Here is a 263,898-nt window from a genome sequence, read left to right on the forward strand (position 1 = left end):
CAGTTTTCTCCACACAGATACTAATGATAATACTGTAAATGTTTTTTTATATGTTATATAGGCAAAGGAAAAGATTAATCGTAATTTTTTTCCTATTTTTTAATAGTCAGAATAAGCTCCTTCCTGTCAGTACACAACCTCAGCCGTGAAAGAAATCGTTTGGGTGCAGGTGCGCTTCAAACAAACGTTTGTTCTCAAAACAGAATCTTCCTCCTTGGCATCTGACACACCGCAGTTATATCCGAAAAATGCACACACACGCTTCTTTTAAAACCAATTTTGTCGAGTCACCGCCTAATGTAAGAGTTAGTGCTACATGAGGAGGCAAAGCTAATTAGCCAGGTAGATGTTATCAAGGAAGAGAAGGCTATTAAGTTTGTGGGAGACGGAAGAATCGCACCTACTTTATGTGTATACTGGTGCTTTCATTTTATGTCTTCCTAAAGGCAGTGGCCAAATTCTGTATGCAGCCGACGTAGAAAGGCTTTGTGTATTTGCAAACTGCGTAATTTAAGCGCTTCAACTTAGGTTTCAGTATCTCCCTCTCAAAGCAAAATCATTTCTCACAGCCTTTTAGACAGACAACAGAAAATGGAAATAAACACCTTCAAACTCCCCCCTTCCCAAAATCTTAAAATCTCTATTCAGAAACACTTTAAAATCTCATATGAAGAAAGAATGAGGAGTGGTGGCTTCTCCATCTCTCATTCTCTTCAAATCCAGGCTGGCTACCTTTTTAGAAGATAAGCTTGAATGAAAACCACATTATCTCCAGGATTCAGCGTAGAGATAACAAGGCAAAGCATAATAGATTATCAAAACGTGCTGCTTTGACGTGATCTTTCTTCTTGTGTCGGAAGGAACACGAGTCAGTGAAGAGGTGCCCGTGCCGAGGCTGGGGCTGCCTGGAGGAGCTGCCCGGCTCTGGGGACACACTGTAGCTATGCCCGACTCCTGTCATGGCTGGAGTCCCCTCCCCTCCTTCCCTTTGTACCCTGGTTTCCATGTGAAAAAAAGTGCACATTCAGGTCAGGAAAGAGCCATGAAAGATTCTTGTCACATCCTAGTGAGGCCAAAGGACCGCAGACTGCATTGCAGCATATACCTGTATAGCCCAGGTATATGCTATAGCCCCCGTATTTCATTTTGATCTGGATAAGGATTTAATTTTAAGAGATCACTTTTTCAGAGATACTTCAAAACCTGGAAGGCACTGCTGGAATACAACCCTGTATTTGAATAGACACCTGGATTTTAGTGGTGCTTTATTACTATTAACAGGTCACCCACCAGATAGTTTAAATAAAAATACGTCAAATGATAAATAGCTCATGAATTCTTCATGTCACTTTAAAAGTTTGCTTTTTGGAATCTGCATTGTGCCAAGTGGTGCCTCATGTATGTTTTTTGTTGCTGATTCTCTTCTCCAGTTTACAAACCACCAAATCTACAAGCTGCTTTCAGAATAATCACACCTACCTGTGGAGTGTGAATACTCCTGCCAGTACACATGGGCATTTCCACTGCTTTCTCTTTCTACAAATAGAAATTCACTGGAAAGTTAACGCAAGGCTTTCCATATGGAGCCAAAATGGAAATCTGGGGATTTTCGTGGAACAAATGGAAATTATTATTTTTTTTTTCCTTCATTCAGCTCTAATTAAAATTAATATCACTTTGGCTCGTCCTAACACCACTAACAGTACGGAAATTTGTAGTTCAAACTTCCAGCTCGCTAAACTAGACGCTGCTGCACATATGGTATGTGTGATCACTAACTGTTCCCGATAAAAGGCCATATGGGCTATAACAACTATGCAACAAAGACAGCGATGCTTTAGCCTCACTTCTTCTTGTTATTAACTTGATCCTCAATTTCACTCGACTTTTAACTAGGAGATACTGGCTGTCTAACATCTCTTTTGCTCTTATGTATAGTCTCTTCTCACAGTCATCACAGCTCCTCTAGTAACCACCACTCAGGTCATTTTGCCTTTATAACGTGGATTCACAGCGCTGTCAGCAACGCTCCCCTTTCACTGCACCGTGCTGGCAAGCCGGCAGTACAAAGGTATTTTCTTTTATGAACAGAAATTTAAACTTTGTTGTGAAAAGCTCCAAAGCCTGACTGCTAAACAGCATCCAGCAGAGGCATGAGCTGGCATCAGACCCGGATCTAGCTGTGGCAGCACATGCCCTCTGGGCTGTGGCATGGGCAGCAGGAGGGAAGCAGCCAGGATGAGCCGGGGGACAGTGCTGGAGAGATACCTGCAGGCATAGGGGACGCAGTGTCCCTCAACATACTGTGTCCGTTTGAAATCAAAATGCCCTTCTGGCTGAGAATGGGACGTACATCTCAGCTCAGCAAAGACTTCCAGAGGAACAGACCATGTCCAGCCTTGGTTTGGGGAATAGCAAAGGGAAGATCCGTGTCCATGTTATGGTTCAGATTTGGTGTAGTGCCTGGCACGTGAGCCTGCACAAAGTGGAGACAAGACACGGGGCCACACGGACCATCGGGCTGAGCCAGCACGACTTGTAGCTGAAGACGTAATTTCTGGGCAGTGAGTGAGCAGGCAGCTAGGGAAGACACGCAGCTCCTGGCATCAGGAGCCAGTAGCCCTGGGCCACCAACTCACATAGGAACAAGCACTACTATCGCTCTTCACTGTTTTAACTGGAGCGTCCTTCCTTGCTGCATTGCTTGCAAATGAAGACACGAAGATATTATTACAAAATTGAATCCAAATCCAAACACATCTCCCTGACTTGTGCTTTTCTTATCATCTCCTTTCTTGCAGCCCTCTTTTAATGACAAAAATCCTATTATACAAAATCAGCGTGGCCAAGAACCATGCATATTTACCAGTTTTCTCCGAATATATCATCTTCTTACTACTTCAGTGGCATTAATAACCACTGTCATACCATGCAGGCCTTTGGGAAACTGCACTACCTGCCAGTAAGAAACTTTTCTTCACGTTACTTCCTAAGTGGTCGTTAAGTGTCTTTCACAAAAATGCATGCAACAGGAAGCATTCTTCCTGTTCTTTTTTTAACTTGATTTTGATTAGGAGTATCTATTTTGTTGTTTGCTTGCTTGATAAGTTCTATGGCTGTTGCTGATAAGGTGTGAAATATTCCCTTCCATCGCTTACAAATTATTTTAAAATCTAGGCCTTAAGTTACCCTTCCCCTGAGCTTAATTCATTTTAATAAGTTTTAGATGCTTATTTTCTTTCTATAATTGACCTCATTCATCTCATAAATCTCTTTCCTTGCTTTAGCATACCCTTTGGAAGACACATACCCAGAATACATTAAGAATAATAATTACCACTGGTGCAAGTATAACAGTTTAAAGGCATTAAATTAGAATTAGTGGGTTTCTGAAATGCAAGGCACATGCCAAAGCCAATTGACTTGCTGGAGAAGACAGGGTGTAGGTTAGAAACCACGGGGGGTGTTGCTTCGGTGGCAGTCCATTTTATGTCCGCAGGTTTTCTGCAGGTGTCTGGCAGAAATTAAACACGCTCTCCGTAGTTGGAAGGCTTATACATGACAAAAATGAGAGTATCGGTCTTTTGTGAGCCAGCCCATTTTTGTACCTATAAAATAGCAGTGAATGCCTATTAGCAGGGTAAGCTCATCCATGCGTGAAGTGATAAGGGTGTTTAAACAGAGAACTGCATCACTTAATAGGCAAGCAAGAGTCAGTGTACTGTTCTCTGACCAACATGAGGAAAATTATTCCCAAATATTTTACAGCTTATGCAAGACGTGCACAGTCTGGTTAAAAACTTCTTTGAATGTGTCCCCAAGCGTCTAACAAAGTGGTCACTTGTTCCTTCTCAGTCTCGACAGCTGAGCAGGAAGACAGTCATGACCCCTTTCCCCCAGGGCACTGGCACCTCTCTGGGAAGCATTTCCTCTCAGGCCCTTGGGTTCAAGCTTTCCCTCTCTCCAAGTCCGATCTGGTAATTACAAAACATTTCTCATTCAGAAAGGTCTGCTGGTGGTTGGGCTTTCCATATTTTCGTCTCACTTTTACGCTGGTGGTAGCTGAACACTTTATAGAGATTTCATGTTTCATTCTCCTGACAGGGCCGCCATATGAGAAATTCCATCGACCCTCTCGAGCTGCCCTTCCTTCCACAAACGCACTTGAAGCTGAAAACAGAGATTTGACCACATATTCTGACAGCTTGTATTTTGTTACTTTCTATCCTCAAGTGCTGTATCTTTATTATACCGACTGTAAAAAGGGATAAAAAAATAGAACTATGCTAAAGCTTAGTTTATATAACACTAATTTAATAGGGAACTATTAAAGGACAGCTAAAATAGAAACAAGCCCTTTAGCCCAAAACTTAATTTCAGCTGATCTAGTGCTCTTTCCAACATAACAGGAGGCCCATGCTAATTCTGTGAAAATGAACTTAAGTTACACTTACTTATTAGCAGTATTTTCATGATGACCGACAAAAAAAAGAGAAGTTTAAGCTTAAATCTTTAGGCAAAAAAATACTCCCACAAATATTACCGCAATTAAACTTGCCTTGAAAATTATTCACGCTTAAAAAACTATTACTTATCAGGATAGTCATAATTCTTTGTGATTTTTTTCATTTTGTTTGTTTTAATACATGCTACTTTTCAGAAACTCAGTCTCTTGACTTTTCTGAAATCCGAGTTAAGCAGTTTCTTGGGAGAGAATTTACAGTGCAATAGGTGCTCCAGTTTGTCTTAAATTAAGTGTAAGTAACACGGGTGATCTCATGATCAACGTGACTTTTAGATACAAAGGACCCATCACCTACAATATCTTTTGATAGCTCCTTCCTTACGGAAGAAATTCTATGCTTGGAAATACAGCTTAAAAGGCCACCTTTGGCACGTTACAACATCAACAGTAAACTGAAAATTTCATATTTATTTTTTTTCCACAAAAAAAAAATTGTAAATAAGAGTAACAAGAGCAAGAAAATTAAATAGGCTAAACTATACACACAAAGGCTTTTATAAATTTAATGGGAACAGAAGTGAAATTGTATATAGACAGATATATAACCGCATGTATAAACTCACGTATGTAACTATATACAATACTAGTGTAAAATCCAGAAACATTCAAAAAGAAGGCAAGATGTTGTACAGCATTCTTACTGGGATTTTAAGAGATGTCATCCAAAAAGCAAGGTGGCACATCTGGTCTGTGGGGAAATACTAGTTTGTGAAATGCTTTTAAGGGACTGGCAAAAAATGCAGCGCAGATAAAGCTGAGGTTCACGATATCAAGATAAAGTCCCGGTCTTGGTGGGAAACTCTCTGCGTTCTTACTGGCACGGACAGCCTTGCAAGAGGTAGCTTGTTGGGAAATACCAGTCTCTTAGTTGCTCCTCTATTTTTTTTTCCACAGTCGTATTAAAACTGGATTATGGATTAATCTTGCTTTTATTGTCTCCCCTTTGCCTCCACAGTAACACAGAGAGACTGTTAGTTAACGTTTTGAAACGTTTTCACAGTCACAGAGCTAAAATGACTTTTTGTTTGGTAGAGACCTTAAATTCACGCGGAGGGAGAACAAGAGGAGGAACAGACGTCCACAGAAATCTGGCAAGGATGCAGAGCCAGCATCTCAGCTGATGAAAACGATCCCCTGGCTTCCACGGTAGAACCAGGTACCTCCGTAACAAACGGGCGTGGGCTGTAAGCTGTAACTTGCTTTAACTCTTCTGAACTCTGATACGACTATTTCATATTTGTAGAGGTACAGTCGGTTTCAGAAAAATAGCTAAGAGTTTTTGTTCTGCCAGTTAAAAATAAGTTTTATATGACAGTTTGAAAATCAAGAAGGGACCAAGAAAGCATGGAAGAAGCAGCCCTAGAAATGGATCTTCACTTTCCAAATCTTACTGCAGTAAGTGAAAAAATCTTAGTGACAAAATAATCACTGACAAAGAGCTCTGTTTCTGCAGAAAAGGTATAGACTTCTTTGAGTGAGTCAGGGGTCACTTGAAAATGAGGAAAAACCTGCTGTGGTGACCAGTTCTGTGCACTTTATCACAAGCTGTAGGAATTTCCCATAATTATGCTTTGCAAGTACATTACCATCCACATAACAAACACATCTAAAGATTAAATGTGAACTGAGGTATTTCTGGGATCTTTGAACAGAGAGAAAATGTAATGCGATTAGAGTTGCTCAGAAGATAGCCATAAAAGAACTTCCTGTTTAAAAGGATGTCCTACCAAGAATAATAATAAACAATAACAATAATTGGGATTTCTACAGGGCCTTTGACCCAAGGAACTTACAGCACAAAAGGGGAATTCCTTTCTAGTTATCCAGGGGTTTGTTTTGTTTTGTTTTATAATCAGGGACTCGAGGGCAATGCTTTAATTTCAAGCCGTGCCTCTTGGTGGGGGACGGTGCTGATGTTCACAACACCCATCAGGGGTGCTGGAAAGACTGTGCCTGACGCAGACGGAATGCGCCTGTGGTCATCCATCTGCTACGATATAATCAAAATCCCTCAGGGCTGACGCAGGGACACTCGCTTTGCTTCGTGCGCTTTTCTTAGAGGGGTAACCTGTCCCATTTGAAAGATTTGAAGGGATGAAAAAATGGGGAGGCCAGAACATGCCCAGTCTGCCTGGAGTCAAAGGGCGTAAGAGTAGGACCTAGCTTCAGCTCCTTCATCCTCCTCTTCCAAATTTCAAGTCTGAGCACACTCATGTGGACTGTTGCTTCTGTTTAACAGCAAATTAATTACAGCCATATTGTAAACGTGAACAAATTAAAACCCTCTTGCTTCGTGTATTTGTGTCCTCTGGTTTGAATTTCCTGAGAGAAAATGGGCAATTAAAACTAGACAGTTTGTGACGCAGAATTTCCTAACGACTGTAAGTAGCCGTGCGAGAGCTGACACATGGCTGTGAGAAGGCACCATCCAACCAGGCAGCCAGAAGCTTGTAAAAGAATAATTGAAAGGATTAACGGGGAGTACCATATGCTCACAATTCGGATCTGGCCACAGGCAATACAGAGTATGCAGAGATTTCTAGTGCAGCACAAGGCCAGAAAAGGTCACGGGTGCTGGTATCTCTAGAAGCCAAAAGAATAAATCTCAAATGAAAAAGAGTAGCTGTATGTAGGACGTGGGGCGTTACTTGATGAAGGATCCGGACAGATGAGTCCTAGAGGATTTTGCCGCATCTGTCCAAGACATTTCTGCAAATCCAGCTGTGAGTGGCTGAGGACAGATCAGGAATTGTTTCTCTGCCTCAGATGCCACTGTCTTCAGCCCAGTTTTAAGCTAAAACACTCCACCTCTGTGGGTTTGGGGCTAAAACAAGGACTTTTAACTGTAGTGTTGACAACGAAGACACGTACCCCGCTCCGATGCTGTTGCAGGAGAGCAGGGAGTGCTGTTGGCAGCACTGCCAGGAGCCCCTACCGGCTCAGCTTTTCAGGTCCCATGCGAGATGGAAGGATTGTCTTGTTAGGGCAACGTTGCTGGCTTACCACAGACTTGGTGTGTGACAGTAGGCGCCTGCCATATCCCTACACCCTGAGCGCACCCAAGTGGAGTCACGGGAGAGGAAACTTCTTCCAGATCCTGCCCAGACACGCGAGGGCTGTTCACAGCCTGCCTAGAAGAGGAGGTCAGAGCTGCTTCTCACAGGCTTGCATTTTCTTTCATCTTATCGTACATCTAGAAAAAACACACCTGAAGAAATAAGCCAAATAAAAAAACAGAGATAAGGTGTTTACTGTCAGCATGGCCTTTTACTCTGAGATAAACGGTTAAACTCCTCCCAAAATATCTGAACACCAAAGACAAAGCTGCTTTTGCGAGAGCGGGTTCAGTAAAGATGTGGGACTCAACCCTTCTGCATGCTGAGCTCTGTTCTCTGAGCTCACAGCCAAGAACAGGACACACCGGGAGAGCCTAAACACTGACAGTACAGCAGAGGTAAAGCGATGCTTGCCTGCTATATAAGGAATAAATCTTCAGGCTTGCCATCTCAGCAAAAGGAGGAAGACGTACTAATAAAGTACTATAAATACAGAAGTGTTTATAGGACAGGTTATATAACGCTTCTCCTGGAGCTTCATGCCTTCCCCTTCCCTGACAAACACCATGAAACGTTTCATCTTACTGCCTCTTTATCTTAAAAGGCATCTAATTTTAAAGTCAGAAACTGGGACAATATCTCATGACGTAAAACTACAAATTAGCATTCACATGAGCAAAGCATTTGCTTTTCATTGCGTTCTGTTTGCTGTTTCTATGATACCTTATTTTTCCCCCAAATAACACGCATTTTCTCTGTTTGCAGAGTATGCTAAAAGCAGTAGTATTTCCACAATTTCAGAATGCACTTGAGGGAAAGATTTACATTTTAAAAATGCACAAATTGGAGGAATACACTAAAAGACTTAAGTACTTTTTAAAGATAGGCGGGGTAATAGATGGCACCTGTTCTTTGCAAATAAATGTCAAGTAATAAAGCCTACGAGCTTTAAATAAAAGATGTGAACAGCTGCTAAACAAAGAGGCCAGAAGTTACAGTGGAATAAAATCTTAAGCCTTTTCTTACTATACTGTAAGGAAGACAGTCTGGGTTTGCCTGGTTAACACGAGTAGATGATAGATAGATCCCCATATAATCCTGAAGTTGAATGAAAATGCAAATAAAGTGACACTTATCCCACCCCATCCAGAAGAGCGAACACAATAATTACGTTGCTGTCTCAAATAGATTTAACTGCCATGCTAAATATAAGATGACTGCACGTACATTTTGAATGGAATAAAGCTGTTGCCATTTTCTCCAGAAAGATGCGTGTTATAATAAATAGATCTGCTACCTCTAGTCTTTAAGGACAGTTTTTCTAAATAGTTTGATTTATAATCGCTCGGTCCTGTGCCGGAAAGGAAGAGGCGGCCAGCCACGTAGGAAATAGCCGACAAAAAGCCCATGCTGTGGGAGTGCATCCCTGGAGTACGCGCATGGGAGGGAGCCAGCTTTGTAGCACTGCAAGAGGTTCAGCTGGCAGCACACCAGGAACATTTTGCTCCCAACTCGGAGCGAGTATGGGAAGAGGTTGGAAAATACAGCACCTTCACAGTGTGTCATTTCTCATTGTAACTAAAAGCTGTCACGGCTTGAGGGAAGAATGTAGGAAAAAAGGAGCAGGAAAGCAAGCATATAGAAAACACAGGAGGAGAACTGAGAGTGTGAAATAGGGAAGAAAAAAGTAAGGAAAAAAGGGGGATAGAGTGGGTAGACAAATTAAGAGAGCATAAATAGGAGACAAGGAAAAGGAACAGGCAAGGAGAAAAAGATCAAAGGCCAGGCTGTTTTTTTCGTGGCACTACGCCAGAAAGTGGGCCCGTACGACCAGGTCTGGGCCCAGCGGGGCTGCTCTCAAGAGCAAGTCTAAATGTGGTCAAATCAAATGCCTGCCCAAGGCTCGTTTTCACCCGCCCGTGGCCCTACGTTAGGTTTTACTGACCACACATGCCAGTGTCTCCATACAGAAAGACTGATGAGGTAGAACGTGTCAGGGCTCGGGGCAGGGTCTCAGCTAGGAGGTGACATACAGCACCTGGGCACAGCATGCTTTACATGTTACTTCCATTGTGAATGATACCGTCTTGTCCTTTTACAGATATTAAAACAGCTAATTTGCACCACTCCTCCCAGTTTACTCTGGCATCAGTTTCCCCGTTTTCCACAGGACTGTGGTCTCTCCATTTCTTCAGATACCTTTACCCGCACTTTCCTTTTCCTTACCATCCCTCTTCCATAGGCTGAAAAACTCACAGTTAAAGATGTAAAGAGAGTTGCTCCTGGATTCCTACCAGGAGCGCAAAACCAGCTCTCTTCCCTCTCCTCCCCAGGGTGTGGGGAGCACTGCTCCCCAGTACTGCCCCAGGGCTGCCAAGCAGAAGAGGTGACGGGCAGGGAAGCCCGAGCTGGGGGCAGCTAAAACACCTGGCCTCAGGCTGAAGTGCAGAGCTGGCCAGGGAACAAATCCGTCTTCTGATTGCATTTAAGGTTTCAAAATCTGTTTTTGTTTCAACGAGGAATTAAAATGAATCCTTTCAAACATTTCTATGAAACAGAATTGTGTTGAAACATCTGCTTTCTAGCTGAACGCTTTTTTTTATTGCGCTCTCTCAGTTAGGATATGACCAGGGTCTCTGTCCTAGATCCTTCCAATTAAATAGTTCGTTAATATCTCCATTACGTATTTCAGCTACACCTAAAATAGCATAATCTGTGCATCGATGACAAAAGTATAGTAGATGATGTGCGGAAGAGTACTGAAGCATTTAAGCCCTCAGTCTATTGCTGAGCGGGAAAAGCAGCTGCAGCCTTCAAGAGAGGAATAAAAGGGATCATGGCCAGAAGCCTGTGACCTACCTACAGTCAGTACTGGCTATCTTATCCCTGTGTCCCCATCATTCTTCATTATCTTGCATTCGCCATAAATTAATCTAGCATTGCTGCCATCACGGGAGCAAGTTTGGATTGCACCTCACCTTTCCTAAATAGATCCGCTTCCTCTGTTATTAAAAGAGAGAACTAAATAATGCATCTGTCTTCCAAAACACAGGAACTCACTGGCATTAGCGTATCAATGCCGTCTGACGATTTCTTGAGCGTGCATTTAATAGAGGCCACATCTGCAAGGCCACAAACTACAATGCCATTCCTCGTATTAAACATTTATTATTCTTTTGCCATTAACAGCTTCTTTTCTTCCTGATTGTAACTCTGTGAAAGACCATGAATTTTTTAACTGATGTTTTCTTAAGGTTACTGCTCAGATACGTTACATGTGAAACACTCAGTAAGTCACAAGAAATTCTTCCTTTTTGTATCTGTTGTGTATATACCTACAAATAAACTACCTTAACTCCCTTAATATTGAGGATCTCAAAGAAAGATGCCATTTATTAATTGTTCATTAAAAATAATTTGGTTGATGCCTGATTAAAGGATACTTACTCTACATGGCCCTTTTTCTTGGGAAGAAAGGAAATATGAAATCAATACATGTTTCAAGCCCTGTTTCCCAAGGGTTAATTTAATTCTTGGTGATGAAACTGAAAATTATGTCAGATTCAAAGAAAAGCAGGACTAGGAATGAAAGAACCAAACTGCAGTAAATGCAACCTTTGTCTGAGGTCTTAGGGTGAGACCTAAGCCTGTTGTCTTCCGACCTGCTGAGAACATTCCACGTGGGAAAGAAATACTAGGTATTGGGGTTCCACCTAGCACCAAAACCATGAAAAAAGGAGGCTCAGTGAAGGCAAAAAAAAAATATAGAACCATAAAATGGTTTGGGTTGGAAGGGACCTTAAAGACCATCTAGTTCCAACCCCGCCCTGCCCTGGGCAGGGACACCCCCCACCAGCCCAGGCTGCTCCAAGCCCTGGCCAACCTGGCCTTGAACCCCTCCAGGGATGGGGCAGCCACAGCTTCTCTGGGCAACCTGGGCCAGGGGCTGACCACCCTCACAGCAAAGAATTCCTTCCTAATATCTAGTCTAAATCTCCCCTCTTTCAGTTTACAACCATTACCCCTCCTCCTATCACTCCACTCCCTGAGATAAAGAGGGAGTTTCATGCTAAAGATGTTTCATGCTAAATATTTTTTCCACTTAAGTTTCACCTATAGAAGTAATTTGGCTTAGTAAAAACTTTTTCGAGGGGTCTGTTTAGGCACTCACTGTTAAAACCAGGAATATGAACCTGCTTATTTTTATCACTGTTTCAGCTCAAGTAAAATCAAGTAAAACAAACAAAAAAAAAGTGATATTTCAGTTTTGTAAACTACCCAAATGAGATATTACATCACAGTAGAAGTTATTTTGAAATATTTAAAGAAAATTATTACTAAGGATTAAGACTCTACTAAGTAGTGAACTGAAGACTCTTGCTTTTTCTTACTGGGGAGTCCGAACTTTAACTTCTCATGGTTGTTTTTCTTATCTCCTCAGCTGTGGAAGTCTTTGGGATTCTGAGGATAAATACACTGAACATTTTGTCTTTGGTATTTCCTCAGAAGCAGAGAACATAATGTTAGAGAAAGTGTTACTCACTTCTGTGATCTATCAACTCATCCTAGCGTAAGGAATAATATTAAACATCTCCCAGAGAAAAATAGATTTCAAGTCCATTAATTTGGATGAACTGTGTCAAATCTGGTATGGGAGCTTGATTTCAAGCATGGTCTTTTGTGGATCCTCCTCAAAGAGTTGAAATTTGAGCTGGACAGAAAGAAAAAAAAATCTCTCTAAAAACTTTCCCAATATGTAAATATTATTTTTTTTAGTCTATTTCCAAACATTGATCCATACAGCTCTTGTTGATGCTTCGCAGCCAAGCCAAGTTCACATGGTGGGCAGTTCCTCCTTGCCCTCAGGAAGAGGCATGGAGTCAGTGAAAGGAGAGGAAACCAGCAGCAAAATAAAATCCTCTGCTTTCTTTTTCCCCTCCCCTAAACAGACAGTTTACATCATACAAGTACTTTTTAATATTACCTCTCCACATACATCATTCTTATTGCTTCACTAGGGAAGCATCGCAGCAGCAAACAGCACAAACCAGCTTCTCTAAGATATGGTCCATATTACTGAAATAAAATACTGGAGAATTCCAGAGCACAAGAGTATTACTGGGGTCTTTGCAGAAAGTACAGTTTCACTGTGAGTTGTGCTGGACACACGACGCCCTTGTTGGACTCGCAATGAGATAACCCAAGTGGAAGACAGAGTTTGGTCTTTGCCACAGATTCAGAGAAGCACCAGGAAGGGTCCCTTCCCCACCAGGGCAAAGCAGTCACTCACCCAGATTGACTGCTTTCCTCCAACGCTGTCACCCGTGGGGACTGCGCGACTGCCACAGGCAGGAGGCTCTTGTCTGCCTGGCGCAATATTGTTGGCATAGGCTGCAAAATGTTCCTTCTCAGGGGAGGGTGTAATAGGCAGAGAGAGCATAGATTGATTTTCACATCCTAGCCTAAGCTTGGTAAAATCAAAAGGTTTTTTAAAAAAAAGCATCTTAATAAGATAGGGGGCATCTTTACAGGTCAAATTTCTACCTAGAGCTCAGTTTTAGAGAAAGATCATTTGAGAAAGGTTAGGTTTCACATTTGTGTGCAGATGGGCACTCCCGCTATTGAAAACGATCAAGTCAAAATTTCCAGACCTAAGTTCCTAAACTCATAAATTAGATGTTAGGCCCCTACACCAGATTTCAAGGATTTGCAAGTAACCACAAACAGAAGATACTGACATCACTGAAAGGCAGGTTACTCCTCTAGGTGCCCGTGCTGATGCTCCCCTGCCCCAAGCTTCCCACTCAGGACAAGACGGGGCCATTTATTTTGGCCGTAGCAAGTGATGTTCATTAAAGAAAACTAAAAAGAAGAGATAGCTGAAGAGATGTCAGAAATTAATAACTTCTCAGACCTGGGCTCCACCCAGCTCAAAAAGCTTTTCTGCTGACAGTAGGTTGTTTTCAACACTAAGAATTAAGTGTTTATCTTTATCCTTTGAAGCTGTGCCATTCACACCAATAAATACACAAGGGTCCTGAAACGGATACTTACTAAAACAAAATGCCCGTTCAAAATTAATATCTTTTTCTATTTCAAACCACATTGTACACAGAAATTCTTCGGAGCTTTTTAGAGACAAAAGCAAGAAAAATAAAGGAAAGGAAAAAAATTTCAAACAATTCTGTTCGTACGCACCGAGCAGTAATGTAAAATAGAAAAGTTATGTCAAAATGAACCACTAAACTGGTATGCTTTCTGTAAATCGAGTCAATACAAATTTCATAAAACTTTCCTTGTTAGAGGTACAAACCACCCGTTAAAAGAATAACATTTGCATGCCATAATATTATCATTTGCACTGCTCCAGCTGAACGTGAAGTTGCCTCTTGCATTGAAACAACAATATCGGGTATCAGGAAAATGTGTCTAGACTCATGACAGCACGCACCCCAAAGGCAGCCTGACGCTGGGAACTGAAGTCTTAATTATGGAGGTACTGCTGAGATGCTGTTTTCTTCCAAGCGTTAGGTTACTAGTGCATTGAAATTATTAAATAGGCATCTGTAAAAATTAATAGCAGTTTACTATGGTTTCCTAACAAATATGATAATTAATCCTTGCACACTGTGCTTATATTTGGGAATTTAACTTTGTCATTCAGGTTTTACATGACGTTTAGGAATGGGTAGCCATTGCATAATTACTTATGGGTATCCTCACTTTTTGCTCCATAACTTCTAAATAGCCATGTATAAAAATAGATAAGATTATGTATGATCAGATCACAATCAACAAAAAAAAAAAAATCAAGACTTTAATAAGTTCCCACAATACTTTTATTGTCAAATTTCATAGGCAACAGATTTGTGAGCATCTGGCAGCTGCACAAGTGACAAATCATGCCAAAGCCTTAGCTGGTATCACATAAAGCTGATACTTCAGGGTATGATCAAGGTCACAGTGGTAATTTATCAAATGTCTAACTAGTTAATTTCTGTCTATTTATATATTTGGATCATTAAGGTAAAGAAAGTGAATGCTGAGGTTATGCTTGAGCATAAGAGGTAGAGCATTTACAGGAACCACTCTCTACTCTTTACCTGCTTTCTAATTTCCAGAGAGGTCACAGGCGTCTACACAAGTCTGCATCCTGTGACAAAAGCTACCTATTCTGTAGTATTTCTTTTGTAAAATGCATATTTATGAAGTTAGCCCTGTTCACATTGCTCACAAATACACAGTGTTATTTTATTACCAGAGTGAAGGGTGTCTGTATTCACCTCATTGATTCAATCTTAGTTCAGAACTACGGTGACTTAGGGCAACATTTTGAGAAGAGCCTGGTATCCAACAGCTTTCTTTAAAGCACAGAAACAAAAGCATTTTACGTGGTTCATGTAAGCACCATAGCCACTCACTTTTAGAAAACATCTTGAAAAGACACCACTTTGAATTCCACTCCCAACAATTCGTTATCCAATCATGAAAAGAAGGATGCATATAGAGATTTCCCACAACTCATCCTGAAGTTTTCTCCTTCTGTCTGCTGCTGTCATTCCCCACTTATGCAAGGACAGATGTGCTCGTCTTCTGTACCCTAAGGCATTTAGTCATGTATCAAAAGCCTTTTTTTTTTTTTTAAACCAAGAGAACTCCTGAAAGCTATTGCCATGGGAATCAAAGTAGGGCAGCAGATAACTTGAAGTTGTATTGTAATCAAAAGATGTTCCAAGGCCACTATTCATAAGCTTGAAATTAAACGGTAGGCTAAAATTTTTCATAAAGAGCTGCAGATAATCCATTACCTCATTAGAGCCTAAAGCACTTACACATATTTGAATTCTGGATAACTGACTTCGTTGCGTTCATTTCATTTTCAAACCTTTCCTAATTACTTGAAAAGCTTTTATAAGCTACATAATTTCTGAAAGAATTACATATACGTATTATAAACTAATATACTCTTTTAAAAGAAAGGAGGGAAAAAAGTCCAAGAAAGTATGAAATTAATTCACAACTGAGCTTGAAAAGGTGTTAAACTGTTGTAAGGAATACAGTGTAAAATAGTTTACTGTATGTACTGGGGTGTAAAGGTCCATATTTCAAATACATACACGTGGAGCACTACGCATATTGTAAACCATCCACTTCCGCAGAGTGGTGTTTGTCTTAGAGTGACATAAGGAAAGGTTAATTCCTACCAAGTTTGTGCAGGCAGCAATTACAGAACAGATTTAACACAAGCAGTTTGAGAACAACAAGCTTGAAGGGCTTTTAATTTCATTTTCAGCTGCTTCTAAACCATGTTGTCAGCTGCCTGGGTTGCTGTGTTTTAGTATGACTTTCTGATATACCCCTTCAAGAGGAACTCATTACTTTTTCAAAAAATGCAAGGCCATGCCAGCTCCTTCCAGCAAGAGAAGACTGCAGCGTGAACAGGAGAGGAAGCTATGAAAAATACATTAGAATTCAGCTGTTTTGTTATGCAAGGTCGTATGAACAAAGAACTAGCGATCACATATCAGCTGCAGATCTGCAACATGAACAAAAAGAAACACTAAAGGAAAGATTCCTGTATTTATTAGCTCTGCTTTTAGGTCTCCCTCACAGCAAAAACACCCTTAAAACCAGGCTTAGGAGGCTCAAGTGATAATTCCTGTCCCCTAGTTTCTCTAGGGGTTTTTGCATGCCGTTCTCCCACAGGAAGGGTTTGCCAGGGCTGGAAAGGTAAATGACGAAGTTGCTCAGCTACGGCTTGGAAATTTGCACTTAGAAAATTTGAATCAACTAGCCGTACTCAAATGTCAGAAGGAGGGTCTTCCTAATGCCAGGGGTCTTCAGTTCTTTTTCGTTATCTTAAACTATTTGTTCCCGCTGGGCATCGCTGGGCCCCAGTTTCAGAGACCAACACGCTACCTACACATACCACCTTTAGTAGCAACACTCGGATTTCAGCTTGAACGCCCGGAGCCAGGTGGCACACCTCTTTGCAGCCGTACCCTTTGCAATGACTGAGCTGAATTACGAGCTGCTTCCGCTGGTGTCCGTGCTTAGATCCAGTTCTCTCTTTCACTCCCTATTCAAGCCAGAGCAAGAGCCACCAGAGACAGATTAAATAAGCTGGGCCCAAGTACCCAACTAAATCCCCAAGCTATCATCATTATTGACCTCAAAAGGTAACTAAATTATTTTCTGTGTCACCTTTATAAACTGTAGGGTTTCTGCAATACGTAACCCAACTGGAAGAGCACACATTCCTCACCCCAAATTTTTAAGCAGATTGATAGATACTGTCTAATCTCTTGACCCAGAATAACACAAAATTTAATAGCAACTATGTGACCAGAGACCTATGCGATAACAAAATGAAGAATAATTTATTATTACCTTCAATTTGAATTTTTATTCAAACAACATTCCAACATTTCTGTAGTTGTTTCCTCAGTATATAAGTGAAAGAACATACATGTCATAGCTATTCAGACCTCCTGGTTATCAAGCAAGAGAAGGAAGAAGAAAACTCAGGTCTATAATGGACATTATTTTAGAAAAAGTGTTTCCTCAGCTATTCTAAGGAAATATAAAAGCTAAGGATAATTGATGTCCTCAAAAACAGATGAATCTCTGTGGACATGAAGGTAAATATGGTCTCAAGGACAACTGGACAGTAGGCCATTAGTCCTGTCCACATTTGTTTGATCACAGCAGCGTGGAGAGCTACAAAGAGAAATGCCAGAACTCTATATTTCTCCACACTGGTGATACAGTTTTCATACGCTCTGTTGAAATCTTAGTAATGGGACTCCTTCCTACCCTTATCTCTTCGTCCATCCCCCTGGCCCCTCCAGACTGGCACTGTTCCACAAAGCCACTGCTATGGCTGTATTGCTATTTTAGTCCATCACAAAAGCCCAAGAGCTTTCACTTTGCTTTCATGTGTTCCCTTGCACATTGTTTTCTTTTTAGACTAAGTTACATGACAATTTATAATGATGCAGAGAAACCTCATTATCTGAAGTGTGTTGGGAGCCAATATAAATATCAAAGCCTAGAAGCCGTTGAAGTGTTTGTGATATCTTATTAATGTTTTAGTAAGGTCTCCTAGAAAAAGCCTGAAAATCAAACCCACACACCACAACATAAAGGGCTCATAGAAAAGGCACAATGAGGAACTTCGACATCAATTAATTTGCTTGCTAATTTACAATAAAATTGCCTACTGAAAGCAAGGAAAGGACACATCACAGACAGGTATATTACAGGTACTATGGTGGAAACTGTTGTTCATCATTATTTGAAGTGATGGACTAAGACCTTCTAGAGGGCACATGTGGTTTAAGATATACACGACAAAGAAAAAGACAATTTATCCTTCAGAAGTATCTTTCTTTCTAAGCCAAAGAGCGTTCCGCTACAGGGGTCAGTTTGAAGAAAGAGTGGTAAGATCAGATGAGACAATCTTCCCAGACCCTCCAAGAACAGCATACTGGATCTTTATCCCAAACCTCTTGTGATTTCTCTCCAAATGTCAGAGCCGGCACACAGTTACACCCAGATACTGAAGTGTAAGCGTCTGCCGTGTTTCCACGGGATGACCTTCATTCTCTTAACCTGTGGTCAAGACAGTATGAAGGACAAATCCCTGAAAAGCGAGACCTGCCTTTTGCTACTTCACCATCTGTTAGTGAAACGAAACCGTAACTTGATAAAGCTTTCAAACAGTGGTCATCTGCAATTCAAGCCTGGCAGCACTATGAATGCAAAGGTGTCTATTTGCAATTCAAACATCTTTTCAAAGCTTTATTTTTTTTCCTAGTGATTGACCATGAGGGATTTATTTGCTGTTTCATTTTTCTTTAATTAGAAAGGTATCTCTGATCAAAACCAGGGAACAAAAATACTTTCTTCTGAAGCTTAGACTCCATATAATCAACTTACTCCATCGAATCTGAAAGTATCTTGTGTCAGAAGTCAGCACGTGAAAGCGAGAAACTTTTCGTTGGAGCTAGAGTGGCAAAATAGTGTTAGTTTTTTCATTCTTTATTCTACTATATTTTGCTTCTGACTAGCTTTTTGTGTTGAAAATTAACTTATTTTGAATAAATACATTGCCTTCCTGATACAGATTGTAGAAGTGTTTGTTTCTTGGAAGCAGTAAATCCAGACCAAGCAGGACAGCAGAGATTGGTTAATTTAGCAGAGATTGATTAATTTGATCGTCAAAAAGTAGGGTGCTTTTTCTTTTTAGGAAACTGGATGGCTTCACAGAACAAGTTTCTAAAAATGAATCTGTATGAAATTTCATACAGAGAACTAAAAATCTCACAGTTACAAGGACAGAGACGAGAGCAAGTGAATATTTTTTCTCTGCCATTCTCATAGTCAATCTAGAGCAAACATGAGAAAGAGAGGCCCTAACGTGGCTAACGAGTTATAGATTTCTACCACGACCTCTCCCTCACGCCAGGGAGCAGCAGCAGCACAGAAAAGGAGGCCGTGACACACCACTGCCAGGTGGCAGTTTCCTCAGTGCTGGTTTTCTGCAGCAAAGAACTGTCTCGGTAGCGTCTCAGCTCACCAGCTTGCTGACACCCAAAAAAATACCAGAGGAAGCAACAAAATGCCCCCCTGGTATCTTGAGATACCTCTTTTGATTACTCTTTTATTTCCAGTGGCAAAATTCTAGTCAAATATGCCCAGCACTCGACTGGGAACATAAATCCACTGGCCAAGTCTCTCCCCTCATCCTTTTGCAGATCTGCTGGAGAGCTTTAGCCACAGCAATACCTGATGGGCTCAGGTGAAGAATTCCCTAGTCCGGTACCTGGTTTGATGGGCAAAAGAGACAAGTCCTTAAACAAGTCCTGGCAGAAGATCTGGTTAAGAAATTAGGCATCTCACGACAATCCAAGTAGAAGCTGGTTAAACAAAACCCTGTGTATAATAAGCATTGGCATTAATCAGCGACTTCAACAAGGAAAGAAAATATTTTAAGAAACGGGCAAAACAGTTGATGGTAGAGTAATTTATAAAGACAGCATTCGGTGATGAAGCAGAAAGGGAGAAGCATGCTTGTTTATTATATATTCACATGAGAAGCGCCTCCTTTGATAAGGAGACCCATATTAATACATGTTACAGAGGGGTGGAAATGGAGAGCTTTTGAGCTCGTTACACCAACCAAATTTTGAAGTAGCCTTAGCTCAGTGTTGTGTATGCACACTGCACGCTCCCCTCATCTCAAGGCAGCTGAAATTTGCAGACAGTTAAATGCTGGAAGACTAGAGAACACTGCTCTTATATATTTAGTTGGTGGAATGAGTAGAACTGGAAGCGAATACTGATATACTTTTTTTTTTTTTTAAAAAGGCATGTACCTATTTATCTGTGTCCTGAAAAAACACCGGGGAGGAAGTTTTGGTTAGAAAAACAGGCTAGAACTTAAGCAGCTTTTCAATCTGCAGTAGCCACAGGAACAAATTTGATCAAATTACTCTTTTTAGAATATTACAGAAGATAACTTTAATTTTGCCAGCTGCTTATATTACTCCCCTAAGGATTGTCTGTTATCATGTGTAGTGTCTCACAAAATGAAGCTTCCCTCTTTCCCCGGGAAAGGTTGCATCAAGGCTAGTGATATCATCTAGATTAAACTGGAAATAAGAAAAGTCTTGAAAAGATGCAAACCTAACATTCCAAATCATATGCAGTCTCTAATTAAGGAAAACATTCCCTTATGAGTAGATTATTGCATGTCATCTTACAATTGCATTTCCTACACTTTTCAGAAGCGTTTCCTACTTGTCACCACCATCTATGGTAACATACCGCTGATCTAATTCAGCACAACACCACACAATTTCACTGAAAATATACTAAGTAATCCTCTACATTTTCATTATACACGTAAGAATAACTGTCTTTTTCTCAGAAAGGTTCATTGCAGTTCATTTACCTTGAGCAACACGCTAATTTTACTGTGACAGGCAAGGATTGTTCTCCCTTGGCACCAGGGAGTACACGGAGTCAGGCTTGTTCCCGCTCTGCAGCGTCTTGCTGACTGATTAGCATTAGGTGACTTCAAGTCTCGCAGGTTTTACTAAATTTCAAATATATTCGTATTTCCTTGGCCAAGGGATTAGCTCATTCTCTGGAGGTTTCCAATTTTAGATGGCTCTGAAACACTTCTAAAATATTCTCCAAGAAAAGCAGGGCTGTCACTCAGAGAGGAAATTTCGAGGTGCGTGGAGCACTACTGAGCTGAGGAATGTCTGTGTTTCTACGTAGCACACAGCATGCCGCAGTACAGCAAGCATTTCTTATTGGGCTAAAGTTTAGCTACTTCATTCTGCTAAGGTAAAGAGTTGCCGTTACCTCAAACAGCACCTTGAATGCTTTGCTGCCATAGCAGTTATCTGTCTTTTCAATACATCAAACAGAACTTTATAGGATGCTATCTGCACCCCTGTTATGGGCTAGAAGCAGCTTTCCACATACGTCATGTAATTGAAGAATGCAAGCGTGAGAACACCTCAAAGAGTTCCAGCATTTTCTGTTGCTAACTAAAGGAAGTACCTTGTGATGAAGTCATTGAATTGTAGGGGCAGATTCTTACGACATCCGAGGTCTAAGAATTAGAGAACGTCCAGAATGACAATCAGGTCTAAGAATTCCATTTTTCACAGGTAAACTAAGGAGGTTATCCAAATTGTACTTACAGTCGTTATCCAACTTGTACCCAAAGTTTGAGCATTTGGTTGCATGAATTCAGATTTAGACAGGAAAAGAATGACAAACAGGTTCACCTTTTGGTTCCTTAGACCTCTGGGCTGTCTGAAATCTTTGGTCCTCTAGGGAAGAGTGAAACGATCCCTCAACATTAGTCCACAAAAACATGATTTACAGTTGCAGCCAAAACATGGAATGAAATAGACCTACAATGAAAGAGCAATTAGAAGTTTGTTAATTTATTTTCTAACACACACCACGCCTCCCTTTCCCTTCTTCAGGGATCAGAAGCACCAAAATAGAGTGAGGCACACTTCTTCCACAATTCCTTTCCTGGCTGAAACCAGGAAACCCTGGAAATCTCACAGGAAAGACCTTTTCCAACAGCAGAGCTTTAGGTATGCGTCAAGCATGTGGAGAGTTTTGGATAATTATCTGTCCCTTGACCAGATTTCCCTAGCTATTCATTGAACGACACTATGTGTTTCTGATCACTGATTAATACATACAGTTTATTTTGACTTTCATTTTTGCTAAACTTCTCATAAAGCACAATATTCAGAAATGCTTAAGAAACCAAGGAGCCTGAGACTTCTGCAAATGGGACCTAGGTGTTTGATTTTTATTTTTTTATGAAAAGCCTAGAACTCAGATTAGTTTTTGAAGATTTTTAGCTCGTCTGTATGCAGATCAATGCCTAGCGTGGTTTTCAGAAAATAGCTAGGGAACTAAACTTGTTCAGAAATGTTTTTCTTACTGGCTAGTTTGTTCTGAAGTCCTAAGGAAATCTTCTGGAAAGTTATTTATATCAATAGCTATCACACCACTGAAGTCATCCAATCTAATCATCCCCAGAGAGCTGCAACAATGGGAATTATAAATAGCAAAAATATCCTGGATATCGCCTCCACTATTTTAAAAACACTGGTCATACAGACTAGTAACTAAGAAGCAATCTCAAGGACATGAGCCCTCATTGAATGTCAGAATACGTGCACATTTGTCATTGCCAAGTGGTGTTCCTGCGGGCCAGATGCTTTTTTCTGAGCAAAAATCCGTTGAACGCAACAAAGGTGTCATGATAGTTCACGTAGTCTCTGCCTGGCTCTTAGTTTCTCTCTCATCATCGTACAGGTAGCAGCAGCTAGAGGAACAACTGTAACGGTGTTGATGGATGGCCTGGAAGTACAACAGTTAAGACAAGCTTAGAAATAGTTAGAATAGTTAGAAAGCACTATCCTAGCTTCTGAATAAAAGGAAGATTGCATTCAAGTAGCTGTTTATTCTGAGACCATTAGTAGATGAATGAAATTTTGCCGTCGTCTTCATTGCAATTTAAGAGGCTGACTTCGCCAAGGTCTCTATGTTTGTTTTATAACTTCGTAAGTTCAAATCCAAAGTGCTTCAGATAGCAGAACGTGCATTATTTCAGTAATATATAAGCATGTTTTTAATTCTTCGGTGAAATTACACACTTGCCCTCTCTGGCAAGGCAGGGTATCTTAGCCCCTTTTCGCTGCTTTTGGGTTTTACAGTCTTTAGCAGTTCCTCCAAAGACAGCTAAAAGTAACCAAAGATCTCCCTACATGTAGTTCCTCGTTTATTTATCGTAAGTAATAAAAAATAATAAATACATTTATTTCTAATTTTTTTTGTCAGATGACATTGAGGTAGACCTAACTCCATAACGTGTTAAAAAATAATTACCAACGCCACTTCTGAGGGTATGAACAAAGTCGTTTTACACCAAACTAAGAAAGCACACAACACAACCTAGAGTGCCAGAAAGTACTTAGCGGCACTTGCAAAACATGACCACTATTCTGTAAGGGATGGGGCTTTCTTTCTTTAGGGAAACAGAAGGGAGTTTTTTAATAGTTTAATAACTGCCAGACAAATTGGCTACACGCTGGGAAGTATTCTGGAAAAAGTTAAGCAAAATTAACAACTTTAAAAGCATTGAATGCACTTTCCAGAATGTCTTTTCTCTATCTTTAAAAATGACCTACAAACATTTTTTCCTATCTTCCAATAGCACCCAGGTAGTTAATAAATAAACACTACACACAATATATGCAGTTCCACCACTGGAACCCACTTATGAAGTCCTGCGGCATCCAGTTCTGTTCAAGGATCTTGTCTGTCTAACAAGGTGCCTTTTCTTAGAAAGAAACGTAACGCACACACCTTGACCCTTCCCTTTGAGTCTTTAGGTGACCTTTAAAAGGTGAGCACATTGTGATACTGACAGTTCAGTCTGACCAATTCTTTCGTTACACATTTTAGTTTTCAAATATGTCAAACTTCAACCATCCAGGTTGAAATTTCTTCGTCTTGGACTCTGGACTTTATTTTTTTTTTTAAAGTTTGATAGGAAATATTTCAGCCATTTTTGGAACAAACTTAGTGAAGCGTGATTTTGCCAACACTCATATTTTTCATCTGTTTTCTGAAGAACCCTAATGATTTATAACAGGAGCTTGAAATCTGGCAGTGCGACAACCCTCAAGTTAGAATGGTATCTTTTTTGTCCCCGGGAAAATCCATTCTTAATCAACTGGATTAAGAGTTACAGAAAAATCCCAGTTGGTATTTACAAAACAAACCGGTACATTTTGATTTTCCGAATATTTCAACAGGAACATGCAAGCCCTGAAGCCTGCGGAGCCCCTTGTCCTGAGCAGGCACTACAGCTCCGAAGGTACAGCTCAGGAGAACTTTAGTTCTTGAACACAACTCTGTTGTTTTCTCACAGCAAAACCATGACATCAATAGAAAAAAAGTATAATGAAAAAGTTAACAAGAAAGAAAAAGTAATTAGAAGTTAGTTGGGTATCAAACACTCTTAACACTATTTATCCACTGTAAGACAGCATTAGAGCCATTTAAGCTCAGCCCGTGTAATAATTTCCCTAGAATTTAAGGGCTTGTTCTTCAGTTGTTGTAACTCAGCTCTATTAATATCAGTGGAGTTACATTCGTTTGCCCTGACTAATATTCTTTATTTAAGCAGTCAAGCAAATAAAATCGCTTTTCCTGTGCTTTTAAAGTCATTCCTAAATACTATCTGAAAGGCTCCTTCAGTGCACTAAAACCCCCAAACGCAGCACCCCGATGCTGGGCGCAGCCCTGAGCTGGCCACGCATTCCAAACGGCGGGTCAATAGGAGTTTCACGAGGGTACCCAAGGTCACTCCTTCCTCACAGCGACTTCAGAGGGAGGGGAAAGAGGGTTTGAAAAAACATTCCAGATTTCAGCAGAGTTTTCCTAGCTGTGCAGACACAGAAGTCACTGCAATGTCCAGAGGGACAGCCTTAGCAAGCCTGTGACCTCCTATGACAAACCGGACCATGGCATTTCAGAAGGGATTTGCTCAGGATTGTTAAACACGTGCCAAAAAGAGAAGCACTTCTTGGATTTTTTCAATCGAGTAGCACTATATTTGGACTGGAAACAGCCTGTGGATGAGCAGGAATAACCATTAGAAGGCAAGTGAAAAGTTTCAAGCAGATACTACAGTCAAGGAAGAAACAACTTGAACGTATCTTGGCAAGTTTCCATACTGACTCAAGCAACACTTTTTCCCATGACATCAGATTCAAAGCGAACAATATATTATAGTCCATATGTTGATTAAAGAAAACCCAAGCACTGCAGAGGCATGCACCAGCCTACCGAACACCGACTGAGCAAAAGCTGGACTGCTTGCAAGCCACGGAAGTTAATCAAACAAATAAAAAGCCCCAAGTTTTCAGGATAAGGAGCCTGGGTAAGACTTCTCAGCAAGACGAGGTTGGGAATACCGAGGTAAGATTGAAAGCAAACTGCCTGGATAGAACTTATACAAGTCTAAGTAGACGACAAATGCATTTAGGGAACAGTGCTTTGAATATGCCTCAGTCATAAGGCTCAGAAAACTGTGAGGTTTGTTGCAGATAATGTGCTTAGAGAACCTGAACTTCTCTACCTACCTGAAGTCGTGTGGCATTTGCCTGAGAAATTCGGGCTACGGAGTGGTTTGCAGTCAGAGTTCAGAAGATCTTTTGGCAGATTAAACATGTTCCCAGTAAGACGATGCTGAGGGCAAACATGCAAGAGAAATATATAAATGCTGTTTTCACAGGAGTAATGCTGCCTTCTTAGAACTGACTGTATTTTAAGGGAAGAAAGCTAGAATGCAGGCCTCATGACATGCCAGCACAATTTCTCAAGAACAGTTAGTAAATCACACCATTTAGCAACTTAAAATGACATGGTACGTTTTAAACTTCAAAAGAAAAGCAAAACCACGTTCTACGGGAGAAGGAGGTACTTGCTAAGCATAGCATATTGATACTGTTTCCAAAAGAATCGGTAATTGCACGCTGACTTTACCATGGCCTGATAACAGTAGTGCTTACTGCATACAGCTGATGTCACTGCGATATTTGATCAGACCTTGACTTATCTGCTCCATCGACCCCGTGTAATAAGAATCAGGAGGCCAGCATTGTTCTTCCTCACAGAATTTAATAAGTCAAAATTAGAAAGGAGCCCTGTCAAATGAGGACAAGTTTGACTAGGAGGATAAAATAGGCAGGTTACTAAATTTCAATTGTGTTTTAGCAAAACGATCTAAGCTCATAGGATTAACAGCCACAGGATATCATGTCATAAGATGTTGTATTATTGTCACTGTAAGGTTAAAGTGGACGAACCTAGGTTTATAGAGGTATTAAGGGTAGGTATTAAGAAAATAACATTTATTTTGTTTGTACAGTACTGAACACATTCACAAGAAACACCTTGTTCATTAGCCAGACTTCTGAAAACTCATTTCAATTATAGATTTTTTTTTTTTTCCTTTTTAAAGTGATAGATATATTTGAAGGAGGGGTCTTCTAGTTTTGTACATCCATCTCCATTTCCTTATACTGTTTCCAAACGCTTCAATCCAGGAATAACTTTTGTTAACGTGAAACTACACAGGGAAAATCTCAGCTAAAGCAATATCTATGTAAACATATTTGGCAACCATAATTCTGTGCCGTTCAGTTTGGATCTCTGCTGCCACTTCCTTCTAGACTCTTGTCTCTAAAAATATCTAGATAACAGCAGACTTAATTCATCCCAGGTACTGTCAAGAAAAGAGGCACAGAAGTGTGCTGCTTCCGAGCAGCGGCAATCCTTCTGAGACAGCCGCAACAGCAAGCACTTACCTACAAAGAAGATCCTGAAGACCCTTAGTATTAATGATCACCTCCCACATCTTTATGTGCTTTATTGTACATTTGCCACAGTTATTTGGAACATACGATGTTTTGAAAGTTGAATATTAGTGCCAGTTGTGTGTTAACATCCGCATATTGCTCTTACTCTGATCTTCAGTGCCTAATTCCTGAGAGAAAACTTTTAATATTGTTTTTTCCACATATCTCACAACTCTGCTTTGCAGGAAGTAATGGTGATGTATTGGCCAAATTTGTTGCATAAAGATCACAAGGGTTTTGAGGAGGAAGAATTTCACATCTTTATAAAACAGTTGGATTAAGTATGGTCTAGGTCCAATCTGAAACAACGGGTGTAGAAATTAAGTACCTGCTGTCATTCCATACTGACGTGCAAGTTACACAGCATATAGTGCATGTGAATGCTTCTTTACAACTCTAAAATAAGTCATAACACTGGGTGTTTAAGAGCTTAACTTAAGATACAGTTAACAGTTACTTGGCTTACACTCATCAGTTTGAAAGTCTATCCTGTAGGTTCAAGAAACTCTAGAAGGAAAAAAAAAATCGAGTAGGTCTAGTAGCCTTAACTAATCCTTATGAGGTCATTAACGTTAAGCTGAGGAAAGCAAATACGGGTAGTTCGACAACTATCAGGCACGTTAGTTATCTTCCAGCCCTTGCTCCTGGTTTTAAGCTGAGGCTGTACATTCCGTGCAGAAGGAGGGAGTGCCGCGAGGTATGACTGGGAAGAAACACTCTGAACCTGATGACAGGCGTTTTTGTGTAAGACTAAGTAGTTATTTATGCTTTCAAGAGTGCTACACTTCCCATCTTCAGTGCCTAATTCCTCACGTACAGGCAGAGGACACAGCGGTAGAGACGGACGCGGTGCAGTGTAAGATTGCAGGGAGTAACGCTGTATCCACTCCTTGGGAAAAACCTGCCTTTACAAAGCCGTACGTGATTAAGTAACTAGGATCTTGATGAGGGTCAATATAGGCACTGATGTCACTACTGCAAACACTTTGTGGGAGCTTTTCCTATATTCATATTTTAAACTCAGGCAAGTGACATCTGCTTATGTAACAGCGAATTGTTTAAATCATAGCAAGAGCTTTTTTCATTATTCACTTAATCAGCACAAATCACCCCAGTATCTATTTCACTGGATGCGTGCAAGGCACCATCTCTGCAACTTTGTTTTGCTTTTAGTAGTCATGCCACCAGCAAGTACAACACACCAGCTAGGCAAATCATAGTTTCCACATTTTACCTAACTGTTCCATGAAACTCACTTTAGTGTAACGTGCCAGCATTTTTTTTAATAGAAAAACCAGATATTTTCACATTTAATCTCTTAGCATATTCTATACACATAATTGCTTTTGAGATTGTATTTATTCTAGCATGTGAGAAGCTATTGAATGGCATAGTAGACTATCATGAAGTGCTGGGCAAAAAAATGTTCTGCTGGACTGACCCAGCTGTCGAACATGGCTTTTCAAAAGTCTCGAAAACTGTGCTACATCTTACTTTTCGTGCACCTCAGCAGTTCTTCGTTCTGGCTGGAAGTGTAAACTATGAAATGACTGTTCTTGCAGTATGCAGAGTTTGGCCATAGCCAAGAAATCCTGGAATTGTAATTGTGTGTTCTTTGGGGTATATTCAATGTTAAACTAAATCTCCAAATGTTTCTTGGCTCACCCGCCATTAACTGGACCTTGAACTTACCATTTGTATTCAATGGCGGGGCCCTAACGCTGCCATCTGTTTTTACAAATGTTTTCCATTGCCTCTGCATAGCTGACAGAACATGAGGCATATTAGGAGAAGGTTAAGTTCTCTTTCTGAACCACCAAGAATTCCTTGAGTCCTCGGACATCTCATCCGAACATAGCTAAGCAGCAAATTGTGAGTCTGTTTGTAAAGGATTTTAGTTTGTCACTAGCTACAGGTCTTAAAATCTTTCTAGATCCTTATCACTTGTTCTCTGAGCACCTGCCTACTCTTCATTCCTTCAGGTCAAAAATCTTTACTGAGCGGAAAATCATAGCTGGAGGCATTCTGCCAAAAAAAGAAACGCCGGTATCACTTCTACTTCTGTCTTCTGCACTTTGTTTTAAATACAGAGCACAAACCAGTTATAACTCTGCACGTTAAAGAAGAGCAGTTGTGCAAAGTCAGGTTTTTTTATTTAAACCAGCAATCCATAAACAGACTTTTAGGAACAGGGCTTTATCTTTCTCACAGGAAAGCCAAAGGAAGACTGCCTGTTTAGAGTCGTTAGGTACAACTTTAATAGCTTCGGTACAATAGGAAAGCGACATCTCTGAACTGAATATTCAGTGCCAATGAGCTCTTATTTAGCCTGCAAGAGGTTTTGATAATCAGGTGTATTTTTAATAGTACTTTCATAGCAGAAAAGCGTTAAAAGTACTTGCTTCTTAAAAGCTAAGCATGTACAGCAGCTTCATTTCAGTGTAACTTCACAGAATGGCTGAGGTTGGAAGGAACTTCTGGAGGTCATCTGGTCCAGCCTCCCTGCTCAAGCAGGGCCAGCTAAAGCCCAAGACCACATCCAGCTGGCTTTTGAACAGCTCCAAGGATGGAGACCCCACAACCGCTCTGGGCAACCTCTGCCAGTGCTTGGTCACCCTCACAGTAAAAAAGTGTTTCTGATGTTCACAGGGACCCTCCTGTGTTTCCGTTGGTTTCAGTTGTGGTCATACTGTACGTGCAGCCCTGTATCACACCATACATGCACCAGAAGCCTGTCTGAAGGATCCAGAGATATTCCCAGCCTTAGCCTGGCAATCACTTACCCTGCCAGGGCACAACAGAAAGGTTTTGATCTTTCCAGATGCATCAGTTGCTCCTGTGCCATCCTATGCTCTATGAAGAATTTTAATAGTTTCCAGATGCTGGCTCCTAGGGTGCTGACACAACTGTTGTACAATTATAGTATCATAAAACAATATTATGAGAAGGATCAGAAACACAGAAGAGTTTTACAGCATTTGGAAACTTTAGCTGACAAGAACAAAATACAATGCTGCTTGTAACACTTCACTTGTTCAGCGTTGCTGCCTAGGAGCCAGCAAGGCTTGGGTACTATTTCTTTGAAGCCTTTTACATCAACAAACAGTCAGACTGGTTCTCACATTATTAGTTTTGTCACTCATGAGGAGGAGAAAAGGGTATATAGGCTTTGTGTAACTGCAAAACTACTTCTACGCATAGAGGTTACTGGAGCTCTTCTTTAAACACCATTTGACTATAGCGTGGCAGCTAGATGAGGTATTAGCTCCATGAATTTAAGAAACTCTAGGCATCGTTTACAGTTTTCCTATAGTCTAGTATCAGTTTCCTGCAGAAGCACTTTCTCCCATTATTCTACATGAGTACGGACATTTGTCCGGATCAGATTTGTACTGCAGAACCACAACAGCACAACTGAAGCGTCCCTTTTGACAGAAAGTAATCTGTGAATTTACGATGTAATTTCTAGCATTAGTTACTATTTCTGAAATACTATGCAATTAAGTAATATAATGATTAAATATTAGTAAGTAGATCTTGTAAAAAATGATAAAAACATTTAACATAAAACATTGAAACTTCATTTTCTCTTTCCCTGTACTTAAACAGATCGGTTTCCTTTCTGAAATGCACAATTCTTCATATTTGCATTTCCTATTTGTCTTCACTTTCAAGACACAATCAGAGAGCAGAAGTAGTACATAAAGCTAAAAAACTGATCATATAACTTATTTTTTTAACCATTATCAGATTAAATAAATCTTTCTTTACACAAATGAAAGACAGGCAGAAGTACACGTATAATTTAGAATTTTAAAAGTACGCCAACATTAGTATTTTAAGACTTGAGACAGACCTAAAGAGGATTGAGTCAAGCTTCTCGTAGCGTATCTGGAAGACATGAGACCCTGGAAAGCTTGGCATTTTTCAGAGATATTTTAAATATAAAGACAAATGTAAAAAGGAGTTCTGCAGACCCCCTATTTAGAAACTGTTCCTTCATCTGTGAAAGCAGAGACAACTCTGTTCGTATAAATTACAATAAAAGCAGCCAGATGATTTGTGGGTTTATCTTGTATTTAAGAAGGTGACCATGTAACAACCAGTAAACACACATCAAGAGAAGAGGAGGGAAGCCCAGTGATATTAACCATAAAACATTTAAAGGGCAAAACTAAGAAGAAATATTATTTGATCTGTTTTAGCCCATCTGACATTTTTATATCCACATTTAACTAACAGGTCATTAATATCCGTGCAAATGTAAGCAAGGACATTTTGAGCCGAGATGTCTTGTTCAAAGTTATAAAACCTTTATTCACACTCAGCTTGTACATCAAACATTTCATAACTTGGCAGCCCTAAACAAACACTCGGAGAGCCACCAGTCCAACGGCACAGAACGGAATCAGTCAGCATCTGTTCACAAAATTCTTACACCACTATGAAAAAAAAAAAACCACAAACAATCACCATTTAAGTTTTTTTCTGAGAGAAGCCTGGCTACATGTGGGGGGGGGGAATCAGATAGCAAGCTGTGTGCAATAGGGGCTTTTAGTTTTCCCTTTTTGCCTTCTACATAGAAGGGATTCCTCGCAACTGAAGTTCTTTTGCAGATTATAACTTCCTAAAGAGCCACAAGAGAATTTATTCATCCAAGTTCTCTTAATTCAGTTCTGTCCTATTCTGAAACATTCTTAAACGCTAAGATCAGCAGAGAGCAGGAACGCGTGTCGAAAGACATGCTGTTTTTCATTCAGAAGATAAGAGATATCACTTTTCCAAGTTAGCTATTTTCGATTTCTCCGAAATTCTCAGCTTACCACTTAAGACCGTGATTTCTGCAACTGAATTTCTTTGAGCAGACTGTGCTTTACCATGTGCCATATAAACCAGTATGTAATACAAAACAAAGCAGAATAAAATACAAGCAGAATAGTATTTTTAATACACTTTTTCTCTCATTTTCTTGTCGAATTTAAGAGGAAAACCTATTTGAGATGAACCTTTTTAAAAAATGGAATCACAAACGGAATTACACCTTCCCAACTCCAAAGAAATCCATTTGCTTCATGGCTTTAAATTTGTAAAGAATTTTTCTGTAAGATTTGGGTTTAGGCGTGACTGAAGTTGCCATTCTCACAATGGATCCTCACCAGTCTAGTAACATCAGTGTTCCCAAATAAACGCTATGCTAAATTTTCAAGAATGGTTTCATTGACTTTGAGGTCCTCAGAGCTCTGATTTTAATAGTTTTTGATTCAATAAACAACAAGAGAATGGATCAGGTGTAGTAGTGAGTCTCATTCTGAACTGGGCTTCAACTGAAATGATTACGGTTTCTCTTACGTCTTTCCCATGGGATGAGAATGATCCTATAGTACGTTAACCTCATAGAATTGAATGCTTTGCTAGCAAAGTCCCAGTGTTTTCAGAAGCAAGTACAATTTAAGTAAATACCGCATTTTTCAAAATTCGAGATTATTCCTAAAGGTCTTTAGCAAAATAAGCAAATACATATATTACTATAAAATATACTCTATATACACAGAATTATTTTAATACACTGCTAGATCAGCAATAATTCAAAGAAAAGAGTACGTAATGAAGAAACTGATAGGAGATATAGCCCAGGCTTCGGAATGACTAGCTGAATCAACAATGTGACTAACGGTCTGAATTTCAGCTGACAGCACATCTTTGCAAAGCACCGCTATAAAGATGACTACTCAGGGAAGGCAAACCAGTGACTTATTCTGCCAAAAGCATCCCTGAGTGTAAACAGAAGCAGAGAGTATCCAATGCACATGAAAATACAATTGGTTGTCTGGGCCTACAGCAGTCCCTGCCCGTGGATCAGGCTGTGGGTTGTGCAAAAATATGCAGCGCACTGATTATAGTTGTGGTTCAGCGAGTATTATTCAGGGTCAAACACTTTAAAGGAACACGGAGACAGCCACAGCTATCAGAAAAGTCTGATTTTAATTACAGAACGTAACTGTTAAAATTAACTAACATCCGCATCAGATTGCTTTGGGTCCATAACACGTATCATAATATTTCTTTAAGTGGTATGCTGTCTTCAACAAACTGAGTTTATCATACGTGATGTCTTTAGCAGTAATTAAACTTTCAAGAGTGATTACACGTGCCACTTGTCTATGCATTTTCTCTGTGTTAAATACTAAATAAAACCGATTCGCTTCAGACAATTCCTGGGGCTAAGTTTCTGGAAGTCTATTTTAGGATCGTTGTTCAATTTATTACTAATCCCACTGCCAGGGATCTGCACTGGGTTCTAGAACACAGGGACTTCAAAGGCAGACCCCCTACGCACCCCCTTTGATTTAGGCAATTATACAGTGGTAATTACTAAGAATTTAATTACTGTTCTGATGATGCATATAACTGGAGTGGAATACACTCCCCCCAGTCCTTTTCTGGGAACAGAAAACATGGATGAGAAGCGAATTCTTGAGCCATTAGACCCGATCTCTGCTATGACAAGCACCATATCATCTAAACTCTCGGAGCACTCAAACTCCACCGTGGAAGTAGCTCACTTTGACATCCTTGAGTCAAATGAAAAAAGGCTTTCCCTGCTTCAAAAATTAAGAGCCCGTTCTAATTAGCAGTCTGAAATGGCTTTAAGTCACCAAGAATTTGTTGGTGTGTCAATGCTATCGCTTACCTTAATTAATCTCTTCTCACTAGCATTTACCTTCTTATGTAATATGTAAGACTGTCTTCTATTTTGCTAGCCTAAATAAAACAAGTTTCCCCATCTTCTCTTATGTGTCAGATCAGCTGACAGATTCGGCCAAGCTATCTTTAATTTTTTTTTTGTTTTTCTTATTTTCACTTCCCTGCCATATATTCAGGATAAGTTTTGTCGGAAAGTCTGCGGCAGGACTTTTTTCTGTGGTACATGGCACAGTCTAACCAGGTGACCGGTCCTACCTAGGAAGAAAGAACTGCACACCTTCTCAAAACACATATTCCCTATGGTTTAGGCCAGAACTCTAAGGCAAGCCACGCAATAACACATACTTAATACTTGTTTCACTGGTCAGCTCATTTACACATTTATTGTAGCCAGCCATGTTTACTGAACCACCGTCCTTTGGCTTTCAAGGTTCCCCGTTCTCTTCAGGCTGCTGAAAAACCACACAAGGCCATAAACAGAAAACGCTGGCAATTCTAAGAGAAGAACAACTTTTGCAGTTCTGTCCCCAAGCTTCCTTTGTCTCTCCTTATTCACTAAATGGCTTCTGTTTGTTTGGGTTGGGTTTCTGCCATAAAAACCATCTAGTAGTTCTTCATTTGCTATCCACCTTCCTTATCCCTTCTTAGCCAAATATGGTTCCTTTACTACCATGGAGCAGTACCCAGACTTCTGTTTCTAACTGAAACCCTTGAATTCAGAATAATATTAATAAGTCAAAGATGAAAATAAAGTCACCCTCCTTCCCTCGCAGAATTTATCATTTCTTACTCTGAAAACTGTTGCCCCCCCGTTCCTACTGCTGTTCTTTAAGACAGCCCTGCAGAAGAGTGTTCAGCACCAAGCGATGAGCTCATTTTAAGAGTTGCTTTCAACAAAATTTCCACCTCCATATGGCATGTGAATTATAACCTATCATGGACTTAACAAGCCGTGGGCTGCTCTTAATTGTCACTTCCAGGTTTCCATGTTGTTTATAAGCCACTAATAAAACCTGCTGCTGTTCTTACTCACAAATTAGAAAATTCTAATTTTTAAGGATACACTTCGCACCCTATTTTCCTTCTCCCTCTTATTAAATTCCTGCCTTGGCTTTCTCCTGTTCATCAGAAATAGGTCAAATCTTGATATTTGATTGAGATTTTCTTCGTATCTTTTTCAGGCAAAGTTCTTCAGGGGAAGAACTATAGGCCAAATACCTTCTGCTGTATCTGCTCTTGTTACTGAGAAAACAACTTGTCCTCTTCGTGTTTATTATGGCAGTGTCTCTGGTGAATAATACGTAAACAGAATGCATACAATATGAAAATGCATTTAATATTTTATTATATTTTAGCTGCCTGTTAGATACCCTTACCCCAGCCAGTAATTTATAATCATGTGCGAGAGGCAGCTTCCTGAATTCGCATAGTTTAGAAACAGCAAGGCAGAAGCAACATGCTGAAGGTAATTATGGGTGGGGTTTTTTTAAAAACAACATTAGAGGAGAGCTTAGTGGATCAGTGCAGCGTCTGCAAAATTCTGCCCATTAGTAATTGCAAAGCCTTCAGATGAGGCCCTGAAGAACATAAGCTGCATTAATTCCACTTAATTAGAGAGTTCTTATCAAATTAGTTGTCAGATAATTGTAAAGCAGACATTGGAGTTGGGGCTTCCAGAGTTGCTTGAGAAATTTTAGGGTACATAAACCAAACGCTACTGGAATTGCCAGAAAGAAGGCACTCGCGTCAGCACAGTTTCCAGCCCAGGACTCCTCTGCTTCCCCATCAGCCCCTCACGCCCCAGCAGGCACTCGCAGGGCGTCAGGGGGTGAAGATGTGCAGACCGCCAATCACCACATTCTCCCCCCCACAGCAGGCATTCGGAAGAACAGACCAGGGTCATGCTTCATAACCGCAATCTATAGATGGGCTCTCCAAAGAAGTTACTTTAACCTCAAGGCCATAATCGCAGCTGTAAAACATCTACGTGGCCTGGAGAGAAGGATCCCTCCTTCAGCCTCCAAGGCATTTCCCAGCACAAAGTGCAGCTGTTTGGGGTTTGTGCTGGGAGTAATGTGGAATTACAGCTTTTAAAATCCTGCACTTTTTATAGTTAATTGGAAGCTAAATCTGATTTGAACTCAACCGCAGAGAGGTGAGATAAACCAGAAATGTGGTTTGCATGCTTCCTCTAGATACACATCAAAGGGAAACCCAAACAGAAAAGGCTATTCTTTGCACTTATAATTGGCACTAGTAATAGGCTTTATACAAGAGATTTAAATTCCCTAGGAAGAGGCATGTTCTCTTATACGTGCCTCTAACTGAAAGAAAAAATAACCTGATAATGCGAGCTGAAAGCAGGTAATGCAATAAAAGTTATTGAACAGTTCTGTGTAACTGAACAGTTACGCAGATGGCTGGCGTTGCCCGTGATCCCTTCAGATTGACTAGAAAGTAGAAGAGACCGGCATATTCAGAGCAAATTCCATCAGCACAGTCTGGCGGCTCCCGAAGGGACAAACAGGCGGTGTCACTTGCCGGCTCTACACCAAGAGCCACAAGCTCTGCTCAGGCCTCACTCTCCTGACCTACACATCAGAAAAGAGTTATCCTGGCTCCAGGGTAGAGTACACACCATGGAACTGGATCCCTGAGTTCCAAGTAGCTCTTTAAGCCTCCAACTGCATAGTAATTCTCTTCCTCAGAACATTACTTGTGCTTAAAGGACAAATTTCACATGCATGCTTGTGAGATTCCAGCATACTATAACCATGTGTGCAAAGTGGAAAGAAAAATCCCAGTAAAGTTACTTTCCAGGCTATCTTCCTCTTGGTTTCCGGGCTACTGGAATAACTCCTGCTTTGCCTTTAGAGATCTCTTCCCTGACTCCATGCACTAATACAGGAGCAAGATGGAACTATGTGTAAATTGCATATTAAGATGTATGCACAGTACATCCGCTTAATCACTCGTTAGCTTCCTGAACTATATTTTCCTTGCCATGTGAAAAGCAATTATTTTTTATCTGTTTTCTTGATTAAATAATTCATAGAAAATGCTGTGTTCTTCCAGTGTTTTGGAATGGGTATTTTGGGGTAAGAAAGTATTATGTTGGATTTACTGTACTTTGATACTTCTGTCTCAGTTACTCAAGATCAAACCCAAATTCCCCCTGCCCAGAGGGAGGGGAGGAAAAAAAAACAAAACAGTAAGCTAAGGTTACGTTGTACAAACAGTATTTTCATTTGGATATTATCAAATCCCACCATCAGCAAAACAGCCAATCAGTAAAAGCTATTAACCAAATTCAATATTTTCTGTTGATTAAATCAGCTGTCCTGCCTTTTGTTTCCATACGCTGGATGACATTATATGCCTATTGAATTAGTGTTGTGGGCCTTAAGTTACGGCATTTTATTCCTGATGTGCCTCTGGTCTCTAGGATAGTTTGAAACAACTTCATGCAGAACGGTGTAGCGTAGGTTTTGGCGTATTTTCCATAATAGTACACAGTAATTTGAGCCACAGATTTTCATGCCTACGGGAGATGTTGCTGAGGACAGAGGGAGTTGTGAGCGTACCATACACGGCCCTGAGTCTTCAGCAACAAGCACAACAGTTGCATTTTTTCCCACCACTAAACAAATACAAATATATAACCGACGCAACATGCTTATATAAATTATGGATTAGCTGTATTAGTTATAGGTTACAAATGGGTTGAATATTCAAAATGTTACCCATTCTGTAGTATGGTTAGCAGGATTTCTGTTTTATTGGATTTCTCTGATATAGTGTTCATTTCATTTAAGAGGAACATCTCTTAGAGCTGCTCTTCTGGCAAAGGCAACTCCTTCAGCAATCTTTTGTTTCTAGACATATTGGGTCAGCTTCTCTCGAAGGTCAGTCTTGCAAACCCTTTTGGGGCCTGGGGAAAGCAGCGCGCTCTTTCTGTTGGACAGTTGAAGCAGATAACTAACGCATTTCTCGACCTTTTTTTTGTCATTTAACTCTTTCCTTTTACATACTGAATTTTTGCTTAAATATTTTCCTGACGTGAGCAGGCCTTCAACATGCAACACAGGGTAAGACCTGTCCTTAGCAGCTAGAATTTTCAGTTTCACCTCCCATTCAGATTTTCACACAGGTAGCTTTAGCAACTACTCTGGTAACACTTATCAAAACTTCTGAAAAAAAAAAAAAAAACCCACCATACCAGCCAATATACAGGGGTTCCCCAAAAGTCTCATTCCTTGTCTCGGTCACTGGAGCGAGGCTCCTTTGAAAATCTGGCCCTAAAGTTATCAGTTGCCTGACTCTCTCAGATGTTTGGACTCCGTATGCCATCCAAATGGCATACAGCAGAAGTAATCCTGATTTCAAAGGAAAGCAGAGCTGAAAGGTCAAACAAAGCTAAGCTATGCGGCCTCAAGCCTTTCTTCTTCCAAAGGAGTGGCTAATGACTTGTTCTTTGGGAAGACTGGAAAGAGATCAAATACGAAGGCATGATTAAGAGAAGAAAAATCTTCCGCATCAATTACAGCTTCCATGCATTTGGCTAGAAGCCACAACGCAGGTTCCAGGGGCAGCCCAGTGACTTTTCAATGGCCTTATGCTCTACAGGGTCAGAAGGATGGATGCATGCTACCGGGTTGCTGTTTTATAAGCTTGAAAAGAGAGAAGTCAGATGGGCAGGCTGCCTCAGAAATTCTGTTGGAACATAACTGGCACTAAAAGTTTTCCCAGAAGAAAGCGATTGAGGTTTCAAAGTTTTCTGAGATTGAGGACTGAATGCAAACTATGTTCCTCTCTCGCTCCCCATCACTGCTGTCTCCAGTGCCATCACGGCTTCACAAAAACCTTCAAAACACAGCAAATTAGAATAAAGCAACAAATTTCACCACACTATAAAGCACGATGCTCTGCATGCTCTCATTTGCCAAGCCTACTGTTTCCCAACACTAGTTAGCACGCTCTTACCTTTCTATTTGTCTCCTACTTTTTTGGCTGGTACAGGTGGAATTGCTGACATCCATCCCAGTCGTGTTCAGGGAGGTCTCCAAAGTGAGAACCTGTGCATTTACTGATGGTTGGCCAATAACTTGGAGAGTTTCAAATCCTGACAATGCTTTAAGTAATGCCAGGTGAGTGAGAAACATACAGATCTTTGGTTAGGGCATGAGAATTCCAGTCGGAGAAAAGATACACAAGCAAAAGGGATTACATTGTGATGCTTTCAGAGCTGCAGTAATATATATACCTCTGAATAAAAACAGGAATTTGAGGAGGAACCATTACACTTGCAACTGCACTTAACAAGCTTGTTCCACAAAAGTCAGAGAGATGATCTGATCTCATTTATGTGATAAAAAGTGAATTGGAATTGCCCATGCCTTTTTCTGCAGAAAGTTGGAAAGAAGTTGGACCAAACAGGGTTTGAAGCTTGCCAAGCTCTTTCCGTTTTCTCACTTACTGGCTGCTACAGCTGGGATCAGCACCACATTAAAGAAGAGTTGAGCCAACGTGGATCTTTCCAGTTCACTAGTAGTAATTAGATCTGTGAGCATGAATATATATCGAAAGATCTGAAACCCAAATGGCTGCTTCTTGATGTATTACTGTTTACTGTCTCAAGAGCCCTCTTCATATCTCATGTAAAACTATGTATTGCGTTCAGACTGAACCCCAGGATAAGTTTCTTGTCTTCCCACTTCACCCCCGTTGAAGTGATTTGGCTGGGTTACGCAGTAATCCGAAGGATATGATCTACAGATGTCAGAAATCGCATTGATTTACCTAAGTGGTAAACCGCCAGCACAGCCAAGATGACGCACATCTTCGACTAAATGGCTAGGGTTGGGTTTTCCCCTTCAAGTAGACAACCAAAAATACAGTTTGCCTTAGCAGAATTGAAGAGGCTTACAAGTGGAATTTCCTTTTGGATTTCCTTATTTCCTTACAAGAGGACTAATACATTATTTCTCAATTACATTTTGCATTTTGGCATAGTTTAACAGAGCGGGAGGACAGCAAACTCGTTAAAAATGTAAATGGTCCCGTGAGAGATGAATACAGCAGGCAACAATCAGAACATGGACGTGACTGCAGCTCTTTGCTTTGTTTTGAAAGCAAAAGTTTCAGTCAGAAATAATTGGAAAATGGATACTGAGAGATCGAACAGCCAGCGGGAAGACTCCTAACTAGGATAAACAACACAATACAGTCAATAGTTGGCACGTTCCACTATTTCTCTATCCGCATGAAGAATCAAGTACTGATTACTTCTAACATACAGCACGTTTTACAGTGTAGCTCCAGGTTTGGTGGTTTTATTTCCACCTGTGAGGAAGCGGGGCACCAGCACACGCTGACGTGATACACACACACACACAAGTAGTGCCGCATACAACTAGGAGGCGTAGCAAATCGGACCCCTCCCCACCATGTGCTCTTCAATAAGAAAATGAATAAGGACTATTTCTACAAAACAGCATCAGGGGACCAAAGCAAAGCCAAAAAAAAAATAAAGCCTCCTGTAACATCTTTGAAAGATTGTTTCCAAAATGAGGAAACATTTTACAAGTTAAACTTCAAGTGAAAAGTGAAAATACTATCCAGTCGTATTGGAAGCTCTTACCTTTAACGTTTAAAGCAAAAGGCAAAAGAACACTTTCAAATTTAAGCTGAGATACAAATTTGTTTTGTGACTTTGAGTAATGTCTTGTCCTCTTTGTGCCTCTGTCAGCCCAGCTGGAAAGTGTAGTAATAAATTAAGAAACACAAAAAATAAAAAACAGGTCTTCAATGAGATCCAGATGCTTTGTTAAACTCCTGTTCTCCTTAAACACCTTCCAAAGCATAGCTGAGTAGAAATAGGTCTGACAGCTGAATTGTAAGCACACATTTGAAACTGTAGAATTGTCTTTATCCGTTTTCCAACAATTAGAAGTCACCATACCTCTTCAGGGACTGGAACCAAATTAGGTTCTCCTATCCATCATAAAGATAATTACAACAGAACTGCACTGATGCCACCTCAAGATTAAAGGATCATATACTTTATGATTCTCTGTTTATACAGTAACTTATTGTGTGGTTTACCTTGGCTAGGCAACGTGCATGCGGAGACTGCTTCTTATTATATGAAATTCAATCTTTTAACTGTAACCATGTCCTTTTTCTGGCTTCTAACTCCCTGCCCTTTTTGAACTTTGTATGGGGTTTTCTCATTTTTACCTGTTAAGATCACGTCACTTTAGTAAAGAAAGTACGTTTTTATTGCACATACGTACAAAATCATGATTGGACCTGAACCTGAGCGTGCAAGAAAACACGCTCATTAAAGTGTCGTTATCTCAAGGTGGTTTAGTCAGAGCTTTAGCTGAATACGCTTTTGTTTCTGCCCAAAGAAATAAGCAGAAAATGGGAGAAAACTATAGGACTGATCACATAACTAAAGACCGATACCACAACGGACACGGAAGAAGTTAAATTTGCATGAACATCTACAACACTGCTGGCTTTGTGTCTGTAGTGTTTATCTTTGCTACAGCAACGTTCTTATTAGTACGATTTTTATAACACACATTTGCAGCACATACTACCAAACACTACACCTCACACAGAACATGGCTGTCAGTTCTGTTGACTCAGATTGCCCCGTTAGGAACTAAAAGCGGTGAATGAAGTGAAGATGACAACCTGGGGCTGCTTCCGAAGCAGTTTCTTCTTAGATGTTAAGGAAACACCTATGAAGCCCTTATTGCTGTTGAAGTAGCATTCTGCTACTAATGAGACTGCTTCAGTTTAAGTGTGAGACCTACAGAGCAATGCCTTACTAGAAACGTATAAATTGTTCCCAGACCATCCATTAAAATGAAGATTTCCTAATGTCTACCTTTGTGCAAACTGGGACAACTGCTGCTGAGCACAGCCGGCATTCCTGAGGGTTATCTTCATGCCTCAATAGGAAAAAAATCCTGGTAGTGTATTTTTACCCCTTTTCTTTGTAAATGTTACAACCACAGGACAGGGCAGGAGAAAATCTTTTTCTCTAAACTCATTCTTAATTTATTGACAGCTCTTTGCTAGGTAAGCAGAGGACCCACATGCTCTTATTTCTCATTGCTGGAACCAGTATACATCGACTTGAGCAGATTTAATCTCAGCATAACCGGACCGGATAACTGGCGTTTTCTTAAACAAAAAAAAGCCATCATCACTTCAATAGATTGTCAGGCTCACAGCTGAAACAACAGAACGTGGTAGCTTGCCAAAGGACACGGGGAATGTTAAAACATACTACAGATGACATTGCTAAGTGGCAGTGGGGCACCTGGCAAAGGCAAGGGCAAAGGCAAAGGCAAAAAAAAAGGCAACCAAGGGAAGGAAAACTGATTTATACCGACTGGGTCTTAAATGAATCTGCAGTCACTGTCAGTAAGCAGAGGTCTCTCAGAAGCCCCAAGGCACGGTGCCGGTCGCTTCATAGGAATATGGCTTCTCACATCCAGTTCCCAGTGTTGCTGCAGATGGTCCCTGCGTGTCTCCAGCTCCAAGGTCACATCTCATTGCCACCTAGTGGCTAAGAAATACAATATGTTCGACCTTTAGTCGGGGGTGTAAATAGTTTCGGGAGGGTATTTTTTTTTGAACTTATTCTTTTCAGATCAGTCCCTTACCATAACATTGTATGCGAATGCAGTAAATGCCCACACCAGCATCTTTAACTTTCATTGGGTTGTGAACATGACTGAAAACATTCTTTCTCCCAAAGTCGAAAAAGTTGTAAGACACAAAACCAGCCAAGCCAGCAGCTAGATTTCTGTTTATTAGAAATGACTCGCACAGCGTGCTGCTAAAGCAGTTCCCCAATTCTGAATCAATCTGAAATCACTCAGAGATAAGAAATGCCAGAGGGCATTACTCCTATGAGGAAACCCCTGAAAGTTTTATCACAGCAGTCAGGCAGACTTTGAGACGTGAGAAAGATGTGTGGTACAGACGATTAAAGTGCACATAGATGGAGAGTTGCTACTTGCGCTGATACTGCTTTTGCCTTGAGGCGAAGGCACGTGGTTCCTCTCTTCTGGCTGCACGATGTGATACAATTACGAAATACTGGACTTCCGGGAATACTGGAAGTTAAACCAGTGAATGTTAATTGGAGAAAAGGTGTCCTCGGTGCATGTATAAACTTCCAACTTAAGAATGACATGGAGCTCAGTGCAACAACCTGAAGTCGGATGTGTATCTCAGCAGTTGCCTGATGCCTATGTTTTATTATAAAGAAAAATGCTAGTGATTATTCAAAAGAAGTTTGCAGGCATTTACTTTGAGACTTTCATCTCTGCTCTGCATATGGTTCACTAACTTAAAGTGCAAGAAGAAAACTGGTTCAAGCTGAAAACAAGCTCCATTTTTATAATAGCATGAACCTCCACCCCTAGAATCCAATATAGCTTTCTTACAGTAGCATAAAAAAATCACGTCATACCCTTTTGCGTCTTGATTTTGCAAGCTTGCCTGCCCCTAACCCATCCCATCAGAACAGGGCAGCTGAATCATTGCGGCCAGACGATTGCCAGTTGAGATGCCAAAAGAAATGGTGCTTTAGAAGACAAAGCCAGCTGTGAATACTGAGCTGTGCAAGTGCCCACAGGAAAGAATAAAATCATAGGCTTGACCTTGCTCCACCCATTCATTTTGGGCAGAACTTGCCTATAAAAGTTAGTGGGTTTGCCCTCAGTTTCAAGAGCACGAAGCTAGATTATCTTGACCAGAGCCTTTGATGTCAGTAAAGTTATGCCTAATTTACCCCAGCATAACCAGAATTAGAATCTAGCCCAAGGGTAAAAACATCTTTTAAATTACCCAGACTAGTCCTCCCCCATGCAGGCCTGTAGCTGCGCCACAGCAGCCGTTCTCCTCATACCACCTGTTCCTGGGACCTGGAGTATTTAATTGTTTCCTTCTAACCACAGCGTAGGGGAGATTCTCAGGGTCATAGTTAATCATGGGACTTTGCTCGGTGACAGGAACCTTTCTCCGAGCCTGCTCATTTATCTGCGTTCTTTTCTAATTGCATACATCTACAGCTGGGCAGAACCAGAGAAACCCACTGGGCAGGGTAACCCACATTTGCTCTGAGTCTGGAAAGTCAATGGGTAGTTCTGAAGTAAAAAAATATGTGAAGAAAATACAAGTTGTATATACTGTAGTGTTCTTTAAAAACAGGATTCTCCCTCCCCAGGCCAGAGGAACTAATGTAAGTCAAACTGTTCAGGGAAGGAGACAGTTTATTCGTGACAGAAAGGGTGACGAGGAAGTAGGAGCAGAAGAAACTAGATCAAGCGAACAGAAAGCAAGTTCGTGACTGCATTTGGCTGCCGAAATACCTTCCCATATCTCCCTCTCCTGACCTTTAGTAAATTATATCCCACGCTGTTCTTTCTCCCTGCGGAGCCGTACTGAACATTTACTTTCCTCTGGCTTAAAGCACGAGTTCAATACAGGGAAGGCAAGCAAGCTGAAAAAGGGTTTTCAGAAATAGGCTGGCAGATTCACAATCACTGGTCACGGCACTAGAGTCTCTAGCAAGGCTTTTCCGAGGCTGTCTGGGAGCCGAACTGAGCACGTTTCCCTGTGGCTCCTACCGAGAGGCACCGAACAAGCTGTGAAACCCCAGGTCTCGGACACCAAGAGCACGACTGCGAAAGGCCACAAGCATCCTGCTCTAATGTCGACATTAGCCCTGCTTGGAGCAGAGGAATGGGACTAAATGACTTCCTGAAATCCCTTCCAACATAAATATCCAGAGATACTACTAACATCTTTAAAATTTCACCCTTTTTTAAAAAAAACCCCATCAGTTAAACACAAATACAGGAACAAAACCTCTCCAGAAATCAGCTGTGCACTATTAACAAGCATGCTGTAATAAAACCTTTAAGTGAGTCTTAAGTGACTATTAAACACATAATAACGCACCTTCCTACAGACAGCAATGAAATGGAGTCCTAAACACTACCGTCAGAACAGAATAATTTTGTATACATGCCTTGAAAACTCATTATTAAAATAAAAACAAAAGACATTTGTCCACCGTACATAGGCTGCCATATGAAGAACTCATTCCCACATTTCTACTACAGACTGGCTTAATTGAGCTGAAAGGAGCCCTGTGCTTAGGAAAGCAGAATGAGATATAAAGCTCCTTGAAAGTCGCTAGAGATACGGGAATGAAACCTACCTAAACTTTCACTACTTTACCAGTTTGTACTAGACCAGCCTTAACTTCTTACCTGGGATTAGGCCTTTCCACAACCCTTTCTGTCATTGCAGGTCACGTCCCTGCCACGTAGGACTGGCTGCAGCAGCTCAGAGGCAAAAAAACCCAACACCTCCCAAGCGGGTCAGCTAACCTGGCCGTACCCCCACAGAGCTGCTAACCTGGGGACTAGAGAGAGATGAGCTTTACAGTTAATCTAAATTACAGGCACGTGCTAGGTATCCTCACAGCCAGCACTAACCCCTCTATCGGAACCCTGCCCAGAGCCAGAGCGCTTTAAGCCAGGACTGCAAATGGGCTGCTATGGAACGATCTACATCGTGAGGGGATTCTTCCCTCGTTGGAGAATTTGCAAGTAGTCGTTTAAGCCAGTTGGTGTTTGTTGTGCATAAAGCAAAGCAGCATTTATGCAGGAAATCAATCATAGACTTGCTCGCGTTCTCCACTAGGCTTTGTCCATTAATCTGTACTTGCAGCAGAAACTCTGTAAGTCACATTGGTGACTGAGACAGTCATTGTGAAAGCCTGATAAGAGAGAGCTGGAAAGCGCGCAAGCAATGATAAAGAAAACAAATCAAGGTTATGGCATCACAAAAGGAACTTTGTCTGCTTGGCCAGAAAACAGGCTTTCTTTACAATACTACTTCCTCATTGTCTAGCAAGAGTTTTGTACTACTAATTGTAAAAGTTGCAAACAAACCATAATCCTATCGCAATTTTGTCTATCAAGCAAAGATCACCACTTCATATGTGCAAATGTGTCGTTCACATAAGTGCAAGTTAGTGATGCCCGGTTCGGTGCTAGGGAACAAGCAAGGTAGCAGAGGTGCTGCAGCACCATGTGGAAGACAAAACTGTTTCGTTATATGTACAGTACCGAGCAGCAAACTTTATGATAAGACATAAAACCAATTACATGTTATCAATGCAATGCTAAGAAACAATCCACCCAAAGCCAAAGCCATCGCGCTGCCTTCCTGGGAATTTCTGCCTGAAGTTTATGCTTGCCGTGAGGCCAACACAGAGGCTGTGCCGATGAGAACTGTTGCTAGACGGTTCTGGCTGGTTGGACAGTTTGCTTTGCTGCTCCAGCCTGATTAGTTCTGCTTTATCCTCACTGCCTACTCCCCTGTACAGGCCGATCACGGTGGTCTGTTGGACATTCGTACTCCAGTAATACATTGTCATAATAATAGAAGATTGCATGTTTGAATCTACATATGTTATCTCCATCTCCAACCAGCACAGATGGGCACTGGTAGATTTAGCTATAATGTTTTAAGGCGTTACTACTCTCAGCTGTCCACTCACCTCTTTCCAGAGATGATCGCTCCGTGGCCAACATGTACCAGTCCTGCAGCTTCTGTGATTCGCAGGTTGGCAAATTTAACTGCAATGATTCACTTCTGTAACTCCTGCAAGGTAACTTCTGCAGAAAGATGAGGTAGACACCTGAGAGTGGGAACATAATAAATCATATGCCTTAATGTGACAGAACTCATCCGTCACAGCCAGAAAGGCCAATATTTCAGTGACAGAGATTTCAGATGTACACCCCAAACAAAGAAAAGTTCCTTCTGACATGAAGCTACATAAAATCTAAGAACAAGTTCTTCCTGTTTTCTATTTGATCAGTAGACATATCAGACTTCTTTTTTTCCGTGTGGTGTTTCTGCTATAGGTCTACACGAAAAGTGAGGTCACATCACCCTCCATTTCAAGCACCTTGATGTTCTTCCTATGCTACAAGTCGAACTGGCCCTAACACAGTAAATAACTATTTCCAGCGTTGCTGCTTTCTCTATATCCTGCCCAAATGCAATGACATCACGGCAACGGTTCCAGGCACTCCAGAGATGATGGGAAAGTATAAACAGTGCTCCATCTGCAGTTCATTTGCTATTGCTATAAAAAAAAAAGAGCAAAACAAGCCTTTGACTGATGGTTGGTTTCCACAGTTCGGTGGCAACAGCTTTGCAAATGAACTATTTCAGGCAAGAGCTGGTGGCAGTTATTTGATAAAATGCAGCAGTTCTGATAATACGTAGATTTTTTTTTTTAACACGGACTTTGTAAATGATAGTGTTCAAGGACAAACTTGTCAGGTCAAATTTGACCCAGGTGCTGAACGTGTAAAAGCTGAGAGGTAGAGATCGCTGCAGGAAAGATTAATGACGCCATTAACATGAATATGTGAAGCTACATAGCTGTGCACAGAGGGAAAGTTTTGTCTGGAGGCAGAGTAAATGGAGTCTGGGTCTGCTCTAGGGATATTTTTGTTCCTTTTGTGTACAGAAATATTTTATCTCAGAGTTATTCAAAGCAAGCAAGCTTTAAAAATGAATCTTTTTTTTAATTTTACCTGATGAATCAGTTACAAGGTAGAATCAGCACAGGTTTGCATCAAAATATACTCTGTTTAACATTATCCAGCTACCCTGAACTGAAAGCGAAAAATTCTCATAATAATATGCGCAGCTGCTCCCTGTAATAGAACATGTTTTTCATGCCGCTGCAATGCAACCTGTGCGATATTTTTAATTATTATCGTTCCAAATGCGTAAAGTTGAGCTCTGATTCTCCTGAGAAAAAACATTTTATAGTTCATCAGATGTGAAGTACTAATGTGTAAAGAACACAGGTCTTGTGTCAAACACTAAGAAGACTTTAAGCAGTTGGGGACTATATTCTTACCTTGTGAAATCAGCCAAGACTCTTCTGATGTCATCACTTCACTCATTCACATCGGCTGAAGAGATGGCATCTGAGGGCAGAGAGAAGGAGCAAGAAGACCAGTTGATCTCGTTGCCTGCTGCGCTGAGTAACTAGAGGGGTCTTCCACCTCATTCCAGGTGACAGCTCTTAATAGACGGGGGACCGTAGTCTCTACTTGTCCTCTTTCGAAGCTCTGGGCACCCCTGTCTGATGTTTAGCTTGCTGATGTCAGAGTCTTGTCCCAGCATTCAAAATTGTTAAGTATCTGTAAGCAAAGCCAGATGGTCTTTGCATTTGTAGGCACTTGATAAACAGTTGGTGAAATTCAGCACTTCAGCCAAAGCTCGGTATCACTTGGCCCAAGTTCTCGGCTCCTCAGGGTACGGTAACACCACCTCGGTGTCACTACAGGCCTCTGCAGTTTCAAAGTTTCACAAAGAAACTGCCTTCTGCAAGGGCAAAACGTTTTTTTTTCCCCTGACTTCAGTTCATCCTTCACTTGCAGCTGGTCCAGTCCCTGCCAATACTGTGAGGTGAAATTCGGAGATCTGCTAAGAGATTTTAGCTCATCTTCCTGCCATTCAACAATTTCAGTTTCAGGGACGTTAGGCCCAAGAAGCAATTTTGGAGGAAACTGGATTGTGAGAACGTGACCCAGATGTCCCCAAGTTCAGTGAAAAACTCACTGAATTCACACTGAGCTCTTCTTCAGGCTTGCCTGTGTTTCCAGAGGTGGATAAATAATTCAGTCGAACATAAACATAATCGGTTTTGAAATCTCCTGAAGAAAGGAGCCAGTCTTTTTCCCTGATCGCCCCCTGGGTCTCATTTTGTTTGAGTGGAAATGCTTTGTGATTAAAACACTGCGTATTACCAGAGCGATGTCCCATTCCCAGGCCAGCCCATGAGGATTGCTCCTCACTCCCAGGCTCTCTGTTTGCAAAATTCCTGAATGTTCCTGGGCCTTATTCTCTTCAGACGAGGCCGGACTCTTCCACTGACTGTGAAGGCCAGGCCGTGAACTTCCTGTGCTCGGATTTCGTATCTCCAAAATGGTGTTTCTTTGCATCACAGAGGAGTGAGAAGCACAAATTCAAATCCTCCCCAGGCAGTCAGAGATTTTGAAGAAGGGGGTACGTAGGGGTTACCTGCACAAATCCACCAGGTGTGTGCAGGCGTTATCGTCCCGTTTGCCCCCACCGAAAGTCCCTGCCACGTGATGTGGCCACAACTGCACGTTGGCATTCTGCTTTTGATTGGAGCCGCTTCTACTCCAGAATATGACAGGAAGGTGAAGAGCCTGTTGGTGTTTAAAGTTCAGTGCTGCGTGGCCATTTCTCTCTCAAGTACCTTTCAGAGCTCCTAATTGAAAGCTTGACATTCACTACTAATTCATTAAACTACGAACTTCTGCATAACTTGGTCTTTTCTTAGTCGTAGCCTTTCATTCCTTCCTTTCGCAGTGAGCAACTGGAATTGCATCTTCTGTTTTTCCTAAACAATTCATTCATTCATACTGGCAACCAGGATATAATCTCTCCTTTCCAGCAGGGAACTGCTGGCTGCAAACAATTATCCACACCAGAAATTTAGCAGGATGAACGCAGGCAGTGACACATATGAAGCAGTACACCATGTTTTGTCTGGGTATGAAATTTCAGAATATCTGCTAAAATGCAAAATGGGTGTGTAACTCCATCTACTTCTCCTTTCCTCGTAATCATTTACACGGAACCACTGGGAGACAGCATGTCATAATATTCATTCATACTTGCAAACCACAACCAAGGAGAAAGCTCAGCCAGGACTAATGCAAACAGACGAAGAGACAAGTACATCTGGCTATGAATAAACAGCCAGTTTTTTGCTTCCTCTCCTGGAAACCTTCTCGACTTGTGTTTTACCTCAGTTTATTCTCTCAGAGATGAAACGGCCTGCTTCGGTACTTGCGTAACATTTTAAAGCATCCTCGGATTCAGGCGTCCTAGAAAACTTAAAGTGTACAAGAGCAAAAGTAGAACTAATTTTTAGAGCTGACAACCCCTGGCCGTATAGACGAGAATAGGCTAAAGAAAAGAATGATATTGCTATAATCCGTTCTACGTCTACAAAACCGATACTAATGGGGGTGAGAAGTCGGAGTTAAATCCACAGGGTGAATGGCCGGGTGATCCCAGGCACAAGTTGCTTTGCACGCCTGCGGCACTGGCGGTGTTTGGGCAGGTAAGGAGCAGCTAGTTTTCAGACGAGGAAGCCCATTTTATAACACCAAAATGGCACTAGGCCTCAACCAGCTGAAAGGAATCCAACCAACATAAAAAGTCATGATAGGAACTGTCGTGCAAACGACGAGGTGGGGGGCCCTCTCCCTGACTCAGGTGGACCTTAGGGCAAGTCTACAGGTTACGATATATTAGCACCAGCTACAAATGTCAAGATTTATTCACTCCCCACCTTAACAATTTCCAGAACTGCTTTCACCGTGGGCAGATGGGATCCCTCGTGCTTTTTACCGTTTGTCATTGCTCTTTTCACGATTGAAGCACGCTGCGTGCTAATGAAAGAGTGTTTGGGGGAATATCCGTAACAAATTGAATCACACTGGAAATGCTGTTTGCCTGTTAAACAGACTCGGTAAATTAATATCAGAAACCTTCACTTCATTTGTTCTGTCTCCATACCACGGTAACTTGCTGACTATTTATTTTTGAGTACAATAAAAAGTTTAGTTTACTCTCCTCTGAAGTTATTCAGAATGTAGTCATTCATCCTTTTTTACAATATTGCAACAGAACATCACAAAAACATCCACTGGGGAGTCTGAGGAATGGTAAGCAGAAGTAGATGTAGGATTTAATAGTCGTATTTGTCATATTTGTCATAGGTCAGTAGATACATTCAGTTCTTTCGACTGACTCCTCTAATCCTAAGTCTGTGTTCCAGGCAGAGTTCTCCAAGAGATTTATTCCAAAAGGAAGGAATTTTCTCAAAATTCAGTCAGTTGTGTTTAAAAAATTAATGTAGTAAAAACTGTTACAGAGAGGTAAACCAAAAATAAATGTTATCTATTTTTTCAAAGAAAAAATTCTCTGTGATTGTAACTGGTTGTTCTAAAATTAAGTCATATACAGCAGAAACACAAGGGCTATCGCTATTTACAAGCTAAATGCTACCAGAAAGATCAAATCTAATTATCGCCTATAACTTCCAGCAGCCTGTGTGTGGTCTTTGTTTATTTTTTTATTTATAATCACTTAACATTTACTTATAGAACTTAATTTTCTAATTTTTCCTGTTATGTTTGTTAGTTATATATCTCATCTCTTTCCTAACGGAATGGACTGAGCTTTCTTAGAGAAAGCAGTTCCGCAGGTTGGTCACAAATCCTCCAGCAGCAGCTCGACGTCTGTTCGATTAATCTATTGCATAAATAAAAGAGCATTTCAGGAAAAGACGAACGTTTGCCTTTGCAGATCTCCTCCCTGCACGTCCGTTCAAACTGGAGTCCGGAGTTCTTTTGCTTTTAGCACAAATAAAACACTCGATTGCCAAAGTTCACGAGTAAGAGTGCTTTTCTACCACTGGACCTGTGTGCGTAGGCACTCAGACATACGCAGCTCTCCTAAATTTGAAAGAGCTCCCAAATTTGCGAGATTAGTAGCCTTTTTTGTCAGGCGGCCTTGAATGAACTGGGCTTACCCCTAGAAAGGGACCAAAGATAAAAGTTAACCATATTGGGAGGTTTTACCTTTTTTGCGTAAGAAAACTTATCTTTCAGCTACATTTACCCCCCTCAAACAATGAGATCACCACCAATCTATCTGCCTTATTGTTGGAGTAAATCAGGGACGATTTATAGCCAGAGCTTTGAATATTTGCTGCCTTGTAACACAGGACAAGACTAAGGAGCAAAAAAAGGAGAGAGCAGTTCCCAGCCATCTGAGAGTCGGTGCCTTTTCCCCACCCCGGAAAGTTTTCCGAACAACTGTTGCTGATTACTTTATGGTTTGGAGACCTCATTCTGGAATCAGTGGTTTGCAATTTGGTTCGGAGAAGTTTGCCAAATCTGGTACTTAAGTTTTAATGGTGCAAAACTAATGAAAGGGTAGGATATGCACAGATTATTGTCAATAAATGGGATGATATGTCAGGAAGAATGACGAAGGGAAGTAATGAAAGACAAGTATTCTACCAGGATTTAGAGTCCCATCGCAGACTGGCACAAGCGCAGTGAAGTTCTCCTGTTACAAACTCCAGCAAAGCTGCAAGAAGCGAAGCAGGGAGCTTTTATTTTGTGCTGAAAAAGTTTGGAGAAGGTACTTTTCAGGAATTTATCGTCGTGAAGAAAAACTACATTTCCCTATTTGCACTCTCTCATTGAGGTTTTAGTACTTTAAGGTAAAATGATTCAGATTAGATATCTATCTTAAGAAATTTTTTCCATTAAGGGGGAAAGAGACAAATGTCCCGAAAAGGATTTTGCGCAGGCCTTTGAGCTCTGCTGTTGGAAAGGGTTAGCGGCAAGCTAAACAGATCTTGAACGTCAAGTCATTTTTATTGTTTTGTTTCCTTGCAGTTAGGCTTGGGTAAACTTCAGCAAATTGAAGTGTGTGCATACACACGTCCTTCTGTTTATGGGGAGTGTAATAACTCTGGAGAGCCGAAGTACTGTGACAGACAATAAATACAGAACTGTATAAACAGATTTCGTTGCAATTGGTAGTCCTTAGATAAAACTTGCGTGTAGCCACACAGTGCCGACCTCAGTAAAGGCGGGATTTAACAAAACTGCATGTAAAGTCCAAAACAAGGCTCTAATGCCATTTTAACGTGTATTATATAAACCCAGGATGCAAGTATTTCATCGCCAATCTGGGTGTAGAAAGCTCAAGATCTGGCCCCCTCGCTTGAGTGTCAATACAAGCACTTACTTCTGCTTTCTGCAGCTCAAACAATGCGCTAAACTTTATCATTAGTATTTTAAAATGCTCTTAATTAATCCCAGAACAAGCTGTAGCTCAAAGGTCATGATTTAAGTGCTTCAGACTAGAGAGATGCAGCTCCAAGGAGAAGTGTGTTTTTGTGTTGCCAGGGGAACCCTTAACGTGCTATGGCACCAGCCACATTTTGAAAAACGAGAAACGAAGCAGAAGTGGGTATTGTTTAATGAAAAACACGAGAAGATTAAATCAAGGTCTAGAAGACCATTAAGCGTAAAAAGGAGGGAGAGACACAACATTTTAAAGAGTCTTTTAGAAGAGTGGCATAATGTTTATTTATAATATTTATTTATTAAAATTCTATTTAGTTACTTCAGAGGAAAAGTTTAGACCTGAACTATTGCCAGAGATTGCTTCTGGAAAAGGACTAACGATGCTCTGGGGGGGGCCTCAGAAGTCTGATGGGAAATCAGTGGAAAGGTGCGGGCTGTAGACCTTCCACGATATTTTCTTACAAATCCAGAAATCAGGTGAAATTTTCTACATTTCAGAATTTGTTATAAATCAGATCTCAACAAATCTGTCAATCTTACATGCACGGTTGTGGCGTATTTTAGAGTCATCTTCTCCGTTCCCGGGGTAATGGAAAAATCCTTGTGAACTGAACCTTAAACAAAGACTTTTTCTGTCTGCTGTGGACTGAAATCCCTGCTCTAGGTCAGAACCAAACGTTACAGGGTCAGGGTCTCAGCTGAGCAATGCCCACTTATAGCCACTGAGTAGATAATCTTTAAGATATAGAAATTAATATCAAGTAAACAAGCTTTTGAACTGCTTGAGTAGACCTGTGTTAATAAGTGAATTTTTGGCCAGCTGATCACACTTTATGTCACTTAGTGACACTGACATATTAAGTGAATATAGTTACACTTAATCTCAAGCAGAGTTTCAAACTCAAAATTACGCTTTCTAAATTTCGAAACGAAACATTTTGACCGGTCTCAGAGAAATTTACTTTCTCAGGCGAAAACTATTTAAAAAAACAGCCTGAGGTTATTTAATAGTTTCACTGCCCTGCACCGCGTTTTTTTGGTGCACAAGGCATATATTTGAAAATATTTCCAAACCTCCTCTCCTGATTGCTCTAAAGCCCCGGACATGCATCTTCCACCAAAAAAAATCCTATAGAGTGGAGATCATAAATACAGAGTTTCCTCTTCATTGTTCCTTCTTATAATTGTCCTGGTGCCGTGCAACTGAACATTGCGACTGGCTGCGATCCAATACTTCAGACAGGCCAAAGAAAAAATCAGTTCTACTGGTCGCAAAAGGAGGACAAAAAAGATAGGTATATCATCTACTAGTTATAAGAGGCTTATTTTATCCGTACATTTAGCAGTGCCTCATGTAAGGGCACCTCGCACAGACATCATAGCCAATCCATGAAGAATTTTTTTTTTTCTTCGCTGTAAGTCAGCTCCATTAAGTAGCGTAGGAAATTCATCTTTATCTTGAACAAAGCCGCCTGAAAACAGCAATTGTTTTCACTGACTGAAGGGAAAGGACGGACTAATCAGATATTAGTAGCTTGCCGCAGATTTTTTTAATGATAGAATTACATTCTGACAAGATCTTTTTTAATAAGTATGTTTAGTAAACATACTTGGGAATTTGTCTGCCAAGATCAGGAGTATTTCCGGGAAATAAGTTTCATGAACAGGTAAAAAATATTGATTTAATACATATTTCTATTACAGTTCTAAAAAGAGAGTGCAAGGAAGGCTGATAGAGCGGGAAAATTATTTGTAGATAGGCTATTGCTTAAGAATTCCCAAACCCATTACGGAAACTGTAAATTGTTAACTGTAAAGTCGGAACATGGGTGCCATGTCTGTGAGTGCATTTAGTGAGCTGGATGTGTTTCTCTACACTGTGTGCTTCGCATGAGCTTATTGTCAAGGAATCCTACACCGAAGCACTAACAAAAATTGTAAAAACTATTACACGCTCTTTAAGCCAAACACCATCTGTAGCTGGATTGTCCATAGAACCCATAAAATACAAAAATACAAATTAATTCATCAGTCCTAATTCCAGAGTAACATTTCCACGCGCAGACCTCGGATCTAATAGATAATTATTGCATCACAAATTTAGCTGCTGCTTCTGACAGTCTGGAGTCTTACAGATGTTGACAGTAACATATTAAAAGGCCTAAATTGGAAATAAAAACTAATAAAAAGGGGAAATAATAACACTGAAAGGACTACTTGTCTTAAGACAATACTATTAATTATTTGACCTTTTCTTCTTTGCATCAGACACTTAGGAAGAATATAATGTCATAAAGAAACTGCCATAGGGACAAACTTTATGATAGATGATCTCTTTTGAGAGTAGCACGCTTGCGTGAATACACATGAATCAACTCGCGGGAATTTATCACGGGAAAGGCTGTGACTTCAGTGTTTACCTCTGCTTTCCGTTCTGTAGCCCGATGCGTCAGACTTTTCATTCTACTGTTTGATGGGTGCTAGACATTCGCGATAAATGTGTGTTTTAAAAGTGTTACAGAACACAGGAGAAAATGTTGTTTTGAAATAAACGTTGTTTATTTCTCGTTATTCATTACTTGTTCCAGGTAGGAGTCAGCTTGAATCTCAGGTTTCCCTCTTTTTCAACAAACTGTTTAGTTTCACTTTACTTTCAGTAAGAGAATACTTAAAACTAAGGCAGGCATATTTCAGTTGAGCTTGCTATAAAGAACAAAGTGCAATCTGTCAAGATTGCAATTCATGACTGTATTGTTCCAATATTACGTTTCTATAACTGCATTAACTTTAGGAGTAGTACACCAGCATGTAACTGAATAGCACATTGGTGGCCAAGAGCTGGAACAGACGACCTTGTCAGGAGCCAGCTCCCCAGCTGCCATGTGCCAGCACAGCTCTGTTGAAACCAATGCAATTACACGAACATCCGCCAACGAGCTGTTCCACCCGAGCACATTCTGATGTATTTGTATCCGTATCCACTTGCGTCCTCTACCAATACGGCATGTGTCATGAACGGCGCTGAAAGTATAGCCTGAGAAGAGTCGCGGGGCCAGCTGGCCCAGCAGCACACCCCCAGCCACGGCCAGTCGCGGGTACTTAGGAGAGAAGCGTAAGAAACTGCGAATGCATCACGTGAGCTTTCTCTTTAGGGTTGCAGCTTTTCGGAGAGCCATGAGTGAGTTAGCTCTCGAGGTTTGCATCCAGCTCCTCGTACTTTGTACCCGCTGATAGTCCTACCCTCGCAACATTTGTTAATGCTTTCTGAGCCCCTTTCTGGTTTTGACTTCCACAACGTGCAGCGGCACCGACTCCCACAGCTGTGTGCAAACCAGCGCCTTTTTACGTATTTGTAACCAGATGTTTCCGATTTTCATTGAATCCGTGCTAGTTCTCATCATAAACAGTAAATAACCGCTCACCCCATTTCTTAGCCACCTCTTTGCCTTTCTCATGTCCCCTCCCCACTGAGATGTCTTTAGAGACAACCCTCTTTTTTTTCCCCTCATTCCAGCTGGGTATTCCTGGTGATACAGGCCTGACTGGTCAACGCTTTACCCCTTCTACAACCATTACTACGTACAGGGCAAATAAAGCGCAGAGTGGTTGCAAAGCAATCCTGTTTCAGAAGCATTTTATACCCAAATGCATAAAATAATATATGCTTAATCATACAGGAACTGACCACGGCTTGATAGAAATCTTCCTGTCTCTCGTAGCATCAACAGAGCAATGCTAATTTATACCAGACGCACATCTGGCCCAGCCAGTGTAAAGAAGCTGTTGAGGTGGAAATTTAATATTTAAATAGTACAAACCTACAGAATCCTGCAGTAAAATTGAATTTGGGTGAAGGATTATTTACTACTTTGATTATCTGCTAAAGATGGCTTATTTTTACAGCGAACAGAAAACTGCAAATAATTAGTGTCGACATGTTTGCTGCTAATGTAGTGTCAGTTTCATGACACCTACCCTAAATGCATTTATTCGTGAAGCGGAGGAGTGACGTGGCTAAACGTGGTGAGCGAAGTGACCTGGCACTTTAGGTTTCTTCCCCGCTTTGCTACAAAAGTTAGACACAGCCACAGCCAGCCACATACACGAACTATTTACGTAGAGATGAACTTCGATACATTACAATGCCCTTAAGAAGTCATAAACCCTCAAAAGCAGGGAATGTGAGAACCGAAATATTCACCACTAACCACACTAGGCTTTCTATGAATCAGGGGTTGTTAAAGAAACTTTTGGGACCAAGGCTCGAGCGAAGCAAGTTCTTAAAGAGAAATAGCTTATGCATCAGTCTCTTTTCCCCTCTAACTACCCCCAGTTCTTCTGCGGATTTTTCTTCCCCCTTCTGCTTCCTTCCGTCTTTTTAGCAGGATATAAAAAAGGGAAAAGGGATAAGCTGGGGCTTAATTTTAAGACTTCCGTATTTATTGCTGTTCGCAAAAAGTGGGACTGGTCCTGAGGCCGGGTGAGCGGTGCCCCCTTAGGGAGCGAAGAGCGTGTAGGAGAGCAATACGGTTTGCTCTTTGTCCTGGCTTTCCTGATCAAACCTTATCCTCCCTACCCTTAACGAAGCTTCTCTGTCTTTGCTATTGATGCGTCTGAGCGATCGCTAGTTTTAAGATGTGGCATAGACCTGAAAAAGATAAAGGGAGTAACATAATAGTAAGCTGCCGTGTGGTTTTTGTTAACTTTCACCTGACATTCCAGAGATTTAATTCAATGTCTCCAATTTTGGCCGTTGCCAGGAAGCGTGACGGAACAGAGAGGGATCACCTGAGTTTTGCAGTCCTGACCTGACCTGAGGCACAGCCACGCGTTGTGGCGCTGGGGCAGGACGTGCTGCAAAGTGCTTCAGAGAGCCCAAGAATATAAGGATGGCCGGGTGCATCTTCACCCCCATAGCACAGGATGCTTCTCGTGTTCTCCTCACATTATTTTCCTTGGACTAGCCCGACATTTTTGTGCAAGGCGATGCCTGTTGGGTAGTTGGAGCGTTTAGATAACAGCTGTAAGCAGCATTACAGCTTTTGCTTTTCTCAAGAATGATACGTGAATAGCATTGTTTCCATGCCCACCTTAATTGTATTTGGAAAAAAAAAAGAAAAACAGGTTGTGGAAGGATGTTCAGGGCCAACAGGAAAGTAATAATTCTTTAGATATTTATTTATTAATCTATCTTAGTCTCTTTATGCGCTGCGGTATTGCCCGCCCAGCGGGGAAGTCTTGTAGGACGAGCAACAGATTTCCCAAAGCTCAGTACTGAGGTAATCATGCACTTTAAGCGGGACTAGCAAAACTGGGCGTGCTGCAGAACAGCCCCGATCCTACACAACAAAGTGTTTACGCATTTTACGAAACAGCAGCATCTGGAATTTTTATAGGGGTGACGCAGCGCTGAAATATGAGCAGTTTGATGCCCGTTTTTTAAGAATGGGTTTGAATCAAAGATGTTGAAGCATGGACGAGGCTTTCGTTCTGTAGTAGTACCCATTTGTTACTCTTTTTGAGTTATCAGGTGATTCTGTTCTTTTTGGTTTAATAGCTATTCTTTATATTTTAGGCCACCAACTAACTAGTTAGACATAGATTTGATAAGGGACCTTTAAGCACACATTCCTGTCAGTTTGTCCTTCATCACCAGCTACCAGGGAGCACTCGGCAACCTCACTTCACAATTACAAGAAGTTATCTGTGTTAGTAAAAAGCAGTCTATGCCCTTATTTAATTAAGATGTATTATTGTCATGGAGTTTGATTACTGGTTATTATTTTTTAAAGGAAATATGAGAAATGGTATGAAAGCCATATAGAGATCTGGAAAAATTATCGAAATACCCATGAAAAATATCTTTCCTTTTGGATGCTTTGAACAGTTATTATTCTGTTGGATCTATCTCCGGTTCTTTCTTTTCTTAAGGCCTCTGTATTGAACTCCCTGAACTTTGTGGAATCACACTGAGATTCACAAGAGTAAGGCAAGATTAAGTGACAAGACTTGCGCCCGATGAGCACACAAAATCCCTTTTGAAACAAATGCAAAATAGTTCACCATAATACTAAAAAGTCTATAACCCCAACCTGATAATCCTAGATCATAAATTATGGAATGATCCTAAAATTTCTGGCAAGCCAGGTACATAAAATACAAAACAGCTACAAAAATTATAAACCAGAGTTGATCTTGTGGACCATTTGGTTAATTTTTCATGGTATTTTCCCATGTTTTCACGCCTCATTAGTCCATGTAACTATGGCATTAAATCTGTGCCCAAGGCCATAAAAGTGAGCATGAAATAATGAATCTAGGTCCTGTCAGCGGACAGGACCAGGCAGGAAATCTGTGTGAAATGCACCCGATTTAGTGTAGTTTTCAACACCTTCTATTACTGAAAGTTATGAAAAAAGGCATGGGTTACAATTTAAGTTACGTTCTGGCAGACTAGACGTGCAAACTGGACACTGAGTTCTCATCCTCTTAGCATCGCCAGACAAGCTAGCGGTTTCTGTGTAATAGTCTTTTTTATTTCCAGCTAGACTGAAAAGGCTGTCTTTGCTATTTAGCGTAAATGTGCCCTGTCAAAGATTTTTCTTTTAAAATAGAAGGCAACGGTGCACTATCCATGGCCCAACTAGCAAAGACCTTACACGGAGATACTTGCTTTGGTGTAGTAAATTGGCCAGAGGGCCAAAGCAGCAATGCGAGGGATGGGAAAACCAGGGGACAAAATAAAGAATATAAATTGAAAAGGAAACAACTGTGCACGAATTACGGAGCTTCTCAGCTAAAAGAGTTTATTTCTGGCCCTTTACCCGTAGGATTTTTCCAATGATAACATGGCATAAGCAGTAATAAGACCTTCATGAATGATGTTGCAGAGAAATGATGGAAAAGAGATCAGATCCTCCGAGTTTGGGGGGATATTTTATGACTCTGTGCGTTTGTGCTGAATGCTTGTCATCCTGTTCATGTCGCTATGACTTTCATATGGTCATGAAACCTTATAATTCTACATAACCGAAATGAGCACTAGTTCACTTTCTGTACATCTCACACGTTACAAATAGTCCTAGCACGAATTTAAACATTGTATTTAAATGTAATGAACTCAAAACCTATCGACGTTAAACCAATGTAAGAAGTGGAATCAAAAATAGCATCAATTATTTATATAACCTCTGGAGAAACCTAGGCTTATATGGTGGTAACGCTTAAAAAAGAGAACTGTCTCCTCTACAAAAACAAGCAGTCGCTAGAGGTACTGAGAAAGTTGTCCTCCGGTTATCTGAACGTAGTGCAAGAACCGGTGCAGAACTTCAGGATGGAACGCAGTGGACTTCAGGTAGCAGATCTTGTGCATTGTCTAACTGCTTAATTTACTCACTTACTTCAAACCATAGATTCTTTAGAGTAGACAACATTGTGTCCTATTTTATTATAATATTGCTATAAATCAGAAGTAAAAAGGTCACAAATATAAACCTGGCATAAAGACTAAGCAGTATTTTGCCGATGTCCTGGTTTGAGGTGCACAAAGTATGCAATTCCACAATCCTCAAAAGAGAAGGCAAGGCACCCGCTTTCTACACTTATATCTGGGAACTGTATACTTTCAGGAATTATGGGGTAAGTGGGAGGAGAAACAGGAGCAACTTCCTTTGGCAGTATAAAATACTGATTTCAGGAATAGTTCCTTTTCCACGTCCTGAGACTTCTCCAGTGGGAATAGCTCGCTGATATAGTGAGGAGAAATGGAGCGAGATGTCTTCCTACAGTGTAACATCAGAGCAGTAATGACTAGATATAAAAAATCTTGTAATTTAATGCTTTGAAAGGACAAACGTTTTGAAAGCATGTTTCCAAAATAAATCTGCGAAATAGCTTGTCATTTTCTTTTATTCACTGCTTCCAGGAGACTCGGGGCATTGTGCTTTATGGTTTCTCAACTCTGTGCAGAACCATTTTCCTGCAGAAAGAATGGTAATTTTTATTTTTTTTGCAAAAGCATAAGCGAAAGCCAAGGTGGAAGCAAACCTCCAGCACGAATCCACTAAAACGGTGCACTGTATCTTTGCAAATGACAACAGCAGCAACAGATCCTTCCTCCCCATCCAGTGTTGCTCCAAATGAATTAAGATTGTACATCAAGTATATAATATTCACGATCAAAGATCAGTGTCGTTATTATATTTTTCAAAACCTATGATTAAGTTATCAGCCGCTAAAATCATGGTTGTGTGTATGAATTACACACTATACTACTTTTTGCACAATCAATACTGGTGTTCCAGTGGCAGTTCTAGTGGAAAGGAAAAGCTGGGAAAAAGCTCCTCTGGCAGAAACGGACAGCAATAGGGTCACCAGGTACGGAGGGATGAGCCACCACTGAGCTTTCGGGACACCAAAAAGCAGAATGAGTTTCCGTAAGAAACGGCAAAACACCTAAAGAAATAACCTGTTAGCGGAGAGCAAAGCAGGTCTGTCAGTGCTTTTAGGAGACCTACGTAGAAGAGCCTGCCCTTGAGTTCTTAGTTACGTAGGCTGCTATTTTTAAGGGGAACGGCAGAAAAAAGGCTGGTCATATCATGCAAGCAAACCTCTATACACAAAAGGTATCTTCTGTATTTCCTTTCCTTTTCACCAGAAAGCTTTGAGTTTTGAGCTATGCAAGATGGATGAATGAGGACATAGCCCTGTCTTTGGAGTTTACAGTGTCCAGATTAAACTGAAGATATTTTCCAAAAGCATGTGTTATGTATTTAAGAAAAGAAGTTCACTGTGGGGTGATAGAGATCAACATTTTTTTCCTGGAAGAAGCTTTGTTTAGTTTCCATTAAGTAATGAGCTGCTAAAGGATTTGCTGCTACAAGAATCCGAAAAAAGACACCTTAAACACACTAAAGCAAAGCATTGTCCTGTGGGACAATTCTGTAGTACAAATTGGTGCCAGCAGGCATTCCATCGCCGAAATATCAACTAGAAATAGCTAAACACTGAAGATTTGTTCCAGAAACATTCTTGAGAAAATTGTTTTCCTGAAATACATAATCATGCTTATTTTTTTTACATTCCAGTGTTTTTACTGGTTTGGTAGCCTTGACAGGAGGCATGAATCACAAACTTACAAGCAGACAGCATTCTGCATTCCTTTTTGTGGAAAAGTCAGGCCCTAATGATTTTTGCAAGATAGACCAAGGCAATATGCAACATGAGCATTGCTTGCTTTGGTTTCATTTGCATAAAAATGAGAAAACAGGGTGCTTCTATAGTTAGAGCTAGAGACAGACAACGAAGAATTAAAGTCATGTCAAAACCACGTTCTTTATTCTTTACTTAGCTAGGTAGCAATTTGTTTTTACAAAAATGATTAGTTTCAATGGAATACTCTGAGAAGTATAAGACTAGTAACCGTGAGCCAGAAGAACAGAAGAGAGAGGCAGGGGTGTCAGCTGAATTTCGTATCGAGGGATTGTCGGTCAACACACCAGCCAGCCTTTTTCATTCAAAAAGTTACTCACTCTTCATTTCGACACGATACCCAGTGTCAACCCACGTGAAATTTTTCTGAGCGCTCAATAGTCACAATTCGGTTTCTGAGCTGTTGGTTCAACTCAGCTCCTTGACAGTGTTTCCTCTTCTGGACGGGGTAGCCTTCCAGACTACATTTGCTTGCAACAAACTCTAGCTCATCATTAAATTAATTTCAGTTTAAAGTCCAGCATTCACTTTCTGCAAACGTACTTGTCAAAACAAGCAAATAAAAATGAGCGCAAGCGTTTGCTGGCAGAGCGGTGAATATTTTCTGGTAATGTTTTTGTTGCGTTGCTCCTATCATACAGTCTTCTGTAAAATACACGAGCAGTAAAAAAGCAATAAGCAATTGACCAACACATATCCATTTATTTACAAACAGTTTCTTGGAGACGACTTGAGACTAAGACTCCGCATATGTCCTCAGTTGGATGAGAGGATATGTTTTTTATCTAGCCGCACAAGAAGATCGCATCTTTAGTTTCTACTTGTGAAAGCAAATTTGGCATGACATCAAGCCTTAGCTCCTCACACAGACTCCTTTCTCTGCAACCAGACGTATGCGGACCTCAAAGCGGTGGGTTTAGGCTTACAGTTACGTTGTGAGGCTCCTGGGCTGCAACAGCAATCGCTCGAACCAACCCCAAACACCAGAACTCCACATCAGCTTATCAAGAACTAAGTACGCTCCAGCCCTACTGGAAGCCCAGAGATTTCAGCTCATTCTAAACAAACTGCAATTAGCTGGAGGCTGACGGAAATAAGTCCTATCAGCTTCGGGTTTGAATTTCACTGGAACAGCCTAGCCCTCTGGACATTCGTAGGGAAGCCATGTATTTCCAGAGGTACCGGGACTCCACGCCGACATCCTACCCTTCCACACCAGAATGGTTTTGAAGTTGTTTGGACAAAGGAGCTTGGAAAAAAATCTGGAATAAAAGAGTTCTTCCTTGCAAAGGCATCAAACGGAGGATGGTAATGCACACAGTTCACTTCTGCTTGAAGTGCAAAGCTGACCAGTTCAGCTTGCAAGACCTGTGTAACGTGAACAGTATTATTATTCTAGCCATTTGCATACGGCTGTTCCTGTGTGAGCACCGGAAAAAGATGTTGTGAAGACAGTAGATCAAGTTGTACACAGATTTCAGTGGGTATACAGCTCAGGTCACCGAATATCACTTCAAGGGCTCTCTGTCGGACAGAAAGACAAGCATTACTTGTAAAAGGGCTCCAAGTATGACTTGTACAAAGTCTGGGACTCCTTCGCTTCTTGGCAGTTGGAAGAGCTTGCCAACTGGTAGGATTAGACCTGATATTCATACAGGAGACAACCTGGAGCTCAAATCTGCGTTTCTGCTTTGAATTGGGGTAAGCAACTTAATTCTCCAGAGACAAAGTTTCGACAGCCGTAAAAAAAGGTTTGAAAGTCCTATTTTCCCCCAAAGGGAGCATTATGAAGTGAACTAATTAGCACTTAGAAAGGGTTTAGGGTTTCAGGAAACTAAGCACCGTGGAAATGAAGGGCACTGCGATCCCTTTAGAGTGGAATACTTGCATTTGGCAAGTGGGTGAGGACTTTGGCTTTTCGCCTGTGCCTTAGCATCTCTGAAGCGTCACGCATCCTTATCAACGTGTTGTTCTCTACACTCACATCTATATACCATTTCCGGAGAACAGTTGCTTTTATCATCCAAAAGTGGCAATTTCCTTACAAGTCCTTTGTTTCACTGTTACTCCACAATATCCTAAAAACAGATACCAGGGGGTTTTCCTTGCGTTTTTTATTTCAGCTAAAGACAATCCTCCGCTCCCTCTGCTTAGAAAAAATTTGAGTGCAGCCGTGGTTCTGCTTTCGAACTACGGAACACCCTGAGTTTTGCACTTCACACTCGGGCTACTGTTGCGTAGAAAATATTGATGGTGACAGCAATGAAAGGAAACAGCCTTTTCGAGTCGTAAACTCCTCGGTGATCTGCCTTTGTTTGCTGGACTCAAAACACGGTATGAATGTTCTAAATTAAGAATCAAAGCACTCCATATTTCTGAGTACGAGTGTAAATTAAAAGTAGGCATTTATAAAATGCTTCAAGCCCTTGACCAACAGCCGGACATCACAGCCCATTCCACAGTCAGTTTTGGACTGGTCCATGAACATTTTATATACAGTTGGGCATACATCTGAGAAACACCCCTGCATAGCAGCACTTCTTTTTTAAAAAACACTTTCATATTAAAACAAAGGTGTAAGTAAGCTGGGGCAAACCAAAACACCAAATGCAAACACCTGTAAATTTTCAGAACTTTGAGATCTTAACGAAACTTGCGTCCTGGATCCCAGCGTCCTCACACCGATTATGAGTTTACTGAATGGCTGGAGACTTCAAAGTGGATGAAATCCAGTCACCAAATGCTCAAAGGTTCTAAAACCCAAATACTTATCTGAATTTGAAATACGTCCTGAGTTTCTCTTTGTACCGGAGAGATAATTTATGTTGTATTTGGTACGCATCCATTAAATTATGCAAACTTTTTAAATGTGCAGCCTTACAGTAAGTACATCAAGAGCATTCAGATCGAAAGAATATTTCATGATATTTTCATTCTGTATGTTGAAGAAGAAACACAGCAATACAAAATATGCCATTTTGAATGTGTGCTTTCAAAGGTTACTCTGTTAACTGCATGTCAAGCCAAATTTTTCAGAATTGTATTCTTGAGAAATAAAGCTCTTGAGGAGACACATAGCCTGTAATGATGCTACAGTCGCAGTGTTCAGTTTAAAAAAAATCCTGAAAAATAAGTCAGAAGAGATTTGAATGCTTTGCAGAAGATTTTCCTTATCCCTGAAAAGAGGAAAGTTAAAGTATGGATCTTAAATATGTAGCATTCATTAGCGTTATGTCTGTAATACTGCCTCGCGTGACCACATGGCCCATCATAAGCCAGTTAGGGAAAAAGGCTCTCAAGTGTAAGTGCAAAGCTGAATAGTGAGGTTCCTTATTGAAATGGAAGGCTGTATCCAATGGATTTCCCGCTGGGGTCTGCCCTGGGTTCAGCGCTATTCAATATTCTCACTACTGACCCAAACGGCAGATCACAGCACGGGCTCATTGGATTTAGAGACAGACGAAGCCTGGTCCGTTGTAAGTCCTTTGGAGGACAAGTCTACGTTGTGATAAGCTGGAGATATGCATGGAAAACTTCAGAGATTTTTTAACTTGTACAAGTGCAAGCACCACACTGGGGAATAATAACCTGCTCAGGAATAATAACCCCTCAGGAATAAGAACCCCTCAGGAACAATAACAGGGAAAGCAGAGGAGGAAGAAATTCAGATAGAAAAGGATATAGAAATTAGAGTTGCCCACAGACAGGACGTGAGTTAAGAACGACGCTGGTGCTACCACAGAAACGTCGCTCTGGAATGCAGCTGGCGGGCAAGTTTGCGGAGTAACCCCTTTGCTCTCCTCAGCGCTGATAAGGCTTTAACCGGATTATTGCGCCTAGGTCGGGGACCACACTTCGACAAATTTATGAACCGGTCAGAGACATTCCCGAAGATAGCAATAAAAATGATAAACGGTCTATAAAATATGAATTACGATAAAATATGGGAAAAGTGGGATTTTTAGTCTAAAAGACCGAGGGAAGGCTTGATAACAGGCTTTTAGACATGTAGAAGGCGTATGTGTCTACAGAAGTAACAGGCTAAAATTCAAGCAAGAAGATTCAGATTACGTCTTCAGAAACATTTTATAATGAAAGGGCCGTGAAGAACAGAAGAGTTTGACTGAGGTTTTGTGTATCCCTGCCGAAGATTTCAAGGGAGGCTGACAAGTGCCTGTCAGGAAGGAGCCAAAGGTTGTTGCTTTTGCCTTGGATTAGGTGACTTCATCTTCCTTCTGGACCTATGATCCTATAGTTTCTGTTTGCTCTTTATCTTGCTTAATTCAAAGCACTAAAGGTCATGACGTACACCAGACTGCGAAACACATTTTATTGCAATGAGCCACGTACGTGTTTCTGGTTCCTTACCTCCTACTTTCACTTTCGACTGAAGACAAAAGGCAAATTATTATTGCTCTCATTCGAACCGTTTTTTTCACCGAAACGCCAGCTTCTCTGTGACAATCTAGAAACTTCAAGGCTCAAACCTGCGAGACATGAACATTGTGGTCCTTATTCAGACAAACAATGAAGGGCAAGAAGAGCCAAACACGTACTTGCTGCTTGAAGAAGAGTGTCCATGTCTGGCAGCTTATTCGGAAGGCTTGTTATCATCTAGGATTGAGCCGTCAATGTTGTTCAGGAGACTGAGCTGCACGTATTTCACTCAGGCAGACAGAAAACAGAAAATTAAATCTTGAACACTGTCATAAGTATCTCCAGAACATCATTTGTTGTTTAATTTACAGCTTCAAGCAATTGGTACAGCTCAAACTGAGAGGACAGAAATCGTGCAAGTGACCACAGGAACTAAGACATTTTCTTGTATCGCCAACAATGGCATTAATCCTTCTATGGAGATGACTAGAAAAGTTGGAGCGTAGGGAAAAATGTATTCGTTTTTTCAAAACCAGCCCAAGTGTTCTCTGAAATTCCCACCCACAGCTCGTTTGGAGGTATTGCGGGGAGTAGCTGCCAGGCAGAAACTGTAATTATAAGTCGAACCATGCCAAGCCGACACGGGCATTGTTCAAGAAGTCACGCCGAATGACAATCCAAGCACACAATGTGGAAAGAGGGTTTGCCAACAATTGTAATTTGTGAAAAATTATCTCAGCATTTTGTTTCACTTCGATATTAACATTGTTTTTAAAAAACGTCAGCCAGTTACATAGGGGCTGGCTGCAGGCCAGGAGTGAAACAGTGATGAAGAGGGCCATTAATGAAAAATGCCAAGCCCTGAGTTTCGCGTCATTAATATTTATGACATAGTGTGAAGAGTCTTATTTAAATGCCACTTTGTGTGTGGGTTGGGGTGGAGGAAGAGACGGGTAGTAGGGGAGGAGAATTAAGGTATTTATGCTAAAGCGTGAAGGCATCTTGATGGGGAACAAAGCCCTTTACAGACACAGGGTAGCAATAATTAGTCTAATGTTTGGATAGTTACACTTTATGTGACCTCTGAGTTTAATGGCATAAAATTGTAAATTCTGTCAAGCTGCCAAGTGGAATGCATTTGGATGGGTATTTGGAAACCAAATATAATTTTTAACCATCATCTATTATTTTGGGCAAATTGCCTAAAGTGGACTGAACCTCAGATGCTTATTTCATGCCGGCCTGCTCCTCCTGAAATGATGTTGTAATTTCAGGCAGACAATACGTTTTGTTTAACGTGATGCTATAACTCCTACCGCTGCCTGCTGAAGTCCCACAGATTTCCTCCCTCTGCAGACAGCGGGCGAGAGACTGTGTGCTGGCAGCGAGTTCTGCCCTGGACCCTTCCAGGCCACAGGAGGTGATCAGGCATTGCCACATCCAGGACTTCCATAACCAGTGGCGTTCGGACACTTATTTCCTGTAGTATTTAGGTCCCTCCGTAATGAATCGCTATTCCCTACTGTTAGTGTGACCTGTCCTGGAGTGACAACGCTCTGCGTTTCGTCCCATGGACGCAGCGAGTCACTTTCCTGCTTTTACATGATTCACATCAGATTTGCATGAACTGTGTAGCCAGTCCTCATCTCTCTGTTTTTAATTGCAGATTGTCTCCTTTTCTTGACATAAATAGTCTGTTCTATGTCATAACTTAATTCCTGCAAACCGCTGTGTTTTTTCAACTTATGTTGTTATGTCAAGAAACAAACGAAGTGCGCTCTACACATCCTATTTTTCATGCAAGTCTCTGGCGTGCGTATTGCTTACATAAAAATACAGCATTGTTTAAAAAAGAGAAAAATTTAGAGGGAGCTGGTATAAGATATCCACTTTTTTAAAAGCAGCAATTCCTTGGAGGTTAACTTCTTCAAAGGACAGTGTTTCACAGGCTACACAGAAAAATCTGCTTTTCCAAATGCAGAGAACCACCAAGTGAAATCAAATTTACACTTTTCTACGAAGGAATCCTCATATTTGTAGCACTAAAGTATAAAATGAAATAATATTCCTGATTCTAGAAGTCACTTTTTAACATGCATTATTTGCATTAATCAACAAATTAATATCATTTTCAGTTGCATCAGCGACTTACTGAGTTTTCCTAGATGTCTCTGATATTCCTTATTGTTCTCTTTAGTCCTGACTAACCTAAAGAGGTTACTAGAACCCCTCATATGATAATTTAGGGGCTTTGCTACTTCGTTTCATTCAACAGATCATAAATAAATTTAAGATTCACTTTATTGTAGGTTACCTCCAAAACATTTTATACGCTTTGGCCCAAACCAGTATTTACCTCATCAGATTGTCTATCCTGCTAATTTAAAAAAAAAAACAACAACCCAAACCCAAAACCAAACCAAACCAACCGAATTGTTCCGTAACTCTGGAATTTGTGCTTTAATACAATACAAACAAACCGGCACCTTCAGGAGCATTCACTAAAACTGTGTGCTTCCCTTTGGAGCGCCCAACTCGGATTAAAACGATCAACACCCAGACTGCCAAAGCCACCAACGTTCTAACTGTTGTCACATGGCTGTGTAGATCTCCACCATTCCTGAAAATACGGAACCATCCCCCTCAAGCCAAGATCACAAAATCTGGGAACAGTAACTTGAACAGACTCTTCTCACGACATGATCCTGATTTTCAGTGCTTGTGTGAAATGAATGCAGACTGCCAGAGCCCCGCTTTGCAAGGTGCATTTCTTTGTGCATGACGGACAAGGAGTAGATTTCTGCGCACACTCGATGGTTGTATTTCCTTTTCAACAACTCCTACGGTGGCTCTTGAAATCTGACTTCGACTTTTATACGTTTGCCAGCCTCATCTCAGGGTCCACATTAATAAATTCAAAAAATGCTCATTGCCATTTCAAAAGAAACCTCCTTTGAAGGAGAAAAAACTCTCTGATAATTCTAGGACGGGCGTGTTCAAGACACACGTAGGATGCAGGCTGCTTCGAGGGCTCGCCCGATGCTTTTATACTGCCGCAGTGTTAAGTTCAAGGGGAGGTTGCCCAGCATCTGGAACTGCTTAGTTTTTACTGAGCATTTTCTACTGAGCACTAAGATTATCTTATCCCTCGTTATTACCTCTACGCAATGTGTGTATGTATGTGTGTGTGTTTCAACAAGGTTATCGTTCACATAATCGCATCAACCAAGTGACCATTTTAGACACAGTTCCTTGGCATTTGATCCATTTCCTGAAAAGAAGGGAAGGTCTTTGATTTCAGGCCTAAAGAGGGTCGCTGGAGAGCGACCCCAAAGAGGCTGAACACTGAGTTCAATGGAATTGATGATCGGGACGTCTCAAAAGCAAGCGTGTAGGTGAAGAGTTCGGCTAATAAGGTCCCTGACTCCTAAGTGCTCTGCACCTCCTGGGAGGCACTGAGACCCTCCAGCTGCCCTGGCAGACAATGGGAGCTGAGGCTGCTCCGTATTTTGCATAACCCAGCTATAAATGCATTACACTTAACTGCATAATCTCAAGGATAAGAGAACATCTGTCATCCCATAACAGCAAACACCATCTGGTTTTGTGTCACTATATTCCTACTTACTTGGACAAATGAAGCTCAAGTGACACTGGGCATTGCTTCAAAGGAAAAATAAAACGTACTCTCACTTGTTACTTTGCCCTTTTGCACGTTTTGAAGAGCTGTAATGAAAGGCTTTGCCTACAAAGGCCTTCATTAGAATAATTTGCTATTTGTGCTTTCTCTGCTGGCGTCTCAGAATTATATCATTTTTCTCTAACCAGCTCGTGGAAGACATCCAAACTAGTTATGAAATAACTCACCTCCCATTACTCCTGACCTTAGCCGGTAGCCTGTTTCTTTGTTAAAGATAATATCAAGAGTTCTTGATCTTTTCAGCTTCTGCCCCAAAGAAGAATGGCTTGGTCCAGCCTTCTGCTTCTCTTTGCCGGTACTGAAACAAAGGAACAGCAAAATTAGCAGAGTGTCAGGCCAAAAATCTTTTCTGTAAGACTAAACTAGACCTCTGGAATGTCGCCAAAAGAAACTTACAGTTGAGATGGTCTGAACACTTTGTACTGTTCATAATTCATAATGACTTCTTATTAATATTTTTAATGTCTGAAGGAAAATGAAATTATACTTTACTGCGCCATGGAGTCAATTTTTAAAGATGTTCGAATTATCCTCTCCTGGCTTTTGGCTACGGCCGTTCCTTCTGTCACTTGATGAAACAGATAGCAGAGCACGTGCCCTGGTCTAAAGTAGGAAATGGCTCTTTAAGAAGCTTTGCAAAATCCATCATTTAACTCGTTGCTACAACGTACAATAAGGGCAGTTAATCCTAGCAATTGATGCTGTGCTTGCCAAACTTAGCCCTCAAGGGACTGATGTGCCAAGGGCCCCCAGAAGAGCGCTCGACTTGAAAGTCAAACACAGGGGCTAGCGGTAGACAAGGCTGCTCAAGTAGGCCAAACGAGCCAAATCTAAACACAGCTCTGAGAACGAAGAGGAAATCAGTGGAGAACTAGAACAGCTTCTATAAATCTAGAGAGGCAAAAATATGTTTACTTGGAACCTTGGAATTCAAAGCCAATTTGTATCTAGTGCTTGGTTGAACTTTTCAGTCAACATTTTACAATGTTTGTCATTTTCTACACAGTTTGTACATTTTATTATGATTTATGATCACAATCGTCAAAAACAATCTCTCTGTTTCCCTAAACATGTACAGAGGCAAGCTCTGTAGGTAGGTTTTACTACCTACTTGGCCAATTACATCCATGCGTACATACCTTCAAAGAACAAAGCATTTTATTTGGAACGCCCGCAAGCTCACAGGTGGAGCTGCAGTTTTAAAACGACCAGCATTTCGAAAGCCCCCCCAAGTCTTCCTCCACACAGCTGAATTCCACACTTGCATCTCCATTCTCACCATCAAACCGAAAAGTGACCTCTCAAGGTAATGTTTAATATTAGTTATTATAGGTCTTACGGCAGCACTTCAGAACCTGAATTTCGTGTTCCCACTCTATTTAGAAGAGTGAAATATCTGTAATACAAAGCTGTCCTGTAAATTTAGACTCTTAGCTCCTACCAGACTAGAGCTAGGAGGAGAAATAAGCTCTGAGAGAGGGGAGGTTTAGACTGGATATTAGGAAAAAATTTTACACTGAAAGGGTTATCAAGCATTGGAACAAGCTGCCGCTGCCCGGGGAAGTGGCTGAGGCACCGTCCCGTGAGGCATTTAAAAGACGGGTAGACGTAGTGCTTAGAGATACGGTTTAGTGATGGTTTTTGTCATGAGTTATGTTCATGGTTGGACTAGATGATCTGAAAGGTCCCTTCCGACCTAGGCGATTCTGTGATTCTATGAAATGTTAGAAACCAGCTCCGTTGACTTCCCATCCAGTGCATTACACAACGGAATATGCCGACTCTTAAATTATCATGAAACCCGTAGCAGCCTTTGAAGCGAGACTCGTGTACTTGTGTGTCATTCTCCAAAACTCTCTTCTAGGAGGCTAAGAGAAAGCTTTCCATCTCCTTGCACACTGAAAATAAGAATTTGTGAAAATGCCCCACGAGCACATCTGGAATAGCCTCCAGTATTCTGCTGCCATGAGAGCTGGCCTTCAAACACAGGCACTGCAGTGTTTGTCCGGTTTTATCTGCACCGCCCGCTGAAATACAGCTCAGGCATAATTGAGCTAGTTCTGACCACGCTCCCTCTGCTGCTGCAAACAGGTTCCTTATTAGCGCTGACATTAGTGCAAGCTTATTTATCTCACTCTCCCTCAGCTACATTACTTCTCAGAATGCCTTCTCAGCATTAAATTAAATTGTAAATTATATTGTAAATTAAATTGCTCTTTTTTTTCTGGCTGTCTTTGGTTTCAGAGAGGCCTCACTCCTCAAACAAACAGTACCAAAAGGCCTTCGAGAAGAAGACGTAGGGAGAAGCCACTTGTCTTCTTTTCGCTGCAAATCAACCGGATGAAAAGGCTTCTGTCATAATCACACTTCTAGATTAGCATTTCCTTACATTTGTTGACATAATTCACAGGTAGTTAAGTCCTTAAGACAGATATTTCAAAATAATCCAGGTTAGTTCAAGTTTTACTAAGAGTAGTTTGAGTTGCCTTTTTTTTTCCTCTGAATTAATGGCGTTTAGCACAAATTTCCTGCATAGTTGTGGCACCAAACTTTAGGGATCGGTAACCTCTGCTGGAGGAAGGACAAGTCTTGATAAGAAACTTTAACTAATCTGCACTGGGGGGCATTAACCTTACGAGTCCGAGTAGCTGGAGCCTGAACAGGACCCAGCTCAGCAGCCTCCCAAAATGACTGTCTGCCAGAAACGCGTCCTGCATCGGGGACGTGAAACGAGTCAGGAAAGTGTCCTTCTCTACAACACTACATATAATAAGGCCTGTTCCCCTAAATAATTTCAGATCATTAACCATTTCATCAGTATCGAACGCTTCAGTTCAACCCCCCGCTTTCTGCTGTGAATTATCTACCCCGTTTTAAGGGGAAGTCACGGCAATGTAAAGTTATTGCTCAGGCCAGTGAAAGCCTTGTGACAAGCAAAGGTATAACGCATCTTCTTTTCCACCAGGAATATGACCTGCCATACTGTAGAAAGCCCTTAGGACGCTGAAGGAAGGAGCGCTAAGGTACTCCGATCCATTTTGGTCCCCAGTGAGGTATTAGCGGAGTTTATCATCTCCCCTTTTAAAGAACAGAAACCTAGTTGACAGTAAGGCAGTCACAATTTGTCCCAAGAGACTATCATTTGGCAGATGTCTGACCGCTGTAGCCATTTCCCAGCAATTCCCTCTCGTCTTAATCCCATATGAAGAGTATCAGATACTGGCAATCGTTTTATTGGCTAAAGCTGGCATAGCCAAAGCTACACGCTGCTCTACCTTGCCAAGCAACGGGCCTGTGAGCACCCACCAGCCCTCGCCACTGCTGCGCAGCCCCTGCTGCGTAATCGGATGCTGAATCTGCGCCACACGGAGCTTGTAAGCGAGCGTAATGAAAATTTTCCCTGAAAACTTTTTCTGATTAAGCTCCTGGAAAGAATGATAGTTTTTTTTTTTTCCTTTTAACAGAAGGCAAGTTCCAAAGCTACTATTTTATTCTTGCAGCGGTAAAAGGAATTTGAAGTTTCCCTAATAACCAAGTACCTTATGGTAGAGTGCAAAAGCTTCTGAGATATATATGTTTTTCCAGTCTGGTTGGATAAAAGACTTAAGGAGCCTTTCAGGGATAACATGCAAGAGTATCCATTTGCTCCGGTGATGAAATAAAAGCCTCTCTTCTCCTGCTGTTTATAACTGACCCCGACAAAACCCATTTCTCTCTTTCTCTGATCTCTCTCGTACTCTTTTACACTGGTCAACTCAGAGCGCCGCCTGTTGTCACCGACAGTACGGGGAATTTCCAAGGGAGACAGAAGTCTTGCCTGTACAAGCCGTAGGTGGATGGCAGACTTGTAATCGTCCTGGCTGGAAATGTGAAAGCAGGCAGGGCAACGTGTCTTCCGTCAGCAACAGGAATAAAGCCTTGTCTGACAGTTTGCTGATTCCTGGCTGATCTCGTAGAAAAGACAAATTGGCAGCTTCCTCCACTTCCAGTCACTAACGTACTTTCCAATAGCAAATCACTTGATTCGTGGAAAAATAGTGATTCAAAAGCAGAGATCAATGTGGTGTAGAAGGCAAGCGAAAGGTAAGCTATGTCACAGTAGATCCCATGGATTTCTAGTGTGCCTTCTGGCCACGTTCAGTGAGGTGACAATGGCAGGCTGGTGTTTCAAGCCTACGTTCCGTCCACTGCTCCATATGGGATTCGGAATATTTACTGTGAATTGAGCACACCTTCCTCCCCTCCGCAGTAATCCTTTGACACGATACAGCACCTCTTATTTCTCTTATGTAAACATTTTTCTAAGTGTTAATGAAGGAAAGCTTGCTGTGCCTTTGTAAATTAAAATAATTTTATACCTGGTTGGCAGCTGAAGTAACCCGAGGCAAAGATAATTAAATAATGTAAATTATTGCTCATGTTCAGTTATGAACTATTTTGGTCGGGGACTATTTTTTATTTATTTATGCCCAGAAATAAATTAATAATTAGTTATAATAAATCATCGGTTACAACAAAAGTAGTCCTAGATGATGACAGTGGTAGAAACGGAGTTAAGGAATTCTGACACTGCTATATCGAGCCACTAAAAATTAGCCAATTAGACAAAAATGGCAGAAAATCAGAAGAAAGCGTAACTAAACCCCCACTTGTATATGCGAAGAAATGGCGCTGCTGGAAGCCCTGCTGATGAAACTGAGAACTTGAGCCGCTAAGGTACTCAGTGTCTCCCTCCGGTTCACAGCTCCAGCTTTCCACCCATCTTTCCGCAGGTCTTTTATTGCTGGTCTCTGCACCGCAGCCATAGATTAATTTGTGAGGTGGAAACTCTTCATTTCCACAGAGAAGCCAATTCAAACAGGAGAGTGTGCCGAGCGAGACTGGTGTGCTCCCGGCCCACGCTAAGCCCCCCCTGTCGCACGCCTCCGGCCCTGGGCATGGCCTCCCACCATCCCCGCAGCACAACTGTGGGGACAGAGCTGGTGGCCACGTCCCACCGCAGCCTGCCCGTGCCCGCCGCGCTCTCCCTCCGCGCCACGCGTGCACGGCAGAGCGCGCTCTGGCTCTGAGAGCAGCACCGGCAGCTGGGGACATTCAGGCCACCCAGCTCTCCCGCGCTTAGGGCAGGGCTGGCTGCGTATGCGTGCCTCTATCAAAAAGTAACAGCCACCAAATATCAAAGACTGCTTTTCCTCTCCAAACTGACTGCCTGTTGTTTTTTCTCAAAACATGAGTCCATCTGCGTCTTCCCAAGCTATGGACGTGCAGAGACATCTGCGTCATTTTGAAAAAAGCATGTGTGTTTGCTTTGAACGGGAAGTTGGAATTGCCAAGAAATAATTGTCAGGACCCTTTGTTGTTTTCCTTTTTCTACCTGCTATTTCTGAGCAAAAATGACTTGAATCTCCTCTCCTTACCAATGTAAATCTGAATTAAACTCACAGAGTTACGGAAAATAAGGTCCTTAAAGCACCAGAACAAATATTCTTGAATCCAGAGGATAGCTGTTTACTTCGTTTGATCATACAGATAACCTATATCTACGCTGAGCTCTTACCGAACATCACTGGACTTCCTCTGTGGCAGCAAAGTCCCCAGGGCTGGTCTGGATCGTCCACTGTCTTGGTCACTCAGAGAACTTCAGACTGATGGGCAGGACTAAGCATCCCCGTGGGGACAGAGACAAGACCATTTCTGTAAACTACTGCGGTACGCAAGCAGTACAAATGCCATTTTAGAAAAAGCTGCAGGTGGTAGTGTAAAGCAAAACTGTAACAGCTTTTAAAGCAAAATCCCCAAGGTGAAACAAACACATTCCCATCATCCAGATTTGGCGCTTCCTTACAGTTCTGATAGAAACACCACTTCAGGTGCAAATCTCCCAAAGAGGACAAAATATCATTTTGAATAAGCTTCTGCTTTTCACTACGTTGGCATAGAATCATAGAATCATAGAATCATAGAATTGTTGAGGTTGGAAGGGACCTTTAAGATCATCGATATCTTATAAATCTAGATAAACCCTAGGGAAATGAGTCACTCCAAACAGACAGCACAGGGTAAAGAGAAGAATTTGACCCGATGCGTAAAGTCTGACCGTGCTTCTTAAATCTATTCAATTTTGCAGTAGTGATGAGAAAATATGATGGTGAAGTGGACAGCAAAGACGAATCCGGGTAGTACTGCAGCCATTTCTCATCCTAAGCCTGCGATTTTCTACTGCATTTGGTGAGGTTAATGGTGGGCGTGAATCTATGTATCCTGTCGTTACCACAGAAATATGAAAAAACGAGCCACTCCTTGCCATAAAATACCCGTCTTTCCTAATTCCTCCTTTTTTCATCATCACAATTAATTTAGTTTATTTCAAGGCAGCAAATACGTAAAAGCAAAACATTTTGTTTCAACTCTGCAAAAGATGTGGGACTTCCCCGAGGGAAACCGAGCCACACAATGACAACATTGTTCGTTAAAAATACGAAATCCGCCATGCCATGCGGTTTATGACTTATCCTTTCTGTGGCCGGAGGGCCGTTATTTTGATAATTGGGATGATAAGCGCTGGAAAGAAATCAAAATCTTTTATCCAAATCTTCCGGATGTATTCTTAAGATACAATAGTTCTTCATTATTCTTCCTTTTTCTTTGGAGATTGCATTTGGAAGCTGCAGCTCATCCTTAGCTAGTAAAAGTTTACTTACACACAAGGGAACTGTAGCATGAAGTATTCAAAATGAATGAGATGAGACTAAAAAGTAAACAAAATTTAAATATTTTTGCTTCTCAAGACCAAATTATCTTTTCAATCACATATTTTAAATCTGATTTACATTTCCCAAAGTAAGAACTTCTGGCACGACCCCTGAAAATACAGACTTAGGGGAATAGAGTACAATTTCATAAATATTGGTGTTTATCTTCAGACGCTTCCGGATTAGTAAGTGAAATCACAGGTTTATCCATCAAATGCAAATCCAGAAAACCTTAGCTAGTAGTGGCGTTATGCAGCGATTTGGAATTGATCTAAGACAGCTATCGGGTTGAAAGAAATCGTCTTCCTATAGGAGTATCCTTGGTGTTCATAAGACCTCTGTCTTAAAATCGTATTACCGAAATACTCAAAAGTTAGGGGAAGCGACAGATTTCCTCAGAGGGAGACCTATCTCTGGACACTCCTGGCTTTCTTCTCCCAGACGTGATTTCCCCGGGGGAGTGGTAGGAACTCTCTTTGAAGGCCGCAGTTTTTGCTTCAGAATGGCTCAGACTGTTCTGAGCTGCAGGTATTCTGAAAAACAAAATTCAGTTTCCATACAAGGTTAAAAATATTCACCGAGCCCTCTCCCACATCAGACTGCAGGAGCTGAACGCTGCTATGCTATCAATACAGTCAGTATATTTTTCAGGAACAAAATATAAACATTGAGTTAGAACACTTAATATAAGTTTGCTAAGTACTTTTGCTTCCTTTCTTGGTCATGGGTATGAGAAAGTGTTTGTTTAAATGCGGAGGAAAATGAATAGATTCCCCAGACTTCCCTCCTTGGCCAGCAAATACACCGTACGTTGAATAACACACGGTGAAAAGGGAAAAATTAGATTCTCTTGTTAAAACAATTCTTGTCGGTTATTAGTTTGCTTTTTTCTTTTCCTATAAATGTACACTTAGGGCCACCTCAGTTTCCACTGACTTCTATAGGGACTGGTTTAGTCCTTAGGGATAATGGGAAAGGTCTTGGTCTAAATCCCGCGCTCACGTGTACTGGCGTTCATCCCAAGCGACTTCCCGACCACTCCGACAACACCGCTGAGGAGGATGGGGGAGACGGCAGTACTCTCTGGAACTGCCCTGAGGGTGAAAGCTCTCGACGAGGAGGTTTAGTCAACCACAGCACGCGTGAGGCCTTGAGAAGAAGAGAAGGATACTCCAGCCCCACACCTCTGCCAGGCTGCTGCGCAGCAATGAAGCAGAGAGTCAGAGGCTGCAGAGCTGCCAGACACAGCGAAGGAGTTAAACCACAACCTGTAGGAGAACGCGCACTTAAGTAAATGGCGTCTGTGTGCTGCCTCCAGCTTTCTTCTTTCTATGAAAACTTCCAGTGAGTAGGAACTAAGCCCACCACCCATCTGGAGGCTGTTTGGCAGCGTGCGAGAAGTGAGGGTTTTTATTCCAGTCACTTTCCAGTCGACCGTGTTAACATAAGAAAGTCATTACGACTTTCACTATTGGCAAAGCTGCAGCGACCTGAGGGAGCCAAGGGATGTGAACAGGCAGAGACTCATCTAGGACGAGGAAATCTAAGTGACTTTTCAGGCACATTAAAAGGCTCTTTGAAGGGCGAGCCCTGCACGGTGCTCTGTGGATAAGGACCTTGGCCCCAGCAGTGACAGACCAGTGCCTTTCACAAGGACGTCAAAGTTCTTACATACAAATAAAGCAGAAGAGGCTTCTTTCCTTAATTTCTGGGATATGTAACTTTCAAGAAGGAATTTTAATGCAATGTGCCTCTGTCATTTCCTACCAGATCCACGGAGATGGACTTTATAGAGTCTGATAAAGACGGGTCTATGCGTTAACTTCACATCCCTTTTCAGTGAATTTCTGCCTCATCTCTGCCGTGTCGAACATCTGTGAACGATCCTGCCAAGACTCTGGAAGCTGGCGAGGAGCTACCAAGCGCAAGTGAAAAGCATCTGTGCTGCCGCTAGCACAGCTGTATGAGCGATGCGGCTCGTCGGCCTGCGGAGCACGCCCCGTGCCAGCTGTTTGACAGGACGAGCTGGAGGGGAGATGGACGAGCGGCTCTCTGAGAGAGGGCCGGGGCACACTTCAAAAGCATTTTTTCCTTTCGCTCCCTTGCTTTTACGTGCTGCGCATATCGCTTCAGTTATTTCACTTTACTCTGATAAACATTAATAAAACAGCGAGTTCTCCTCCCAGCGCTGATTTTTTTACTACTTTCTTTAGGCAGCGAGCTTGCAGCCTGCTGCTTCGCCGGGGTCAGACAGCTCAGATTACACGGCCACCTTCCTGCCGCAGCACCCCGGGATTTACGCAGAAAGTTCCTACTCTACTTAGTGAAAAATCAACAAGGCCTGCAGCACAACCAGCTCCCTTGTAATGTCCTGTACTGCAGGGAACATTGCTGTTGATTACACAAATGTTTCCACCTTTAATGGCTGTCTTTAAATTGTTCCGTTTCATTGTGTTGGGCTCAGCTCAGCTCTGCCGAGGAATAAAGTATCGCCATATTTTTTCTCATTTTTTGGAATAAACCCAGGTTAACCTGAACTCAAATTGCCCGTTTCGTTAACAAGGAGGAAAGTAATGCTAAGAAAAGCTTTTCTCATCCTTTTGAAGGCCTTTTCTTTTGCTCTTTTTATTAGAGCTTCGTGAACATCTGTGTGGACAAAGTTGGGTTGGCATGAACAGTACGCCGAGAGAATTTCAGGCCCGTAACAGAGATTTGCGATCTCCCAATTACGTTCTTGATTAAATAAAACACATTTTGACAGGCTCAGAGGTGCCTTTTAAAGGTCAAGACATCCAGCCAGAGAACAGAAGCGACACTATGTACCGAACACAAAGGCCCGGCCCGTGTCCCAAGGACCTTGGCTGAGCAGCCCCGATCTGTGAGCAGCACGCGGCGAGGTCAGGCGAGCGATAAACCAGCGCCACCAGTGTGCGTGGGCACACAATAATGGCTCTACTGCTATTAACTTGTCTTTCTAAATGCTACAAAAGACGAGTTTTCTGAGGGAGACTCGAACAGGAGACGATGTTGTGCTTTTGCACTACAGCATGAGGTATTTCCAAGCACCGGTGATGAGAAGAGCGCAAATGAGAAGGAATACGGTGAAACGCGGCGAGAACACCAGAGACACCAGAGAAGAACTTTACTCTTGACCCGGAAGCTGGAAGGGTATTTACAGGGTCATGGGCAATGTGGAGAGGGACATTTCTCTGATTCCTTCCAAAAAAGAAAGTAAAAATAGGAGGGCAGATGAAAGTTAGGCTATCTTCACGCTGTTTTTTGAAGTAGTGGGTAAGAAATGTTTACGTTCAACCTTAGCAGAGGGAAAGAAGCGAGAGAGCAGGTAGATTCCAGCCTGAAGCGGGTGCGCTGTTTGTTCTGGCAGCATCAGAATCACTCCAGCTGCACTTTTTCTATTTGGATTTTGCGACAGACAGATTTTTAATTGAATTATACTAACACTGCAGGCAGCGAAGAGCCCGCACAGGAGAGCCCTCACTGTCTGACACCTGTCTGGGATGGTGCAGAGCTCCAGTGGAAGCTCCAGCGCTGGGAGGCTGTAAAGCGCTCTGCCACATGGGCACGTCCTCTCCGGGGATGTTCGGTGATACCCGGGCTCTCAATGAGGGCGTTAACGCTCTGTCTCTTTACAATGGGGCTCATTTTTTTGAGATGTTCACGCCATTTTGCTGTCTTTATCTTCCCACCAGATTTGCCTGATGCTGGTTAGCGGATTTGAAGGATCCTGGAGTTAAAGGAACTGCCAGATACTCAAAGACACAGATAAACACACAAACTGAAAGACACTCTGTTTTTTTTTTTTTAATTAACTTGTACTAAGAGCTTCGGAAATTATTGTATATTACGGTCCATGAGCATAGCTCTTCAGAAACCGCAAAACTGCTGGAGAAAAACGAAAAGAAAAAAGAAAGAAGCCTATTTTTGAACGAGGGGGGTTGTTTCAATCTGAAGCTTTCCTACTGAGACGTAAAGTGATCAAACTGTCCTAATGCTTTGAGCCGCTCCGGATGAAAAACAGGCTGAACCTTCGGGGACCAGCGCAGCGAGTAAAAACTGTAAGCGACTGAAAACAATAGTACTATGCATGTTTCAGCTCAGTGCTCAGCCGGGTTGTATCTGTGTTAAAATCTACGTTCTACAAGCTTTTATGGCTGGAAAGCACTTGGGAGGACTCCCAGCATTCACTTTCAACTTTACCGACTAGTTTAAGAACGACTTATATTTCTTGATTTTCTTTCCTTATTAGTAACTCTAAGCACTATAGAATTCCCATTCCTCTTGTTTATATATGTATATATTTATATCCTTTTTGTTATACATTTTTTCATTCTAAACAATTCATACTTTAGGAAGCAATAGAATTACAAGATTACAGCAACAGCAAAATTTGTTTTCCCTAGGAGTAATATTACGCTCCGTGCATCATTTAACCTGAATATCAGTCCACGTAAAGTTAACATCTTTCAACCTCACTAAAAATTCAAAACCATCAAGAAGACTGATTTGGGGGTTTTTCCCCACTTTTGCTATTTTTCCTACCATCCAACTCTGTATTCTCTTATCTCCCCAGACTACCTGTGAGTAGCAAAACCAGGTCGTATTTTTATTTGCACACAGAGAGAGACCAAGACATTAAGAGTCCGCCATTAAGTAACTAAAGGGAATAGCTGTGATTTAGCTCCTACAAACTAACAAAACGATTTTGCCTAAGACAGAAATGCTGGAAGGATAAATGAATCCACATCTGAAAGGCACTTCAACAGCAGATTGAGAGGAGACGTAAATTTATCAAAAGAACTGTTCGGGTCAATTATCAATCGTATGTTGGATTTCTTTTACGCTGAAAGAACATACGGTGGCAAATGTTTCCTGATTTATCCTGGGTTTTCAGGACCTTAAAGTAAGAGCAGCGGCAGAGATGTTGTTCAGGGGGGCCTGCAGTAGCCGTTCTCCTGTAAACACAGAATCCAATCCTGTCAGTACCAACTTAATAAGCGGTGCAATTTCCCCACAAAAAGCCATAAAGTCAGCTGTCAAAGATAAAATAGATTTTGGCAGTTACAATCGAAACGCGTACACTGCAAATTCAGATTACACAGTATAAAAGTACTGAAGTCCGGTACTGCACGTACTTTTCTGCATATGCTTTTCTCTGTTAACGTTACTGTACTGGCAGCATTCACCACGCGCTCTAGCTAGCACCAAACTCTTATAAAGCACAGGAAATCCCGCTTCTAGATCACTAACAAAGGAAAACAAAATGACGGATAAAGGCCACGTACCGCCCCCCCCAACACAAATCCTGCCTTTCAGTCTGTTTCGCACCTCTCCCGTCCAGCCTCGTACGGAAAGGAGGAAAACGGCGAGGGATAGGTGTGTGTTGGGTGCAGGATGAACTGAGAAGCCGGGCCGCGGCTCAGCTCTCCTCGCAGGCTGGCCCACGCTGCGTCGCCTTTCATGTCCTCGAGGCTGCTCAGAGTGTTACTGGAGCCGCTAGAACACCACACAAACTTCTGTTCCCACATAACCGTTTAAATTGGGAAATAGATAAAATTAAAATTAATTCAATAAGCTCAAATAAAAATTAAATGTTTTTTTTTCTTTGGATTTCTAAAAAGAGACCAGCCTTCGCAGCCGGAAAGCAGGAATGTCAGGCGCAGCCCGCAGCTCACAAGCAGTTGGAAGGAGTTTTAGGGTCATCAAAAGTCTCCTTAATATTGTTGTTCTGAACTGGAAACATTTAGCAAAATTACGTGCTTATTTCCATATCCCTGTCCCCGTGTACCTAGCTCTTTCTGGCGGCTTTGTTCCCACACAGTTTGATTCTCCCTTGGTCTAAAGTCTACACTAAAGGCCTTAAAAGCGGGGTGCCGCAACAACTAACACGCGGGTACTTGCCTCCCTTATTGGATATGAGACTTTTTGCTTTTGAAGGATGAAAGCCACAGTTCACATTCTCATATTACACCAAAATAAAATTATGCCTACATTTTTAAAGTGAAAAATCCCAGGTAGCTGGTCACCGATGCGTGGCTGTGGCTTCCGGGAGTCCTTCCGTACGGCACTGCTGGCATTTTAAATCCCAAGGTATCTAACCGATGGCCTAAAGGCTTGAACAGAGCCACTCACGTGCATACCGGTGTCCCATTCAGGCACTAAATCCCTGTTATACTCCAGAACTCCCTCAGAGTACGCCTAGGAGCTTGGCCCCGCTCAGGGATGAGCCAGCTACCTGCTTTCAAGGCCTGAGTGGCCGAGTTTCTCCTTCTCCAGGAGCCCACGGGCCAGCAGATCAGGCAGTCACCGGTGAGGCGCGTCCTGCTTTCAGACGCTCACATTATCCGTTGGGGAGCAAAGGTACCAAATCAGGTCTGCCACAGCTGAGAATCCGGCGGTGTTGCTTGCAGCCTGCAACACGCCACGGACGTAACTTTCTGTCTCTCCTAGGATGCGGTATAAGCTGCCAGAAGCAGCTGTGTAACCCCCAGGGCTACAGAAAGCACAGGTAGATCAAAAGTCAGCTCCCCAGTGGTTCAGAAGACTAGACACGATACTAAAAGCGAGTGATTCATCGGATGTAATTTTAGCTACGACGGAAACTTTTTCTATAGCCTAAGTCAGATCACGTATTCTTTCCACTTGGTTATAGCCATCTGCAGTACAGGGCCAGCGACGACTATTGCTGTCCTCGCTGATCCAATGAGGGGCCGCTGAATAATAGAAAAGCTTTTAAGAGACGCAAATGGGTTTTGGGCTCCAACAAAAATTGTTTTACTTTGTATTGGTTTTACAGCAGCTTGTGAAGTACCAACTATGCTAAATGCTGCAGAAACGTGCGACCATGGACAACCCCTGCCTCAGGAACCAAACGGTGTGCAACCTGCCGGCGACGAAAGGTAAGTAGCAATTTCAGAAACAGAACACCAAGCATGAAAAGATAGGTAGCCACGACAGTTTGGACCCGGTAGCTCTTGGATCACGCACTCTTTTCTTGAGAAATACAGCTTCACTTGTTCAGGAAGGCAGGCTTGCGCTGACCCCAAGCTATTGGGTGGGAGAGTCTAAAGAGCCACTTCACTGATTTGCCCTAATAATTTTCGTCTTTTATTTACCAGACAGAAACTAGCTACCTAGTATCAAAAGGTGTTCAAGGCTGCAGGTCCTCAGGTCAGCCAAAGCTTTGACAAAAGCAAAGAGATGAGGCAGGGTGAAGAGGCGCTGTGGGGAATACCTCTGCACCAGCCTGCCGCTGATCTGGGATCAGCGATGGCACGCTGGCAACACAGTCACTCCAGCTGCCTCGGCTGAACAAATGCCTGCACCGCAGGTGTCTTGAGGGACAGGCATGAAAACTGAAGGAGAAAATGGAAGGATCCCGAGTGTGCCGTACCCCTCCAAAAAAATCAAATGGGATCCAGAAATAGACACAGACTCGTGTGTAACACCCTCTTTTCAATCTGACTGTGCTCATACATTTTGTTGTTGAGTATAATTAAAAGGCCACATAGGCCCAATCTATTCCTTTAGCAGTGCTGCAGTCAGCCTGAGTTACAAACTCATCTCTTACACGTTTTCCTGCTTTTTCAAAACAGTGACGATTTTGTGGTTACACCTTTAAGTTATAATATCAGTGTTACGTATACACAAATAATCTCTCTATGCTAATTTTTGGGTTGTCTTTCACAATATCAGGTTAATGCTTTACTTAATTACCAGAATATGCCTGTGCACTCCTAAAACGCCCTGAAAACAACTTTTATGCTCGCTGCATATCAGTGATATATTCTCTGTTTACTTGTAGGCTCTGTATTGGCCTGGGTACAGACCTCCATTCCCCCCCTCCTTCTATAAATTAGAAAAACACGTGAATATTTGATGACATACCCACCCAAGCTAGAGATACATTCGTGGTACAGCTTCCACTGCGAAGAAGCCCTGGCTCCAGTTGCGGTCTTTCGAAAGCATAGTGATGGTTTTCATTCACAACCATTTTTCTGGTATCAGCGATGCATACAGAATACCAACGATGCTCGCTCTCCTGAGTAAATCAGATCAGAGTGTTACTAAAGTATGTTTCCTCCTAATGGGTCAAAACCAGTTAATTTATTCAGTTGAGTGCAAGCTGGGTGAAAGGAACACCTGTTATTTCAAAAATGTCTTCCACACAGATCAATAGGAAATGTTCCACAGTTTAATTACTTTGGGGTCTGGACAAGATCAAGTCTTCTATTACTCTAAGTAAATAATGTCAGTGAGAGCGTATAATTTTAGAGTCATAAAATGCTTTCAAACTTTGGCACTAGCCAAATGTATTACTTTTACCTATTTGTAGCAGGAGTGCATTGTGATACGAATTTCCTGGGCACCTCAGACAGGGTCCAGCAGATGCCTCACAGAGTTCCCAGGGCAATGACTAACCAGCAGCTTTACTCATTATGGCAAGATAGAAAACAACGACATTAACTGCATATACACTTTTGTGAATGTCATAGCCTGGGTTATGAAGATTTCCTAGCGATAGTAACAATACCTGAAAGATTAGTCAGCTCCGTGCCACTAAAATATTCCTCATGTCATCTACCGAAGCAGAAATTCATGTGTTCACTACTACGATTCCAAAATATGAGGAAGTAAAACAATACCCGTTTAACAGGTATCAACCCGAAACTTCAGTAAGATGAAGTTAAAAAGAACCAAACTAAGAAAAACAGGTCCTGAAATCCCACGTGAGTTCCTGAACGCAGAGGAGAAGCAAGCATTGTTCCATTATTTAATAAGGAAATTGCAGATCATTTTGCCTGACATCAATGTCAGGAAAACTGATGGAAAGGCTGGTACAGGAAGCAATCAGCGTACAATTAAAGGATGATAGTACAATTAACGCCAGTCAACATAGAAAATGAGTTTTGTCAGGAAAAAAAAGCAACCCTTCCTATTTTCCCATGAGATTGTGAATTAGTTTGATAAAGGAGACTTCCGTAAAATTTCGGTAGGGCTTTGGCTCATGACTTCACAGTATTCTTGATAAAAACCCCAGCAATGTATAATATCAGGGTGGTCCATATTAAATGGACCAAATCCATACTGAGTGATCTGAACAAAAATATAAAATTATTGCTGCAAAAAGTTCCCATTTACAAAAAGTTATAGACTGACAAATAATGTGAAGGGCAGGCCATTAATATAGACCAACTAAGATCACTTAGTAAGGTCTGGACTATATTTTAACACAGAGAAGACAAAGTTGTTCATTAAAAGAACAGATAAAACCGGTCTCGTGTCCAAGATGGAAAACGATTTTGGGAAAAACAGTGACTCTGGAAAGAAAGAAACAGTAATGGCAGACCCAAGCAGAGAGGCATTCTCAGAGCAACGTGTAGGCAAAAGTTATTCTTATGGTACGAGACGGGGGACAGCGGGTAGGAGTTGTTGGTGTTATCACACCTCTCTGCTTTCAGAGAGCTCATTACTGGGAAAATGTGCTGAAAAAAACATCTCCAGAAAAGCAAGGGCTTTACTGATGATATTTGTGATGACAGGGAGCCTTTGGAAACTCCGATTGTTAGGCTAACGTGTGAGAAGCTTAACAGAGAATTACGGTCTACAACTATAGAAATGGGAGAATAGATGAGACTAATCTATTGGAAAGAACCATAATAGCTCCATACGTGCTACTGAAGAGAGAGAAATGTAAAGGAAAACCAGTGGAAATGTACAGCAGCAAGGAAAACTAACTCACTAACTAACTAGCAACTAACTAACTAACATACCTGGGGACATGTTGGATTTGAATCCCTGTATAAAACCAATAATCTTTCTAAAACCTTGCATTAATGCTGAATTGCTGGGTGAGGTTCCGTGGCCTTTTACTAGGAAAACATGAGGAGACCATCGTCAGAGTCCTGCATTTCAAGCTGCTGTGGATTTCCTTCTTGCTTTCCCCCGTGAGAGTGTTCCCCCACGTTCCGTGCTACGTTACGCAAATGCTCAGAGCAGAAAAGATTGAGCTGTACGTGCTGCTGCCCACTCTGCCAATGCTGGTCAGAGGCTCAACAGGTTTTGATACGTACCCTGCTGTCTTCCGTAGATACACAATTTATCTGCTGCAAAGCCTTGAGTGAAGCAGCATTACGTTTCAGAAAGGGGAAAGAAAGAGAATAGCAGAAATCTGCGTGGTGGTAGGAAAGATGCCTTTAGCTACGGGGCATGGGGGAAACTCTTTATAACTGTCAATTGAGAATGTATAGAGAAACTGAAGCTGTGAATTGAATTAAATTCTGGACCCACTGACATGGGTGAAAGCTACTGCACTACTCCAGTGGAGTCGGGGTTCTCCTCCTCACACATACTCAAGCAGCCCCTAGAGTCCTAAACAGCGCGGTCCAAATTGCAAAGAGATGTACTTGAAAAACACCCGACTAATCGTTGATTTATACACTCCATCACTCAGTCTCCTCCTCCCAACAACCACGATTAGGAAAAAAAGCCTCCTATAATTTGACTTCATCATTATCTGTAAGTCTAAGTACAAAACCAATACTTCGACTCAAAATCACAATTACTAGTAAAAGTACTAATAAGAGCAACTGCTAATTGAAAACAAGTAACCAGCCAGTAGGCGCTAAGAAGTTCTTTAAAAATAAGCTATGTATCACGTAAATGAAAAAAGCGTTTGTTACGCACTTGAGAAGGGCCTGGAGTGAAATCTGGCCTACAGAAGTTGCCGACTTACCTCCTACCTCCTGTTTAAACTCTGCCAAACTCTACGTATCCATTAAAAGAAAGAACAGGTTGATCACAGCTTCAATTTTCAACGTGTCAGAAGCCCAGAAAGGTCTGCTCAATGCAACTGGAAATGGACACCCACGTAGTACGTGGGTGCACAGTGGGCGCACTGCAATCAAATGGGACTGTAGACCATTTGAACCGGTCAATGCACTGCATTTGTTGGTATTCCCCATGATACGCCCGTGGCGTCACCTCCCTTCTCCAGATCAGGGCTGTGTCTGCATGTTCACTGGAGTTGTGCTTCTGGCACGCAGGTGCCAGAAGATCTAGCTAGCTAAACCAGTAATGATGCTGAGAAGCCCACCTACAGTTTCACCTACCTGCATCACACCCCATCGCCGCCCAGACCCGTGCCCTTCAGCAAATTTGCCCTAAGCTTGGCGAGGCCGAGTACGCTTTGGAGGACAGGCATAGAATTCAAAATAATCTTGATAAATTGGAGAAATGGACTGCAAGCACAGGATGAAATTAAAAAGATTCGTATATACAAATACAGAAGTGAGCAGGTGCCCAGGCAACGCCTGACTACACAGCCAGTCTTTAGAAAAAGGGAACAGAGAGCAGAGTCGGTCACCACAGGTCGAGAGTATCAGGCCGTTGCTGAGAAGGCGTAGCCAAGGGTGACTGTATTAGCATGAATAACGCCTGCAAGGTACCCAAAATATCCCTTCCGCTTCATTTAGTATTGGTGTGTGTTCAACTGGATTACTCGATCCTCCCGTGGTGAGACACCGCAGGAATGGTAGAGACGAGCTGGGAAATGTCCAAAGTGAAAAAGAATGATCAGAGGGCTGGAAAAGATGATGTTCAAGGAAGGATGGGAAGATGTGGCACTCCTTAGCTTAATGGAGAGAAGGCTGAGAAAGACAGACAGACACTTGGTAACAGTCTTCAAATTTGTCCTGAGACTTCCAATAGAAAGTAGAAAAGGATAAAATTTGAGCATACTGGTCAGCTGACAGATTAAATACTAATACGTTAAACTCAAATTCTAAATTACATTCTACAGGAGATGAAGTTGGACAGTATTTTCCAGACAAATGTCTGTGTATTACAAACAACTTCGAGAAGCTGCTGCTTTCCTGAGGTTAACAATAATTTCGCGTGGTGCTTTGATTGACGCAAATGCTCAATCGCATTCAAATCAAAATAGGAGGAAGCTACTATTTTACATGGCTTCCCGTAGGACATATGCAACGTTATCCCGGAGGAGAAGGCAGGTTATGCAATGAGTGAGCAGCTCCGCGTAGCTATGTTTGTTTGGGAAGCATTTCCAGTAATTATTTGGAAGGGACTGAGAGAATTACCTGATAAGACATTCTCATGATTTAGTATTTTCATCGCTGAAGTAACAATTAGATTTTAAATGAATGGGATTTTGGTTGCTACTTCGCTCTCTTTATGCAACTGACATAATGGAAGGGAAATGGAAACTGGCTTTACTAATATCAGGATTCTTCCACTGGGTGTGTGTTTGCGTGTGTGCGTAGAGGAGCTGGCTAATAAAGAAGTGGAATAGTTTCCTCTACCTTATCATATTCTAGCCTCACTGGCAATATAGTACAGCCCTAAACTTGTTTTAGGAGCCAAAATGGACCAACTGTTTTCCAGATTTAAGCGACGGTAGACAGACAGCCAATTCCCACTCCTTAGCAAAGCTAAATGCTGCTCCAGTTCATCTCATGAGTAAGTCAGACATATAAGTCAACTATGGTGACATTTGAAACCTTATTTTCTTCTCTTTTAAAAGGAAATGATACAGAAATAAATTACTTTCAGATAAGTTTAAATAAATACAGAGTTATTTGAACATAAAATAATACATAAATACTTCTCTGATGACATACTTCCGTATTCTTACTAATTATCGTGAGCTAGCAGCATTTCTAATTCATGTGCCGCGGACATACAAAAAAACCCCCCACCTTTCTTATCTCCTCACATGACAGTATTTGCAAAACTTACAAACTGAATACTTCAGCTAAAAAGCTTTTCCATCAACCGGTCCTGCTATAGAAGGGCCTACTGCTGGAAAAGCACCCTGGCTTCCATGCTGAGCTCTCGAGCGTACTGCTTGGCCACAACCAGCTTTTAAACGTGAACAGGTCGTATTTATTTGTATGTCGTTACTGCAAATGCTTTTCAGGTTTATAGCTACCGCACATCAATGCTGTCATCTGAGTTCCGGAGACAAACTGGAAAGCTGGGTGTGAGCTGAGATACACGGAGCTTTTTCAGAGCGCTCTGGAAGCCAAAATTATGGAAGACTTTTTCCACTTTTACCATTCACTTCTTTGTTATGCTTGGCCTTCATCCCCTCCTGTCACCTTAAAAATGAAAACAGCATGTTCATTATTATTCATGGAAATTCATCGGATACGGAGAAAGTAGCCCTTTTTTCCCCTAACTGTTCCATTTCTATTTCTTTTGGGAAAGACTGTGCTATTCTTTGCTTGGGCAGCAATCTTTTGAACCGCGGCTTTGCCAGTGAATTCACAGGAAGATAATCATTTGCATTGGCTTTACCGATTCTTACATGTAGGCTCAGTAACGGCGTGAGTGCCAACCCCGAGCAAAGCCGTGCCCGGCCTCCCCCTGCTTTGGTACGCTGTCGGACAGACACTGCCCCAGCCTGGGCACCCCTCCACAGCAGAGGCGGCTTCACCCAAGGGTGCCAGCACCTCGTGGCACGAAGCACAGGGATGCTGCACGCTCCTCAGCTGGCCTCATGTTTAATATTACGTGTTTACAGCCCTCAGTACAATATCTGTTCTTGACTGGGGCTTACTGGATGTTACTACAGTATAAATGCTTATTTCTATTAGTGCTACTCCTAATTACATGAAATGAGATGCTATGTATTGCAGCTGACATAATTTCATTGACCATTACCTTGTTATTCTCCTACGAGACAGACAGAAAATCCCATCTTACTTTTTAAATACCTGTAATTAAACTATATATTTCTATTAATCCTTTTGTAAACAAACTCTTTCTGCCTCTTTACAGAAAAGATATTTCCATGTGTTTGGTCATTCTTGTTTTTCCTGTCTAGATCACCTCTGATAAGTCTGTGCTTGCTTTTTGGGATGGGATGAGCAGTGCTACGATCAATATTCCATACAGGACCATTCAGGGAATGGCCTTTCAGATATTTATGAAGTCTGCATTTTATAATTGTACGTTTTACATTTCTGCTGTACTTCTATGGCATTCTAACATAGTGATATTTGCGAAAGCTTTGCCTAGCTTAGAAGCTTTTATTGCTATGTCTACTGTAGCCTCAAAACCCTTTTCCTGAAATGAAATGGTTAATTTAGGAATCTGAGAGTTACATGACGGGCGTATGTTCTTTTTTCTAACATACTGCATTTTCCAGGTTTTGACACTGAACATCGGCTTCATTTATTGCCATGTTGTCTGTCGATGCACTTTGCTTGGTAATTCCGTATTTCCCCGCTGAAAGATTTCTCTCTGCCTCGCACAGTGGCTTGACTCTTGCAGCATGTCTTCGCTGGTTTATACTTTATCTTCATATTTGCTTTTTGGTCACCGTGCACATTTCTCCCGAGATTCCTTTTATAAGAGAGCAATGTTCATGCACAACTTCCCTTGCTGTGTGTCTCATATTACACACAAACTCTTATAGCCAAAGGACACATATGTCCAAGTGAGTGCTATGCACAGATGTGACACAAAGCCGCAGAAAACGTTTCCCCCAAGCTCACGGACAGGCTCTTAAGCCCTTTGCTGTGAAGTTCCTGCTGCCGCCCCTTCCCCGGCTGCAGAATCCCACCCCCTCTGTAAGTCAAGTCTTTATAAGCACTGCAAGAAAAATGCTAAGGCGTGCAGGGATGTCTGCTCTATGTGAAGCGTGCTGCCTTGCATACGCTGAAAGGGGTTTAAGAGTAGCAGAAAACATTTTAGATTATATTTCTCAACTGATTACACAGGAACCAGTGATTTAAAGAATCTGTATATGCCTTTCCCCGGAAACATGCTGCTCTTTGTTATTCGTATCTTACCTTCAAAGATACTGCATGCGACGACATGGGAAACCATACATGTGCATCACACTTTGTGCAAGGTCTGTTGTGAATGCCGATGATAAATTATTATAAATGTGTGCGCATGCATATCTCAGAATGGAACTACAATACGTGAAAGTGATGCTCAGAATTAACCAAGATTTCAAGCCTGGCTGTCTAATATCAGAGAAAGTAGGAGCTGTGAGTCTGGAGCATCTTCAAAGCCAGGCTGTGCTTATCAAATGTCTAAAAGAGACCTGAAAGCCTCACTGTAGGCACGAAGGATTGAAAAGCCGGGGCTTTAGTACTCATATTCAGGCTGAGGTCTATCGAAGCTCATATATTGACACCCAGCAGTGAAATACTCCGAAATTACATCCCGTTTACCACTTTTTCGAAGCAGGCTGAAACAGGCCACACCTTGAAAAGAAAATACCTGTGAAGTGGGGGCAGGAGAGAAAAAATCCCTCTGCCAGACTCCGGGAGAACCATTTACTTTTTCATCGCTTTTCTGTTTTGTTTTTTTTGTTTGTTTTTTTTTTCTTTCCCCGGCCTCGTGGGGACCTCCTGGGCCAACGGCTCCGGCTGAGCCTCGGCGCAAAGAACCATCAGCCCCGGCCGGCGGACACAAACGCCTCCTTCTGCCTCCCCGGGCATCGCCGGTGCCGGGGGGGCTCCCGCCGGTGCCGGGCGGGGCGGGGCGGGGCGGGGCCGGGGCGCGGCACCCCCCGGGGCGCTGCGGGGCCGGGGCGGAGGTGGAGCCGGCTGCCCGCTGCGGGCCGGGCCGGGGATGCGCTGAGGTGCCGCCGGCGCGGCGCTGGGGCCGGACCCCGCCGCCCTCACACCCGGGAGCGGGGCGAAGGCGGGGTGTGTGTGTGTGTGGGGGGGAAAGCCGGGGCCACCGGCAGCAGGAGGAGGAGTGGGGGCGGGGGGGGAGTCAGCGGCAACGAGAGCGGCGGCGGGAGGAGGCAGAGCGGCGGCGGGAGCGGCGGCGCGGAGCATGGAGCGCAGCTGCCCCCCCCCGCCGGAGCAGGAAGCGGTGGAAGCGTGGCTGGACGATCACGGCGACTTCACCCGCTCTTACTTTGTTAGGAAAGCTACGAGGTAAGACGGGGGCGGCGGCGGACAGAGGCAGATCCTCTCTTCCCAGCGAAAGCTCGCTCTTCCACGTCCCTTCGCTGCCTCCAAAGAAAATAAATATATATATATATATACATATATATATATACACAAAAAGCGATCCCCTGCCCCCGCCCCGAAAGAGCGCAAACTGAAACCCAGCGCAGCAGCTGCCCGCGGCTGCCCCGCAGCGCACACGCTGCTCCGCCGAGCGCCGGGGGCTTTCCCCGGCCCCCCCCCCGGCTCTGGCGCTGGCTGCTGGATGGAGCTGCCCCAGCCCAGGGCTTTTACGTCTTCATTTTCCCTTCTCCCGGGTTTAAAACAGACAGAGGCAACTTCTCGCGAGTAGCGAGCGATGTGTTTTTTCCCTGCCCCGCGAACTAGATAGAGATACATCGAAGCCCCAGATAACATCTACTCTCTCCGGGGGGGGCGGGTCCCGTCGTTACTTAGGATAATCTCAAAACAAAGCGCCGCTCTTGAAGGGCTCGGTCGCCCCGTGGGCTTGTCGCTTTCCGACGTGCCGGCGGCCACCGGCGGGGTTAAGGGGAGCTGAAGCCGCCGGTGGCGGGTGTGAGGCCAGAGCTCCGCCCGAGGAGGGGCCGCGGGGCTCCGGCCGGCGGGACGAGCGCCTCGGGGTGCCCCGGCGGCAGCGGGGGGGAAGGGGGGGGTCCGCGGGGAGCGGGGCCGCCCCCCCGGCAGGGGGCAGCCTCCCCGGCCCGGCGGCGCTCGGCTCGGCCCCGCGGGGAGCGGGCTCTTGCGAGGCACCTCATGCGAAGACCTGAAGAGCTCCTCCGGGCTTCGCTGCCCTCCCCGGCTGGACATGCTGCCTTTTGGAGACAAGACGAGGTATTTGCTCACCGTTGTCACACTTCAGGAGCGGGACTTCCAAGTTGAAACCGAGGAAATACGGCTATTTTTAGCAGCGGAGTCAGGTTTCCATGTTGAATATTTTCCGATAAACAAAGCGGCGGGGATGCAGAGCGCAGCCGATCTGCGACTCCCACGGTATATCTTGGTGGAGAGAGCGCTCGGGGTAGCGACTCCCGCGCTCTTGGTCCTCGGACGCTGCCGCTCGGCACCATCTGCTCCCCGCTGCCGCCGCGCTCCTCTGTGCCGAGTCCCCGGGCAGGGATGGATGCCTTCTGACCCGGGCTTTGCTGCTGCTCCTCTCTGCATGGGATGGGGCGGTAAGAAGAGAAATCCCCATTAATAATTGATTCGCTGCAAGCTAGAAAGCTTCAGGGGTCACCCGCTTGCTTGTGACCATCTGTCGTGCGGTCCTCTTTCTTCTGCTGCTTCTTCCTTAGGGTCATTGAACGGAAAAATAATAAAATGCCTTTTTTAAAGTCTTAAATGTTGATTTTTATTTTTTTTAAAGGCTGTGCATAGGTGTAGGACGCAGAGATGGAAGTAGTTAACCTTGATATTCTCCGGAACACTAGTGCATGGTCTGGAACTGAAGGGTAGCTTCTTTGCCCAGGAAATAGGGTTTTAGCAGCTTTGAGAAGTAGCATTTTATTAGTTCAGCCTGTCACACTTCCTTTGGAAGCTGGAAGTCGTATTGAACAAATAGGAATGTTAATTAAATAGTAACCGCTGTGTCAGATTTGTTTTCCCCATGGAGAGGTTTCGTTAGTCTTGGTTAGTCTTTTTTTTTTTTTTTTTTTTTTTAATGCTGAGACACAGTTTTGTGTTTGTGTGGGTCTGACAGAGGCAGCAGTTCACATAATACAATTCAGTCGCGTCTCCGTGACGGCAATGCCTCTGCCTTTTTGCGGAAAAACTGTTGACTTTGAGCTCTTGCTTGGCAACAATCCTGTGATGTTTTTGAAGTGATGGAAACATTGTGTTTGTCTCAAAACTCTCTTCTCCCCTGTCTTGCATAGAATGGGGTTTTTGTCCTTGCTGTGTATGGACAAAACTATAATGATATAATAAGGAATACCGCTCTTATATGTAAGTTTGCACTTGAAAGGACAAATGATGAGTTATTTGACTGTCTGTCGGTTCAAATTTTTTTTTTCACTAAAGTGATATCCTGTCGTCGCGGTAAAGCTGAGCAGTTTAAAAGAACTGATGTACTTTGTAAAAAGGTTGAATGTTCTATGTTGTAGTGTTATTGACAGCTTGAAAAGAGAAAATCCCTAAAATTTAATGCCGTGCTCTTTTTAGTTGAGTCTTTGTCCGACAGCAATACATTGAACAAAGACTATGCTGTTAATGTTTTGTTACTGAGCATTATATTTACTCTGTCAAGTAAAGCAGTGTTCCTGGAACTAGTTTCAACTATGTTCTAATCTTAATTTACTGCTTCTCATTTCTTGTGTTGCTTCATAATATGCCAAAGTACTCACAGGTCCTAAAAGCAATAGACCAAGAAGTTCGTTAATGTGGTATCTTGCGGAGCAGAGAGGCATATTCTGCTTCACGTGGCGAGGCACAATTGCTAATGGATAGTTTCTGTATCTGTTTCTCAAATATTTATACACAGGAATAGGAAAATATCACCAGCTCAACCAGTTATTATGGAGTAATACAAGCCCTCTCCATTGATAATAATGAGCTTTGAACCAGAACCTAATTTAGCAGTTTTATGATAGGTAGTAAATAATTTATGGTTTTTTTTCTCTGCAATTAATTAATTCCCCTAGTGTTTTATACAGTAGTTCATCTGGTAATTCCCACAAGAAACGTTTTAATTAGCTGTCTAAATAATACTTACAGATGCTTTGTGTGGTCTTATGCCTGCAGATTTGTTTTGTTGTGTTTTTTATATTTTGTGAGTCACATCATCTCCTTTAGAGAGATGACGAATAGTTGCCTCTTGTTCCATTTTGCGTATATCAGTTTGATACTACTATCTGCTCTCACGGTTTAAATAAAAATTATATTTTCTGGCAAGGTGGCACTTTAAAAGAAAATGTCTTTTTATCCACAATTAGTTTGTATTAACTACTGTTCATAACGAGATAACTGTTAAGAGTCACTAAGCTCCCCAGTCCATACTCTGGATTCCGGGGGAGAAGGGCCGTGGGTCGTCTGCCTTAACAAATTTGCACCTGCTTTCCTCCTCTCCCCGAAAATGCGTATACAAACGGCTTACACCTTGTATTTTGATCCTGCAATGCCTCGAGGCTGATAGCGTTTCCAGGCAGGCCGCATTACTGCCTTCCTCAAGTCTTTGATGGCTCGCCAGACTGGCACTCTGTGATAAAGCGAGGTCTATCGACTTCCACCTGTGCAGCGCAAGGTCGCAATCCTACGAGCACGTAATGCAGGTGACTGGCTATAAATTGCTCTCTCCTTCGAGTATGTGAATAAACTGTGATCCCCGGAGGAGGAAGCTACAGAACCAGTTATTTTTTACCTTATTTTGTACCAGGGAGAAAAGCGGTATGCAGAGGTAATATGAGTAGCTATTACCCACCAAGCGTTGTTGCAGTACGATCAAAGTGCAGAACAACAAAGGGGAAGTGTGTCACCAGCACGCCCGGTGACGACAATTTGGTTCACTTAGTGATGCGGCGTGACGGCTGTCGAACCTTCTGGCTGGAGAGTTTGTTACTGCACACTTACGGGTCCAAGAGTTTCTAAATGCCTAGCTCCTACTAAATTTAAGCTATTTATTTTATTCCTTTTTTTTTTCAGCTTCTCTTGTTATTTTTCCCCTTTCAAAGTTTTCGAGCTGCCTATCATGTTCTGGCTTCCCAGAACGCAGAAAGGTTTTGAAGTAAAATTATTCTTCTTTTAGATTGTGTCTTATGTTTACCCACAGCGGTGTTAAAGGCTCTTTGTAGCTGCTGCTACAAAGACAATTGTTGTCACCAGATGTTACAAGGGCATAATACGCAGCCTTTTTTGTCAAAAAACTGTACCGTGTTTACGGCTGAATTCGTTGCCCTTTTTGTCTTCCTGAAGTTTTATCTTTTTATGTTCCTTTAAAAAAAAAATAAAAATAAATCCATGCATCGTCATGTTCAAACATCATACTTATTTTAACCCCCTACGGAATACTGATGTATTTCAAACTTCCTGTTTGTCCCTGCTCTTAAAAATACGGGAGTGATTCTCTCTCAGTGCTCTCTGCGATCAGCAACAAGACACTGCCAAAAGAGCCAACGTAAAAATTCTCCTCTCAGTCAGAGGCAACTGCATTGTTCCAGGCAGTTTTTATCCGCTTTCCTAAATGTATGGCATAATAAATGCAAATTACTAGCCCAAGTCTTGTATGCCTTCTGCTGGGAATAAGATTATTTTGTTATAAATACATCTTGGCTTATTAGCAGGGTTGGGAAATATTTACAAATGAATTAAGGTGGGGTTGTATTTGGAAAAATAAATGAACTTAACAGCGTGGTACTTCATAGCGCTTCACTGAGGATTCCAGAAGTGGCGCTTACTGGGAAACTGTACTTTGCTGGAATTCGGAGATTGCACAACTTGAGTATATCCATTACATTTATTGCTTTGAAAAACCTCAAGTCCAGTTGTTTGGGTTTTTTTTCTCCTTGATGGCTGGTGGACAATCGGTTTGTAATGTGCTGCCTGCACTACTAAATTACTTAGGACATTTGCCTTCTCCTCTGTGTCTAGAGGGCTTTTAAAAATGTCTTTCATTTTGAGCCGGCTATTTGGCGTTTAATCTCATAAATATTATACGTCATATGCATTATGTCATCGTTTTGTTTGGTAATACACGTGTGCTTAAGTTTTTCCAATCGAAAGGAAATTAATTTTTGGAACAAGCGTATGAAAATTCAGATTTTCAAAGACAGAGCTAGTGAAGATTCTCTGCACTGAAACGTGCTTTGGCCTGTGGTTTTTTTCTTTAAAAGATATTACTGACATACAGGAAAACAATAATCCTAAAAATATACAGGTTATGAGCCGTACTCATCCCTAACACGACCTCGCAAAGTAGGCAGTGGGTTTTAAACTTCTGTGATTGAAGGACCCCAAGAGTTTTCCAGCGGAGGCAGGGCATCCCAGGCAAGTTGTTCGATTATGCCGCCAGGGGACTGGCTGTTCCGAGTTCCCCGGTACGAAGCACTTACAAGAGGACTGCAGCCCCACCGATTCTTCGGACTATGGCTGGAAAACCACAGGAAGCAGTGGTGTTAAGACAAGGATCAGAATATTTTCTCCCACTTACTTGGTTTTATTAGGTGTTTACAGAGCTTTTCTGAAAATGAAGTACAGCAAAAAAAACCGGATTTCTATGAAATCTTGGAAAGTTTTGTTGTTGGTCTAACGGTTTCTGTAGTTGTCCCACTTATAAATAACGTATCCATATCCTTATGCCTTTTTTGATAACTGCAAAGTATTAAGACCATCCCGAAATATTTTAAGCTCCCGATCTGAAAAGCACTCAGGAAGGTAAGGAATGTCACCCACGCTCCTGAAGTTGTAAATGTGATTAAGTATTTCTGGCATTTATTCTTGGAAATAAAGCTAGGTGTGTGCCAGAGTATTTTGGAAACAATATCTAAACCAGCAATGACTGTAGACTGAAGAAACTGTCATTCGAGAAACGATAAGAAATCACTTACTAGAAATTTACAGCTTTAATTGCCAAAAAGCTATAACCTGAAGTCCTACGCAGGATCGTTGGTGGGAAGATAAACTAGTCAGCAGACAGCACTGAGCAGCTACAAGGAGAATGTGCCTTCACCGCGTACCATTTGCCCTCGGTCACAAAGAAACAAACGGGCAGGCGTAATACATTAATTAAAATACAACTGGTAAACCTAAGCGGACAGGGAGAAAATAAGATGGGGTGAAGTACTTTAACAGTCAACATCTATTTTTGCCTTCTTTTGTTTCAGGGTAACTTTATTACCATATTACAGTACTTCTGATAACGCCAATAGGCATTTGAAATCTCATTTCCATTTTTTTTGCTCTTACTTGGAAGACTTTAGAGAAGAGGGTCCAATTTCTGGCAACTGGGAAGAAAAGCGGAGCTGAGGCATCCGTTGCCTCTGTGGGAGACAAGGAAGTTAGACACCTTTCAGTTCTAAACTGTAGAAGTTTGTGCGAGTTTTGTGTTGGGCATCTGTGGAAGAATCATCAAATGAGGCAGAAATTCATGTCTTCCTACCGGATTAGGAGAAAGACTACGCATCTAAAATAAATATACCGGTCAGTCTGATTTTGAAGCTGACGTGAGACTTCCATAGCGTGCAGACATTGCGCTAGCTCTCTGCACAAGGATAAAACTCATGACACGTCACCTCCCGAGTCTTTAGATCAAAGAACGTACATCATAGCCTATGTTCATGCTTAGTTGAATGGTAGGTTAAAGGTGAGTTGCGTGGGAATATACGACCCAGACGAAGAGTTACAACCAGTGGAACTGTAGCCAAAACATTCTTGACCTGAACTAACGCTACCACCTGTTTTAATTTTCATCATTGAAGAGGAAGCATTTTGCTTTTTTCATGAATAAATATAATTAATACAATGACAGAATACAAGTCTTTCTCTTCGCTACTGGCAAAGAAACATACATAAATTTACATGGTGTGCTTTCTCATTTATATGATTTACTTGAAGAAAATTAAAAAAAAGGCATCAAATACAAAAGGAACTATTTACAAAGTGCCAGAAGAGATGCCCTACTCAAATGGCCCTTGTGAATAACTCGATGGTTGTGATTTCACATTAGGTCTGGCACTGAAAATACAGCCACAAAATATATTTGCTTAGTAAAAGATATATATTTTTCCCATTTATTTGTGCATTATGGTGAACTCAGCCCAGCACAGAGAGCCATCCCAAAGCCTCTGCAACACTCAAGTCCTACTTAATCCCTATTTTAGGAATTCAAGTGGAACTGAAGTGCTACCTATGACTTATGTGAGGTCTCCAGGCAGGTGCCAACTTAACTTTTAATCCGTCTTTCACTAAAGTCACTGTCATCGTCCTATTTCTTTCCACAACAAAATCATGAGGTACACGATTATTTTTAATCTTTTTCAGCTTGGAATAAGAAGTGAACGTTTGGAGGAGAAATAACGGTCATGGTTTAGAATTTGACCTTCAGTCCTTGAGGATTTATTCTGTCTGTCTTCATACTGTGAATAGAAGGTGCCTTCTAGGGAAGAAAGCTTTCTCGTGAAAAATTAAGCTTGCAGTTTGGTTGCTAAAGAAATAGCCAAGACTAGCCTGGCAGTGTTAGCCCGCTGTTTTGAGTAGAATCATAGAACGGTTTGGGCTGGAAGGGACCTTAAAGATCATCTAGTCCCAACCCCCCTGCCCTGGGCAGGGACACTTTTGCTTCAAGTAACGAAGCAACCTCTGCCTCCCATTTTAAAAAATAATGTGACAAAAAATAATTAGACAAGATTTAAATTATTTCATAGTTCTGAAAAGTTGTTACTTCACTCTTTCATGAGCATGGTTTGAATCAAGAATTAGAGTTCTTAATTTAGATCTATATTCAAACAGAAGTCAGTCGGGCCACTTAACGTGTTTAACGTTAAATGTATGCTTGTATATTTTCCTGTGTCGTGCCAAAAAACTGGCACCAACTTTAAGTCATGCTTTGTCTTCAAAAACTGTTTGCCTACCGCTGTTCGAAATAGCAGCTGTTGTAACTATAATTGGAAAGTGTTTAAGGAAAAACTATAGTCTTTGTCAATCTCTTTTTTTAGTTACTTTGAAAACATTTCTTTTACAGCCAGTTTACTGTTTCCATCTAATGAGGCCTTATACAGTTTATTTAAACCTTTCCATGGCCAGAAAGGAGACAAAACCACTTAGAACGTGATTGTGAAACAGGAAGTACGGGAAAGAAAATGGGCAGGCAAGTGTAATATCCAAGCGACTTTGACTTTCAAACTCCTTTGTTAAAACTGAATAGTTTTCGAGTTGTTGCTCATGCTTTAAATGATTCCTATGTCTAAATTATGTCAAGATGCGTGAGAGAAATTTGAAGACATCTAGTGGTTATTTTAAGGAAAGCAATTGAGAAAACGGTTACAAAGCTTGGCTTGAAATATTGTTGACTTCAACCGTAGCAGGATTAGGCCACAGGAGTTCAGCTACTTGAAAGCTGGCATTCTCTAATAGGCACGTTTGGATTGAATCCCTCTCCTCACGTGTCTTATCAGTAACCGCTGGTTTGAATGAAAAATGAGCAGAACAGTCCACGCAACTACCGAAACATTACGCATTGTCTATATGAAAGATTCATAAGCAACAGAGGAAATGGGGAATTATTTGTTGTTTCAGTGGAAGCTACTCATCAGTCAGTGCTGTTATGGTACAGTCATAATTACGCATTGTTTGTGCAGGATAATTAAGATGCAGTAGACTATCATTGTTGCGTCTCAGTATTACTTTTGTGCTCTGTTTTGGCACATTTTGTCCAAAGATACCAAGTACTTGCTGAATGGTCACATTGGTATGGTCTTACATATGTCGCATGGTTACATGTGTGAGCAAGACAATTGGAGTTCGGCTGTTACTCCTTAAACGTCTTCAGCGGGTTTGGGGTTTTTTTGAGAAGTGTGCTGTGTATTTTGAAGGTAATCACAATGAAGCAAAGCTGAGCACAATAAATTATTTACTATCCCCAGTGTACGAGTAGAATAGTAATTAGTGTTAGGTCAGCACGGTTTGATACGTACAGCACAGGACATAAAGCAAGTTTCTCTTCAGGTCTTAGACCTGAGGTTGTCTTCAGGTCTGCTCGCGCCCTTCCGCAGGACCTGGCTCAAGCCACGTTGCTTCCTTGTGCCTGTGTTTCCTCACCCAGTGATTTGCTATTTTTGTTGCCTATTCCTATTGAAAACTTCTTGCTTTAGGGACAGGTCTACGTTCTGTACGGTGTTTAACAAATCAGGGCCAAAGAGTCTCAATTCCTCTGAAGTTCCTGAGTTCTTGTGTAATGCAGATAACGCGTACTTGTATACAAGTGATTATAGAGGGGAGGATCACGCAATCGTTTCTTTCTTTTCTTCAAATGTTTTACCTGCCATTGTATTTTCATCCCCTTCTCATCCCTGTCTCTGCAAAATTCCTCTCCAATTTTGTTATCTGCCGATGAGGTTACCAGCCAAATTCAGCAGTCGCTATTGTCGTGCTCCTTTGAAATTGTCTTTTATAGAGAAAAGACTGGATTTGGCTAATAGAAGTGAGTGAAAAACGGTTACTTCACATTCGACTATTCCTGTTTGTGAACTCTGGGATAAATGACAGCTTTCTCGAGCGGAGGCTCATGTACCGCGGTGAGGGATCATAGTGCAGTAAAGGATGCGTGCGGCTCACGAAGAAGGGATGCTGACGTGTGTAACTCCTCAGCATGCAGCGACTGCTCTGCTGGGATGGAGACACTGCATTGGGTTTAGCTATCTGCGAAGATCACTATGGGTCAGTGTCTGCTCCTGTTTAATACAGCCCTGCAACTTCTAAGCTTACTTCTACATTAAGGGTCTTGTCCTTACAATCAGCTCTCCACAATGCCAATGCTTACTATTCACATGAAGAGTCACAGGCATTTGTTTCTTCCTGTAGTCCTTTCAAAGGGACATTTTAATCATACGTAGCACTTGTTCCTAATTTCCAGTAACCTTATTTGTGGTTCGGAATGTGTCCGGTATCAGATATCTGTTGAGCTAATACTGTGCTGAGAAAGCAGTTGCGTTAGTAATAGTACTCCTCTTGTCGTGCATCGTTAATTAGGATTGAGTGTCAACAAGCAAATCCATGTCAAGACTTTGATAGATTTTAAACAGAGCTAGAACATGTCGGTTAATGTGAAATGTTACTTCTCCCACCCCTGTGTATAACTGCGTGAGTAAAAGGAGCTAAATAGTTTCCTTGTTAGAAGCGGCATTCAGTCAGTAAAGGTCAGTGAACGCTGTTCTTATTCCAGCTGAATTTGAACGGCTTTCCTGTTGCCCAAATAAAAATGCCTAAATGGCCTGAAGTTGAAAAAAGCTTTAAACAGTATAGTTAAGGAGTCGTCGTTGTTAACCTACAGAGCTTTTTGAGAATCGCACACTAGGTTGGCAAGTTATTGGACCATCATCTAAGAGACGTTAAAGGGAACAGGAACGTGTTACTCATAGTTATGCAGCTTGACGTATAGTTCTGTTCAATGCCAAAGTGCTTCATAAATAGTGCAGATACCTAACAAGTAGTCAGTTCTCATTAAAGAAACGTAATTACTGCCACGTGAAAGATTTTACAGTTATGTTCCACGTCCCTCAAACCTCCATAAGATAGAGAAATGAATGCTTATTTTACATAGTAAAAAGGCAAGAAGGTAAAAACTAAATTATCTCATGTCCACAGTTTGAGAACTGGTATTAGAATTCAGAACACATCGTTCCTACCGATTCCTGTTACTACACCATTAAGGCCAGGGGACATCACGACACAACCCCTCCAGAATACATAAAATGGCAAGTTTCAACTGATCAACCAAATTTCTGTTTTTGCTTTGTCCACAAAGGACACCCGATTCTTTCTCTGCCTTGTATCTTATAGCAACACCTCCACGTATGTAAATGCAGTGAAAGACAGAGCTAGCCGAAACGATAGCGTTTCACATTCTCCTTTTCTCACGTGTGAGTGAGCAATCAATCGGATTGCTCTACCAAGAGCCGCCACCCAGCAATAGTACAGATTCACGCCGGCGCGTTTTCAAACACGCCTAGAAAAGTACACGGCTTCCTACGCCTCAGCACTTGTTAGTTTAAGAACGCTCTCCAGCTGATACTAGGTTATTACAGTTACTTTTAAACGTTGTTTCACATTAATGCCAGTCCTCGATGCTGACAAATCAAGTCGGCGCGCACAATGATGAAACTGGGTCAAGTCACAAGCCTTCATTTAAAACTATCCGCTATTCTATACCTACCTTCATTTAAAACTATCTGCTATTCTATACCTACCTTCTTGTGTCTGAGGCTTTAAATGCCCGCAGCTCGCCTTTTCAGGTTCTTTTCTGCAGCCTTCCTGCTAGATGCTAAACTTTAGCATTTAGATACTAAATTTTAGAAAAAGCTAACGTTTCCAGGTAATTTCTTTTCTTAAGGAGATTAGAGTAAAACAAAAAAAACCTCCCACGTATAACATAACACATAGGATGACAAGAGTTATCAGCGCTTATTTTAGAGGTCGTACTGTTTTTACTTACAAATTTTTGCATTTTAAGCTTTTCATTTTTCTTAAGCATCCTTTTGGTCATTTTAATCACGAATTTTTAATCTGTTTTCTCATTCAGTTTAATAAATAAAATTTCTAAATGTTATCAAACGCTAGCTTCTTATTTTCACTCTCATTGAAAGGGCTTTTACAAATGTGGTATTGCCCTATGCAAATTATATTATACATTTGATGGTCACAGCTCCCACATGTAATATTTACGCTGTTTAGGTACTATAAAGTAATCTTTTTAAAGTCCAAGTTCTAATAATATATTAATTGTTCTTTGTGCTGCTTCTCTACAAGAAACATTTGGATGAGGTAACTCCACAAAAAAAAAAATACATATTACTGCTGCAATAAAAAAGGATCATTGGTAGTTTTTATTAATATACTTAAAAAGCAGAACTTACTTCTTTCAAAAATAAGTAGCTAAGCAATGGACCCAAACTCTTTCAGAATAACAATGGAATTTCATTGTGTTCTCTGGCACCATGTTTCCAGTAATTGGACTAGCTCTCGATTGCTGGGAAATTTGTAATAGATGGTGATTGAGGCATATTATTGCTACAGCAAGCACTGTTCCAGCAGCTTCACGGAAAATAGAAAAACACGGAATGAAATCCCAGCTCTGTGGAACTCAGAGGCAAAAATCCCACCGCCTTAACTGCGTCCAACTTTTCGGTCAGTGGTTTGGGACTCTCATTGTCATAAGATTCACGACTGTCCTGCGCGACCACACTGACCATTCAGCCTGGAAGATCCCCAGGGCTATAAATGATATTAACCACGTACGTAGGTTTTGCACGATCAGGACCACGGTACACAGACAGAAGCCAAAACAGTCTATCATCCATTTATTTTGAGTTGCACTGGTGCGAATAAGAGAAGAATTTGGTTTTACAGGGCTACGCTGAGTAGTGATATTTACCTCAGGCAGATATATTTTTTGGAGGGGAAAAAATTACCAGGTAGCTCGCGCTGAAGGTCTAGTGGAAGGTGTCCCTTCCCAGGGCAGGGGGCCTGGAACTAGATGGTCTTTAAGGTCCCTTCCAACCCAAACCATTCTATGGTTCTGGGAAGTGGAATGGGTACAGTAACACAATGACTTTCCTTTGCCCAGGTGCTCCCTTTACACTCACACTATTTCCTAAATCAATTCAGTGTTTAATAGCACATTTGCCTACAGTTGAGGTCTCCAAATGATATACCATTGCAAAATCCGAAAAACTCTTTCAAACTTTCCTAGTAGAAGACAAGTAAGTTTCTTGTTGTGGATTGCTTGATAATAAATGTAATACCGGAGGACTTCAGATTATAATAAATTACTTTACTTTGAATTAATGGTTAATTTCACTTGCAGCATAGCATTCTACAACACAGGCGGAAGCTGCTCTGGCAGGAAAAAAAGGCCATGTACAGTGCTTTTCCTATTGAACATATTCTGGTGCATGTAACCGATCAGCGGCTGACTAACCTGACTAATTTCCATGGTTTCATTCAGCTTCACTCTCGAAATTCCTGCGGTCTGCTGAGCAAATAAAAAATATCCCAAATTTAAAACATGACCACCATGACAGGTTTCCAAAAGATCAGAGTTTTTAATAGGATTTTTGCTGTTCATAGGGCTATACGTTATGTAATTCAGAAAAAAGCATTTCTTCTGAGAGTAGATCAAGTGCCGTGAGGAATCCTCAACGCTGAGTAAATGAAATAAAAAGCCCTGTATTTAAAAAAAAAACCCAAACCCTAACAGACTTTGGACAAGAAAATATTATAGTGGTAAGTAAAAGTGCACTCATGTTATTGATGATACGTGCGCTTAGGGGTAATTCAAGATACTATTAAGGTTGGCATTCTAACGCTAAGTTAATTTGAGAAATACGGGTAAATACTAGAGATGCGTGACATTTTTAAATTAATGGTAAACTCTTCGAAATTATTATTTTAGGGGTATTCAGTATTTTGGGTTGAGTTAGGCATAAAGTTTCATCTGCAAGGAGAAGAGAGAGATGCATGAAAACAGTCTGTCTTTTCATTATTTTGAGTTAGAAATAGTCATGTTTCCTTCTGACAGTTTAAGCAAAACTTTTGTGCTTTGAGTCAAAACAGCATTTTTCATTAACTCAGGGAGCGGGGGAAGTTAACTTAAAAATAGTGTATTGGCAACGTAAAAATAGGAGGGACTGCAGGTGATTTGACAGAGAATTAAAGTTCAAAATTATATTTTGGCAATTAGAAATGGTCTAGAAAAACAGAATTAAAAGAGAAAGTTTTGTCTTCATATGAATATATACATACATACATATATATATACACACACACACGCATATACAAAAAACCACAGAAATTTAAATCTTAGGAACGGGAAGGACCAGAACTTTTCAAGCACAAAATTACGGTGTAAACTTCTGATCTTCTATATTCTGAAAGCCACAGCGTAAGCAGTCTTCCTCTGCCCTATTCAGGTATTTCCTTTAGGCAGAAATAGCTTCCTTTTATGGGGCATAAAACATCGCTGCTTACTCCAGGCTAAGTGCCGCGTAAAACTGAAGAATATTAATACAGAGGAGCACTAAAGGCGCGCCCACGTCCGCTGTATGAAAAGGTTTCAAGTTATCCTCTTTGCAATGCCCTCTTCAAATGCGTATTCTTTCCTGAGGATTTTTAACTTACATCGTTCACTGTATTTTTATTTTTGTTTTACAGAGAAATGGTTAATGCATGGTTTGCTGAGAGAGTTCACACCATCCCAGTCTGCAAGGAGGGAACCAAGTCCCAGAGTGAATCCTGTGCTTGTCACCAGCCTGCCTGTGCCGAGACCACCAACTCTGGGACGCCAGCGAGGAAAATCTCTGCTTCTGAATTTGACAGACCCTTAAGGCCTATTTTTGTCAAGGACTCAGTAGGAGCAGTGAGCTTCCTCTTCGGCTCGGAAAAGAAGGAACAGATGCCTCTGCAATCTCCAAGGACTGAGACCAGTGCAGGGGATCAGTGCTCAAGACTATTAGAACTTGTGAAAGATATTTCTAGTCACTTAGATGTCACAGCGCTTTGCCATAAAATTTTCCTACATATCCACGAGCTTATCGCAGCTGATCGCTATTCCCTCTTCTTGGTCTGTGAGGATAGCTCTAATGAGAAGTTTCTTGTAAGCAGGCTCTTCGACGTGGCAGAAGGCTCCACCCTGGAAGAAGCTTCCAACAACTGCATTCGCCTGGAGTGGAACAAGGGCATTGTGGGTCACGTAGCAGCTATAGGCCAGCCTCTGAACATCAAGAACGCGTATGAGGTAAACCAAGAAAATTTATCTCGAGCAATTCTTGACAGAAGAAAAAGCCATAGTATCAGCTGTTGTCATATTGCCATTTCAATATGTGTATTTGGAGCTATATTGACTTAAAGCAGTTGAGATGCAAACCTCACACCCTGATTTTGGTTACAATAGATGTATTATAGATATATGCGCATACAGAAACATGCGGCTATGACTAATGCTAGAGGGGTGCTAACATCAAAATACATGATATAAGTTTGACATTAGCAGTCAGATATCAGCCCCATCTTAACCAGCGACGTGCACACCGGTATTTGCATTTCTAGCTTTGGACACTTAAACGTTTACGGTTCTTGCTCGCATAAGGATCTAAGATACCTCTGCGCCAAAATGAATGAAATTGTGAGGCTGCAAAACTGGAGTTCTATGACTAAAAATATTCTGGAGAATTTTATCCCACCTGAGGCACAAAGACTAAGAGCTGAATGAACAAGAACAGGATGAGGGCTTGAACTGTATAGAGGTCTCCCAAATTAAATGATACTCTGCAGTTTGAGTTATTTAACACAAGGCCAGATGAAAAAATCAAGAGGGTCCAGCACTGGGAGAGGACATCTCTTACATCTCAGCTTACCGTCTTTTCCTTCCAGGCTCTTTGGATACGCTGATTTTATGCTTTGAATTTAGAGATGATGGAAATTTTATTGAATTACTTAATTGATCAATTAACTAATCAATAAAGGCATACAGAGCTGAAAATGACAGCTTCTGATTGATGGTCTCTCAGTTAATCTGAGCAAGTTTAGAGAATTCGGTAACATAACTGATTTTTTGGGAAGCAAAAAAAAGAGTAGTTTCATGTTCAACACGCTTTTTTTGCTGCCTCCGGAAGCATCTAAACGCGTGCTAAGTACGTGTTTCCAGTGGGGCATCACCTGTCCGTATGGTTTAAAAGTTCGTTCTTGAATTGGGTCCATCATGCTCCATTTGAAATCAACTACTAGAGAAAGAACAGCAGCCTTTAAAAGTAGTCTGATTCATTTTAGTAAGATTTAAAAAAAAAAAAACAAAACAACAGAGTTTTATAACAATATTCAACTGAAAAAATGAAACGAGCAATCTCTGGTAAAAGCAAAACCACTAACCACATTCATGAAACTTTGTTCCTCTGTGTCCTTATACGTCTTTCAGTATATTTCTGTAATTTCTTCTTGAAGATAAAAGCTATGCTAGGGATGGCTAATCCACATATATATTTATTACAATGAAGTCCTAGGCTCAAGAAAGGCTTCTTCTAGGGTTTGGGGTTTTTTTGTCCTTTCTGGACGTTGTATTTATCCACAGGCACTCATGTTCCACATAAACGCTTTTTTGTTGCTGTTATTTTAACACACTGATAGTAACAACTTTATATAATTATTAGCTGCTAGTGGAACCTTTGTTCTCCTGGGTAAAAGTTAAGTCAAATATTGTACTGAACCTTTAAACCAGGGAAGAAAAAGAACCGGTCTTTAGGCAAGGAGTCAAATAATTGTATTTTTTTTCTTGTATCAGGATCCAAGGTTCAATGCCGAAGTTGACCAGATCACAGGGTATAAGACTCAGAGTATTCTCTGTATGCCAATAAAGAATCACAGGGAAGAGGTAAGTTGCAGTACTGGGATCATTTCGTGTAATACTGTTTCCAGCTATGCTAATGCTTTAAACTTTTATTAGCTTGCCATCATTATCTTACAGTATAAAACCATCTCTCTTTAAAAAAGACTTCTTACGTTTGCTTGGACTTTAATTTTATCTTATCTAGTTCAGTAATGCAAGCCAAAAGGTATTGTCAAGAAGAGTTTAATCTCAGATGCAGAAGTAGAATATATGTATTTAACTCCAGAAGTGCTGTTCCTGGTTCCTGTACCAAGTATCTGTCAGCATTAAAGTTCTCTGCACACCAATTGGTCTGTCTCAGGGCACACTCAGATTGCTGATTACAGAGTTACTGTATTGCAGCTTAACTTGTATCTGCATTATTTTCTCCAGAGGACACAAGTTGGGTTTTACCATTGTCTAAAAGGCTGTTTTTTACATTCTGTTAACTCAGCTCATAAATAATAAATGAAGAAATATGTTAAGTGCTTAACATCAGGCACTGGAAAAACACATGGTGTCAATGCGATTCAGAAAAGTCATCCACAAGTCATATAAGTTAAATCGCTCCTAATTTAAAACAATGTGAATCTGCTGGTTGAACTCTCGCACATATTTCCCGACCATGCTATTTCTCACAGAAGTTCTCTCTCCCTGTCTGATGCTATTGCAGTAGGGAGAGGTCTTATTATGGACTAACGATGTCTTCTTGCACTCAGTAGTTGAAGAGTGAATTCATTAAAGTCAACGAAAGCCAACGAATGGAAAAAAGTGAGGTCCATTATTTTACTTAGGGATTGATAAAGTAAGTTTGGGTCTCTTTGATCCTGAATGTAGTAGCCTTCAGCCGTATCATCAGTTCTTAGAATACGCACAAAGTGTAAGGCTCTATAGAGGGTGTGAGAGCTTTAAGACGGAGATTTTCTCTCCTGTAATTCCTTTATTTTTCAGAGTATTTATAGTTTGCTTCCAGAAAGCTCAAGCTCCAAAAATAAATACTGCCAAGATTGGTTTGAAGACATCATACCTTCTTTTTCTTGCTCTTCGATCTTTTACTCCTCTTATGGCGTGTGTCACCTTGACTCGTACTGCACTGACCCTTTTTTCATTAAATAAATTGATTAAACTCTTGATTTAACTTGTTTGTGAATCTTGCTCTAGCTGACCCAGATGATCAGCCAGGATTTCCTTTCTTCGTCTACTGCTCATTTTGGTTTAAAATATTTTTTTCAGTTCTTCCAAGGACAGCACTTGATCCTCTCCTACTCTCACTCCCACTTAAAAGTCTTCCCCTTTCTAAGCGGCAGCAGCCACTGCTGGCCCTGGGCCAGCTCATGAGCAAAGCAGATGTTGCGTGAAGAGCTGTCAGGGACCAGTGGTCTATGTCAGGCCTTAAATTTCGCCCAAGCCATCCCATTTTCTTTTTGTTGAATGCAAAAAACGCTATGCTGTACGTCATTGGGATCAGAAATGAATTACAAAATCTTGCTGGCCAGGGAAGGTGGAAGTGCTTACTTCTCACCGGGTCCTGATGGTAGGTGGGGGAAGGAGTAAGAGCTGTAGTCTGTCGGTCCAATAGCCCATGACTTAAAGGCTGAATAAACCTGCAATTGGCCGTATCTTCAGCTAGCTTTCTACCCTGAAGTGCATCAGCAAGTGGAAGTGAAGCAGGAATTTGTTTATTTTGAAGAGTTCAGCCAACCTGAAGTTTGAAGAGAGTGTTATACTCTACTCACATGCAATAAATCTGAAGGGGCCAAACTGTAAGGTTTCTTATGGGAAAAGATGGCACTTTTTCATTTTTTTCTGATTTTAAAGTGTCTACCAGAAGGTTTTTCTCCCTCTCATCAAAACACGTGGCTGGAGAGATGTTTCTGGAGAGACACTGGAGTCAGTGAATCAGTCTTTAATTTGCCATTTGCATTCTGCTGCTTTTTCTGTTTAAAAAAAAGCCCCAAACAACAAAACCAGAATAGGGACTCCTCCCCATTAAAAACCAAACAAAACAAAAATTCCCAAAGCCCCTCTAGTAATATTGAGGCTAGTGAATGCTGCCTTAGCCCAGGACGTCAGCAACCACAGTCAAGAGACAGTTCTGGAAGACATCCAAAAACAAACACTGAGAAAGAGAAGGAACTGGGATTTTCTGTTGGTTTGTTTAGTATTAGTACTATTTTTTTAAAACAAGAGAGTCAGTAATTGAGAGGAAGAAAATCTCATGCTGATTATTAAATCCTCTGGGCCAGCTGAAGTATGGCGATTTTTCCAGTAGATATTTTTCACATTCGCCTATATTTCCATGAGGCATGTGAGAAACCAAAGCCTCACTTAAAAATAACAGCTAGTAAGAAATTCCATAGATGAAAAGAAGAAAACAGTTTGATTCACAGAAGAGCTCCTAAAAAGGACCCAGGAACTAGTAACAATGAGAAAAAAGCAGTGCAACAAAAGGACTTCACCTCTGCACAGACGCTCGTGAAGAATGGAATTACGTGCGCTTAATAGTAAAAGAACTTTTCTCAATCTCCTACTCAACCTATGCTTGCTGACAGAACTGCCACAGAAACATTGCATTTAGATGCAGAAACGTCTGCTGATTATGTCCTTTAAGATCAGGTCATAGAGGCTTCTATAGCGCTAGCTTTATGAAGAGTTCTCATTTTCCCATGAAAAATGTGCTGGTTATCACCACTGAAGAAAGGCCTCAGGTAACCTGAACTGTATTCTACTTAAAAAGAAAACCCAAATGGTTCTAAGTCAAATCGTTTAGTCATCTATTCCTGTATTTAAATTTATCATGAGGTAAACGTGAAGCCAGAGCAAAGAGTCCATTTTGATCCTGAAAGATTTTATCTTCTGATGATTCTTCTATAAGAGCAGATTAACTGTATACAGTTACCTAGACATCGGTATGTAAGAATTGCTACTTGGATTATCGACGTGTATCAGAGAACACATCAAAACCTTCAAAACAGGCTGAATTTTTATCCTCAGGAGTACAAAAGTCACTGATGAAAAGTCAGCATTAGCCAGCTTGTACCACAGAGTTACCATTGTTATTTCTTTTGCAAGAGGAAACCGGTATTGCTGGCCATAGGCCTTAGCTGTAGCTATTCACGCTAACCGTTTCAGTGCTGCAGGGCTTATACAGAAATCAGGGTTTTACCACTACTGGCAGAAGACCTAACGTTGTGGGAGTTCAGCATTGTGTATCTCAAAAAGCGGCTTTTCATTCCTGATGTATCCTTAAATCTGTAATTTTTCAGAAGCTTCAAATGGTACTGATTTGCCTTCTGGAGCTCCTGTAATAAAGTCAGTAAACGCAGCGTCACTTTTCTTCTGATTTTGTTTGGTCTTGGATTCAGAGACCCAGACAAAGGACTACAGAAGTCATTGCAAATAATTATGACCTCGAATTTCTGCATCTGGTTTTGTAGCCATTTATAAAGAGACATTTTGACAAAACTGGACAGAACTGAATAGGGACTGGAAGTCCTTAGCTGAAACCAACTTGTGGAGTTACCCAGAACCGACGCAAGACTCAGTAGAGCTCCCTAACTGCTCTGGAACAGCTGTAGAATGGATGGCCTCTGACGCACGGAGTCATCACAGCTGCTACAGAACATCTACAGGAATGACAAAATTTTATGTTATTTCTGCATTTTTTATTCTTTCAGCTGTGCAAAATGATTGCCATAGAAGTCTATTTCAGTTTAATTTCTACTAAAATCTGTAGGATTTTCTCATATGGGAACTTCTAGCTCACTTAACTGATATCTCCCAGGCTCTGACTATCTAAGATTGAACTTCCTACTAATTGGCTAGGGAAATGGTTTATTCTGGCAATGCTCACTCCAATTGTTTGGTTTTTTGTTTACTTTGCCCTATCTCCTGTCACTGGGAAGCTCTTCCCAACAAATCGGGGTGCTACTCTATTTACAGCAGCCTTTGAAAATATCCTGTTGATTTTTATTGTATAAAGCGTGACCAGGCATGTTACTGTTAGCGAGCGAAGTTATTTTCTCTCCCAGCGAACGCTTTCGATATAACACATTGCAGTCACTGCGGTACAGTGTAGGTCTAGCCCAGCTAACTTTAAACAAACTCACTCAAGTTCCAGTAGCAGTCTTGCTGCAGGATTATGGAGATCAGTAATTTGCTTCTTGGGTGGATTTTCAGCTTATGCCGAGACATGTGTTGTCGTAACTAGACTGCGGGTAATCATGCAGGCTACTGCTGGCATCGAAGACAGATGAGGATATGAAAGTCTTGTAGATTAAAAATGAAAGTCTGTAAATACAGTTCTGTCCCTGCAGGATGATTTTATAAGCTTGAATCAAACAGCTAAAAGACCAGGAGAGCAAAGTAAGGTTAAAACCACTTAGTCCGTCTTCTCAAGTGAGTGCGTTCCCATCTTTAAAATGAGATAAAAGTTGAGTTTCCCTCTTCCTGTTACCATTCTTTGGCTTAATGTAGTTTTTTCTTCAGGTTGCAGCAAAGTAAATAAAAAAACGTATCTTCTTAGGAGACAAAATTATATTAATTACGTTTTTAAGTCAGCTGAAGTAAGAACCGACTAAAAAGGGCACTAGCTGCCTGCAGAGCTGGAACAGCTTTCACAGAGTTAGGCCTGTAATTATTATGTGCAAAAAATTGCAGCGTGAAACAATCCAGATAAAATTCAGAGCACAGTCGTCAGCACCAAAGTCATCATCTACTGGGAAATGCTCTAGGTAGCCTGCTACTTTTAGAGGCAGGAGTCAGCTATTGCAAGAAAACAGTAAAAATAAAGCCCTGATAATCAGAAGAAATCTCTCCTTGTAATGCGGACCAGGCTTTATTAAATGGGATAACTGGTACAGACCAAAAATACAGGAAACCAAACATATGTATCTTTGCTTTATTGCTACAGGACTCAACTTTCAAAAAAGTTCACTTGGTGCCTGCCTGTTAGAGAATTAAACACAGGAAAATATTGTGCCTAAGTAACTTAAAAACCACCTTTTTGTTAGACTGGAACAGCGCTTTTATGAACAAGTTGTTTGAGTGGACTGTCATTTTTTTTTTACAATATTCTCTAAGCTTTATCTCAGATAGGTCTTGTCTATTGCCACAAAGATTTCACACTTTTAATGTACCTGTTACCTGAATAAATTTTCTGCATAGCTGAGCTCAGAGCAGTTAGTCACCTTTGCTTCAATTTTTCTGCTGGCGCAAACATAGCTCCCAGCTGAGGATCACAGATCAGGCCTATTGTTATTTCAGATTTGTTTATAGTAAGTTTTAAAAATAGGGTTTGGGTTTCATACTGTGCTTCGTAGTCTCTAAAATGCAGGCGTATGTTCTCCACGGCCTAAAATGCTACCACATGATTTCCTGTTGTCCTAATTGCATAATTACTTTAGTAACAGGAACAGATCCTCTCGAGTTTCCTACATCTTCTCCTAATTACCTGGTTGCAGGCAAGACTCCAATGGCTAAATAATATCGATCTGAGGTTTTTCTCATTACTCTCTCTACACCGCATTCTACAGAATTCAGTGGAGTTCACTGGAGTTTGTACTGATACAAATGAGGCCAGAATTTTGACCAGTTTAATTTTTAAAACTGTTCCTTTTGTATGAAAAAGTGGCACGTACTACAAAGATGTCTTAAAACGTTTAAATGCCATCAAAACGACGACAACCAGAAAAGAAAAAGGTTTGCATCTGCACAAAATTTTTTATCATCATCAAGACAACCACGATTTTCTAGCAGGTTTATTCTCCTCATTATTCTCTCCCTCTTCAGTTGAAACCTTTTACTGAAAGACCTTAGCAAAGACCTAAAAATGACCGTTTCTCTTGGAACACGCGCCTTTGTTAATGTATCAGAAACCTGCAGTGCTAACGAAAGGAGCTTAAATAGTCTTTTTACTATATTAATATGGTCCTCTGACTGTTTTCTTATAGCTTTTTTAAGCACCACAGACTTTCCTTCCATGGAGGGGATATGTTTACACAAGATGAAAGTACTCACCTTTCAGATGCCTTAAAAAGCCTCTGACCTCATTAAAGTTGTCTTAGCTCATGCCGGATCAAAACTGAAAAAAATAAAATAAATTAAATAAATACCCACAGAAGACTGTATGAGAAACGGCCTAACCGTTCATCTCTGCACACGCAGGTTAATATAAAAGCATATTGACTGCTTAAAGGATTTGCTGACTATTCAACGTCTGCTATAGAAGTACATAAGGCTAGTTTTACATTGTTACCACAGTAAGGAAGTTCACTGGATAAGAAATATAAGAAATATTCCACACAGAAGGAACCGAGAGGTTGACTGTGGGAAAAACCGGGTTGTATGGAATGAAGCTGACAGTTAAGCTTTATTTCAGACAGACATTTTTGAGCCCACAGTTGGCAGTGATTCATGCTGCAGAACAATGACCTTATTTGTAACATCAGTATTTTGGGAAGGCTAGGCTGAGAGATAGTAAATTGACTTCTTTTCCGTTACAAAAAAAAACTGTATGCCTTCCGTCAGTTTATCGGTTATAAATTTAATGATTAACAATTAAGTACAACTTTTTGAACATGCACACCACACAGTTTTCTTCTGATATTGTTTATGCCCCAAAGGCAAGATTAAAAAACCCCATCATTAACACCTTGCACTGGTCTTACCCTACTTGGATCTCAAACAAAGGAAGTTCTTTACAGCTTTGTCAATCAATTGTTTTATGCGTGCCAAAAAATCTGAAAAGAACCAAAAGCTTTGCATATACTTCATGGCTTCTTACCATGTACTCTTTCACGTTACTGTACTTGGCAAGGTGGGCTTCGTCTACGCTCACAGATTCTAGCCTTTGAGTTTACCGCACAATAGGTTTTTTTGAGTTTAGCAGAAGATGAGATCCAGCCATTTAAACAGATGAACGGTCTAACTGCAAGGAGTGCCGGGTTTTAGTGAGTGACTTCCAGCTCCTCCCAGTTTCCAGCCTCCCTCTCCTACCTCTTGCTCTGGTACTTCTCCTCTTTCAGCTCTGCCTTAACCTAAATCCCTTCCAGGTGCTGCCACTGGCTATTCAGGTTGATACCGTAAACCCTCGGCTTCGCTGCTGGGTACCAATATAAGAAATGGCTCAGACATAATTGCCCCCGCCCTCCACTTGGCACCTCCTCAGAAGGTCATCTACTTTGGTACCGTTCTCATCCACCCTGATAAACAGCATTGGGTTCACCACCTTACATCTCCCACTCCTGATATCTATTACAGAAACCGGTCATCGCTCACTAACAGTCAGAATAGTATTTATTTTTTTTACTTCACAAATGAAGGAAACTATACTTTCTCTAATTCTTTTAAGCCTGAAGTCAGATCAGTAATAATGTGCAAAGTCTCAAAAGGAGTGGAAACATACTGAATTAAATTAGGGAAGGGCTAAGGCCTTGAAATCCTATAATCTAGGAAATGTTTATGCGTCAGAGAGAAACATTTATTATAGTAACAATTTGATTTAACAGAGAACAAGAGTGTGCTTTGTAACGTGTAATATAATAATAAAAATAAATATTTTTTTTTATGGACTGACAAAATATTTGAGTTAGAAAACCTCTTTATTTTCACCTTATGGACCGTGAAAAGCAGATGTATGTCAACTGAAATGAACCTGTCTCTCCTTAATCGGGTTGGATTCAGAGAGACAGAAAATGCAAAAAGATTGCTGTAGCCAAACTTTAGATCGGTAAGGAGGCTATGTTTTAGAAGTTTTGTCAGAGCTAACAGTAAGGGTATTTTCTACACACACAGGCAGATGAACTTTAGAGAGAGCTGTTGCATGGTCTGGCTTATGACTGCAGAAGCCTGAACGCTTGTTGTCTTTCTGGGAGATGACTGTTCCACTTCATAGAATCCATTTTGGATGAGATCAGCCCCTCTTCGTAAGAGCATCTAGGACTCATGCCACTTATTTTTTTGATATTTCAGGTTCATGCTCAGCTATTTGTAATATGAATAAATGAGAAAAAAACAGGCTTAAATATCTTCTGTTATCCAAAGGTCAACCAAATAAATACCTGTCATGATAATTTATTATCTTCTATAGACATGTCTAGAAATAGAATCCAATGACAGACTCCTAAAAATTAGCTAATTACTCCGTTTTGAATACACTAGGTTGTTGGCGTGGCTCAAGCAATCAATAAGAAATCTGGAATTGGTGGCACTTTCACTGAACAAGATGAAAAGGTATAAAAGCTGGACATTCACGTCTCTTCTATTTTCATACGGGAACGGGGGGATAGATATGATATCACTTTACATGCTGATCAGGAATTTTAAAGTTATTAAAATTAAACACCTCTGAAAAAGTAAAAAATCCTGGTAATACCGCAAATTTCTTTTTTCATGTGGCCATGAGAAACGCGGATGTGAAATAGTTTGATTTCTGGATCAGCATGGTATCTCTCCTGTATCTCTGAAACACATGCTTCCTCTACTGAAATGCACCGTAAAACAGTTTGATAACTTTTAATAGACATCATTTTTTATTAATTGTTTCTAACTTTCCTGGCATCCCCAACAAACATATTTTGAGTATTAAAATTTGTGTGGCTATTCTTTTTTAAATACTTTATCACTTCTCAATACAGCAATTGCAGGACGAGAAAAAGCTTTGGATAAATTGTGAACAACATACGCGAGAATCAGTAGAGCAGACAGCACCTTGATTCCTAATCCTCACACTGCCGCTGCTTTCCAAACATTTCCAGACTTCCCATTCAGATTGGTATAGCAAAAACCAGGCTGCACTCAGGCTGAAGAAGCTGACTTAACCCTCAGCAATAAAAAAATCGGAATTCATCCTTTCCCTTTGCAAAGTTCCCCTTTAAAACAAAATGCATATTGAGCATCTGCAGGATATCGGAATTAATCTCATTCCGAAAAGGAAAAAGATTGTGGGTTTGCTATGTCAGCAGAATTTTATTTCCACTTTCCAAGAGATTGAATTCCCCAAAATCAGCGAGGCTGACTGTCTGCACTGTTTTTCTCGATAAAATAGGCATTGCCGCAAAATGAGTTGATTCCTCTGAGCTGCTTCTTATGTCAATTCTACTTTTACCAGGACAAGCTGTGAAGATCGTTAGTTTAAAAAAGGGAGAAGAGGTTCTTGAGAAAATAACGAATTATGAGTAACTGAAAAAAAAACCCTGAATGTGTGGTTGCCAAAAAGTAACTTAAAAGTATTAATTAATACTTCAAAGTGAAAACAAAAAATTGCAGTAGCTTGTCTTTATTTAATAGAGTTAAGATGCTGTGAGACATTATATTCATGAGGTGTTGATGTTCATTTTTCTTCAGGATTTTGCCGCATATTTGGCATTTTGTGGCATTGTTCTTCACAACGCTCAATTGTATGAGACATCTTTGCTTGAGAACAGGCGTAATCAGGTATGGTCAACTGGTTCATCCCAAGAATACAGAAGTTACAATGGTTAGCTAGTAATCAGGGCCTGCTCCTGATATTTCTCATACGGTCGTTATTCCTTGGCTATTTTTAATTACTCTGATTGAATGCTATGTATCTCTGATAAAGCTCTAAGTAACTGCAATGAGAAGCAGCTGGGCACGTTCCAGCTTGGGCTGCGAGAAGTGGACGGCCTAGGGGAAGAAGGTAAAGCCACAGGTCAGAAAAGTCATTCCATGCCAATATACTCGATATTGCCTCAAGTCATCCTGTGGCTCACTGTATATAGTATACACCCAGAGGTGTACATACTCCGGCACATTCAGACACAATTATCCCTACAGAACGATAAAGGTTATACAGATTGCTCTTTTAGACAACTCCAACTATAAATGGTCACTAACCATATATTCAGAAATGATCAGATGAAGTAGTGAATTTCCTCCTGATTAATGTAACTGTATTTTGCAGCCATCTTTATAAGCGACGGGTTATTAATGCTGTGGCCTTTACAGGTGAATATGTCTGCCAAATACGGTACGAAAACGTTTTGGAGAAACAAGCAGGCAGCAGTTGTTTTAAAAATTTTCTGGGAGGTCTAAGTTTCCAAGTGACTATCAGTGTTTGTAAATTGGTACAAATGTGGATAATCTTTTCAAATTGGCGCCATGTTTCTTGTGAGGAAAAAAGGAATGTAATATAAGCACGTCTGAGCAGCTAAGGCCTTCAGCAGTAGCTCTGAAATACAGCAGACCGTGTCTAAATGATGTTTTCCCTAAATGAGTTCATTAGCATCTTAGAATTACAACAGATAAAACTTGTGTTCAACAGTCTTAAGAAATGTAAATATGACTATTTTTAGAACGCACGCATGAGCCATAAGAAACTATTAGGTTTCCTACGGACAAAAAAACTGTATGCTGTCTGGATTTCTCAGGTTTCATTTGACGAACTGTTAATGCCTACATTTATTCTGTCTCTCTGACCGAAAACGTCAGACAACTAACTATGCTATTTATTTCTTCCATCAAAAGCGTCAAACTGGCTATTATTTACTGTTACCTTGCAGTCTGCGTCAGAGCCAAAACTTCATTTTGGTCACAGACACACGTGTTGACTTCCTTGATTCAGGGAAGAGGAGAAGAATCAAAGACAGTAGTAATGACAATTATCGCTTAAATCACAACTGTTCAAAATTTCACAAAAGACCTTTTCCCCAGGTGCTTCTTGATCTTGCCAGCCTCATTTTTGAAGAACAGCAGTCTTTGGAAGTAATTCTGAAGAAGATAGCTGCCACTATAATATCCTTCATGCAAGTGCAGAGGTGTACCATCTTCATAGTAGATGAAGACTGTACTGTGAGTTTGGCTTTTGTCTAAAGGCAGAAGTGCTTCTTCCCTGGGAGCGGGGTGGGCCCCTCTTCATTCTGACTCAATAGTATTTCAAACCCGTAGCATGTTCTGTCGTCTTTTCGTCCTCTGCCTTTTCTTTTATGGCCTCTACTCAGGTTATGTGTTGACTTGACAAAGGCTTCAGTCTTTGCGTAGGCTGGGCTGCCATTTTATGCAGCCGTTTTGCACTGCCTGTTGTAAACCTCGGCTCTAAGCTCTCTCCTATGGCAATGATCTTGATAGTTGAACTCTTTCATCACTCATTTTCTTGGCTACTGATGTAGGATGCAAAAAAGGAAAAGGCTGGGAGAAAAATAATGTGTCCTTTGCTTCGTGTGCCGCACCGGTTTTGATGGCACTTTTTATTTCTTGAATATATCTAAGCAGGAAGTATCCAAACAAAGTATCTGAACAGAATCATGGCCTGTCCCAAGATCCTGGCTCACTGAAGGAAAGCACAACTCCTTTCCAATCTGCCCACCTGAATTTCCTTCCTATTGAATATAGGCCACAGAACAAGAGCAGGGTATTATGTTGTACGCCTCAGTCTTGTACTGGCATTCCTAGTTTTACCTTTACTACTCATTAGAGATACGGGTGTACTAAGATCTGGAAATGAGAAAGCATTTCCAGGTTCTGTAGCACAGAAATAACACACAGCACTGGTGATCATCTGCCACAATCCCATCTCTCACTGTATTTAGAAGAGTCACTCCTGCATGCAAGAATACAGAAGAGGAATTTATGTAATTTTTGTATTCACATATTCGCACTATTTTGCAAGTTAGATAAACTCTAGCCCTTAGTTTGCAGTCTGCAGTTTGAATCTTTAGTACAGAGAGAATCTAATTTCTGTCTACATTTAGGCTTCTTAGCTGTGAAAAAAAGCTGCGTGAAAAGCAACACAGAGATCAGTCAATACGTTTAAAAGCTTTCGATGTCCTCCCCCGTCCAAGCAAAGCAGGTCTAGAATTGGATGAATGTTAAAATAAAGAAGTTCTGTGCTGACGAGTAAATTTGGCACAGCCTGTAAATACTGGTGCTTCTTCTCAGAGTGATCAGTAAAGATTCAAGACACTGCAATGATATTTAAAGCCGTATCAAAAGATATTTTTGTGGTAGGATCCTGTACGCTGGCTGCTGGACGTGAAATGAAGTTACATCATTTTATACTTGTCTTTATTACAGAACAGGTTTTGATAACTGCAGCAAGCTTTTCATGAATACTACTATTGTAACTTATGACAACCTTATACACCTATATATTAAAATATCCTCTCGGTATTCCAGGATTCATTTTCTAGTGTGTTTCACATGGAATCTGAGGAATTAGAAGATTCAGCTGAAAATCTGAAGAGGTAAAACAATGAATTCAAACTTTTGCTCATCCCAGGAGAATGCTGAAGAAGCTACAGTTTCAATATTATTTTTTTCATAATAACAGACCTCATTTCCACTGAGTACCATGTATGACTGCTATTTTCTAGAGCAGGTTTTGCCCTGAAATGTACGTAGACAAACCCTATTGCTGTAAAAAGGTCACACTGAGCAGAACAGGAGTAGGGCCTGATCTCTTCACTTTGGCAGGTCTAAGTACGTAGTTATATCGCAAGGCTAAGCTACGGAAACGGACAAAATGTGAGAAGTAAAAAACTAAGTTGGTGGGCTGCTCTAAAACTGATCTGTAAGAAATCTGCAAAGTGACTATGTTGTAAAGTAGACGTATCTACATTAGTAGATACTAATCCTATTTATGATTTTAAACAATTATTTTAATCATTCCTGTTATTTCATAGATAGGGAAGCTGACTCGAACATGACTGACCAAATCAAGAATAAATTCCTAAAGTTCTAACTTTCATTCATCTTTGAGAAACCATTAAGAAGTTCAGCTGGGAGGAAGGGAAAGATGTAGAAATTGTTGAACTGAAATACCCAGATTAAATAGTTTCCAAATTTAGTCAGAACCTCTGTACTGAAGTTTGAAAACTACTATCTCCATTACCTTTCTCTGGCATCAAACAGTTGTTTCAAATAAGGTCAAAAAGAGTGAGACGGTCATATATAAAATGCAGTACTACGGATAGAGTGTGCAGAGAGAAAATGGAGATTTCTGTACCCCTTTGATCTCTCTCGCAGTGAACATTTAGCATACTAAAATTAATTCCATATATTAGAAAATTATGTCCAAAGTATGTGGCTTGAGCAACTAAAAACTGTTGAGCTGTATTGCGATTTTAGACGATGTACAACCAGAAAGTCCAGAGGTACAATGGACTAGTAAGATCACAGGGTGAAAAAGAAAGTTCCTGTTTACTTCCTCTTCTACACTATGGGAATGGTAAAGAGAATTTACCCTTCCTGGTAATTATCCCTTCCATGGTTACTAGTTAATGGACTCAAAATGTAATTTACTGCTTGCATGGGCCATCAGTAAATTATTTCTCATAACTGATAGGGCGGGAATCTTTAGAGGCTTAATTGCCTATCGGAATCTTGTTCATGAGACAGCACAATTGTATGCCAAGGACTGTACCACGAGTCAACCACTGGAGTCAGAACCTCTGCTGTGCTTGAAGAATACGATTTTGGGCAATAGCAGAAATGCAATGACCTGGATTAGATGGGAAGTATTACTGTACATAGCAAAATTTCAGGCTTGTTTTGTAATCAAGGACCCTGAATCAAACCCCAAATCAGACTGGTTTTCAGAATTGTGGGGCATTCCCTTCTATAACCTCGTTTGTGAAGTAATGAAAGAATAATTCCCTTCCTCCAGCACTGTGAACGTTCTTACACCAGAAGGATAACTAAAGTCAAGTCAAATGTCAGAGGGAAACTACAGGAACTTGATGGGAATAGGTTTATTATTAGGACATACGTCCTCTTCCAAAGCAGGCAAAGGGTCCAAGAGAGTGAAATGCCTTAATTAAATACATCGTGGCTAAAAAACTAGGAGATGATTGAGTCTGTAAAGATATTTTTTGTTCTGATTTGGAATAAACAGTTCTATTTCAGTAGCCAAATCCCCACGCAACTGATTGTGATTTGAAATGAACTTAGAAGCAGAAAATTCACAAATGTTACCGGCTGCACTCCATTTAAAGAATATGTGATTTTCATTCAGTATTGATTTTTCAAGTGTCGGATTTGTGAACGGAGGTTGTTTTCAAAAAGTTCTGTTTATTTGAATATAAACCCAGTTGTTCAGTCTTAATCCTTCATCTGCATAAACTGTCCCGATTTGTTTATTTCTTAAGTTTGGTGTTCAGTGTTACCATTGCTGAATATTAAAGAGATGTTGGAACATAGAAAGCAACCCACTCTGCAGTTTTGTGATGACAGCTGGATTAGGATACAGGATTTGAACTCAACTCCATTATATATCTGTTGGTTATTTCCTTTCCTCATACAGGAAAGATACTACAGTTACCTGCTTTGCATAATGAAACGATCCATTTCATACTATAATATAATAATAATAATAATAATAATAATAATAATAATAATAATAATAATAATAATGATGTATCCTTCAGGGACTGTGATACAAACAAAATCAATTATATGTATGCTCAGTACGTCAAGAACACAATGGAGCCTCTCAACATCCCAGATGTCTGCAAAGACAGAAGATTTCCATGGACAGTAAGTAAAATAAGTTTAGCTTTGAAATTCAGAAATGGAAAATGTTTTTCTGTTTACCTTTCAAATGTTTTTTGTTCTCCCCTTATAATTTCTATTAATTTTAACGGCCACAGTTAGAATTACACAAACACAAAGGAAGGTACATTTGCTTGATAAAATTCATTATCAGTGAAGAAATGGTAGAATACTCACACAGTGAGCCAGGTGGAGAGCGGAGGGATTTATCCCTACAGGCATTATTAAAAAAGCCCAACATTAATTTGTCAACAAACAGTGTGATGTGGAGAGCGTGCAATATGTTGTAGAAAATATTTCAGTGAAGAACAGCTGGAGGTTTTCACAGTAATCCTTGGTAGTTTACCGTGAGTGTTGGGAGGCTCCCCGGAGTTCCTTCCCTTTTATCCTCTCCTTTCCCTTCTTGTTCTGGCAAAGATCAATGCTATAGGTGCAAGTTCTTTGCTGTTTTGGAGAAGGAACAACTTCACTTTTCTTCGGGAGCTTTTGCTTCCCATGTCATCAAGTGTGAGCTTGTGGTATAGAGTTTTAATAGTAATAATAGTAACTTTAATAGTAGTTACTATTAGTTTAGTTTATTAATTTACTAATTAGTAGTTTAATTAGTAAATTTAATAGTAATAACTAGAGAGTTATTAGTGGGTCATGAGAGGGAGAGGAGTTATTATGATCAGCAGATAGCTTTTTACCAAACTCTTTGTTCTGAGGTACAAAAAGGTCAGAAAACACAGTGCTCAATGTGATTGTCCCGGTAAGCGGAAAGAAGGAGCAGGCTCATGGTGGGCAGCTGTGTTGCTTCCCTTTTTCTCTGTGCAAGGTTTCATGGATGTTGTGGAGTAGGTTTCGATGAAGGATTGAGCAAGACAGGAATTGAGTGCTCGCCACTTTGCAGTAGAGGGCCCAAAGCTACCTGAACTGCAAGAGTGGAAGTAAAACCAGAATCGGACAGATATACTGTATTAGATCAATGAAGAAAGAAGTGATTATTTCGAAGACATTTTAAAATGAATACCAGAAGTCATCCAAACAACTGTTTGTCTGAATCAGGCCTTTCATTTTGTCAGTAGGGTTAGAGTTCTTTTGCATTTTTCCCTGGAATTGAGATGACATACCGTATGCATATAAAAGAAACTCATAAAAAGAAAACAATATTACCGCTAGAAGGAATTTTGGATAATTTTTTTCAACACACAGTGGCTGCATCTCCACCACTGTGTAGGAGCAGTCTCAAGGCAGGGCTGTAGGCTCAACGTTTTGAAATCTGATGAACCCTGGCATGAGGGAAATCCCAGGTGTATCTAGTGCCCTAGAAACCCTGGCTTTTCTCTTTCTTTGGAGGACATTCAATAGCGTGCTTACTCATCTTACGAAAATAACGAATATGCTTTCTAAATGCTTTGGTGGCCTCAACCAGTGACATGACGCAGAACAACAGCTTGGGTTTATTTGTGGAAGAGCCATGCTGTTGCCTGAGTCAGGTACAAGCCACTTACAAGGACAGTACAGCAGCCAAATGCTAAGCTTCAGTAGTCATGTGTACGTGTTCTTCCCTGAACCAACAAAGTTAGTGCCACGGAGACAAAGTTCAAGTATCTACAAGACTATGTAAAGGCATTGAAGCCTGTTTTTGCTTAATCGCCTTCTTGTTTATTCATACCGAGTCAGTCATTTTTATTAAGCACTATAGTCTTATCTCCAGTGCAGTCCAATTTGACTTTCAACGCGTCTGAACTTTACCATGAAACAGCAGGTTCTTCTCAGGGCAGCCATAAACCAATTTTCACACAAGCTTGAGTTGTGTTTCTCAGCAGCCCTTGCTGGAGAGGTCTAGGGAGAGATGCTGATTCTTATATCCTTTTTTACAGCTGATTTCACAGGTACGTCGCAGTTCAGAAAACAGCAAATCCTACTTTGAGTTATTCCATATACCCTCTTGATAACGGGCTACCATTAAGTAGTAGTACTTAAGTTCCTGCAGTCATATGAAGTATCTGGCATGATGTAATCCTTTAATGATTTCTTTAAAGAATCACATTTCCTATTGCCACTTGTAAGCATTACAGTGTTTGTGCATTTGCCTGCGAAGAAACTGTCTACAATCCTTGCATAGCACCAGGGAGCAGAGCAACAACAGTTTTTACTTTACGACAAAGTAACCTTTTGATCCGAAATATTAGTATGTACCCATTTTTTTGTCACATACAATTAGAGATTGGACCAAATGTACTTCTCATCAACTGCCACATTATTCAGGAGCAGCCAGAGCAGAACGACATCCTTTTCTGACCAAGTATTTGAAAAAGATGCTTCGTCTTTTTGTTCCATCCTTCTACCCTTTCACTCCCCAAATAAATTCAGTTTCCTTCTCTTGGAACATGAGACATGATAAAAGGTCTTTGGAAGACTGCAGAATGTTGACCTAGTTGGTGGTAGTTTTCCTACCTGTTTTTCTTTGGATCAGAATTTGATCTCCACTAAGCCCCCTTTCATTGAGTCGGTGGATTAATCAAGGCATCTCAAACAAACCAGAAGAGTTTATGATAATTTTAGTGCTACAAAATGCACAGTTAGCTTAATGTCATGTAGTTACTTCTATTTTCTGACATCTGTCCCTTACATTGCAATACTGCAACTGAGGTGATATGCTGGAAAGGGGAGAGGTCAGTTCCTTTTACAGCTCATCACCTGATGAGAGTAAGAAGGTGTCCTAAAGCCCATCTGATCTCTTTTTCATCTGCACTGAGTGGAACACTTCGTCTTGGTGTGAACTGGTCATTTTCACGGAAGTGGTACCTTCTAATAAAAGAACCTGTTATAAAGTTAGCACAATTCCACAAGTCACTGTAAACTACTGAATGAAGATTATCATCATTACCTGTATTATTATTCACCAAAGTTTGTATCAGATGCAGTGTTTATTAAACTGTCCAGACAAAGGTGTGGAAACTCTTTGAAGACGTGGTTGCTTGTTGAAGGAGTATATAAACCAAGAAGGGTTGTAGACCCCAGCTCTACAGCTTTTTCAATTTAGCCACTTGAACATTTATCTTCAAAATTGTAACTGTATTTTTTTTTTTTAACAGAATGACAATGCAGAAAATGTAAATCAACACATAAAGAGTTTGCTGTGTACACCGATAAAAAATGGGAAAAAGAATAAAGTGATAGGTAGGTATCTTTACAAAAATATTTTTATACATTTCATAGAAATATGTCTGTGCTCCACAGTAGAATCTCAGCAACATGAAATCTCAACCCAGGAGAAAAGATCCTTAATAATCATGTTTTCAACTAATAAGTCCACAGCAACCTTGACTGTAAATTGCTTACCTAAGAAGCTACCAAGTATCTAAAATACTCTTGGGATACTTCACCATTTATATAGCTGCTTTGCATTCAAAGTTTTTCTGTAAGTAAACTTATTTTCATTGCTTCCTGTTTGGAGAGTCAGTTACCGCTCTTGCTTGTGTTGATCTTTTACAAGGCAGTGAAGGGAAAAGAAGATGTAAATCAGTAAATAAGCTCTTCAGGCCTGAGCTGTCTCTCGTGCTGGGCTTTTAGGGGCAGTGGCAGCACGTGGAAAGACAAGCTGAACTGCACACACATCGACAGCTTCCTCAAGTGAGACTCAGGTAGGGGAAGGTTCATACGTCGGAAGGCTAGCTGCTGTGCAATTCTGGTGCTACGAAATGCCCTTTGGAGGTGCCTGCTTCTACCCATGGATCACACAGGGAGCCTACAGTCCTATCTCTAGGTGTCTAAAGCTACCCGGCGTAAATATTTGCAGCACCTCCTTCGCTTTTTCTGGAACTGGTTTTCTGTTATTTAAGAATGGCCGTAGTACCACTGGTTTCCCAGGGTAACGTTTTCAGAAGTAATTTGACATCACTTAGGTCCACGCAGGCCTAGATGCTTATGGAAACTTAGAAGCCTAGTTATCTCTAGTTGCCTAAATACTTAGGTCGTCTGGATCCTCAAAAATGAGTTTACATCTAAATAGTTTGGAGGATCTGGTCAGGGAATAAGCTTTAATGAGCTTTCAGTGAGTTTCAGATTCACTTTAAGTACTACAAAGTATATTTACTGAAGTTCTCTCATTTTTTAAGAGACATTTATGCGTACCAATATGCTGTGTCTTTTAAGAATTCATTTGCTTTTGTGGCTCATTCACTGTTGGGTCTTAATCTTGTGTTCATTACGTCACAGTTGCTATGGAAATAATTATGTCATAAACAGTACTAAACAGAGATCTGAAAGTGAGTTTTATGAGATTTTCCTATAGAGTTTTATAAGTCAGCTTCTTTTTCCCAGGGAAAGTTAATCTTGTTCTTAGAGAATCCTTATTTGCTGGGATTGTTTATTTTTACTATCATTCAAGTATCTAGTCATCTCGTTCCATTCAGGGTCGGAATACTGTTTGCAATATTCAGATACCACAAACCCTGCCACAATAGTTTACAGCTACAGTTAAGATATTCTTATTGATCTCTTTAGATCTGATACTAAAATTAGTTCCTCAAAGAGAATGTAACTTGGAAACAGGACGGTCTAACTTTGTCACCAGACATTAAAACTTCTACATGCAAGGCCAGTGTTCTTCTAAAAACACAGTTTGCATGTGTGTGCTACCTGCTGTGACAGGGAAGATACACACTTGCTCCCTCAAAGACTTTTTTTTCTTTTAATTAAAAGCCTCAAGGGGCTTTTTTAGTCTGTAAATATGGAGTATTAAAATGCTGGAATTACTTTCACATAAAAATTACCAGCACCGACAAGATTATGTTCACTGTTGGTACTGCTGTAAAATAGTATTCATTATCATTTCTTCCCTACCCATACGCGGAGAGCAAACCCGGCCTCCCTGACCTAACAGTGGCGAAGTGTAAGACATTCACATTCTGTTCATACATCCTGTGTAAATGAGGAGTAGCTCTACTGACGCAAGAAAACCTAAAAATTGTGGAGACTGTTCTGGAAACACCAGGCTAAATAGTTATCTTCTCTTTTGCTGGTTAAATACATATTTAATATTTTATTCCTTCTGCTGCAAAATGTTCTTCACAAAATAACGTAGAGTACACAAACTGGTATGCAATAGCAATTTATAGAAAATGAAGACTTTTTCATTTAGTAATTTTTTCCAGAATTTTTAACTCGCAACTATTATTTTCACTGGGCTAATTATTTGCAGTTGGCCAGGAAAATGCTAGCTTTCGTGCTCAAAACTGTTAGTGCTCACACCCATGAGAGTGAGAAAACATTCGGAACTCACTTAAGTCAGTTAGCGCCCCCAAAGCACTTTTGGCCAAAGACAACATGTACTTAAAATGCAGCTGCTTTAATTAATATTCTGATTTCTTAGCAGAAACTGCCATCCACTAGGTAACACTGAAGGGAGATATACGTGTGAATTTCCCTCTGCTTAAAAAGGTGTCAGGGGTTTAAGCTGCAGCAAGGTTTGGTAGAAGTTACCTGTCAGACCTTTCAATGGCACCTGCACAGAACAGTACAGAAACTCCTATATCAACAAGTTTGAACCTAACGAGCTGAATTCAGTAAGATGCTTTTCAATGAGTTCGGTCGTCTTTGGAGCAGGCTGTAATTCAATCACATCCTCATCGAATCAGTGAGTACACTTAAGATTTGAGCCTCAAGTCGGGTATTCTCTGTTTAGTTCATTTATTTTAAAATATTTCCAGTACTGACTCAAATAAGGCAGTGAAAACTCTGTATACCGCTGTTCTGACTTTCATAAATGTTCTTTTGGCACCGTTACAAAAATTTAATTAGCCTCCAAAGGACAAATTGTCTTTAGGGATTAAATCAATCTAGAATACCACTAATAATAAAAGCTAGGATGAAAATGACCCTAGAATTTCACAAGATGCTCAAGTCTGTAAAGCCCTAAATTTTTGTTTTACAAATCCTAATAAATACTTTTGAGTCTACTAAGTAATATGTAATGTTTTAGCTTTTGTTCTGTAATACAGTGAAATTAATCTAAAAAACGTAAGGGAAAATCCTACAGCCCTCCTGTGTGTCACTTACACCTACGTTGGTGGTTTATACTATAGGCCAAACTGTCCTAGACCTCATTTTTCTCTTGATGTTCCATACAATAGGTGATATGTTGGCAGTTCTCTGTATTACTTCTTTTAATTTCCGTGTCCTGGCATAGGGGTTTGCCAGCTTGTGAATAAGATGGAAGAAAACTCGGGGAAAATCAAGGCTTTCAACAGAAATGACGAACAGTTCCTGGAAGCATTTGTCATCTTTTGTGGCTTGGGGATCCAGAATACACAGATGTATGAAGCTGTTGAAAGAGCCATGGCCAAACAGATGGTGACGTTAGAGGTGAGCTCAAAATCTAGGTGGTCCTTAATTAGCCCAAAACAGATCCTAATCTCCTCCAGACCCTGTCTGTTCTACACCTAAGTGCAGCGACTCACACGGATACTGAACGGAAATTGTTCTCTCCCAGGAGAACAGCATTTGGTCTGTTGAGTTGCATAGGAATTTTTCTGCTTGTTTACGTATCTGCCAGCAGACTATTTTATTTAGTACTGTATTTTAACTTTACTCATGAGATTTACTGGTGAGCTGAGTGCATCTTTTCCTCTACATGAGGCTACACATTGGCCACACAACGGGTTTGTTCTGTTGTGCAGGAAGAGGGAATGGTTTGGGGGATTTGGGGCTTCCTTTTCTTGTCTGAGGTTTTCTGCGATGATTTGGCTCAGTCCTTTAGACAAACCGGTTTGTGGAGTAAGAGCCGCATTATTGTAGGTTTTCAGCAATTTCCCCAGACTCCATCAAACCATATCAAGAAGAATGTCATCTGGTCTCAGCCTTTAAATTGGTTACTTTTACGTTTAATAGCTAAAGAGGGCTTTCGTCTGAGAAGCTGAATTACTCACAGGTGATAAGTTGAAGCTGAAAGTGAAAAATTTGTAGACTTTGGATGTCCTAACATTCATTATGTAAACAGAATGTTTGCAGAATTCCTAAAATGGGGATTATGTACCCTGTAGCCTCTAAAAGAAACGCTACAACTCTCAAATAAACCTGTATTAAGTCATGTTAAATAAAAAGGCGGTAAAATTATTGTCAAAATAATTTCAGTGCTTTTAAAAAGAGCTGTTTGTTTATACAGCAAATTGTCAATTCTCTTTATAGATACTATAACTTTATAGACACTATAAGAAGTCCAGAAGGATTATAGATTAGTATATAAGCTGGCTTCGCTACAAAAAAAGTCAGTCTCTAGTTGCTAAAAAAACTCCGTAACATTTTCACGTCCTGTGTTCTCAACAGCTAAAAAAATGAGTTCATTTTGTTAATTCCAAACAAACATATTGTCTTTCAGACTTTTTTTGCCAAGTTTCAGTTAGGGCAAAGCTTTCTTTTATGTCTGAATAAACTCCTGAAAGGATTATTATGGCAACAATGTCAGGCTCATAATTATAGCTGTTTCGTGTATTATTTGTCTTTGAAAGTGGGGCATGAAAACTTTCCAAAGAGAAAATCAGAATTCTTTGCTCTTTTATAGAAACTATTTACATTTTCTCGGCCTAATTATCTCAAGAAGATTCTGTGCTGTGGGAGATTTGTGAAAGGTACAGATATCTCCCCGTATGCTTTCAGAGAGCTCCCTTAAAACCAGCGTGGGCCCTGCACGGACACTGTATTTCATCAGCAAATGCAATGTAATGCAGTGCCGCTGCAAGCTGAAAATTCTGCTTTAGGAAAAATACTTTTTTTTTATCCCATTGCTCTTTTGCTTGTACTAAAGGCTGCTTTTCTCTTTCTGTAGGTTCTCTCATACCATGCTTCTGCTGCTGAGGAGGAAACGAGGGAGCTGCAGGTAACAGCGGTAATTGAATTTTTTACTATTACTTTAGAAATAATCCATTAATACAACAACAAAGGGCAATTCTTTATACAGATGCGATCCCTAAACATGCAGAAACGCATCTTCCAGAAATAAAAATTATAGTGAAGCTTCAACGGATCAGTTCCTGAGTTGAATCAATACAGCACATAGAAGGGAAACGTTACAATGCCTGCAATGAGAGACGCAGGCTGGCCAGAGCGCTGCAATTACAGGAGAACCTTTCTCGTGCGTTTACGTGACAGTAATAGCTGATGCAACGTTAGTATCAACTCACACTGATTAAGTATTTCAGAAGCAAAATGTTGAGAACTCTTCTTTCTGCAGCTAAGTCTGAATGTTGTATATCTTATACTTTTGGTACCTTTCAAGCATCCCAAGATTGGATGCAGCTTTACCGCCTTACACACAAATTCTGTATTTGTTAATGCACCAATTTTTTTTTTATTTTTATGGTTATTTTTCTTTGCAGTGACCTCATGTTTAATTGTGTGGTTAGAAACCACTGCCTCAGGAATAGTGACAGCTATGATTTCAAGTGTCGTTCAAAGCACAGCCTGTGCTTAGTCTCTGCAGTCCTCTCGGTTCTGGGGAAATAGCATCACCTCTGCTGTACGAAAAAAAATGGGAGGGATGGAGGGATGGAGAGGAAGCAGACATAGGGGACCACAAGTTGGGTAGTACAGGACTGGTCTGGAAAAGCAAGGTGCCACAGAACAAGGCACAAGAACATGTTCACAGGTGAAATAGCATATGAATCCAAACCGTGGTAGATGAAGTTACTGGTATGAGAAATGTGTAAGAACGTTGAATTCTTTTTCCTGTGTAAATCCTATTTTTCATAATCTTTCATGACTTCCCAATTCTGACACATAGGAAAGATAACAGCAAACTTATATGGAACAGAGATTGGTAGACATAATTATGGAGAGAGCTGACCTGCATGCTACATATAATAATACTGTAGAATACGACACATGCTTCCTTTTCAGTGTCTTAGCCTCTAGGACACAGTTCCTCACGCTGGAGAAACGTTTTCCCCTAGAACTGCAAAGAGGAAGATAAATGCATAGGTTCATTTCTTTAACTATTTCATTTTACCTGATTTTCTCTTAAACCACATTCTCGTTGAGGTGAAACAACTGTAAAGAAGTAGCGCTGAGAATTACACCTTTTATTTTACTGAAAAAACTAATACTAATTCTTGTTCTATAGCGTAAGACTTACCATTTATTTTGTTAGCAACCTTAACATTTGTGTTTTGAAGGGCAACTAGTACCTATACTTTGAATTTTGTAACTAGAAAAAGTAGAAATGTAATACACAGAGTTGTAATACACGTAATACATGGGAGATATTACTGATAAGAAAAGTTACAGATTTTAAAAAAGTGTAGAGTTTGTGGGGTTTCATCAAGATTTCAAATTTCACATTGAACATTTATGACTGTACTCAAATTCCATCAAAAAGATTGTCCCAAGGTTTATAAGATAATTGATCACAGGTGAACCCTAATTTTTCAGGTTTCTAGCCCTGAGAAAGCTCTGCCTGTGGACATATTCTGACTACCATAGCGCTGAATGCGGATTCTGTTAGGAATTCTGTCCTACTGACATCTCTTTCCTCACCATTTTTAGAAAAATGTCGACAGTGACAGATTTTGATGTCTGCACGTCCATAAAAACAAACATGTAACTCCACTGCCTTATTTTCTCAGTCTCCCAAGTTCATACATACTCTTGGTTACAATTTGCCTTAGGTGATTTAAATAACAGAGTGACCGGGTAATCCTTTCCTTATACTCTTGACCTATGGAAAAGCGTGTGTTAAATCTAAGCAAATACGGTAATGTTAAACAAGAAAGGCTAAGGAAAGATAAATGAGAAGCAATCACCGGGTTTCCGTATAACGTGAAGGTAAAATTTAGTATCTCACTACTTCTCTATTGAAAAAGCAGATGTTTATGTTACGCTTTCTCTTTCCTAGTACTAAGTTGTGTTCTTTTATTCTTCTCTAGGCTGCTGTAGTACCATCGGCACAATCTCTCAACCTGACTGACTTCAACTTCAGTGATTTTGAGCTATCAGATTTTGAAACAACACTGTGTACAATTCGAATGTTCACAGACCTCAACCTGGTGCAAAATTTCCAAATGAAACATGAGGTATGAACGCTGTCAAATGCTGCTTCACATGAAGAGACAACGTCGTTATTAGAAAATCAGGAGAACAGTGAAACAAGCCTGCAGTAAATCTAATTGGGAATCTGTACTCAAGACTAGTTAGCAAACTAGGAAGGTATATAAAGTGGGCAGTAGAGGGGCTTGTCCTCAGTTTGGTTCTACTGAATGATTAATAATTTGGTTAATGGGCTTTTAGAAAACTTGGGGAGTGGAAGTAGAGGACTTGGTTAAAATTCAAATGAGTTTGAAAACGCATAGCAGCATTTCAAACCCAGCAAGAATAAATATACGACGACTAACAAAACCAGTCAAATGCATAAATTAAAAATGGTAAGCAAAAGAACAGCTAGTGGCAAAAGGAAAAACAGTTCTCAACTACTAGTATCAGAAATGGTATAAAAGTCAATAATGTGCCATAGTAGCAAAAAGGGGCAAATTTCATTCTTTACTGACAGAGTGGTATGTAAGGCCCGTGGAGTAATTATATTGTAGCTCATATTTGAAGAGATAAACAGAGATACAAATTAATTTTAAAAAATAACACTTTAGAAGACTGAGCAAAGTTTGACTGAATTAAGCTGCTTTTCTCCAGAAAACAGAATATTGAGAACGGAGATTATAGCAAGTTTTCAGTAAGTGCAAGACTGTTATAAAGAGGACAGTAATATTGTTCTCTAAGTCCATATAAGGTAGTAAAAGTAATTAGCTTAGTCTTTCCCCTACAAACGATTAGATTAGAGATTAGGGGGAACTTTATAGTTATGGAGATAGTAAAGACTGAAACAGATTATTTGTGTGGGCTGTGGAAATTTCCCTGAAGGTTTTTACGAATAGATCTAGTTGTAGATACGCATCTGTCAGCGGCGAGCTAGACGGGTCTTTGCTCCTGGCCCTGGAGGTAGAGCACATAATCTCTTAGGCCTCGTCCAGATAATACACACGATCTCTGTATGTAAAAACCTTAATTTCTAAATACTTCATAAGCAAACAAATTAGTAAAAGAAAACAGGTATTTATTTTCTAGATCACCAGTTTAAATACCAATTTAGATCAGTAGCGTTTAAGGGCCGAAAGGAGTATTGTATTATTTAGTCTGATCTCTTGATTATCCCAGTAATTAGTTTCACCTTTGTAGTAAGGCCAAGAACTTGTACTTCCTTACGGGATACGTCCCAACAGAAGAGAGGGAGTCAGGTAGCCCAGTAATGAGTGGGCTTCTAGTTCCTGGTGGGGCAATTGTAATGAATTAGCAAAACCAAAATAATGCCAGGACAACAGACACATAATTCTGAACAGAAGTAAGAGAACACATCTGAAGAAGACACATCTGAATAGAAGTAAGAGAACACTGACAGCTTTGAAGCTACACTTTAAACTTTCCATACTAGAGCTAAAGAAAAATGGCAGTTGTCTAGCGCTCCTTTTTTAGCAGTGGAAAGGCAGCGAATACTGCTGCTTTTGTCGGTGTGGAATCCTTTACGTGGGTGAATGATAGTGGATTTTCATGTCTGTCAGTACAACGTCTTTCACTAGGAACACTAAAGCTTTTGTTGAACAACCCAAGGCCTAGCTGCTCATCCAGCATTTAACACAGAGCAATATGCTATATCCATTTAAACCAAGGCACCTGTTCTAGTACACGTCAAATTATTATCTGACCTTCATGCCTTTGACTTTGTTAGAAGTGAAGTATAACCACAACTTGCAATACTCTTGTGTAAAACATCCAGGACATACTCTCTTCAAGCATAAAAAAACCCTACCCAGCAATATAGTAATCGCTGTCTTTCCAAAGTCCAAGTCTGCTTGTTTTTTGACAAGCTGATATGAGGGAAAAGCCACACGTTCATTATCAAAACAGCTCTTAAGAGAACTCTGTAATTAAAAAAATAATTTTTCTGGATCAAATACGTCATTAGGAACAAGGATGGTTTTCTCCCAGTTAGCTCAACATAACTCAGATCCTGAATTAACGGCAGTGCCTTGGACACTAACATTTAGCCATTAGTACTAAAAGCCCAAACCCACAAGTATTACGTACTCAATGACTGAACTAGTGGCTGTAAGCATATTCTTATCTGTGTTCACAGTTAGAAGTATGTTTGTTATATTTCAACTGCAGTGACTTAAAAGGAGATTTTTTTCTGTAGGAGAGACAGTTTTCAAGCGGGATTACAGAAGATTTGTTTTCATAAAAAGAATAGGCTTCTCATAAATTTACAATTAACTATGTGATGCTGTTTCTTAAAGGTTCTCTGCAGATGGATTTTAAGCGTAAAGAAAAACTACCGGAAAAATGTTGCTTATCACAATTGGAGACATGCCTTTAATACAGCTCAGTGCATGTTTGCTGCTTTAAAATCTGGTAAAATTCAGGTACATTTTGTTGTTTCTACATTAAGAATCTTCTGGCTAAACAAATTTATAATGATGCGTAATTCTGGTTGTCGTGTCAGTAAGGTGTTCGTCATTCCATGGTATTGCTAGTGAAATCAAAATATTTCTGCTGAAGACTTCTGGCTTTAAGGGCTTGGTTTGTGAAATTCTTGTCATGTTGTTACGTACCCAGTTTCAGTTGAATCCTCTGGAAATGATCAGGTGGAAGTTCCCAATGGGAATATCTGAATTGAGGCATGTATATGATTATGTCCTTTTTTAAAGTTAATGCCTATGCTACAAGCAAGTCAAAAAGGTGGAGAAGAAAAGGACTGACCCTATTTCAGGATGTTTTCTTATAATATTCAACAGGAAAATTTTTAAGTTCAGACACAGAGTTGAGTGCAGCTTTAGACAAACAACAGAACAGTTTTTGGAAATAAGGATTTAAATGCTTTTGAACAATGTTTCAACCTTCCACTTAAAAGACAGATAATAATTTAAAAAACAGCCTAATCATTCTTTATTACAAATACTGAAGGGCTAGATGATCCCCAAAATAAGAAATATTGATTCAAGATTTTTCCAGAATATGTTTTTAGGTTTCGTTTTTATATTCTTGAAGAAAACAAAACGTTCCTGTTCATCCTGAATTAATGTGTTTCTTCAGTTTGCTTACAGACAATTGTTATTAGTTGGTTTATACTATTTTACAGTAAACACCTCCGAGAAAATAAATAAATCCTATTTGTAGACCAAAACCCAATACCAATAACGAAAAGGCATTCCCTTCTTCTACAAACTTTGTCTCGCTAAAAAAAAAGAAAAAGACAAAAGGTGCTGGAAGAGACAAAGGCAAGGGCTTTTGTATTCCTTCTACACTGAAATGGACGTGCTAGTTCTGCTCGGTGTGCGGCCTAGCAATCTCTGATGATCCTGATAGCTCGCTTGCTATTTTTGGAATCCTGTCAGTCTCCACTGCAATTTCCATAAATTGTTTTCTTTCTGACTACATTGGATTAATTCCACTCTGATTTTCATGTCCTAGATTCTGGAGTCAGAACAGCATTGAACATAAGTCTCTCAATTTTCTCTAGTTTGAGGGGAAACGCAAGGATTGCGGGGCACATCTTGTTAGGAGAAACATAAAATCGGTCATTTCCAAACTGATTTGTCTTTTGACAAGACTAAGGACAAGTTCCATTATCTAGAAAGCAAATGCAAATCTACACAAGCTGTAACTGCTTCAAGAAAAATTGGATTTGATTGTACAGAGGGTACAGCCCCACAGTGGCAGTGCTGTCACCAGCTGTTCTTCAGATACCTGTCCTGACTGTTGTGCCTGCTATTCCTGTCCCATTACGAAACGCTGCATCAATACTGTAGCTTTGTCCAGACTCTCTTTCTCACTGGACAGATTTAAATAATTTTCTATCCAATTCTATTGAACACTATTAAAGATATGAAATAATCACAAAAGAGAAACTTGTAACCTCTCCGCTAATCTTTGTTGGAGGTCCAGAATAAACTCTTTAATAGTGAATCAGATATTGGTTAATTTTGTTTTCCGTGGGTTTTCAATGTCTGTTAATTTATTTGCCCAGTGATCACTGAAAAGCGTGGTACTTTTCCTTTTTTGATTATTCCAAGGATATTTGTATAATGAATTCTTATCCCCACTTAGGGATGTAGCCTAAATCCCTTAAGGTAATAGAGGAATTGAGCTAAAAGCCATGGGGCCAGAATTTAAAAAAATTCCTCATGCCCTCTCTTCTCTGACAGGTGCCATTATGCAAGTTACTTCCTCTTCTTCTGTATCAGTTTTCTCATCAGTATACGTAGGGCTAGAGGATGGTCCCTACAAAAACTGCCTTGACGCCCCTGGAGAATGATTATCGCTGTGCACCACAACTTGAGAGATAAGCCTTATTCTCAGCATGCCATTGTATGTCCTTGTCCTCCTGGGGCCAGAACTCTATCTGCTATGTGGGTGAAGACAAGACAGCAGATATAAAACACACCGTGCAAAATAAACGCTCATCACAAAGCTAACTCACTTCTTGTATTACTCTTTCCGTATAGAGCAAACTGACCGACTTAGAAACCCTGGCTTTGCTGATAGCAGCTCTGAGCCACGATTTGGATCACAGGGGAGTGAACAACTCTTACATACAAAGGTAAGTACGTCTGAGAGAAGTTAAACAAAAACAAATGAATATCAAAATCACAGAGCTAAATTAAGTACAACCTAATTGATTTGACGATGTGGAAAGGAGAAGGTTTTTACAAAGCACTAAGTGCGAGAACAGCCAGAAACATTCAAAAGTCCAAAGCAAAGATGCACCACCTCAGTTCTTGACTAACTACGAGGGCAGATGGAGTGAACTCTTTGTAGACTCTGCAGGGGCAGCGTCTTCCTGCTCCTGTTCCAGATGTCCCAGTGACAGCACGAGGTCCCAGCTTCTCAGGGACAGCGTGGAGGAAACGTGCAGCTCTTCAGATGGCTCCCTGCCCCGCCAGCTCTTCCCTGCCTAGTCTGGGCCAGCGCAGAGCTGAGATCTGCAGCCAGCTCATACAAAGGGCTGGCTCTACCATTTTCGACTCTGATTGTTTTACTCGGGATTTAGCCATGTTATTCCAGTATTCTAAGTTGATTTGGATAAGATACATATTTAAAATTACATTCAAAATGGAAGACTGTTTTGCATTGATTTTAGGTTATCCCTATTCTTCAATCAGTTCTGGAATTACAGAAAAACCTTTACTACACAAAACGTCAAAATATGTTTTAAAACCTTGAAACAAAGTATTTTTACTAAACAAAATATTTCATTTTGAAGTTACCAAAATGAAGCATCTGAACTCTTCTAAAATCTTCTCCATATTTTAATTTTTAACTAAAAACACTTGGTTTTTTAGACTTTACTAATAGTTCCAGGTCTGCCCAAAATGTGTTTTTCAGTGAATTTAGTATTCCCTTCAAATAACAGTATATGATTCTTTGATTAAATAAATAGCTTGACTTAAAACATGGCATAATGTGATTACTGTGAGACGGCAACGTGTCCTGATCTGACCAGAGATGGGGAAAAGATACCCAGAAACGTATAGTTGTATCTTTTTATGGCAGAGCTGGAGAGTAGTTTTGCTTTCCTTTGGAAGAAGTGGTCTGCTCTTCTCACTGTGTGTAAAGTAAGATACTAGGGGAGGAAAAGTTTGTTTGAGGCAGAGAATACTGAAAAGAAGAAAATAAGTAAGCTGAGGCAGAATACATGTTCAGAATAACACTAAGACTGATCTGTAAGGGAAAAAAAAAAACAAACCAAACCGAAAAACAACCCCAAACCCCCGCAAAATTGAAAGAGTAACCTTTTCCTAAGTTCCCTAATAGGGGATTCCAGCAGTAACTGTAGCCTTGCAGTGATTGGAACCAGCTAGCTATTTTTTGCTTTATTTATTTAAAAATAAATTTCCTGGAAGACATCTGGAGATGCGTCATCTCCTCTCAAAAATGTCCTGGGAAAGTGTCATAGACAGCAAAATCTAACATTCGCACATGCTGTAAAGCAGAGATGATTACAGCTAAATAATTCTTTTTCAATAGAAAGTTCCACGAATTTTGTTTTTAAATCCCTTATTTAAATCTCAATGAAAAGTTATTTTTTCCAGGAACAGATCTCTTGTTTTTTTCCTTGAAAGCAGGGAGAGTAGACAATTAGTATATGATTCTTTTCTCAAGCAACAGGGTTTCAAAATTGAAAATGTTTCTGGGAGCAGAAATCACAGGAAATGTTTACTGTTCAGAGGTCTTTTGGTAGATATGCAGGGGTTTTATTTTCTTTTTCTTCCAAACCCACGTGTAAGGTAGGCAAGCACAGAGCATGCAAAGTGCATAACCAAACCACTGTGTCCGGAAAGCAACGGTGTCCTTTGCCCCGGCGCGGTGGTTTAACAGAAATGCTGTGTACTACAGAAGTAGGACCTGAGTTTATTGCCAGCACTTCTGCCTTCCCAGACAGCCAGGGTCTGTAACCGCTGAGCGAGCTCCAGTTTGGTGCAGTACTTGGGAAGATAACCGAAGATATTTCTCACGTATTTCTCTCTTCAGTCAGGATGAGCTTTAGGGGACACAGTATGCATCCCATTTAACTCAATGGGAATTTCACCCAGCATGCGTTGGCACCATCCTACAATTTGCTTCCTTCCAGAAACGCACAGGCATATTTACTCCATACTCCTTTGCAGTGGTCTCAGAGGAGGTGCTGGGCAGCCAGCCCATAATCCTCAGGGGCTTGCATCCTTTAATCTGCCTTTCCGCGTTTTTGTTTGTCTTTCCATCTTTTTCTCCGCATTTTTGTGCTTAAATCCCCGGAGTCTCCTCTTATGACTTTTACTTGAGCGTTTGTGTGCGCTCACTTACATAGGGACCCAATCCTACAACAACTAATTCATGCGAATGGTCCTTAACCATAGAAAAAGTCCCCTGGAACTATACGCTAAAAAAGAATTTCTTACATGATTAAACATTTGTAGGTCAGATTATAATTACAGTGATAGATTCAGGATCAACAGCAAAACAGACTTCCAAAAGAATCCCAACTGAGTTGAAGAGATGACATAAGCAACGTAGGACGAGGGGTTGAAAATGAAAATAGAGTAGCAAAAGCTAAGAACTGTATTATGCAATGAGGAACACGGGGAAACCAGAAATCCTCAGAGAGGATGAGTTTCCGTATTTTGTCTAAAGCTACTCAAACAATAAATTCTATTTTCTAGATTAAGATAGCTTTAAATTCTGCATCCGCATAGTTGGTTTCATGTTGGTTTTTACTGCCTGTAGTACCACCGATATCTTGTTTCCCTTTTGGATTTTACCATGGGCAGTGGGTAGGTAACACTACCGCTGTAGTTTTGGTCATGAAGAGAGTGGTAATGAATTGAAGTACCAATACACTGGGAACACTGGGAAATTCCTTGATCAACCTTTTGGGCCCTGCACCACAGTCCACTGAGGTCACAGGAATTTGTCCATTGGTATCAGCGGGCTTGCGATTAGGTCTGCGTTATTACTTACAAGCTTAGTGCTTGAGCTGACTAAATATGTCTGGCAGGTGTTTAAAATGTTACAAAACCCCAAACTGTCAATTAAATTTTGCTTGTGAATGAACCCTTCCTGTTGCCTTTCCTTTTCATGCAAGAACTTCCAGTCTTTATAAAACCCTGGATTACATTCTCACTGCTTGTGTGCAGCTGATCGCTACAGGTAACAGAAGGCAGAAAACTAAGAGTTGTCAGCGCTCTGACAAAGTAACAGCATTGTCTTTTTTCTCCGTACTCCCCCCATTGCATCCTTCCAAATGTATTCATTTTGTTTGGCCAGTTACACAGAAGGGGGAAGGGAACTGGTTAAGAACAACCACGGGTGGGTGGGGGTAAACTGACGATGAGAAGAGGACATTAAAAGGGAAGTTATTTTTGTGTTAGTAACGTTTAATTTGCTTTCTCCATCTGATGGGTCTTTTTACTCCTCAGAAGTGAACATCCACTGGCTCAACTGTATTGTCACTCAATCATGGAGCACCATCATTTTGATCAATGCCTTATGATCCTGAATAGTCCAGTGAGTGCCATATTTTCGTGTATGCTGAAGGAAACTATTCCCTATTTTACTTTTTATTTTTAGCTTTTGGATAGATTCCCACCCTTATACATTCCTAAGTGATCTTTATTCCTTTTTGGGTAAAGAAAGCAAATGCATCAGTTTTGAAATCACAGTTCCATTGCTGAATGCCACCAAAACTTTCCAAGTGTTGCCTGATAAGGGAAGCCTTGCTAATACCCTTTTGAGTACCTGCTTCCTTGGACCAAAGGAAACAAAAAGCTTCGTTGCCATTTTCATGACCTCTTATGAACCACCAAACAAACCCGAGTCCTTGCTCTCATTTTAAAAAACATTCGGGCCCTCCACGTACCCAAAGCAGTCCTGATGAGACCAAACCAAACACTGCTGATGTTGACATTCCAAAGTGAAGCCAAACCTAAGTTAAGTAAATATGCAAATAAAACTACATTCTTCTTGTTTGATATTATTAACTGATTCTAAGACCAGTTATTCAGCATGCACAATCATTTCAAAGCAGTATATTTTCACTGCTTATTTCATACCACAGGTATGGTACTTCTGGCATCCTTTGTATTGTAATGATTCTTTCCTATTCAGACAGGAAAATATGGAAAAAAGTGGAGGCAAGTTGCCATTTCACCAGCTCCATAGTGCTTTGGTTAACAGGGGGCTGCTGATCTTATATTTCTATGTAATAGCTTGTTATTTATGTTGCTTCAAAAAAGGAAAATATTTTATGTGAGGTGTACAGGCAGGTACTGGAATCTATTATAGTTCCTCTGCCTCAGGGAGAGGGGGAAGAGGAAGGAGAAATGCTATGATGCAGCGAGTGGCAAAATTAATTTTGATTAATGAAATGGACTTAAAGGCTTTGCTGTTGTTCCGCTTTCAGTTTCATTTTGTAATAGTTGATTATGATGCTGTTGCTGTGCGGCTTTCTGCCATTACTCAAGAAGACTGGAATTTTTATTTTTAAATTGGGGAATCTGCAAAGGGAAGCAGGGCAAAAGGATGACATCAGATCTCAGCAAGCAACTCATAACGATTTAGTATCTAAGGGACATTTTGGCAAACTGGTGTGGTGGTGCCCGTTTTCCCGATAACACTGGTTTTGTTTTTTTGTAAAGGGAAACCAGATTCTCAGCAGCCTTTCCATCGAAGAATACAAGGCCACGCTGAAAATGATAAAACAAGCCATTCTTGCCACAGACCTAGCGCTATACATAAAGTAAGTCAGAGGCGAGTTTGGCTGGATGGTCATTGCTGGATGTTTGGATTGTGTCAGTATGCTACAAAATCTTCTGGTTTAACTTCTTTTAAAGGAGGAGAGGAGAATTTTTTGAACTTATAAGGAAGAAGCAATTTAATTGGGAAGATCCAACACAGAAGGAGCTATTTCTGTAAGTAAAAGCAGAATGATTAAGAAGTCAGTTAATATTACGATGTACCCAATTTTCCATGCCACGTTGCTGCCAACTTCATTAAAACCCGCAGATCTGTGTGCTCTGGGGCTGTACAGACTGGCACTGGCGCATAGGTCACTGAATGACTCCCTGGGTCTGAACTACTAAGTCTGCAACCTGTGTGATAAACTTCGTTAAGTAGCACACGGAGTTACATGCGCATTTCTGCTCTGCCTAAAGATTGTAGGGTTCCCGTCTAGGTAGCATATCCTTTTGCTGTTGATGCTTTATACTCAAATATTGAATTGCTGAAACCAGTAAGTAACTAAAGATTCAGGACAGTCAGTTTGATTTGACGCTGATTCCTTACTGGCAGTGAAGAAAAAAGATGATTAAGAATCAAGACGCGTATTGTAATGCACAGCTACAGAAAAGCAAGCTTACACAGGCTGTCTCAGAAAGGAAGGATGCCATATTTCAAATTCAGTGCCTTTAAAAAATAATCTAATTTAGTCGTGTTCTACGTCTATTCCTATTTCAGTCTTAGCCATCATACTGTGAATAAAGATGGCAGTCACTGCTAATATCATAAATAATTAAATCTGTTGTCTGTCCAGTAGCAAACGGAATGAAACAGTTCATTTGATGAGGCAGTCCAGATTTGCTCATTTCTGTGTGCTCATTTCACACAGGTGAAAGTCTACCACTTCATCAAGCCTTGGAGACTTTTATGACTTGACTTTAATTTCACCTGTTTTTCTGATCTTGATGTTCCTTGAAACGTTATATTCTATTTTACTAATCAGTTGACTTGATTGCTGCGTACATCTTGCAATACAGTAATTCATAGATTTCTTTCTGTTTTTTCCACAGAGCAATGCTGATGACTGCTTGCGATTTATCAGCCATAAGCAAACCATGGCCAGTTCAGCAACGGGTATATGCTTAATTTTAAGATTTGCTAAATACAAACTCCACGTAACAGCTTCTGTTTCCTCCATCGAGTCCTTATTGCAAAGGCAGTGGTGGAACGCAGAGCCTTAGGGAGCAGTTTTCAAGGTGCTGTATGTGGGTTGAAGACTCTTGAGTCTTTGTAGCAGTATCTCTGCATTTAGCTGTGTCACCACGTTAGCAGTAATCTGAAGGTAAATCAGGAATCTTGGTTCTTTCCAACATTTCTGTGTCACTACAAGCTAGTCAATTGATACAACACACTTTTTCTGTGTGTTGATCACTCCAACTGTTATCAGTGGTGACATGCCTATGTGCCATTTTATTCTTTGCTTTGTCAGAATAAATATCAGCACACACAGCTGTTTTGTTTGCGCACAGATGTGCTCAAGAAGAATTCTAAAAGCTATCTGTTAAGCTGGAGAGTCTCATTATGGGGGGTCCCAACTTGGTAAGTCCTAAGGAGAGATAGGAAACACAGGCAACAGTTTGGCTTGTAGGCAGCAAGCAAACTTTGAGAGCTCTCAATGTGTGAAATCTCTTACAGATTGCTGAGCTTGTAGCTACTGAGTTCTTTGATCAAGGAGATAAAGAGCGGAAGGAACTCAACATAGAACCAACAGTAAGTGACAGAATCGCATTTTTCAAAATGGCTTCTACCAACAGCACTTCACATTCCTTTCCAAAGCCACAGTTTCTCCCAGTGACCAGAATATAGAACCAACTCCTTCCCTGTCTTCCTAGTAGTCGGTTTTCTTCTGCGGTTCCCAAACGCCGACAGTGTGTCATTATTTCTGAGCCAGAAGAACCAACAGCGTTATTTCTCTAAATCAGTATTACTAAATTTTCTAAGAAATACATTCCTAAATTGGTACCTATTTGCAACCTACCCACAAGCAGTGAGCTTGTCTATTCATTTAGCTATTTGGGCTCTGTCAGTCCAGAGACAATCTCCTAAAGCAAGTCATGGAGTCAAATTATCTGCATTGTAACACGCGTACTGATAACCTGCTGTGCTTTTTAAGGTGCTGCTTTTTAATTCCAGCCTGTCTTTTTGGTTTTTTCGTTCTTTTTTTTATTTAATGCATTTAAACACAGGGATTGTTTACTTCTTACCTGCAGGATCTAATGAACAGAGAGAAGAAAAATAAAATCCCCAGCATGCAGGTTGGATTCATAGATGCTGTGTGCTTGCAGCTGTATGAGGTATGGTGCCTAAGAAAGAACTGCAAATATCTAAAACAAGAGCTGCTCGCTGTAGCCTCTAAAAGATGCAGATTTAAAATGAGAATAATAATAAAATAAAAAACTAGTCCCTTAGTTACAAAAGATGGTTTCAGTTATATATTATATATGGTTCACTATTCAGTTGAAGAAATCATTATTTTCGTATTTATCATTAATGGTATGCTGGTTTAAAACCTAGTGGTAATTGCTGTGTTCTATGTACTTGGTGTTAGATCCTTGGGTTATATTCCGGATTCCAGCAGCTCCAGCGAGCTGCTACGATCACCAGGGAAAGTCACAAAAAAAATAATGCTTTGCTATCTAGGAATAGAAGGCTGTCCATACAGTGTATTGATAAAAAGTGTTGTTTAAGAGTTTTAAAGAAATCAGAATTCTTCATGCAAAAAGTGATATGCTACATACAGGAAAATTACCCAAGTTTAGCATCTCCCATCCCATTTTCTTCTTTCTCTTTCATCACACACAACAGCAGCGTATGAGAGAATTCACCGAAATGTTTCTCATCCTGGTCACAAACTGTATAACCAGATACTTGCTCGGATACAGTGTGAAACAAAACATAATGATTTCTGGTTTTTTTTAAACCAGTAAAGCACTAGAGTGAAAGCCTGTTCGTTGGGAGTGTAGCAAGTATTTTATAGGAACTGAGGTGAGAAAAAGAAAGGTGAGGAACAGATAGCCTAACTCTTCAGAATATTCCAGCGGGAGGAACAAAGTGCTTCCTCAAATTTGTCCCTCACAGATTTTTCACAGTAAACTTTTCTAATAGGAATCCACATCCACCAGTTGGAAGGAAACAAGGACGGAGGAAGGAGAGGGAGGTACTAGCTGTTGCCCCTGAAACTCACATGTTTCTGTGTTGCAGAAACAGTTTGTCAGGAAAATAAGGCAGCCTTTGCTGGGAAACCTCAGAAAACTTGTCTCTAATAGGAGGTAGGCCATGGAAAGAAGGCTGAGTATCCATGGAAATGCACAGACTATACAAACAGAAAATTCTTTGAACAGAACACCTGAGCAAGTTTGAATGCCCACAGCTCCAGAGACTGAACTTTTATAGCTTTTTCTTGTTAGGGAAAGGCTTTACCTTTCCATTTATGAAAAGACCAGAAAATCTTCCATTATTTACTTTGAAATATTCACTGCAGCTTACACCAACAATTACCAAGTGACACTAATCCAAACTGTACCCAGCTCCTATGTAGTTCCCGCAAGGAAATGAGGTGCGTGAGTAATTTTTAGCTGCTGTGCCCCTGCTTTGTACCTGCAGCTTTGTTATGCCACAGTGCATACAAAGCCATTCCTGGTTAGCAGCCAGAAGCACCTACAAATGTTTGGAGTCTTCTCCCTTCTCTTTAACTGGGGAAGAAAGGAGGAGATGCTACATCCACAGGAGGGGGTCTAAGCAGCACCTTTTTGTTCAGAACATGTTGCCTCTTAAAGCTTTCAGTGTCTCACTCTTACCTGTCGTTTTGTCTCAAAGTCTGACCTGAACTGGAACAGCACGTAGCAGGCTGACAGTGTCTGGGACTTTAGACAGAGTATGCCAGCATGTGTCCTAACTTGACAGATAATTGAGAGTGACTTACCTGCAGGGGCAGAGAGCACTAAAGAGGATGGGGAGCCTATAAGGAAGTGACAAAACCTGGAACAGTACTGGTAAATATGGTCTGAGCTGACCCAGTGTGTGTTTATTTTGACTGGAGTACAAGTAGGGGATATTACCTGCTTACACAGATTTTTGTTTTCTTCAATGAGTAATAAATGGTAAAACATATAAACAAGTTCAATGTTACTTTGAAAACAAACCAGCACACAGTTCACTCTCCAACGTTCTAATGCTATAAAAGCAAGCGATAAACAGGGTTGTAATGACAGCCTTTTCACCGCTTTCTTAGCTTTCATCCGGTCAGTAGGAATTTGACACACAATGAAAACAGACAAGAGTTTCCAATACAGCACTGCAAGTATGTGACTTACCACGTTATTCGGAGTAGGTCAGATCCCAATGAACTAAAGTTTTGTGGCTTGTGTTAGCTAGGTAACCACTGAAGTTCAACTGAATGATCTACAAGTCTTCCCCTTAAGTTCAGAAATCTGAAAAAATAAGATAAATGTACTTCAGTCTCTTAATTTTTAATTGAAAAAGTACCATTTAGCAGTTTTAAATGCTTTTTAGATATATTCAGGTAAATAAAACAGGAAAACTCAAGAGATATCGGCAGCCCCATTCTTCTTACAGTGGTGTAAATCAAGAATAATTCAATTAAGTCTACTGGAACTAGTGAAGCTGCCTATAAAGCCAAAAGGAATGATGAAGATTTATACAAGCTGATAATTCAGTAGGGTCCCTATCTAAATTTACAGGAGAATTTAGAACATGGCTACCTTATGTTATTTGAATGAGACCTGAATTCCGTATGAAATTCTGACTGATTTTATGTTTTGTATAGTGACCAGCAGAGGGGACAGGATTCTTCTCTGTGTACTTTGCAGTCGGTCAGAGTAGTTACAGAATCAGTGGGCTCAAACACGCTTTCCTGTACCTTCTTGTCCCGCACCGTCTGAACCATTAAACTCCCACTTTACACTTCTGGATAGCGTGACTTCATTCCACAAGCCAAGAGAAGCCTTTTTGCAAGTAAAGGCTGACTGTCATAGTGTGAGGATACATTTTCATCACTTCCATCAAGAAAGAAAAACATCCCAAACTGCTTACGAATTGTTCTTCTCTTTATTTTTTCAATGCTATATTTAAATATCAGAACCCAGTTTTCCTTCACTCTGCTATAGTAAAACAGCCACATCATGAAAAATGCTTGATTGACCTCAGTCACAGTTATTCCTAACAGTATCAAATGTAATTTATCTGTCACGTATTAACTGTCTTGAATTCCAATATTTCTGGAAGAACACCTCTGAATCAGTTGACACCCCACCAGTGAATATGGTCATGCTGACTATACCTGCTCTGTGTCTGATTACCATTCCAAGGTCCTCCTTACGTCCAACCTTGCTGTACATTCAAAGGAGCTGGCATGCAAACAAAGTCCAAGCAGAGCACTTTACTAGGAACACTGGACAGGTCACTGGTGCGTAATCCAGCACATTGTCTGTGGTTCCTTCTGCACCTTTGTATCAAGTGCCGTACGGACACTGCCGCTCAGTCTAATCAGCACGAGCGCCAGGTAATTGTGTTTGTGTTTGATGTGCAGCAGGAAGCCTTCCTCGAAGTCCAAAATACAAGTCCAATTTCAATTATAGACAGATCTCATATTTCAATCGTTCTGGCCTCTCTTGCGGTCATCTTTAAGAACGCTTATTTCGTTGTTAAATGTAATCTGTTTTACATGTTCTTAATTTATTTCAGGCCCTAACGCATGTGTCAGAGGCCTGCTACCCTTTACTGGATGGCTGTAGAAAAAATAGGCAGAAATGGCAGTCCTTAGCTGAACAACAGGAGAAGAATCTGATTAATGGAGAAAGCAATCAAGCCAAACGGAACTGAGATGCTGATTTAACAACCACAAGCTTAAGTTCACATAGAAGACATAGTAATAGGGGAGTACTGCATTTTGCTAAACACTGTATGAATTTGGCTTATGTTTTGCCACTGCTGTATTGTTTTTCCACATTTCAACATATAGCATGACCATGTGTATGCCAAGGTTATATAAAGATAGTATGTTTCTTTTATTACATCTGACTGAGGTGGAAAAAGATCTGCAAGGGTAGTTTTTGCCACTCTATTCCATAAGAAGGTACGAGTGCAGTTACTCGACTGTCCCCGAGAGCCTATTACTTTATAGATGTATATAGTTGTTTAGCGATCATGTTGTGGCCAGTATCTTAAAGACTACTGCATTTCGCACCTTTGTTCCTCTTCCAGTCTTGCTGTGTTTGTTATGTTATAAAAATAATGAGCAGTCTTGCTTGTTCTCTTCCCAGAGGTTCGGAGGAAAGATTGGGACTAACTCTGGGGAGCCTAATCCAGCATATACTATGCTAACCTCATTCAGGAGACAGAACTGGGCTTTGAAGTGAAAAAGCCCCACAATCTGTGCACCCAGTAGTTGTTTTAATATTAGAGGAACGTCTTAGCAGATGTCTTACGTTTGGAGAAATTTTTAAAAACCCTGTGAAGTACCAGACAATGGGGGTCTTATGAGTTTTGTGGTAGAAGTGTCATAATTATCCACGAGTAATGGAAACTGCTTTAAGATTGATGAAAAGTCACAACATAACTGACAGGCTGCCATGGAAGAATGACTCCCATAGAAAGATGCACAAAGCACATAGAGAAATGTAAACTAAACAGGATTATTTTTATATGCTGGTTTTAACTTCATTTGGCAGTTGAATTTAACATCATCACAACCAACAGACTGAATCACAGGCAGGAAGAGTAGAGGAGAATGTGACTGCAAGAGCAAGAGATGAAAATCTGAGTCAGAACGATGCACGAATGGCACGCTTCTGGTGACTATCAATCACTGATTCGTTAGGCCAGTGCTATTATGAAATGGCTATGACCACTTTGAAGAGAGTTTTATGTTAACATCTTTTAAAAATAATTTTTAGCATTAGTTACTGTTAACAATGACTAATCACAATGTCTTAAAAGAATAGGAAAAAAGAATACTGAAAGCAAGAATAGCCGAGAATGCTACAGGGATTTGCCATTTGTATATGAGGCATTAACGTTCAGAAAAGTACGAAATGAAATAACTTGCACTAGTAAAAAAAGCAACATTGGTATTTTATTTAAATGAAGATGACTAACAAAAATTGTTTTAAATGGGGAACTAATTCAAGAAAATATACCCATTAGATAAACCCCAAAAGAGTAATAAAAAGAGAGTACTACTCTTTGGGTAGGCAGGATTAGGAGATCAGTGTCAGCAACCTAAGATCGGTCAGCAGCAGGTGTAACTTTGGCTGCACAGAGACACAGAAAACGTTGGGGTTTTTTTAATCTGTAGTAATGATTTTTCAGTTAAAATCAGCAATAATTATTAGGCAAAAGTAATACATTTGGGATTGTACTTTCAAGTGTGGGAATTTATTTCTATCACAGTAATCCAGAAAATTCTAGTTGGAAACTGCAATAAATTCTTCTTCCCAGGAGACTATCAATCCCTCCTTGTAAAAGCTGGTGAGAGAGACAGTGAAAACAACCTCTTTTTATCAGTCTCTGCATTTAGATAAGCTATACCAGCAGCTAACAAAAGATGAAGCAAATGTTTCAAAACGTCTGACAATACTAAGTTTCATAGTTGATTTGTTTTAAAATGTAGAATAAGGTATTCTGATAGTCTGCAGCATTTCTGCCAACCTAAATTATTTTTCACTAATTAAATCCTCTCTCGAACTTCTCTAATGACTACCAATAATATATTACTGCAGCTGAATTTGAAAACATTTTTCTGCAAGAGTATCCCGATTTTTTTTCCCAGATTTTCAAAAGTATGGAATTCAACAATAATTAAGAATTCCAGGGCTACTGTTATGCAGTGCTCCACATGTGTATTTATATGCATACACAGTACAATATACGTACGTAGTATGTTGTAGCTATGCAGAAAAATTACAGCAGCCTGTTCAGCCAACACCTCCTTCCCCCCAAAAAAAAGTTTTTAGGTATTTTTTGATAAATAGGAAACTGCTTGAAGATTTGCGTAGCCCTTGTATATTCTTTTCCTTGAATGCTTGAGATATGGAAATATAATTATTACACTAACTGATGAGATACATATTTAATATAAATATGAATAAAGTATATGTATATAAAGGTGTATTCTTGCTAGTATGGTTGAGACTAGTAATTCAAGGCGACAGAACAGCAAATCAACTATGATGATATTACAGCGTGTAATGACATATCATTTACGTAAGATCCCAGTATTTCTTTGCTATATTGCGTGCTCAGCAAAGCTTTACTATGACATAAATTTGTAACTACTACAAAGGAGTGCTGGATTCATACCTTGACAAAAAAAATGGACGTGATATTGCATTTTTGCAAAGGTTGACTTAGAATGAACACAGTTATACAGTATGAGCATATATTTAATTACATATCCGTACACATTTATCGCACAGAATCTTTCCACTGCAAAGACTGGAACACACATAGAAATACAGTTCCTAGTAAATAAACCATTTAAATGTCATAATACACCTGTATCTGTATATATTCTATAAAACCAAACCCTTAAGAACCTTAAAAGCATAGATTACTGTACTTCATGAAATTTCAGAGTGATCAAATTGTTTATAAAGTAAGTGTTTTATTCTGCCTGAAGGCACAGTCAGAGCGTGCTGGTTTTGTGTCATAGCTTTGTGTGAACTGTTAGCAGAAATTGCTCGTTCCTTTCATAGTGGTGATAAGTGACAATGTGAAAAAAAAGCCAGGCTATTTTCTGCCTGAAATTTGTCACCTTCAGAATTCAACATTTTCAAAACCCAGTTAGTGGATTACAGCCAGGCAGCTGCCGTTAATTTCATCATGAGTTGTGTATCTAGTAATTTTAGTCCGGTCTCAAACATAGTATCCCCAGCTATTGTCTAGCTCAAGCAATCCGCGTGGATTATTCAAGAAACAAGCTGAAATGGAGTTTATCACTTTGTCAGTTGAGTCTTAAGTCCATTAAAGCATCATGAAATTTGATATTTAAGTTTCTGGGTACAGAATTTGTCCCACATTTTTAATACTTGTCTCAATGAAGACATCTAAGTTAGTATCCTACTTGTTCTCAGACGTTGGCATATTTTCCTTTAAAGTCACTCCACAGCACAATTTAATGCTTAAAGTTCACTGTTCTTTCTGGGTTTGTTCCCCTTCCGAAAAAATTATTTGATGTACGTATTAACACATACAAAATGAATGAGTACCCTACCTCTTCTAATTAAAAATAACAGTGAGGCTCTTAAGATGTAGGTAGTACTTCTTTTCCAACAAGTTAATCCCATGTCCGGTATTAGCTGTAGAATTTCTAGGTTTTCTATTATCTCGGACAATAAAAGAAAGGAGGGGAAAATAATGTAATATTGATTTTGGAGATGGTACTGATTTTTAATTAGCGGTTTAAAGTTAAGAGCAGATTACTCTCATATCTTCACAAAATAAAAGTACAAGTGGACTGGTGATAAAAGTGAATAATCTATTCCATTGATGACCAGCTGATCTCTCTTCAGAAGAGAGGAGTGAAGCCTGATTTTATGCATCACCCTCTGACAACAGCATGCATGTAAAGATAAACTTTTGAACTCCAGCCCAATGCATTTTATCTGGCAGTGGCATGAACTGACCATCTGAACACCATCTAATTCATATATAAGTTTTTTTTCAAAATTACTTGGTAACTCATTTTCCAACCCATTGTACAGAAAGATTACAACGAGTCAGATCTAGCCCCTTAAAACTAGGGGATGTTACCAAGGGATCTGGTTAGTGCCCCTTTCAGTTATGCATGAGAAGATGGAAAAAAATGCCTCACTCGTAATAAATTCATCATTTTAAGGGTTTTATAGACACTTAGTATTTCTTTAGTTTGGAGTCTTGTCTCTGTGATACTGTAGTTTGTTCTTCATGTCAAATCACATGCAGTTTACATTCCACGAGGTTTCAGCTTTATTTCACAGTTCCCTGCTCTACTTCTTCAGGGACTTGCACTAATTGGAAAGATAAGTTTGAACGTTGGAGCTTGAATAAAAAAAAAAAAAAATGACTTTGGCCAGAGTATGATAAAAAATGAGGACTGGATTTTTTGGTTTGGACTTTCACAGGAATGAGAAACATCACAGAATCTGGGCTGGTAATTTGTGACACGTGCTAAATACAGGAAATTGTTACAGCAAGATATTTTGTCATTGCTAGATGAATGGAAATTGCATGGGAAAGTTTATTTTTTACATAAACAAGTTTGTTTCCATAGAGAAACTTGTATCTAAGTACCACTGTTTGTAAACGTGTATTTATGTGACAATGCTATATAATAGCTAGTTTCCACTAATTCTCACAGCACGAGCTTGTCATGCCAGGGCCTAAGGCATGCTCAAATGCCCACTTGAAGTCAATTATATGATTCCCGTTTACCTCCATGGGAGTTGGATTGAGCTGTATAGAAAGTGAAAGAATGGGTCAAATCCACCTTTTTACCTATAAAGAGGGACCAAACTCTAACCCTTGGTAACACCTGCCTCACCTTCTCTTTGCTGTATTCAGCTATTCCTGCTGATGCCCAAGGTACCTTACAGATGTAACTGAAGTTAGAATTTGAGCCCTCTACGTATTCACATGGCAGATACCTGCATGTGTCTTTGAAAGAATGTAGTGTGAAATGCACTGTAAATAGTTTTAATATACATTTCTATGATAGTTTAATAAAAACCTTAATCACAGTCACTAGCCACTGAGTTTGTCCATTTGTATTCCTTTACCTTTTAAAAATATTTGAACAAAGATATAGTTTCTGGGCACCGTATTTTTGTACTAGGTTCAGGGGGTTACTCTGTATATTATGTTTTGCCTTTAAGCAGTATTAAAGTGTTCTGAATGTTATGTGCTCTCACTTGCTTCTGTCCTATAAATTAGTAAAACTAGTTACATTACTTAAGAGAATCATTAGTCCTACTTACTGTACAGCAGATAGAGAATATAGAGTCAGGTTATTTTCTACGGTCAGACTGCTCCTTATTACTTATTTCCTCATTCCTCTCTTTGTACTGTTTTCATGCTTTTTAAAATAAAAAGGACGATGTCAAATTTTACTGTTTGTTAATTAATATTATTAAGGTTGAATTTTCAACACCTCATTGTTCCCCGATTCGAATCATTGCCTCTGTTAATTTATATTTTATAATAACTTCTCTAGGTCCTAGAAATCCTGAAGAGAAAAACTTCACTATTAATATCAAGATACTTACAACATAAGTACTACTGAGATGAGCCAGTGGTAAAGTACTTCTCGTTTCAAAACCGCAAAAAATAATTCACTGCTACTAACCACTAGAGAGCACTGCAGCTACACTTACTAGGAGCTGTGAGAAACCAGTTTGTTTATTGGATAACTAGAACTAGCAAATACAACTGTTGTACAGATCCATCCTCCTCCTCTGCCCCCAGATATCAATTCCTGGGGGAGCATGTAAGAGAGACGGTAACAATCAACCCAGTGACTTCAAACAAAACGGTGAAAAAATTATTTTTGACAACAAAAGCCTCATCATATGCGAACCGCTGATCCTAGACGTAATTCTAGACCAGTGGGCTTCTTGGCAATTTCTGTTCTTTGCCTATGAGGTTCTCCACAGCAACACTTCTGGCTTGACTTTTTTTAGCTCTAGGCAAAACCAAGAAGTATGTGCATCCTTGTCAAACAACAGTCTCATTCAAAAAGTTATGAAGGGCCAGATTTAGCTCAGCACAAAACACAAGCACCGTTTGATTGAACCAACGGCAATTTATGAGTGCAACTGAACAACGGCCTATGTATATCTACATATATCAAGTAACCATTTGCTGTTGGGACTACAGTCTTTCCATCCCGCTCACCAACCTAGTCATGCTCCCGCTTAGTTGTCGCTGGCCTACTGAATGTTTGAATTCATTTCTGAGAAGCGGCGCAGTTTTCAACAGGACTACCGGAATACATTTCTTACCCAGCCCAGAAAAGAACATAACCTTGAACGCGGGCATTTTTATTGAAGAGGTGAAAGAGAATATTGCACTCGGTCTTTCACATCTTGCACAAATAGGATGACGTTTTAACAAATAGAAAAGACAATAGCGTCTTCCTCCAGACGTATTTTTAGTAACAGTGGTGACCGCTATTGCTGACATGCATTTCACATTCCTGTGAAATGTCACCCTTTAAGATTTTTTGGAAATAATTCAAAGGTGTGAGTTTGTTATGGTAGTAAGCTTTAGGATCTAAATTTAGGGAATCTGACAACCATTGAGTTTTTCAGCCCTTCAGGGGAGAGTAGCATTTCTTAGCACGCACAGAACTTTAGAAATTCAATTTCAGTTGAAAAATACCACAAGTTATAAACAAAGTAAATTTTCACTTCAGTATTTACAATTCAGAATTTCTTGAAATACCTGGATGCATGTTTTCCCCCCATTATTCCAGAGCTGATAGAGAATTTTATTTTATTTAACATGGAAATTTATTTTTACATTTCCTGAGAGATTGAATTGTTCTCCAAACAGCTGTATTATTTTCTGTTCTGTATCTGTACTATCAAGTAAAGATAAAATCCTCTTTCCTGCTGAAATACGAGGATAATCAATTCAGCCATAGCCTGCTACTGCCCACCAGTGGTTCGTCATGGCTGATAAACAGATCGTACTTTACACAGGTTACTTTCGCTTAACATCATCAAAGATCTTTAACAAAAACCGTGAGTAAAACCCGTGGTTAAATCATACCACTAGTTTACACGTGATACAATCACATTACAGGCATTTCTTCAGAATCCTTTTTTGTAGTAGTTAGTCAAGTCACTGGCAATTTATTTTATCATATATACGTCTTTTTAGCGGAAAGGAAGTTAATTTTACTGATAAGTAGAGCGGTTAATTTGATCAAGGTCACATAGAAAGTCCATTTCTGAGATGGAAACAGAATCAGGATCCGGGTGTACATTCTGCTTTTACATCAGACATTAAGAAAATAATGTTTTGTCTTAAAGCCATCTTTTCCTTTTGGAGATACAAATATTTAAATATCTGAGCCATATAGGGTGCTCTCTTGTTATTATGCTGAGCTCAGAAGAACTCTGAAGCTCACTGTTTTACAGATGAGATTAGATTCAAGCCACTAATCCAGATAATCACAATAATCTTTGGTGGAGTTTGGAGCTATATCATTATCAAAAGCAAAAGTGTACAATCAGCAAATAGCTATGTTGAAATGAACTAAAAGTCCAGTTCAAATTTTGGAAAAACTGAAGAGACTGATGCAGACTTTCAATACTGGACATTGTTAGCTCACTGGACTTAACCCCACCCTTCAATCACATTTCATATTCTGAACAAAAAGAAACTACTTCCCTAAATTTGCCTGCTACTAAGTATTTGCCTGGAAAATACAGGAAAATATTATTAATATATACATTGAAATACCTTAGATAAGCCTGACACAAAGCCCTAGGGGACAACTGACATATCAGTCTCTATGTGACAAGTGACAAATGGCATTAATACTCAGAGATTCATACAACCTTTACTGGAAAAGCACACAATTTTTATTGGCAATTGTTCACTGTCACCCTCTTTTCATTGAAACTAGGCCCGATTCGACTGTTCTAGGTAATCCTAGGATTCATTTTACCATGCAGTAATGGATGAAGTTAACACCAGAGTTGTTACTGCTTCAAGAAAATCCTGCATTTTGCATCTAGATTTTTTTTAACCTGGAGCTTATTAGCTCGTGCCCTTCAGTTCTCTCCAATAATCAATTCTCAAAAACATCCAGCACTTTGTGGATCAGCACCATTACACAGAAATTAAAAAAGAGTGTCTACAGATGCTTAAAAGTAAAGTTTTACGATCCACAGCCACTACTAACTAATCAGACAAATGGATCTATACTCACTGGAAATTTCTAAGTAATCTTCAAATGTTGAATCTTCATGTTGAACAGCTTGCATATTAGCAGCATCCAGGAGATTCCCCTTGAACAAAAATAAACCCAGAAATTTAGCAAACAGGCAGCTGGAGTAGAAAAATCTAGCTCAAGTATGATCTAATCTGGCTGCAATACAACGTCCAATTGCAACATGTACTTTGAAATTATTCATCCAAGAGACGGCATTAGTTAGGCTCCATTGAGCTTATGGCCAAGCCACCCAAAGTTATGCTAAAGTTGGCTTTACTGGCACGGAATCATCTATTTACCATATCGATATGAATTTGAGTATTGTGGTTTAAATGGTTAGTAAAACTTCACAATAAGGGATCCAGGGGCCCTTACGTGACATAAGTGCCCAACAATCTTTGCAATCCATCCCAAGTCACATAGAAGAATCATGCAATAGAAAACATACATAAACCCTGCCAAATCAGTTCACAACTACCTGACAGAAACCAGTTAATCTACATTGTTTTAACAGAGATTCATCTCTTTCATAATATATAATATTATAATATTTACTTAAGTATATTAGGTTTATGCTGGCACCAAGCCATTACCACTCCATGGTAAAGCCGAGTTCTACTGCCCTAGTTAATTTTAGGCAGAACAACTCGAAATCAAGCCACAAAACAATGAATAGGATAGATGAATATTACCCATTGCAAAAGCATTTTTGTCACCCTGATCTTTGGAACCTCATTGTTGATTACCATCTTAATACAGGTTGGTACGATTATCGCGGACTGGCATGATGAAATTGGCATGACCATATAAGTTAATAATTTGTCTCCATCCACCTCATTTAAAGATCAAACTTCAAAGTTAATAAGTTTGTCCACTTTCATTCAGTGTTTTGCAGCTGGCACCTTGAGGAAAGCCACGAAGCCAAGAATATACACCCTTAGCTTTTATGACTTTCACGCAACCAGCAATACTAAAAACCAAGTTTTTCAATGCACCATCTAAGCAAAAATTGCAGTTTTGAAAACCACACAAGGAAGAGGTAGACAGAAGAAGGGAAAAGGTGGTGGAATATTCCAACATTAAATACCTATAAAACCAATTTTAATTATAATTTTAAAAGGAAACCCAGCTTTTATAGGAACTCAAACTCTGAATAAAGTATACATCCTATGATCCTAGTATATGTAAGAAAACTGAAGTCAGGTTTTAGTGCATTAATAGTCCCAAGTAACTCATGTAAATTGTGAGAGACTAAAAAGGTGGGTGCTTGTTCTAGCAGTGACATTCCATCAGACCTCAGAGAACAGTTCTTTATGCTGTCAGCACTGTACCAACGTAGAGACACCATGAAACTCGTAAATATTGACCACCTGTGGAGATTCCTACTTAACTGACAGATCTGTGGGACTGATCTGAACAGGATTCTAAGGATTCTTGCCCAGTAAAAAGAAACGTTAAGGAAGGGAAAAATGAGACAGAGATGGAGCAACAAGCTTCGATGTGAAATTCAGGACCCAGCTACTTCCTGCTCGACGGTGAAAAGGTTTGGAGTTGGCTGGTTAGCCTGACTTCTGAGGGAGACCAAAGAATCACAAGGGGGGAAAGGCAAGTTGTGAGACAGCTGACTGGAAAAGCACATCTGAGAGATCTTCCTCTTAGTTGAAGACTCACTCCAGAAGACTCTCCCCCCTTTTTAACGTTCAGAAAAACTGCTGAAGTAAGTTTGATGTAGAAATTCATAATTAACCTGCAGAATGTCAATACTCTGCGTTATTTTTTCAGAGGTTAAGAAAACAGACTGGATTCAAATGAGGAAAGTAATCAGTAACAGTTTTGTTTAAATATATAAACACTACTTCAGATACCTTAGCATTTCTTAAATGAAATGAATCAGCAGGTCCTTGGAGAGAATGCGGAACCCAGCTAAAAAGTAAAAAAGCTTTCTTGAAATGCTTTCATATTTGTTAGATTTCGTATATGCCTGAAAGAATGTGAATAATTCACATTCTTTCAGGCCTTAATTTCCTACTGGATACAACAGAAATGGTTCAAAAGTTGCACTACACCCCTGTCAGAAAGAACCTTTCTGCAGAGACTGTAAAGAGAGTTAATGATTTTGTTAAGCAACAATAAATTGGATGAACTATAATCAGACACCAAGTATTTTTGACTAGGTATATATACTAAATAAATAACATAGATTGACAATGATGACTACAAAGGTCAAGATACACTCCAATGCAATAAAAAGAGATAATCTGACTCTAACAGAAAGTCATTTTGCCCGTTTTCTGAGCTGGCTGAAGGGTAAGATGGGCATCCATGATTGGCATAGCACTGGGCATGGGTTATGACACTTTTTGAGACACTGAGTTTGGATTCGGCACCATGCTAGCACAACTACTCACCTTCCATCTTATAGTTAGATGATTTTTACCCAGTTCCAATGACAGGGACTAGCATGTCTATACTTCCCTAAGTCAAATGCCTTGCCCGTACCTGACAATGCTCCAGTTCACAGTCTGATGCGGCATTTCAATTTTGTCCTCCACAAAAGAAGTTAATTCTGGAAATCTTGTATTTATATAGAGGAAGGGTGTTTTTTTTCCCCAAAAACTATGCCTAACTCTTTGCAAATTTTATTTTAGACCTTTTTTGTAAGCCAAGGTGATGAAAAACTGCATGAAAACGTGGGAAGAAACTGCATGTAAAAACTACATAATGAGACCTAAATGGTGGTGTTAAATAGATATTGTGAGGTACATTCCTCACCACCATTAAGAGTAAACAGCCGGAACACTTTCCATCTGTCAGGCTTCTTTACCCTGCAAGACGGGAATATAAGAGGTAGGAAGAGGAAAGACCAGGTAGCTAGAACAAGAAGAGCGGCAGGCTCTGCTTCTTCTTAGCTCTCATTTCTAAGATGTTAAAATTTGGTAAGTAGAGTACAATCCATTGCCTGTGTGCTAAGCAAAACCCAATTGGGCATTCAGGATTTACATTTACTTTTTGAAGATAACACATAGCAAAGCTGATGCCATCCATGTGAAGAGAAGAATTATAACCCTAAACTTGGTAAAGACAAAAGCTGGGTCAACAGTTTTGCTCAGTTTCAAGTAGCACCAATTAGAGGGGAAGGGGAGTGGGGGAAGCAGCAGTTAAGTCAGGGAAGACTCACGTTCTGCATTATCCTTGAACAGAAAAAATCTGGGACCTGTGGAAATCAACAGCATCAAGTAAACTGACTTGGCTGCTCATCTTTTTCTGTTGTAGGAATGGATTAGATGCACGTAGCATTCACTGAATGTGTTATAATGAAGAAAATTTGTAGAAACTGCTCAGAATTTTAACTACATATTAAAAAGTGAGCACACGAATACAGAATATCATCCCAATTTTCACAGCTCAGCACTAGCCAAGAAGCAAGTGGATAGGTTTGTGAAACAACATGCAGACATTCAGTAAATCCTCTGCCCCGTGCTTATTATGTTGAGCAGACCAGATCTCTACCAAATTATAAAAGACAAAGTACAGATTTTTGGTTGGTTTGTTGCATAAATATAGTTCCTCCAGTTGCACAAAGACTCTCCCACAAGCATGAAGATACAAGAGAGACAGAAAATGTCAAGAAATTTTCTTAAGTCTAATTATTGCTTTCACTAGATAGCTGATTTTTACTACAACTCAAACATGGTGAATAAAATGAATGCATTAGCAATTCTTTACTAAGACGAGCAATAAAGATACTGTCACGATTTGGGGGCAATAAGGGAAAGATTCAGCAAGAACTGTGGTTACAACTGGAAATTTTATTAAACTACAGTAAACTTCTCCTTGAAAAGATCAATGCATCAGTTGAGCTTTAGTCAGCCACATCATCCTGTAAATTGCTTTCAAGATAAGCCAGTACATAAATTCTCTTTGCAGAGACCTGTTACTTCAGAACAGTCCTCCTACAGACAGAAACATGGCATTTAATGGTACTTGGAAAGTAGAAAAAAATGAAAACTATGAAAAGTTCATGGAGGTGATGGGTAAGTCTTACTTTTCTAATGCTTTCTACAAGAATAATACCACTATGGCTGAATACAAACTCGAGCTGTGAACTACCTTCTGGCTAGCCTGCCCTTTTGCTGTTTGCTGCTCTGCCCTTGCACAGTGTACTGCATTTATACCCAAAAGATTCCAAGGGCTTGGGGGGGGCAGGGAAGACACTGAAAAATGTTCTGATTTTAATTACATTATGTTAATCTTAAGCAATTTAAATCATTCCAGCAGATTTATTTCCAGCAGAAGAAAGAATCTCGAAGTCTACATTTGAGGAAAAGGCTCAGAGAATTTGAATGATAAACTTTAAGCAGAATTCTATAGCAAGAATATTATTTTGACAACATGAAACTAGTTTAAAAATTACACAAGGAGTCAATCGTAATTCTTCAATTTTATAAAAACATGAATCAAGTAATGTTAACATCCTGATACTTACTGTAAGTTTGTACAAACTGTGCGTTATACAGATATAAACATAACCGTTCCAGTTGGATAGTGCTTTGTAATATATCTCTACTGGTGAATATAACCTCAATAAAAAGTGAAAAATAAAAAAATTTGGGTCAGAATGCTGGAATAAGCTCACTTAACCACATAAAAATGACTAAAAAGAAACAGACATGATGCTCTAGGGTTTTTTTTCTGATTAACGTTAATTGATTTTTCTAGGTGTTAACATAATGAAAAGAAAGTTAGGAGCCCACGATAATCTGAAGATCACTATTCAACAAGATGGAAACAAATTTACTGTCAAAGAATCCAGCAACTTCCGTACTGTAGATATTGAATTCAATCTGGGAGTCAATTTTGAGTACAGTCTGGCTGATGGGACTGAACTTACTGTAAGAGACTTTCTATATAATTACATTTTTTGGTATGATAACTTTATGAAGTACAGGTTCAAGATGAATGATTTGTCTTCCTAGTGCTTAATTTAAATTTTACTTTTAAAGTGTGACTGTTCAGGAATGCTTGCAGCTTACATACAAAACCACAACATAGTCTTAACTGTTAATGGTTCAACACCGTACTGTGAAACGCAGGGTTTCACAGAGTGCCCAAAAAGCAGAGCATGTCGCAATTTTCACACCATGAAATCCAGGCAATTGCAATTTTACTTCTTATAATACTCAAGTACACCACCTAGAGTGCAGAGTGGGTATTTATAAAAAATTACTTTGTTGATACAATTAATTAAAATAAGGTGTACTGAGCTCAAAAAAATCTAGCTTGACTATTATGCACTTAAATAAAATAGTGGTTTTATTCAAATTTCATTTTTGAAGCCTTTCCATCAATGTCCAAAAAAGCACTATTACACTGGTTTAATCTCTTCTCAATTTTAAGCATTCCTGGAGTCTTTAAATCAAATCGTTGTCATATCTATTGCAAAACATTTAGGGTTTTTTTTCCTATTATAGGGCGCTTGGAACATGGAAGGAAACAAACTGGTAGGAACATTTACCAGAAAAGATAATGGAAAAGTACTCACAGCATACAGAGAAATCATAGGTGATGAACTTGTTCAGGTGAGTTAAACAGTCACTTACATATAACTTTACAATATAATTAACTAAAAAAATATCTGAAAGTAGCAAATATTTTCTTCAAGCCAAATAACCTCATTTATCATTAGTAAAAATTCTCAAGTAATCTATCAAAATTCAACACTTTAAAATAAAACTCGCAACCTGTGATTTTTACATTTTTCTGCCCATGTGAACTGTATCTTATCAATGCATTCTGAAGCCTGTGAATACAAGCTGTATACAGAAGAGATATATACTTAGAGAGATAGCTATATATACATTATGTGTGTTATATATTATATACAGATGTGTTCTGACTGAAGGCCCTTTTCCAAGTGTCCGCCTTGTAAAAGCCTCCTTACCACAGGAGCTTACTACAGGGCAATGCTGTCAATAGCTGATAAATCCCCTTTTAGAACAAAGTTTGGGGCTGGGGCAGGAATGATGGCACAGAGGGTAAGTTTGAGACAAAAGGGAAATGTTTCACAGCTCTGCAGCAAAGCCAGAAACTGAACCGTAATGTTTTGAGATCCTCTCCACTAGTGGGTCACAAGCTCCTTAAAAGAATATATAAAAAAACCCCACCAACGTTATGGACAGGTGTGAGATTTGAGCCATCAAAAACATGCAAGTCCGACCCTTCGGTGCTTCTTCACGCTTCTAATAAAAGCGGTCAGATAGATGAAACTTGTTAAGTAGCGATATTGGAAATACGGCACTTCAACACTTTGGGATTTTTCTGAAGGCTCCCAAAATTGTCCTGTGGTGGTTCAAATGTCTGCGTAGAAAACTTATGCCTATTGACAACAGGCTGCTTTCCTTACATTCCTTTCCTCAGAGCCTGCACAAGGGATGGTAGGCCCCACACAGCTACCAGTCACAATTAATTAAATCACTGTTGACCATCTCTCAATAGCATCTGTGAAATTAAACTTGGGAATAGCAGCCACTGATCTTTCTGCTTACTTTCTTAACAGACCTACGTATATGAAGGAGTTGAAGCCAAGAGAATCTTCAAGAGGGGCTGAGTACTTTACCCAGAACCACACCAGAATCAAAAACCAATGAAAAAAAGACCCCATTTTTCTACATATCCTCTGCCTTTTTTTTTTTTTTTTTAATCCCGTCACAGCACCTCCTAAACTGCAATTTCTTAGCCCTGCTGAAAACACAGGCCAGTTCCTATGTTCACTGTTTTGCCTTGAATAAAAAAAAAAAAAAAATCCGATTACAATTTGATAGAAATGCTAAAATGTTATTTGTATTACCCGAGTGCCGTACTGTAAAAGGCTGCAGAAATTATTTTCTATAAGCAGAACTTAAATATTTTTTGCACTGGTTCTCATTGGGCAACTTCGCTTCCTTACCATAATATTTATAGATACGCAGTTTCTCTGTGGACTGAATATTGTGTAATAAGGATGGTAAAACCTGCAATAAACCTGACAACACCCAAGTCTCTAAGACTCTTCTATGTAAATATAAATATGGAAAAAAGATGAAATATGGGGTGATAATACAGCTCACTTGGAGGACTTAAATGATATTCCACTGATACTTCGCTCGTATCAATAGGAATACTATAAAGCGCACACTGGTGATATGCAGGCATCTCGCATAAAGTAACTTAATTTTATTTGTTTCTAAAAGCATGACCATGCTTTTAAGCATGCAGATTTTGAGTTGTTTCAATTTATTAGGGGTTCAAATCATTCTGTGCCAGGCAGAGTGTTAGCAGGCTCTGAGTCAGTTTCTTTCAGGACAAGAATAAAAACATTGAAGGTGTCTTTGACAAGATAAAGAATGATTTAAGACTATGTTGACTTCAGACACGTGTTTCTGATGGGTGACAAATACGCACCCCGTTCTGCTTGTGTTGTCCAGTCTGTAAGTGTTATTTTCAACCCAGTCTCGCCTGCCTTGAGTTGCGCTGTTTCTTAAGGGTCGCAGAAAAACTGTTTTTAAAGTACCTTGCAAAATTTACTGCCCTGTTTTCTTGGCTCCCCTTGACTTTCTTTTTGCTGGCCATAAACGAATAAAAAAGAAAACCACCTTTTCCTTCAGTTATTTTTACAACCGAATCCTCTCAGCCTATATTTTTGTGGTCTTCGGGGTCTCATAGCTCCCTCTACTGCCAAAATGCCCTCATGACGCCAACAGTATTCGAGTCAGGAACGGCATAGATCACCCTTCTGTACGAATTTGGATTTCCTCCCCCAGATACCAATTGTATGCAACTCCCAGTGCAGATATTTTTCACACAATCATCTTTCAGTGGTTAGACATACCACAGGTATTGCAATGAAGAGAATACTATTTTAAGCAGTCTTTCAACTTTCAATTACGAAGAGATGTAAAGCTGAAAAGCAAAGCTATGAAAAAAAACAAACCACAAAAACAAACTACCAAATAAAAACAAGGGCCTCAAATCTGGAAACCACACTATTACATAATTCTGTCTATCTCTAGGCTATTTTGCGTAGCTACTAAAGTCTTTTAAAGAGAGAGGGATAAAGACGAATGGCTTGCAATAAGCTGTATGACAGATTCTTTCAGTCAAGCTATGTGCACTGAAAAAGCAGACTAAACTGTAAAGACAAAACCCTAACCACCAAAGTGCTGTTATAGAGTTTGACCTTTGCTATCAGCTGCGTGTCATTATTGCTTCTAAACTGCATAAGAGTGTATTAACAATTACACATCAAAGGTTTCAGGAAACTGGAAAATCCCATTTTATTTCTTTTAGAGACTTTACTGGCTGGAATGAAAGCTGTATTATGTTTCTGAACATATTCTCTCTTTCTTCCCTGAGTATGCTGACCCTTTAAGTCTTGCATCCTTTTGGTTCAGACAGTCAAACTCTAGCCCTCACCTGGTGTCAATGCATTTACCTCCGCCACACCCAGCCCAGATTTGTGTCATTCATTGGCCGCAATAACCAGTAGCATACATTTTTTGTCAAGTATTTGAGAAATTGTTTTGGTTAATTCTGGATTACATACAAGGCCACAACATGAAAAGTAATCTGGTATTTATTTACTAAAAAAAGAAAAAAAAAAAAAGAAAATGAAAAAAGATGAGACCTCAAAAGTATTTAACAACTCCAAATACTGCAGACAAATGTGGTCAGCAGCTGTACTTAAAAAAATACAGAAAAATCTTTAAAGACTCAGTCTCCAATACCATAGGAAGACAATAGGAAATTGTTTCCTTTGGGGAAACCTAAGTTTCCACAGTTCCTTTTGCTCAAATGAGGTAATACGTATGGTTACAAGACTTAAAGGGGAAGTACTGTCATTGTTTCTGCCCCAAATCTCTATTATTCTTCACCTAACACACATATGCTTGACTGACACAAATTAATCCTTATTTCTAATGGCAGAACTTATTGGCAAGGAAATAGCTATCCCTAAGCGCATACTTATGAGAAGTTAAACTCTGATCAGATACCTGTCCTCTGCACTCTGCAGCAAGTATTGCCTTTTCTCTTAATACGAGGCTAAAAAAGGTTAATAGCTACAATGAGGAAGTTTTTGTTTAGTATACTCTTAAGTTGCTGGTCACAAAGAAAATAACTGCACTCCTTTCAATACTGAGTGAATGGGCTGGACTAAGGGCAGCACATCCCAACTATGAGCATGGCATCAGGCTGCACAGCCTAATTTAATCTCTTCTAGAGCTGCGTGTTGTGTAAATAAAGCACACAAGAGACATCATCTACATTAACTTTTTCATTTTTGTTTAGGGCGTACAAACTCCAACTAACCACCAAGGATAGGAGTGTATCTTAAAAACAATTTCAGTTTTCCTAAACTTCTTCGCAACAGGGTTTCCCAGAAGACCTTTTAGTTTCTTCCAGAGCACCATCCGCTCTCAGGAAGAACCGGTGAATGTTTCTCTCCACACAAGTCCCAGTACAGCTTACCGGAACCAGGCCAACCCAGTGCGCCCGGACCGACCACCTGCTTTACCCCGCACCCCTGTCTCACCTGACCAAGCGCTCTGAGGACTGGCAGGGAGCGGCAACCAGTAGCGCCCAGGTACTACCGCAGAAATGTCAGTCACCACCTCAGAGGGAGCCTCCACAGGCGCCACTTCTCCCAGGAGAAGCAGGGGCTCCCTCCGCGCCCGGCACCTTTACCACATGAGGCCGCCGTTAGCCCCTCAGCAGCGAGCAGGGAAGGGGCCACCGCGGCGGCAGCCTGCCGGGAGAGCAGCGAGGGAGCAGGCGGCAAAACACCGCCGCCGTCACCGGGTGGCGCCGGAGGCCGCCGCAGCGCCGCTCGCGCCCCAACGGTCACTAACCGCCGCCGCCGGCAGGGCGGGACGCTGCGTGAGGCGACGGGGGCGGTGCCGCCCGGCGCGGGGCGGGGCGTGGCGTGGCGGCGGTACGTGCGCTCCGCTCTCATTGGCTGCCTACCCGGAAGAGCGGCTGGTGCTTACGCGGTGGGCGCCGCCGTCCCGCGACCCCTGAGGAGATGGAGGCGGCGGCGGCGGCGCGGCGGCGGCAGGAGCAGCAGCAGCGGGGCGCGGCGGCGGATGGCGGCCGGTCGCTGTCGGGACAGTCCTACTGGCTAGACCTGTGGCTTTTCGTCCTCTTCGATCTGGCGCTCTTCGTGGTCATCTACCTGCTGCCCTGAGGGCGCCGGGCCCAGGGCCCAGGTCAGCCGCCGCCGAGGCACCGGCTCCGGGAGGGAGAAGGGGCGGCCTAGGGGTGAGCGGAGGGAGGGGAGAGAGCTCCCGTCCGCAGAGACTGGACGGCTTGTGCCTCGCTGGGGTAAAAGGCCTGGAAAGCACAGATATCTCCGAAAAAAACCATGTAAAGCTGATCCCAGACAGCCAGTAGTTTGAGTTTTTTAATTTTGACAAAAAGATATAGCATGCGTTCTTTATTAGAAAGTGTGCTCGGTGCTTCTTTAGTGTTTGCTGTGTCTTCCAAGGGACTGTTCAGCACTGCAAAGGTAACCAGGCTCTTTCTGTTCTCTGCAGAGCCACTCTCTCTCCACGGGATGCACCTCAGGAGAACAGGCAGCGGAAGAGGAGGAACGTTTGTGCAGTGCGGGCAACTGGGAACACGACTCCACTTGCCTCTGAATGCAAGAGGCATACCTCTACGCTATGTCATAATATATCTCTGGCTGTATCACAAGTATTACCGTTCAGGTTTTTGCCTGTGTCCTGTTTCTGTGTTCTGAATTGTGCCTTAGAGGTCACACAAGACAGCTTGACTGTGCTTTTGTAATTAGTGCCTAAAGGTTTCTTAAGGAGAAATGAACCTATGTATTGTTTGAATAAAATCAACTGAAAGGATGGACTATAGAGTGGCTGAGAATAAAATCCAGCTCTTACGTAGACTGAAGTTGTAACTCGGACCTTTTCCCTCAACGCATGAAGCTTACTCAGCTATTTTCCTTTCAAAAAGTTAATCATGAGGGTTTGATGCTGTTTGGTTTTCTCTTACACCTTTCTCTCTTTATACCACAGCGCGTATGAGGTGAGCTCCAGCAGTTCCTATGCATTCTGAAACATGCCAGCGTTTAAGAGCAGTAGCAGCCAATTGGCCTTACTTACTGATTTGGATAAAAACAGGTTCCTATTTCCTTGCTATAGAGAGTGAAGAGCAAGCGTAGAAGAACAGCCTTCTTGAGTAGCTGGCAGGTTACATGTAAAGTACCCTCTTGTGTGTACCTTCCATGGATGACTGTAAGACAAGTAATAGGTAAGTAATAGGTTTCAGTTTCCATGTGCCCCGTCAAAATTTCCTGTGTCTCACAATAGGGAGACTTTCAAAACAGTATTGAATTGAGGAGTCTCTTGCAGCATCAGGAGAAAGGAGAGGAAGTTAAGTACAGGGAGTAGGCTTTTTACCCACTCGGGTATTGGGGAAGACAGTCTTCAACTATGGATGAAGGTGAGGTCAGTTTTCTTGAGTATTTTTCCCTTGTGAATACTAGTTTCTAATTCTGAGACGTACAATTAATGGCTGGTGGGTTTTTTCAGTAATAAATAAAATAACTAGATTTCAGAGACTGAAGCGTAGAGTGTTTCAGTGTCTTCTAAGACATTAAATGAAAACAGGCTAGTATCAGGGTAAATAGGATTTGGACAGGAAAATGAGCATATGCTATCTTTCCCTTATTTTTCTTTCATTGTCAAAGACTGTTCTTCCATTAACAGTGGCTTTCTTTGCGTATCAGACCTATGCTTTAAGAACTGAGATGCCTCTACCTGCTAGCATTTATGATCTTGGCTGCTAGTGCCTACAAAATAAGTCACTGGTTTCAGAGCTCAGCTGTGATTGCATTCTCTAGAATAGAAAAACAAGTTTTCTAGTTTTTAAAATGAAGCTATTAAAGAGATAAATTCACTACTTCCCCCCCGCCCCTTCCCCAACAGGATTTCACCAGGGAAATCTCAAGCAAACAGCTTACTAGGGAAGCACTGTAATAATGTTCCATTTCTCTTTTGGTAAGGAAGACAGGTGAGAACAAGCCTTAATAGCCTTTAGAATGTTAAAAGAAATTTCAGAGTGTCTAGTAGTTTTTCTCCTTCAGCCAGGTCTGACAGACATGGTTTTACTTATCTCAGAAAACTTAAAGCTTACAAAGCGCAGGCTTGTGCTGTATTGCGCTCAAGCTATTTCATACGCTCCTGGAGCGCATGAATACGTCTATCAAGGCAAGTTTCACTTATCCCTAATAGACCAAAAGTAGTAAGATAGCAAGACAACTAATGTAACTTATCAGTCACCCAGTCTGTGGGATTATGCTATTAAAATCGCTTTATGAATTTCATTAGGTATTTAGAAACCTAAACAGATTTAACAACCTTATAAACAAATTCTTCAGAAGAATTTTACTATTCATAAAAGGTAACTGAACCACCATCTCTGCAAAACATTCAACCATTCACAGTAGTATTATCTGTCACTGTTTAAAAATGTAGTTCTGGAAAGCCAGCCTTTTTTCTTTTTTTAGAAATATGTGGAATACAAAAAGAACAGAAGACAAAGGTACTTTAAATATTTATCTGATAGCTTGAACAAGCAGGACTTTGCAAGAAAATAATTCTAAAGACTGAAAAATATATTAATTACAAGACTTGTTAATATCTTTAATGTTACAAAAATTGTCTAGGCTCTTATACAAATCTATAGCCAGGAGGAGACATTTATAAAAAAATAAATAGGCACCCTAGGTCAGTTAAAACAAGTTATCACAGATTAGTTAGCAAATATTACGTACGTACATACATACATGGAGTGCAGAGTCAAATATAAAAACAAAGGTGCCTCGATTAGCTGTCTGTTTACTATAATTAAATACCTGGTAAACATGGGTCACATAGAAAGTTGTCCGGTAAGATTGTTTCAAGCAAAGCAAGGAGACTGAAGTACGTCTAAATTACTGCAGCTACTTTAAAAATAAGTTTACCAGTTGTGCTTACTGGAAGCCAAGTTCATTGGTATCAGTAATAGGCATTCATATTGCTCATTGTACAGAAGTATGAACATTGCTATGCATGTTTAAAAATAAGTGTTCTAACATCATTCACAGTTGTTGCTGTGCTATTCATACATAAAAATACTGTCATTTCAAATACAAGATTTTTGCAAAACATTTTACAAATTATACATTATTTACAAGTTCCAATAATCTTTGTTTTTACACAAGTATTAGAAGACAGTTTTACTTAACTGGCTATGTATGTTATGTAACATTGCTGGATGAGCTAGGGAAAAAAAAAAAATCATTTACAGGTTCTGAAATCTCTCTCAAAAATATTACAGTTAGGAATCGTCCAGGCTCTTATATTTTCAGGGTTCTTCTGTATTCAACTGATTTTCTTACAAAAGGAAAATTTTTTTAAGTTGCTGTTTACCAGCAGCCATACCTAAACATGCATAATTATTTGCACTACGAATTCTAGAATTCTTTTTTCCCCCCCCCCCCAAGTGCTACAAGTAGCATTGGTCAAGAAAGTAGAAATAAGATTAATCTGAGATAGCTGGTTTGTTGCATATATCATGTTCCAGTTCTACTGTAAGTTACATGTAGTTTAAAAAAAAAAAAACAAACAAAAACCAAAAACTGACCTTGACACAGAATAACCGAAACTACTGTTTTAATGTGCATCTTGGGTAATCACGCTAAATAATTGCCAACATTTGGTTGAAGCATTAGAACTCCTATAAGGTTTATAAACATAAAAAAAGCCTTTCTGACTAACAGTGCAAGTATAAGCAAGAGTGTTTATTATGCATATTTAACCTTGCGCTATTTTCATAGCTAAAAGGCATTGATTTTTAGATGTAGTCAGCAGCATCCCAAGTTAACACTCAAAATATGAATAACAGTAAAATTTAGCCTTTTCGGATTGTGTCAGACTTTGCTGACGTTAATTCTCAATTACACGTTGTTCAATGTTAGGATAAGAAGGAAACAGAACTCTAAGCCCCTGCCTCTGACACCACAAGACACAGTGGGTCATTTCAAGCGCTCAGGGACGCCACCGGGGCGAAATCCTTCTTTCCTCCCCAGCCCTCAATGGGACATGTGCTGGGCCTCAGCACTCACTCAATAGTTCTGTGCACTGATTTAACTACCCAAATAAAGCCAGATAAATCCTCCCCTTTGTTACTGAAGTAAGTCAGGTTAACAAAAGACGTGGTAAGTGCCAGAGCTGCCAAAACTGCAGAGCAGAGAAAGAGAGGAACCTCTTCTTGCCATGCCCCATCAGCCATCACAGCCTGCCTGATCGGCTAATACACAACGTATCCCTGTGTAGGACTGCTCAATAGGAAAAACTGTTGTCAGTAAAATCAAGTGTCTGATCCCCATTAAACATTGCTCAAAACGTCAAGCTGAACAAAGGAAGTTCAATAAAACAGCAGCATTGACTTGGCATGCAATTGTACAATAAATCAGAACTGAAGAAATCAGAACTGAACGTAAGTAGTAAATACATCTAAAACCTTACAAAATTAATCTTTCATAGTTGCACAATAACTATATTTTAAAATTAGCATCCTATTCTGCTATATCAGTTTGTATCTTATGTGGTTAAATTTAATTTTAATAAGTTAAAGTATATAGCTTACAGAGTGAACAAATCGATAAATGTGTTTGAAAGTGTACACTAACATAGAGCAGGTGTATTAAGAGGACACTATTACTGCACTTTACTTGGATTCCCTTTGAAAATCTTATTTAACGCTTGCAAACCAGAACCATGTTTAAAGAATTACTATTATTATTATTAAGGCTTTTCAAATAAAAAGTTAGAAAATCTCTGGGTAAACTTGTATTAAAGACACTTGAAGGTTTGTGAAAGCACAGACTCTCAGAGAAGCCAGCTGAAAAAAACCAAAACAAACCACGTCACCTCCTCCTGCCTATCAGGACGAATACTGCTCTACTGTAACTACATTTACTGCACTATAGGTGGTAATATGTTTATCTCTTTTGTTAGCCTAAGTACATAGTGACCACAGTCTGAAGGAACACTTTTTAAACTGCAGCTTCTTACAAAATTAGTAACATCTAGTTGGTCCCACTGCTGTAAGATGCATACACCCAAAGGGACCACTTTTAATATAAACTGTAGAAGACAAGCCGAGTAACAGAGGTAAGCATTAAGGCAACTAGAGTAACAAATCAAAGAACCAGAAGTTTAGCACCTCTTCTCCTCTGCTCACCTCTATTTGCATATTCATTTAAACAGTCATAACTCCTAAGCAAAGTACAGTCAACTGGGTACCTAGTCATCACACGCACACACAGATTCAAGGTTTGTGCCCATTTACAGATTACGTGAAATGCAAGTCAGATCCAGATTTATTTATTTTTATTTTTTTTTTAAGAATCTATCTGCTGCAGTGTATGCCTTCCACATTTGTCTTGTACCTTTGCTCGGATGTGGGATGCCTGGGCTCAATAGTAGCATGGTATGTAGCATTCAGTTCTACTCCAGCTGATGGAGAATGCTTTTCTTTGTGAAAGCTTCCGCTATCTGTAAAACACAGCTTGGGTCTCTGATGATATTTCATCCTGTATGTGTCAGTCATACAACTATCCACTGAAAAATAAGTCGTTAGGGATACGCTATCATTTCCATCCACATAGCCAGCACTTGGTCCCGTATGACGAGATCCTTTCTTTAAAAAGTTTTCAGACACAGTCCAAATGTCATTAACTGATAAGCGAGGTGGAGAATCCGGTTTATGAACAAACAGTTCATTCCCTTGAAATGGCTCTTTAAGCCTTTGTTCGTTTGTAAATACGCCTGCTTCTGATGCAGATTTTAAAGGTGTACCTGTTTGCCTTAACAGATTATTTTGCAACACTTCTGTTGGCTTTACATCAGCTGCCGAGTTATTTTCGGATCCCAACAAAGTGTTCTGAGCATATTTCTTTGGGGGTAAAGGGGGAGGAAGATTCTGGTACACCGCTTCGGGTGCCCAGATTGGATCTGCCCTTCGGAGCGGGTGCCCAGCATGCTCACCGGGAGGGGGAAGCACCATGGGCCTTTCCGACAGGTTCTGCGGCACAGAAGGCGACAACCCCACTTTGTGACCAAATGTTCTCGCGTGATGAGGCTGCAGCTGGGAAGAGGAGTGAAAGTCATTGCTGAGGAGCTTCCTTCCACAGATGCTTTCTGTATAGGGGTGGGTGACGCCATCAGCACAATATACCGACACGTTCATCTTCTCAAACTTGTCTGGGTTAAGCCACTCTGAAGAATTCTGTTCGTTTACCTTGTTCTTACTTTCTGACTTAACAATGTCTTTAATAATTGGCTGCAGAGCCGACGATGGGAAAAATTTCCTATTGGTCTCAGGCATTTCAGCTCTAAAATAGAAAAACACACAGGATGTTAAGTATCCATAAAAATATAAGAAAAAGCTCAAATAACCCAAGGATTTTTATTCTTTTTTCAAAGATGGCCTTGGTAACTGCTTAAATATTTGAACTGACTAGAGAACTGGGATCCGCTTAACATAAAGCCATTCGATTAGAAGTTGTATTAAATCACTCCAAGGTTTCTTTCATTTGAAATGTAGAAGTGCCCCAAAAAATCTCTGCAAGAGACTGAATATCTGTAAGGTAAGACAGCCCTGAATGTTGAAGGAATTTATGTCAAGCATGACCTGTGCTCTCTTCTAAGCATCCCTGTGACTCAGCCCGATACATCTACTTTTCAAATATTAGGTATTACTTTTAGATGCTAAATTTGTATTTAGATTTTTGATTTTTCAGGGCTACTGAGCACTTACAGTTCACATTAGAAACAACAGGTAAATAGCAGCAGCTACTAAACAGAAATTACTTTTTTCCTCCCCTTCCATCCAAATTTTTCAAAACTTATTTGTGGTTAGTGCACTAACACAAATTGGTTAATCACTACCTGTTGTAGTATGTAAACTCAAACCAGAAAAACATTAAAACACTTTGCTCTGGTAAGACGGTTTAAAACAACGTAAGCGATTTGGTTCCACTGACAGCATCAAAATTAAAATAATAACAGAGGCATTTAAACCTATCAATTACGTAAAATACAAAAGGCACTGTCTGTCAAAAGTATTCAATACCTTAACTTTTGCATGCTTAATATTGATTGCTATCACGTAACAGAATTCAGTATTTCTTAAACTAGTACATAGTAAATTAATGCCAGTATTAGTTACCTCTTTACTGGAGGACTCGGCACGCGCAAATGTAATTCTGTCGGGAAATTAACATGAGGTTTGTAGTTAACTTCTGAATTCATCTGGTCTTTCCTCAAGTCTGGGGGTAGAAAAAAAAAATATTTCAAAATAAGCATAAATACAGTCCAATTCCTTCTTTGTAATTCCTCAGAAGTTACAAAACCAAACAAAATAGAACACAACAGTGCAATTCTTTTCAAGATTTGACATCGATCAAAGTGACATTGATCAAAACAGCCATTTTGAAGCCCATCTGTCACAGGTCAGATTTATATTAATCCAAAGTAATCTGGATGAAATGTTGTTTGGTTGTTTTTTGTTTGTTTTTTTAATGTTACCAGAAAATAGGTAATCACCACAATTTTGAAGTCTTATAGACATTTTTCAAGATCATTTTAACATTTCATCTACCTAAAAGCAGATTTTCAAAAGCAGCATTTTCTAAAAGCATGTTTATTTAAACATCCAAAGTCATTTAAATTACAAAATAAAAACTAGTTATGATTTATGAAATTTCAGATCATGTAATAATAATTAAATTGAGTGAATACTGTAGGGGTTGGGGGGCGTTTTGCTTTTTTGTTGTTACTTGTGAGGTTTTGTTTGGTTGGTGTTTTGTTTTTTTTAAGAAATACACTATCTTTGAAGCAGATTTTAAAACTTCGAGCAAACCGCAGAGTTGGCAGAGCTGCTGAGCAGACAGAGAGCACTCTCAGACACGTGTCCCCAGCGCACACCATGAGAGCGCCTGGGCCAGCACCTCTACGCTCGTGCTCTAGAAGCTCCTTTTATTCACAAGCGAAGAATCATTCTCTAAAAATACACAACTTCTCAACAACGCAGCTCCTAATTAACAGCAAATAAAGGAAGCACTGAAGTATCCACGTCGACATCACATAGAATAAAACACTCTCTTGGCAAGTGACAAGCGACAGTCTATTTGTTTAGAGACAGATATTAGAAGTCTTCCTAAAGCAATGATTGGCCCATTATAACCAGTCGCCTGCTTTGAAGCCATTCAAAAGACCTCTTATTTTGTGTATGTGTAGACTAGATTCAGAACTACCATGCCTATTTCAGAAAAACAGGAATTAAATTCAAAAGAGGGAACATATAATGCCTGATTTCTGGTAGAATAATCTCACGTTCAGTAGACAGTACTTAGCCAATTTGCAATGGGATAACACAGGCTGTTCCACGCTTTCATCAACAAAAGATACAAAAAATTTGTATCTATTCTTGGAAGATCTAACCTTACCAAGATAAATTTGGTTTTAATTCACTTGTTATTTCCCCAAGTTTAAACAAACTCTTGGAACGTTTGACTCGTGAACAAATGAGTCCAAAACCCCAACAACAGAAAAGAACGAAACTAAAAATACCTTGGGCGATGCTGTTCGGTGATACTTGTTTTGAGGGTCAATATCCGCCCTATCTCTAATTGATGAATGATTAAAGACACTAAATCTTTGTCAAAGAACACAGGTTGCAGAAGCTAAAAAGGCACATAGCACAAGAGTCAAAGACCCCATGTGGTTTTCCTTTGGGCCTCAAAATGAAAAAAAAAAAATACTAATCTTGCTACTCCAGCATGATAAACAATACCACAACCTCAGAAAAAACATTATGGGAAAATCTTGTTACTGAATGAGCCCATGGGACACCGGCAAGGGACAAGCAATTAACCCGAAAGAAGGTTCTAAATTGCCCCAGTGAGCCACGGCATCGGGGCTAACTAATACTGAGGTAGTATTTCAAACAGAAAACATTCTATTCTGCTACAAATTTTTTTTATGAATTGTAAATTGCTTTACTGTAAAAAAAAAAAAAGCACAGGCTCCGACACATATTTCCTGTGAATATTTCCAATTCCGTAATTAATCTCAGTCCCAACACCAGGACACAGTCCTAAAAATGAATTAGTTAAATAATTTGCTAGATTAACTGTGTCTGAAGCTACTGTTTTTATCTTTCAGACTTTGAACACATCGACTTTTATACAAGAGCATGTCCACTTAAAAAAAAATTGCAAATAAATCGCCCATACAACTGCTCTTTAATTTTCCAAAGCGCCTGATGTGAAGATTACGGATCTTAATTTTTTAAATTATTTTTACTTCCAGGAATTTAGCCGTTTCAGTCCTTCCACGAGGCAGTATCACACACGGGTCAGGAGGCGGCAGCAAAGGTTAATAAGCTGCTTCCTTGGGGTGACCACGGCACACGTTCAGCCAAAGCCGCTCAGCGATACCAGGTGGTTTGTGCCTTCAGAATTCCAGCTAACTTAAAAATAGATGTGTTATTTTCTCTTCTGCTGACAGGACATCCATGCATGGTTAAAACCAGACGCAGACTCGAGTGGGAGTTTTGGCTCCATGTTCTTTGCAAACCTAAATATGGGACGGTGGAGCACTGTGCGACGCTGGAGCCCGACATCCTTATCAATGGGGCATAAAAAGCCTACCCATAAACAAGATGTAAGTGGTTTCTCAAGTACAAGCCTGTCTGCTTTTAAGATTTAGGAACATCTATTTTCACATCTGAATAGCTAATCTAGATTTTATTTAGATTTTCAGAAGATTAACGACCATTCTACAGCCAACAGGCAGGACAGACAAGTTCTCCTCTAGTATCTCCATTTTCACACACAGAACAGAACATTTGCAAAAACCTGCAAAGCCCAATTTTGGGGGGGGAGGCAAGGGGGGGGGACCAACAACCTCCCCCCCCAACCCACATTAAATTCCATTTCCTTCTAATGTGTTTTAGCGGCATGTTTCCTGTACGTTTAATTACCTGATTTTTTTTTTATTTTTTATTTAAGTTTCTGATACAAACTCAAGGTATAATACTTTTTGTAACAAGTGCCGTGGCAAATTCCTCTCCCTGAACCCAGACATTTTTCTGTATTCCACTGAAATGACAGACGAACTTACCGGAAGCTTTAGAAATGTGGAACAAAAACACGTAGTCAAGAAGGTAAACACATTATAACTTGTCCAAAATAGAATATTATTTTTAGAAAACAGTGACCATCTTCAGAAAAAAAAATTCCTTATATTCAAGAAATTGTCTTGTGGGAGCAACATTCTGCTGCAAAACATTTCTTATATATTCATTAGTAGATTCCCCCTCCACCCCCCCATGGCTTTAAACATCTGGAAAAAATGAAAATAAAGTTCCACTGTTGGTTTTTTTGGGGTGAGGTGGTACATACTCGCATATGTGTCAGAGTTTAAATAAGTTTTGAAGTGAAGCAACAGTCAAAAAAGAACACCAGCTATTGCCCTCTCTTCATTCTGATCTGCCCGTCTCAGGAGTTCATGAGGTCTTTGCTTTAAAACCCAATCCTGAACCTTTGCATCATCTATTTCAAATTGCAAACTTCTCACATTAACAAACTGAATTACAAACGTGGGACTGCTTTACATTTCAGTCTTCACAGGCTGTTTGACTACATTTGGAATCCTTGAAAGTTTAGAGTTTGGAGTGTGTTTTTTTTAAACTAAAATCTTTAATCTGTCATTTAAAGACACTCCGGAAAAGCACTTATTTGTTTCTGTTTTACATTAAGTTCATAAAGCAGCTGCATGCTTTAATTCACTACTCAGGTCTTCAAACATGACAGTTACACACATTGACCGTACCACAAGGTTAACAACTGATTTTCTTCAGTACAGTTGCGTATTTTAAATTCTTATTATAAATGTATGGTTTTCCTAAGATGATGAGTTTTCTTTTTCAGAATTATAGTTTGTTTCTGGTGCTTCCTGAAGTGACAATTTCGCAAAGGCAGTTTGGATTCTTCACTACGTACTCACCAGAGTTTCAGAATGACTCCAGATTTCAGTTTGAGTTGTCTCATGCTATTGAGCTGAATAATTATTAAAGGGAAAACGTCTGGATTCGTAATATTACAAACGCTGCTTGCAATTATTTTTCAAAGGGAAGCAATTATTCAGTTAAGGCATTGATTCCAAGTGCATCCTTTTCTGAGATCACTGAACAGGCAGCTTTTAATACCACATCTTAAACAGGAGGCCATCAAGCACTCGGCCAATTTTAATCACGCTGCTTATTCTACTGACGGGTTCGTTCAAGAATGAAGTGCTCGGAGCTCTGGGGGGTGGTGGGGTGGTGGAAGGGGAAGAATCTAGGAAACAGGGCTTTGAGGATTTAATATTTTTTTTTTTTTCCCCTTAACCCTCCCAACAGCAATGCCTTTTATTGAAACTGTCCGGAGTGGCAATTTCATGAAGACATCTGTGCCTTAAGAATCGGGGAGGGCTGTCACGAAAGCCACTAAAACCCCTTTATGATCGAAAATGAATTATCAGTAGCTGGCACATGTGTCGTCCCAAAGCAGGGTTGTTTACCCGCTCTGCTCTGAAAATCCATCAAAAAGGTTTTACAGCCCTTTCCAGCTTCCAAGAAGTACAGTCGTCTTTCTTCAACTTGAAGAATGTGAGGTTGGAAGTTCTGCCCTCACACGGTTCATGTCACATGTTCTTCATAAACCAAAAAAATTAGCCCCCGCAGTTTATCAGGTTCAAACTTCATAGAGACTAAATCATTGATATAAATTAAGAATATTATATCTGCTTACTTAATATCCATGTTTTCCTGCCAAAATTGGATCACAGAAACTAGGGATTGGCCTTGTGGGACGTTTGCCTCAGCACTACAGTTATCTACTGCTTACTACGCCAGTGAAAGAAGCAGCCATTTGATCTGCATAACCACTGTGTGATCCAATGTTACTATCTTTATAATGCTCTAACAATAAGTTTATTTTTGTAAGACAGGGACAGAATTCCTCAACTGCTGAACAGTAGCCTTTTTCAGCTCCACTTCAAAATGAGGGACTGGCAAAGCACAGTTAAACAAATGGTGGGCGTAATTAGAAGGCCAACATTATTTCCATGAGAAGTTTACCACACAAAAAACCCACCCAGAGATATTTTTTCAAGTTGCCATGGAGGCTAACAAAGATTTCTTACATACCATTCCTCTGTCAGAAAAGACGGGGCATTTCTTTCCTAAAATACTGTTTTCTAGCAGTCCATTTGGTATTTACCTACCAATCTATGCCTTGTTCATAATATTCAGAGCTATAACGTAAGATAATACAACTGATACCTGTAAGTGACTACTGTCCTTGCTAAAGGTGTCCTGACACACTTTTTAGATAACCAAAAACCAGTTTAAATAAATCTTTAACCCCACGTACATGTGAAATGATCAAATTCTTCAGGTATCTTTTCAGTCCCTTAATCATTTCCACTAAAATGATTATTTTCCAAAACATGCACTCATGTGAGAACATCACATTTGATTTAGAATACAGACATTTTTGTTATGAAACTATTCAAAAGTTAGTTACTGAATTAGAATAACTGAATAGACGGGATCTTATCATCAATGTTTTATGATAACTCTAGGGATCACCTGGAATCACTACACTTTTTTAAAGAAAACGTACAATGGACGTTGAAAGCTTTAAGTATACTGAAGGGTACAGGGTTCTCTCCAGAGAATACTCATTATAAAGCTCAAACATTGTTGGAACCCACCTATTTTTCATTCTGACGGTCCTTTATGTATTTGCCAGTGGTGTGTGTTCGGTTTTTTGCTATCCAAGGGTGGGGTTTTTCCCCATTCGTGTGAGTACAGTATAGGACAGAACTAAAGCAGAAGTGTCACGCAAAACCAGATCTTTGCATTCCATGCAACATCAATTTGGGCTTTGTTTGTTTTTGTTGCCAAAATAAACAAACATCAAATTAGTTCTCTTTCTACAACCAAAATATGACAAAGAAAATACTTATGGCAACCCCTCCAATTTATGTCTTAGAAGAAACTATACTATGCATTATTTAAAAAGTAGTATTGTATCTATGAAAATCAAACATTTCCTGGGGAAGTGGCCTAATATTTATTGCAACTCTTTGTACAAGCACCATTCCATTGTTCCAGCAACAGCAGATAATGATTTTGGCTGGCCTCACGCTGACCTATAATATTTATATGCCAAAGCATTTATCAACTTTATAAAAACCCAACAGACATATTACTATGTAAAAGGAAGTAGATTTCCTTATTACAAGTGTTTCTTCCTGATATTGCTTCATATCTTGAAGGAAAACAAGTGTTACCAAAGTCCACCCAGACATTTAAAAAAAAAAAAAAAAAATCTTCCTTAGTATTCACCAAGAAAGCTCATGGAAATGCTTTTGGGGAAAACACAGGGAGTGAAAAAAATTACTATCAGTTGGTTTTTTTTGTTGGTTTTTTTTTTTGGTGGGGGGAGGCAGGGGTGGAAGGGGGCAGGCAGGGAAGGAACATGCACAGTTGCTAAAAAAAAAAAAACCAACACAAAAACCAAAACACACATTAAACTGAGAAATATGCTCCCAAAGCAGAATATAAGCAGCAGAATTATATTTAATAATTTCATTTGTATTAAAAAGAAAGCATCGATTAAGGTTAGCGAAAATGAATTATACTGGATGTTTTATGCCAGCATAGAGTAAAAATCACAGAATCCTCAAATAATAAAGTGGTTTGGGAAGGGACCTTAAAGACCATCCAGTTCCAACCCCCCCTGCCCTGGGCAGGGACACCTCCCACCAGCCCAGGCTGCTCCAAGCCCCGTCCAACCTGGCCTTGAACCCCTCCAGGGATGGGGCAGCCACAGCTTCTCTGGGCAACCTGGGCCAGGGGCTCACCACCCTCACAGCAAAGAATTTCTTCCTTACGTCCAATCTAAATCTACACTCTTCCAGTTTAAAACCACTGACCCTTGTCATGCTGCTACAGGCCTTGGTAAAGTCACTAACACTGGGGAACAACAGCCTTTTCGGCTCTTGTACAGAGAACCTACACCAGCCAGCAGCAGGAGAGGAGGACTGTGGCAAGAAGACTCATTGCACAGAAGCAGGGAACTACTGCTGCTGCTGCTACTGTCATAACACAAACGATTTTCTACACATGATGGTGGAGCATTAAAAAAAACCCCAGCCTCTCCACTTGTGAACCCATATATCATGGCAGATAGCTAGGAATCCATTTACACTGTACATTTGCTCTACAAGAAAGCCAAGAAACTGAATAAATGAAGGTGCTTTGTGGAACAGAATGCTTTAAATGCCCCTGAAAAAAGCAATACAGTTATCGAACTGCTCCTCCATCAGATTTCCATCAAAATGTACCAAGAAGGGTTACAAACACTTTCCATCTTTATCTGTCAGTCTAGCTCACTGAAAAGGTTAAAAATGTGACCAAGAACAAAATTTGGAACTCACCATGGAGGCAAAACACCCCACAAAACAGATTTCTTTCGCCTTTTTAAAAGACAGAGTACACAGGCTGTGGTGAGTCAGCAAGAGAGCTCTCTACTGAAAAAGGAATATAAAAAACCCTACCACCATGGCCAAAACAGCCACAAATTCCATGCCAATTTTCTTCTAATTCACCTAAATACAGCCAACCTGATACACAAATTGTCTAACTTTGAAATATTTGATTATGGATTGTAAAAAAAAAAAAAGCAACAATAAATTGTATTTACATTTTTCAATTTTATGAAATTTCATTAAATTATGCAGCAAAACTATGAAATACAAAAGGCTAATCAGAAATCTGTCCATCTCTTGTGTGATATTAGTAAGTTGGTATTAAAATTTTAGTACATCTAAATTAGTTTTAGAAAACTTCTTATTCTTTATAGAAGTTAAAGTTCTTACCATAAAAGTTTCTGTTCTGCTGGGATACTGAAGGTAACGCATTGTCAGCTTTTTTGGTTGACAAGCTCAGTTCACTGCAAAAGAAGCAAAGATGTAATTTGGAGGCTTAAACTATTGACGTATGATCACAAACTTCATCGCCTTGAGTGCATACAAGCATAAAAACTTTGCCTGCGTGAAACTGACTCGTTACCATCACCGTCACATTTTTTAGTAATACACACACTTTCCAGAAGATAGGTAAGATAGCAGGGATGGCCCTTTAATACTTTTGACAGCGCTCCCACACGCGACAGGCTGTGCTGATGCAGAGAAATTCAGGATGACCTGAATCCTTTAATATGGACAGGTGAAAAACATACACTTTGCAAGTCTGCTGTTCCCAATTTGTTCCAGAGATTGGATGCCCACTTATCCCAGCCCTACTCTAGAGTACGACAGCAGGATGCCTAATACGCAGCACGTAAAAAGCAAATTTTCTTGATCCTGATATCACATCAGTCTGCTTAATAAAGACAGTTGGTTCCCAAAGTTAACAACAATAGAAAAGTGATGTGTCATCTGTGAGAAAGAAATGCCAACTGCACTTTTTCTCATTGTAAACTAAAAAATATCATTAAAATTTCAAAAGAAGTGCTTGTTAACAGTGATCACCAAGAAAGCGTGACAGTTTTGAACACGCGTTTACTGTAGTGATTTTCAAATGGAAGACACCATTGGCCACCTAATTCAATTTATTAGCAGGTTTTAGCTAAAATGGCACTTTAGCGCAGAAAAAGAATGCTACCCATGCCGTACCACATGGTTTCCAATTTATCATCAGTATCACTCATCTCTGAAGCAAACACATTTTTCAGTGTTAAGAGTTTACACCCTGAATATTTTGAAGTTAAACATATAGCAGCATCTAACTATGACAAGCTTAAGTCTTCTAAAAACCACAAAAATCTCACCAGTATCAATCAGTATCTTAAGTACATGCACCCTGTTAGCTAATATTTTATCGTGTCCATTTTCCCAGTTTGACATTTTGCTATTCACTAGTAGTTTGCTATGACAAACAAACATCATTCTTTTAAGTTGTGATTGCCACTTGGTCTTTCATTCATAGGGATTTTAATTTAAAAACTTTTTCTCAAACCAGAAGAAAACTGTAAATTTTAAATTCTGCTTTTTCGCAGTTTCCAAAATAATCAAGGACATTTCAATTCATACAGAAGCTGTATTTTGATTGTTCTCAATAATAAAAATTGTTTTGATAACTTGCTACAATACTTTATGAAACGAGCTTTAAAATTTTGCATCTCTGCTTAGAGAAGTCAGCGCCTTTTCATTTCCTGATATTCGCTATTGTCTTCCCCTGTAAAACAACCCTTCATGAAAATATACACCCAAAATTTTGCTCAAATCTAGCAAATGTTTACGACTAGGCTTGGTCTCACAACTGTACTCTTTCATTTTAGGAATATAAACAAGATTCAAAAGAAGAATGTATGGGTTCTAGTAGGAACTCCATTCCACATACAGTTTAAGACACACAATACAGAAAACCGCATGTGGAAGGTTGATAACTTTATATTTCACAGCACCACATAATCATTTAAGTTGGAAGGGTCCTCTTCAGATCATTGAGTCCAACCCCCCTTGCTCAAAACAGGGTCAACTACAGCGGGCTGCCCAGGATCGTGCCCCAGTTGGGTTATGAGCATCCCCCCAGACAGAGATTCCACGTTGTCTCTGGGCAACATACTTGTTACTAGCGAGCATACTAGTTCTTAGGAAGTTCAATAAGATTTGGCTACTAACATATATTTTTGGCCAGTTTTAGTAGTTTTACACTTTTCTGCCAAGGTTTCTTTCAAACAGGTCCATCACTTATCAAGTGATCCATTCATATCTGAGGTGTTCTAGAAAACTGAATTTCAGAACAACGACTAGTAACAGCGTACAAGATTCACCTACCACCATTCCCATCTCCTGGTCGCTACAACTGCTACGGATATGATTTAGACAGACACTTGTATTCCATTCCAGATGGCAAGTTACCCACAGTCTAAAAACCTTGTAACTACAGAAGTGTAGCAATTATTTCAAATTAACACACCCTGCCCCTCAGCAGGGTTTAGCAGTTCTGGCTCAGGGCCGTAATAATATGGCTCAGCGCCTTCCAAACAGAACTAGCGTTGCAGCCTCAGAGTGAAGGTAAACTTAACGCTTAATTGCCCGTGCCCTTATTTCTAGATACATTGCTAGCTTTTTACATACCCGACCTCAAGCCTATCGAGTTCCAAAGCATGTTTTTCTTGATTTTTTTTTTTTTTTTTGAAACAACACATGAACAATTAATTTATTTTTCTGTAAGTACAATCTATGCAAGTTCTAAGAGAATTAGCATTACCTGCAGGAAGCGCTTTCTTTAACATTTTTGACATCTGCTGGATTGATTCCTTCAATAACAGGCGAGTCTGGATTTGCAGATCCATTGCTGATATGATCACTGCTTTCATATCCAGATTCTGTCCTCTGAATTTGCCAGTTATCACCAAGAATTTTTCTCTCTGTAAATCCTTTGGTTTTTTCAGCATTCCCTTTTCCCTCCGAATCCAGTGAACTTCGACTTCCGGTATCCTGTTTTGTTTCATCTTCATATATAGTCATTAAACCTTTTGGGATTTGATTCTCTTTTGGCCAATGGTTAAAGCTTCGCTCCTTTTCATGCTTAGGTTTACTGTTCGGATTTGCCTTGTGCTTTGGGCTATGCTGTTTTTTCTCTGTCTCACTGAAAATGCTGTCTACATTTAGCGTCTCTCGCATAGGTTTCCAACCTTTACTTCTGCTTCTGCTGCTGCTGATACTGCCTTTGTCCCTAGAGTCTTGACTGGTGTCTGTGTCATAGCCAGTGACACCATCAGTCCGGGTCCTGACCATTGGTTTCTCTCCAGCAGGAAAAGCTTCTGGTTTATTTGATCCAAGCACCTGGACAGAAAGCTTTGCTTGGTGAGGTGCATTGTCGTGCTTATAGGAGCCTCTTCCCTGGCTGCTGTATATGCGCTGATCAGCACAGTGTCTAAGTCCATTTCCAACTGGAGGAGACCCCGACTTCACATTGGAACGATCTTCCCCAACCAAATCTTATTAGAAGGAAAAGAAAAAAGCTCCATTAAAGTCCTCATTAATATTAAACTGGTATTGTTACAGTACTTATGTTTCTTACACAATTTACTCAACAAATTCAGTATTTCTAAATACTGAAAACTGGGAACCTAATCTTACAGTGTGTTCTGCACAGCTAGCATTGATGCTAAAACTATTTAAAGCATTGATTCTGGTCATATTTTTAAAACGTACCTCTTTGTCTCCCAGACTCTTTTCTTGGTCCTTTGTCTGCATCTTTTCGTAAAGATGAGAAGTTTTTCATATCAGCAGCTTTCTGAGCACACTCTCTGGATATGTCCTTTAGCCTGTCCTTTTGATCGCTGTAACCCAGCTTAGCTGCAAAAGATACTTTTTGTCAGAGATCATTACTAAGAAGTAATTCATCATCAAAAACCCAAATGTATTTATGTACCATAACATTTAGTTTTTAATATCAGTACTACTTAAAAAGGCTAATGAATTACATAACACAGAGTAAGAAAATGGGATGTATAGCATAGATATAAATGTATGGGTAGCTCCAAAGAGTCCGCTAAATGGAGCTCATGACAGAAAGTAACCAAAGTAGTATTATGTCAAGCACATCTTTCACCTCTTACTTTTTAAAACGGGAGCTCAGGCCATTTTGAAAGCATATACGATGTACATCACATTTTAATAATTCTACTGAAGAAATTAATTTAAGTTTAATCTTGTCTAAATGTGAAGGTTTACTTCTAATAAAACAGTGGGAGCACTGTTTATGAAACCAAATCCTTCGATTTCTGAAAAGGTAAATGCTCACTAGTTTTGAGTCATTACTCCATCAAAAGAGTGTCAATCAAGCCAAGCGCTCTCAGTCTTAAAACTAGGAAAAGTCTAGTTAAAACTAGTTGAAATTCTAGGAAATTTAAAACTAAGTCTAGGAATTTAAAACTAGTTAAAAGTCTAGGAATTCAACAATAAAGACAGAGGAAAACCACCTCAAGAGAAGGCAGCATCTCTCCACCTGAGAAGTACGGTCACTTCAGAGCAAAGGCACTGACAAGCAATGCAGAAGTCACTGCCTCATATGACTACTTACAGCCTGATTTACTTGGAAGCCTAATGTACAGATAGAATGGATTTTTAAACAGATAAGACAACTTTGTTACTATTCTTTCCAAACATAAGATGAAGTCCGTTAATACACAGGACTACAAATAATGCTGCATATCACAATAGTGTTGAGGAACACTGTTCCTCAAATAGCCGGTAATCCAGAGCCACACCATGTGCTCCAGAAGATCAATCAGCTTCAAGTTTCTAATGTTCTTTTAACTAACAATGATTGGAAGGATAAAGATGTTTGAGAAATGGATCAAGTCCCTGAGAGCCACTTTACTGCAGGAATAGCGAGAGGTAATAAAAAAAATGTTGCTTTTACAGTTCTCCAGAAGTTAACATTCCATGGCAGATATTAAACGTTAGTTGTTATTCAAGTCAATGATGGAATTTTTCCTCTAGAAGCAGTTCTAGTTCAGAGGTTAGCACACACCTGAAATGCCACCAGCTGAAATATTTCATAAGACAATGCGTTTGGGGGTTTTTTGGGGATGGGGAATATGTACCTGGACCTCTACCACCACTAGCTTGAATATGGCTTCTGCTGAATGTTGAATTATCCGGCTGAAGTTTTTTATTACTCCTTTGATTAGTGGGGTCTCCAATTCCATTCTCTTTCATATGGTCCGATTTAGGAGCAGAATGCTTCTCAAATCCTGTCAAATAACACATCTAGCTTTAGAAATCAAAGGCTTCCTAATTTAAAGTTTCCGATATCTAAATCGAGAAATAAGAAAACTTTTTAAATTGCAGGTTAAAAAAAAATAAAAGAAAAACCACATCACATTTCAATATGCTACACAGTAAGGTTCTGTAATATTTTACGTACTGCCGTATTTATAGTGGTAGACTGTAGTGGAATAGGGTCCTCAATCTTTTCTTCCCTGAAGCAGTCTATGTCATATTGCTACTCATTATGTAAAGAGGAACACGTCAAATTCAGCTGGCCTTTTATTTAATTTACTTGTGTGTTATGTTTAACATTAAAACAAACAAAACCACCCCAAGACAGCAGTAAGAGCTACAGAACCAAAAGACTGGATTTTTATATATTGAGGCCTATGCTATACAGTCTCTGAGAAAAGAAGTTTCCTGCAGCTCCGTCTGATTTTTCCCAAAGTCCTGAATTGGTGCTCTGTGTGTGTACATATATACACACATATACACAAACACACACGCTCCAAATATATCTCTGTATTTGTATGAAGCTTTAAGTACCTTTTTATAACATTTTTAGAGACATTTTAAATGTATCAAAACACACAGAGCATTCGCATATACAAATATACTACGATTTTCTTCTGAAACTACTGAAGTTATGTTTAAAGCAGTTATGATCAAACAATCTACAACAGAAAGTATTTTTTCCCCATTTTCCATGAGTTTCAATTTGTATTCCCATATCAGACACAAAACAAAGAGTTCTAACGTTGAATATATACGCTAATCTCTTTTCTTTTGAGGCCCTTTAGATAATTACTGATAAAAGTATGTAAGAACGAAGCAGCTAACCCATTACCTTCTCCTTTTAATTCCCATTTCAGAAACATAGTTGATACTGTTACTAAAGAAGGAAAAAAGAGAAAGAGTCTTAACTACCCAAGTCTTCCCCGTTTCCTCCTGCTGCTTTGCATTGAGACCAGTGAATAATGTGCTTGGGAGCATCTTCTGGAGATACAGCTGTGCCATCTGGGTTAGCGTAAAATAGCAACAATGGCTGAAAGTGACATCGAATGCATCTGGAGACCACATCTTTCCATTTCGTGCCAATCTAAGAAAAAAAAAAAAAACAAAACACAAACAAAAACAAAAATCAAAACCTCAAAACTTTTAAAAACACCAGTGAATCCAATTATGGAAAGGATAATTTATTAAGGAATAGGTACCAAATGCTTAATTCTGAAGCTAGACTAACATTCAACATTTTGTCACATGAGTTTATGTAAGTCGCAGCAAAAAGCTAGAACCAGTATTACATGGGCTAACAATCAGAACATCAACACTATCGTTATAGCTGCCAGTAATTAAGTCTTCTTTTTCATTAAAAGAAGAACAAGCACAACAGCAGACGAGTCCACTAACATTCTGAAACATTCGGCATTTGCGAGGCAGAACTGTAAAGTAGTCCAGTAAATTCTAAAATCCATTTATGAAAACTTATTTACAAAACTAAAGGTTCATTACAATAAGGACATTTGTTGGACTTGAAACAAGTTTGGTGTCAGAAGAACGCACTCTAGAAAAGCAGAGATAACTACATTTGATATTAGTAAGAACCATATTTACCTCTTTTACATTAGCATCATCAAACAGCACCCATTTGCAACTCTTGGTGTGAAAGGCAAAGGCACAGTAATGTCGGCTTGTGTAGCAAATCATTCCCACAAGAAAAAGTTCACTATTTTTGGCATTTTCATCTGTAACCCTATAGAACAGCTGTAAAAACAATTACGTATTTTAAAATGTGTAAAACATTTAGGTTCTATTTCCAGACCTCCTAACTGGCATGTCACCAAGGCAATTGGTATTAAATAGTCTATTGCATTATGCAATTTTTCATGAGTATAATGATTTTTGCACTTATTAGGTCTATTTTAGCATTTATTTTTGCATAGTTGAAGCAGTAAAACAGTAATGCTCTGGAATCATTCCACAAATTTCAAATTGAACGTGATATTCACAGACTTTCAACTAGGAATTCACCTACAGCCATCTTTGTACTTAGGCAAAAGATGAACGCTTCTGATGGGACTTTTTCCTCCCACAGAAACTACATCAAGCAGCACGTTATAAAGAACAGTAAAAGCAGACATTAACTTTGAAGTTAAATTGTGCTTTATAAAAATATACATATGTGTATATATACACTTTAATATTTTGTATATATTTACGTACAGATAAGATACGTGTAAAATGAAATTCTAGAATAAGCAAATGGTAAGTTTTAGGTCCGATACCCCAGGAAGATAAAGTTGTGTTGCCAGATTCCGCATAACCTCTTCTGTCAGGTCAGAATGTTCTGAATCCCAGACTAAACCGATCGTCACGATCTCGGGACAATTCATGAGAACACGACGAATTTTTATTTTTTGACCACAGTTACTCTAGAAAAAGGAAAAAAAAAAATGCAATGGGAGGGAAAACAAAGATGTTTAAAAAACGGAAGTCCCAAGTTGAGTTACTAGACATGAAACAGGGCACCAAAACAACTCTGCAACTTCTTCTAATTCTCGAATTTAATTACGGTGTTTGTTTCTAAGAATTTAAGGATAAAATTCTTCATCATAAAAACGCTCTGACAAAGACTACAACTAAACTTCTACGTCCAATCACCACCTTAAAATAGAAAGTTTCTGAAAACATCCAAGTCATCATCGCAATTTCTCTTTTGTTTCCCCCTCCCTTTCATCATTTAAGCTTAAGTCTATATGTTCTTGTGTGCTTTTCTATGGATCCTAAGTTATCAGTATTTACACAGAACCATTTAAAGAATAGAGAAAAACAAACTAAAGCAGCTTCACTCCGAAAATATACCTGTTCCAACTAATCAAAAACATCTCGCTCTATGTTGAGCGTAAAGTGGAAAGTAAACCACGGCCCTAATAGCGCTACTTTCTAAACAGGCCACCTGCACCTACAATACCATGTTTATCTATAACTGGAGCAATAAAATATAAATCTAAGGGCTTTTTTACCCTAAGCTGGACTGCACTGTAGTGGCCACAGGCAATCCTGCTTTGAGGGGAATACTTTACCCTGATTTAATATCCTAAAAAGTTCTGCCTCGCATCTTACAGTAAGGCAACGTCTTTGTTTACTTACAGGACACTTTCTGTAGTCATCAGCAGTATTTGCCGCCTGCAGCAATTCTGCAAACATTTCTGGCTTGAGACGTTCATGCCTCTCCATCATTCTTTCTACTTCATTACTATAAAAAATAAATGGAAATAACTTTTAAGAAGAGAAATCCACAGTTAACAGATTTCAGTCAACTCTCAATTAACTGCATCTTATGACCAAAAAGAAAAGATACAGAGGTAAAACAGTAGTAATACATACTTTTTGTCAAGCTCTCTCCACATCTTGCTTTTCAATTCAAATGTTACTTTTGGACAGCATCTCAAAAATACATTTTAACACAGGAATAAACATTCATTTTTAACACTTAACAGCATTTCTCTGGCATGCTTTGTTTATTATTGGAAGGGTGTCTATAGAAAAATGAGATATAATAAAAGCTCTTACCACAGGGCTGTGGTGGAGATGTAACGCACAAATTCTGTAAAAGGCAATGGGTCTGATGATGCCCCACAACTGCGACATACACACTAAAAAATAAAAATACTTTTGTTTTTATTTATTCAGGACAGTGGAAACAAACAATTTCTAAGGCCATCAAATAAGGGTCTGACCTGTTCATACAGTGTCATAGCAAACTTCTGATGAGAAATACAGGATTTTGAAGTGCACATATCTGTTTCACTGTTTGGCACTAGGTGAAAATGAATCCTCTCAAGGATATTTTCCTAAATAGAAATAATAATGTAAATATAAACTGAACTGATGAAGTCAGAACATAACAGCAATATTACAGTTTAATACTCCAACTACTACCCTTGGCCCCAAGTAGTCCACCTACAAGATTAACATGTATTTAATTCCGTCCCCATTCACAACCCAGTGGATGGGAATTCTCTTCATCTCAAGGTTTCCAAACATTAACAAAACAGGATTAAACAAGTTACCCAACTGTTCTTCCAGACTGCATTCTCCTTTGAAGGAAGCAGATCTTCAAGAAAAATTTTAAAAGCTGTCTTACAGAAATATATGATATTAATATCATCGCAGGCAATGACTGAAATATTTTTTGGATCAGGCCTCTGTCTCAGTCCTTCACACTTTCATGTTTTTCTCTGCAGATCAATCTGGTGACATTTAGCACATGCACCAACACAAGTACTGTTGACAGAAGCATGGAAAAAGCTCATAAATAGCACATGCTTGATCCCATCCTGAGTCTCATTTTTTAACCTCAAGAGAAAGGAAAAGAAAAAGAAAAGGAAAAAAAAAAAGTCCAATGACTGTCATCAGTTTGGCCCCTGAATCACCACGGCCATTTTTTCTACTTTTGCCAAAAACACCAGAGGTAATGGGAAGAAGGGAATCTATTCAGGTAAATCATTCAGACAGCTGATTACTTCATGGGTTCAAATGCATTTTGATTAGATGGATTACTAAAGAGAAATTCTCTTTCATGACTGCAATACATTAACCTGATGGCAAGATCTCAAACTTTCAGGAGTTCTCCTCTGGATTTTCCTACGTACGTGAAAACGCGTCTGGTAGGCAGGTATTTATTTGTGGATACTTCCAAAGCATGTCCAAAGCTGAAAGTAATTAAAGCAGTAACCATATTTTCTGTCCCTCAAATCTGTGTCTGCAGGTTGATACTGTTGGTTTGTTGGGGTTTTTTTAATGGTGAACAATTTTCCCTGTCTAATACAGGAGTTCTTAGAAAGGCTCCTTTACCAGCGTTCTACGTGGTCCTCAGTCACAGTAACAGCTCATGTTTTTCAATGAAACACTTCATAAAAGCAGAAAGTAACTGCAGTAAGAGTCAAGATCTTCAAGTATTCGTTCACTCTTGGACAAGGAAACGGAAATCTCTTCTGCAGAAGACTTCAGTAATGAGCTGGCTAGTTGCGATGGAACATATTTCAATAGGTGATGAGAGAATACTTGGAGGAACAGACTATATATTCAAATCCATATGTGCCTCTCCTCCTGAGGGATAACCCTTCCCTCTATCCAAAGAGTTTCAGCAGTGATTGACAGTTCATCATCCTCACTGACCTCCTGTAGTAACGACGTTTCACACATCCCTCTGCCTGAGCTACAGAGTTAGGGAAGAAGTTACGGAGCAAATGCAAGATTACTCCATCCCACATTACCAGACACCTACTCCATGCGTCTGTTCCCCTAAACTGGCATAAAGAAGGTCAATAGCGTCATGTCACTTGTATCCCACCTGTGAGCCAGGAGCTACCAAAACAACAGACCAGCTTGGCATCCACAAAACTAAAGTAATTCTACTCAACTAACACAAAGAATACATACGAAGCATTCTGCTGCATCATCCATGAATCCAAGCTGGAAACGCTGCTCATCCTTAAAACTTTCTGCCAGGGCATGTCTCATGTTATCTGACGGGAGTGCTTTTTCTCGACTGTGTTGAAATTGTGAAAATATTGCCTAGGAAGAAATACGATTAGTTAGCTTCCTTAGCCGCTTGGCTAGACACTGTGGTTCCACACAAATACATCAGTTCTTATGCAGCATGCCTATAGAGCAAATATATAAAAGGTTTATAAATCTATGCAAGTTTAGAAATTAATGTTTTTTCTAAAAGTTACTTAGGTTCTGTGTTCTGTTACTCATTCCATTATAAGAAGTTATGCTACCAAACTGAACTTTGATCCAATAGAAAAACAATACAAAAGTTTATAAAAATGCAAGCGATTGACTTCATCTCCCAGAAGAAACACAAGCCCTGGACTGTAATCATGCAGCTTTTTTAATTTGGCCACTGGTTCACGCATGCTTATCTTTACAGACAGCGTGCATTTCGTAGGGCATAATGTTATACCTCTCGGATTAGTTTAGCACCCATCATTCATTAAATAATGTAACATTTACATTACTACTTCAGACTGGAGTGTATCTTATGGAAAAAACTCCCATAAATTAGACGGAATGCTAATAAACCTTGCCATTAAGTCAGCTCTCTACTGAACCAGTGCACACAATACAAGAGAACAGGTCAATATCTGCAGTCCCAGAACATGAGAATAAGCTGCACTTGATTTTTTTTCTTAATTTCCCAGAAGAGACAGTTAGCTACTGCTTTTCTTTCTGGCAGAGATACGTATGCAAGTGACTTCATCATTTACCAAGTAAGGGAGGTTCATTGTCGAAGAACTGAAAGTTAAAAGCTATTAAAAGAATGAGAAAAACATTTGCAGATATTAAAGGGTCTATTCCACTACCAAGAAATCTAAGTCCAGCCTTAGAGAAAAACGAGGAGAATAAAGAAAAAACAAATCAGGAGAAGCCATGTAAAATATAAATAAGGTTAAGCATTCTTCACATAGGCTTCCTACGGTTAAAAAAAAAAAATCTGTTGGGACAAAAGGCAAAGATACAACAGATAAGCAAATTTCCAGTGCTAACAGAAAGTAGTGTTTTAACCATGATGCATTCCAGGGTAAGTGTTTCTTAAATATTTAAATTTCCTTCTCATAACAGAAAGCATGGACTACTGATAAAAACTACCATCACTATCTCAATGTAAGCATTCAAAATTAAGTTTTTAACAGATCTGGTAATACAAGTTAGCTCTGCTTTGAAAAGATTTATCACTTCTCATTTTGGCTGCCAGGTCATTTTTGGTATGCAACAGAGCCTTGTATGTCCAGCTAAAAAAAAAAAAAATTAAAAATATACAGATAAGCAGCTCTGCAGATATGTACGCTCACTTCAGTGGCCTGCATAGTCAGAGTCCCACCCCAATGTTATCCAGAGAAGAAAAGAGCATATTTAACTCTCAGAACACCACCGAAAGAAAAAGATAACGGACTGAACTGAAGTAAACCAGAACTTATTGACTATGCTTTTAGTTTATAGGATAAGCTGATATAGATAAAAATATCCTTGTTTATTGGTGAACAAGTAAGAGGGGTTAAAATAGCCAAAGACCACCAAAAAAAAAGCCCCCAAAGAACACACCAACAAAAAAAAAACCCAAGTCACAAACAAGTCACTGAAATGCATCCTCATCCAGCATATACACTGCATGAAAATCAAAATGCCCCGGGTTCTGAACACAGACCAAACAGAATCACTCAACCAGCAGCTCTAAAAAGCCAAGAAAGCAAAGCCAGTACTATACATAATGACAGAGGACAGATGCGTCCAAATGAGTTAACTACAGTGTTTTGAGTTCAGTACCTAGGCTACTGGCCATGGAGTTATAAAGATCACAACTATACTGTTGAAACAATAACTAATTCCAGTCTAACCACTTCTTATCGGCATTCTTGGGAACACATCAAAATAGGAAGACATGACAGTTCAGGCAACGCAAAATATTCAGGTACAGTAAGCCATTTAGATAAATCACACAAGAAGATGCATCATGGGATTAATCAGTCCCTCAAGAATACATACTTGAAAGAATAAAGGAAATTACAAGTCCTAAATTACAACAGCCTTATGAAGCAGCTGAAGGTAGCGTATCACTTTGGAAGGTGACTTAAAGTGATGCAAAACCTATCTTACTTTGTACTGGAGCTCCAAACACTACAGGAAGAGAGAGGGTATTAAGGTACAGCAAGTCGTATGTTTAGCTTGAAAAAAAAAAAAGCACCTGGTCTACTGAAGTGCACCATTAGAATGGAACAACTCATTACTTAAAAGATTCAACTGCTACACACCATGAGGACCACCTTCTTCACGTTTCTGAGCACAATGAAACTGCTACATTATTTTTTACTATAATTTCAATGATATGATTAGTCATTAGGAGTATGTAGTGTAACATATACATTCCAGCAATTGTCACCCTTCGATCCCTCTTCATTTCTTAAAGGTGGTTCCAGTGCAACATTGAGCAATCCTGTATATGACCAGAACTTCACATGTAATATGGGTCAAATCAAAAGGAAAAGGCCAGGGAGTTTACTCAATATTACGACATCAGATATGAACATGAATCCCTATACACACAGTACTCCAGGAAACTAAAGCTGCCATCCAAACACAGACAAAAGGGTTTTTTTATCTGAAAAAAATAGGTGTGTGAGAGTTACAGACTTCATGTACTAACAAAATCAAGTGTCCAGCACACAGAAGAACGTGATGTGCATCAAAACACTGGTGAAACTAGAAGTCCCAACAAGTTCCACAGTCAAGACCTCGTAAGAAGGTTGGAATAAAAGCCTCAGGAAGTTAGTCTGAATACGTGTAGTCTCAACCCACTTCAACTTGTTGGCCTTTTAAAATTAATCATTTTAACCAAAGAAATAAAATGACACCTTTTGGAAAAAACAAACCATGTTTGGAAGAAGAGACATACACATTCAAAACCATACACATGGAATGACTATACATTCTACAGTCCTGTATTAAAACGCCAGAAGGATCTTTATTGTCAAATTGCAGTAAGAGTAGAAAGTTCGTAGTACTAAAACAAACAAACAAAAAACCCACATACACCATACATTTTTAATTGGGATTTTTATCCCAACGAAACAGAGATATCATGCTTACAGCTATTTCCCTAGTAACTGCAGGCAGCCAAGTACCAGTGCAGTAAAAGCAATAAGAACCTAACAGACTTTGACTTTTGTTTCCAGACTTCAGATGAGTTACAAAACTGTCTGAAGCACAAGTTTCACGCACCAGTTAAGATATGTAGATCTGACTTATTTTAAACACTGAAAAGTTACCAACTTGCATTAACTGTCCAGTATCACTACCTGCCTTTCATTACTTACAAATTGAACAATTAAGTTCTGCACTGTTACCATCAACTACTGAGTAAAAAAAGAATCTTGAGACCTTACCAGACAGTAATATAGTTATTGTAAAAGAAATGTATTCAAACACTACGGCAAAGAACAAAAGCATATGCATGTAAATAGAAGAAAAGAAAAATCTCTGAGAGGCTAGCTAGAAATTTTCAGATAAGTTATACCGTCTTTTAACAGACAAAAATTTTATGTTTAAGCACACTGTAAAATTTGTGTATGGTAAAATTTCTTCTCTAAGCACAAAAAAATGTTTCTGTTACAAACATGTTAACAAATGTCCTTAAATCTAAATTGTTTCTTTACACAGTAATGACTTAAGAGTAAATTATAAATTATATAAATTAGCAAAAGAGTTTACTTATTTTTCCCTCATTTCGAAAGATGATTCTTCCAAAAATTATTTTTACCTTTAAAGCACAAAATATGCATGCATCTCCCTGACAGACATGTCCAGTTAAACCTCTTAAACTTCGTCGAAATATGTCAAGTTGCCATAATACCTATAAAAAAAAAGTTTCACAGAAAATAAGTAATGAGTTATGAAGGTTCTACATTTAACACAGCAACATATACCAGATTTTTCAGGTGGGTTTGTTTGTTTTTTAGTTTCACATAACATCTACAACCCGAGCACAAACATTTCTACAAGAATTATGGTCCTTTTCTGTTAGTGTGGTAACTTGTGGAGGTGGAAGTGCAAGGAATGCACTCACCACTCATGAAATGAGATCTCTTTTTTAAACTTTTTGAAACAATGGCAAACAATGTACTTTATGTGGAAAGAGAGCTGAAGTACTCTTAAGGAAAAAAGCAGCAAGCTAAACTGTGCACAGAGATTGTAATAGTCTTCTTATGGCTTTATGTAAGTAAGAGCAAGACGGCTATGGGGTTTACTTCACTTCTCTTTCCCTCTCCCTCCCTCTGTGATTTCTTTCAAATAAAAAACAAAACAAAACACTGGAAACGTAGAAACTGAATTGCTCGGTAAAATGCAAGCACCGTTTCGGGTTAAGTCTGTATTACATTCTTATGGTCTCCTACTAAAACGATTGCTGAGGTACATTTGTTTTCCACAGATCAAAATAATCCTGTGCTTAATCAGGTATGTTTCTACATTTAATTTGTGTAACTACTGTATATAAAGGTAATGTCATCTCTGCTACACTACACTGCTTTCAGTATCTAACGTCTTAGGTACACAATCAGTGCAGTAGTTCAGAAAGCTGCCCATTAAAAAAATAAATTAAAAAAAACACAAATAAAAATGAGGTCTCAAGAGGCATAGTAACACAACAACTGAAAATAAAATAAAAAAAAGAAATTCCTATCTATAAAAGTTAAAATTAATTGGGATACATTTGAAAAAAAAAAAAAATGTCTGAACCTCAGCTCTGAAGGTTGAACAGAGGTTAAAAGAAAAGAAAGGAACACATTCCTCCTTGTAAAAGGGCAGTCACCAATCATCAGCCACCATTTGATAAACAGCAGTAGGTTGTGAAGTAGTAGGATTGTCTGAAACTATAACTAAAAATGACTTAGGGTTTAATTTTAGGGTACCCTCAGGGAAAACAGCAAAACTGCAAGAGAATATAGGTCACGCTGTTCCTATTGAATGTAAAACAGCAAACTCATTCTACTAAATCTATTGTACATTTTTATTTTAAAAATATTTAGATACCATAGACATACACACCACATAGATGTATCTCTCATATCTCCTATGTTTAAATCCATACCATTTTTAGGACTTACAGGTTTTTTTTAGAAAGTCTACGCATCTATTAAGCCCTCTGTCAGTTTGACAAATAATGCTGTACAATTTGAAAAGAATCAGGTCCAAAATCTAAGCATTAAAAATAGATATTGTTCTGCTCATTATTTGCACAGCCTAGAAATTCGTTCTTGTTTCTGATTTCTAGATTTAAAAAGACTATAGTATAAACTAAACTGTGCCTGGTATTCTGATTTGCAGACAATGTGTAAAATCCAGCACTCCTCTGTCAGAATTAAGTAAATCCCCACATCACCTGTCATAAGTAGGCTTTTAAAAGCTCAATTTTTAATCATGCTAGTGTCACTGTACTATTAAATATACTTGAAAGATCTAAAGAGCCAAGATTTTTTCAACTACAGCTCATAAAAAACAGTGCGTAGGTAAGTAAACGCATGCAAGAAGTTGGTTGTAATACGTATGCATATAAACAGTAAAAAGAAATAAAAGTCATATTTCTTTGGTATCAAGTATATATCTTACTCGAATTCCACAAATCTTTCCTAAGATTAGAATCAAAGCTTTCAACCGTATGTGTATCTTCTGATACGCTCCAGTACCAAAGACTCACATGCTAATTATGAGAAAATGGTATTTTAATAAAAAGTGTCCTATTCAATACAAGTAGTAGTACTGGTTGCCCCACATTAAAAAGTGTTTTGTAAATTTTTCCAAGTAATAAAACTGCTATGTTTGACAGAAGCCTTAGTTTTAAATTCAAGCAGCAAGTTTTGAAGTTATGTGTCATAAGTTTCCAACTACAAAAGGAAAGTTTTTCTGATGTTCCTAATGCATGCAAACAAAATAACTTGCTGTCATTTTTTGCAAAATTATATACTTAATACTCTGAATCAATTCCTACATGAAATGCTAAATAAAATTACTTCCACAGAGGTGTCTTTTTTCTACAATTGCCACTTTTTTTTTTCTTTTTTTTTTTTTTTTTTTTAAGAAGAGTCCATTCTAAAAAGACCTGCTATTCTGTCTTACTTGGAATCATTTAGAAGTTTAACTAAGAACTGAATTTAATACCATTGAAAAACGTGCCATCTTTTTCTGTAAAATACACATACTGCAAGACAAATAGTAAAAACAGCATTGCCAAAAGAACTCTTTCCCTACTATGACCATTTAAGCTGCTACAAAACCAGAAATGCTTAACAAATCAAGTTTTTTCTTACCTGAACAGCACTGTTAAGAAAGCAGCTGTTTTGTCCTGGTTCATTTAATAAGCCTTTTGTAGGGGCCAGGGACAGTATACTTCCAGGCTGATAAACTTTTCCAAGGTTACCCCCAGGTTTTCGTAAGAATTTCACCCATGCCATTATTTTTCAGACTTTATAATTGCAATATTTACACTTAAATATTTAAGGATATGATGGGTGCAAGGCAAAGAAGAAGATCCTAAGAGAACTGCTCTAAAGTCACGGCATTCCGTTCAACTCTGTGCAATAGGAACCATTCATGGGCTTAAGTCCATTTTCCATGAGCAGCTGTCAGCTATCTATCAGGAGGAGTTTCTCAGTTAAAATACAGCTATACAAAGTTTTTAAACTCTCAGACTTAAAAAAAGAAAAAAAGGGGGAAAAAAAAAAAAAAAAGAGGTGTCCAGTTAAGGTTAAAACATTTTAAGAGTAATTAGAATAAAAGTTCTTATAAAGCAAGTCGCACAGTAAGTGACTTCTCCTTCCAGGGGGAGCAATAAAGTATTACTACAAATCATTAGTTGTATTATATCTCAAGTTTATATATATCACAAAAATGGAGAGTTCTTGACAGGCGTTATACTCCTGTTCTCTCATTTTGTTCCATCTTCTTTTTACTTTTAACCGTGATCCGCAAAATATATTCCAGTTTAGAAGACTCCATGTTTATTTCATTCTCTTTCCAGTGAACCTGAAATAGGAAAAAACCAGAAAATATAAAAATAGAGTTTTCCAATATGTTAAAGATCTTCTAAATCAGAAAGGAGATCACAGCCAAAACAACCTCTTAATCTAATGGCAGATGCAATAACCAGGGAAGAGGAGGAGAAACAACTGCCACCTAAAAGTTGTTTTTAAGGCAGAAACATTAAATTATTTTATCTGTCATAATTATCTTCTAACTTACTATACACCTCTAAAGACCATGATAAAAGTACTGTAAAGGTTCTGCAACAATATGCAACAGCTTATAAAAAGACCATATAACACGAGTTATTCTAACTTTCAAAGTCTAATAAAAAGATTACCAAGAAATAAACATTTTTGTTCAACATTTGAAAGCCTAAGATGGTTTTGGTTTCAATACCCCAGGAAATCACATGAACTGATACATATTTCTATGTCTTAAGATTACTAAAATGTTATAGATACTCAGCTTTCAAAATTTTGTACTACCTAGTAAACACGACATAAATACGTCATTAACCTGGTTGCCTTCTTTAAGCATCCAGAAAAACATAGCTAATAGCCGAGCAAGAACATTCTGGTAGTTGCCCCAGTAACTGATTCCAAGATTTTCCATGAAAAGCGTTGTTTCTCTCACTGTTGAAGGTACATATTTATGGTTAAATGACTGAACATCCAGAACATCACCACAGGCACATGTAAAGCCCACGTTGTGATCATCTCATAACAATGGACTATTAAATCAGTTTGGCATTACTGCCTCGTCCACATAAACATTTGATGTAATAGCACAGATCAGAATAAACTTAAACAAACCAAAGCAGTTAAGGATGCGTATTTGGAAACGACAAAACGAAAAGGTGAGATTTGGGCCTCACATTACAACCAAGATATTCATCTTAGCTTGTACATGCATGTGAGATACTAAAGACATATCAGTACACTTCAAAACTTCCAGCCTTCTCACTACATTTTTTTCCCCACTGTGCAAGCCTTTCAAGATTGGTGAGCAGCATTAAAAGAAAACAAGATAAATTTTGTAGTTAGAAAGCTGTATAAATTGGAAGGTAACGTTCCCCAGCTCAGAACCAACACCACATTCATGTCAAACAGTTCCACAGCCCAAATACTGTACAGCTGGGACAGCACAGAAACAAATCATGCGACTTTCAAATGATACCTGCAGGAAGTCTTGCACCCCCAAAACCATTTCCCTTTATTTAAAAGAATCATTGGTATTTGCATGCATTATCAAAAAAAGAAAAAAAATCAATAACTGGAACCTAACCAAAAGTCCCTTTTGCCCCATGCATAATTGGATGGTTTTTGTTTGTTTACTGGTGTTACTGTATCTCACCCGTAAGTAATTTGATTTAATAATACTGGAAATAGTAAGTGTGATTTGTGACAGCATTGAGCAAGGAATCTGAAATCTAACTGGAAACTGACCTTGACAGAATATCATGTGATAATTTTGTTTTCTTTATGTTCGCTTCAATAAACACAGAAAGAGGGGAAAAAAAAAGAAAAATATGTAGCGAGTAAGTGGAAATGCATATCAGTTGAAGATCTTACTAGAACATTAAATTATTTAAACAGAGTATCAACTTTAACTTTTACGTGGAAAAAAAAAAAACAAAACCCACAAACAACTTTGAAGTGCTCCACAATATAACAACTACTCTTCTACAAAGGACCAAGCTTTTAAGAAAACAGGGACAAAGGCGGAGATGAAACAAAAATTAACCCAGAAAAAGACTAAAGAATCTGCGGTCAGGTATGCAGAAGTGATAACGTCATCTGTACAGAGCAATTAAAGGAAAGAAGATTTTTTAACAAGTGTTTTCATTAGTTTCAGCACAGTACGTAAATAGAAAATAATGAATCACTACTGTAAAGATGAATAAAGAGGAGTCAAGGAAGAAATCTAAGGTCTATAGCTGGTTATTATCAGACACGTGTATATGCATACATATACATATATATTCAAGAAGCCAGTACCACACATCAGAAGTGCTTAGTAATATGAAGCATCATTTGGCCCAAAGCCTCCTACTATCACAGTGAACCATAACTTTTAATTCCTAAAAAGAATGTTATAATTACGATTTAAAAACAAAACCCCAGAAGAATCTTAAATTCAACTCTTACAACCACCAAATACTTTCTACTGATTTCTGATTTAATATTTCTAGATCCATACTGAAAAACCTGACCTTTTTGTCACAAAAAAGAGCTTCTTGAGCACGCATTTTCCTAGCAATACAGAGTTCTTAATTCCACTTTATGTAATTTCCCATATGGAGAATTATGTACGCTTTTCTCCAACCTCCTGCTGCTGTCCCAGAAGACAAAACTGAAGTTAAAATGAACAATTTTTGGCAATCAGCAATATCAAACTCTGAAGGGGAAAAACCAGGAAAGAGACTGGATTGGGAACAGTACAGATGGCCCGCGGTAGCCTTAAAGGTGTAAAGCGTATTTGCACTCCAACGCGTGCTTGAGACGTCCCTCACTGTGTTCCTATCTTTGAGCAGGATGGAGCAACAAAATCAATGCAGTTCTCGCCCAGAAACACCAGGCTTGCTATCAGTGTGTCCTAACCTAGAATAAATTCCCTACTGAACACACTACACTTCTCATCTCTGAGACTGCTCATACAGTGGTACCCAATCACGTGGCAATTCAGCTGGCTTGTCCCCTGCTGTCTGCGTTTCAGTGGAAAGATTGATCAGCATATAGCAGCCAAAATAAGGTAAGGAAATAGAGGGGAAAGTAAGGTAGACAGTGTGCCAATTATACAATACAGAAGTTACTGGGAAAAGACATGTTTCTGGTACGTAAATTTCAGTTGGAAACAGATCTTGCATACTCAGCTGTGACTACAGTTGGTTATTTAAAGAAATCCAAGGATGGACAAGAATGGCAGGATTCATTTCCAGCCCAAAAAAAGAGAAAAGCTGAATCCTTGCTTCATAAGCATGTTATTTTCTCACCTGAAGAAAAGTGTAATGATAGACCCAAAGTCGTGTTAAATTTGGGAAACATTTCTGTTCTTTTTTGCAAAAAGGGAGATAGCTACTACAAACACATCCGTGAAACCGACCCCTAAGACCAACAGACAAAAGTTACAGAACATTCAGAAAAATTTTGCCTCTGTAGTTCTCATTTTCAGCCTTGGGACTTACTTATATCAAGTCACAAAGGTAAAAGGGACTCCATCAACTTTTTTGTCTCTTATCATACTGTCAAGCACAATTTCCCCATGTTCCTGAATAACAGACGTATGCATGGATATAGACAGGAAGAACCTCTGAATTTATCTACTCTGTATTTTAGCTGCTAAGAAATACATATGCTGTTTTGGAAACAAGTGTTCTTCCAGAGCAATTTAAGACAAAGAGCATTAGTTCACTAAGAACTGCTAGACAGGCTTTTTTTTCTTGCATTTCAAGGATGCCCTAGTACAAACATCCCATGTACTAAGCATTTAGCTGTTGGGCTGTGTTTCAGAAAAGTTACAACAATTCACTGCAAGAATTTAATAAAAAATGGTTCTGGATTAGCTCTATGTTGCTGTTACACTACATTAAGGTGCTTGCGGTTCAATTTCACATCAATGAAGCTGTGAATACAAACAATTTCAACTATCACACCAGGTAAGTGAACACAATCTTGTTCTAATAAATTGCAGAATACATTCATTGTACAGTTTTCATATATGGGACAGATATTGATTTTCCAAAGCACTGTGATATTATATTCATATGGCCTCTATATAATAAACTACCCACAACATTAGTACACCTTTTCCCGAAAATGTAAATGCGACCCTAGAAAGATCAGAAGCAAGTACTTAAAAATTATACTGGCAACCTTCTCAAATTACTCTTTTTATAAATGCATTCTTTAAACTACCTATGTCCAACTAAACATAATCCCCGCAGCAATTCAAAGACGTGTCAAATATTTAAGAAAAACCAAAAATGGCATATCAGAAAGGTACTCCATTTAAAAGATCTCTCTCTGCTTCTACTATTCAATTAGAACTCTGTGCTAAACGGGCACTCTAGTCCCTTTGTTTTATCTACTCCTCTTTCTCCTAAAAAATGGTCACAGTCAATCCAAGGAACAGACAGTAGCTGTGAAATAATACTATCTTGACACACAGTTCTCTGGCCAATGTGACTAGTAAGTCCTAGCCTGGAGTAGGAAGTTGCACTACCCTTTCTTTCTCCATCAATACCCTGTATCAAACACTATGGTGCATAGTTTCTTACTCACTGATAAGTGGGGCACTGTAGACAAGCCTTCCAGTGGTGCCGTAAGCAACAGGATTAACTTCTGCCATCCATTTGTCATCACAGGAGAGAAATTTTACAGTGGCACCTTGTTTTGAAATTTACATTGTACAAATATCTCAAAGTTTGGTTTTGTTTAAAAAAAAAAATAAATAAACAAGAAGAAAGAAAAAAGCCAAGATCAAAAAAAACTATTGTGGAAGGTGCTGGCAAGGATGTACGCTCTTCAGTCACAGCAAATTTTTCTGGATTTGGACCATCCCGCAAGAGTATTATTCCTCTGCTGACAAGCCTAGCCTCATTGCAGCTGGTTCCATAAACCAGAGAAGTGATGCTGCTGATCAGCCTTCTTTCCTTCCACCTCCCACAACATTCGGTTAAGCTTTTAGACAACTGAGACTCGGACCACTGCCTCCCACAGTAATTAGGCACTGAAGACTGTCCTTACATGTCTGTGGAAAGCCACTCTTGCTAACAGCACTGCAGCATTTATTAGCCACTGGGGTTTACCAGTTCCTCCTAAGTTCTTGGCTTGATTAAGGTGTGGGCGACTGAGGATAGACTGTAAGTTATTGAACCATACAGAGACTTCAATAGGTGTGACCTCTAAGCAAAACAGTTATTTCACATAGCGCTATTGGCATGCTACATGAGATTTTTAGCAGCTGATAGTTAAAGAAATATTCTTGCCCTTCAGACTAGAGAGATCAATTTTGGATGACCGTTCTCAACCAAAGACAATAAACAAGGGCAATGAACTCTTAAACCAACACCTATTTATCAGCCTAAGTTCTTCTACCTTGCCCAATTTCAATCACTCTTCTTCAGTCGTCAATGATCTCATCAAGCACCCGGCTACCCTTAGTTGTGCAGCCTTAAAGGACAAAATATACGCCTGTCACAAATTTCTAGCACTTGCCTTTATAGTTTCCAAAACAGCAAATACACTAATCAGCAAAAATGCATGTTATCACCTGTTTTGCTGATATACCCTAGCACATAAGGAACTGCCGCTGGTGCAATCTTTTCAATGTAAGAAGTAATGTCACTAAATTAGTTTAGAAATCAGTGCAGTTCCTATTTTACCTAAACAAATCACTTTCCACAAGCACATTTGTGTTTAGGTGTCTTTGATATCCATTTAGACAAAACGGATGAGGTGAACAGTTGTTTCTGTGAATACTGGAACTATCGATCCCTGGCTCCCGATAGTTTTATGTCTCACGCATTTTCTCCCTAGTCGGGGCATATGCCAACACTACTGTTTGCATCTTCTTACAAGGTCTCTCTCTTCCAGCCAGCTGCCTGTTTTCATGCACTTTGTAAGTATATAATCATCTTTAAGACTTCTATCAAATTGGGTGGAAACCTGCCAATGGGTTCATGTTGACTGTGTGTGTCTCTAAAATTTGGCTGAAGAATCTTTATTTACACGGTCTCAGCTTCGTTTCCCAACGACTCTCAATGTGTTGAATAAATGACCGATTGCAAATCCTTCTCATGCCCAATATTGAGATTACTTTTAAGCAACACAGCTTTTTGCTTCTGCTGGCTGTTCACGCCTCTGTGCTGAGCCTGGCAACCGACCCAATGGTCTGACAACTCTGGTAAATCAATTTCTAAACTGATACATGTTACAACTTAGGAATTTAGATACAAGACAACAAAAATTGGAAGGAAGAGTGATTAACATATTGCAAGGGAATAAATTTATGATAGGAAGCCACTAGAGTTTTCTGCAGTTAGCCAACAATATTAGCACTGTGGTTACCTTCTCCTCCTCAGCAGAATGAAATCCATCAAAAATACAACAACTTGCAACTGTGAGAATTTGAGTGTTTTCGACACCCCAAAAGCTTGTCATTTGAGTTTACCGATTTTTGTCAACAGAACAAAAATCTGATTTGTACTGTGACAATACTGGAGGTTGCGATGATTTTCCCCCCACATTTGGAAAAAAACCACAAATAAACAACAAACCCAACAACAGGCAAGTTGCTTTAAAAAATATAGAAAAAGACTGAAATTTGAAATGAATAAACTCTTACATCCATCTCAATGGGGCTGACTCATAATTTTTTGGTCCCCGCATAAATCCTGTCCCCTTCCACCTCTACTGTTGTGTTGAACTGCATATGTCAACATGTCCCATTTGCTGTAAGACACACCTAATGCTTTTAGTAGTCACTAGTCTTTGTCTTTGAAAATTACACTACTCACTTCAAAAGCTGTCAAAGAAACATGTTTACAAGAATGCAAATTATCACTATTTGAAACATCAGACAGAGAAAAAAAAATCACTGATAGCATTTACTTGCAACATACATAACATGAAACAACAGCAAACACTGTTAAGACAAAAAAAAAAAGAAAAAAAAAAAAAAAAAAGAGAATCACATTCCCAGCAGTGACCAGCCTTGATTTTGCAGGCCATCTGCAAGTATGCCAGCCAGTGGTATCGGTCCAACACAATCTCTCTGCCTTCAGTCACTGAATCAAGAAGTCCCCAATAGAAAAAGGGGTGGTTGATGCTTGTCTCCTAGAAAAATATTCCAACCAATCTTCTTTAAAATCTTCTGAAGATTTTAAACCCAGTCTTTTAAAGACCTCTATTGTCTTTTCTCCAGCCCTTATCCATTTAGCTGTCACTCATATGGCAAACCACTGCTCCTGCACGTCATATTTCTCTGTATCCTTTCAAGATGGGAGAACCAGAAGCATAGATGTTATCCCAGAAGGCTTTTATGTAAGTATACAATTTTTTCTTTAAGCTGTTCCAATAAAAACTTTCCTATTTTCATCAAAACCAAAACAACAGGTTCATAGCTCAGCATCTCTGGGCTGTTACAACTATGAACCAACTTTAGAAATAGCTACAATGGGAACTCTGAGTAAAGACCTTAAAGAATACAAATTCCGAACCCATGACATGGTCTAACATTTACACTGAATCATCGCACAGAAATTACAGAGAAGATTTTTGTTTCTCCATCTTCCTACTCCTTTACAAAGTGCCCTGTTCAAAGATTACCACATACTCTTTCCTGAACCTCAAAAAGATAAAAGGTATCTTTACAAGAATAATTCTCACACTTGCCTTTTTATCCCAGATTAACTGTCTGTCCAAACTGTAACCTCGCCTTTCAGTATTCTGTGTAGACGTTTGATCACTAACAGAAGTGTAAAATACCAAGTTCTGCTCCTTCCCAAAAAGCTTTCCGATTTCTTAAGACACCAGGAAAAACTACATAACCGAGTTACAGGGAACGGTAATACGAGCATCATCTTTAAGACCACCCATATTTTATAGGCTTGACAAAAAAGGAATGTTCTGAAACTTTACACTTCATATATTCCTTCACAAACCAATCTGTACAAACCTATCTACAAATATTTCACTCAGTCCGCACATCTAAAATTCTGATCCAGTCCACCTCCCTCAGCCCATCATCATTTAACCTGGCCCTGACAAATGCCAACTTGTTTCCACTTAAACCACATGGATGTTTTTGAAGAACTCTTTGTATGGGTTTCACACCCATCACTGTGTCCCTCAAGTGACTAAACTGTTTTAAGAGGCATTAACCAAGGAAAAACGACAATGTTTTGCTATCAAGATCTTGGAAAGCAACGTAACTGAAACATGCGATAGTGCTAATACCCTGACCCTGAAGTCCTATGGGTCCCGTACCCAAACAATTCTGTCAGTAGTACATCATGCACACTGTGTGACTAAAAAGATTCTGCACTATCAAGCTTTGATATGAAAGTCAAGTGCATATTTTAGGTGTTTTTACTGTCAACGTCCTACTGGATAATAACTTTTTACACAAGTAATTTGATATTTTAAGAAAACAACCAGTAAATACCTCTAACTTTGCAACGATTTGTTAGGAGAAGAAAGGATTATGTATCATTTGATTAAGCTAACTTATATTCAAATTATGACATGAACTCTCACTATTTTGATAACTAGAATCACATCTGCAAGAACAGGACAGTTAATAATAGTCAGTCAAGGCAACTTCCATTGCCTTGAGGGGAAAGGGGATACTACATCATGAATCGGGCACAATACTATTCACATGATTAAGTTTTTGCTCTTAAAATAATCCTAATAGCTTCAAAGTTAAGCAAGAGAGGATTTATTTTTTTTTTGGCATGTGCAAAATAAAGCATTAAGCAGAGAGATGTAAAACTCACACTTATTTTGGGAAGGGAAAAAGTACACGTTGAGAGAACAAGCCGTATTTCCCCTGAAAAGCTGATTCTGAAATATTTGCATTGAAAAAAATCAAAGAAAGGGATAAACTTAAGCTTAAATCAGATGCTAAGCAGACAATTTGCATACATCTACTGAACCTCCTTCTGTACGAACACGGCAAATAACACAGCCTCCAACTGCTGCGAACTGATTAAATTTCCAACAGCTCCAGACTACCTGTACTGGCATTTCCTGTTCTAAACACTCTTTGAAAACACTCCAGAAAAAACTCGCTGGTGGGCATGTGACTACCACGTTAAACATTAACTTAGCTCGCCGAGGCGACAGAGGAGCTCGCCCCATCCCCGCACCGGACCCGCGCCCGTTCCGGGGGCATCCCACCCGTCCGCTTACACAACCGGCGGGGACCGGGCCGGCAGCTCGCCCCGCCATATGCTTTTGACCCCCACCCACGCCCTCCTCGGGCGGGATTTCAGCCCGCCGCCGCCACCGCCGCGCCCACGCCGGCCCCCCCTCCTCCCGCGGGTGGGCACCGCTCGGCGGGCAGGGGCCGGCGGGGCCCCGGGGCCGGCCGCTCGCTCGCTCGCTCGCCCGCCACCTGGGCGCCGTGAGGAGACGACGGTCGGCGCCTCAAAGACCGGGCGCGCCGCGGCCGCCCCTCAGCGGCCGCCCCCCCCCGCCGAGACAGCAGCGGCAGGTGAACGTCCCGCCGAGGCCGGTGCCTCACCTCCCGCCCCACCGGCAGACGCGACCCCCGCCTCACCTCCCGTCCCCGGCGCCTCCCGCACACAGCTCCTCTCTCGCCCCCTCCCGGCGGCGACTCCGTCCACAGCCCCGCCCTCACAGCAACTTTTGCTCCTCTCCCCCCGTCTCTTCTCCTCTCCCCTCCTCTCCTCCCCTCCCCGAGCCTGGCGCTCCAGGGCGGTGCGCTCCTCCTCCCCTCTCGCCCGTCCCGCCCTCTCCCGCTCGGCGCCGCGCCTGCGCAGTAGGGCGGCCGTGGTCTCCGCCAGTAGCCCGGATCTTCCCGAGCGTGCCCGGTGCCAGGGAGAGGGCGGGAGCGCTGAGGGAAAGGGGAGAAGCGATTGGTGGGGCCGGGCCAATCGCAGCGCCGCCGCCTCCCGCTCTGGCCGGAGAAAGACCCGGTGCGCGTGCGCAGTGGGCGCGCGGGAGGGCGGTTCTCCCGCCTCGAAACCGCGCGCGCGAGGGGCTGTGACCGTTACCGCTCCTCAGGCGGCGTGAGGTGAAGTGAGGCGAGGTGAGGCGGGGGCTCCCCCCAGCCTGCCGAAGGTGGAGGGCTGGGGGAGCCGTGGCAAGGTAAGGAGCTGCCACAAACTCCCCCCTGTCGGCTCACTCCCCGATTTATCATTGGTTGAAGGCGTGGTTGTCCCAAGCGTGAAAGCCGTCGTGGCTGATCCTGAGGTAACTGAGGGCAGCCCTCAATGTCGTCCGGTCGCAGCCCAGGAAGCCTCAGTTGGGGTTATTCCAAACCACTGGGTTTTCGAGTTAATAACCCGTTAAAACGAGCGAGGCAGCAGTTGTTTTTCCAGCAATTGTTTTCCAGGGCTCGTTTCAGGATATCTGTCTACGCACATTGGCTTCACTTAAGATGCCCGTGACCTGGCCCAGGCGTGCGGGGGGGCTGATGGAGTGAGGGCAGCTTTGAAGCCAAACTCCGAACAAGCGTGTGTACATCTCAAAAGTTGCGTTGCATTTGAGGTCCATGTTGCCCAGAAAGATCCTGTACTATATAGCACCTTCCTGAGGGTCATCGCCCCAAAGTTATGTTCCCTATAATTCTTATCTGGTGTATTATTTGGGGGAGGGAGGGGTGTTTCCTTTTGTTATTTGCAAAAGGAATTACATGTTGATGGATACTCATATTTCTAGTTGTTCAAGTACCTCGTATATTTCACTATTATTATCATCTTCCTGGATAAACATGTAAATTTCTTTAACACATTTCACTTCTAGATTAGTAATGATTTTTATTTACCACACCCAACATCATTCTTTAGCGTATACTGCTGAATACAACTTTTTGTAGTCTCTCTTCCAGTTGCCTTTTTCAGCGTCTTTCAGGGTTGGAAAAGTGCTTATGTGTATACAAGTATGTTTGCTTTTCTAATAGCATCTTCTGCAATAGTAAATGATTTCCCTTCCTGCATCTCCTTTAGATCATACAGATTGCAGTAATGTTTCACTCCAGAACTGACTGTGTGAAACACAAGGCACTGCATAAAATTAGCTTGCCACCTTACTTAAAAACTACACTTTCGTTGCTCTTATATCCATTTTCATTAAAAGATAAATTTTAATAAATTTGGGTCAGAGCATTTTTGGTAGTGTTTCTTCCATTATATTTCTAGTATAAGAAGCCGGCTGGCAAAGGCAATTTTGTCAGTTTTACTCCCCAACGTTTTTCAACAAGTGGCAAAGTTTTTACTTCAAAAAACCCCAAAAATTCTTTGGGGAGATTTTAATTACGTTTTCCAGGCTTTTGTTATATATATATATGGCCACACTTTTCAGTGATTTGGATAGTTATCTTATGTTCGCAAGTTGGAGTTACTTAATACAGGTTTTATATAAAATGCTTTTTCTTGAGACTTTCAGATGCTATGGCCTGTAATTGACATGTATATATTTTTTATTTTTTAACAGATACCGTGCTTGTTTGCCTCTTGCTTTCTGAGAAGTTGCTTAGATTTGGTGATTTTTGAAAGGAATTGAACGTCTGATTCTCTCATTGTCCTAGGATTCATGCAGTATATCAGCACAATGTGCCTTCCTAGGTTTTTTGTGGAGTTCTTTCTTAGCTGCTTATTGATAGGTATTTGAATTTCTAGTTCTCACTGGAAATTTTAAGATAAAATCATGTTAAAAGTCGGAATGTTAACATTACCATTAAAAATCTAGGTTTGTGTTAGTGACGCTTGTTATTGTATATTTATAAAAAACATCCTGCTTATCATTTTGGTTACTATCAGTTTAGTCCTTGATCTTTGCGTTACTTCTTTGCAAAGCCAGTCAGGCAAAGGCATCTGTGAATCCCAAAGTAGGATTATGACCTCATTCTGATTATGACCTCGTTTTGATATTTTTGCTTCTCCGCGAACTCTGCTTTCTTGTTTGCCTCTGCCCTTTCTTCCACACAGATTTGTTTTTCACGGCTGATCTTTTAGAACTCCCTTAGGATTTATGTTGGTTTCTTCTATTCCTTTTTTCTCAGAGTAAGTGTAGTTTGTGAGCTTTGATCATGGTACGCTTTAAGATTTTCTACCAGTGAATCTTAACAGAGTCTTCCACACAGTTCAGACAGAGAATGACACAGGTGTGGCACAGGAAGCCCTAAATGAGCTAAAAGAAGAATTTTAAATTTAGAATAAATGGTGCAAGTACAAAACAATGCTACAAGGGCAAATGATTTCCTGTTGCAGTTATTGTCAGCACAGGATATGTGCTATGCCTGATGCAGGGATGCAGAATAATGTTTATTTGGGTTTAATACTGATGTTTATGTAAAGTTTGGTTGTATTAGTAACACAGATTGCTAAAGTGGAGAGTTGATTGTGGAGTTGAAAAGGTGTTAAACTTGGAGGAGAGGGATCCAGAGTAAAGTAAAATAGGCTTTTACAGTTCTACTCAGTAATCCAACCGTTCAGCTTGGCTCCAGGCTAACATGCCAGTATTAAGATTTTCAAAAGGAAGAAAGAACAATGTGGCAGAGTAGCTGATGGGGTTGGGAGTTGGTGTGTGACACGAAACGCTGAGCTGGAAGAGAACGGAGACGGACCATATCCAGATCCTTCAGCATCACTGAGGGGGTTGTGTTTTTGCGCATGTCCAATCCACGTTTCTTTTCCAAAACAAAAACCTTAACATAGTTAGGAGACGTCAAAAAGTTTAAAAGTAATTGCATTAAATATTTTTTCTCAAAGCTGTAGGCATCATACATAATTTTCATTGATGAGTGAGCTGCAAATCTGTGTTTCACAACTGTGTAGAAAAGGGTTTATTTTTGTGTTAGAACTTTTTCTGTTCCAGTGTCATTTATACTATTGTTGCCACTGACAGATCTGTAACAAAATTCTGATTCCTTCCCCTGAAGTGATTTTATTGTATCATGTGTTTTATATACACAGTGTTTCTATGAACATTTTCATACCCGTAGTTGTACTGGAACACCTGTTCTCTATTTTCTTTCATATTTCTTAACACTTGGAACATGTTTATGACAACCTTTTCAAACAGTTACTGTCCTCTTCGTGTTCAAATGTTTCATGAACAATTATGTCTGCTTCAAATCTTTTCAGATTGGATGGGTAGAAGGCTAATTCTTTGTGGTTTTAAAAAAATTTTTTAAGTAACGTTTTATTGAGTAGCAAATTGATTTTGTCACTGTTATTCTTGTTCCTCTGCACCAATCTTTCTTCCTCCTTATGAGCTGATAATCATGTGAAATCAACTTTGTATACTTACCAGGAACTGTGTACTTACTGAGGGATTTTGCAAAAAATAAATTATCAAATTCTGTGTAGGGTCTGAGGCAGGAAATACCACAAGCTAATGCAGAATTTAAGGTGTGGTTTATTAGTTAAATCTTTTTTTAAAGTATTTTCACTGGATGTGATTCAGCACTAGACATTATACTGCTTGTTATAGTCCACTCTCCTTTACTGGCCTATCATAAAGACTGTTATGGGATCAAGTACGATTTGTCATTGACTTTAAGATGCTTGTCAGACATTCCCATTATAATTGAAAAGTATGTTTAATTCCAGTGGCTGGGAACTGCCAGCGTATTTTTATGAAGTAATTATTGAGCTCTTAAGAGAGTGTCTGAGGCTGTGCTACTCTGTTCAAAAGAAAAAGAATGAAGAAAATCATTCTTGTCGAACCTGCAATTTGAAAGATATCAGGGAAACTGGGCCCTGGTCTCCATAGACAGTAGCAGGATGGAGTTTGATTGAATAAGATAAGGGTTACTAAAGGTGCTGTATTGCTGAACTATGTTCTTTAAGCCTTTGGGGTATCGTTAGATCATATATTTAAACTTTTCTGCCCAGAGAGGAGAAAAAAATCTTTCAAATTCCAAGACATTCTTATAGTTGTCTTAAGGAGCAGTGGTTTTTCACTGAGCGGTTAGCTCAGTACTCTTCATAATGCTGCAAGATTCACCCATAATAAGGAAAACAGATTGGTAGGAAGGAGAGCTATTAAGTAGTAAAAGAACCAGAGAAAAAGTAAATATTTTTTTTATTATTTACAACATAAAATATTAATTGTAATGCATTTGCTAGGGGGGCTGAAAGGAAGCCCTAACAACATTCTAGTCAAAGTTTTCTAGGTTGTATGCTCAGCCGTATTATTAGAAAAAGATCAAAACCAAGAGCAGAACAAGTAAAACATATCTCTTTAGCTTGTAGTAAGCTAAGTGAGGACGCATGATTTCGTGGGTAACTTTGCCTAACTATATTCCAGTCCTCAGGTCTCCTCTACCATGTGCACCTGTTCCCACAACCTTTCCTTTTAAACATACTCTAGCAAAGATTTCCTTATGTAGCCTGTAGCAAGCAGTCACATGAAGCTTAGTCATCTGATTGCTCTCATTCCCACATCCTGTATACAGTCTAAAATTTATACACGCATCCATTTTCTCCTTCAAAATAGGCTCGTGGAGCATTTCTTTAAAGACTTGTTCAGGCAGCTGTTTTCCCACTCCTTTTTTCATCCTATCTGGGGCACACTATGTTTAAAAGGTATTTTGCTTTTCATAGCCTTTCTGGCAGTGCTTCTGCTTGTGGACATGCTGCAGGCCTGCTCCATCCATACCTGGGTCTATGAGAAAGGGCTAAGCAAGAGCAAATCATAGAGAGTTGACAATAGAATGAGGAGAAATACAATTTAGGAGGAGGATATGGAATAGTGATGACAAAAGTAAGAGTGAAAAACAAGAATGCAGTAATGAGACAAGGGTTAGTATCAGCAATAAGAAGAGAAGGAAGGAAAAATAAATTGAGGATATAGGAAGATATGAATGAAAGGAGGAGAAAATTGGTCCTGTTTGAAAAAGCATCACCTTTTTTGGTTTTAAAAGGCTCTAAGTAAAGCTTCAGGAGCAATGAGGGTGTTAAGAAGTGTTGCTTTATTTTTAACTAGGTAAAAAAAAAAAAAAAGTAATACAGAACACAGGAGACCACAAGAGAGTTTTAATAAAGGGGCATTACAGACTTACAGGGAGGACCCTGCTGCATGCTGTCTCATGGGTTGAGATGCTAAACTTCCTATCATTTCTGTTCAAGTTTCTTCTCCTTCCTCCTCCTCTCAGTTAGCTGTAGACACGCTTTCATAGAGCATAACCGCTATTTTTTAAGTTTTCTTCCTTTAGGTGCAGGAATAAACACAACATATTTTGCTCTTACTTATTAATTGTATGTTATCCTGACTATACATTTTTCCAAGTAGTTTTTCAAGTGCTAAAATGTTCAATGGGGTGGCAAAAGCAATTTCATTGAAGTAATCTAGAATTTCACCCTGAGGAAAAGAAACATTGGTTTTCATTCTTCTCCAGACTTTTTGATGATAGTGGGCCTGGAACAAGATCTGTATGTGCATGATTGTGTTCATTCCTTAGGAAAGAGGGAAAGGGTTGGAGTTGCGTAAATCTTGCGAATGACTACTTTTCCTCTTGGATAAATCCAGTTTCCAGTCCAATAATACGCCTCTGTGGAACAATGATGCAACTGAAATCCTCTCCTATTTTAGGCTGTTCTGTTTTTAAAGTTAGTTCCTGGAAGAGTAGAAGTATGAGAAAGTTCTATGCATGCTGTATATATATCAGACACTTTTTTGAAACTGTGTCCTCATCTGGGTGCTCTTGAAAACGTAGTTTTAATGATGCTCTTTTTGTTGCATCAGTCTTGCACAATCCTTTCAAATTTGCAGGTCTGGTTTATTGCTTTCTCTTATGATATAAACCAACAGGAATGGATTTCTGCAACAGAAAAAGAAAATTAGAGAGCACTTCCCTTAGAAAGCTCATTCTTTGGATTCACATAGCCAGTTTCTGTGGCTAAATTGAGCTTTATGGGTAAAACCCAACATGAAGTAAAACTAAGATAAAAGAGCAGTATTCAAAGAATATAAAATTAGGAGTAATACAGTGGTTAACATTACATAATATATACTCTGTCTCATTGCAAGTTGAAAATAAATTAAACACCTCAGATAATAGAACGCAAAAATGTTAGCAAGTATTCAAAAAAACTGATTTTGTCCTGTATGAGAAACTGAACGCTATTTGATTTGAAATATATGAGTTGAGGCAACACCTCAGTCTATACCTAAGCAAAATGTAACAGGATTGTATTATAAGATAGGCCGATTTAAAAAATTTAAAAAAAAAAGGCAGTTAATTTCTTAAATGTTCTCAGTGCTTGTTGCATTTCAGGACTTAGCGCATGCTTTTTTTTTTTTTTAATCCTTTCTGAAGGATCCTTTCTAATCCTTTTTAGAGATACCAGAATATAGTCTATAGTGTAATATAAAAATGTTTAGCTCCACCTCTATGCACAGAAACAGCTGGTTTTCAATTGCAAGCTAGTAAGTTACTGTGCAGGTATAAATTTAATATATATGAGTATAGCCTGTACAAAATTTAAATCCCAGTAATCAGAGAACATTATGACTATAGATATATATAACCATGCTAAGACATCCATACTTTTTTCTGTTTCCCAAGGTAGCTAGTTCAAATACCTCTCTACTATGTTTTAGTTATATTGTGGAGAAATGTACGGGAATGTGGGGTTTTTTTAAGTTGTCAGATAAATTTAAAGCCAGATCAATTCTAACCTTTAGTAAAAATTTTTCTTTTAGTCCTCCATTATTGATTCTGTTGTAAAAGCCTGTCGCTACTATTTTTCTGGATAAGCAAAGGAGGAATAGAAATCACTTGCTCCTGGAGTAAAGAGTGAAGGTTTTCTTGGCAAGGTGAAATGAACACCTTAACTGACTAGTTTTCTGTAATGTGGATAGGACGTGGACACTAAGGCAGATTGGCTTTTTGTAGAAGACAGGCACTTTTTAGCTTCTCCTCATACAGATTAAAAAACCCCACACAAACAAACAAATTCTGAAGGAGGAAAAAAAAAATAAGGACATGAAAGTAAATAGACTAAACCATCTTTTTTCCGTAGCCATGCCAGACTTGCCTGCTTTCTTTCTGTGATACAGTAACTGCTTTTTTAGACAAATGAAATGGTTAAGCTGAACAGGAGGGGAATTAGATTAATTATCAGACAGGCAAAGAAATACCTCATCAGAAAAGGTGGCAATATGTTATGCTGAATGGCAGGGGGAAGTTGTTAGAGATCTGTCCAAAAAATTTATATTGAAATGGTATTGTTTAACATTTTCATTAGTGATCTTGGCACAAAAACTGGCAGTTGCTAATGAAATTTGTTGCCATCACAAAGTTGGTAAACAGTCTCTGTAGGGTGGTGTTGTACCGGAATAATTGGATGACCTTGAGTAGAGAAATAAAATGGGATAAAATCAAATAATACAAAGTACTAGGTCATGTGCTTTGGGACTAATAGGAAAGGCTCTCTGATGTAATCTCAGAGCTTATTGATTAGAAGATGCGAGAATTTGAAAGAACTGGATGTATAAGCCAAAGAAAGGGTGTCTGTGAGCCACTGACTTGATGTTACTGTGGAAAGTATAAATTCAGTCCTAAGTAAATTCAGTCCTAAGTAAATTCAGCCCTATATTTCTTGTACAGATAATGAAGTACTAATGCCATGTGTGGTACACGTGGCTTATGAAACTTTATCTCTAAAACTGAGAACAAATGTGGAAATCCACATGCAAGAAACTGGATTTAGAAGAGTTGTAAAAAAAAAAAAAAAAAAAAAATTTAAAAAAAAGCCCTAAACAAGAAGAGTAGACAAGAGACTAAAAGAGCTTGGATTGTTTAGTTTAGACAAGTGAAGTGTAAAAGACCCCACAGTTTTTGAATATACAAGTTGAAACAAGTGTAACAGGAAAGGAACCTTGTTTTAATTAAAAAAAAAAAAAAACACAAAAACCACCAAAAAACCCCCAAAACCAAACCAAAAAGTTTTAAGAAATTACTCTTAGCTGGGTGTGAATAACTTTAGATTGGAAATTAAAGGAAGTCTTTTAGCTGTCCAAGCTTCTAAACCTTGCTAAGAGAAAATGTGATCATTGTATGATACAGTGACTTATAAATGTGCAAGGGAGGCATTATAGAATGGAACTTGGTTTGTCCTGTGCTTCATTAAGCTGTACTTAGAGCACGCTCAGGTCTGAACTGTCTCTCATATACTAGCTCAAAGCAACCGTAGGTTAAACCAAACTGATACAGGTTGTAAGGAGAATTGTTAGGTTTCTCCACTGTGCTGCATGTCACAGATACGAGCACTGTGCTGAACACTGTGTGCTGTTAGTGATTTCTCTTGCCTCTTAGAAGAGAAAGACAGCAGGGTTGGGGCAAATGCTTCCTGTCTTCATCTCATGGAACTGTGGAGTTGCAGGTCTGCTTTACGACTTCCTTCCCACTGATGCTTCTGATTTCCACATTTTCCATTCTCTGTGCCTATTTTATAAGCTGAATGAATGATAAAGTAGCATCATTAAATATATGGAGACTTTTTTGTTTTTATTTTGAAATGTGTGTAGTATCACTTTCTTTTCAGCAAGGATACATTAATGAAATGTATTTGTATCACTGCAAACCCCGGTAGAAAAAAAAGCACATTCCTTTTTAGTTCAGTAATGCTTGCTGTAACTGGTCAGCTTGCTGTTCTCCTTCCTATTTGAACATCATGTTCTTATTTTTTTTCCTTGCCAGCAAATAGTCAAAATGTTCTCATTAAAAACTTGAGGAATGACATATTGCTAGAATTCAGCTGCCAGAATTAGGCCTTACTTGGCCTCTTGACGTACAGTAAGCCAGCCTAGGAAGAGCCTGTCATGCCTTAAATGTTTGTTTATACTAATTTGTAGTTATCTTGCGTAGTCATCTTTCAGTAATCTCAAGTGTAATGACTACAGTAACTACTGTTTAAAGTTAATATTTTGCCTAGCTTGAGTAACTTGGCTCTGCAGAGAAACTTTACAAAGGGAAAGGAAATACAGTGATACTCTCTAGACTGCTACATGGCTGCTGGCCTTCCCACCACAGGGATTCTTATCCTGCTGTTCTATATACCACCCAAGATCTCCTCATTCCCTACGTTGGCCTTTTCAATCCTTCTCCATTCTTTTCCTGCTCCTACATCAGAGGAACTGGCTGTATTTTCTTGCAGAAGGGTCCTGTCGTGTTATGAGAAGATTTGAAGCTTTGGTTTTTGGGGGTTTTTTTGGGTGACCGTCCAGATGTCCTTCAGAACTCCAGAGAAATCTGGTTCTAAGTTGTACCTTTCACACAAAGCAGCCTGAGGGCATTCCTGCGTTAATGAGTACAGCCAGCTCTGAACTGGCAAAGTTCGGGCTGTTCTTTGTACAAACTCCATGGAATATTTTAATCTCCATTTGCTTTTGAAAGAATAGTTGGCTCACAATATTCAGCCTTATTTTTTTACTCTTCCAGTGAATTGTAAATCCTCTGTGTCTTGCAACTGTAATTTAGCTTTGTCTCACAATGTCTCTGCGAAGTAGGGAAGTATTGCTAATGCTGGGCTATGTGTATTGGATGAATAGCTTGTTCACAAGAAATGCAATTTCCATCTGAAAACAAAATATTTGTGAATTCATCTTGAATTTAGTCCACAGTTTTGGGCAAAAATAATGGTAAGAAAGAAGTTACTTGGACTTTTTAAAAACTAAACTCATATCTTTCTATTTAAAAACACCAAATAGTAATTTGTTGATAAAATCTGCCCGCTGTAGAATGAAATGTGTTATTTCAAGTAAAATGATAGTAGAATGTTGTTCTACTAGTGATGGTTCTTGTATTCATTATGCACCATACCCTGGCATATTATGTATGTACTCATGTAAACCTATTTTTTACTTTCTTTATTTTTACCATGAAATTTCTTCTTCTAAATGAAAAAAAAAAAAAAAAAAAAAAACAAACAAAAAAACCCCACACTTATACAGCCTGCATTAGTATTTCTATTTTATTAATGGGAAAACTGAGGAACAAATTTTCTGTGTTGTGTCCAAAATCAGTCTGTGATGGATGCGGGTACAAAGCTTGAATTTTTCAGACTTTTTTCCCCTAAGACTCTGCTTGTGTTTTTATCAGTGAAGTGAAACTTTCCTTTCTCTTTTATCCATTTTCCTTAAACTTTGTATAATAAAAATAACTTACGGAAAAGTTCCTTTGGTATACTGTGAGCTGATGCGTACTTAAACATGTGGAACATGGCGAGTGTGGACGCGGGAGGGTGAGGTCTCACTGCATAGGATCAAGACTCTTGCCAAAGGCATAGCTGAGGTCAGGCTTTTGTGTTCCCTGCAGCGCCCATACTCTGTGTGGGAGGTTTTAAGTTAACCCTGGTGCTCTCTGGTTCTGACTTAGATTTTAAGTGTTCTCATTCACATGTGGAAATTGGCTTTCCTCTAACAGCTCCCATAATGGGTATTTTGATGTAAATTAATAAACATCTGTACTAATGGTACTTGCTAGAATTGTCATGGTACTTTAACACATGATTTTTGGAAGACAGCCAGAAAGTGTTTCGCAGGACTGCCAGATCCTTCTGTTATCGATCTTTGACAGTGCCCAGTAGAAGATACTTACAGAAAGAAATCAGCTAAATGTGGGGTGATCTCTCTCGCACAACTTTCTATTTTCCAGTGATAAGCCACAGATTCAGGTCACTAGTAGCCATTATCCATAATAGGCATAGTTACCACTATGAGTTTGTTTAATCCTATTTTGAAGCTATTAATAGTTTTTGACCCACAACATCCTATAGCACCACGTCCCACAACTAGGCATTTCTTGGAAAAGTATTTATTCTGTTAATTTTAAAGTTGGTTCCTTATAATTTTCTTAAGAGTCAGTTTGTTCCTGCGTTATTGTTCCCTCCTCATCTTCTCCATATCATTCGTGGAAAGCTCTGTCATAGCTTCCTTTATTTGTGTTTTGATAGTTTAATTACTCTTTCCTTGCAGAGAACTTTTATTTGTCTTTTTGTTTTCTGAGTCTCCTCAATTCTAATCTTAAAGCATGTTAACTTTTTTGGAGGGAAGACTTAGAGCTCTGTAATAGTTTTAACTTACTATGAACACTTAGCCTGCAGGCTGTTTAAAATTATGTATTATTTCCTCGAAAGGATTTTACCCTTTCAGTTGTTTTTTCATTTCCTTTTAATAAGAGTATTTTATATGCAATTTTTGTTTCTTAAACTGTATCAGTATGCTGACTGCATTTTATAAATATTTTTTATCATCTATATTCTCACACCCAATTATGTAACAGCTCTGTGGAAAACATATTATTTAAAATAATTTAGAGCACGTTATTTGTTTTTGAACAGTATGTAGCCTCTGGGAATAATGAATGAGCCAGCCCTACATGGCTTGTCAGCCCTATGGGGATCTTCTGGTATTTCTGTCTAGACCGATAATAATTGATGGACCCCATGTTGAAAAATTCTGATCTAATGTATGGGATTTTATGCTCCACAGTCTTTATTTCAAGAAGTATATTTTATCCTGTTTTCTTAGTTGTGCTGGTTAGTAAGGCCACCTAAGAACTGAAGCAGAGTGCAGGTTATTCATGTCTGGTCTGAAAATAATTTTTAAAGGATCTTGGTAGATGTGTGTTTTGTTTTTGTTTTTTTTTTCTTTTACAGTTCCATGCAGTTTCTGAGAGCTTTTCTGAGGCATTATTAAGGTTGTTTGCACTTCATCATATGTACAATGCAAACCAAACTACATACCTACTTAGGCCCATCTCTATAATCCAAAACATCCGTTCTGATGCTGAACACATAGTAGCTTTGGTAGTGGCGTAAATTTCAATTACAAATACACGTAAATGCCATGAATGGTGAAATTCTATCTGCACAGAGGTCAGTGCCAAAACCCTTGTTTGATTTCACTGGGATCAGAATTCCATCTCCAATATGATTTTTCTCCTGATTGAGACAGTGTGTATTAAATTAATTAAAACAGAGATACTTTGAGACAATAAATTAATAATTTATTGCTACAATTGTCAGTTGTATGGATTATGCAGGAGGGAAAGCAGCCAGGTCATGCTGACTTATTTAAGATGTCTAAGAAGGGAGTACGCAGTTGAAAATATACATCCAAAGTACAAGATTAGATATAAACAAAATGTTTCTGGACAGTAATAAAGAAACAACATGAATTGTTCATTTCCTGGTACTGATACGTAATCTCTATTGCACAGCAACCAGAAAACTAATCAGCTGCAGTTTCTTTGTTGGAACTGGGAGGGAGACTATACGGGTTTTCTATTACCCCATTCGTGCAAACATACCTTATGCCAGACATAAGCAAATAGTACATCATCAGAAATCAGCTTCAGAGAGACTGTGACCTGCTGGATTTGAGAACAAATTTCAAGATCATCTACTGTATGTAGGACTTCTGAAATTATTTCAGTGCTGCCAGTGAAGGATTTACATATTAGGGTAATTTGGCCTATCAGCTTAGCTTAGCTAAGTAAAATGAAATATGGATATATAATTTTTATGAGTCTGACCAAAGTATATGAAATAGAAATGTTGTAAGTGACACCAATAACCATAGTTTCAGGCCATAGCTGTATAGGGTTAAAATACGAACTCCTTCTGATGACTGTAATTGCTCATATCGATTTATCCTCAACAGTGCAGACAGTACAGGCCATGAACCCCCATGGCTTTTCATGTCAAAGGAGGTTTAAAGTGCATGTGTTTTAAAAGAAAAAACACCTTATATTCATGGAGCTACTCAGAAGTGTACATCTCTCATTTCTTTTTTACATACTGTACTCAGAGTATTTTGTATAGATTGGGAAATAGCAGATCGATTTCCTCAATTCACCACATTTTTAGTGAAGATATTTAAATGAATTTTTAAGTTCCCTTTGTAGTGCTACAATGGGTACCTTAATGTAAATAAAAATTAGGCCAAAAAACTGTGGGAACAAAGACTTCTGGACATTTTAAACTATATATATACTCGCACCACACTTCTGCCTTTTGATCAGACCCTTCAGTCCCTTTCTCTTTTGGAAGCAAACACAAGTAGTGTCTTGTGATAAAGTGTACGTGGTGTTATAAGCACATTTTTCTGAAATATTTATATACCTGTGGTTGTTCATGTTTGTGTAAAGCTGTTGCTCATGTGTTTTTCCATTTAATCTACCCTTTCATCTGTGTTCCTTACAGCTAAAAAGCTTTTAGAAGCACCACTGAAAATTTAAAAATATGTATTTGTTGATCTTCGCAGGCTTATAACTAAAGAAACCTTTATTCTCTCATTTTAGAGCCATCTGTCTACAAAAATTAATGTGAATTTTGATCTCTGAAGTTCATTATTAGTTACTCAGAAATAGTCTTTCCTCTAGTTACAGGAAGTGTTTCAAGTGCCATGTAAGTGTCTCACAAAATCAATGCAGGTGCTAAAGCCCATTGAAATTAATAGAGAACCTCTGAATTCTTCCTTTGTGGCAAAGGAATTGGGTTTTGGCAGAGATATTTATTGCAGTGAGACCTACACAATAAGGCTACATCTAGGCTGATGCAGCCAGGGAACATTCTTGGACGCTGGCACTCCATCTTCTGTGCTGTTGAATACTTAGCACATTGCGCAGTCCTAGCTTCTGCCAATTAACACTCTCCCAAAGAGTTTCCAAGCATGGTTCAAGAGTTTAGCGTGGTCAAGCGCCTGTTCCCAATAGGTGATTTGGCAAAAGCCACCCAGTATGGTAAGATTAAATAGCTGCAGACTCTTCTCTGACAGCTGGCCTCAGTTTTAAAAAAACAATCTGGGCACATCTGACTAACTAGTGTATACGTAGCTGTGTGGAAGCAGAGCTAGGAAAGCAGGAGGCACAGAGTTCTTATTCTTCTGCTGCATTTGGTAACTGTAGCTGAGTGTTGAATTAGAGCTGCCAGTTTTGCTGTGACACAGCTCGTTTCAGAAGTCTCAGTCAGAATTTGAGGACTTAAGGACTGTTGGGAATTTCCAGCCACATCTAATGCTGTTAGTGGAGCATCAACTGAACACATGCATAGCAAGCTCAGTACTTCTCAAACGCCTTAAGCTTCCTGAGCCCATCCTGCGCCAGTGGATCCATAGATATATAGGAAACTAAAGTTACCATTATGTGTGTTGTGTAAGAAGCAAGGTGGCTTGCTCTGTGTGTATAGGTTATTTTTACAGAGGATACAATAAAAATGATGTATCTTCACAGTCCTTTCTGCATATATGATATGCACCAATTTTCTCATATTTTACTTTTTTGCATTGCTCTTCACTGTAGGTTTTTTTTTCTGAAGCCTTTTCATTTTCAGCCGTGAAGAATTCACATCTTTTTCATTGTCCATATAATTGTTGTAGAATGTGTATGGTTAAGGTCCCCAAAGCAAACCCTTGCTAGGAAAGTATTCTCAGTCAATATGGTTGATTTTTTTTCTTTCATAAATTTGTTCAGGCGCTGTACAATTGTTTATGCAGTTTGTGTAACAAAGTAAATTAAAGAAAATAGATGGCAGAATTTCCTTTGCCAACTACCCGCCTTGAAACTAGATTTGAAACACGGAAACTATTTTTACAGACATAAATTTCAGCCACAAAAATATAGGCAAAACTTATTGTTGATTGTTACACTTTAAATCTCATTCTACCATTCTTTAGATGTTGAGATTTTTTCTGAAGTATTCAGATTTTTACCTCAATGCCAACGAAACCATTAGTAAGGAAAATATCTGGAAAAACATTATTTTGCTTACCATCATCATCTTCTGTGGGTTTCATTTTGTATTACCATAGAGCTTGCAAAATTTTATGAATTTAAAGAAAAAAATCAGTATTTGAGATACCCAGAAACCACTCGGATGTTGCATGCACGCTTAGGGACCATAACACCCTGGAGAAGCATCCAGCATATGTGAGTGGCCTACTGGTTGAAACTAGGTTTCCTGTTTCAAAACACATATAAACTAAACTGTGTATTAGAGTATCCAACCTGCAGATGTTGGATACTTCTCGAACACAAAAGCATATAGAAACAAGGAATTACTAAACAGATGCTTGCCTCTTACTGGAATGTGGTTGTAACCTGAAAAATTACACTGAAAAACTGCACCGTCACACTGATTTTTGCCACCCCCCGTGTAGTTAATAATAGAGTCTGATACTTGTATTTCTAAAATGACTGAGGTTGCCAGTGTATCAAGAGCAAGAAAACTCACATGCTTTTAAGTCCCAGAATATACTATGGCTGTAGGGGAAAAGGTCTATGAAATTTCTTTCTAGTAACAAAAGCATTTGTGGTAACATAGCTCAGTGATAATAATTTGGCATGTTTGACATAACCAGTCATTGGTGAGTTTTTTAGTTGTGATTAACAAAAACATTCTAGACTTATCCAGGAAATACCTCTGTACTTTTTCATACCACTATGTAATCTTTGTCATTGCCAAATTTACCACATTTTCTGTAAACAAATCCATGTGACATGGATATTGACGTCCATAATTAAAGCTGAGTAAGAGTCAGAAAGGAGGAAATGGCCTAAACTTGCTGTCACTGAAGTAACAACAGGATTCTTAACTTTGGCTGAAAGCAGGGTTGGGAAAAAAAGTTGATTTGTCAGAGCTTGTCTTGAGCAGGCAGTACTTGGAGTGCACCAAGTGCACTGTTGTGGTAGTGTTTGATTGTTTTGCTGTAATCAGCATACCCATTAAGTCAAATCCCTTAGTAGTAGTGTCACTTTTTTTAATACGGTTGTCCTTAAATGACAGGCAAAGATTTTAGAAAGTAAAAGAAGAACATGTAAACACAAAAAGAAAATATCTTGTTATGTTTGCCAAGTTACTTTATTTATGTCTATAGATGAAACAAGGTGCCAGAAAAGAGACACTGCATCAGACGTTGTTACTTATACTCCAGCTGCCAAGGAAAAATTTTGTCAGTAGCCTTTAGTATTATTTGGACCAAAAATACACAGATGTTGCAGCTTTCAGCATTTTGTACGATGTAGAGCACAGCTTCTCTCACAGGTCCTCTGTTTCTGGAACAGTGTCAGAATCCGAAGGCTGAATGAACACTACAGGAATATTCTCGGACGTCCATCCTTTAGGAGTCCTGTTGAAGGATCTTCTGGTAGCAAGGGGGTTTGCAAGGAGCATGAATCTGGGATCATTTAGCATCAGTAGATTAAAATCTGGTACCTTGAATTTAACCAGCTTTGATGCTCTCTCAAAACCACCAAAGGGAGTGGCAACTCTGTAGATATTAGAGAAATAAAAGTAAAATGTGATTTAAAGAATCTCTGCTTTCTTTTCCTCCCAGGAGCTGAAAAGAATAGAAGCTATTTTAATAATATAGATTTGTAGAATTTCTTTTTACAATTTCAAGCTTTTGGGAGAAGTATTCTGATTGTTTTTCTGGCAAATTCTCGTTAAGATCCAATTTATTTTCCCTTAGATAAAACCTTTGGACGTCTTCAAAATCCAACTAAATGGAGAAGCTGAGGGAAAAAGATGTTACAAGAAAACCTTGTCATTGGTGAGTCACAGTTACTAAACTTATTTTGTTGGTGATGAGTTGATAAGCCTGGAAACATAGTTCAACACATTTTCTTTATCAGGTAATTAGTTCAGGAAGTTCTCACCCCATTTTCTCCTACCCCCAGTTTCTTGTTCCTCCCACTACGCTGTATTTCAGCACCATATTGTTGTACCAGTTAGACTGTATGTGGGTTGTGCTATGAACTTGGGTCACTTATGTGATCTGGGTTAAACAAAGACCTTTCAAAACAAAGGAGCATTTTAAGATCCAAATTATTTCAGCAATCTGGTTTATATTATTACGCTCAAACAATTGTAACAATGCAAATGAGGAGGCAGTAAAGCATAATGTGAAGCAGAAAGGAACAGCCAAAGACAACAGGCTCTGGAAAGGAGGGGTATGGGTGAGGACTTCTTACACCAGCTTTGTTTCTGAAGAAAATGTTTATGTAACTAAACCTTGAAACACTGTCTGAAATTGGCCCCTAGTCTTCTGCCAGTATTTTTCATGTTATTTAAATGTAAATGTTCCCTCAGGCGATAAGCCTGAGAAACTAAAAGATAAGAAATAGTAAGCAGGAACTGACTGTTACATACATTTGCAAATGTTGTAAAACAACAGTATTTCTAAATACCTCCCATGATTCTTCTATATTTGCAGGTTCCTAGGCTGAACCGACTCGCCCGCCCCCCCCCGAGTTTTTGTGTCACTTTTTCCAGACTCCTTTGTATAAGCAAATGCAACCAAACAGGCTATTATATGTGCTCTGCATTTTGATCAGTTGCATAATTTTGCTGGGATGTATTCTGGACAGTTAAGAGTGTCAGATTTTAAGGTACACGTCAGGAACTGACTTCTGCCAATCTAGATATATAGTGGCATGTGAAAATAAATTGTTGAAATGGAATTTCACCAGCCTTGGTAGATTTTGTGTGTTTGATACAAAACAACAGATCTGTTGGTATATATTTCCCATGGCCACAAGTATTATAGCAGAAGCCCAGAGAAATTAGTATCAACAGAAACTAAAAGAGATCATTTGAAGATCTGACTAGAATTTTCAGCAAGACAACTGCAGATGAAACAAAACCTAGGGAGAATTAAGTACACACACACACAAAAAAAAAGAGATTAATTCAGACAAATGAATCCGTGACCTAAAAGAGATGGTATTGCTGTGTCATTACACAGATAATTCACTGAATTCCACTATAAGCAGTGTTTGTTGAAGGGGGTAGTGTTAATTCCAAAGGTATAGTGTTAACTCCTATAAGATATAAAAAAATCACGAAAGTTCTGGGCATGCACACTTACTGAGAGAAGAGCACTGCTTTGGATTAAGCTCTAAGACTGTTTCTTAGATGAAGATAAGACAAGATTTTGCAGCAGCAACCAGTCCAGGCATTAAACTGTCTTGAGGTCAAAGGAAATTCTTTATGCAAAGTGCCTGTGGTATCAAGCTTTTCTTGTGAAACTGTCTTCTAGGTCACAATGTCAATTTGGATACCAGATGATACTGATTAAAAATAATTGCTTGGTTAATTGGCACAGAGTGAATGTAGTGATCTACCTCTTACAGGATAATAAAGATTGTTTTAATTGCTGCTCTAATTAAGGTACACATTCTCACATTGTTGTAATATTTAATTCTCATCAATATGTAAATTAAAGGGATAATCAATACGAACAGAACAATAACAGCTATATAAAATGCAAAACAATTCTATAGTGTAAAATTTCCTCTTTGTAATATTTTTGGGTTTAAAATACATCATGCTTCTGTAGGTAGCAGCAGGCTGTTTTATGGAAATTAAAATATATCTTGTAGGGAAAAAACCCTGTGTAGTTCCTATACAAAGTCTGGCTCAGAATTATGCATTCCTGCATGCTAGGCAGAAGCACATGGTGATCGACGTAAAAGAGAGTACAGCAATTGGCTAATAGATGTTAATTTTCCTTTACAGCAGCAGTATATTTTTGTGACCAGTAACTTGTCTGACAACATGATGTAATGACCTGTGTTGTGTGCACATCAACTGTATCACTTGAGCTCTGATTCATTGTATAGAAGCCTAAAACTCATGTGTAAAAAATTCCAGTAGTCATTGCTCATAATAAGGGCGGAAATGCTGATTCAGAGCCATAGGAAGTGGCACCAGGAAGTGTAAGAGATTGTTTAATATTCACTTTGCATATTCCTAAAAAGTAGGTGCATGCTTTAACAATAGCAGGCACAACCTCGTAACCTTGTTTATTTTTAGCTGTTGTTTTAGCAGGGCTTTTTTTTTTTTTTTAACCTGCAGTCTTTCTTATTGAACATTATATTGTCTCAACATAGGAGACTACAAGTAGTTGATAATTTGGGGAAGTCTGAAGAAATGTTTTAACTGTACTGGATTAGCACCTCCAATTACATAAGCACGAAAAGATGCAAGTTTCACATTTTAAAATGTGACTGTCATTCTTAGAACATTCTGCTTATTGTTAATTCTGTGCAAAAAGGAGACATAGGAGCAAAGAACCTGACCCTGCAAAATGCTCAGAGCTTCATTGTAGCTTAGTGCAAGAATTAATGCCAATTTCACGGAGGTATTCAGGTGCTAAGGAACTGACTAAGCACTCTGCTTTCACTAATCTCACATCACTTGAAGTTAGCACCCAAAATTCCTTTGAGGCTCTGGATCTCAGCACTTTTACAATACAGTTCAGAATCCATTAATCAATAATATCAGAGCCCAATCCAGATGGACTGGATTCCTGTACTGGTTTTGAAACAGTAGTCTTTGGGAATTGAGAAAGCTGAGCAAGAATTTATCTGGTAGGAGAGGCAGAACTAGTCAGACTTGCTTGTCTTATGTGAGTAAGATGTAGTGCATTGTATGTTACTCATAGTCCTACCTTTGACATTTTATCCAGCTCCAAGAAAGCAGATGGAATAAAGGTACTAATTTAATTAATATTACAAACTCTTCAACAAATGTAGATTCATGCGGTCTTTACCACAGATGATTACTGGGTGCTTCCACACTGGTGAAAGAGGCAAAAAAAATTTTTGCCAGTAAATATTTCTTCAATCCTAATAGGAATTAATCTCCAAGAGAAATCACATGGGATGGCTGTTGGTGCAGCATTTCTCTCCTAGCACAGACTCATTATCATCCAGGAGGAGGAAGAGTAGCCTGGTCTGAACAATCAACATGTTCAGAGGTCCCCAGAACCTGATTTCTCTGATCATGCACTCTGTGTAGTGCTCTGTGCTGTTAAAGCATTACTGGCTGTCTCACAGAAAGCTCTGCCTCAGAAGGCAAATGTGCTTGATATTGGTTGCCATCGCTGCCTCCTTCATTGACCTGCCAGCGTTGCAAGATCCCTGCAGTATAAAATGCATACTAGACCCCAATAATACGTCTATGAATTCCTCAGTTTGGATTCTGCTACTATTATAAAAATTGCAATGTTACAGGGTCCAGAGTCGCCTCTTCATTGCTGGCTGTGAGGAAAAAAAATATGAATACTGTTTAGTGATGAATATACTTTTAAGCTATGTGTGTGTGCATCTGTTCCAACACATCAGATGTCCCTAGCTGCTTAAAGTTGTGTTGGTTTTATAGTTTGTTGTGTAACAAGCAAAACTGAAATTGGCCTGTAAAGTCTAGGTGCCTTTTTAATAGATACCACTGAATGAACTGGGAAGAAACTCAAACCCATTTCCCTCGGGAGTCCTATGCATCACACTTACTGTTAACCACACCCCCGCCTGACTAACGATGACTGTACCAGTGTTTTGCAGGAGAACAAACATAATGGCACTTTATTGAAGCATGATAGAAAGCCTTGATTGATACCCTCACTGATAACAAAATGGTGCCATTATATCTCGCTTTAAATTGTTTCATACAGTGTCATTTGCTTTCTCTCCAAGACTGCAATTAAAGAAGTCAAGGATACTGTGACCTAGATGCACAGAATGACTTAGTGGGATGCACAGAATGACTTAGTGGGATCCACAGAAGTCCAAAGAGGTATTTCACCTTATGCACAAAGCCCATAGGCTGCTAAATTCCTGAGATGCCTAATGGTTTCCTTATACAAATGCTCAGATCTGCCTTTATCTTAGCTATACTGGCAGCTGCACCTATCTTACACCAAAGCTCATCTGTGATTGTCTAATTAATTATCTTTTGTCTGAACTTCCATGCTTGAAAACATACATAATACGCTACTGCAGCAAGCCTTGAGCAAAATAATACATCCAGGCACTTTCATTAAAAATCCATGGCTGTTAGCGTTGAACTTCTGCGTCAAATAATAGTATGTCTGTGACCAGAGCTGTTCTGCAAGAGATTTGGATTCTCTTCAGTTGGAGAGCATCTCTTTGTAAGAGTGGCCCTCCCTGCTCAAGTACAGTATTTGAGCAAAAATGCTACCCAGAAATAAAAACTTACTTGGATTGGACAGAGTAGGACACAGGCCACACAAACAATAGCAGAGAAGTATAGGTCCTGTTTTCTGCTCCTAAATCTGCTTGTTTAATTTACTGTAAGTAGTAATTTAAAAAGTGCATTGAAAGATCTGGGAACTCCCACGTAGGCCCAGGTTTCTCTTTCCCCAAGTGAATTTCTTAATTATTCAGCTAGAGGAAGATGTTTACTTCCTCTAGCCCAAAGAGATTTATTATTTTCTGTACTATGGCACAGGTCTTAATATGGGAAGTGAAGAGTGTTCCCACTTCTGTGGAAGAGCCAGAAACCACGGTGTTACACCTCTTTTCAGGGTTTGACATTCCTGTAGAAATAAGTCCAGGCTGGCCACATTCTAGGAAAATGCTCTTTCCAAAGAAATGATCCTTATTGTCTATACAAATTTTAAAAGAATACTTATGACCCCTGCTCTGATTTTGGAAAGGAAGACCTTAATCTATCCCTGACCTGAAGATAGACAGAACTAGGTGCTGATGGCCTTAGCAAAGAGAAATTTAAGTTACATTTAGCCTTCTCTGTAATTTTTTCTGTTGGTTAGCTTGGCATGCAGCGTGCTGTCTGTTTTGAATCCCATAATCAGACACCCCACTCTCCTGTGCACCTTTAGGAGTCATGACTGTAAAATCTTCTCCAAGACGCTATTATCTTGAATTTCAATTTCACAGATTCTCAATTTCTTTTTGGTTCTGCTCCTTCTTGCTAGAAAACATAAATCTGAGTGTACTGTATGTAAGAGCTTTTCTAGATCCACCAGGCATCCTTTTATTTTCTTCTGGATGTGGATTTTTTCCCTGAGAATGAGAATCCACCCATGTGGTGGGTTATATTTGTATACCTTGTGTTTTGAATTTACCAATTTCATAGTCTCGATCTGGATTTATGTGCCAGATTTTAGGTTTTTATGGCAGTTACAAGGGAGAATATTGACCTTTCCCTTAAAGGAATGCATGTGTGTTCAAGAAATTCAGGCTGCAGTGAGCAGCAGTTCTGCCATGTCATACATAGAGAAGATCCCCATAGAAATAAATCCAAAGAGTTAGTGTTGTAAAGAAGACAACTAACAGAGTATGGGACCACAGAGCAGCTAAAAATCCACAAAGAAGCCATCAGATACCATCTCAAAACACATATCCCTGTTAATGGGGCCTCTGTGCCCTGTCTGATCCTGTCTTTCACAGTAACAACTCGCATATCGGACTCAGGATCTCTCTCGTTAGACGAAGAACTGATTCTGTCTCTATTCCATGTACATGTATCTTTGGCTGTTTTTGTTGTTTGGGGTGTGGGTTTTTTTTTCCAGTTACAATAACCATAGTACATAGACTGTGCTGTTTCTGTTCCAGCGTTAGCAGCTATGGCACATCTCTCTGACTTGTATTTGCTATTTTGTCTGCTGAGAAGAGAGCGCCACACAGACTTAATTATTAACATGGCAATGTATATTGCAGTTAGGAAATCAGAGTAGTGTCTGCAGCGCCAGTTTTGATGTTGAGTTGTGTAATTCTTTTAGTCCTTGCACTCATAGTTGAGGCCCACTTCATGGCAGGAACACAAGTGATGTTTGTGGTATTTTTCTCTATATGACCTGTTCTCTTTTTCAATAGATTGCTGTCTGGAGTTTTGAGGAAGGGTTTTGGTTTGGCTTAGCTCACTGGAACTCACCAGGGGTTATTTAGAGAAAAATTGTCTGTAACTTCAATAAATAAAGATAGCGTGAATGGTATGAATGAAAGCAAAAAGATATAAGTAAGAATGTGATTTAAAACTTTCAAAATAGTTCAAAAGCCAATATTGTCCATGTATCTAGAAGTTCTACTCGCATCCTCAGTATACTAGTTACTACGTAAATAGCTTCACTTCTAGGTCCTGTTATACTTTAAATGTTTTTTTAGGTCTGCTGGTAACGTTTCATCTGTGAATTTGTTATTGAAGGTTGTTGAAGATATAAAAAAATTAAAATGCAATAAAATATGCAATCCGCTAACTATTTGGTGTGAGGGATTGGTCGAGGGATAAAGTTCATTGTACTATCATTGCCTAAAAAACAAGCCATATGAGTTATTTTTAAAAAAAAACAAAACAAAGTGGTTTGCATTATACAGCTTACAAACAAACTTTAGACTGAGAGTTTTCCTGGTAGATCTTAGGATCCTGTACCTACTGAAGTCAACAGAAATACTGAAAGGAGTTTGATGCATTCCTATAGCCCTTGTTTCCCATTTATTGAGTACACTGGATTCTGATACTTTGTCTTCCGGTATTTTCAACAATTCATTTTACATTCTGGTCCTACAATTTAATTTGGGGTCCATACTTCAGAGAGGGACTAGTTTCCTCCTTAATGCTCTTGTTTGCCACTTGTAATCTGTGCTTACGTTCACGTTTATGCATATACTTGCATAGGCTTTTTGACAGCTGATGGAAATGTTTCATTTCATAGTAATTTTTCTTTGCACTGTAAAATTCAGCGTCCATTCAGAATTACCTGTTAAAGCTCCTGTAGTCAGGCAGCTCTGGCTTTGCTTCAGGTTTAAAAAGTTTAGGATATAAAGCTTCCAGCAGCTCTGGATCATCCCTAATGGCTTCTATCCAGGGAGACTGATAATATTTTGGTACAGAAGTAGTGTTGAACTTTTCAGGAGGAATTTCTTTCAGTGGTCCAGAATATCCTGCAAGGCAATCAAAGCAAAACCACTGTAATAATACTTTGCCTTTTCTGCTTCCTTACCACCATCCCATGTAACTAGTCAGTAACACACTATCATTTCATAATTAGGTAAAATGAACAATTGGATCAAGTCACCTGGCCAAAGCTACACAGTAACAGAAAGGTGACAAGGGGAATTTGTAGCCTTTCAGATAACTGCCGCAAACTATTCCACCCTCTTGAGGCTGAGATTACTTTAGTTTTATATAAATTTGTTCCTATCTTTATAAGCATTTGTTTGAAACCAGACTATAGCTACACAGCCCTTGGCCTGAATTAATAAAAAGATTATAAAAACAGCCTCTTGGTTAAAACTAAGGTAATTCAACAAGAGAAATCCGTTCTACCTTTTTACCCTCCCATTACATCTTGCTCTTTAAATTAATATTGTTTCCTTCTATAAGCTTAAAAAACCCCTGTGATTTAAGATCTACTTCTTTTCTCTGACCTTTCTTGCTTAAAGAAAGGCTTGAAGATTTCTATCATGTCTTAGCACTGGAAATTACCCCTGTTTGCATTGTATTTGAGCAATGGATGCACAGAGTCTTAGCAGTCACTAACAGAGTAGCATTGACCCAGTTCACATAGACTGGAAAAGGTCCGCACAAAACATGCATTGAGTAATTCTGAACAAAGAATGAATTTGTAAAAACCACAGTCTGCTCATGGATAATTCATAAACAGGAAGAAGGGCTATATCACTGAATAAATTAATTAAAACAAATTAGCCTTCTCTAGTTTTTAAAGAATACAAAATAAGGCCGCCTTGTAGCTCACTGCTTTAAATAAAGGCAACAGTACCCTCACAGTTAAGGACTTAAAAAAGAACAGTTTATACAGCCAGAGGCAAATTCCTTTTAAAATTACTCCTCTCTAAAGGTTTCTAGCAAAACTTGCGGTGACTTTGGATTTACATTTATGGGTAATTAAATGACAATGAATAACTTTCAGACTGTTAAGCAGTGTGTTGCATATTAGAAACAAAGGTTGCATATTAGAAACTGCTGTTATTTTCCACCCTCCTATTGGGTCATCAGTTCTAAGGAAACATCAAAAGGCTTAATCACTGTTGCATAAATATTACTCTGGTTTTAAATCCGAGGGCCTGTTTCTCAATGTTTATAAGACCAGTAAATATAGGAGCAGTCTCTTGATATTAATGTGTGTTTTCAGTTTAGGGACGTGTAGTACAAAAGGCATATCAAATCTTTAAAAATGAACATAAGTGACTGAAGAGCACCACTTTACATTTCTGTGGGAGATTCTGATTACTTATCTGACTCAAATTTAACAATTTCTAATAGTAAATCCATTAAGAAATTCTTGTTGAAGATACTGTTTTATAAAGAGGTTCTTTCTCTGCTGTGAAATGAGAACTAAATATATTTAATGTCCGTAAACTCGTATCTTACCTGGGGCGATATTGTCAGGATGTGGTGGGCTCCGGGGATCAGGTGTATTAGGAGGCGTCATTGGGCCATGCTGGGGAATTCCTTCCACGCTGAGGCCGTCCATTTTAACACTCTGTATGGGCTCTCCACGCTGCATTCAGATACGAATCAGCATCATTGACAGCACAAGCAAAAAAGGTCTCTGTGATTCTCTGTTGAGGGTTGGAGTGATACTCCAGTTTGCAGCCCAGATCTGAGACCCAGGGGGTACTACCCGAAGGCACACTGTCCTGCTGTTTGGTACCCTGTTTGCTAGATAGCGTTCCCTAGGATTTTCTGGTGATTAGCCAGAAGGTGAAACAGTTTCACAACTCTCTTACAATGGCTATGTAGGAAAAATGAAAATTTTTTTCAGTAGTAAGAATGTTATCCCAGCACAATTTTAAATGTCTGTATTACAAGTGCGTGAATACTTTATTGAAAGGATTGGAGGTGTTGTGAGCTAAGTAAACAAAATTCCTGAAGTCTTACAACTGTCCGGCTGAGTTGGCTGACCTTCTCCTAAGTTTGGGTTATTTAAATATTGATATGCAACCTACATAGAGTTCATCCCATCTGCTGCTTACACCAATCACCACAAAATCTACCTGTGCATGTGGGCTGTGTGTTTCACAGCGAAGAGTATATGTGGTTGCTTTGGCAGGGGGGGCCATAAAATATGTCCCCCAGATCACTAGACACTAGAATCTGTTATGTGCAGAGCACCTTTGCCACCGAAAGATTCAAGAAATCTGGCAAGTTTGAGCCATTTGAGTTGCAAAGCAATGATTCTTCAAAGCGTCTCTTCCCATATCAGTTGAAAATTCACTGCATTGGTTGAATCGCTTTTGTTTGGGATTTTCTTTTCCTTTATTTGTAATAGAAATAATAACTTCAGTGCAGGTCACTTTCTGGAGATTCATGATATGCTGTTATTTTCCACCCTCCTATCCTGTCATCGGTTCTAAGGAAACATCCAAAGGCTTAATCATTGTTGCATAAATATAGAATTAGAATCTCGTAAGAAGTCAGAATCTTATTTTAGCTATGACACACAGGCTAAAAGCAATTTAAATATAGACTGGTTTAGAGTAAGAGTTTCTTAAAGTAGGAAAGCAAACAAATAATACTTGTTTAAACGTAAAACAGAAAAAGATCAAAGCAGAACATTTTCTAGCCATGATGAAGACAACATCAGTGGTAGCTAAATAGGCATTTAAGGGAAGGGAACAGAAACCGAAGAGGCATAATTTTTTCACGTGTCAGAATGTCGTACTGACTGTACAGCATGTATACTCGATGTGGTTTTGTGGGGAGAAGTAGACTAGAGGGGAACTGATCTGTCAGACTTTGTAGTAAAAGCATGGAACTGGATACAGAAATTCTGATGAGATTGATGGCGTTGTTCTCAGAATACACCTGTGTAGCTTCTAATACTCAATACAATAGAGGGATAAATTGGGGCACAGTGTTCATAGATGGGCTTCTAAATAACAGTGTTTTAGTAATAGTTTTGGGTGTTCAGCAGAGTTATTCAGATTTTTTCGTATGGGATTTCTTTTGTGCAGATTTATTTTAAAAAGGCATAGTTATTAAAACTCAAGCATGATCCCATTTGCTCCCTGTGTAATTTAATTTCTGTTGAGTGGGTGACTAAAGAAGTTCGAAATACCTGCACCATAAAAAAAAAAAAAAACCCATAAAATTTTTTCTTCTATGACACAGGATATTAAGACATACTTTTCTTCCTGAGTAAAGTTAATGCTTTGCATGGGAAATGTAAAGGCCACAAATTACAAATGTATTTACCTTTACAGTCAACAAAGCGTAGAGAATGTCTTCTTCAAGAAGGGAAGAAAAATATTTTAGAGGTTTCATCTGTGATATTGGAAATACTGAACTCGGTTCCAATAATCACCTTTCTTGACTGTTGTGAGATCCCTCAACACTTTGGTTAGCACGGACAACAGTAAATTGCAAATGCGTCTTTTGTTCTCTGCTCCCAAAGCATCATTATGAGATGCAACTAGACAAAAAGTTTTCTTCTTAGAGTTAACAAGTTGAATTCATTTTATTGTTTCTGATTAATTTACGAGTGCGTGTGTATTTTTTTTAGTAAAATTAAATATGAGTAAGCCCTTTGGTACTTTGCTGTTCTGATTAATGAATTAATTGTTTCCTATTTGAACTGATACAAACTTTAGATTATATCCCCAAAATACATTACATACTATTTTTCTTGTCCCAAGTGAAAATTAAAGAAAAATTGAGTCAAAGTCTTTGTATGGATTCTGTAGGGGTTGGATGTTAACACAATCATAGCACCACCTATACAATGATTAGTTTTAAAAGCTTCAGGGAAATAGAATTGCTGTTCTACAATAAGTATTTCCTAGGCTAATTAATAATAATTAACTTTTGTAGCACATACTTTTTTCATCTTCTAAGCGGCTTAAAAGTACTGGGACAAATTGGGCTGCTTCAGTCACCTATCTTTGTGTCTGAGATCAGTGGGGATGCATACATGTAACTGAGAGGCAGAATTTAATACAATGCTGGAATCAGAGGAGCTGCTTTTTGTGCTGTGTTAGACTGGGTATAGAGTATTCAAGTTCAAGTAATTAAACCTTGCAGCATATTGGAGAGTTAGGTAAGATTTATGAATGTTGTTCTCCAGATGTTAAGCAAGAGGTTTAAATATTTTGCAAAGGCCTCAGATGAGACAAATGCCAGGCGCATTTAGTGCCTGCCATTAGGATTCCCAGGGTATCACTAGTGCTTTAGTTGAAGAATAATTGACTCTCGGTGACAAACTCTGTGTTTTTTCTCTGTGTTGAGATAGGCAGGCCAGAAGTATATTAGCGCCAGTTGTGAGAGTCATTTTTCTGCCTGGGAACCACATTGAGACCACCAACCCATTTTAATAAAAGTACTTACTGGTTGCATGAAACAGACTCTTATTTCTTCCAACCTTTTGAATATCATTAACTAGTTAGTTTTCACATTAACTAGTTAATTTTCAGTAGTCAGTGAGCCAGTTATTACAGGATAACAACTCTGATCACTAGTAACCTGAATCAGATTTGGATGAGAATGATTTGAATCTGATGTCCTTAAGTATTAGGCTTTCAGATTTTTTTTTTTATTATTATTGGTCTATAGGAGATCAATGAAATACAAATGGCTTACTTCATGTTAGCCTTATTCTAGTACAGGGTTTTGCTTTTATTCTTCCTGAAACTACAAATAAATCATGCACGAGGTGTATCCTGAGCACCAAGGGAACCCAAGCTAGTCTCACTGTGTTTCATTAATAAGTTATTAAAAAATACTCACATTTCTTGGCTTGTTTGCTACATAATGATAATTTTCATATGTGTATTTGTCAGATCTCCGCTGACGTCTCTTGAAGAGTCTTGCACCTCTGTTGCTGAGTGTCGATAGTTCCTCTACCATGATATCTCTGGGGGTGCTGACCTTTTTTCCAAGGTTTAAGCTGGGTGAGACTGCAATACAATGGATAAATACATACCTCTGTTTTTCTTAAATGCCTGGTATTGCATACCCTACACCGGAAATCCAACAACATGTTAATGCATACTTACATAACATAGCTTCATATGGTGTTAGTGAAATTAATCATTCTTCCAAAATTTTGGAGCAGAGTATTGAACACCACAAACCTGTTTTTTCAAAGATGCTAAGCACCTCAAGCTCCAAATTTACTTCAGTGAAATAGCATCCAGCTGTTATCAAAGTCAGGTCTATAATGTCCTATGCTCTGTCTTAAGAGCAGACTGGTAAAAACTGGCTTCTGCTCAAACCATGAACAAAATTCCGTCTGACCCGAATGTTCTCACATCAAACCTTCAGTTACCTTTGTGTGTCCTGCATTGGATAGATGGGCAGGTAACTCCTTATAAACATACCTACCAGTTTCTTATTGCTTATAAACATTTTTATTTTCAATTATTCTTTAGTATTCTGCTTGCTTTTGAAATCCAGGGGACACTTTTTACTTTAAGAAAAGTTTGCATTAAAATGGATTAAATAGTATTTTTAAACTATTTTTAAACTTTTCAAAATAAAGCTCAAGGTGTTGAAAATGAGAGACTTAAAGATTTACAACATGCTTCTAGGAACTGATACATTTAGAACATTTTCTTTTTAATTCTCTCTAAGAGGAAACTGAATTACTAGCTGCAATGTTACATTACTCACTACTTGGGAAAAATTCCTTCTTTGTCTTTAGTGACCTCCTGGGCAATCTGAAAATGAAAATGCATAAACAGGGGAAGGGGGAGATCATTTGGGATGTAAATGGAGAACTCTGAATATCAGAAACTCTACTGGTCATGTTCATGGTAATCTTCTGGAAACTGGGATGCTGGTGGCAATCAGCAAGCTGTTGCTTAGTGACTGAACTCTCTCACTAGATGTCCTCAACCTATAGATAAAGCTTAAACCTTAGAACATAGGAACTTCAACACTGAACAAACTGTTTTCTACTAATTTATTTCTGCTTAGAGGGCTGTAGAATTTACCAAATATAACAATAATTGGATTGCATAGTAAAAACAGAATTTTAAAGAAAATAATTCTTATTGCTACTTACTTTAATGTTTATCATTTTATTAATTGAAATTGTTCTCCTCAGTTGTTCATAAACTTCAGGAATTAAAATAGGAAAATGCAGTGTGGTTTGGGGATTGGTATAGTGTGTTTCTTGGATCCACTTACTCCAAGTCACATTCTGTTATTTCTTTAATAATAAGACATTCTATTCTTCACATATTCTTATGGTCTACAGGATTAAAAATTCTGAATTTTGACATATATTTTAATGCATTTAATGAAATGAAAGCAAATTATATATAAGACACTGCATCTTACTTCTAGAGTAAGCACAGAGGAAACACAGTTTAAAACTAACATTACAGATTAATTAACTGCAGAACGTACCTAATGTCAAAGTTAATACTGCACATGCAGAGTTTCATTTTAAATAAATGGCATGTTCAACATGGCATATGTCTCCTAGTAACTTTATGTTGGAAAACCAGTGTGATTTGTTGATGTTTAGGAAAACTTAATTGAGACAAGTACATTAAATATTTAGGCAAAGCTGTACAGACAAGAGTTTTCCGTGCAGTAAATCAAACAAGTTTGTGGGCCCTGGAGTGCATCATTGTTGATCCACTTCTGTTTATACTGATTTCAATTGAATGTTTGCAATAGATTTAACTGGAGCAAGAACAAGCTAACTGTATCATGAGCTGGAGCATGCGCTTCTGCTTTAAAAATAGTATGCGCAAAGAATCCTAACACGTTCCTGTTATTTATGAGGTAACTACAAAACAGAGAGTTCTTAACATGGAAGAAAATGACTCGACTAGCCCAATGTAGCCATATCAGTGACAGATAGTGGTGGGGTTTTGGCTCTGTGGTTGAGATAAGCGTGCTAGTTATTGGCCTGTGGCCTGAAATTTAGACTACAAGTCATATTTTGATTTTGTCGTTTCTAAAGGTTGCTCTAGTGGTATGGATTATTGGATGGTTTTGTATTAGTGAGGAGTAAGAAGTTTACCCCTCGCATCAGCAATGTTTTCACGTAGAAAAAGCTTTTCTTCATTGTACACGGAATGGGCAGTAAGTCCATCCTCAGAGACTGGGGTGCCAAGGTGATCTCTGTCCAAACCACTCAATATTCTGCTGGTACATGCTCAGTGTTAACTATTTTGGGCCTTGCTGTTCCTTTACATACGTACTGCTCTTGTTAATGTTAACTGAAGGCTCCAAGGTACTTTGTAACCCACAGTTGTGTACTATTGTGTATCCAGGCAGCATCCCAAAAACATAAGTGTGAAGTTCATTTGAATCCCTTGCCAACTAAAATCTAATCATCTGTCTAGTTTTAGGATGTGTCTAGGGATTGTTTCAGTGTCAGTGCAGAGAAGGTGATAAAGAATGAGAAAAGGAGGACATTTAGAGGATGATAGACAGAGAACATCAATGTCATAAATGGACATTATAAATTAATACTGGAAGTTTAATTCATAGTTTAATCCTAATCTTAACCTTTTACCTTAATTTCTTAATTTGTTCCTGCCAAGTCCTTCCTGGTCTGTGCTTAAAATCATAACAGACTGTATTTAAATATGATTTATATAGTTCCTCCTGCATTCATCGCCCAATCCCACTTTAATTCTCCAGTTTACAATCTTCTAAATACCTTAATCTGGATTATAGATTTTAATAATGAATATCAGATAGTATGTTTGTTGTAGTATCAGAAAAAAGATTTATTTTTTTTAACTATATCATGAAAGATAGTTAATCATGTAGCTACTGAAGAATGCGTTTAAGAAATAGAATAGAACTGGACATGAGATTTAAGTGTAATTGAAGGCTAACCTGATCAACTCCAAGGGCTTCTTTAAACATATTTATTTACATACATGTTTAACTCTACCAAGTAGCCTTAGAAATGTTATGATTACTTCAAGTCTGCCAGTAAAAAACTGAGGGGTTGGGGAGGTTGCTACATCTACACACTGATTTACTACTACAGTCTCTCATCTGAGACCATAAGAGGGTTTACAGTTATTGTCTATTCCTGCAGCGTTTTATGACATGTCAAACTTCTCTAAAACACAGTCATGCCCCACAAGCTGACAGGAGATTTGGATTTTTAGTCATTACCAGTCTTGCCCAGAGATTGGTAATCTTTGAGACACTGATAAAAACTTGGCTGATTTTTTGATCTTATCAACAACTGTTTCTGCTATGAATATCTTTTAACAATCAGTTTGAGATTCACTGTTTACCTGAAAGCATTATGATAAAAAGGCTCTGAAATAAAAATGCAGTAGGTGTACTTTCTATATGTCACTTCAAGCTACCGGAGCTTACGTTACAGAATCTTCTGTTACTGTTAACCTCTGTTAACAGTGGGGAGTTTCATAGGTCTGTGAGACTGGCTGAAACAGTACATTTAATTTTTACATAATTGCCAGGTGCAGGACCTTCATTACAAATAGCATTGCAAACCCCAGAAAGACAGCAGTTCACCCTCCAGATCTCAGGTTAAGCTTTTTGAATTAACAATTAGGGGAAAAATAAAATGTCAAAAATTAATAGAGCTGAATTTAGTCACTTAAAAAACAGATTTCTCCTTGTTTTTTCCAAGAATTGTTCAGATTTGGTCTCATAGAACTAGCCTGTGTTTTGTGTGATCACAGCTTTGGTTATCCTTCTGTTTCTTAACTGGTTTCACTGAGCTTGTACAGTTGTAAATTTCAGACTCTTATCGCACCCATATAATGATTTTTTTTTTTTAACATCCAAAGAAGATGTAAAAGTAGAATGTACACTCAAAGAGTTATATTGCCTTCAGTGGCCACATATCACAGTATATCTGGTAGGAGAAACTGTCATAACTGTGTATGAATCTAAACCTGACAGCAAATCTGATAATACATAAGTAATAAGAAGGACAGATTATGTGAGGCAAATGCCAAGCACAGATTATCCAGCAACTCAAATGATTTCAAGGACTGTATGGTATATTTATTAGTATTGCTATGAATAGCAGCAACATTTACCATGTGAAATGCCTGATACCAAACAAACATATGAAAGACTTTTCCACCCCACCCCCTCCCCTGAAGAGCTTATAGGTTGTTTCAGGCACATATAGTACTTGGGTTTACAATACCAAAAAAAAAAAAAAAAAGGTGTAATGAAATCTGTAAGGACAGACTGGCTTTCAGATTTAAGTGTGTGTTCAGAGGAGAATGGAAGGAAGTATTTGCTTAGAAATAGAAATTACAGAAAACAACTGTGGAAATATGTGAAGGACTAGGACCAGGCACTGAGACTCATAGCTTCTTTTTCTAAAAAGCCTACGTCTCTTGTCCTGCTCTTCCTGCAATCACAGTGATCAGTGAGTGAGTACAGAAATCATCCCCAAATTCTTTGGAGCAAAAGCCCACAAGAAAGATTTTCAATACTGGAATTTAACGTTCAGTGTTTTATCCTCTGTGAGTGGTATGATTTTCATGAATTCTAAGTATTAAATGGAGCTCCCTGTTTTTTTTAGTGAGACTTGTGGGGTGCTTATCACTTTAAAAACATTGATCTTTTATGTAGATGGTAAAAAAGGCTTCATGGGGAGGACTGGAAGGATCTCCAAAAGCATCCCACACATACCTAGTGAAATCCAAGCAGATTGATATTCCCAACTGAGTTAATTGCTTCTTAAGGTGTCACATAGAAGCGTAATTTTAAGAACCTTTTTTAGAAAATCAAACTACCATCTCCTAAGTGTCTGCATTTTCATCAGTGCAGCAACAGAAGAGTAAAATTTCTTCATATAAGATTAATTGGTGTCTGTGCATTAGAGAGAATTACCAAATGCTAGTAAAATTTGTTAGTTACAAAGAAAAAGTTTGAGAGGAAGGAACAGAGATGTAAACATTTCTTTCAAAATTTTTTATCATTCATATAAAAAAGCAGAGTGAAACAGAGCAAAAAAAGAGGATACAAATCAGCATGTTTCTTAGACGATAGCCTTTTAAAATGGAATGAAGTCATGTTATTAACCCCAAATAATATTCTGAAAGGCTATCCTAGCAGAATGTACATCAGCTGTTAGATTACTTCATTCCTCCACAGCAGTTGTTCATCTGAAAATAGCTTTCAAATGAAAAGAGGCAACTACAAAAGGATTAGTTACCATAGGCAGTATGATACTCCCACAAGATTATTTATGGCAAAACACCCAGAAACAAAGCTGTAAGAGAGTTAAACTCTATGATTAAAAAAATATATTAGGGAGAGCTAGAGGACATTGCATATACAGTAAGCTGGGTTCAGCGCTATACCATTTCTTTGTATTTCATCCATAATGGCTGATGCTTGTTGTTTCCTCTCTTTGACCATGGCAGAATGTGATAACATTGTGATTTTCTGATACGATTTTTCCTTGCTGAAAAAAAACAACACATTTTTACATTGTTGAGCCTGCTTGCACAATTCAGCCAACTTTAATTTCTAATAGCCTGTTTAGAATGGCTGAATAGCGAAGTTAGTTATTTCTGACTTAGAAATACTGCGCTTTCAATTGTGCAAAATGCACTGGCAGTTCTTGCTTGCAGACAAATGCTAGGACATGTTCTGATGGGTAGAAGATTCGAAGGAATGGGCTACATAAATTCTGTAGCAAAATCTGCATCAGTGGTCTTGGCCTTCTCACACCTACACGCTATATTAAAATATGTATATTCATGACTAATATTTTAATTACATCTTGTTTTTTTATTTCAGAAATGTTACATTTTGACATTTCTTAATCTAATAAAGAATTTGAGGAACTAAATGAAATGCTCTGGCATCTTTAAAGAAAGTGCATTTCTCACTAAGTAAAAAAAGTAAACATCTTTTGAATTGCAGAGTCAAGAGGTTACATAAATGTCTTTTAAATGACAGTTTGTAGGACAGACAATGTCAAAATATTTCAGGAAACAATACACTTACCCTACTGTTTTGTTGTGCAGAAAAAAGCGATCTCAACCCTTTAGTTGAAGCTTCAGGAGTTAGTTATGTATGGGGATGACCTGCCTGGTCCAGGATGGTTTCTACCCTTGTGCTTGGGTCTGCATGGTACCTAGTACCGAGACAAACTGGGGGCTGATCCTCTTCAAAGGGATTGGCATCCAGCTGACATCAACTAGTTATATATAGAATCAAACACTCCAGCCACTCATATCTTCCTGGCGAAAGAAGAGAACAGAAAAGATTCAACTGCACCCACAACAAAGGGAGTTTATATCCCTTTCAGAGCTTATTGGAAGATTTAATGGAATGCTCCCCTCATACTCATACAGATCATCTTCTCATCACCTCTGAGAAGAATAATCTCTGTGTTATAACTAGGAAAGAGACATTTAAAAATAAGGTGTTAAATATATGGATGGGCAAGACTATATCAGATGAGAATGGCATGGGCTAATCCTTTAGCGAAAGATGAAACCGTGCTTCAGTAGTAGCTGATGCCTAAAGTCAGTGGCAGATGGCCAATATACAAAGTCTGTTCTGAAAAAGAAATGAGAATTTTTTAGTATTGTTAATGGTAGGGAGTAATTGCTCAACAAGCACATGCCTTGCAAAATCTCTTCATTTTCTGAGCATCAGGAACAGAAACCTGCAGTAATTTGAAACTTAGTAATATTCAGCATTGCAGCATACTGTTGTATCAGTTTATCACAGAAATGTGTGATATGTGGAGCACAGATATTTCAGACAGAAAGGAACAGTGGCAGAAGGAAATATTCCCCTCTTATCCTCTTGTCTGATTGCAGCTAGCTGAATTACGGGGTAGTAAAAGCATGATGAAGTTTTTATATTTCTGATTCAGATTTGGGGTTGTTCTAGGAAGTTTCTTCTTATGGAAAATTATGGTCTTGTTTGGCTTGGAGCGTTGATCAGAAAATTGCTTGTATCCAGGAATTCTGACTGCAAATGGAATCTGGAGAGTAATAAAATACACCAACACAATGTGCATAACTTTTCAAGAAAGAAGCTCTCTGAGACAGATAAAATGTAAGTGCCTGATACAATGTCCTAAAAGTCTGCTTGTCCAACCAAAAAATCACGTTTTTTCTCTTCAAGCTTTCTATTCCTAGGCTTAGCTTTGCAAAACATTTTGCCGAGATCCTAGACATCTCTGCCCCAAAGAGGTGTTCCTTTTAATCCTCCCTGTCAGAATTCACCTGCTGCTATTACTCATTGGTAATTCTTTTCTAGTTTTTGTGCTTGGATCAGCCACTTTTTGACAGTACCAGCAATCATGGTCGAAGTCTTGATTGAATCTTAACTTTTGACCTGAGGGCTAAGATTGTTCTTAGTGGTCCATCACCAAGCTGTCAAGTGGGATTGCAGGAGAGTCTGTCAAGTGTTCATGCTACTCAGTATTTTCATTAATAACTTCAGTAAGTAGAGAATATCAATTAAATGCCAACCTAGGAAAATTACAAGCGATCTGTAGGGAAGGATTTAAATGTTAAATTAGTTTGATTAACTGAAAAAAAAATAATCAAATGCAGTTCAGTAAAACCACATCCAAATAAAATTATAAAGCAGGCATTCAACTGTTTGACGCTGAGCTTGTCTTTGAACTTGAATTTTTGGAAAAGTTTCAAAGCACAACATTGATCCAGGAGGAAATATCAAGAGGCATCCAAAATGGGATAACCCTGTGTTTAGTCTATTCCAATTTCCATTAATTAATTATTTGATAGAACAAAAAATACGCTAGTAAGATAAATTGTGCTTTTACACTATTGGAACAGCATGTACAATTCAGCCGACTGTTACTTCTGGATGACTGCAAGCTCTTGAGAATGATAAGATTACCATTCAAAATTACACTGAAAAATTGTTGAAATAATTCAAAATAAGTAAAAGTAAGAAATAAAATGCACATAAGAAGGAAAAATCAATTGCAGGGAAAGAAACTAAGGAACAACTGCCAGAAACAATATGGCAGAAGAATTATATTGAATCACAAAATAAATACTAGTCATTAGTGCAGTACAAAGAAAGGTAAATATTTTGAGTTTTGTGAACAGAATATCAAAAGGAAGATAATCTCATTTTATTGACACTGAGGAGGTGAAATAGTTGAGCATCTTTAAGAAAGATACCAAGAACTGAACAAAATCCCGCAACGCATGCTAAGGGATATTAGCTGTGAGGAAAGAGTGAAAGAATTTAGCTTGTTTAGCTTAGCTAAGACAAGAAGGAGGTGAGTTTACATCTCTTCACATGTAAAATGACTCTGTAATCCAGACTCCGCTCTTGTTCACCAAGTTTGGAATAAGAAGGAATCAGCTTATTTTATATCAGAAGTATAGACAACATATGAAGAAGAACTTACTTTCTTGGAGGATAGCTGGCATTGGACCAGACCACTTAGCGATGGGATGGAAAGAACATCCTCGGCAATTTTAAAAGCAGATAGTCAAACCTGATGACTTTAGATTTCACTTTCAGCCTTAATTTTTGTATAATTGACATGAAAACAGATACCCCTTATATAGTAATAATCTTTATTTAAAATCCCACCAGTTAACATATTAGATTGGCGTTCTGATTTTGTTGGAATTGATCCTGGAATTAGCTTCTCTTTTTGCAGTTTGATTTCCAGCACTTAGCAAAATCCAGGAGCTCCTGTTTGGCCTTCACAAAGGGACAGTACTCACAGATTTCAGTTACACACGTATGTTTTGTTTGTGTTTTAAGATTTTTACAAGCTTTCACGTACGCGTCCAGGACCCACTTCTGATTTTGTTTGCAGTATTTTAATATCTGAATAATGGATATACCATAAGAATATCAGATGTTGTGTTTGGTGGCCCTGAGGAAAAAAATGTGAACATAAACACTGAGATGTTTGGAAGTTTTGTGAATTCAACCTACTTATTTGTGGCATTTGTGTACAGGTCCAAATGTTTATGGCAATATCTGCAGTTCAGCAAAGTGCTTCTGATTAGAGTTTTAAGAACATTGTTAGTACTTTTGTTTATTTTGAAACAATTTTCTATTTTATGTGTTGTCACTTACTGCATTGATGATCTTCAAAAATATATTTTATTCCAAAGAAAATGCAGTGAAGCAACTTAGAGGTGACACAACCTGAAACTTTACTGACAGATATTTTTATCTGTAAATTTTATCATTTAGAAGTTGAATTTTAAAAAACTTTGTAGAATGACTGTCCCAGAATTTAATTTACTACTTATTAGTGTGTCAAGATTTTGCCATTAACTGAAATAGAAATAAGCATATGTCATTGCGGTTGGAATAAAGAATGTTTGACTGTCATAGCTGCAAAACTAGAACTGATCCTGTTGAATGCTATTTTCCTTTATAATGCTCAAAGAACTTCAGGGCCCCATAAAATATACCAATTTGCTAAAACATCATTCATACATATACATGACTAATAGAATGTCCATAATAATGAGGAAAAATTAAGGAAGGTGAATGAATTACAGTACAATGTGACATCATAACACAATCAAACCTTGCACTTCAATGAGAAATATTATTTAGCGAGTGGCAAACTTAGGATGATTAAGTCAGCCTGCGACCAAGGACATTTATCTCTCTTCTTCCTTTAGGTCCTTTTTGTTTAACCAAGAAAGATTTTTCCTTTTGGTGTTGTCTTTTCCAGCACCTTGTGGGATCTTTCCCACCACACTGCTTCCTCTGAATTGCGTAATTGACAGGAAAGGAGGTCCAGGCTAGCAAGTGGAAAAAGCCTGAACTAGCTACAGTCATCCACTTCTGTAAGTCGTTTCTCCCTCATTTTCTCTCCTTTTCTGTCCTTTTCTTTTCCTTTTTCTCTTTTCTGTTCAACATGCAAGAGAATGATTTACTATTTTCTCTCAAGCAAGATTTAAACTAGAGGCAATTTAAGTGCCTCGGTTCTTAGCAAGCGCTTAAATTCATCCTGAGACTGACAGCCATATGTGCTTAATTTTAGGCCATGAATTTAAATCAATAAACTGTGTAGTGTCTCATTCACAATATGAGTGAAATGGAGAGGTTCAGTGATTAGATAGGCCCTTTTGTAAAAATGGGTTTGTAGTTACTACACAATAATAAACTCAATGCTCAATGACTTAACTGACATTTCTGTATTGTGGATCCATCTTAGCTTCTGACAGCTATTTACAGGTATAACTGTTACTGTGAAATACCTGACTGGAGCCAAAGAATAAATTAGGTAGTGGTGAACTGCCAACAGTTGCTTTTTAAAATGAAACTGGTAATTATGGATGTGGAGGTCAGTAAAGCATTGTGAAAATAAGGGATGCAGGAGTTTCCCTTCTGAAGAAAAGTTCCACACTCTTCCAGTGCTTAATTTCAGTAGTAGTCACAATAAAACCATTAGATTTTTTAAACACAAACATGGAAAATGTAGTCACCAGATCTGCCTCACAATGGATTTCCATGTATGTATGGGACATGTTTGGTTTTTGCTAAAGTCAGATGATGTCTATGTAACAAAGAAATGAACGTAAGTTAAGGCTGGCATTAGGAAAAAGCTTGTTCCATTTTTCAAGCAACGAGTTGCTAAAGAAAGCCTGTATTTTATTATATTTCCTAAAATAAAATTTTAAAGAGACCTTTCACATGTTCTGTTACAGATCTTTCCAACTTGTATTTTTGCCTCTAATGCTTTGAATAATTTTCTTTGTAGTTCTTCCACCTTCAGAGAAATCTGCAGACATGTTTTTCACAAATATATCATGATCTAACTGAATGAATGTTTTTCTTGACAATGGTAGGGAGGTTTGTTATGTCTTTGTGAAAGTTAAATCCTCAATAAGATAGATCAATAATCCTGCTCTTAAACTCTGAAACTTCCCACATGCATTGCAAATGAAACTACGTCCTACTATTGTTACAAATTTTTGTGAAATACTTCTTGCATTCTGACAGAGGCAGTACAGGGTTCCCTATTTTCCCTTCTAAATTCAAATTCATTTGAATGAAAAAAAAAATTGTAGCGTTATCTGGAATATACTTCCCTGCCTATGAAAGTGTGGAAACCAACTTTTTCATTACCATGGCCAGTTTTAAATTTTGCTTACTGAAAAAAAAAAAATCATTATTTTTGCAGCTGAAAAATTAAGTATTTTCATTTCAATTATGTGCTGGATTGGGAGTTTTTCTCTAGCTATTTTCGACAGGCCATCAATGCATTTGAGGTATTGATATGATGTATTCACTAACGTGTAATGTATCTGACAGACTTTTCAAAATATTGTTAGTGTTGGCTTTCAGTTCAGGATCCAGAGACTGTCACTGTCTTTCTGGGATCCATAGGAATTTAGTCTATGATTTAGTATTCTCATTATCCTCAAGTTTTTTTTAAAGAAAATGGGATGGTTTGTTTTGTAGGGTTTACATTTGCCACATCACATCTAGTAACAATTTACATGGAAAGCTTACAAAAAATCCCCAACAACCTACAAAAAAAAAAAAAAGCCCTCCTGTTTTAACTGCCTTGTCTGTAACATAAAATGTCCTAAAGGAAGATGACAGATAAATGTTGCTTTTGTTCACAGGCTGGTTTAATCATCCTCGTTTGCCACATGTTAAATAATACTTGCCCTCATTGAAATGCATGGTTTGAGTAACTCCAATGTTGTAACTCCAGTGAGTTACAACTCATCGGAGACTGTGGTCTGTATTTGGCTGAAGTTAAATAATCCATAATAATAGGTACGAGAAGCAAGGAGCATTTCTCCAACAGCATTTTTTCCATGCTGTGGGACTCTGCATTTAGGACAGGCTCATTAGAAATACATTTCCTGTGCAGAGGTGGTGATTGAGCAGAGCTTCATTTTTTTTCCCGGAGGCACAATATCACCCCTACCCCTCACTGAGAATGGTACAATTGCCTCAGCAGCCCTGGGGAGGCTGTAGTACTGCAGGGATGGCTGTAGTTTGGGCTACCAGAGCAACAGATTAGGGGTGACTTCTCAAGATTTATCACTTGCAGTTGGCTCACACTTTCATGCTTTATTTCCAGTCTTTGAGAGTTGAAAGGCTGTCATTTTAAGAAAACACAAAGCTGAGAGCCTGATTTAATCCCAGGAGCTAAGGCCACAAGCACAGGCCTGTACTGTCAAAGACTTAATCAGAGACAGCAGCTGGCTCGGAAGCTTTAATTTAGTATGTGCGTTTTCTGATGATCACTAGTTGAAAACTCATTCATTTCTGTGTGTGGCCCACTGCACTGTGAGGCTGACATATTGCTTGGGGTTTTTCTTCCATCAAAAGGATACAAGTCTTCTCACTACTTGTAACAGCATTTCATTTTGACATAGCATCACTTGCATGTATTATGCCTGCATAAGGAGCTCTTAAAGAGGGAAGCCTCGCTTCTTAAATGTTGCAGGGCGTGTATATCTCTTTGGCGGGTTGATGTTTGTTTGCAAGTAAGTCCTTTTGATACTGCATTTAATTCTAACTTCTTTCTCCATATCCAGTCAATCTTTTTAGATGTCTTCACTAAGGGGTTCAGATACCTGACAATTTTATTTCCTTAGCTTTCGATGCTGGTACTGTGCTTTTAAAAGGAAGCATTCCAAAAGAAAAATGAGTTCAACAAAAAGACTCTAAACTTAACGTTCTGCCAAGTTGTTGAAGTTCTGTTTGCTGAAGAGTGCTAAACATCAAATTGGCAGAGTATCTTAGGGCTTTTGTTTTTGAAGGTGAAGGGGGAAATTTTAGTCCAAAATATGTTTCATAATGGTAAAATATGTAGTATGTTTTCGAAGTATTTGAAGATGCAGATCCAACTCAGACCTCAATGTATATCTGTTTTGTATGAGCTCCGTTGATACTATTATATCAGCTGATTAGTTTCATACTTATTTTCCTAGCTTTGTATTGACAAATCCAACCATTCAGAATTAAGATCCACAGTCTGGACAACGGTTTATAAATAATGTGTGGTTTTACCTGTATTGCGGGGAAGGTGCATACTAATTTTTGTCTGACATGCACTTCAAGTGTGTTTTCAGTTTTCTGAAAAGAAACTAATAGAAAGCCAAGATTCTTGTGAATGCAGGAGCTGGAAATTGAAAAAAAATACTTTGAAACTTGAGATTAAATCCTGAAATCTTAACAGGATTTCTGTCGTGGCTCTACTTTGCAGCTCTTCGTCAGTCCTGACTCGGAGAAAAAATGCTTGTCTTTTTCATATCCATTTAATTCTTTTCTATCTTTTAAGGCAGCTACTGGCTTGGCAATTATGCCCAGTGCTGCTGGTGGCACTCGTTATGCAAGTATCTTTTCAGAAGGAGTTAGGAGACAGGCACCGAAATGCATTCAGATGACAAAAACTTTGCACGTGGCTTTCTCCGTTAAACTACTGAGTCTCCAGAAAAGTCAGCTGAGTACAGCTCTCGTTCGTGAGAGCAGAAATAGGACCAAAATCTGGCATGGCTACCACATGTATTATAGCCATGCCATCATGATTAGCAACTCCAGTGCAGACTCAGCCAGGGAGGTGTTTAGGCTGAACATTGTCTCCAGTTTCACAGCCTGACTTTGAAGTGGCTCCACTGATTAAGCTGTTCTGCAACTCCTAAGGGTTCCTCAACCTGTGTCTGATAAAATTTATCCGAAAAGTGTTTTAAAAGCTTCTTTCAACAACCATCTCTAGACTCAGTCACCAGGCTTAAAATGTTGCTCTAACTTCCGTAAATTTGGTGGTTTGAAACTAACTCAGAGAAGACAACAAGACTTTGGTTATGAGCAGGGCAAGTGTCTTTATATGTGGTTTCCAGTTCATAGGTTTGTTTTTAAGTCAGGACAGTGTGAAGTCCTAAAAATAAACAAAGAAGAGAGCAAAATTCCACCACTTAAAAATCAGCCTTAAAATGGTAAACATTGGTAAACAAAAGCTGAGAATAATCAGTAGAGAAAATACTTTGTGGTTTACAGAAAAATAAACTTCTGATCCTACCAGTAAACACCTGTTCAATTTTATGTGTGCTTGGTCTAGTGGTTGCTAGGGGGGTTACTGTTCGAAAGCAAGACTGGACAAATTAAAGCACAAATTCAAGGACATTTCAGTAGAAAGGTGGTCTGCAGGACAAAATAAAAACTTCTAGGGCTAGAAACAAATTGGAACAGAAAGAATGGTATTTGAACTATTTTTCTTACATCCAAGAATAAGCAGTATCAAGCCCGTGTTTATTAAGTATGGCTTTTCATGCTGAAATAATTTTAAACTAAACCTAAAAACTGCCAACCTGAGAATATGACCTGAGTGTAAAGGCAGAAAAGTCAAGATGGAGTTGCGGCTAAAGTAGGAAGACTGTGGCATGCACTCACAGGGACTGTGTTGGCAGGAAATAGTCAATGAAAAAAAACCGGAATCAGGTGGCCAAGTGTTTTCTTAGGAAAAAGTTGGCAGGAAAACATTCTTGTATTAAAAAAAAAAAAAAAAAAGCCAGTACAAATAGGGTGGAAAAGCTTACTTTAGTGCTTCCTTTTTTTTCCGCCCTTGAGAAAGAGAACAGTTATCAACATTTTGACTTGCTTCAAAAGCAGGCAGGCTGGCTGGCGGCCACAGGTAGCCCTGCTGTGAAAACATTGCTGTGGCTGATACTCATACTTCATGGTAACCATTACCATCCGGCAAGAAACACTCTACAGCAGGTTAACACAGTAACTGTTTTATTGCTGATGTGTTTCAATTATTTTAAACACTTTTTCCTGACACAAATATAGAAAGCAAGCATGTTTTCTATAAGATATAAAATAAACAGATGACTGGAGATGATACAAATGAAAGAAGCAAACCATATTGCAAAGCCATCTTGTACAGCCAATCAATAAAGAAAAACAAATAGTGTAAAACTGTTGCAGGAAAAGTAGTTTAGTTCAAGAAAAGCTTTGTCAGCAGGCTTAAATTTAGACGTCTCCATTTTTATTTACTATTTTGCTAAAACCAGGTGTTCAGTATTATTTCAGTTTGTTTCTCCATCGTTTGGTAGTCTGCACGGTTTATCATCTTGCCTGGGATCTCTGCCTGGTACTTCAGTGGACTTCTGGTTTGACAACCAATGTCAATATTCCTTTAGAATCCCAGGTTTCATTTGTTACTTGCTCTAATATTTTCCCACCACTAAAAAACTTACTGAGGTGTAAACTTATTCAGGTATATTTTTTATTCATATGGGGTTTTTAAGCCAATTGCATTCTCCCAGAAAGGAGAACGCGCCCTTTTCTATAATTATAAACTGTATCCAGAAGTCACCATTTTCTGAAGTAGAATTTTCTTCCTTTGGTTTATTCATGTTGCAGGCAGATTCTTTTGTCTACACGAAAAATATAATCTAACATAACTTCTAATTTCTACTTTCACAAGGTCCTAGAGTGTATCAGCATCCACTTTATTATAACCATTGACTGAAAAACATTTTGCTATTTTCCCTTGAGGAAAGTAACAAGTTCTTTTTTTTTTTTTGCTAATAAAAAATGTCTCTTCCATCTATGATTACTCCTTGCCCAGATTCTTCCCAGCACTAGAAATACGGAAGCCAGATCATACTACAGTCTTGCAGCTTCACAACCACCTGGTATGCCATATCACAAATACGCAGCTTAAATATGAATCTGATTTATATTGGCAAATATTCTACCAGAAGAATTGATGATAACTCATGTAGCAGCTACTGGAAGTTCTTTTTATTTTTTCATCAGATATTCCTTATTTTCCCTTAAAACATATCCAAGAATGGTAGGACAAAGTGGGTAAAATTAATTTCATGAGATTAGTAAATAAATGAAATTAAATTGATTTCATAGTTGGCATATTTTCCAAATATACTTTCTAAGAATATTTTCTAAATGTTTTCTACTCTTATGCTGGTTAAGGGTCAGCTTGCCAAGGGGATGCGCCGTGTTGTAAGCATAGTATACCTGTTGGGTTTGTGGGCTTTTTGAGTTGTGGGAGATGCTTGTTATGTTTTCTGTAATGGAAATATCTGACATAAAACATACTAACAGATTTACTCGCGGAATTTCAGGCTCTGCCATATAACTTAAATTTCCTTCTTGCCTAGTAAAGCAAACATTTTTGTACTGTTGATGCTTATTGCCAGTAATGTAGGGGTTAAACTTGTGAGACGCAGAAGATACAGCTCTAGGTTCAAGTTCTGCCTCCTCTGCTCTGGGAGGTAACTTGTCTTCGGTGAGGAAATGGGGCATCCAATACAGTCCAGTTTCATTGGAGATACACAACTTCTCCCCAGGCACATAACTGTAAACGGGACTGAGACTGTAACTTTGTTACAGGCTTCAGGGACAAAGAAGAGCTATGTTATACCCCCAAGCATGGTGTCTCCAGTTCTCTCCTTCATGCAGCAGTGAAACAATCTGCGACTGCCGTGTCACTGAGAGAGTCCAGCATTCTCCATACCAGCCTGCCCATGCTCCCACAACCCCTCTCTGGAGTTACAGCCTTGAAGCCTCTCTTTCCACGCTGCCATGACAGAGGAAGGATGAACATCACCTTTTTAGAGGCTGTTCTTGCTCAGTTGCAGCCTGCAGTAGAAAGGACCCGCATAATTTGGCATTCCTTTCTTAAGTCACTGTGTAGGCTGTGAGACAAGTTTGAAAGGTGACCCCACTGACTAGTAGACCTGAGCTAAAAATCCTGTTTCTTGATGCAAACATGTTAATGAGTGCCTAAGACCAGGCACCTAATCCTATTCTACAGGAAAAATGGAGAAATTATGTGATACCCTGAAGAAAAACATTGTGAACATGTGTTATAATCTGTTGAATTGAGGTGAATCAGTCCTGGAAACTTAGCACAGTTCCAACAGAAGTGTCATCCTAGGTAACAGTGGTTTCTTTCCAAAACACTTGTTCGTCTGGGTACAGTTGCTATTTGTAAGTGATTCAGACTGATGTCTCAAAGTCTGGAGGAACCTTCAGTCCTGACACAGGGCAGCTGTGTTAACCTTGGTTTACCCTGGGCCGTTTGGGGCAAGGCAGCTCTTGTACTCGTTGGTGTCATGGAGTTTTAGACCGAGGTGTCACAGGGCTGATTCTGTTCTTCATGAGGCGGGTGTATCTCGAGCAGTGGATATTCTGGCGTTCGGTGTAGTAGTTTTTAATTCTTCTTCCTTAACATACCAGTGATGCTATACTCATAAGGATATTTTACTGGAAATTAGAATAAATTAGGGGAAATGGATTTGTGATTTAAAGCAGCTGAGGGCTCCTGTTCACGTCAGAGAGAGCAGGATCACGTCTCCTTTCAGAGACACGCAGCATATTTCAGTAAGTACACATTACATAACTTGTCCCACATTTCTTTCTCTTTTTAGTATCCCAGGGTTATGAAAATTATGTTTCCATTAATCATTATATCTGCTCATCTTTCTCTGTGAAAATAAATTACCCTCTACTGCCCTTCCTGCGCAGGAACATATTTAAATCAAAGCAAGTATATACGTGATTGGTTCAGGGAAGGGAGTGTCAGCTAATGGGGGCTTTGCTGCTGCAACAGTATGAAACCAGGATTTGTCTCTGTACTCAGTGGATTGCAATGCTGTGTGGTAGTGTGACTTGCCAAATAAGATTTCCCCTCTGGCACACGCGAAGCTTATTTGAATGTCAATGGAAACTGCATGCATTCATTGCAGGGAGACCTGCAGTTGAGTCTTAAGTGTAATAATGAATGCTCCAGCCTATTGTGTTGTATCTACATCTGGAAACACTTTGGCTGGAAAAGCAGTGCTTTCTGGAAAGCACCCATGCAACTGGGAAAAAAGAGCAGGCCTATAAATTCCTGTTTAAGATTGTCACCGACTTTATTGAGACTGTTTTTAGAAAGCATTTAAAATCTAGGTGTCTAAAATTACATATGCAGCACCATATTCAGGCTACAAAACAGTGGGCTGATTTTAAGACATGATGGGCATTTATGCATTTTACTGTTTGCAGGTCTCAGCGCTTCTGAAAAGTAAGTAATTTTGACCTCCATGCTTCGAACATAGATTTAGTGACTTAACTTATCCAACACAGTAAATATAGAGGCTAGGTTATTTTTAGACTTCACAGTGTGATACTGGGCAAAATCACTTTTGAAACAGAGATTGCTGGTTACAAAACCACAAACTTGGACCAACATTTTTCAGTAACTGTCTATTTCTTTTTATTCAGGACATAAATTGCGAAGACTGAGAGAGCAAGTTAAAGGCTGGTTGTAGATGATCCTCAGGGAGGAGACCCTATATCTAGAGGTCAGTTTTCTCCAGTGAAGAGATCTGAGGAAAATTCACCCTCAGGACAGATTGCATTGTCTTTTAAAATACGTGTAAGAAATGAATTCAGGATTAGTTGTACGTGGAAAATGAGTTTCTTATTTGGCCTCTGAAGAGAGATGAATTTACATTGGTCTTGTGTAAGAGCACCCGTTCTATTTTGGAAAATAAATATACAATACAGAAAAGACCAGAAATTTTAGGGCAAAATAGGTTAATTTCATTCAGACAAAGAAGTACTTAAGGATCAAGCTTTTCTGCTGACCTCTTCAATTTTGTGGTGAGAAATTAAATCCTTACATAGTGGAGATGGCAGAAATTAAGGAGTCATCTAAATAAACTTTCTGGTCATCTTCAGCTGACAATCATGTGACCAAAGCAAGTGATGTTCCATTTGCAACCATGCAATATGCTGACGTTATAGGTATTAAGTGTCAGTTAACATCCAGGCTTGTGAAGCAGGGACACCTGGATGTGTTTTAAAAGTTTTCATAGACTATTTGTTCAATAAAGTGGCAGAATGACTATTTACTAGTAAGGCGACACTTCTAAAGCTCTAAGTCTACCTCTGGCATTTGTGGAGGTTCTTCCCAAGGTGTTTTTGAATAGGCAGACTCGGTATTAGCATCGAAGAAGTAGGGTCCATTGGTTTTGGGTTTTTTCCAGAATCAGAAATGAGATGTAGACCCCATTTTTGAAGTTATAATCTGGCTGAACTTGTTTTCCCATTGGTGGTCTCATTATCAAAGAAGCTTAAGAGTTTCTGTCTTGTCACAGTTAATTTTGCTGTGGACAAAAATTGCTGCTTTTGCCCACCAGCAAAGCAGTCTCCATGTGAAAATGGAGATTTTTCTTTCAGAAACTAAAGCCCAACTTGAAAAAGATTTGACACTATTGTTGTCACCATTTAAAAAAAACCCAATCCATCAATCAGATTTCATATCTGGGCTTTTTTTTTTTCCTATCTCACACGTAGGGAACCAATTTCTGCACTCAGTTAATGGTGCAAATCATTAGCAACCATCTTTAATGAATTTTCACTAAATGGTACTGATGATGTTGCTGTTCTACCTTATGACATTTCCAGGGTTTGGGTATTTGCTGACGATCGCATTAACTTCTAAGTTAATTGGAATACCTCATGGCTGAAATGTACAAAGCCTGTAGTTGAGCAGATGTTCCTTGTGTAAAGTTAGTGTGAAAGCACTGAATTAGAAGTACCATTTCCTTATAATGGTGTCATCAGGATGTGGCATGACCTTATCTTTCAGGAGGCTTAACATTGTTCCCAAACAACTTTAAAAGGCTCTGCTTGTCAATACCTAACGTCATTACATGAAATTGAATGCTGCATCAATTAGCTTAAGCAAGTATAAACTTTAAAACCATAACACATCACAACTGAAGAAGTGTTACTGTATTACACCCCCCAAATATACCTTTCAGTTTGACCCCAATGAAGCGCAAAGTATCGCAGCAGTTTTCATTGTGTAGAGCACTACTGTGCAGTTGTTTTGGGGATAATTTCTAAGATTGTGATTCATTCTTGGCATTTCTTCCATTTTTTTCCTTTAGCTGTTATTAGAGTCATGCACAAAAGATCTGCCAGGGAGCCGATTGCCATAGTAGGTACGTATTTTACAGTATTTTTGGAAGCTGTACAATAGTTTGAATACAGTTCTTTACCAAGTATGAGCAACAGCATTGGAAGTAATACTTGCTGTATTACTATATCCAGATTACACCATGATGAGTCTGCCCCTTTAATTTCTTTTTTATAAAAATTTTCTGTGTCCAAATAATCTTGAATTCAAGTGCATAAGTCTTAAACATGGAGAATCAAAGACCAGATTTTGGTCCATAGTTCCATCTTTGCATAGATGGCTGCAAGAAGAAATATTTTAAAACAGGAGAAAGAATATTTCACTTTTGAAACATGCCTTACTCCCTCTTAATGTTGTTGCTCTTCTTTCTTCACAGGTTCACTTAGTTTAGAAACATTCCACGACTAATGGGCTTGTTAGGTGATTAACAGAAAACAAAACTCCTACCATCTCATATTTTCCACTTCACAAGAGTCCAACCATGCCATAGATATTTTCCATTCTCCATCTTGATATCCTACAGATGTGGAATTAAAACTCCTTACACTATATGGGAATGCATCATGGAATCGTACATGTGTGTTTTACTTCACCGAGTAATTTCTCCATTACTTTAGCTACCTTGAATGTGGGCATTGTGCCGAGTGGAATACCACTTGCTGTACCAACGCTTTTATTTGCCTTAATTCAGATAAAGCTTATCTGTCACATCAAATACAAACCACCAGCATTTGCAGATTATTTACTTTTCCAAATTCCTCTTTTGCTTAGGATAGTGAACAGAACTAAAAGGAGCAAGAAACTGTTGAATGCAAAGTCTGGAACTTCAAGTTGTTTTTATAGTTCCACCTTCCTCGAAAAATATACTGCAAGAGTGAAAGTTATTGTTGCAGAACTTAGGGCTATTTTAAATGGAGAGCTAAGAGTGTAAAGCTTATTTCCCCAGAAATGGAGACTCCCTTTCATCTGAATTCTGATAGATGCTATTCTTCAAAGTCATTTCACTGGGAAAAAAAACATGTATAGTGTAGAGAGTACACACATAAATACAAAGGCTGAAAGTTTTCATCCTAAGGAAATATTTATCTTGATGCTATGATATTTGATTTAGAACAAATAGATATGATCTGTAGCCCTAGGAAAGAAGAGGCACGGATTAATGTTATCTCAGGGAGGACATATACAATGTTTTTGCTTTTTTCCCTGTATTGTATTTACTGAAATTAAAATAAACAGCTAAATAATACTGTCATTATCCTCTTTGGAAGTGGAAGATAACTTGGGCATGCATAGCAAGGAAGCTGGAAACACCAAAATCTGCAATATTTTTGCCAGTCCACACAATACATTTTAATTAGCCAACACCCTTCTCTTTCTTCAGTCTGTGGTGTGCCATTTACTCTTATTATCTTGAATGGAAATGGCTGATATTTTATATTGTGTCTGCAGAGGCTGGAGTTTGTGGACATGTATTCATATAAACTTACGTGTTACGTTACTATATGTTTGTTAGTTACGCTAAGGCTGTTCCTTGCTACTCTGATTTTAAAGAAGATTCATTAGCAATGGGTGTTGTTTTCCATTCGTGTACTTTTTGTCTCTTTTTTCCAGATTATTTCTGTTTCCAGGAATTAGCATTGCTAATTCATTAGAACAGATTTTTTCTTTAAGCTTTTTGTTTATAAAAGTACTGTCCCAGCAAACTGATTTTATCAGCATTTATTTATGCTGCCTGTTTAGAAGCAGAGGTTAACTGTTAACTCCGCTTTATTGAGAAAGAAGTAGCAAGTTTGACAAGTTTTACTCACTCATTTTTAAATTAATCATGCAACTTCTTATTAAAGTTGTTTTCAAGGAGTCACAAAAGAAATCTATGTCACCTTCTCCCCAGGTTAATGGAAGAGACTCCTGGCATAAACATGCCTCGTGTTGGTTAACTGCCTTCATTTGGTGCCTTTGAATACGGCTGTGTTATACTTTTCCTTTTACTGGCACAGTTGAGCACCTCGGTAGCAGCTGAGTATGCATTTTACATTACTGTTAGGATAGATACAAAAACCCACGTGCTCCTTAGTAACAGACATCATCAAGATCATCTGAGTCTTAATAATTTAAGACTGAAGGCATTTCCAGTGATGATTTGACACACTGGCTCATGTGGAAACTCAAAGATTCTGTTAATTTGGATGGGGTTTGTTTGCTTCATTATACACTTTAAGTGAGACTACAGTGGTGATATGGGAGAGGGCAGTTGCTTCTATTATGATAAGAAAAATGCGGTCTCCCCTTTTATTTCTTCTGATTTTTTTAACTAATCCTTCTACTGCCCTTTGAGGTTAATCCCTGTTCACCCTGCTATGATTACTATCGGTAAACAACTCCAAAGCCTTACATTCTCTGTCAGAATTTGGTGAATTTTGTCTGGCAGACTGAGCCATAACTTGATCAGTCTCTTGAATTACAAGATTCTTTCTTCAAAGGATTTGGAGCTTCCTTGCTATTTCTTTTCTGAGCTGCAAGAATGTAATTGTGCTGGTTGTTAAGTATGCACTACTACTATAAATAGTTAGTGGATTACAGGTGAAGGTAAGAGCCAAGAATGCCTGCATTGAAGTCCATTGTTGCCATTGTCTCAACAGCCTTGGGCAATTCATGTGCTCTTTCATTGTCGTGTTTTCTTCCATTTGTACAATGAGATAATGACATCTATCCACTGCAGATTGTTGAGGTCAGGAATAATTAGCTAGTATCTATGTGGTAATCATTAAATAGTGCTGTATGAATACCTCCTGTATCATCTTATTTAGCTCAAACTGTAAAGTTTTATGGCATTTGAGTTCCACTTTTGCTGCAGCATATGTGCAGGCTAGCTGCTAATTACATTGTTTGGTGTCTGGTGTCCAGACCGATCTCCTTTAACTGTACCATATCTTCTCTATTGAAATAGAGGCCTTGTCAGGGGGACTGTATAGTATATTAACTTATATGGATTGTGTACCATTGCCCTCTGTTGGACAGCCCTAGACTTGGTTACATGCTTATCTTGTTTTGGGCTTGAAAGTTGGACACTGAAAGAGTACACCAAAAATTTCAGGAATTTGAGTTTTGAAAAAGGCAATTGCCTTGTCGGTAGTTGTGTGCTTCCCCTTCCTCAGCCACTAACAAAGATTAGATTTCACTGGTAATGAAGATTTGCAGATAACCTACCATAGAACCTACGTCGAAACCTGCCACGTCCTACAGTCTGATCTAAAGGTATCTTTCTGCTTCTCTGTTAACACATGATTTCTTGGGGGTTTTTTCCCCTCTCTCTCTCTGCCTGTCTCATGTCTTCCGTGGTCTGTGAGCAGTCTTTTTCTATGTAGGTGAGTGTTCATTATAATGCACTGCCTGCTTGGCTTAACTGTGCTTTTTCAGAAGGTATATATGCTTTGTAAAAAAATATCATGCATCCCATACACACTGTAGTGTCTGAAAGGGAGATCATGAGTAATAGCAAAAACTTAAAACAGGGGAAAGTAATTAATATTAAAGTAAGATGCAAGCAGTCAAATTTAATATCCGGGAAAAAAGTTACAATATGCCTTGGAAATGCCCTTAATCCTCACAGTAGTTGTGAACTTAGTCCTAAAGCACTTTCATGTTCTCTGCCCTCTGGTGCACGGTTTATGGCAGAGCATTCAAAGGAGTAGAAACTATTATAAAGGTCACCAGGAAAAATAAAGCTACTTTTGCTACTGTCTGAAAGTTATCCATCCAAACATCTACCAGCTGCCATCCAAACCCATATTTATACTGCTATTCATTCGAGGTTAAATACAGAGGAGTCACATCTAACTCCAGTAATAAACATCCAAAACACAGTGATCTGTATCTAATTCTGCCAGGGTAAATAAATAGCAGCTTATTAAAACACAGGAAGAGATGACTAATGATTTGTTCCTTTGAGAAACCTCCATGTCAGTTTTGAAAAAATGTCTACCTAAACTTCAAGATCTTTGTGGCTACCAAAATAACAACAATCATCTCTTCACTGTCCTTGGATGGATTATCTGCTTTGTTGATGATCCATGTCACAAGTATAGAACTATACAATCTGACCTCTGCAAACCTGGATGAGTTTGGGGTGGCATAAGTATATGTCTGGGGTCCTGGGACTTCACTCCTCGTACTAGATCGAGTCCAGCTAGATGAGGAGCAAATTCAGGTGCAGCACTACAATTAGCATGATTATATAGCTTCCTAGAGTGAGCTGGCATTGCACACACAGGCAGTGTGGTTTCAGAGCTATTAAATCCTCTCAGAATTCATTGTACCAGGATATACTATAGCACAAAAACCACCCCAGGTCCAGAAAACAGAGGCATGTATTCTGTTTCTTTGTTTGCTAAGTCGCCTTTTCATTTTGCTGTCTACCTTCATGAAGAGTTGCTTGTAACTTAACTGCGTATTTATCCTAGTGTGACCAAAATTAAAATTTCTCTTCCCATAATAACTTCAGCCTTTTTAAAAAATAATTTATATGCCAAAGATTTTGCAATACTTGTACTGAAGAGATACCTGTATATGTAGAAAGGGAGAGAGAGGGAGAAGTATATCACCCATCTTCCAGCACTCTCCACACCGTCAAAAGCTCTTTGATCCTAATCTGTCCAAATATCCTGTAGACTTAGCATCCAGTCCACCGATTTTAGGCATTTATTTGGGGATGGAGTTTATTTCTTTGTAAGAATGCCTCTCCATATAGATTACACAGACAAGACAGTAACTCGAGCCTCAACAGAGTCACAACTGAGGTAACTATCCATACTTCTGCACATTGAAAAGAGCAAGTTCCTAACAGAAGATGACGTTAGAAAATCTGATTAATGACTCTTATTGTTTTGTTGATCACATTTTTTAAAACTACAGGCTTCAAAATACTACAGAACTGCTGACACCAGTTCAGTGCTTGTGAATTCATGACCAATTGTGTTTTGTGTGTCCTGCACGTTTCTATGTGAGGTGAAATCCTTGGCCTGCTGACGTAAGTGGTAAATTAGTAAAGCTCCCATTGACTTAGCTGGGATCAGGATTTTGCTCCATGTGGTCAAAGGATTTTTGTTGCTTTGTTCTGTTCTTGGTGTTTCTTTGAACTGCATTTTTTTCTCAAAGCGTTCTTATTCAGTAGGTAAATTTATCCATTTCTACACTGATGTTTTTATTTTATTTTACTACCACATGGGAAATCTCTTGGAGTTTTAAACTGCCAAAGGTAATAAAGAATGGTGGAGAACTCCACAAAAATAGTGAGGAAAATAATTTTGAACTTTCAATAAGACGTGAAATTGTGTGGATCCATAGTGGGGAATTTCTTGGAAAACAAAGTTACCTATTTGTTTCTCATCTTTTAAAAAAAAGTCTTCTGAGACTATTCTTTTGTGCATGCAAGTAATTTACCAGAGCGCTTCAATTTTCAATTGAAAAGTGGCAATTATTTTATAACTGCCATAGTCCTATGAGGTTGTCCATGCTGGGAAAAGATAGCAATGCATCTGTTACTCTGATTCTGAAACTGACTTCTTAGTTTCCGTTTTTGCCTTGGGCAAATTCTGCTGGTCTGCCACCCGCTTAAAATTGTTTTTTTACAACATACAAAATTATTTTTCCAGCAATTAACTTATCTTCCCTTAGGTTTCTTTATTTATAGGGAAAAAATAAGTCATGAACCTCTGCACTATTTAGAAAAAATTATCCTCAGGTTTTGATTTATTTTAAAGATGAAAATAGATCTAGGTATTATTAATAGCTAGGGGTTTATCAACACCTTCTTTTCTATATGTCCGTTACTTACATCGTAACCTCCCAGCTGTATTCGAACTGTACCACAGCACAATATATTCTCCTAGTTCTCTATTAAAGTCTATTCATTATCCGTTACCTTTCTTTCTCCAGAAAAATAAACCAACTTAGGTGTGCATGCACATAAACACTCCTGATGTCATTTTGTTTTGAATATAAAATACTTGAGTCCTTTTTTTTAGGACTGAAAATGTGTGAAGAAACACTGAACATTTTACAGCATATCGAGTGCTGTTTCTGATGCAGCACTGACACAGGACTTCTTTTTAAAAATCCATTAATATATCCCATGAACAACGTAAAAGCACTGATGTTCAGTTTGAGGAAAACCGGACATTGGTCTGGAAACATCCGCCTTCCTTTCTGGACTTAAAATTACTCATTACATCAACTAGTCATTCCACCAGACTCACATTCGGTAATCACGCAGCCTGCCACACTGTAGTCATTTTAAACACTCTTAAATGTTGGTGAATGCACCAGAAAATCTCGCGCGTTTCAAGAAACCCAAAGTACATTCTCTGGAGGGTAAAATACCATCCAAAACCAATGACTGTTCACCTGTGTAGTGAGATTTTAAATCTGCTGCAAATGCTTAAGTCAGGGGAGTTACGTTAAACTGTGAATCTGTCTTATGCTTTCTTTTCTTTACAATGCATTTAAGAACTTACCAAAGAAGAATGAAAATGTAACCATGAAAAGGAATAATACTATGTCTCTCATATCCTTGTGAAGCCTTCGTAGGGCAAAGCTATTAAAATATTGTTGTCAAGCTTTAGCAGTTCCCCAAGTTTTACATGCATCGATCATTTTTCTTTTATTGGAGGCAAAATCCTGTTTGCTTTACAAGTGCAAAAACGGCTTTGTGATTAATTTCATGTAAATAGTGAAAATTTGATCTCGCTTTTCACAGATAGATTGTACATGCTCTCTTTATTTCCTTAAGGGCTATTCACCTAAATAGCCTGAATAGTGTAAAGATGGATTCACAATTTATTCTCAATATTTATTTCTTCTTTAAATAGTATGCTTCAATTAAGAACAAACAACAAGTGAATACAGCAA

At 39.4% G+C, this 263,898-nt stretch overlaps 5 protein-coding genes and 1 long non-coding RNA gene across 18 annotated transcripts; 3 read left to right on the forward strand and 3 right to left on the reverse strand.

Moving 5' to 3' along the window:
- The first annotated feature begins 24,631 nt into the window (after nt 1–24,631).
- On the forward strand, nt 24,632–152,920 carry PDE5A (phosphodiesterase 5A). Of its 6 annotated transcripts, none has more exons than XM_063336272.1 (22): nt 24,632–25,119; nt 83,121–83,223; nt 106,132–106,714; nt 108,254–108,343; nt 116,498–116,569; nt 117,683–117,772; nt 119,009–119,146; nt 120,470–120,537; nt 122,719–122,827; nt 125,926–126,010; nt 129,021–129,196; nt 130,656–130,715; nt 132,751–132,897; nt 135,166–135,291; nt 137,374–137,468; nt 140,824–140,911; nt 142,042–142,142; nt 142,237–142,314; nt 143,191–143,254; nt 143,816–143,890; nt 144,391–144,474; nt 147,884–152,920. In XM_063336272.1, the coding sequence occupies exons 2-22, from the start codon at nt 83,141–83,143 to the stop codon at nt 148,019–148,021; spliced, it is 2,550 nt and encodes an 849-aa protein (XP_063192342.1). In that variant the 5' UTR covers nt 24,632–25,119; nt 83,121–83,140; the 3' UTR covers nt 148,022–152,920. The 6 variants fall into 6 exon arrangements, with proteins under 6 accessions (XP_063192342.1, XP_063192343.1, XP_063192341.1 ...); XM_063336273.1 differs by lacking the exon at nt 24,632–25,119 and adding an exon at nt 80,007–80,382; XM_063336271.1 differs by lacking the exons at nt 24,632–25,119; nt 83,121–83,223 and adding an exon at nt 91,641–92,247 and having other exon boundaries at nt 130,656–130,706.
- Nucleotides 65,052–166,003, reverse strand: LOC134516283 (uncharacterized). Of its 5 annotated transcripts, XR_010071273.1 has the most exons (7): nt 165,688–166,003; nt 156,117–156,195; nt 146,494–146,610; nt 114,356–114,419; nt 104,900–104,953; nt 69,722–69,852; nt 65,052–65,964 (listed from the first exon to the last, which is right to left on the reverse strand). XR_010071273.1 is itself a non-coding variant. In XM_063336277.1 (4 exons), the coding sequence occupies exons 1-4, from the start codon at nt 105,044–105,046 to the stop codon at nt 81,141–81,143; spliced, it is 624 nt and encodes a 207-aa protein (XP_063192347.1). In that variant the 5' UTR covers nt 105,047–106,118; the 3' UTR covers nt 80,723–81,140. The 5 variants fall into 5 exon arrangements, 1 of the variants encoding a protein (XP_063192347.1); XR_010071276.1 differs by lacking the exons at nt 65,052–65,964; nt 69,722–69,852 and adding an exon at nt 75,624–76,839 and having other exon boundaries at nt 104,900–104,950; XR_010071275.1 differs by lacking the exons at nt 65,052–65,964; nt 69,722–69,852 and adding an exon at nt 75,624–76,839.
- Nucleotides 153,369–163,146, forward strand: FABP2 (fatty acid binding protein 2). 2 transcript variants are annotated; one of them, XM_063336281.1, is made up of 5 exons: nt 153,369–153,470; nt 160,047–160,153; nt 160,839–161,011; nt 161,591–161,698; nt 162,676–163,146. In XM_063336281.1, exons 2-5 carry the CDS (start codon nt 160,087–160,089, stop codon nt 162,724–162,726), a joined length of 399 nt encoding a protein of 132 aa, XP_063192351.1. In that variant the 5' UTR covers nt 153,369–153,470; nt 160,047–160,086; the 3' UTR covers nt 162,727–163,146. The 2 variants fall into 2 exon arrangements, with proteins under 2 accessions (XP_063192351.1, XP_063192350.1); XM_063336280.1 differs by lacking the exon at nt 153,369–153,470 and adding an exon at nt 157,408–157,836.
- A 67-nt stretch (nt 166,004–166,070) lies between the features above and the next one.
- On the forward strand, nt 166,071–167,052 carry LOC134515956 (uncharacterized). Its single transcript, XR_010071185.1, has 2 exons — nt 166,071–166,360; nt 166,688–167,052. It is a non-coding gene; the product is annotated as an uncharacterized LOC134515956 (long non-coding RNA).
- Nucleotides 167,053–168,786: 1,734 nt separating this feature from the next.
- On the reverse strand, nt 168,787–208,047 carry USP53 (ubiquitin specific peptidase 53). Of its 2 annotated transcripts, none has more exons than XM_063335614.1 (16): nt 207,932–208,047; nt 197,932–198,646; nt 195,387–195,479; nt 191,507–191,641; nt 189,802–189,915; nt 189,635–189,717; nt 189,212–189,317; nt 188,347–188,493; nt 187,676–187,825; nt 186,989–187,160; nt 185,896–186,045; nt 184,499–184,642; nt 183,549–184,281; nt 181,151–181,224; nt 173,385–173,484; nt 168,787–172,548 (listed from the first exon to the last, which is right to left on the reverse strand). In XM_063335614.1, exons 2-16 carry the CDS (start codon nt 198,073–198,075, stop codon nt 171,564–171,566), a joined length of 3,330 nt encoding a protein of 1,109 aa, XP_063191684.1. In that variant the 5' UTR covers nt 198,076–198,646; nt 207,932–208,047; the 3' UTR covers nt 168,787–171,563. The 2 variants fall into 2 exon arrangements, with proteins under 2 accessions (XP_063191684.1, XP_063191685.1); XM_063335615.1 differs by lacking the exon at nt 207,932–208,047 and adding an exon at nt 200,092–200,110.
- A 16,129-nt stretch (nt 208,048–224,176) lies between these two features.
- MYOZ2 (myozenin 2) lies at nt 224,177–243,214 on the reverse strand. Of its 2 annotated transcripts, XM_063336800.1 has the most exons (6): nt 243,057–243,214; nt 242,405–242,508; nt 236,856–237,025; nt 233,502–233,631; nt 231,868–232,051; nt 224,178–224,616 (listed from the first exon to the last, which is right to left on the reverse strand). In XM_063336800.1, exons 2-6 carry the CDS (start codon nt 242,478–242,480, stop codon nt 224,385–224,387), a joined length of 792 nt encoding a protein of 263 aa, XP_063192870.1. In that variant the 5' UTR covers nt 242,481–242,508; nt 243,057–243,214; the 3' UTR covers nt 224,178–224,384. The 2 variants fall into 2 exon arrangements, with proteins under 2 accessions (XP_063192871.1, XP_063192870.1); XM_063336801.1 differs by lacking the exon at nt 242,405–242,508 and having other exon boundaries at nt 224,177–224,616; nt 243,057–243,213.
- Between the last annotated feature and the right edge of the window lie 20,684 nt (nt 243,215–263,898).

The sequence above is a fragment of the Chroicocephalus ridibundus genome, chromosome 5, assembly GCF_963924245.1.
Source record: "Chroicocephalus ridibundus chromosome 5, bChrRid1.1, whole genome shotgun sequence".
Classification (NCBI taxonomy): Eukaryota; Metazoa; Chordata; class Aves; order Charadriiformes; family Laridae; genus Chroicocephalus; species Chroicocephalus ridibundus.

What these genes read in the sequence shown, in the direction of transcription:
- PDE5A (XM_063336270.1), top strand. Translation starts at nt 92,144, where the DNA reads ATGGAGCGCAGCTGCCCCCCCCCGCCGGAGCAGGAAGCGGTGGAAGCG. An exon ending in AACAGATGGTGACGTTAGAG is followed by an intron (nt 129,197 to 130,655) that starts GTGAGCTCAAAA and finishes CTCTTTCTGTAG; the next exon opens with GTTCTCTCATACCATGCTTC. An exon ending in AACTCAACATAGAACCAACA is followed by an intron (nt 143,891 to 144,390) that starts GTAAGTGACAGA and finishes TCTTACCTGCAG; the next exon opens with GATCTAATGAACAGAGAGAA.
- FABP2 (XM_063336281.1), top strand. Translation starts at nt 160,087, where the DNA reads ATGGCATTTAATGGTACTTGGAAAGTAGAAAAAAATGAAAACTATGAA. An exon ending in CTGATGGGACTGAACTTACT is followed by an intron (nt 161,012 to 161,590) that starts GTAAGAGACTTT and finishes TTCCTATTATAG; the next exon opens with GGCGCTTGGAACATGGAAGG. An exon ending in TAGGTGATGAACTTGTTCAG is followed by an intron (nt 161,699 to 162,675) that starts GTGAGTTAAACA and finishes CTTTCTTAACAG; the next exon opens with ACCTACGTATATGAAGGAGT.
- MYOZ2 (XM_063336800.1), bottom strand. Translation starts at nt 242,480, where the DNA reads ATGTTATCACATTCTGCCATGGTCAAAGAGAGGAAACAACAAGCATCA. An exon ending in TCCTGACAATATCGCCCCAG is followed by an intron (nt 232,052 to 233,501) that starts GTAAGATACGAG and finishes ATTGCCTTGCAG; the next exon opens with GATATTCTGGACCACTGAAA. An exon ending in GACTACAGGAGCTTTAACAG is followed by an intron (nt 224,617 to 231,867) that starts GTAATTCTGAAT and finishes TAATATCTACAG; the next exon opens with AGTTGCCACTCCCTTTGGTG.
- USP53 (XM_063335614.1), bottom strand. Translation starts at nt 198,075, where the DNA reads ATGGCATGGGTGAAATTCTTACGAAAACCTGGGGGTAACCTTGGAAAA. An exon ending in TAGTGGTGGTAGAGGTCCAG is followed by an intron (nt 184,643 to 185,895) that starts GTACATATTCCC and finishes TATCTTTTGCAG; the next exon opens with CTAAGCTGGGTTACAGCGAT. An exon ending in GCAGAACAGAAACTTTTATG is followed by an intron (nt 173,485 to 181,150) that starts GTAAGAACTTTA and finishes TTCTACCCCCAG; the next exon opens with ACTTGAGGAAAGACCAGATG.
- LOC134516283 (XM_063336277.1), bottom strand. Translation starts at nt 105,046, where the DNA reads ATGAACAGCAAAAATCCTATTAAAAACTCTGATCTTTTGGAAACCTGT. An exon ending in AAACCATGGAAATTAGTCAG is followed by an intron (nt 84,366 to 104,899) that starts GTTAGTCAGCCG and finishes TGATTTACTCAG; the next exon opens with GAGAGCGAGCATCGTTGGTA. An exon ending in TACGAGGCTGGACGGGAGAG is followed by an intron (nt 81,280 to 81,652) that starts GTGCGAAACAGA and finishes CTGTGTTTACAG; the next exon opens with GAGAACGGCTACTGCAGGCC.